The sequence below is a fragment of the Lepisosteus oculatus genome, chromosome 9 (genome assembly GCF_040954835.1).
Source record: "Lepisosteus oculatus isolate fLepOcu1 chromosome 9, fLepOcu1.hap2, whole genome shotgun sequence".
In the NCBI taxonomy this organism is placed as follows: Eukaryota; Metazoa; Chordata; class Actinopteri; order Semionotiformes; family Lepisosteidae; genus Lepisosteus; species Lepisosteus oculatus.
In genome coordinates, this window is record NC_090704.1 from 34,755,411 (window position 1) to 34,997,043 (window position 241,633).

Consider the following 241,633-nt stretch of genomic DNA (forward strand, 5'->3'; position numbering starts at 1 on the left):
TAAATAAAGACTTAATCAACTATCAATTAGATGAATTAGCCTAATTGATTAAGACCTCAGCTGGAATAACAATCAAAAGACAAAGGGGTTCTCCAGTCCCAGGGTTGAGAACTGCTAGTTTGAACTGCGTTCGTTCATTCTATTCTAATTGTCTGTTTCACAAGGCCTGTATAAAGGCACACTGCCAATGAGCCTAATAAACACCATCTGTTCTGCCTTTTGGCACAGCACTGCTCTTGTCCCATCAGGCCTCAGGTGTGTACACACTACATAATCCCAGAGGAAGCACCTACAGTGGGGCAACATGGTCTGTCAGTCCTCTGTTAGTGGTTGCATGGGAAAAAAATGAAGAGATGTGGTATTTTTTTTTCAGTTCAAATACCCACCATTTTCAAGCTGCTTTATCCAATTCAGGGTGGCGGGGGAGCAGGAGCCTCCTGGCAACCAATCCATTGCAGGGCACACACAGACACAGACACTTACACCAGAGCCAATTTTCCTAGAAGCCAATTAACTGCAATGCTCACCACTGCACCACCATGCCTCTGTGTATAAAAGCAAATCCAGAGGCATGCACTGATCAGTTGGAAAGAAAAGGTAACCATGGAAGATCATAGGTATCCACACTTAATATGCATTATCCCTAGCCATACACTACAGTACGAACTAGGGATTTGTAGTCCCTAAATATTTAAGTAAATACTTTGACATCCCTGTTTAAACATTTAGAGTTTCTGTGAAATCCCTGGATTCACATTAATACTGTAACATACACAAAATCTATTGGTGATTTAAAGACTAATTTATTAAATTAATATTGTTTTCGAATACAATCTGGCTACAGACGTCAACTAAAAAAAGAAAATTAGAATCAAAGCATAAGAACTGCTTGGCTTCACAATCTCAAAAGTCCTCCATCTTAACTTTGAAGATGCTCCAGCCAGTTCTGGAGTTTTCATGTCCTGGGGTTCAAACATTTCCAGTCAGAGAACCTCGTCTTAGGTTTTGTGATCCCTGGAGTGGAAGGTGAGGTTTATTCAGAGCACATGGGAGAAATAAAATACAGCTCTATATTTCCCACTACATAAAATAGTTGCATTTTGCTGTTTTCTGTTTGAGTTTTAAACTACAGTCAACTTCTGATCATCTCCTTATATCAGAGGCTGACGGAGCAAAATCTGTGTGTTTCCGACTGGAGATTTTGGAATTTCTGTCCCACTAAACAGCACCTCAGATTCCATCCCAACTAAGCAGTTTCATCCATCCATTTTCTATCTGCTTCTTCCAGTTCAGGGTCTTAGGGTAGATTGAGACTATCCTGGGAAGCAATGGTCGCAAGGCAAGACACACCTTGAACAGGACACAATTCCATTGCAGGGCAAACACACAGACACACCCGCATGGAGCCAATTTTCCCAGCAGCCAATTAAACTACCAGTATGTTCTTGGACTGAAGGAGGAAACCAGAGCATCTGGAGGAAATCGACATGAACAGGGGGGAACATGCAAACTCTACGCAGATAGCACCCCAGGAACTGAACCCAGGGCCACATGTGCTGCAAGGCAGCGATGCTAACAACTGCACTACTGTGCGGCCCCAAACCAGTATCATTAACCTCAAAATTGTTTCAAGAAGCTTGTTTACACTGACCCTGGTATTGCAGAAGCAGTGGAGTGGAATCTCGAGATTCACAAGATTCAGAATTCTTGCTTTAAAAATTATATCCTACTGCAGCTGTTGCACTGACAGCACTAACCTCCTCCTGTTCTGCAACTGAACTTGATCTTGCTGTTGAGCTTGCACCATCTGTGAGACAACAGCCTTTGTCAGCCAATTTTGCCACTGCTGAGAAAGCTTGCCTGTTTCCTCTTCTCTCCCCATCTTATGATTTCTAAATTCAACTCCAGATGGCTTCTTTGGAGGCATTCAGATAATTATTTAGTGAATTTTCACCTTGTATCAAAGTTTTCACTCACTACAGCATGCACCTCACACAGCAGAATGCATTGCCATGGCAACATGGCCTTTGTTTCTATACAGACTAAAGCCTGATCTTGCAATCACTGTATTTTTACTTTAAAGTGAGAATTTAAAGAAGTGATCCACACCCAAGCCACACATCGGGCTAAACCTTATCCTAGTTCCTGGCATGTTAAGAGGGAAAAGCACATGACCGGTCCACCACAGGGCCTACCTCCAGCTCTGTTGGTCCCCATTTATATAACTAGATGGATTAGACCTTAGCTGGGCTTAAGTGAAAATGTTTTTGCATTAATGGTTATAAGATGACTAGGCTAGCCAACATAACAAACTAGAGGAGCTCCTTGACTCTGGACAGTACAGATTTGTTTCCCTCTGCTTAAATCACAGTCTTCACTGCTTAATATGGGGCAGTTAAAATCCACAATGCCCCAGCCTTCAAATAATGATGAAACAGATCTGCTCTATGCATCAGCTGAATTATGGATGGTCCTAGACACACATTCCAAACTGACTTGATTTCTTCTTCATCAAAGAACTCTCTTTCACACAAACTGTTTTTACTTTGATCAACCATTAAGAAACACAGCCTTTTCTTTGACAGTATGTTAAATCATTTTCTTACAGAAAATTGGGGGTGCTTGTCTTAAGACTACTTACTGTAAGCCTAATTTAACATTGTTAGCAGCGCTCTTATGTACAGGTCCAGAAGACCTTAAGTCTTCTGTTTTTTGTTCCAACCTGAGCAGTAAATTAAACAATTAACCTCAATATTTTCTTACAGAGACATATATATATAAAATATTCCTTAATCTCTTTACTGCCCATTAATCAAGTCGTTCATTTCATTTAAGGTACAGCTACCTACAAATGCAACGAAGCCTGTTTAGACTAATGTGATGCAATTAAAGAAGAACTGTAAAGCTACAGTATTTTTATATTTCGGGATTTGAGAGAATCAACATTGATGATTGCATTTCAAACCACAATAAAAGTAAAATGTACACAGTAACTTGTAAAACCTCTAATTTACATAGATTAAATTTCCAGGTATGCACAGTGCCGTATTCTGCGATTCAGACAATAAATTGCGACAAGGCAATAAGACTACCAGTGAAGTGAAGCAGCCCTATTTCACTGTTATACTGTACATGAATAGATCTAAATGCAGTACATAGAATACATGTGAACATATCTCTTTAAATCCAATAGAAATATTGCTCTCGACTTCAAGATGTTTTTGTTGATAAATGTAACTTACTCATTAACTCTGCATGCAGATCACGTTGGAAACTTCCTGTGGTGAAATGTCTGCTGCACAAACTGTATTTAATTTGCTTGTACATTGCACTACATTAGTCATTACAATGACCAGTGAGCAGGAAGAGCCGCATCACTTCACAATCTGTGGGAACTCTAACTCTCGCTTGTGGCAAGACAAGTGGTTTGCGACAACATGGCGACTTAAAGTACCTTCACAAAGTTCATGATTTTGTGCTCAATTCAAAATTTGTGATTTTTTTTCTGTACCGTCCATGAATTTATTTTGTTACCGAGATTTAATAACTGGCCTGAGAAATTGGGACTGCAGTTCCCCTTTAATTAACTTGTTCAACTATGTAAGTGAGAGCTCAGGATGAAAAAAATATATAAGACACTGTTCGTCCACTGAATGTTACAGGTGCAATGGACTCAAGGCAGGGTACACTCTGGACAGGACACCAGTCCATCACAGAGAACACACAGACAAACATGCACACACTCACACCAGAGCCAGTTTTCCCAAAAGCCAATTAACCTTACATGTCTTTGGACTTTGGGGGGGAAACAGAAGCCCCGGCAGGAAACCCACACAAAACACAGGGAGAACATAGAAACTCCACACAGACAGCACCACTGGAATTCTACCCAGGGCCACAGTGCTGCAAGGAAGTAATACTGACCACTGCATTACTTCCCATTGCTAACCATTTTTTTAGAAACTTTAGAATAACATTATTTAACAAAATATTAGAAAAGGCTGCAAATATAAAATGAAGTTTCCTATTCTAGATTATTTTAAATTGTATCAATTTAGCTGTTAGCTCTTTAACACATGCTTGTTTTCTTTTTAAAGATCATGATAAAAACAATTCTAGGGCTTTCCTCTAATGCGTATAGCACGGCTGTGTTTTTAATAATAGTTTCAGGAAAGTAGACTTTTTGGTATAGGGGTCATGTCCAAGCAGTTGTATCAAATACAGTGAGACAGGAACATAATGACAGTTGTCTAATAAACAGAACAACAATTTACCAGGTTAATGAAGAGGTGCCTTCAGTAAAATTACCACTAGGTTGCAGCATTGCCCTGTTTTTCTCCCGGTGGTCTGCAACATATTGTTTTCAATCACTCAGAGTTTCTCAGATATGTATTTCAGTAGTGCTTGTACATCAGATCTTGGAAAAAAGGAAGTTGAGAAAATAATACTCTAGATAGCCAAAAATATTGCATTTATACAAAAAAAGCATGTCTTACACAAACATAAGAGAGGCAGGCCAGCAGTAATTAGTATAGTTTTAGTTTTGCCTGACCTGCCACTAATAATAATAATAATAATTGCTTACACTTATATAGCTCTTTTCTGGACACTCCACTCAAAGCGCTTTACAGGTAATGGGGACTCCCCTCCACCACCACCAATGTGCAGCATCCACCTGGATGAAGTCCACTAGAAGTCATTAAAGCCCCCATTCTTTGTAGGTTCATGTTTGGTGCATTAATTGATTAATTACTTAATTCTCACATGGGTTAATTTCCCACCTCAATGGGTCTAGATCAGGATATAAAAAAAAACATTTCATTTTCCACTGTGCATTTGCTGTTGTTGACATCTTATTAAAACAATTATTTGTATTATGAAAAAAGTAATAGTCATCTTTGATGTCCAGAAATTAATCAAAACAAAATGAAAACTGTTCAAAACTGACTTTATTTCATCATTTAAATAAAACACACCACTAGTACATTTACAAAGATATTCGTGACGTTAGCAATTTCAGGAGTATGTATCACAGTAGTTACTGTGGAAGAACTGTAGCTGGAAGAGCTGATGCCCCTGCAAGTCATCTTGCTGAATAAGAGACAAACAGATAAAAAACTGAACTTGCAAAGAAACTGAAATATGAACCTTTGTAATTACTGCACAGCTATATTCTGCCAGGCCCCAGGAGCAACAGTGCAACAGCTGGAAAAAAGGGCAACTATGCCAGCACCAAGGACTATATTGCCATCAAACTTTTAATAGAAGAAGTAAAGAAATCCAAAGCTGTACAAATTATTGATGTTACATTTGGAGAAGACCTTTTTCACTCATGCTGGAATTCTGTGTACTGTTTTCAATCTGGCCTCAGCTGAAAGTAGTGTTTGAAAGTAGCTGCTCATCAAACCTAAAATTATGTAATAACAGGTGATAACAAATGCTTAATTGATTAATCTTACAACCAAACAGTGACAAGAATTAGAGAAAACTTCCATTACTCATGAGTGATAGGAACTTACTAGAACACCCATAATAATTAGCAACAAGTGACAGGACAAACTACAGGTTTGCATTACAAGGGTGCTGTTTGATTTCAAGGGACAGAGTAAGAAAACCTTTCAGAATAAATACCTAGGCACAGGTTAATGTGAATAATTTCCGTTAAATTATTTTATTTTATATATATATATGATCAAAGAGTGGAAACATAGGCTATCCCTATTTGCTCTCTAAGATGTGGGAATTAAAGAAAGGTGCTGGTATCACTTGCTCAATTATTACTAGTTCCTTATTGATTCAATGGCAAATTCAAATGCATCTATCTGCAGCTGGGTTGAAAATAGCACTTTCCATCAGGAATACTTTTTTTTTTAAGGATTCACTTTATTTTAAAAATGTTAATGTATCACTTAAATACATTTTTTTTAATTTAGGAAAAAAATGTTAGGGTATCTTGATTTTTTATCGAAGATGTATCTGTATGTATCTGTTAATGCCCCCTTTGTTCGCTCCTAACAATCACCCTGTCTAAAAGTGTCTGCTAAACGATTTTTATCAGGATTGAACACAACTTGGATTCCATCTTCAACTCTGCAGACACGTGTTTGCCCTCAGCCTGTAGTTTCCAGAGATAAGTTGGGGTCAGGTGACGTCATCAGTAAGCAAATGCGCTTGGAGAGCTCCGGGCCCACGCGGCGTGACGTCGAGGTCACTCCCTCCCCTCTACGGACAAGAATGTCCGACAACAGGTTGTGCCTCTCACGTTCAGTCTTGCACTTCTGATAGGCCTTAAGAAATACAAAATCAAACCAAATCACGAATCGCTGTTGGACACAAAGTGCATCTTTAAGGATTTTAATGCAAAACCCTCAGTGTCCATCCCCTCAACATCTGAATGACTGCTTTTGTAAAAACTGCTATAGTTATCCTCTATGAGGTGGCCTTAACAAAAATGAAGTTTAGCTCATAAGCTTTGATCCTAGTTCAAATAAACTTCTGCCATTTTAAGGTGAAAAATAATTTTCATGTGTAGATCCTTAAAATTCATTTAGCAGTAAACAGTCCTTTGGAAAGCACTAGTTTTTAATGACGATTATAACTATAATTAACTAAATTACAAAAACATGTTTTACTATATATTCTACCACCTTATAGTCACCCCCTGAACTGTATTATGGGTTTCCTTATTGTGCCCAGGTGTCGTAAGGCCCTAGTGAAAGTGCTTCTGCAGTAAACGCTTTGAACCAAGGCTAGCAGTACTTACTGAGGATGAATTGTGATTTGAAATTATAAATGGCTTTCCTGCACTGGGCCCCTTAAAATTTAGTTTCAACAATCTCCACTCTGTGTATCTGAAGGTATTTAACAATAGCATCTATAAATAATCTATCAAGAGTAACTATCTTTTATATGTAGTGTGCCATATCCTCTTTCCTAGGTCATATATCTTTCCTTATCCAGTCTATAGAAAATATAGTGATTATTGTACTACATATTACCATGCTTATGCTATGTCTTTTTATTCCATCTTCCTCTAATGTGTTCAGTGCCTTCTCTCTTATCTATTTTGTATTGTCTGGCTTTTGATGATGTGCATTTGTGAGTATGGGGTGAGATGCCATCCTGGGCATTTGGGATCAGGAGTTTTTCCACTTTCTGCATTATTCATAAACACAGATTATGTACTTTGTTTGTGCCATATTATTAAACAATGAAAAAATGTTAACAAAAAACAGTAGTGAAACAGCTGGAGAAGGGGAAACTATGTCAGCAGCCAAGGACTATATTGCTATCAAACTTTTAATCCGCCGCTGTACACATTATTGATGTTACATTTAGAGAAGGCCTTTTTCACTCATGCTGGAATTCTGTGTACTGTTTTCAATTTGGCCTCAGCATAAAGTAGTGTTTGAAAGTTACCCCTCAAAAATGTGTAACAATAGATGACAGCAATTGCTTAATTGATTAATTATATGACCAAAGTGTCAATAACTAGAGAAAAACTTATTGTTACTAAACAATGAAAAATTGTTCACAAAACAACCTGAACTTGAAAATTTCTGAATGTTTTGGCTAAAATCTCAAAACCACTGAAATATATTTTAAAAATGGAGGGGAGTGGCTGTAAGACGATCCCTTCTCAATCAGGAACGGACTGCAGGTCTCTGTGGAAACACTCACTTTGGTCAGCAGCTGGGGCGATGGGTACGCTGCCAGGACGGCGCTGGCGATTTCGGGGCTGACCCGGTTCAGCTGCTGAATCTGCCTCTTCCACACCTGGACGAGCCCCTTCCCAGTGCGCTCCACCCTGTGGCCCCCTGCCCATTCGCTCTCCAGGCAAAAGCCGAAGCTTGTCTGGTCCCGCTCTCTCCTGTAGGGCACGTCATTACACACACAACATCATACACATTCCAGCACCTCCCAAAATGAGATTGCAGTGACCTGCACAAAGTTCATGAGAGGTTTTTTAATTGCAGTGGTCATTGTGTGAAGTCCATACAGTCAACAAAGTCCATAAAGTTATAAAGGGAATTTTCTGGTACCATCATGCTGGGTTTTGAATATGGAAGCACCAGTTGTATAGTACTTACTTGAAAGGTGCCTCTGCTACTGCTTTGGTGAACATTGCAATATAATCAGAAAACTCCTTCCAGGATTCCAGGAACCGAACCTGAACCTCTGAATGCAGCTGCAGGTCAACTAGAGCCTAACAAAAGGGATGAAAAAGAAAATAAGTGAGAGTCGGCCACCTTCTACTGAGAGAGAGCCTACCCTTCTCTGAAGTACAGTACTGCCTCGTGCACTTGCCAAGGGTTAGAAGGAAACACAACCTCGCACTGATTAACACATCTCACCTTGGACATAAAAGCAGAAACCCTGCTACATCTTACATTATCCATGTTTTTCATCTCTCACATCAGGGACTGATGAGTTATTCATATCTGTAAAGATTTCCTCTGTTTCCTTAAACAATGCATCTCAATAACTGTCGCAGTAACCATTTAAACAGATGTGTGCGAACAAAAAAATTAGGAACAATGGTAAAATCATCTGGGAAAAATATCAAATCAGCAGAGGATGAGCAAACATGAACAGTCAATCAAAGTCTGGAAATGTGTCTTACGAATGAAAATATCTAAGGTAGCACATGCATATCATCTAAAAATGGCGAGTACACCTGGTTACACTAACAACTAACAAGGTCAGAATCGACCTGCCTCTTCCACATCCACCCGGGACACCTCTACGAGCTGTTTGCTATCCTCTTTCTTCTTTCTGCGCTTACTGGCTCCCTCCTGGCCCTCACCCGACACTGCATTTCGGTACTTCTTTTGGTTCTTGGACTTCTGGGACCTATAGACAGGGTGGGCGACTTAATAAGTCAAGCGGCAGGGCTCCGTATTTTTCAAGTACCACAAAAGCTAAGAATTAGATAAAATTATCATTCTGGTTTTATGGGGGATTGAAACATTCTGTTCCATCATATGTTCCAGGGCATAAACACTCCCAGTGCAATGTCCACATTCAGTCTCCCCACAGCAGACTTAGTCCAGAATCAAACCCAAGACAATTGAGTTATAAGACAGCAGTTCTAAGTGTCATGCCACCTTGATACTCCCACCCATCTGCTAAAAAACATGATGCGAACAAAACTGTCACTTGCACCCAAAGCCTTTTTCATATTCATAGTATTTTTTAAAGTGAATAATAATCATGGTAAAATTTCACTAAAGCTCAGAGTGGATTCAAACTATTATTCAGAGATGTTAAGAGTAAATGAATATTATTTTCAACATCTCTTAAAATTTCTACCATCTGGGAGAATGGGTGTCTTTTTTCAATACTGTGTGTAAAATTGTTTTTTCTTTGCGTCACAGGGCTGTGTAGAATGATTATTTGGACTGTGTGTGTCTGGATTGGATAAAATGACAATGACTGCAGGAGAACTACAAACACTAATCAGAGCTCTGTGGGAGGAAATTGCAATATCTTAGAGCACAAGAAGCACATTCACATAACCAAATTTCATTTTTTTTATATTGATCCCAATCATATGGAAAACATTTTAAATAAAACAACTTTCACATGATTAGATAATTGGAAAAACTACATTGTAATACTTGTAAACGAGATTGAGCTATAACAATTCTGTGATGCCCTCGGATATCACGGGCTGCACGTGCGCCACACTGAATGGATCAGTGCATGTCTACCCTTCGTTGACAGATGCAGGTTACCCCATGAACCTCATGTGTGATGGGGAATGGGGATATTTCAGTTTTTCAACTTCTCATGAACAAAGAATCCCACTAGGCACAAGTCAAAAACATGTGTTGATTAAATTCCCTGCTCTTTCTACACCCATCACTATGATCTATTAGATGGTTTAGTGAGGTCCTCAGATGGGCCCTGCCAGGTTGGCCATGGCCCTTGCTGAGCACATTTGACTATCTAAAGAAAGTAAAACTATCTAGAGATAGTTTAGGTGGGTAGCTGCGTCAGCATGCGTAGGCTGCAAAGGTAAAATAAAGTAATAGGTTTATTCCATGCTGGAAAAAAAGAAGAAAGAAAACACAACGTTTCGGCCGTGGAGCCTTCTTCAGGCGTGAGCAGGTTGCTTCCTCAGGTTGCAGGTTCCTTCTTCCTTCTTCAGGTTGCTCACACCTGAAGAAGGCTTCACAGCCGAAACGTTGTGTTTTCTTTCTTCTTTTTTTCAGCATGGAATAAATCTATTACTTGTTTCTATCTAGAGATAGGCCTACCTACCTGTTTATCTTACATAATCATACATAAATAAAAGCAAAAAGACCAAAGTGTGTTCTGTTAACCTGGTATGGAATATCTTCAGGACCTAAGTTTTGCTTTCTCCAAAGCTTCCTCATACATTTAAATATGCCTGAACTTCATTTGTTGTTGCTTTTTAATTTAAGAGGTGAACAGAACCTCTTTTCTTGAAATTTGAAACTCTTGTCTTTTGCAAGAAAAGCTCCTAAATAAAGGCCACAGAGGACAGCAGAGAAGAGGACCAGTCGGTCAGTTGTCACCTGAAGTATTGTTCCAGGTCGATGACAGCCAGTGTCAGGATGCTGCCAGTGATTTGCTCCACAATACTGTGACTCCAGGAGATCAGCGTAGGCCCACAGCCAGAGACAGCACCTCTCTGGACCTGTGGAGAGAGTACTGCTTTATCACACCACCTCAAATCCCATTTAGTCTCATTCACGTATATTCAAAATGAAATTCATGTTTTGCAGAAGTTGTCATTTAAGTTGGTTTTTATTATGTTGCATTTCTAGTTTCATGTTTTTGCGTTTATAAATAAAACCATCAAAAGAATCTGACACTGCCCAACCAATGTCTAAATATTCAGTGTTACTATATCTATAGCATTGTATTGGCAATGTATTGTTTCTGATTTCTAGAGTTTTTAACCTTCCTATGATCGTAAATCTTTCTGAAAAACTCTTATAATATCCTGACATAGAAGCCTTATACTCTTTAGAATACAGATCTAAAATACAAGATTATTACCTTAATGGAGCGTTTTCTAAATGTGTTTAATTCTCATCACAAAGGCCTGATCATAAAACACAGCATTATCTTAGGAAAACAAACCCACTGACAATTAACTAGCAAAGCAGTAACAAATGTAATATTCCCAACATCCATGCTCCTTCCCAAACTCTCAGCGGGACAGGCTTGCCAGTCTGCCTGTCCAAAGAGCCATGGCTCTTCTGCTGCGTTCCCATACCTGACTGGTGCTGTGGACCATGCGGATGAAGTCTTCCACCGGCACGTGGATCACAGCGTGTGGTTCGGAAACGCAATCAAGCTCTCCAGTCAAGCCCTATCAAATCAGACATACCCACAGTCAATGCAGACTATAAAGCTGGGCAGGCCTGATTTACAGGACTGAAATCAGAAAGCATTACTTTGCACAAAGAAAAGCAAGGATGAGATTGTTTGTTACTAGCAACTAAACAGGAAAGACAGGCTACATGGCCTCCTCACATTTTTAATATTTGTATTCTTGTGTTATAACCCTGAACATGCTGCATCTTCTTGGTTGGCAGGTTCTTATGTCTCTTTTAAACAAACACCTTCTTTGGGAGCATGAAAAGTCTTCTGAAATGATGTACATATTAATTGCTGCTTTCGATTTCTTTTTATTTGCTCCATCTTACAATGTGGTTTTCCTGAGCAGATGGTCTTTTACCTGTTCTCCGGCGGACTTTCTTTCCACTCTCCACAAGGTGTGGATGTCTTTCCTTGTCCTGCAGTGATCACACTCACCTGTGAGGAGGGCAGCCTCCTTCGCCAGGTCACACTGCGGGCCACCACCTGTCTCTCAATAGCACAGCTGCAGCCCAGAGCCTGCAGGGACGTCAGCAAACTGCCCCCACCTTCCAGCTGCAACAGAGCTGTACACAGACACATACTCTCACATCCTGTATGCAAGGTAATGAAGGGCATTTTAAAATAGATTTTAAATTTCCATCTGTCTATTTTCTAACCACTTTATTAAAGACAGTGTTGCAGGGGTGTCAGAGCCTATACTGGCAAGCAATAAGAGCAAAGCGGAGTACACCCTGGCCAGGACACACAGACACACACAGACACACACAGACACACACAGACACACACAGACACACACAGACACACACAGACACACACACCAGGGCAATTTTTCCAGAAGCCTATTAACCTACCAGTATGTCTTTGGGCCATGCAAACATGGGGAGAAAACATACGAGCCCCATGCAGAGAGCACCCCAGAGATAGATAGAACCCAGGAATTAACCCATAAACTGAACCCTGAGCAATCCTACCCCTATTTCAAATTTAAATTTTAAAATATATAATTCTAAATATAATTTCCTATCTTCTATGTCTGTGGACTAAAGATTCCATGTTCTGTGTGCTTTGTCACATCCCCTCCATTTTTTTCATTCCCCGAATTCACAATCGCACCACAGCTCATCCCAGTTAGAATGTGACGGACTGAGAGATCAGGACTCCCCCTGGATGAGACTTGGGACCACCACAGGTTCTCCCCCACCTATGCAGGTACCCAGTTATACGCACAGCCTGCAGAACAGGAATGCTATCAAAGTGCTACACAACAATTTTTTGTTTCCTTATCATTAAATCTCTTTTGTAAATTGCAAATTTCTCTGCTGTTGAGAGCACACTGCACCAAAAAGCAGGGCATTGAGCCCGTAAGCTGTCTTTGTCAGTCTTTCCTGTGTGATGTCAGCGTTTTGTGTGTGAAGCAACACCTGCCTGGATCAATGGTGACCACCATATGCTTCATGCACTCCTCAGGCCTCAGGGCTTTAACTGCATCAGCCAAGGCTTTCCTCTCCGCTCTCTGTCTCTCCAGCTCCTGTTTACGGTTCTCCCTCTCGGCTTTCTGCCTCTCCTTGCCTTTCCTCCTCTCCACAGCCACAGCTCTGGCCTCATCTATCTCCTCCTGCCTGTGCTTCACTGCTTTCTTCCTGAGAGGTGAAATGTTTCTGTCTGCCCATTCTACTGAACTGGGAAACCTATGTCTCCCAGGGCCATGGGATCCCAGATTAGGCTTCTTGGAATCCGGGGCTGTGTTTTCCTCCTCTGAATCAGAGAAGTCCCAAACAGAAGCTCGCTGTAAGCCAGTGGTGGAAGTTGGAGGAGGCAGCTGGGGAAAACTGGGTTCCGAGGATTTTAAAGAGTACTGCGCATCAACAGTGCCACCTGCAGAGTCTTGCTCAGATTGAACCGGGCAGGCTGCAGATGCAGTGCCTCTGAAATGTCCTTTCAGTCTCTCTAAGAGAGGCACAAACTCCTCCTCCTCTTCACTCCCGCTGCTGATCATGGTGACCTCTCGCTCTTGAGCAGAATGGAGCACGACAGGCAGGGCAGATTCCGGATCTTGATCGGGTGGCTCCGAGTCCGAGCTGTCAAGGATGACCACGTCCAGCGGCTTCTGAGGATAACCGCTCCTGCATGCAAGGGTGGGTCTTGGCTGCAGGAAGTCGAAGACTGGCAGGTCGTCGAGGTCAGAGCTGGAGTCAGTGTCACTGTGCTCAGAATTCTGCCTGCTCCCACCCATCCCCGCCCAATGGAATATCAGGACGGAGCACAGTCTGTACAGTAGACCAAGAACACACAAAAAAGTGACCATGGTTGGAAATTCAATAAAACCCCCACACTTCTCTTAACTGTGTTTATGCCTCCTTTGGATTTAAAAAAAAATAATCAAAACCATCTGTATTTTATAAAGTGTAAACATAATTAAAATAATTCTGATAATGCAACATTAATCTCCTTTTACTTGGGTTTTAAGACCCAGTTAAAACTGGGATAAGAGCCCAACAAACTCCATGTAACTTGACCAAAATATTAAAATAGTATAACCGCATGGCACTTTAAATATTGGATTCTGATATAATCACAGTAAACCACAATTAAACAGTTTTAATTAGTAAATAGGTGACATTTCAACAGAACATACCATTTTCACTACACCTTGAATCTTGGCAAAGATGGAGTGGACAAGGTCAAGTCTGTTTCACCATAAGTTTAAAGCCGTATGACAGATTTTTTGTGCCTTTTCACTAAAAGAACTGACACTGCCTGATCAGTTCAGGACAAGGGTTTCCCAGTCCTGGCTCTAGGGAAGCCCACACCTGCTGGCTTTCGGTCCAACTGTTCTTCCCGTTACATAATTTAATTCTTAATTGGGTTAATGACATGACTAAGTTGAACTCTTTAATTGGTTTTGATTCCTAAACCTGTTGGAGGTTGTCTTTTAATTACTGTAACTATTGTATTGATCTAAGAAACACGATCTCCTTCATTAGAATAGAATGAAACCGGTTGCAAAGTTCGCAGTTCCACTCAAGCAGCTTAGTGGTGGAATTAAGTATGCAATCAAGCAAATAGCTCGGCTTCAACAAAACCAGTAGGCTGTGGGTCACCGGGACCAGGGTTCGAAGTCCCTAGTCCAGAAGACCGTTAGTTCTGCTGCGACGCTAAAGAGGGATAAGCTGCTTTCTGATCATGAATGGATGTATATTTCTTGAATTTCTATATATAAATGAAAATCCGAAGCAGTACGTAATTAAAAAAAAACATTGCAATAGTTATGGAAAATTGCACCCCCTGATAAGAACAACTTACAATTATTAGCCAGCAAAGCATTTTGCATGAGTTTGTACTGTAACTTCTGTCTGCAGTAACGTAAAGATCGAAAACGGCATGATTTCATCTTCCGTGCAACGTAGCAATCGGAAGTTCGGTAAACAGTGCAAGAGAAACCAGATACCACTCCACTTAACATAATTATATAATCGGAAAGTCATTAAAGCATTCAGGACGTACATTTTTACATTTATCTTGCTATTGCAATAAAATAAATCCCCTTAAATTTGCTTAGTGTTTTATTTCCAAGATTAAATAATGACTGTCATGTTTGTCTCGTTTATACCAATTAATTAAGATAGTTAACTAATCCAAGGGAATCCATTTAATTACCTGGTTGAAGGAATCCATACAGGCTTTTGTTGACTTGCCTGGATTTCCCGCGACACTCTGGCATGACGGGAAATCTGTAACGTCTAACAGGCATGATGGGAAAGGTCGGAGTTCAGAGGATTCTAGAACATGGCTGCGCTGTTGTCCTTGTTATTTAAATCGAGAACAGGTGAATGCATGCATTTATTATTTCTTCAGAGCAGTTATGTATGACTCCTTTATAATTTGTGCTAAGCAGAGGTGAATGTATGCTCACACATACCATGAGTTATGTGAAGATGCTGAAGTAGTATTACATAAATTGTTCTCTTTGGTTTGAAATCAACTCTGTTCACATTTTTATATGTAACAGAAAGGAAAGTAAAATGCATTGTTTTCGTTTTTAAACAGTTATTTAAAAAAGGCATAAAATAAGCAATAATGTAAAAAAACTAATGTCCACGTTCTCTTTATAGTAAAAATAAGTGATGGATAAGGTTTAGATTTTCTGGGTAACTACACAAACGAATAATTCGTTTTAATGATCTCCACTTCTGGTCGCCATATTATTTTCCGTAGAGCTAAGTTTCCGAATCCACTGATGTAGCGCTCCTGTTCAGTTGTCGCTGTGTAAATTATGTTTAGCTTCGTATACTCGTTGCAGTTCATGCATAGGCGAGGTTAAAATCAGACGTGCGCAAAGAAATTATTATTAATAATAATACTATTGTTATCATTCCTTTCTCGGTCGTGTGAGATTGAAGCGCTACATTGACTGCCTGTGACTGACAAGGACATTCGTCCTGTTTCAGGGCTGCTGCTGTCTCAACAGCCCTTAGCTGTGCCTGCGAGGTGTGCGTCCAAAAAGGCCGGCGGAAGCTCGAAAAACGTCGGCGGGAAAAGTCCAGGCCGTCGATATGGCTTCAAAAAAATGGATGGTATAAAACGCCAACTAAAACATTCTCAAACTTTAAAATGTTGATATATAAACGGACATATTTTATTTTTCCTGCAGTGACGGATATTTTGTGAACTATAAAAAGCCAGTGACTTTCTCTTTTATTCTTATGTCCAATTTAATGTTCTCTGGAATGGAAGTTGATTTGATTGAAAGTTCCTCGATGCACAAATGAAATACTGTTAAAATGATCACGGTAATAGCTTAATAAGAATAGTAGTTCTTATTATATAGTGCTTTTCTGGACACACCAGCAGCTATATCACCCTGCAACTCGCAACTGGCAACTCACTGAAGCTGAGCAGGTGTGAGCCTGGTCAGTACCTGGATGGGAAAAACTAAGGTTGCTGTTGGAAGAGGTGTCAGTGGGGCCAGCAGGGGGCGCTCACCCTGCGGTCCATGTGGGTCCTAATGCCCCAGTATGGTGACGGGGACACTATACTGTAAACTTCGGATGAGACGTAAAACCGAGGTCCTGACTCTCTGTGGTCATTAAAAATCCCAGGGCGTTTCTCGAAAGGAGCAGGGGTGTAACCCCAGCCTCCTGGCCAAATTTCCCATTTCCCATTGGCCCTTGCCAATCATGGCCTCCTAATAATCCCCCTCTATGAATCTGCTCTCCTCCCCACTGATAGCTGATGTGTGGTGAGCGTTCTGGCGCACTATGGCTGCCGTCGCATCATCCAGGTGGATGCTGCACATTGGTAGTGGTGGAGGGGAGTCCCCATTACCTGTAAAGCGCTTTGAGTGGAGTGTCCAGAAAAGTGCTATACAAGTGTAAGCTATTATTATTATTATTATTATTATTATTAATTACCTCACTCAAAGCGCTCCCCTCCATCACCAATGTGTAGCCCCCTCCTGGATGATGTGACAGAAGCTTGAGTGCGCCAGTACTCAGTATCAGTGGGGAGGAGAACAGAGTGATGAAGCCAGTTCAGAGATGGGGATTATTAGGAGGCCATGATTAGTGAAGACCAGGGGAGGTTTGGCCAGGACAGGCTATGGTTTTTGATAAGCGATCTGGGGTTTTTAATAAACACGGAGAGTCAGGAACTTGGTTTTATGCTCAACTAACTGGCCCCTCTAATAACTCTTCTAGCTGCAACCTTAGCTTGATGCTACATTGTGCTGAGACAGTACTGGACAGGAGGTGGTATTATCTTCAATATAACATGCCAGCTGTGGTTTTGAAAATAATCTCTGGCCCCATAAACATATTTCTTAATTGTTTTTTTTCTTTTTTTTCTTTTTTTTTATCAGGCAACTTTGTTCATGCTGGCAACATCCTAGCAACACAACGTTTGATACGTTGGCACCCAGGATCAAATGTAATCAATTGTTTTTATATTGCATGAAATGCTTTGAAGATGGATGAATGGATATTGGTGTTTGAAGAAAGTAAAATTGTATGGCATTTTTATTAGGTGAAATTGGTTGCATAAAGTTAAGTGATAAATATGGAACACGTCCCTCAACGAGGGAGTAGATTAGTGTATTACGGCCTTTAAAAGCCATGATTAATGAGAAATATAATTCTTAGCCACAAAACACATACAACAAAAATGTTTTATTCTGTAATCAGAACCTACTTTAAGAAATACAACATGGATAGTTATAATTGTCCTGCTATACATCTGTTTGTGTTTGTTCTGCTGAAGGTTGGCATAGGCCGCAACAACACTCTGTATGCCTTGGAGGATGGCGTTGTCAGATACACCAAGGAGGTGTATGTTCCCCCGCCGCGCAGTCCAGAGGCCACGAAGGTGATCTGCAAACTGCCCAAAGGGTCTGTCCTTTATAAAACATTCATCAACATCATCCCCAACAAGCAGGAGGGTGCCTTCAAACTGGTGGACATGCTGTGAGCCTCAATTGTCTCTGTATCTCCAAGGGGTGGAGCTCACTGTAAGCAGCAGATATTGAACTGACTTCGTGAGAATGGGTTCCTCTTCGGTGCGTGTGGATGTAGTTGCTTTTCAGTCCTGCTTCAGGAAACCAGTGGGACTCATAACTACAGAGAACATTTTCTTTATTTCAAGTCTTTACACTTCATAACATGTATGTACTGTTTTAAATAGGCAACTGCTCAGCAGGCAAAGTACAGGAAAACCCCTAAAAGATTCAAAGTAATGAAAATTCAACATTTAAAAAGAAAATGTTGACTGACCTAGAAGTCAGAAGTTGAATTTTTTTGTAATTTACCTTATCTATGTGTTGGAGGTCCAGTGGTTGGTTAAAGACTTTGATATTATAATAAAATTGTTACAATCTCCATTAAATTCAATGAATTGAAACTACTAAATGAAGCTATTGTGTTGAGAAAGCTAAGTAGTAGGAGGACAGCAGTAAAGTATGGTAATGACTTAACGCTTCACTGTGGGACAGTTGCTGGGATTGTTTCTCACAAAAAAAAAAGTGCTGGGGTTTGTTTGGCTGTCAGATTGGTTAAAAAGGAAATCCTTTTGCTTACTCAGTAGCTAAACAATTCTGTGCAGATAAAGTGTAGATTATCTTTAACTTTAAACATCATTCACATTAATTAGCCTTAAAAGATGAGGCTTTCTCTAGAAACCACATTTAAGAAGCTGTTTCATCCAGGTTTGACAGCATACTTTTAATTAATTTAAAACATCCCTGATGTGAGAAATTATAGTAAGAAGTCTCTCATGCTGTTTATAGTTGATAAAACCAAACTAGAATTCAATGCAAGAGTTTCATTTTTAATGTATTGACTTCGATCTGAGCTTAATGACTCAAAATCTGGGTTTGTACAATGTCCAAATAGTAGTCTGTGATGTAAAAAAAAATAGCCTTCAGGTTGTGGATGACATACGTGTGTTGACATAGCTGCTTTTTAATTTTTTAATCCCCTAATTAAATGCCCAACGTGAATGCTTAATTCACCAGCACTGCTGACAAATCACACACTAGGATGTGTCTTTTTTAAGTTTTCCATTTCTTTCAAATTTAAATTGCTTCAGTGCTCATTAAGATACAGGTTTATCTGCCTTTTATATGGAGATTTGAGCTCTTCCCAGAGCTTTTGAATTCTGCTCTTCCAATTATAATATGCATTAAGCTCCCTGTTTTTTTCTTCTTTAGCTAAATTAAGCTTTGCACACCAAGCTGCCTGCTAAGTCATTGTTCTGGATTTGTTTTTCACTCTCCCTTTAAAGCTTAGGCAACACTGTAACTCCTATAGAATTTAGTGTTCCTGAACACCGATAACTCTCAGCAAATGGAAACTTAAATATGCAGGACCTGGATATCAAGGAAAAAAGGGGAAAAAATACAAGTGTAGTAAAAGAGTGTCTTGAGGTGCTACAGTGTAAGATTTGCTCAATTACAGACACGTAATCATGGATATATAAATGGAATATCTCTTATGAATTAACCAGTTAATTACCCTGAAACTTCTTGATTGTATAAAACCTGTAAGTTACATCTGATCATCTTTACTGGAAGGACTGGGAGGTACAGTCAATGCTGTAAGTACTTTCAGGGACACTATAGCTGTAAAACAAGGTAATTGTAGACTTGAATGTTGATAGAAATTACGGTATTGTATTTTATTCATAAAGTTATTTGAAGGGTAACACTTCCCTGGAGTGAATGTTAAACAGCCTCTAAATTATTGAATGTATTACAGGCATCTAATTACATTTCAAAGGGCGGGGGTTAGGTACACATAATTACAGCAGGGGATGTGTGAATGAACTCAAAACCATTGATACTCGAAAATCCTTTCTAATTTTCAATGGAGAAGAGATTGTTTTCCTTTACTTGTATGCGAATAGTGTTTTGTGTCGAGAAGGCATTTTCGACATGTAAACGTTTGCTTTGAGGAAACCATTGAAAAAAGTAAGACTATTTTAACAAAGCTTAGATAATGATGGTTTGGTGTTTTGCAGTAGGCCTACAAGCTGTCCTAAAATTTAATCAATATTTGTCGAATGATCAAACAAAACAATTTAGGGATATGAGCTTAATGGAATGCTTTCTGTGTGACTGTTGACTTCAAAAACTTTCAGAATGCTGTTAAATAGTACGTATGAAGTCCATTTGCTATCGTTTGTCCCACATTGTTCCAAGGTACATTTTAATTATTAACTCCAACAGGCATTTTGGTCTATAATAAACTATTTTAATTATACACATGGCTAGAAAAAATGCAAATCTGCTCTGAAAAGAAACAATGTAAATCTAACAACTTGTTACAGCTAGCTTTGTTGTGTTACTAGTGCGCTACAAATATAAGCCTTTTTCTGAAAATGTATGTAATGCTCTATTAGAGTGTTTGTGTCTAATGCCTTTATAACCTGTAATAACAGAGGGCAAAAACCTGCTAGCGTGTGGCCCTTACAAATTATACATTTCATGCTTAAGATTTTTTATTGGTAAATATTTCATTAGTGTCTTTTTTTTGTTAGCTGTTTTAAAGATATTTGTGATTTGTACATCCTCTAATAGAATTATGACATATATAAAATTTAGTCAGTGCCAATGTAATTGTGCTATAAACCTAAATATCATACCAACCCTTCAAAACACATTTTAAGTGTAATGGTTTTTGGTGTTCAGTGCATAATGGTGTTAGATTAATATAACCTATAGAATGGAATGACTGATCATTCTTGCCCTACATTATAAAAGATACAATGTTGATCCTGTATTTGGTGGCAGTCATAGAGAATGATACTGTATAAATTAATGTAGATGATCAATACTTAAATGAAATCTGATGCAAATTAAAATATCACATAATTTGAAAATAAAATGTACAATTAAGGCTTTTCATACACTGTTTGGCAAATAGCATGACATATTCAGAGAGTCTGCGGCCTCATTGCTTGGAAACATTGGTGTTTAACAAAGAATTTACAAGCAGTTCATCTTAGGAATGTCTGGTAAATGGGGTGTCTAGTGCACTGTGGTTTTAGGTTTTGAGGATGCTGTTATCCAAAATCCCTTTGATCAAGAAAGTACACAGTAAGCAACAGCAATTGCCATCACATGGTGTAAAAAAAAAACTCATAAAACATTTTTTTTCTAATAAGCATTCTGAACTCAAAATAAGTGGGCTGACGATGCATTCCTTAAAGGTAGAAGCGTTGAAAATATGTAAACAGTTAAAACTTGGAATCTCCATTTCAGAATACAGGTCTTTTATTTGTAGTAAAGGGCCAGTGCACTGATGTATGGCTGTGAAGGTATGATTGTTTTATAGCAGGAGACTTTTAAAGTTCATGGTTAACTTTTGCAGTTGTTTGGTTTTTAAAAATGTGGTTTACCAGGAGATAGGTTTCTGATCCCCCCCCCCTTTGGAGCTGACTCCAAATGCTTGACTCAGTTTTAACAAGTGAAACGTGTGTGCAGCATGACAAATCCCACTGCCGCTGAAGAATTGTTTTTATCTAAAGGAAATGAGCAGCCTCTAATCAAACAGAAAGCTGTGTATTCCTGCTCTTAGACATTTCCATGAACATGCTAAGGTGGCAAAACTTCTTGCCAGGGAGGAAATGTAGGAAAGAACGGAAAAATACTTTCTTTCCTACATTTCTAAGAGCTTATACTAGTAATGGTAATACAATATTAACTTTTTGTAGCTTTGATTTTGTCCAAACAAATTTATGTTTGTACTCATTTACATAGTTGGGCATTTTACCAAAGCAGGTATGTATGAATAATGGAACAAGTAATAGGTTTATTCCATTCTGTAAATAGAAGAAAGAAAACAACATTTCGGCTGTGGAGCCTTTGTTGGGTGTAAGAAGGATAGGGCAGTCGACAAAGGAGTACAACAACAGTGACCACTCTAGGATTTGAACCCACATCCTTCTAGTTACAAGTCTAGAGCCTTACAGTAACTCCTCTTAGTTCCCTGTGAAATTGGTTTTCTAAAAACTGTCATCTACCAGGATCTTCTCAGTTCTCACTTAGAACACCTTGTTTCTTTAAACAGGATATAATAATTATTAATACATTAACATATAATAAAGAAAAAAATAAGTATTGACTTCCTGGAGCTGGAGGTTGAATATGTACCGTTACAGTATATGAATGGGGTACTACATTGTTAAAATTGGGCTTTTCAGTAATACATCTTTAAAGCTAAAGGAGTCTTGATTCATATTAGCAAACAATAGTTTTAATAATAAATTAAGATACAGCATTTAAGAACACACCAATGAGGAAGCAAAAATAAAATTAACAATCACTTTATTTACAATGCAAACTTCATCTGAATACTATATCTGAGTGAGCTAAATGCCCATTTGAATAAAATAAAAACATCTATGAAATGAAGGACAAACTGCGTTTTACAAAACTATGCATATACTGTACACAGTTCAGCTGTAACGTCAATCTCAGCAAACAGGAAAGAGTTGAGATTCAGGTTTTCTGATAAAATACAACAACAGACTTCCTTCTCTGAAACGTCAGCTGGAGTGACTTTGTATCAAGGGTTAAGGCTCGTGAATGCCATTAAAATTAGTGCAATATAAGCATTCTCTTGTATTTCCTCATAAAAGTTGGTTTCAAAATGCAACAATATAATAGCTAACAGTAGACTTATAATGCTTCTGTAAAGTATTTTTTTAAATCCTTGATTGAAAAACACTGAGAAAAGGAAACACAGATCAGGCAAACTGCTTGACCCTAAACTCATTTCTTACCTTTAACATTTTACTTTTTATTTCCTCTGTTCTTTAAAATCATCACTGTGCAAAGCTTTTCATCATGTACTAGAAAATGGTATAATTTTAAAATTAGATGGACTTTGAGTAGATTAAAAGAAAACATAACATAGGTGGATGCTGCACATTGGTGGTGGTGGAGGGGAGTCCCCATTGCCTGTAAAGCGCTTTGAATAGAGTGTCCAGAAAAGCGCTACATAAATGTAAGCTATTATTATTATTATTATTATTATTATAAGAAATACATATGATCAGCTACAAATCTTCACACGATTGTAGCTATGGACAGAATTTATAAAAATAACCAAATAATCATAGAAATCTCTTAATCTTGTAAGTGTACGTGTTCCAGACATTACTGAAAAAGCTATCAGTTCAAATGATTTTCAGGTCCCACTACCACCTTCCTCTTCACATTAAAAGTTTCCAAGTTTATGATGATATGTTCACTCTTGCTGCTGAGAGCTCCAAATTCAGTAAGCCTTACAGGTCACCCTTCAATTCCTATTCCTATTCCTAAAGACTGGGAAAACCTGTGAATTCTTGATTAAATATGCTATTAATCTGTTTAAACCTATTTGTTTGAGAATCTCTGATCCTTGAGGGATGGAGGATATTCAGATGTGTTCCGAATGATCTCTGCCTCAATCAATCACCTGCTTATTTGCTCAGAATAAAATTGGTAACTGCATATCTTCAGCACCAGGAGTGGATATCCCTGTGAAATTACAGTGCTGTTCTATATGTGTGTTGACTTCTGTGTGTTTGGTGATAACACACAAAACTAATATGGCTGAATTCTCGTGATTAGTTGCTAGTTATCACTGATCTTTTAAAAACTGGAAAAACTGTCATCATTCTTGTTACAAGGAAGTATGAAGGATTTCAAGACAACATCATTACCATTTTCGTCAACTAAAGTTTAATTTAATTTTAATTTAACGCCTAAAAGGGACCAAAAGCATGACTGCCTGAAAGGAGAGTACAATCAGGCAACTGGCAGTAGTGGATACTGTAGATAAGTATCTGATCAGGGGACACTTTGAAATGGGCTGAAGGTGCTGATGTGATTAACTGACACGTGAGATGCAGTAATTCCTTTAACTGATTTGGACATCAGAAGATTAAGACAGATGGTTTAGTGTCTTGATAAAGATAGCTGAGCAGGAAGGTATTGCCAGCATGTTCATTGTGATTCAACTGCAATTGAAAATGTGTTGGATGTCCTTCTTTTGAAAGAACACCAGACTTCCACAGTATAGCAAATGTCTGTGTTTTAACAGATCCACCTGTCTTGGCTTTGTGTGTTTGTGCCAATGTCAGCCTTCTGCATGGTACCTGCTGAGGAGTCTTATTTTAATCTTAAAACATATTTTAGCCATCATTACACATGACCCTCTTTCTTCAGCAGTTTCAGACCAATTCCAACAAAACTAAGGCTTACAACTCTTGTAATGGCAGCTAGCAATAAAAAGGCTTATAAAATATTCAATGGGTTTGATCAAGCAGCATTTTCAATACTGAAACAAGTACCATATGATTTCAACTATTTCCATCTATGCCAATGCAAATTACAGGCTGAACTATCTCCGTAGATATTCTTCAGGCTAGAAGCGTTCTGTAAAATACAGTCTAACAGCCTACTATTCTTGTGAGTGTATGTGGTATCAGGTGGGACTTAACACTTGCATAAGTGTAATTCCTCAGGCATTGAATAACCTCTCTCATAATTAATCATTCATGGAAGATTCTTCCTCCCTTCAATGTGTCCACATTCCTTGGTAAGCCATTAGTCATTTACCTCCCTCTGTCTTAAGGAAAGTGGGAAACTGCAATTCTTCTAAGGGTGCATCAAGTCACCACGAAAGAAGCAGCGAAACATCAGTGAGCTCACTTGCACGGTGTGCTTCCCCTACAATCACCAATCGTCTATTCACAAGAAGCTCTGGTGCTGCTGTACCTGCCGTTTGTCTTGTCACAAATCTTGTCACAAATTTCTTGTCTTTCCTGTTTGTCGTAATCTTTACTCCAGGAGTATTTCCCCTTCGATGAGCTGTATTTGTCCTGATCGTTCATCTGCTGGGACTGCAAGGTCTCCTGGGCTGGGCTGTGCGCTCTCGCTCAGTGCTCTGTGACAAGTAGGATGCTCAGCTGGCACAGTAGAAACATTTTGAAAAAATAATTTGGAATTATTTGAGGTTCTTCCCCCGTTGTCCATGCCATGGGGAGTGAGAAGCCTTGTCTGAGATCCTGTGATCTAGACAGAAGCCTGGTCACCAGTGGTTGCTTGAGGAGTGTGGCATTGCGTGGGCACTTCCTGTTGCATGCTGATGTCCATGGCTGGGTGGCCGTGAACAACAGGAGGCAAGGGCACCTCCGTACAGCCAAAGCTTGCAGGGATTTCTACAGAGTGCCGTATCGACTCTTCATAAGATGGGGGTGGCTAGAGGTAAATAAAAGGGGAAAAAAAACAGACTTGAGTAGAGAGAAACAGATCTGTTTTCATACGAGAGGTCTAATATTCTTCTGTTCAGGCAATCATCAAACGTTTCATGGATTTGAGAATGTGGTTTCTGGAATGTGTTCATTTTTTAACAAACTTTATAAATGCTCAGATCTGGCCCTTATATTACAGAATAGCTGAGTAAATATGCATTTGCACTTACAGAAGACATAACAAAGCATATATGTTCTAAACATAGTTCCCTAAGCTAAAAACACAACTTAAAAATGTTCAACTGATTTCATCTGGAGATCAAAGAGCTGGGGCAAATTCTGCATTGGAGCAAAAGGAATTTCAAAGGCTGCCCTGCTGGTGCAATGTAACATCTTAGCAGGGAACATTACAACACTGGCACTGACTCATTATTTTACTGTGTTTAGCAGAGACTATAATAACGCTCCGTGCCAAATGCTAATGATTCTCTGCAGTAGGTGCACAGGTTCGATTGCTTTCCACTACCTACACCACTGTGCCACCTGTGATTTTTTAAATAAATCTCACTTTTGCTGGGATAAGAATCTGTTCTTCAGACCTACTGCAGGATTTAGTGACTTTTTTGATCAAGCTAGTAGTTTTATAAAATTGTGATTTGATTGATTTTGGTTTCTTGCCTCTATGAAGTTAGTTGCAGGCAGTGTGTAGCATGAAAGATGATTATCGTATAAATTGGTGGTGTGGCTCAACTATTTGTATCAACAGCACTTATTTCAGTTGTAAGCAATTTAGAAATTACACTTCTTTACAATATACACTAAGAGAAGGCTAGGCTTGTGAGAGTGCTTGGTGGGTAAGTATGGTAACACTTGGAGATCATACAGGAATTGGCAGTATGACAGGTTTTTGTTCACGTTTTACATTCTCAAACCCACCCATCGTCTTATTTGCTTATCCAGTACAGGGTCGTGGGGGGATGCAATGGGTGCAAGGCCGGACAAAACCCCAGTCTATCTTAGGGCAAACCCACACACAAACGCTTTTTTATCTTCTGCCTTCTGATCTACTACAGGTGCTTAATTTTTATTTACTTTTTATTTTCAAATACAATACAACAAACATACAACACACATGCGAGCAGCACAGCTCTGTTTTACTGCAAACTTCCGAAACAGACCAGAATAATTGGAAAGTGTAGTTAACAAGCCATAAAATGTAAAACTGCCCAGACAGTCTATTGTGAACAACAGTAAGGGACAGAAAAACTGCAAGGACCACAGAGGCCTTTCAGTGAAAAGTGACTGCTGGCTCCTACAAGATCCATCCTCCTATTTCAAAAAGATAGTAGAAGCCATTGGAGTAAATTTAGGAAACACATCAGGCAGGCTGGGTTTTGGTGATAGTTATTTCCTTCAATGAACAATTAAAGAAAAAAGGCTGTTAACCTGAAAAATGTTACACAAATGCCATGTGATTATGGAGATGTAGATGTTTTGTGACTATCATACAATGACTTAATAGTTTGCTATTGATTATTTCATATTTTTGTTTCATACTTGATTTTTAATTCAAGTGCTTAACATTTTGTATCTTTGTATACAGATAATTAACGTAAAACAGTTAAATTCACAGCGGACAAACATTTAGTCACCCCAATTTTATTTGCATTTCATATTACAAATATTTAGGAGGTCTTCAATTACTCAACAGTCCTACAATTTCAGAGGATATTTTAAAACTCCTGATGCCTTTTGGTATTTGGTGTTTTGGTCAAACATTTCATGGAAACCATTTATTATGTTTGGGTCTTTAAAAACGCACTGTCCCAAAGCAATTTATTTTCTTTTTAGCAAGTAAAAACTAAAAGCTTGTGCAAATGCACTGTGGTTAGACAAATGTCAAATTAATTGGTTTAGTAAATAGAAAAAACAGACAGCAATGGCATATGAAAAACATGGGAATTGGTCTGCACAAACCCTACGATAGCCACTGTCACGAAAGGGAAGCCCAATCTGAGATGACAGCTTTTATGCCTAATAGTGCATTAAGAAAAAAAATGCTATTTTTAAAAAATCTGAAGCCTGTCAGTAAAGTATAAATGGCAGGAAAAAAAAGCAAATGGTAAAAGCACATTTTATTTTACTCAGTAGCCAAAATCTTTATGGGCACTAGAAAGCATAATACATAGATTTACTCAACCCATGGAAAGAAATGAAGTGACAAATTGCCAACAGTTTAAAGTATTACATTGTCTGTAATTGCATTACAGTTTCAATAATACAGTCATGCAAGATGCTTACTCGTGAATCAATCAGTCAGAGCACTTTTCCACTAGTGAGCGTTCACAGATCTCCTGCCTATCGCTCACCTGGGCCGTCACGCATGGCGCCATAATGATCAACCGTAACTCACCTCAGCCATGGCAGGGGTGCTGAGACCAAACCTATGGGCAATCATCATGTGGATCTGGCGCTGGCGGTCCTTCTTGCGCACACTCTCGTAGGAGGGCAGGCGAGGGAGGGGGGCCTCGAGGTGAGGCAGCTGGTAGCTGCTGGGCGGCCCGATGAAGTACAGCTGACCTGGCTGGGGGGAAGGAGAGTTGTCTAACACAGCAGCCAGACTGGATACACACGGCAAATATGAAGGTTTTAACACAACAAAGCTACATGACGACACCTTAACTGTTCTAACGTTTCTTTAACAAAGGGGCTTTCAGATTCATGAATAAATCCTCCATTTACTAAATATTCATGAGGCTCTTAAGTGTAACAAAAATAGTTCATCCATCTTTGTAGTGTCTAATGCCTTGCCAACAGAAGCCAAACAGCTTTTACAAATCATCACAAATTATATTAAATAGTAATACAGCTACTAAAAGGTAGTGGAAGTCTACAAAATGGAAGTCACAGAGTCACCTTCTAGAACAGAAAGCCTCCAGTGTATACAGTACATGGTTATAAGTCTGTAAAAGACATAGTCAGGCTATAGTTATGAAACTCAACGTGTGTAACATGTTACAGGATTATGTATTCAAACTGCCATCTTAGACAGCTTGATTTCTAATTTCAAACTAATATACATTTGAAAAGCCAGTAACTAGACAGACTAAGTTCTGCTGTTGTCAGTTAAGTCTCACAGCAGCAAAGTGGAAGAAAAAGACCAGAGACTGGAAGAGGATATTCTACTAAAATATAAGTCTTCTTAGTAAGAGCAGGTGAATGAGGATAAATATGAAAATGACAAGATTAGACGATGAGTGGAACTGTTAAGGAGACATGAGATGGGTTTAAGGCACTACTTATCACACCTGGGCATCAAGGTTGTCAAAGGCCATGTCTGGACTTTGCTCTCCATAGGAAGATCGCACCAGTGTCTGTCTGCTGCTGTGATACTGAGGTGGTGCATCCTGGAGAAGGGAAAAGGACAGGAATCGTTCATAGACGTACTCCAGAGTGAGTACACAAATACAGAGAGCAGGCAGGACTTGGCACACTCCGTTCAGATACACCACATAGTTTCTAGATCCAGGCAGATTACACCAGTTATGTGTGTGACTATCGATTTCACCTTATCAATTATTACAGGGACTTCTATGAAAAATCACAGCTGCAGGGTGATATGTGATAAGGTGATAAGAAATCAAGGTTGTCATTTAGCACACTTTATTTCACGTTGACCACAACAAGGTAAACTATGAGCAGCAAAAATGAAGCGCTATAGTAACTTCTCTCTCATTTATCAGTCATCCATTTTCTAACAGCTTTATCTAGTAAAAGGTCGCAGGGGTTTCTGGAACCTAACCCAGCAAGCTATGGACACAAGGCAGGAGTACCCTGTCATGTTTAAAAATCATCTGTTGCAATTGGTATCTTTTATTGGTGTTTAACAGTTCTGTTATAGTGTCAGTCTTTTTGTGTTTAACAGTTCTGTTATAGTGTCAGTCTTTTTAAACAAACATTGGTTTTGTTAAAGCACTAAATTGAGTTTATTATTACTAATATTAGTAGAGGTAGTATCAAAAACCAAGAAAGATCCTCAAGCAGTTATCAATTTGAACTTCTAAAATGAGGTCTGTGAGCTAGCTGTGTTTATTTAAATGTGTAGAAAGGAAGACACTAGTACAGGCTTTTAATCTGGACCTTTGTGTTTTGAGACAATGCTGTGCTTTTCTGTGTCATTGGGGATCCTAGCAACAAACCACAGGAAGCCCTTTCTATTTGAAGCCTTTTCTATTTTTCCCTTTTTCTGACTTATAAACAGCAAGTAGAATGTAATATTGTGCAGTGGTTAAACACAATAAAAAACAGACACTGGGAAGCTGTAATTTCTTGCCACTCCATTGACCTCTGGCATTCTAATGCATAGACTTCAGTAATATGGATACTGATGACCAGTGACAATTAACAGCAACAAAACTACTTAGACAGACCACCTGTGGAACCATTTCTTGTGGATTTAGGATTTAAACGTCCCTTCTTATAATATTCATCATCAACTAGTTTCCTGACTTCACAAATGTGATTTTTCATTTTTTTGTAGGAAAATAATATCCTCCCATTGTGTCTCTTCATTTAAATATACACTGTGCAAAAACACTCTCCTTTAATAAAAAGTAAGAATATAACAAAAGACTCTCGCGCTGAGACAACCTTTGTATTCCCATTCTTCAACAGAGAATGAGGATAAAGGATTATTTATTATTTTTTGTTTGGTTGTTTAAAATACTATTGTACTCTTTCCGCAATTTCCTGTTTTTTCATTTCCTCCTTCTTGCATATCTTACTTTATTCCCTGTTGTCGTGCCAACTAGCTATTATATCGAAAACAGTTCTGGAAAAGACTTATTTTAGTGGATTCTCAATACTGATTAACACTAGGAGTCATATAAACCACATACTGTAGGCGTGCAGAAATGTTTAAAAGTGAGAAAAAATGAAAATGTCTATGCAATTGTGTTATCTAACATTACAATAAAACAAGTTCCAGGAACTGTAAATGTAAATTCAGAAATTAATGGCTCTGGTGAGTACTCAGTCTTTGTAACTGCAATGGTAACCTGAAGGCAGGGCAATCAGGTGAAGGTTATGCATTCAGATTCTAGGTGGGGCATTGCTATATACCCTTGAGCAAGGAACTTTTGATCATTTCACTTAATTGCCCAAGGGTATAAATCTTGACAAATCGAAGTTAATATAAAAACATCATCCAAATAAATTTATTACATGTTACATCCACATAATAATAATAATTGCTTACACTTATATAGCGCTTTTCTGGACACTCCACTCAAAGCGCTTTACAGGTAATGGGGACTCCCCTCCACCACCACCAATGTGCAGCATCCACCTGGATGATGTAACGGCAGCCATAGTGCGCCAGAACGCTCACCACACATCAACTATCAGTGGGGAGGAGAGAAGTGTAATGAAGCCAATTCATAGATGGGGACTATTAGGAGGCCATGATTGGTAAGGGACAATGAGAAATTTGGTCAGGACCTCAGTTTTACATCTCATCCAAAGGACAGCGCCTGTTTACATACACAAAAGGATTTAATTTTCAATCTAGAACTGCTGAATGAAAAAAATGTGCGTATTTTGAGAAAATGTTCACCTCTGTGATATGGTTTGTTTCCAGGTATGAGTCCCGGAATAAAAATAGTGTCACTTCAAAAACTAGCATGTTGGGAATTTTGTGGATTTTTATATAAGGACATTGGTAATGACCTGCAGGTTGAGTTTCTGAAATTAATCTTCAGACAGAAAAAACAACTCAAATTAACATTTAGTCAAATAGAAGCATTACACAAATCCTCAGTGATTCTGTAACAAGAATAACACACTCCTGTAGATCATTACCTAGTTCCTTTTCCTTGGTCAGTAGCCCTTGTAAATATACCTATCCAAGCTGTCAGCTTCAAACCCCGCCATATAATGTCCCTGAGAAAAGGAAGGGCTAGGGTTCATGAAGTTTATTACAACTACTGTATCCTCCATTTATATATCTTCACACTTCTTTGTGTGCTTGAGCTACTGCCAAGAATACATCATTTTGACAATATTCCTAGGTTAAAATTATACAAAAATCATTTGTTTCCACATCCTTTAAAAAAAAGTTATATCTAGGCACCAAGCATCAAAGGGGTTATGACTGATGTCATTGCAAAACATCTAGCTTCCATTAATGCTGTGATCACTTGGAGGGCACAACTCATTGTTCTTCAAAGAATTTATTTTTCTCTCGCTGCTGTGCTCAGACTCCAAGTAAGATAAACACAGCCATCCATAGAGAGAGAGATTATTTTGTTCTGTGCGCAAGTTAAGCATACCAGCAGAGGCTAAGATTCTGCATCTCTCTCTGTGAATTAAGAAGGCAAGAAAATAGCCCTGCCTTGGAAAGATAATGGCCAGTCCTCAGGGAAATGGGAGTGGAAGTCATGAAACAGGAAAAGAGTCTTAAGATGAATGGTTATCAGAGCCGGAACAAAAATGCTGCCCCTTTGAGATCAGTCACACATCCTGTCATGCTTTCCGTGGCATTTTTTGCAGACCACACTGATCGTCATGTGGACGTGCTTTTCTTTCATCATTTCTACAGCACAGATTAAAATAGGTCTGCAACTTGTGTATCGCTGCATAACATACAGTAAAATGCCATAGAAATAAATCATAGAAATAAATTAATTGCAGAGTACTAATGGACAATACAAAGGCATAGGTTGCTGTTTTTAACTAACAGTATGGCCCTTTTATATATTAACAAAATATGAGTTATAATTTACTTCAGTTTAGTGGAATATTTTGGCACTTCCTGTGCAACCTGTGATGAAGTGCATCTTGAAGACAATTCTAGGAAACAGTGCTATCAATTAAACAATAAAGGCAGTGGCAATTGCAGCTTTTAGCTGATTTTCTGTGTGGGTAATAGAAGACACATACCTGGGTCTTCTTGGCAGAAGTGTGTTCATGCTGCTGGGGAATAATTAAGCTGACTCAGTGCAAAGGTTGCCAAGATAAACCACAAGCCAAAAGTTCTGGACACAGTGACTGATACACAGAAAGACTCGGAGTAAGAACACTGATTATTCTTCACTGTACGCCATGACTTACTGAAATAATATACAGTATTTTCAAGGTAAAAAAAAACTACATGGCACAGCTTCTGAAATTTGCTATGGATATCATTGCACATTACTTGTGTGCATCAAACGTTATGGTCTGTTATACAACAAAAGATGCATAGGCTTTTATACTGATTACATCCACAAGTAATATTGTATAACACAATATTCATTTTAAAATAATACTTGCAGATGCTTTTCATGTATGCTATGTGCAAGTGTGGAGATACATCAGTAAACATTTGTTAAGAATTTCTTTCTCTCAGTGTTAAAAATGCATGTTTTTTAAAGTAAAAAACTAGGCAAATTCAATCAATTTAATGTAAATGTCTCTATGGGAGCTATAATAATTCTCCATTGTAACTTCTTTTCTGAAAAAGATCCTCAGCCTTACTGTACATGACAAAGGTCAGTTTTTGAAGAGATAGCTTTCATCAATTGTTCATTTTTCTGTTGGCTTTGGGTTTTTTTTAAATGTCAGTATGGCATATCGTGAGGACAGAATTTCAACTGCTACTGTATGTCAAACCCATCAATTTACTTTGCAAGTATTCAGTTTTATTATTTTAACTCAGCATATATTGCCGTTATCCTGGATGTCTGTGCCTATCATTCAACAAAACTAAAATGACTTTTTGCCCATGTCTTGATTAATTTTTCAAAGCTCCACAGCTGAGGATCTATAGTCATTTTACACTCTCTGAATTTAAAGTCATTACATTTACAAAGACAGAACAAAACAATGTTTTAGCTTTGCTCCACAATGAGTATGGACATGCAAGATGATGACAATATGAAATTGCTGTGAGGATGACACATCAGTTAGTTGAAATTCATGGAGACACTTTGCTTACATTGAGTGTAAATGGCAAAACCACATACTTTCTGACAGCCCTCTGTACTCCTGCAGAAAGGCCTTCAGATGTCCCCCCGAGAATATAAGCAGAAATGCAACCATGACAAATGGCTGACAAGGTTCTCTCTATCACACTTAAAAAGAAGTTCCTATCTGTATAACCTACTGATTTGTTGCTGAAGTTTTAAAAAAAGAAACAAAGAGCTTCATGCAGAAACATTAAAGATATGGGGACCTTTCAAACAAGCATAGGCCAATATAACATAAATGGATGTTTGTGCTGGTGCTGATTTATCACCCACAATCCTCCAAAAACAGGATCCCCTAAGTCTTTTTTACAGACTGTGAAGAATCTGACTGAATGAGGAAATATGCAAAACATTCAAAGTTAACATTGACCAATTTAAACAGAAGTTCCCTAAGAATGCTTATAAGATGCTATCTCAAAAGTGAAAGCTAATTTTAAGAACACATTTAAAGCTTTCTCTAGAAACAAAAATATGTGTGTACTTTCTTTCTCAAAAGGAGCTCATAGAATAAGGAATGCTATAAAACAGAACTGACATTTTATTTATAACTCCAGAAACTGCCAATTTTTACCGAGATCCACCACAGAGTTTTTCCATATGTGTCAATACCTGAGAGATCCCTTTTCATGCAAACTTTAGATTAAGCAACATACAAATATATTCCACACATTTAATGCTGGAAATGATGTCTATGACTTTCACTTTTGTGCTTAGTCCATTTTTACATGCACTCTTTTTGGTAAATAATATAACATGTGAAAATAGATTACATAGTAACAGCACTTGTAAACATGGCCCCATAAAGCTAAAATACAGCCCAGGAGTCTGGAAATCGCCTCCAAACCACTAATGATTTCAAACTTCAAACTCCATATATAAATTCTTGGTGGGAGCTCACTTCATTGTTGTAGATTCATGTAGAGAAAAAGGTCCCTGAATTGCATCAATTTTTATAAATCTGGAGGAATATGGAACTTGCATTATTTCTCAGAACTGAATAACAGATGTCAAAACAAAATCATGCAAATCTAAGTCACTGGGAAGATCCATTAAGATGGCCATACAGGCAATCTTCACAGAGGTCAACCACAAGATCTGTTTTGTAAGACATATGCATTGCTATGAAAATCTCTTAATTTTAGACATTCAAGCAGTAGAAAGTACTCTGCTAACACACCTAATAGATTGTCATGAGAGAATTAATAAGAACTAGTTCAAATTGTCCAAGAACTGTGTGGCCAATTGCAATTTAAAAATGCACCCATATAATATGAAAAGAAGCAGAAACTTACAGGATGGGGGTGTGTATTCTGATAAGACCTCACTTTGCAGCAAAGGGGGTCTTTTCTGTAGAGTATTGTCAGCAGCACCAAGATAATCACAAAGAAGACCATGCAGGACACTGGAGAGGGAGAGATTGGAAAGGGAGAAATTGTAAAGTCAGTACTTGTCTTTTCAATCCTTGTACTTGCATTTGCAATAAAGTCTCTCAACAATCCATTTAATTCCATTCTCTTGCAGTCCAGTACTTAGCTGCAAGCATGCCTCAGTCATAAAAATAGACTGAGACAGGATTGAAGAATTAAGAACCTTCTTGTAACAAATTGTGTTGGATTATTTTAGAGTAGCCACATGCTCTTAATGATTTCACAATGGTTTTTACATGCAGGTCAGATTAAGAGACAGCTGAAAGTGAAAACAAAAGTGGGAGTTTGTATTGATCACTGTCAGTCAATATCAGGTTATCACTATCCAACCCCATTCTTCTGTAAAATAATTGCAGCAGAACACAGGGATCCCGAGGCCCATGTGTCTTTCCGGAGGAATAGTGACATATGACCAAAACTAAACAGTTAAACAGTAATTAATGCCCACCATTGGAACAATAATGCCATTTTCAGTATAAGAAAAGCTGAATGAAAGGAAACAGGCCATTTGGAAGTCTCATCATCACTTTTACTTAGGTTTGTTAGTTTTATTTTTGTCCTTTCGAAACTTTTAAACAAGAGACAACAGACCGAACTCTCACCGATATAAATTCTGAACGTGTTCCTGTTAATGTACAATTATTCCAAACTACAGATAAAACCATCACGTTTAGTGCTTTTATTTATTTGATCTGTTTGCCTTCTTAAGGAGATAAGAATTGCTTCGTTAATCCACATGGCCGAACCAACGTAAAACAAACAGGCCTACAGTAGATAAGGGCGATAAGCTTCTAATTTAGCTAAGAGAACTGGGTCAACGGGTCATTGTTCACGGCAAGTTGTTAATTAATTTGCCCGTGGGATATAATAGTTCAAGAACAGGAATAGCTTTTATTTGTTCAGAAGGATACCAGAATTTCAGACCTTTGCGTTTCATGGTTCATTATAGTTTAATTAAACAGAAAAAAAAAGAAAGTGGCCGGGAATATTATTTTGTTTCGTGTCCTAAAACACACAGGAGTATTATTTTGTAACTAAACAGGTCGTGTGTTCATCAGAGTGAACCCCGCTTTTATTAACTTCCCCTACCAGATACCGTTAAAATAAATTACGGTATCGACGTTGTATTATACAATGTAGAAAGTGATAAACATCTACTGAAATTACAAGTTTTTATTTAAAAATATGAATACTACCCGTATATGACTGCTTAACCCAAAAATTGATATTTAGAGATTTCCATGGTTAAATGTGAAATGCTCTTAAGAGTTCGCATCTGAAAAGTTACTCTACGGCACGGCTACTTACTTGATGCCACTATGACCGTAAGCTGATCAGCTGTCAGAGCGGGCTGTGTGGTAGGGAAAGCTGTGGTCATTGCGCCTTTCATTTCAGCAGCACTGAAGAACCGTGAACTCCGGCCAGTTCAGGGGTCCGGTAGATGAGACGACTGGTCAGGTCCCTGTTTGCATCTTGCAGGGAGTTGCTGTCTTCACAAGCGGCGACGGGGACTGCTGACCTCAAGTTAAAGCATCACGCGCACACCCACCCACAGTCCCTCTTGTCATCAAGAGATCTGCCGCTTCTCTCGACTTGGCTCGCAGGAATATCCTGTGACGCCGCGATGAAGATCTGTCTTATTACCTTGTCGCACACGCCGAGCTCGGAAGTGCGCTGCTCCTGTCTTTCACGAACACTGCTGGCGCAGCGCACACCGCCGTCGGTGGACAAGAACAAAGTGTGGGCTCTTCACAGAGCCGACTGCTACTATTGCCCCCCCGGACAAAGGTCTCTCCTTCTCCGCGCTGCTGCGAAACATTAACATCAGCGGATACCCGCCGCAACGTTTTCCAGAGTCAAACACGTGCTTTGTCCTTCACTGCAAAGCAACTTTGTCGCACGCCTTTTAAACAAGGGACACATCCCCTCCCGACAATATAAAATAAATCTATGAAAAAAAAACACGTCCAAATTTAAATAAAACAAATTACTTCTAAATATGAACGCATATTCTCAACAACGCGAGGAGCATAAAGTGATTAGATATTTTTGAGCGACCTTCGCTCATTTCCAGAGTTTGTCATCGCGGGTTGCTCAAAGGCACTTTGCACAAGAGATCTACAACTTTTCTCTCCCTCTCCTAAAAAGCTCTTAACAATGCTGGAGTCCTCCCAAACCCAGCCGCCAGCCTCACTAGGTATGTGCAGTGGAAACTGTTTCCCAAACTTTATCTGGTCTGGGAGGAGCTCCCGGGTCGTGCCCGCGGCCGGTCAAAGCCCAGGCGCTGCTGTGCGAGGGGGATCCGTGCCCTGCTGATAAAACCGGTGGACAGGACAGCGCATTCCGTCGTGGGAGTCTCTCGTTGCCATGGAGACCGCGGGGAGCCGGGGCTGCGGTGCCCCGCCGCCCTGCGCATTTCGGCGAGAGCCTCTGCTGGCAGGACTAGGGAAGTGCAGCCTGACGCCGGCCGGTTGCGGACGGGTGTCCACCACCGGAACACAAGTCAGGGGTCGTCCCCCCCCAGCAGCCCGGGGGCTGGACGGCCGGTGTGACCGCTTTTAAATTGGTTCAGTTAATTCAGTTGCCAGCCGGTTTAGCTCTTTAAATGCTGAGAGAATAAAAATCCACAGAATCCGCAGCGCTCCTAGACACGAACTGGACAGTCCCCACTGGTGCTATTGTCCCAGAACACTGTCAGCACTGCTAAAAGGACATGTCCTCAATGATAATAAGAAAGCGGAGCGATTGTAGTGGAGGTAAGTTTAATATTGCGAATTGTACGTGTAGTTAAGATGGCTTAGCAGTCCCCACACGTTACAGATCTTCAGGTGAAAACTGTCCGGTGAGCACCGGGAGGATAGTAGTCCGAACATGAGTGCTGTGCTGAGTTGTTGCTATCGTTTAGTCACGGATCGGGTAGATATGAATGCAATAATACAGAACCGCATTTTCTTGATGCCTTTTAAACCATTTTTTTCCTGAAAACGCATTTTTTTAAACACAATTATTTAACTTTTGTTAACCTTAATTTCGTACTCGTTTTGGTAACTTGTAATGTCCCATTCTGATCGTGAATGAAGTTGTGAATCGTTCGTTTAAATTTTGTTGAAATCCCTTTTTTTGATTAATAAAGCGACTATTAATTGGCATTCGCTCTAGCTGCAGGTGGCTTACAGTATGTATAGCCGGAATTGACTATATAGTTTCTGATGCTCGACCTGTTGGAATGGGGAGGCGTACTGTACCTTCTTTCTAAATCTTTCGCCATATTAGACACCTGAAAACAGGACCACCAAACTCCGATTAATCACCTTGTCCAACAGAATTATTTTAATCTTTATTTAGGCTTATAAGTCAACTGAGAACAATGACGGCAACGACCTGGAGAATCATTGGTACACACCAGGGCACTGAATTGAGATAGTCTGAGTTTAAGGACCAACTCCTTGATTAAGGGAGTAACAGCAACCTCCCTTCGGGATCATGAACCCTCAATCGGTGTCCGAAACCTAACCAGGCAATACTGTACTCCATTTTACAAAAGGTATACAAAAGAGCTTCTGCCTCTTATCCATTTTTCAATTTTTAACCGCTACTTCCAATTAAGGTTCGAGGGGAAACCGGAGCCTATCCCGGCAAGCAACGGGCGCAAGGCAGGGTACACTGTGGACACGACGCCAGTCCATCGTAGGGCACACGGAGACACTTATCACCCACACGCTCAAATCAGGGCCAGTATTCTCAGAAGCTAATTAACCTACCAGTATGTCTTTGTACTTTGGGAGGAAACCTGAGCAAGTGAGAACAGGAGGGGAGACCCCATTACCTGTAAAGCGCTTTGAGTGGAGTGTCCAGAAAAGCGCTATATAAGTGTAAGCAATTATTATTATTATTAACATACAAAACTCCACACAGAGAGCACTCCCCGTATCGAACCCCAGGAATCCTAACCACTGCGTCACCGTGCGGCCGCTACTTTTTACGTAAAATGTAAAAAAGGCAGGGCCTTCACAGAGTTTAACGAGAAAGAAAACTTTCGATCCATAAACCTTTCCAAATGGATGCGCTGTGAAAGTTGTTTTGGACGGACTTACAGAGTTTTGTTTGCAGGCAGTTAAAGGTGTTTTTTACATTGAAGGATTTTGATATTCTATTGTACTGTTTAACAGAAAATGTGGAAAAAGAGCATTTATTTATAGTAAATGTATTAGTCATTCTGGGTAAATTTTACATTCATAAATCAAAATGGTCTAATAATACTCCCCTTTTTAGTATTTTTGAGGCGGAGCTGAAACACTATTTAAATTCAATAAGAAATGGAGAAATAATATAGCAAGGAAAACTTTTGATATATGTAAAAATACAATTTGATCACATAATTTACTTCATTACCTCTGGCGGTTAAATGTTTTTTTTTTCTTGTTTGTGTTTTATTCTCTTGTACCTGTTTTTGATCCTCTGGTTGTAGTTGTATTTGTAAATTCTTTATACGTTTAATATATTTTTTAAAGGATGCGCTGTGTGTCACTGGCTCCTACACTGTCGTAGCTCCACAGCTCTACTTTCTTTGTTTCTTCTGTATCTATATATCCCTGCTAATACAGTATATGAATATTTACAGTTTTAGTTTGGTTTCAGTTTATTCATTGTGATTGTCTGTTACACTATGCTGTGCCATATTTTATTGTATGCGGTATTATATGAAGCATAGCATCACTGAATGTGCAAAATAATACTTAACGAAAATACTACCATCAATATTTATATATATGCAAGACATAAAGTAGTTTCATACGTATTTCAATGCGTAATGAGAACATTAAGTTTACCATATGTTCTACATGTAATTTATTATGATCGATATCCGTCAAGTCGGGATGCTAGAATCTTCGCAAAGGAATTGCGTTTTGTGTTGCAGGATCTATGAGCATTTAGTTGGATCGCAGCAGTTACACGTGTCAGCCGCCCGTCGACACAGTATGGGAGCGCGCTGCGCACGCCCTATTTTAAATCTGAAGACTCCTGACGTCCTTGCGGGCGCGTTCCCGTCCGCGCACTCTTCCATGCGTGCGCGCCCCCGCCGATCTTTAATCAGCCTTCGCATGCGCGCCCCCATCGCGCCTTGTTGGCTCTCACACAAAAGCGGAGACCGAGAAAGATGGTGGCGAGCGTAAGGGTGCAGAAGCTACTCCGCCGTTACAAACTGGCGATTGCCGCCGCTCTGACAATCCTTCTCGTTCAGGGACTTGTGGTGTGGAGTCTCAGGAGCCTGGAGGAAGGGGAGAAAGCGGAGGTAAGGCTTTGACCGATGTCACCGATCTTACGCGATGTGTCGTTTATGATTTTGGATGTTGTCTGTCTATAGACACAGTATGTGACTGTGTTTGCAATGGGCTGGGGAGAAATCTGGCCAGTGCCGCCGCACAACAAGTTCCCAGTGTGTCACTTGCGTTCAAGCGTTTCGTGCCCCCCTGCGATGTGCAGTTGCGTTGACTGCAAAGAGCCGGGGGTCGGTGTGGCTAGCCCTTCTGTTTCTCTTAGAAAGCGATGTGTGCGCGAAAACAAACGTGTTAACTGTTTTCCGCTAGTGCGTATTTGAAAACGAGAACAAGGTAAATGAAGCGCTCTGAGAGGAGCTCAGAAGGCGCCGGCTGTCAGTAAGGTTATTTACGGTTCGTGTTGGAAAAGGCACTGGAAGAGCGAGTTACAGGCATTGTGAGACGGGCAGTTCGGACGCCGAAGTGCAGTGGTCTTGGGTCGAAGAAGACGGCGGGTGGCGAGTCCCAGCGTGTCTGAAGAATGTGATGATTTTCTGTCTGGGGTTTCTCTTCACCTAATGGAACAAAACCGCAGACGGCTTTCCAGCCAATCCCGTCCAGGACTGCTTTCAGACTTTTGTAGTGGGCCACGCACGATAGATTACAACTAATAATTCGCGTATGTGTGTAATACTAGTTTATTCAAAAGTCCTAAATCTCATTCCTCCAAGATAATGTCACTGGGTTCATGCACCAGAAATAAGTATTGGCGTGGTTGCTGCGTCGAGCTTTGCATCGCAGACTAGTGATGCGCCGCTAAGTTGTTCACATAGGTAAACAGGTTTCCTTTTTACGTACGAAATCGGCCATCAATCAAATCAATGCAGTCATTTAATATTAACTGGTCTTAATGTGTTATTGAAGAGATTCAAGTGCGGCGCTGCGTCAGCGTGCTCTGGTTGCAAAGGGACGAATAAAGGTTAAATACACGCTGAAAAGTAGAAGAAACAACTTATATCCTGAAGAAGGCTTTACAGCTGAGACAACTGTTTCTTCGTTGTTGTTTTTTTCCAGTGTGTAATTATTCTTTACTTATTTATTATTTTGTGTTATTTCTGTTTTTGTTGATGTGCTGCTAAAGTTGTCCAGTGTTTTCGGCTCACTTTCTGTGATCAATAAATTGAGCAATGCCTTCTCCACACCCCGACTCTCTGCCTACCCAGGGCTCCAGTCATTTCTCCAGATTTCACACTTCAGATTCACAGATTCCTTCCAAACACGAATTTCTGGAATGCCACTGAGTGACTCAAAGTGCTGGTTGGGTATCATGTGGTAGATTAACCCAGGTTCTCCTAGTAATTAGCTCCCAACAGTATACCTTCACACCTCTGTTCTCTTTCCACTCCTAGCACTTTCAAATGCACGGAGGAGGGAGATGTCACTAAATCCCATAAGAAACCTGATACAGTGTAGCCACTGTGGTGAATCTGTTTTCCTCAGCTGTGCAGACAACTTGTGGAAGGAGACACTCTTCAGTTCCCTTACCCAGTAAGCGTACAGAAGTATGAAATTAAATTATGCTTAAAAAGAGCATGAGGAAGATTACAGACAAAAGGGGGGCATTTGGTCCCTTAATAACTACTGTTTGGTAGTAGCTTATTGTTGCAAGGTTTTTATCCAGGAGGGTCTTGAGGGAAACCAAAGTATTGACTTCAACCCCATGGCTGTGTGGCTTGTTCCATTTACCCAGATCCCTTTGGGTAAAGAAGAGCCTCCTATTTTCTGTCCATGTATTTTCTACTTGTGTGCAGTGGTTTGTGTTTTACTGTTCATTTCGAACAAAGTCCACAGGCCTGCCTTTGAGGATTTTAAATACTTAGACGAGGTCACTTTTTAATTTTCGCCGTTCAAGACTAAAATGGTTGAGTTCATTCAGCCTTTCAGTTGAGGACATTTCTTTAAGTCCCAGAATGCAGTTGGTTGCTCTCTTCTGGACTGATTCCAGAGCAGTGATATCTTTTTTTTTTTTGTAATGCGGTGACCAAAAGTGTTCATCATATGTTAAATGAGGCCTAATGCACTGTACGATTTTAACATAACATGCTATGTTTTGAATTATATGCTTTTGCCTGTATAACTTAACATTATTTTTGTCCTTTTTTATTGCTTCCTCCATGCTTCCTCCATGTTGTCTGGAAGATGATAGATATCTGTCAATAGAAACACCCCAGTGTTTTTCATAAATAAAGCATTTCCCAATTTATATTTATAGTTGTATTCATAAGTTTAAAAATAGTTATTTTCGCTGCTATTGAATTTTCTCACCTGTTGCATGTATTGTATGTTTCCTGGAGTTGTCTTCTGGAAACCCTGCTGCCCAATGTCTGGATCAGACTGTGTTCTAAAGAGACGTCTCGGAGCTTGTATGTAGAATCTGCATGGACATCTTCCAAAACGGTTTTGCTCAAGTATAATGGGATTTTATGCACACATCTCCCCAAACTGCTTTTTTAGGTCTCAATTCAGAACTGCCTGTAGTTAATCATCTCTGCTCCCCATCATGCTTGGAAGGACCAGCACAGCCGAGATACCATAGGAGGCATCCAAAATCTACTTCTACATTAGAAACTGCTTTTTTACCCTGTGTGCTCACAGTGCTGAGGGTTGCATCTCATTGACTGCTACTGTACACTGTGGTACTACTGTAACTGGAATCCTAGCAGGCTTTCAACCCAGTATTGGTAAGAAGCTGGAAAAGGGGCACCACAGAGCTCTGCTTACTGTTGGCTAGTGAAGTTGTCCAAGTTTATTTGGACTTTGGGGTTTTAACCAGTGCTCTGAATGAAAAACTTTTATCACGAGAGAATTAGATTTTTATTTTGTTGGATCCTGATTTGCTCTGAAGTGAAGTGCTTTTAAAAATGGTATTTTTTTTAACTTGACAAAGTCTTATGAAACCGTAATGCAGGGTCAGTAAGTAGTGTAGTGAGAAAAAGACTGAAAAATTTGCTAGACTGTGTACTAAGACAACTATCAATAGCCATCGATGATTATGAAGAGCTAAATTGCATTGCAGTAGGACATGTGGTTAATTAAGGAAAATCTAAACTGGTAGTGGATTGCATGGTGGTGCACTGGTTCGCATTGTTGCCTCTCAACGATGAGCTGCTGGGTTCAATCTCAGACCTGGGCTGATATCTGCGTGGGCTTTGTATGTTCTCCGTGTGTTCTTGATGGTTTCCTCCAGGGTTCGATTCCAGACTTTGGGAGCTATATGCATGGAGTTCCCTCCTGCAGTTCAAATATATAGTTGTAGGGTAATTGATTTCTGGGAATATTGGCCCCTTTGTGAGTGTGTGTGTAAGTGTTTGTGTGTTCCCTACAATGGACTGGCATCCTGTCCGGGGTTAATCCTGCCTTGTGCCTTTTGCATGCTGGAATACTCTCTGGATTCCCCACAGTGCTGTAAATAAGTTAGAAAGTGGATGGAATGAGGGTACAGCAACTGTGAAATCTCATGGGTACAGCCATGAAAGATTAACCTTTCTGGTTGTAGGAACCCTGTTTCGATCCTTAGCTGTAATAGTGCTAATATGCTTCCGGTTTCCAATTTAAGAAACGTTTTGTCTTTCCTCCCATAAATTGAGTCGGCACACGTAATAAAACCCAAAGAGCGAACGACAACAGGGCTCAGGGGAAAAAAACAAGACATAAACAGGAAATTGAGGACGTGAGAAGTGAATTTTCAGGCAAATATCCTTTAGCCTTCCATTGAACCTGTTAGTGTGACTGCAGACATCTGTCTACAAGTGAGACCCGATGCTTTCGGTCATGTGCTGTAATCTGCCAGTACCACACTGTGTGCACCTTACGAGGATGTGTAAAAGAAGTAAGCCTTTTAACTGAAACAAAAGACCACAGAATCACATTATTTCCTGCAAGCCGGAGAAATAATTATGGGATTTTGGCATAACCTGAGATGTTTTGTGTTTGAATGTCATTTTTGTGGGCGGCACAGTGGCGCAGTGGTTAGCATCGCTGCCTTACAGCGTTCAATTCCTGGGGTGGTACCTGCGTGGAGTTTGTATGTTCTCCCCGTGTTTGCGTGGGTGTCCTCCGGGTGCTCTGGTTTTCTCCCACAGTCCAAAAACATACTGGTAGGTTAACTGGCTTCTGAGAAAATTGGCTTGGCATGTGCAAGTGCCCTACGGATGGATGGTTATGATGTTTGTGAAGCAGAAGCATCATTGAGTATGAATAATGGGTGGAGGGTAAAATAATTGAAATCACATTCTGAGCAATGGCATTACACATGATGTCCAGCCTGAAAACGCACCAGTACTGACAATCCATAGGAAGGGCTTTGCACAGACATGGGGTTGACTGTTAGCTTAAGGAAGCAGGGACTGTTTTGTGCAGTTGTGCTGTGATGCCTCCCATAGAATGGATAGAGGAGTTTGTTAAGGCAATTTTGCTCATTTCATCAAGCCTTAAATTATACAATTATTTGTTTTCTCAAATCCTTGTGATTCTTTATATAGAGAAGTGAGTTTTTCTTTGTAAGTACTTTTTTGTAAGTATCTGAAGATGTTAAGTGTACTCTGTTCTTGTTCAAGGTTGTTTTAATCTGAAGAGGTTTAGTTCCTTTACCCTGTGAGTGTATGTAAATCCTGGATTATTCTTTTTGCTCCGTTTTCTTGGGTGGGGTGCTGTGAGTAGCCATTGTTGAGCACGTTCACTGTTTAAAGAGCAGTTCTATGAATTCTTGGCACATTCAGCTCTGCTGCCCTGGAGCAAAGTCAGAAAAAGCCGTGACCGCAGGGAGAGCTAAATGATGGTGGAGCAGAGGCTGGTATCTGCTGAGAGTGTTGAACAGGAAAAACAGTCAGTTCAGTGTGACACAGCACTGCTCTGTTGCAATCCTCAGAAGCCTTGGTCCTAAGTTGTGTTCCTCTAGGTCTGCTATCAATATGGAAGTCGCATATTATTTAAGACTTATTAACAAGTGGGAATGTTCAATATTACTGAAATTCTCCAAGATTCAGTACATTTGCTCCTTCACCTGACTGAACCCCTGGATCTTGATATCCCTGTCCTTTCACTACTTATCTGTTGCAAGCTTTATAGGTGATAAAATGGTCCAACCCAGATTCGCCAGCATTTTTCTTGTGAAACACCTGAGGGAGGATTATTGTCATGCAGTTGTAAATGTATTCATTAAACATTAATTTGTGCTGACTTCTTAAGTTGTTGTTATGAAGCTGCAGGCTCTGTGCCTTGTCACACATTTAGTCTTGGGCATTACGATTCCTTTGTTGTTCGTTCTCTGAAAAACCCATCTACCACTTACCATCAGACAAACCAGCAGGAATTTTGTGTCATCTGGTGTCTGTCTCCTTCTCTGTGGGAGTTTTCTGTCCTTTAATTTTCCCTCTTTGTTCCTCAGCCTTCAAGCCACTTAGATGTTCGATTTTAGGGACTCTCAAGTCTCCCTGAGTGCCTGTGGTGGGGAAAAGCAGTAACAAATGTTGGGAGGCCAGGAAGTGGCAGGGGGAGGGGAGGGTTTAAAAAAAGTTGTTTTTCAGAGAATAAACCTGTTAATAAGGGCTCGAGAATCTTGTTTTGTATTGCATAATTGCAGGGCAGAATAATATGCAGTTCGTTTAGCTCAAAATGGAGCATAGAGAGAAGATGGTTTAAAAGACAATTCTTTTATATAAAGTTGGGGTGGCAGATACTGTGCAAGCTAAATACCCTGGTTTTGCTCAGTTATGCATAGAACACTGTGAATTGTGTGAGGGTCTTTGGGGTAGGAATGAGAGCGTACTTAAGGAATGCAGAAAACATTCCTCGGCTGTAGGTTGAGACGTGTAGTAGTGCAAAAAAAAGAGCTAACAGCTGTACAGCACATCTGAAGGTATATCTTGTCCATCTAGTTTTGCGAAACATGAGCCTTTTGCTTGCATGGTTGCAGTAAAGAGATTAGAACAGGAAAGTGAGTTCCTTCAGAGTGTGACTCCGTAATCAAAGTATGAACTAATGGTATGCTTGGAACAGCACATAGATTTATTAGTAGGATATAGTTTTCCCAAGACATTTGTGTTAAGTTATTGACATTGTGAAATAATAGTAAAACATAACATTTGTTGTACAGTATATGTGGAGCTGTGGATTACAGTATTAACTAAAATACAGAAACTTTATAAATTCTCAATCACTTTCAGAGTCTTTGAGCAAAGAGCAGCTTTTTGTTTAGGAAAAAACGTTTTGAATTTCTGTTGAAAATTGGGGGTTTACTGTTGAGGCTCTTGTATGCAGTCAAGCATTAACCCAGTAGAGAAATTGCTTTGATAAGAAACATTGAACCTTACAGACAGTGATCCCTTTCTGTTACCCTTATTTAGACACATTACTGGGGACAGCCCACACAGCGCTGTGCCTCTGCGCTTAAATGCTTCCTGCCTGCAGTGTCACCAGTGTTCACTGTGGTGCCACCAGTTTTCCTGGTTTGCTTAGTCATATGAGCTCTCTCATGCACTCCTAGCCAGATTCTGGGATTCATCTAAGTCAGAAAGGTCACTGTGACCCCAGGCACTGAACATCTTGCTAATGAAGCAACTTGGACTTAAACCCATTGCGTCTAGGTGCAGTGGAGGCTTTCAGCTAAATTTAAGCAGCTGCCATGTGCATTGTAGAGGTAATTAATAGATGTCCATGTCTTGGGCAATGGCGGGGGGGTCCTGCAGATAAGGCAGGTTCCCTCGCTGGCACTGTGTGTCCTGGGCATCTGTACTCATGGCACTTTTCCAGTTCTTACAAGAACTGTGCACTGAGTGCAGCTATGGGATGATTAATTCACATGAGCAGATAAAAGTGTGTTGTGGCTGGCAGGGTACTGCCTCCCCACGGGCTGGTTTTTATCAAGGTCTTGGCATCAAAAGTGATTTATCCTTTTTATTTAAATAATCATTCTTTTTCAGTGGAAGGTCGAAGTAGGTACTGTAAAGTTTTGTGTAGGAATGTCCCTGTCAGTGCCATTTCTGCTTCGGTAATTATATCAAGGCATATTCAGATTGCTGAAAAACATGCCTTAGACAAAACAGTGCCTTCTGTCGTTCCCAGAAAGTTTTTCTTTATGGTGCAGCTGGATTCCTTGAGAGCCTAAGACATAGGTTGGAAAAGGCAGCCCTTTGGATTGTAAATGTTTGCATATGTTGCATAATCTTCATAACAGTGCAGAACTTTGGAAGATAAACACCTATTGCATTGAAGTTTCAACCTTTTGACCCTAGTTTGACTAAATATAAGTTCGTAAGTCTGTGATGTTTAAAATATTCTGGAATGTTTTTCCTTTCCACAAGTGCAAATTTGTAAAGAGCCTTTCTATTGTAGTCCATAAATTAATCAAACTGCTGTACAGTGAGCTGTATGTTTTCCTGCCATTTCCTGCCATTCCTTCTATGAACAACTGTCAGTATTAAAAGCAGCACTCCTCATCACCACCAATCTTTTAGTTTCCTATTAACTTTTTTTGAAGTACTCTGTAGCCAGCAGGTGTATAAAGGTATTTTTTAAAGCATACCATTATAGTTTTTCTTCCAAAAATGTCTGATTGAAAGGTCCCTGAAACATTTCCTTGTACTTGAACAGGTGAACAGTAAAGAGAGCTTTTAGACCCACGTCCTGTACCTAAGCCAACTCTGTCTCAGAAATATCTCATCCTCTGTTTTATGAGAAAACAAATAATTCTGTTATTAAAATCCCTTTTGTAGCCCAATCAGAAAAATATCTAGCTATCAAGCCATATTTGCTTTATTTGCAACTACAGAAGGACTCTTCATTGTGGCAGGCAATGTTTTCAGAACTCAACAGTGAAACCCAAGTGATGTATATTGTTCCTTGAATTTGTAGATGCTCTTTGAATTAATACAATTAACCTCAGCTTCGATTAGTGAAGTCTGTTTTTTTGTTAAGAATTTTTGTTATACCGCACACATACAAAAAGCTGTATAGATTAAATAGTTTGTATACTACCTTTGTGTTATTACAGGTAAAGGTGGCAAAGTTAAGTCTTATTGTGTTCCTTGAATGGCATTCATTTTTCTTTCTTGTTGTGTTCTTTTAAGTTCATAAGCAACTTAAATCATACTGTACTGTTATGTAGTATCACTGCACTGTCCCTGTCAACAATGAGCTGTAAGAGAAACATTTCCTTTGCAGGGAAAGGGAAATGCTAAAAATAAGAGGGATGTTGAGGACGTATGAAAGATTACAAACAAGGGGAGGCCAGGACTTTTGTCCCATCCAGCTCATTAGGTTGCTAAGCTGCTCAAGACCCCTCTTTTCACACAAGGCTTTGTGTCCCGATATTCTGTTCTAAATGTGCTTCCTTGTGGGTTTCTCCTCGTGCCTGCGGTTCCTGTTTTGTTCTGTGTGAAGAAGTCCAGTGGGTTGACCTTGTCCGTGTCCTCAAGGCGTTTGGTTGCTTGTTGTTGACAGGTATGCTGTTGCCTTTTTTCTGCAGAGGAGGTCGAAGCTGCCCGACAATGGTCAGGATCCCAAGAAGGAGCGTTTGGGCAGTGATTGGCAGAACAGGCTTTCCAGGAAGAATCGGAGTCGATGGAAACCGGGGATAGAGGGGCCGGGGGGCACGGCCGCCAGTGCCTTCCGGCGGAGCACTCAGCGCCGTAGGCCCCCTGCCAGCCTCCGGAGCTCTCAGGGGCAGGGGGGCGCAGCAGAGGGGGTGCCCTACGACCCCTCCAGCAGCCGCAATTTTACCGATCTCAAGGGGGAGGGGCGCTTCCTCACGGCACAGCACGGCGACACGGGCAGCGTGGAGGGCGCCCCCCAGGCCCCCAGCAGCGACTTCGTACCCAAGTGTGAGATCACGGGCAAGGACGCCCTCTCAGCCCTCGGCCGTGCCAGCTCGCGCCAGTGCCGCCAGGAGATTGCCAACATAGTCTGCCTGCATCAGGCCGGAAAGCTGATGCCTGAATCGGTCCCACAGTATTGCCAGCAGTACGGTGAGCCTTCTCCTTTCCCAATCCAATCAAGGCAATGTGATGTTCAGCTGAGGTCCAGACTTCTTGCTCTTTAAAGATCCCATGGCACTGTACTCCAGAGCTGGGGTGTTCGCTCTGTGTGCTGGCTGAATTCCCCTTTGAGCTTGAATACTCTGGCCTTCCTTCGTAATATAATTGATGGAACAAGTTCTCACTTTTCCATCTGGTCTGCTGTGTAGTCTGGCTGCTGGTGCACCAGGGAACTAACTGTGCTCTTCATTAGTGGGTGTAGTGAGAGTTCCCTCCTTTGTGTGAATTGCTTTGGGATCCTTAGGGATAAAAAGTGCAAAACACAAAAGGTATTGTTATAATATATAAACTGATTGAAAAAAGAAAAGCAACATTTTCTGGAATGAGAATACTATAGTTATAGCTTATGTACTTTTACAAAAAGTTGTCAATTTGTTTTAAGCCCTCTGGCAAGTTGCAGTGCCTCACTGCACAAGCTGTATTGCTGGTCAATCACACGAAAGCTCGTTAGGCGCACTTTTACCCAACGAGGTCCAGGTGGAACAAGGCCTGATCAGGTCACCTTTAAAAATGCCTTAATTCAAAGCTTAGCTTAGCACTGCATGAAAAAGGCCACACTTAGTCAGTTTTCTGTGCATTCCATAATGCCTCAAATGTCACCAGAAGCAAGGGAGAGGGCCATTGGCATGCTGCAGGCAGGCATATCATGTGCCAGTGCTGCCAGACACTCTGGAGTAAGCTGCTCCACTGTGTCCCGACAGCAGAGAAGGTTTCAGCAGAGCTGCAGGACAGATGACCGTCCAAGATCCAGTTGCCCTTGAGTGACCACACCAGAGCAGGACTTATGCATCAGACTGGTCCATCTGAGAGATCGTTTCAGATCTACCACCTGTACTGCTGCTGAAACTGCCAGCAGGAACAGTGCTCACATCAGTGACAGTGAGGCAGTGATGCCATAGAGCAAGGTGACCCGTCAGAGGCACTCTGCTCACACCTCCTAGACATCATACACGACTGGCTTCACGCATGACTCACTCTTCAGTCTGTTCCATGCAGACGGGAGGGCCAGAGTCTGGAAGAGGAGGTGTTTAGCGTTTCTTTTTTCCATCGGTATATTTACATGCTCCTATTATTTTGTCATTTTGAAGGACAGCTTTTTTGTTTGTCATAAACTTCAGTTAATTTTGTTAATCTCTCTTTGGACTTCTGATGCTCATCAGTAGTGAAGGTCAGTGAGTTGGCAAACAATTCAGCCTTGCTTTATTTTATTGTTTTTATATGCAACAATCAGTCCATAAACCCAGTTATTTTCAAAGCTGTGTTTGAAGGTACCTAAATAATTAAGGAGCCACGGATTGCAATGCAGAGGAATGAGCAGTCTGTCAGTTCATTGGATTTTGGATACACACACACAAATAAACAAGGGGAGAAAGTTTGTACCTGGTTGATGTGCTCCTGTGCCTGAGCCTCTGTGTGTCTTTAATCCCCAGGCCTGTCCAGCCCCATACTGCAGTGGGAGGACATTGACACAGACCTGTCCAAGGTGGACAACCCGGTCAGGATAGCCTTCATGCTTGTAGTCCATGGGCGCGCTGTTCGACAGCTGAAACGGCTCATTAAAGCCATTTATCATCAAGATCACTTTTACTATATCCATGTTGACAAGGTAGGCTTTCACCTTTCATTCAGGAAAGTTGTTTGGGCCTGTTAAACAACTGTCTTCAACAATTGCATTCTTCATTTTTTCATGGTGTCCGAAAAGTGGGCTGTGAAAATGTAATCACTGAACTCTATAAGCCTCGTTCATGATTATGGATGATAAAATTCTTATTCAGTGTCACGGCAAAACTAGACATTCAGAGGCCTGTAATTTAAAAATGTGCATTTCTTGAGGACATTGTTTAAATACGTGGCCTCGTGTTTTGAAATTAATCTTGTCTCTAATAGTGATTTTTTTTTCATTACAATTTTATATTGTACTACACACGTACAAAAAGCTGTAGATAACATATGATATTACTCTTTTTCAGAATCATAGATAATAAAGGTCTTATTCAGTGCCATAGCTGAAGAAGGCAAATTTAGTAATTTAAAATTTCATGAGTATATATTTATAAATTATGTTATCAAAAATAAAAAAATTGATTGAAAATAAAGACCTCTCCTATTCGTCCGGTCCCACCCATTCCTTCAACAGCAACTCTGTTTGGTTAAATGGATACTTAACCAAGATAAAGATAACCGTGGACTCCAAAGATCTGATCATCTTAGCACCATGGATACAGGCTGTGGAAAGTTACAAAAATGTCCAGAAACAGGAGAGCCATTTTGTTTAATTACATGGCATCATTATTTTGATTTGACATTGGGCATGAAGGGAATTCTATGACTGGGCAACTTTCCACGTGAAATGATTTGTCACAGTTTCAGGTATATGTCAGTCCTAAACAGTTAATTATACTGTGCACTTCCTTAATTTCATTCCTGCCTTAGCGTTTAAATTTGTTGCTTCAGAATTCATCCATTAGCATTCTATTATAGCCACCTTTCCATGATAAACCAACACACACCTGAAACATAATAGAATGTACTAAGAAACTCGGGGGTGTTAAGGTTTCAGGTAAAAGTAATCCCAGAATTCCATTCTCCACTTGTGGTCTGACTGCCACACTTAGTTTATTGTGCTCAAAGATTAAAAGGGATTTAAGATATGGAAAAGAATGAAAATCCAGAAATATTTTTTAAAGAAGGGGGATATAGAAGGTTTAAGCATGCATTAAGGTGTTTTTTAGGCATTAAAAAAGCATTTCTTTTCCTTGGTCTGTGAGGGTGATTATTAAACTTGGTTTCCTCTTGACTGTATTCAACAAAGTTCCCGTGATTCTCGTTTACCAGTGCTTGCTTGCTTTAATTAAAAGCCACTGAGTCCGCATTGAGCCTCCAGTGCTGCTGCTGTGTGATAAAGCACAAAGCAGTTGCTGGAAAAATGACAGTGGCGCGTTGACATGGTTCAGCTTTGTTCCCTTTTTGACAGCTCTACGGTTTCATTAAGGGAGGGTAATGAACTTCAAGGGGCCTGAGCTTATCGTCCACCAGAACTAATCTGCCTCTGCTCCTGTGTAGATCTTTCTACAGCACAGCTAACACTATCAGTCAGACAGTAGGTGAAGACTCCCAAATGCTGTTTTTCTTGCTTGGGAGGAATTAGCTAAAAATATTGTACCGCCATTGCTGTTGATATACTTGCTGATTTATTTTTGGTGCCTTAAAATGGGCAGCACGGTGGTACAGTGGTTAGCATTGTTGGCTGTAGGGTTCAATTCCTGACCTTGGGAAATGTTTGCATGGAGTTTCCTCCCAAAGACACTGGTACTGTAGGTTAATTGGCTTCTGAGAAAATTGGCCTTGGTGTGAGTGTGTGTGTGTTTGTGTCTGCAAAGCGATGGACTGGTGTCCCATCCAGAGTGTATCTTGCCATGAGCCTGTTGATGGCTGGGATTGACTGCAGTTCCCTCTGAGCCATAAATTAGAAAATGGATGGATGATATATAGGCATAATTATTTGCCAGTTTAATAGTATAGTATAATAAAAGCATTGTAGCATTTTAGTTTCAGTTTTCTAGCCTCCAGTGTTACAATTTATTTTTTAGCACAGTAGATTCTTCTAGTTGGAAACCGGTTGTTACACTTTTTGTAAAAGTAGTTTAAGACTTCAACTTGACAAGGAGTAAACTCTGGACATTCTGCCCATTTTTATCTTCTTTTGTTCTTCCCTCCCTTCACTGGTTCCAGTTTGTAGTTATCTCGACAGCTGAAAAACGCTGACACTTTTAATCTTTATCCCCCAGACATGAGCAGCAGCACGTTATTTAAAGGACATTGAACAATTGGTCCTTCAGTAAGTATGATTACAGACAGATTCACTCTGCACCAGTGCCAGCTCTGCATGTGCGGGCACTAGCATTCCTGATCTGAGTGTTCTGCCTAGCAAAGAACTCTGGGGAGCAGTTTCGAAACTTTATTTTTGTTTGTATTTGTTGCTGTCAGCGTTCTCATTACCTGCATCGTGAAGTGCAGCAGATTGCCACGCAGTACCCCAACATCCGGGTCACGCCTTGGCGTATGGTGACGATCTGGGGAGGCGCCAGCCTGCTGAAGACCTACCTGTGCAGTATGCAGGACCTCCTGAGCATGACGGACTGGAATTGGGACTTCTTTATCAACCTGAGTGCCACAGATTTCCCCACAAGGTACGCAAACCTGGGGTTCTAAACTGGGCTGCCTTGAACATGGAGATCCTGTGATTTATCTTTATCCCCCCAAGAGGTGATGTTCTGTAGTCCAGTGATTGTGCCTGTTTTCTGAACAGTGAGAGCTTGAGAAGACTCGTTCAGTGTTGAGGATATTAAGGAGGAACACGGCAATCTGAAACATTATGAAAACCGCAAATCAATGTAAAAGTATAACAAAATGGGAACTTAAGTAAATATTTATATATAGTATATATTGGGACCACAAATAAGTACTTGGGAACAGACTTTGAAAGGCCTTTCTGGTTACTGGAGAAGGATACTGCACTATGAAACCGATGGGTGCAGAGGCATATTACACAGGTAGCTAGAAAAGAGTAGCTGTAAATATTTAAATCTTCACAATTATTTGAAAAGTCTCTGTGAATACAGCTCTTGCAACACATGATAGAACTTTAACAAAGCTTTCTGGATAATGCTTTCTGAGCATCGAGAAGTGCTTTTCACTTTATGCTTCTTAAATACCAATTTTGAAGGACCAAAAGATATCAAGTATAGACTTTTTACACTGTGCCATTAACCTAGTGTATATTAAATCACATTTGTGCTTTAACAGTTCATTTCTGAGGGAGCCTCTCTTATCTGACAGACATTTAAGATTCTTCTCTTTTGCTGATTTGTCACTGCTGGATTTTAAAGCACATCAGAATTTTCCTTAAGTAGTGTATAAATCTTTTATGGGCCTATAAGCTTAATAATTATAAAAAGCCCACTAGTGAAGCAGAAGAGTTAGACTTGCGAAACAGATGCAGAAGACACCTATGTTGTCGGAACAGGCAGGGATAAGCTTAATTCTTTTGAGGGGAAAGTCAGCATATTTGTATATTTGTACTTTGTAGTCAGCATTCATTTCACATTTAATTTTTTTTCATATCAATTTTAAACAGGACCAATGATGAACTGGTGGCTTTCCTGTCCAAATACCGAGATAAGAACTTCCTGAAGTCGCACGGCAGGGAAAATGCAAGGTAACATAGTCCAATCTTCCACAGCTAGCAAACTATTAGCCTTGATATCCTATTAGCTTTTAGAATATTATTTTATGACTGCAGTTACTTTTCAGTAAGTGCCCCTCAATCTTGGAATCCCAATAATGTTGAGGTTCTTGTTCTGGTGACTTTGGGGTTAAGGAAAATGTACACTTTTGTCCAGTGTTAGTGCTGTGACCTCATTGTGTCCACAGTACAGATAGCATCAATTAAGTAAATTGACACTATTCATTCAAGTCTGATGGTGGCACTTGGTGAAGTGCTTAGCATTGCTGCCTCACAGTGCTGCAGCCTTGGGTACAGTTATTGTCCTGGGGTGCTATCTGTGTGGAGTATGTTCTCCCCTTGTTTGCATTTCTGCTTCGGTGTCTTCCTGCAGTCCAAAGGTATAGTGGTAAGTTAATTGGCTTCTGGGAAAATTGGCCCTGGTTTACATCAGTCCAGTCTGTCTGTGTGTGCCCTGTGATGGACTGGTGTACCATCCAGGGTGTATCCTGCCTGCATCTGTTGCTTGCCAAGACATTCTTCGGGTCCTGTGTGCAGACGAAGCAGTTAGAGAATGGACAGATGGACAATACTGATAGCTCACATGGCTTGCTATAGCACAGAAGACTGTAATTCAGGCAAGTTGAGTTCAACCAACCCACTGGCCCTTGGTTATTTGTGAGCCACCTCTTTAGACAGGATCCAGCCTACTCTCTAAATAAACATCTTTACTTCTTGAGCCACTCCAAGACAAGTCTTTGAAGTAAACATAAAAGCCAACAATTTACCTTTTATCATTAGTGTTTTTGTGCTTTGCTGGTGCATAGGAAAGAAAGGTTTTCTTCCTTTGTTGTATGCACTACCTGTAATGCACTGATCTCCGCAATGAATTGCCCAAATTGATTTTGGTTTGTACTTCAAGGAATGAGCACCGAGGAATGCTCGATTTATTTAATTTTGATTTCAAGGATTAGAGATCTGTTTATAATAGCTGTGTTGTGTGTTAGAAATGTGCAGTATTGATTGCTTTGTGGATTGTTTGCCTTCACAGAATAACAAAGTAATTTAATTTTGTTTATTCGAGTTTGAATCTGTATAAAAGGAAGAAGGTAAGGTTGAACACGATAGGTCTGAGTCCTTTCTGCAGTACAGCTCTGTAACCTGTCTTTCCCAATTACAGCTGAAAGGTTATCATTGCCTAGACACCCAAGAAGCCCCTCTATGTCAACTTTAACATTTCCTGGAGTTGAGTGATTTGTAGAATCATTTAAGAAATGCTAATAGTTACTAAAGCCTTTGTGATAGAATAAAAGCTGATTGTTGTGCCGAAAATAAATTAAATCAATCATGGTACTTAAGTGTGCATATAATTGAAATGCAGAAAACATTACCAATGATTTTTCTGTCATTCTGTATTATTCCCTGATCACCCGACTGTTTTCATAAAGGGACTTAAGCTACGCAGAGGTCTGATTGATCTGAAATGTGATTAAGCCAGACTCCTGGTTTCTTTGTCATCTCCCAGCCTTAAGTGTACATGAGTCATTCCCTGCATTGGGCTCTCAGGGTCTCTCTGCTGCTGCAGGTTTATAAAGAAGCAGGGGCTGGACCGCCTGTTCCATGAGTGCGAGTCTCACATGTGGCGGCTGGGGGAGCGACAGATCCCCCAGGGTCTGGAGGTGTCCGGGGGCTCCGACTGGTTCTCTCTGACACGCAAGTTTGTGGAATACGTCATCAATTCCCAGGATGAGCTGGTGTCCAGTCTGAAGCAGTTCTACACCTATGCCCTCTTGCCTGCAGAGGTGAGCTTTGTCAAGTGGACACTTTGCAAGGTCTCTTTGACAACGAGCTGGAAGTTACCTTTAATTGCTAAGACAGTTCCTTATAGAAGTTGCCTAAACCTCCAAACAATCTCGGAGCTTTCTTTATTTTGCTTCATTCTAAAATGCATATTTGAATGCGAAAACTTCTAATGTCCTCATTGTTTTAACAATATGGTGTAACATTGTGCAGTATTTATTGTGGTCCATATACTCTTCACTCAGGTGTCTGCTTCCCTCAGAAATGAGCAATATTATCAGGCACAACACATTGCTTAAAGGCTTTAATGTGGAAAACTGATGCTTCCCTTTCAGAAGAAAAGGATATATTAGGGAGGAAATGGTTTTCATATTGCAATATCATATGAAATAACACACCTTCATCCTGGCTGTCTAATATTCTATAATGCCCTTTCAGACAAAACAAGATTAGAGCTATAAAATAACATGCTTCATAGATTCTAAGTTTAATTAATAAAATAACCCAACTGAAAATATCTTCTTGAGTATAGTTTTGTGTACCCTTTGATTTGGTAACTGGTTGGGATCTCCTTGAGCAGGAATTAATAAAACTAGATGTTTCCTGTAGCTGTTTCAATCTCTTACATCAGCTTTTAGGAATTTTGGCTCTTTCTTTCTTAAAGAAATTAAAGTCTGTGACATTTGATAGGTTCCTTGCAGGAACTACTTTAGATCCTGCCATATCATTTTAATCAGGTTAAGTCAGAACTTGTCCAGTCCCAAATTCTAAATTTTGTTCTGCATCCATTCTTTTTTAGATCTGCTTGTATGTTTATGACTTGTCTTTCTGCCTGACCTTTTGGCTCAGCTTCAGAAGATTAATGGATAGCCAGAACTTGTAGGCTTTGGCCAAGTTGAGACGGGTAGCAGAGTTATTTTTAAAGAGCAGTGGTTTCTTCCTGGCTGTGCTCCAGTGCAAACAATTCCCATTCAGTCTTTCCCCGATTGGTGAGGCATAAACATAGATATTAGCCTGAGGTGAGGCCTGCAGAAACTTTCTAATTCTGGCATCCTGTGTGATTTTCTGGGTGATTTTCTGGGTTGCTTTTATTGAGAGCTTTTGGCAGACTGCTGAGCCTCAGCTGTTCTTTTTTTTCTCAAGTACACTCAGATCTCTTTTGATCATGGCCTTATGTGTCTCCACTGACCTATATGGTGAAGACAAAACTCCCAAAGTTTCTGACTATGATATAGGACAGGACTACACAAACCCAGTCAATGCACTTGTTACCCCATTATTCAACCACCTGATTATAATTACTCCCTTAATTGTGCTGAGTTCACTTATTACAGATTATTCATTTGTTTTCTACTTAATACACCATTGTGTCTCCAACAATATTGAATAGGTAAATATAAACTCCTGGTTAAGAAAAACTCCTTGCTTTAGCAAGGGTCTCATGGTAATAAATTGTACTTCTTGTGGTTATTTTGGGGGTTCACAAACTGTTTCTCTACACTGTAGGAGTTCAGTTAAATTGATGTTTGTTATTACTGTTTAAGCTGTCTGTACATGTCTTTTTTTTTTATGGATGCCCGAGAGCTCACCTGCTCCAAACATACAGAGTGTACACAGGATTGAGATATGTTTCTGATGGCTGTTTATCATTCAGTATTCATTCAATTAAAGGGGTTGCTTTGCCTTTTTCTCTCAGTCTTTCTACCACACGGTGCTTGGCAACAGTCACATGTGCGAGACCCTAGTGGACAACAACCTGCGTGTCACCAACTGGAACCGCAAGCTGGGCTGCAAGTGTCAGTACAAGCACATTGTGGACTGGTGCGGCTGCTCCCCCAATGACTTCAAGCCCGCAGACCTCATTCGCATCCAGGTGACCCTCTGGCCTCTTTCCTGTCTGTGCACTGTAGTTATTTATAGATCATAGAAAACTAATTCATTTATTGTTTCGGCTCTGATGTGAGAAAGAGAGGGAAATCACCAGCTGATAAAGCGTGGGAGAACAAAAGCTGGGAGTGGAGAGAAGCAGAGTGGACACTTAGGTTGTGTGAAGTCGAGAGAGGTGTGAAGTCAAAACCTGCAAATGAATAGAGAGGATTAGAAGGAATGTCATTGATAGAAGGGGGAAGGTGTAATCCTAGTTTCAAAATCTTGGTTTCGGATGTCTTTCTGCAATTGGAGTTCCGAAACCCCTCTTTGAAAATGCAGACAGAAAGATCAGTGTGATCCTGGCCGTTAGATGTGAAATAAGAAACCATGGGCTTGGAGAGATCTTTGATTCTCATATCACTGACATGTTTCCTGATGTGGTTTCCCAGTCATGGAGATTAGAAAAGCAGGATGGAACTACTAAATTAGACAGAAGACAGGAGGTATAAAACCAGAACTAGAAAAGAAAGAGCCGTTTCCTTTAGACATGGAATCTCTATATCTAGTCCATGTGGGCTAGAGGCAGGCAGATTTTTGTAAGTCTCTTTAAAACCGCACCTGCATAAGACTTAGAAATGCTGAATTATACCAGTCATTCTCCAGAGGTCATAAGATCTTCATGTTTGAAAGTATCTTTAAAAAACCAGCCTGGGGTCCCACAGCTCTGAATCTAATTCCAGGTTAGAAACTGGATAAATGACTTTGGTTTCTCTGGCAGTCTGTGCTAGAATCTGAGTTTTGTATAAGTGAAAACAAAAGAAGACTGTTATAATCTTTGGTTTGACTGAGCAGTTCCTTAAACGAGCCTGCACCTTGTGTTGACACTTGCAGCAGCTGACCAGGCCTACATTCTTCGCTCGGAAATTCGAATCGACTGTGAACCAGGAAGCCATCGACATCCTGGACACGCACCTCTATGGGAACTATCCTCCTGGCACCCCTGCACTGAAGGCCTACTGGGAGAACCTGTTCGACAAGATGGATGGGGTGAGCTCCCTGAGCGATGTGGCCCTCACCACCTACTCCTCCTTCTTCAGACTGGGCCTGCGCAGCCTGGGAGCCTCGCAGGGCAGCAACAGCAAGTGCAGGTGCGGTGAGCCCCTCTCCCCCCCCCCCCCCAGCAAACCCTGCCTAGGAGACCAGCGTGATCTTTCTCTTGGGGAGCCTGCAGTAATCTACTCACAATCTGTCTGGGACATCCATCCATCCATCTGTTTTCTGACTGCTTCTTCCATTTCAGGGTAACAAGGGCGCTTGAGCCGACAAGTAATGGGCTCAAGGATAATGGGCACACAGTCGCAGACATACACCAGTCAATTCTCCCAGCAGCCAATTAAATTACCATGTTATGTTTGTTTTTAGACTGTGGGAAGAAACCGGAGCACCCGGCGGATACCTACATGAACAAGGGAAGAGCGTACAAACCCCAAGTAGATAGCACCCCAGATCCCTAATTGAATCCAGGCCCCCGACGCTGCAAGGCAGCAGTGGTAACCACTGACCACTGTACCGGCGTTGTCTGGGACAGTGTCATGTTATTCAGAATCCCGTTAGTGACTTCACCTAGCGCTGCAGTTACAAAGCCACCGTGTTGCTAGGCCACACCACCTGTGACACAGCAGCCCAGCACAGGATGTGACAGAGATTCTAAGCAACGGATAGGCCAATGGATCATCTAGCATTTTCTGTGTAGGAGGAGGCATTCACAGACGATGTTGTGCTTCCTTTGGTAAAATGAACTATTGAGTTGTGCTCTTAAACTCTCTTGTTCTCCATTCAGGAAGGGCATTGTGTGTGTATGTACTCATGTCAGTGGTCCATATTAGGAACACAGAGGTTTACATTTTCATGTGCCCGTATTCACTAGAAAATGGTAAATTGTGTTGTGGCATTTATTTCTGATGACTTGGTGGGGAAAAAAAAAAGATTTACTCATGCAATGCTTTCTTTTTTAGACCATTTATCACCACACTTTTATAGGATAAATTAATGAACAAGAAATGGAATGAATACAGTATTTTAGTTTAGATCACTCCTGGTCACATCTCTGTCTATGACATTAGTATGAGCAAAATAAAGATTTTTTTTTACTTTTCCATAGTGCTTTAAATATTAATATAGTAAAGTTTATGCTCACACTAGGTTCTATGTGAAAATCTGTCTTGCAAAGTAGGTAATTTATTAGTTTAAAATAGTATGTTGATTTTTTTCAGGGAAGTGCATATTCTGTTTTTAAGATGCCTTGTTCTTTAAAATACAGGTAGACGTCTTGGTAGCTATGAGAAAATATTAGAAGTCTCTCTTGTTGTTCCAGGTATGAGCCCATTGGTTACCCGGTCTCGGTCAACCTGTATTTCTATGACGACCGTTTCCAGGGTTACCTGGTGATGCAGGAGGTGCAGAGTGCAGGGACGGGCGAGCGGGAGATGCTGGAGGTCTGGGCAGTGCCACAGGCCACCCTGCAGCTCAAGGACAACCTGAAGGAGTTTGAGCGGCTGAAGAACCTGGAGGTATGATGGGTGACACAGTAGAGTCGCACGCTGGTGTTAATACCTGCATGAGCCACTGTGACGCAGCCAGCACGCAGTCTGTTTAGTTGATTTGGCTCTTTAATTTCTTGATGTAACTTGAGTTATGTATCTGGTTTAGGAACTGTTGATCCTAAAAAGCTTGAATTAATATGGGCTGGATGTGCCAAACTTGCCTATCCATGACATAAACCCTTTTAATTGGAATCTGGCCTAATATTTGAACATTTTTTATGTGTATTAGTTTTGCTCAAAATGGCTTGGATCAGATGTGTCCAGTCCTGGTGCTTGAGGGCCAGTATGTTTCTAGGTCTCTTTAAAGGTACACATACCTGAAAGAGCTGGGAACAAGGGCTGTTCAGTTGGTCCCATTAAGCATATAATGAGCTGAATGAAAACAACCTGTAGATAAAATATTTACACTTTTTAAAGATGTTCTCTTAAACCATAGTTGTCTGGAGATTCACAAAAATAAATTTGCTCTCCTTTCTTGGAAAGGAAAACTTAGGAATTGATTGTGTTCTTCTAAACAAACCTGCAGCTGTTCTACTCCATGCTAGTCCAGTACATTGATACAGGGTTTGTATTTGTCTTTTAACCCAAATACATGCTAATTAAAAGGGATCTGTAACTGAGAGATAAGTGAAACTTTGTTATATAAGAACCAGGAAATGGTAAAGTGCTGCTGTTTGGAAAAGAATGCAAGTAGAACAGGTGGCAGCTTGCCTGCAATTTTAGTACCTTTGGTTTAATAAAGCACAGTGGCGCAGTGGTAAGCATTGCTGCCTTGCAATGCTGGGGCCCTGGGTGGGGGTGTTTAGTGTCTGTGTGTGCCCTGTGATGGACTGGCGTCAAGTCCGCGTTGTGTCCTGCCTTGCATCTGTTGCTTGCTGAGGTGGGCTCGACCTCCCCTGCAGCCCTGTATTGCAGTGGTTCTCAAACTGTGGTACGCATACCAGGAGTGGTACCCGGAGCGCCGCTAGCTGGTACGCCATATCACCCTGGAACTTTGTTGTGTGCGCTGAAAAATCAGGGTGGGTTTTCATATTTTCTATTTTAAGACGTGTTGAATATGCAGCCTAAGTACTACGATACAGCGCGCGCTAATACTTGAGTGGACACAGAGCTACAATGTAATTCTGTTCCATTCTATAGGAATGTGTGCTACGAACCCAAGTGACCAATTGTATTTTAAAAAAGCCAGCAAATAGGAAGGTAGGAGAATGTGCGTGATTTTGGAACAATGCCAATGTTGTAAACACAGGAATGCATAGAAATTCGTGCTACAAAAGCTTGTAATCTTGTGAGCACAGGAAAGCTCACAAGCTTAAAAACTGTTCTAGGTTAATTTGAGAAAAATACACAGAGCATCACCATGTCGCTCCCATACGCATGAAATAAAAACCTTTTAACTTCTGAGACAGACTCCTGAAACGGAAACGGGGAAAATTGCAAGCTTGCAAATTGCTAAAGCAGGTAAGCCCCACACTATTTTTGAAGAACTTTTTCTGTTGGCAAAAGAGCTGGCACGTATTATGTGTGGAGAAAAGGCTGCTAAACAGCTCGACCTGCTGCCCCCTCTGAAAGACACAGTCACTCAAAGAATTATTGAAATGGCAGATGATATCAAAAGTACGCTGATAGACAGCGTTAAGATGAGCAGATGCTTTTCACTGCATTCAGATCAGTCTGTAGTCGATTTGGCCAATTTGCTCTTTTACGATAGATATGGGTTTGAGGGCATATCCCATGAGGACTTTCTGTTCTGTAAGCCTCTACCAACAAGAACTACATGAGAGCACATGTTTCGGCTCCTGAATGAATTTATCAAGGAGAATGGCATCAACTGGATAAAATTCGTCGAAGTTTGTACAGATGGTGCTAGGGCGATGACAAGCCGAAACAACGGTGTAGTTGCACGAATTAGAGAGGTTGCTCCAGAAATGAATGGACACATTGCAACATCCACCACAAGACCTTTTCCATCAAGAAAATGCCTGACGATTTAAAATCTGTTAGACTCTGTTGTGAATTGTATCAAGGCTCGAAAAATGACTTCACATCTGCTTTGCTTGACTAAACAGGCTCACTCCTCTCACTGAAATGGTGCTTTTTTATTGTTTGTTTTTATTTGTTGTTGTTCCTGTTTTTTTTCTGTAAAGCGCTTTGAGAAGCCACCTTTAAAGGTGCTATATCAAATAAAGTTTATTATTATAATATTTATTGTATGTGTATGTGAGTGTATGTACACACGTGCGCTCATATTGGTCATTGAGATTTTCTGGGGTTCCTATGAGAAGATGACTTGTAGGTGGTACTTGGATGATTTGGTTTGATCAGGGGTGGTACTTGGTCCAAAAAGTTTGAGAACCTCTGCTATATTGGATAAAGCAGTTAGAAAGTAGATGGATGTCCCAGATAAATTGTGAGCAGATTACCATGGGCTCCCCTACAGAAAGATAAATAGGTAATCTTAATAGGTCTATTAATAGGTGTAATAGGTAAAATGGCACCTTGGGCATTAGATTGATCCTGATAATACTCTTAAGTAAGGTACCGGGTTTAGACGAGCTCTGCAATAGAGAGGATTGGAGTTATTGTCTCACCCCCACCTCCCGAAGCTCTCTTTCAGCGACATGTGAAGCTGTGTTTTTTAGGACAACAGATCTACCCCTTGTCGCTCCTCTGTCATGGCAGACCACTAAACTAAACTGTCAGGTTTAAAAGATTGGATTATCTTTTTCTTGGCAGGTGGGAACTGACTGGGACCCCAAGGAGAGGATCTTCCGCAATTTCGGAGGGGTGCTGGGCCCCATGGATGAGCCCGTAGCGGTGCAGAAGTGGGCCCGGGGCCCCAACCTCACGGCCACCATTGTGTGGATCGACCCAGCCAACGTGGTGGCCACGTCTTACGACATCAGCGTGGACGTGGAGGCGGAGTTCACGCAGTACAAGCCTCCGCTGCAGCGGCCCCTGCGGCCCGGCGTCTGGACGCTGCGGGTCCTGAGGCTGTGGGAGCCGGTGGCCGAGGCCCAGTTCCTCGTGACGCCCCTCGCCTTCAAGGGCAGAAAGCCGCTCCGCAAAGGTGAGAGCTGGACCGGTACTTCCAATTAAGGTTCGAGGGGAAACTGGAGCCTATCTCGGCAAGCATGGGGCGCAAGGCAGGATACACGCTGGACAGGACGCCAGTCCATCACAGGGCAGACAGACTCTAACACAGACACGCACACACTCACAGCAGGGCCAGGTTTCCCAGAAGCCAATTAACCTACCGGCGTGTGTTTGGATTGTGGGAGGAAACCAGAGTACTTGGAAGAAATCCATATTGAACGCGGGTGAACATACAAACTGCACACAGATCGCCAGAATGGAATCCAGGGCCCAGCATTGCAAGGCAGCAGCTCTAACCACTGTGCCATCCTGCTGCTGCTAAATGTTATTATATTTAGATTTATAATATTTCTATAATATATATGAATATATGATATAATATCATAAGCTGCTTGATGTTATGGCAGCAACCCTCCCTGGGCAGCACTTTACCAAGAGAACGGGTTGGAAAACATTTTATTCTAATTGTCCAGATATCCCTAGATTTCTTTTTGATATTTGGTTTATTAAAGTAGCCTGGAAGTCCTTGGAAGTGCATGACCAAAAAGTGGGTGATGAAATTATGAAAAAAGCATGAAAAAAGTGAGTCTCTCAGAGGAAGCTGGCTGAGAATTGTCTGATCTTCTGGTTACCAGCTCTAATCTTGTGGGTGCTTTGGTATGAGGCACAATTTTAGATTTGCTGGATTTGTATGCAATTTGATAGCTGCAGAAGGAAAAGAAATGCTTAAAGTCAAATTCTACTATACCTTGTCATTCACTCCTATATCTGGTGATCATAAAATGTTGATAATTGGCCTATTAAGAGCTGTTTAGACACAAATAAGAGTAAGGAAGTTGAGGACAAACAGCTTCCAAGTTCTGTTTCCCCAAATTGCTGGAAACTGTGCTTGAAGAATGTTTTTTTTTTAACTTGGCATAAGAATAAAAACAAGTAATCCAAAAGTAGATCCAAAACTGAAGGACAGGCAAAGAGAACTGTAGTATATCCAGATGTCTCTCTCGGCCACTTTTTCTTAGGTCAGCCAGTCAAGCTCACTTTGTGCTTCTGGTGAGCCTTGTATGCTTTAATGAAGGTTTGTAAAAATAGGATAATGTGAGGCCCAGGAACCTCTTTTGATTCAGACTCATCTGTCAGTCTTTACACAGCTGAAACCAAAAGGCTCCTGCTAATGTTTCTTTTCTCTCCCTGTCTGCTGTTCATCTGTGGTGTTGCTGCCAACATAGATGAGGACCATTGGGTTAATGCTGGTCCAGCTGATAACATGTACATGGAGCAGAGCTTCCAGCAGCTGCACCAGGTCCTGAAGCTGCCCAAGGGGGAGTCCGCCATGGAGCGTGCCCAGCGCAATGCCCAGCTGGTGGGCAAAGCCCTGGAGGACTGGGTGGACGACAGCATAGGAGCCTTTTGGGTGACAGGAGACATCTGTGCTGCCTTCTCCTCCTCTCCCTGTGCCTCCCTGCCACCCTGTCCCAAATCGAGCTGGAGCTCCTTGTCACCCGACCCCAAATCTGAACTGGGTCCAGTCAAAACCAACGGCCGCATCAGGTAGCCTCTGAACCCTTGGCAAGGGTCCACATGGACTCGGACAAAAGATGTTCAGGTCAGGCATGTATAGAGAACGAGCCGAGGTGGGACTGTCCCAGGAAAGATGGCATGGGCCCTGTGAAAGGGGCTTTCTTAGACTTCGGGCAGACAGACGATTCGGACACCTTGGTGACGGAGCCCCAGTTTGGAAACTGTGGAAAGGTTTAACATTTTGCACATAAAGACTTGGACTTTTCTTTTTTTATTCAGTTGTTTTATTTTGCTGTTTGCGGCCTACAGGTCTCACTCGAGCCTAAACATTTCAGTGTCCAGTAGAGGCCTTTACGAGTAGACGTGAGAAGTAAAATTGAAGGACAGCCCTCACTCTTTCATACCAAAATAGGTATTATTAAAGAGTTTGAGGATATTTTTTTTAAATGAACAGCCAACTTTTTGTTTTGTCTGGAGAAGAAACCTATGGCCCACAACTTTTTTTGTTCTGCATATGTTTTTTTAAAAAAAAAAACATTAATGGAACTTTAGAATTGGATGGCAAAAGTGCACTTTACTGTATGACAGGGACAAAGTGGGCTTCTGCTTGATCGTCAGGAGCAAAGTTTGTTGGGGGGGGACAGAAGTTATGGATGGGGGTTTCCTCCAGGAGTCCATTTAAACCCCCCTTTCAGTTTTTACATTGAAGTGCTGCTATAATACTCAAGTGCTTTCCACAGCACTGCCACATGGCCACTGTCATCAAGACAGCTCCTATATAATATGAAACTGAGGAGATCCCCTTTTACACAGCGGACTGCCTTCCAGAGGGCAATAGTGCAGTGCACGCTGGGATTGGAGTTGGCCCTTCTCACACAGTGCAGTGGCTCATAAGTTAAAGCTTATTATTTTACATTTTTTGACAAGCAGTTCTTAGGGGTGTCATCACTCAGCATGTAGTTCTTACACATGTATAAATGATAAGCACATAGGATGTGCTTATCATTTATACATGACGGAAGAGTCCCTCGTCTGGTCTTAGTCTGCTACTCTGCCAATTTTATTGCAGTATTCTTATACCGGCATACTTTTTTTCCCCACTCAGTCTTTGTTGTAGTGATCTTTAGCTATTTAACTCAAGGTAAGTATCCTTTTATCTCACCATACAACCCAAAAATTAGCCTAGGGATTTATTCTTCCCGTTCAGTTACTATAATCACACAAAATGTCTTTTTTTTTTCTAGGAACTAAGACAAAAAAGGGCAACTTCATCTCCATTTCTTCTCATTCAAGCACGCGTACATGCTCCACCATTACGGAAAAACGTCACCCATTTCCAAATTAAATTATCAATTTGTTCTTTTCTTTCATCCCTGCTGGCCAGTTTCATTAGTTATTTTTGATTTTACTTGTTTTCATTATAGTTTTGCTATACTCTGTGTGTTATGTTCCAGTTATAATTAATGCAGGTATTGGCTCCATATCTAAAGACTAAGAAAAAACTTTGCACTCTTTTAAACACCAGCAATTCTGGACACAGATGTTTGTTGTTGGCATTTTAGGAGTTTAGATTGACTTTTCCTTAAGCTGGGGGAGTGCCAATACTGTGGAAGTAGAAGGCTTACTGCCTTACTGTTTATCATCTGTAAACACTGAATTGTGTATGAACTAGATTGAACTCTTTCTTCTTAGTCATAGAGGATTTACAATTAATAACAATAGCAACTACATACACATTAAATAAAAATCACAAAACGTTAGTGCAGTTACTACTGAAGTCCATGGAGATGTAGTTTACTTTTTCATTTAATTGTCCAATATACAGTATATATTTTTATTCTTGAAGCATGTCACTTCCGTATTACAGATCATTCAAGTTTTTAGATCCTAACATCCCTTTTGTTAATAGTTATAATCAATCTCGCACTTTTAATACACCAAGTTTAAACTCAAAAGACAAACTGCCTGAGCTTAACTGGAGTTTCTTCTTTGTGAGAAGGGCCTTAATCGACCTCCATGAGAGTCTTTGGTTATGGACGTTCAGCTTCCTGGGATCTTTCTTTGTTGGACGGTATCTTTTAAAAGGTCAACGTAAATATTCCGCTGACTCTATTTTCATAAATCCTGGGTTGTTTACATGGAAATTAAAACGCAGTGATTTTTTCAATTTTGCATCAAGACAGTTTGGCATGTTAAGCTGGTGCCAGTGCATTCCTCAAAGTTTAACAAATGTTATTGTGTCCTGTGTAAGGAAGAGTACTTACCCCCTCATTTCAGCTGTTAAGGATTTAAAACAGCAATGGGCAGCTCCAGTTCTCCAGGGCCTGAGGGCCTGTTTTCAGAGGAAGAATGAACTTTAGTTCATTTACCTATTCCAGTAAGTCAATTCCCTTGATTTTTGTAGGCTTCAATAATTTGGTAGTCAGGAGTTAGCAACTTACATAATGAATAATACCATCAATTATTAGAATCAAAAATGATATTTTTCTAAAAGAGAAATACAAACAGATCTTCACAGAAAAAGCCTTTTTTCTAAACTTGGGTAGAGCTTTGAGTGGTGGGCAGGGCTCTGGACTATTAAGGAGGTTGTGAGGTGCACTCTGCTGTTTTACCCACGAATGAGGTACCATTACTCTCATCCACCTGTCTGTAAAAATGGGTATCAGCATGGCTGAGGGGTACACCCATCTTGGGGTAATTGTGTACTCTGCACTACACCGCAGAAACTGGTAGCTTAGTAAAGAACTGCTTCTGCTTTACATCAATGAAACCTTGTTATTGCTCACTAGGATTGAGAAATACACGCATGTATGTCAATGTCTTCATAGCAATTGTTCCATCTAGTTCAGAGAGCTCCTCAAAGGAGGTTTCTTTTTTTCCATTGATTTTTTTAAATCACTATACTTTCATCTTGTCCATCCGTAATTTCAAAACCTTAAAGGTTTCTGTGGATGTTTAAACATATGTTAACCACCAATGGCAACTGGTAATATTGCACTAATAGTGCAAATCCCTAGTTCCCTAATTTTCCGTCCTGTAATTGATAAAATGCTATGCCATAAAGGGACTTTTTTTAACTGTTGTGTACCCTAACCCTAGGAGGATTGATGCCCTGCTGAAGCTGATCGATAGACTCATCTTGACCAATTTCTCTTGGTTACTTTTGTCTGTTGCTAGTGCCCTTCTTTTAGGACTTATTTGGAATTAATATTTGCAAGCTGCCTTTGTGGAAAGAGTCTTATTCGGGCTTGTCTGTGGAGAAGGGCTGTCTTCTACAATCTGGTGAATGCATTGTGCAATTTAACCTGCAAGGTTCACACTGTCAAAAGTACTTTGTGGTCATACCATGCTCAGGTATATGGTAGAGACCCTCTGAGTAGGCTCCATTACTCATTATTCATATTTTAAACATTACATATAAATAAGCAATTTGGGTTTAATTTTCTAGATTGAGTCATGCATTGTCTTGATTAAAAATGTAAAAGTAGGCATTGAAATATCTCATTAAGATTTCTGGTGTTTGTCTTTAGAGCTTAAAGAATATCAGACATCTGTGTAGCAGGGGAGCAATATACTGTATAACAGTTCAGTAATTGTTAGAACAAGGGAAATTTAAAGATGGTTAAAGCAAGAGGCTATTTTGGCCACAAAAAAAAGAATCTGATACGGCTTTGGTTAGGCATGGCCCACAATGAGCCTTAACTTTCTTTTGTCACTTGTGCTGTTACGCAGTATGTTTTTCTTAAGGAAATTGTTCTACACTGCTGTGATGCATTGATCAAGAAGCTCATACAATTAAATGCCATTGAACATTGAACGTGTTGCATGGCTACAAGTTCGTACAAACATGTATGCATAGGACTCAGAACAGCTATGCCAGTTCAAATGATAAATATAAATTTACAGTTTTTAAATGGGTTCAAGTGTGAAGCCTCCAAAGAATAAAACAGCCTTTGAATAATGAAAAAGGTGGAAACTCTTTGTGTGGCTGAACTTGAGTGTCATGTTGTCACAAGCACAAGGGAGAAAGAACAGTGAATGACGGAGGTTATAACAAACCCAATATTGTGATTTGCTTATTTACTCATTACATGTGCATGGAATCCACATAATACCCATGATCTCTGTGCGGACGTTATAGTAAGGACTAGGATTGGCGGTAATGTTAGTAAATGTGGTTATCATGGTTTACTCATTTTGCTGCTTGATGCCCACTCTTAAAGCTTTTCAGTACACTGATGTTTGAATTGGAAGAAGGAAGTTGTCTCTTTATATTGTTCAAACCATTAGTGCAGCTGATGAACAGTGAACTGTAGTAAAACATGCAATAAGCGGAGAAAGAAAAGCCAAATTAGATTCTATAATTGACTTCATATACTCTTCAAGTAAGAAGATGCATAGGTTTAGTAAATTAATAAAAATAAAAAAATTTTAGATGAATGCAGTTATTCCTGTATTAAGTTTTACACACATTTAATGGAACACGTCTTCCCATTTCAGAACACAAGAAGAGCTTTTGATGGTTTTTCTGACTTTGATGTGAGCACGCCACATAATCGTGAACGTTCACAATATCAGGCTGGCACTGATTTATTATTTTGTATAAATTGTTCAACTTTTATGTCTCCACTGTTACCAGAAGTACGTTTCCCATGTTTTAAACTGTACAGAATTTTGTTAATGGGAGGAGATGTTAATATCCCTAGGTGCGGCACTAAGTCACTTGTGCACTTCATCGGTCAGGTTTGATTGAAGCTCTAACCTTTGACTGATCCTTTACCTTTGCCTCAGTAACAGCCTAGTCACCTACAGACACATCCTGTCTGTGTTCTTGGTCATCCTTTGGACTCGACGCAATTTATGGTCCTTTAAGATTGTGCATGAGAAGTAACCTGTTTGTAGGTCAGAGCGTCTACATGCCTTGGTTCCCATGAACAACAGAGATGAAGGAACCTTGCTTGTCCAAACCCAGGATTAGTGCACAAACAGTCGTCTCGGGATTTGTTCAAGTCAGTACTATAAAATACGGTCTTTGCTAATTGGGTGAGTTCAGTGATTGGGATAATTGTGATACTGATCTGTGATGGGAAGCCCTGGAACATGCTTGGTGACAAAGTTAATCTCCAGCATGCCGTATTTTTAAATCTTGGTGTAATAAGTCACTGATCTAGTACCTTGGTTATATTAAGGGATTGAAAAATCATTTCTAAACCATGTTAGATTTTCCAGTATTGGTTTTGTGCATTCTTGAGTTGGACTTCCGAGGCTTCATCTACCTTCAGTACTGACAACCACTCAACGTTGGAAACTACCTGTGAAATGGGTCTACTACTATATCTACTTCTTTATCAAAACGTGCACCTCAGTCCATGCTGTGTCCTTGTGATTTATGAGCTGTGAACACGCTGCAAAGCTCGTATTGTTAGACTTGGTCTATGCCAGTGTTATGATTTTGTTGTAAGTGCCCTTTGAGCCTTAATACTGGAGTATGAGAATCCTGTTCCTAATTAAAGCCCTCCAGTAAAGCGGACGCGTTTATCGCCATGTCTGGCTAAAAGATGGAACAATAAAATGTTAAATTATAACAAACCGCTGCATTGTTCTTTCTGAGTGGGAAAGTTTGGTCATTTAGTTAATATTTCAGGTTAATTTTGGATATTTCTGCAAAATGTTTAATTGTTTTCTGTGCTCTGCATGACTGCCATCTGAAATAAATAATTAAGCTTCAAATTTGTTGAATTCACACTACAGACGGTCCTTGATTTATTTAAGACTGGTTCTGTATACCGTTTTGTAAGCTGAGTTTTATGTAAGAAGAAGTCCACTCTTAAGCCATATGCACATGGAATATTATGTTTTGATATTGGTAGATACCTATCCTCTTCTATACAGTATTTATCTCACATGTGCACACTTGTAATATAGTGAATACCTTCTCTTCTGCTATAAATTGAAAAGATTGATTCATGAATTCTAATGAATGCTAGGTTCAACTTTTGGAGCAACTACACATCCAATCCGGTAAACAAGACAGACTGGAACTTGAAAATCCCCTGTCCTACCAGCGTGAAATTTCCTCTGTACTTTAAGTCCCACTTACATGTACAGATCTGTGCAATTTTAGGCAAATCGGATTTCTTTAATTTAAAACCTTTGTTTTGAGTAATGTAATGGATCCAAAGGTAATATCGGATTTGTTTTAGTCAAGAATTTTGAAATGTGGGGAGTATAGATATAAGATGAAAGCACTTTAAAGTTCAGTCTTTCTGTGGACCAACTAATTACAATTTTGGTGATTGGTGATTGTACATGGTTACATTTTTGTCTCATTTATGGGCCTTTTCAGTGTTTGGGGGGTGTGAATAGAACTAAATCCATCCATTTTCTAACAGCTTTATCCAGTATAGTTGTGGGGGAGCCGGAGCCTATCCTTACAAGCAATGGACGCAAGGCAGGCTATAACCTGGATGGGATGTCGGTCCATGGCAGAGAACACACCCATACTTGCACCGGGGCCAATTTTTCCCTGAAGCCAATTAACCTAAGAGAATGTCTTTGGACTGTGGCAGGAAACCAGAGCACCCAGAAGAAATCCACCCTAAAGCAGGGCTCCAGTGCTGCAAGGCAGCAATGATATCCACTGCGCCACCCTAGTAGAACTGCAGTCAATTAAAAAAGACTCCATCTTGAAACCTTAAATCTAAGGAAACTAGCACAAGCACTTGATAGTGACTCTGTACACAGTCTTTGTGGACTGGGCCTCTATAGTTGTTCTTGTACCAAAAGGTAGCTTTTTTGGGGTGGAGTTGGCACTTCTACCACAATTCATTATTTCACTTACATGTTATTATGACCAGATGGTTTGCTTAGTGTAGTTGTTCATCACTTGATTATAAGCCTGAGAGCTCTCAACATATAAGCATACTATTGCAGCACAGAACCCTCTTAAAGATGTTTGAAATGTCCACTGATCAGTGTAGATCAGCCCATTCCAGCCTTTGTATTTCTTTACACTATTCTATTCATTCTTTAATGTTTTCACACCTTTTATTTTCTACTCATGAATAAGTTGTTTTATTTATGAGTTTAAAAAATTATCTCCAAAACTGCTTATAGCAGAGATGTTATCTTAGTCCACATGGAGCCAAATACAGAAGCACAGGCTGCAAGACAGGATTACACTGTGTATAGGACTCCTGTGTATTACAGGGCACACTCACAGGGATGACAATTTAGAAATGGCAATCAACATCGATGGATGGAGATAGGAAAAAAAACACAGAACATGCAAACTACATACAGAAAGTGCTTTAGGCCATAGTGGGGCCCAAAACCAGAGAGATGTGAGACAGCAGCATTGACTGTCATGCCCGTGTGCTTCTGTGAAGTGTTTTTATCATTGTTCAAGTCTTTAAAATTTGGTCAACTGTGTTCACAAGTTGATATTTTCAAATGTGAGCATAGAATATGTCCAAGACTAATGAAATACAAATGTAAGTTACCTTCTATAGTGAAAAGCTGAATTTGTCACCATTGTACTCATACAAGTGTGTCCTGTTCTGTATTTAAGTCGGAACCCCTAAAGAAAATGTGAGAATGGAAGGCTAACATAAGATAAGGAACAAGTAACCGGTTTATTCCACGCTGAAAAAAAGAAGAAAGAAAAAATGTTTTGGCTGCGGAGCCTTCTTGAGATGTGAGAATAATCTTAACATTAGATAAGGTTGACATGCTGCAAGAAAGGCGGGTGCTCTGATATGCATGACCAGCAGAGGGCAGTGAAAGAACAGTGAGTATGCTAATTACCTTTGGTATCCAATGCACAAGAGTGCACCTGTTCTCATGGTTAAGTAGTGAACTATTGCATATTCATGTATTCCTTTCCAGAAAACTGAATGCACTGGTTGAATAAGCATTTCATATGATTCTGTTTTGATGTAACTATACTGGCCATTACACTGAATCCTACAAAAAGGACCTAACCGTTCAGAAACTCATCCCTATGCATTAAAAAATGATTCTTTGTTAGAATGAGCAATTTGTTCTCAAAAAGGTACAAGGAAGTCAGTCATGCTTTCTTATTGTTGATGTTCAATTTTGCCTTCACCTTTTATCTGTTTAAAATGTTTGTAGTCAAAAGTCTTATAACAATGTAGTGGTTGTATGCCCAGTTCTAGGAGTGTGGTACAGAATTGCAGAGATAGGCAGGTTAATTTTGATGTGTACAAGATGACATGATCTTACTGAGCTAAAACCTTTATTTCTGCACAGAAGAACCCACACATAAATACCAATAATGGTATTTAAAACCATTCAACAGCAGTTGAGGGAATGTGAATCTTGATAAGCTTCAGGTATTTCACAACTCCTTTTGATGTGCACAAAGATGGAATTCATGGAAAGTCCTTATAAGGGCTCAGTGACCCTAATTGAACTGTGATAAATTGACAAGAATCCACATACAGTACCTTGCAAAAGTATATAGACCCTTCCTATGGTGTCCCAGAACTGGAGCCTATCCAGACAAGCAATGGGTAGCTCTGTGAAGTTGGCCCCCTACAGACAGCACACACAATGAAACCCACCTCATTCGTTAGTGGTGCGTTTGTGATCACCCCAAAATCAAGGAGCAATATCTCGGGAACGAAAGCAGCACAACCGCTACTTACAACAGAACAAACTGATACAAACGCAGCACTAATGATTGAGACGAGTCCGGTTCCCCTATTACATTGTAGGGTGGCTGGGCAAAGTCACCCCCGAAAAAGAAGACGTTCTATCTCAGGAATGAAAGCAGCTGGGAAGTAACTTTCAACTGCACAAACGCAGCACTAACGAATGAGACCGGTCCGGTTCCCCTATGGCGTTGTAGGGTGGTTGAGTGACGTCACGCCCCCAAAACGAAGGCGCTATGTCTCAGGAAAGAAAGAAGCTGGGAAGTTACTTTCAACGGCACAAACTTAGCACTAATTAAGCACTAAGGAATTAGGTGGGTTTCATCGTTTGTGCTGTCTGTAGGGGGGCCAACTTCACAGAGCTGCAATGGGTACAAGGCAGGATACATCCTGGATGGGACACCAGTCCATCACAGGCACACACAGATAGAGAAACACACACTCGCATCAGTGACAGTTTTCCCAGAAGCCAATTAACCTACCAGTACATTTTTATGTGGAAGCACCATTAGGAAACTCATGAACACAGAGAGAAGATACAAGTTCTACACAGACAGCACCCTAGGAATTGGGCCCAGGGCCTCAGCACTGACCACTATGCCATCCCTTGGGGTTTGATCTCACTATTTGGTGGAAGCATCTTTGGTAGCAATCAGTTGCCAGTCTTTCTTAGTCAGTTACTAACTTATCGGCTTGGTGCAGTCCCTTCCTATTCTTCTTGACGGATATGCTTAAGCTTTCTCAACTTACTTGGGCAATGCTGATGGACAGCACTTTTCAAGTCTCCACGTTGTTTTCCACACTTGATTCTCGATAGGACTCTATGCTAAGTCAGGACTTTGACAGGATAACTCAAAGACATTCACTTTCTTATTCTTAAGACACTCCAATGCAGCTTTAGCCTTGTGCTTTGGATAGGAGTCCACTGAAAGGTAATTTTCCTCCAGATTTAAAAGGGTGATTCAGAGGTTTACCTCTCAGATTTGCCAGTAATTTACTCCATGTTCCCATTCGTCTTGACAAGCTTCCCAGTCCCAGCTGATGAGAAGCAGAACTATAACATACTGTCATCATTATGCTTGACAGTAGGAAGAGTGTTTACTGAGTAAACACTAGGTTTACTTGGTTTGTGACAAATGTAAGACTGTACTTAGACTAAAAAGTTTCAGTTTTGTCTTGTCTGACCTCAGAATTGTTTTCATACATGTTTGTCACTCCTTTGTGCAGTGACCCAGAGATTGTTGACCTATGGACATTTTCTCCCATCTGAGCCACTGAACTCTTCTACTCTTTTAGAGTTGCCTTTGGTTTCCTTCTTACCCAGATGCTGGGTTTGGAGTGACTGCCTGATCTAGGCAATGTCTAGTCTTCCACTTCTTAATGCTCGATTTCACCTTGTTCAAAGTGTTATTAAGGGTTTATAAAAGGGTTTATATTTTCACCCCGATCCTTTATTCAGCTTGAGTTGTAGTGGAAGGACCTTTGTCTTCATGATTGAATCTTTGCTTGAATTTCCCTACCGGAAATCACTTGAACCACTTTTAGTGCACAAAGATAAAGGCCAATCAATGACGTTATTGTTTTATTTACTTCTTTTTTATTTTTGCTTTGAAAGTGTGGAGTTGGTTATATAAGAAATATTTTCAATTGCTACTTCAGAATGTCATGAGTGCAAGTCTTAATGCAACACAATGTGAGAACTGCAAGGCATGCAGACTAAATCCACACATTTTGCTTTCTATGTGAAGATAGAATGATTGGTTTTAAATGTAAATGCAAGCATCAGCTTTTATACAGCTTGGTGTTTTGCTGGAGCAATTAGCTGGATAGGATCATTGGGTCAATTAGCTGCTAAGGACCAGTCAGGCTTGATAGACCAAATGGCCTCCTCTCATTTGTAAACGCTCTTGTGTTCCAAGAGGCTACAACAGCTATGCCTGACTAAGGATTTGTGGTCCATAACTATGTAAGCTTAACCGCCTCTCCATACAGCTGACTATTAACCGCTACTAAGGATCCCCAGGGTTAAAGTATTAAGTTACTACATGTAAAACTTTTATGTACGGTAGGGCTTTTAAAAGCCATGAACCTTCCCTTCTATTTTGTGTGCAGTTACAATAGGGAAACAAGTCAATGCAAATGCGGTTGCTATGATTTGACAAATTGGATCGCTCAAGGACCATCTTAATCTCCTTTTAAATCATGAAGAACAGATTCAATCCATTTGCAAACCGTTTGGGAGGCACTTGAGTGTTGCCCACTAATTCTTTGTTACCTAATAACAGCCCACATGGCACACAATTCATGCTCTAAATTGTGCTTTCAACAAAATCAATGGAATGATTTTATTTGCAGAGGCAATACCTTTTACAAAATTTATCATTTTAACCGTGGAATAGCCTATATTGGCGGAGTTAGACATACGTAAAGCATTCGTTTGTGGGGATTGTATAGCATAATTTCTATTGTTTGGCATTATCATCAACTGTAAAACAGTAGATACAGCTTTAATGATTTTAGACCTGCATTCATTCATAAAACCTTACTTCCTCTGTAGGGCTATGATATGAAAGCTTTGGATATCTCATGTATCTAATTAAGATAAGAAGTATGTAAAAATAATTCACACTTCTGCCTGAAACATTTAGATTAAATTAAAACCACCTTAGGCCGCTAGTAAAGAGAAATAGTACATCATCTTTTTTCTCGGTTTCTGACGTCAGCTGTGCGTGTATTTACTATACCGACTGGACAATTTCAGTTGATGTTTTGATAGCGAAAAATTGTTACTTTGAAAGTAATACAATCAAATTTTTTTTTTTCCTCCCAGGACTTTTTATTTAAATGTAATAACCGACGTTTCTGTGTCTGTCGTTTCACTTTTTCACAGTGCTATTTTAAAAACATTGACTTCAAAAACCTATTATGATTTTGAAGTTCGGTATTGTGTCAAGGTAATGTGTGATGAATGAATGAATGTTAATTAATCTTTGTATTATTGACCAAGCAATTTTAGTCTGTCCTCTATCTTTCTCTCTAAACCCTATCTTTCTTCTTTGACTTTTCCGAAGATAGATTTAAACCAAGTCTGAAACGACGCTTATGATAAATAATAAGTAGTATACGTATATAGCATTATTATAATTAATTTGCACGTTATTGACGAGTTGTATATTTACTAAATTGAACAATGATTAAACTCACAAAAACGAAGCTAAATATTGAAAATAGCCGCATGAATTGAAAAATTAAGCTCAAGAACCCCCTCCCCCTTTCCTGAGTAGAACTCACGCGCTGCGATCCGAGCACAGGAGCTCTCCACAGTGCTGAAAATGAACGCGCTCCAGTCGCTGGTTAAAACCTGAGCGCAATCTGATGTATCTCGTGTTCCTAGAGCACCTTTCTCTTCTTCATAAAACATCCGGCCTCTTCGCTGAAGCTGGCTGTGGCTAATATTTCCCTACTTCTGCAAACGTGATAATCCCCGGAGTGAGGAAGAGAGAAAGAGAGAGGGGAGAGGCAACGAAAGGAACAGCTGTCGGTGCTTCATTGTCTGCGCTGCAATAAGGGGGCTGGTCTTGGCCCTGTCGTAAAGAAAGAAGGGAAGGTGTGATGGAGCCGATTTTAGAATTCCAGGCTGCTCCCAACGGTGAGATGGTACACACTGACAGTGCCTATGGATCCTCCGCGATGGACACGGACACCGACGGGAGTCAGATTCCATCTCTGACTTATGATGAGGAATTGACGCACAAGGTAATGTTTTTTTTTATTATTCTGCACTTGTCACTTTCTTTAGAAATATTGTTTGGGGTTTCTTTTTTTGGTTGGGGGTTAAAGGAAGTAAATGTCCTTAACTGCTCTATTAGAACGCAGTGCCTGTATGCATGTTTAATACTGAATTCACTTCAAGGATGCGTATCCAGGGGTTGATGATGTTAATGGTTTTTGGATTCATTAAGCCGTGTGTGGGTGCTCTTTCAGTCGAGGGTTTTTGTTCAAACCAGGCTGCCCCGAGCAACAGACTCAACGATTCTCTTAAAAAAGTGCACCTTTGTGTAATGCAAAACTCTAAAAAGTCTGACATGTTCGTCGGAAATATTTCTTGTCCTTTCAAAGTTGATAATCGTTCAGACCATTCACAAGCAGGCTCGCGAAAACAATTCTAACCTCTTGTGCCAGCTGGCTCCACTGAAATTATATACACAAACTTACGTACTGCATTTTCCCACGATGCGCAATACTTTACATCGAAGACGTACGAATGCCAATCAAGAACTAAATGAAACATACAAAACGAAATCGTCACTTTCAAGATAGTCTTTTCTGTCGTCAGAACTTTCCCACTGGTCTTGCTGCACTTTGTAGAAAAGCTTTGAGTTTTCATCCAGTACACTGACGCATAACACAGTACTATTCGTCTGCTTTAGTAAAATTATGAATTGATCCCCTGCAAAAAAATAATAATAGGAGTAAGAATAAGTTATATACAAATGATATATATTCAGTAGTTACATTACTAAAAGTTCATTTACAAGATTATCCGGTGACTAGTAATTAGTAATTACGACGCATTGCTTTGTCGGTGCAATGGTGCAGTAGCTGTTCTATGAGCCAGTATAGCTGAATTAGAAGGCATGGTTTCGGGCTGTTTCTATTATTTTTCATCAGCAGTACTCTAAGAATTGCTTATGTGAAATAATAAAGCTAGGACATAAATTAAACGGGTTTCTAAAGGTCAGGCGTCCACTAAATAAATAATCACGATGTGTAAATTGTTTGTTGTTGTTGCATACACAGCAATGAGCCGTTTGAGGAAAAGGTCCATGATCTTTATTTAGCTGAATTCACATGACTGTAGTCAGACTAGATTGGAACGATTAGATTAGAGTTGACTGCAGAATCACTGACCTGAAAAGTATGATCACTGTGCATCTGGGACTCCTCCACAAAACTGCAGCTTGTATTCTTACGTTCTTCTGTTGATTTCCCCTGATTAACACTTACTGTACTGTAGTAACAACAGAATAAAGTGAAGCAAAGCACAGACATCATTGCAAAACTGAAAAAAACAACTATGCCATCTTGCTGCCAGAAATAAGATTTATCAGGTTGTCTTGGCATTTGTCTCTAAACAGTTAACTGTATGATGTAGGCCACAAGTTCTAGTCGGGATCTGGATGTACAATTAAAAATATTTTTTGTTTTCCTTTTAACTGCCTCATTTGTTATAGTGTGAGTTTTCACTAGAACTTGGGTCATTCAAATAGATATTTTGAGATGTCTGAACTCTCCAACTTTTCATTTTGGTGAACAACAAATATATATGTAATGGTGTTTGTATAGTTATTTAAAAAGATGCTTTTGAGAATTTTGTTTTAGGTATACTTTGCTTAAAGGTTGTTCTTCTTGAATGATTGTAATAAATTTGCACTGTCAGTACTGAAAGCTGAGTCAGGGAACTAGTGCCTGTGAAACGGTTTGCTTTTGGCTGATGTACTGCATGACTGAGCACTAATATACAGATTGTGTTCTCTCCAGCAATGACACTGTCATTCTGGCAGATGGGGGAGTGCAATTAATTGCCATCCATCTTCCCATCTGCATCTAGCAAAGCCTATTCTTACAGGAAAGCTGCAATTTTAAAAGGGTTTTGTTAACATACCTGTCTTCAGTTGATGGCTCAATTACCATATTGATTCACTTTTCTAAAAGTGAAACATGAATTTAACTTTTTCAAAGCTGCCGCAATGCCTGGCAGACGTACTGCTCTACCAACTGTGCTATCACTGTGCAATGTTTAGAAAGCAGTCACATAAAACTACAATGAAGTAAATGAGAGCAAGGAGAGGCATGAAACATAAATTACTTCCCTCTTCAATCTCTATCCCGATCAGTTTTGAGGAGTCATTCAGAAGCTACACTTCCTGAAACAGTTGCTTAGGAAAATGAAAACAATTATACCCAATCCTGCAGAAGCGCTTTAACAAGATTATGAACAGTACATGTACATCTGCAGCTTAGGTCTTGGGAGCCACAGTGCCTTCTGATTTTAGTTCCACCCAAGCTCTGAATGATAAAATTGGCTTAATCAGTTGATTAATTGATAAAGATTAGCCTTATTGTCTATTCAAAAACATTGTATACAACATGCAGGGCTTGTTAACCTCTACGTTCAGTCTTCTAAACGTTTTTTTTTGGTATAGTGTACAACAATGAAATGGTATCAGTGCAAAACAGAATTACAGTAATCTACAGTATATAACAAACCATAGGAAGCTGGGCATAAGAGAAGCAAAATGGAAAAAGAAAAAAAAAAAACTTGATCATGTACCCTGGTGAGTTCATTCAAGGTCAGTTTTGCATTTTTAGTGTGGAGTGGTTAGCATTCCTGCCTCATAGCACTGGGGCCCTGGATTTGATTCTGAACCTGGGGTGCTATCTGCATGGAGTTTGTATGTTCTCCGAATGTTTGTGTGGGTTTCCTCCACGTGATTCAGTTTTGCCCATGATCCAAAGACATACTAGTAGATTAATTGGCTTCTGGGAAAATTGGTCCTGGTGTAAGTGTCTGTGTGTGCCCTGCAGTGGACTCGTGTCCTGTCCAGGGTCTACACAGTCTTGCACTTGTTGCCTTCTTGGATAAGCTGTAGCTCCCCTGCAACCCCGAAATAGAAGGAGCAGTTAGAAAATGGATGGATGGTGTTTAGAAGCACATGGGGAGTGACAGGGGACTGTGCAAAGCTTAATTTGTTTTTGTCAAAGCTGTTTAAAAAAAGGGGCCTTTGACCACGTCTGTCTGAACACGTATAGCGACCACAGAGATCAATTAAAGGGGAGGCTCCAGCACCTGAGAAAAAGTGAAACATTTTCATTTAACTACTTTCGAAGAGTCCAAGGGGCAAATTATCTCATATTAAGAGCCTGATGGTGCCAGACTTGAATAATTTGTCAAAATCTCAACTAGTACTGTATTTGTTGCTTTTAAGTGTGGAAGGAGAATAAGATAAACAAAATTAATCATAAAGTGTCTCTTAGAAAAACGTACAGTAATTAAAAATAAAGTGAAATACAACAAGGGCACGTCCTCCTAACAGTAGACACTCATGCTGAGGACTTTAAATTGAAAGTCTCTTAGCAACCAAATAGAAAGGGTGTCTTCTCATTTGACATTTGTTCTAGCATGTTTTTATGCTAGTACTAAATCAGGAAACCAAAATTGTAATAATCCCTACAAAATTCAGGTTTGGTCCTGATAGTAAGGTTTATTTTAATGTTTAAAAATGTCTGAAATTGTAACTAGAGCTAAGCCCATTGCTGCTGCACTTGTATATTGTATAATAAATTCAGAAGAACAAAAGAAAGGTTACAAACGAAAGGCCATTCAACACATTTAGCTGATTTGGTATTGGGTAATTAACCTAATTGTTCTGAAGACCTTATTGAGCCGTTTCTTGAAAGAGACCAGGGTATCAGTTTCAATAACGTGGCTGGGTAGCTTGTTTCATACACCCACTTCTCGCGAGGTAAAGAACTCCCTCCTTTTCTTAGTTTTAAATGCACTTCTTTGCAGTTTCCCCTTCTTTCCTCTGGTTCACATTCCTCTGTTCATTCTGAAGAAATCTGCTGGGCCAACTCTGTTAGTGCCTTTGCGGTTTTTCAAATATTTGTATCAGGCCCCCATATTTTCTTTGCTTTTCAAAACTAAAGTGGTTCAGTTCCTTCAGCCTGACAGCAGAATGTTTGTGACTGCTCTCTCTTCTCTTGTTTAGCTAAAAAAGTGCAGTTGGGTAGAAATATATTAGTACTATCCAGGGTATAGTTCTGCCTCATGCTCAGTGCATCCAGGAGAAACATGTAATTGAAAAGAATAAAGCATGTTAATCTCATATAAAAGTGAACTAGCACAGAACATACTGAGTCAATTACCTTTAGTAGCCATTGAAATTCTTCCTTATCAGGGGAATTTGTTTATGCATTTTTATGTTTCATTTTTCATCTGTCCTTATTCAGCACTGAAATTGACATGGAAAAGCCTATGAAAGATTACTGGAATGCTAAAGGTCAGTCTAATAAAACGTTCATTTTGCCCTGTTTGTCTGCTGTCTAGTCTCTGACTAACCCCAAACCTTGATCATGCCTTCTCCTCAAGGGTCCCAGTGAGTTGGTTACCATAGTGCAGTTTGGTCGACAGCTGCCAATACCCACAGTCCTTAATGTAAAGCAGTACCTCCTATTCCTTCAGGCTCCAGTTTAATTGTATTTTATCTATATTTGTGTTCTATGTCCCTGGCTTCGGCATGGAGTCTTACTGCAAACATTGGGGCTGACTTTCTCAGTCCCTACCAGGATTGTAAACATCTCTGTGAGCTTGTCCTGTAGTTATCTTTGTTTCAAGCTAAAAAAGAATTTGAGTCAAACCTGCATGACCTGTGAGTTCTGACATTATTTTTTCCCTCCATGTTTAAAATCTTTTTAGGACAGCAGTTTAAGGTTGGAGAATTGTAGACAGAACTGTGCAGAGCCTACTTATGAAGGGTGTTAAATGTGCACTCTAACACAATTTGTGTTAAAATGTTCAGTTTCCTGCCTCACTTTCAGTCATCTTGTTGCTTTAATTAGAAACAAAATTGGTTTAGTAAAGACCATTCTATGTTTCAGTCTGATATTTTTACCTAACCGTATCTTGTGCTTTAACAAATTAGATTTCTACAAGCAGTTTGTTACTACTGCCTTTAAATGTTTGGTTTAATTCCAAGTGACGTTAATGTCAGATTTCATTTCATCACAGCCTTATGTTGTTCTTTGACAATCATGGGAACACTGTAAATATTAGCATAATGGAGACCTCATACCTAGATTTTTTACTGTAAATGAAGATATTTCCTTATATATAAGGATTTAAAGCAATATTGTTCTTGTTCAATTACCCTTTTTTGGACAGCATGCACATTAGAAAAATTAAAATTGTTTAAGCAGACAAAGGAGATGAAAGCAATACAGAGCCACTCCAAAGCAAAGCTAGGTTTACTGAAGGCAAGCAGCACTTGTTTGCAGGGTTAATGTCTTTTGTTGCTGAAGAAGTTCAAAAGTCTTAGCTCCTGCTGAATGTGCAACACATCCCCAACTTGAAAATAACACTGCTCTTCTTTAAGGAACAGAAAACCCTGTCAAACCAGGGTTGAGACAGATCAGCAGCTGGGAAGAGTGAGTGCAGGATTCATTTCTGTCCATCAGAGATGAACAGCATCTCCCTTTGAAGTGGTGTAGTGTTATTTAACAATTTGTGAATCCAGGATCCAGCTGTAGGCTGTGTGTTCCATAGCCTGTCCCTGTCAGAGGCCTTATTCTAGGCTATAATTAACCTTCCTCTTCCCCCTCTAAATATCTTTGAGATTCAGCTCTTAAAGAGGGACCCCTCAAGCTAAATGCTCCTTTGCACATTCACAATTGTTATTTTTCAATGAGGAGATAACAACAGAACAAAAACCATTAATCTGTACCTTTTATCCACATGCAAAGCCTGTTAACTTTACAGGTGAGGCTAAGCTCCCAGCCACGGTACACACCAACTGTACACACCTTGGTAAAGACGTAGTTTCAATACACACAAAACTTGAGTGGATTAAGACAGTAATGCAGTAAAGTCTGTGATTTATGCAGAGTAAAAATGTGCCGTTACTTATGTCACTATATTTTACAATGGTAATTTTTAAAATGGTAATAAAAATGTTACCTATGTAATATTTTAATTCCTGATACCTGTTTACCAGTATATGTTGCATTTATAATTACTATTATAAATCATCATACTGTAGCTTTTTCTCAGTGTAGCACAGTGTACCATATTTTACCAATTCCTAACAGCATATTATGTCTGCTGTTAATATGCATTTCTTTACAGCTTCTTATTGCTCTAGATGTGAAAGTGAAACAAGATGATCATAAATAACTGCAGATTAAACAGCCAGAGAAACAAACTATATCGATTTAAATCTGAACCAAATACTGTTTATTTGCAAACCCGAAATACATTTTGAAAACTTCACCAAAAATCCTGTTATTTTAGGAAATGTCTATCAAAATTACAATTATCCACTTTATCAAGTGGATATACTGTAGTTGGATTGGAATAAAGATGGAAGAGCATTTTTAAAGAATATGGTCTGACAGCAATATTCAGAAAACACATAAAGCACTAAATTGTTTGCTATACAGAGCCTGAAACAAAAATTATTTATGAGAATCTGTGAACAATAGAGGATCTTAGTAAATGCACCTAATGCATTTCAGATCGAATAGCTTGCTTAGGGAAACTATTTTAACAATTTCACTAATAATATATATGTCAGAGCTAAAAGAAACCTTGTTCGCTTGATTATTGCAATGGGAACATAAGAGAGACAATTCCACAAAAACAAGGAAGTAAACTAAGAAAATGACCTCCAGTCCACTTCCAAAATAAAATCAATACAGCTAAAAATAAACTGCTAGCATACCAATACGTAGTCTCTTACTAAACCAGGTTCATTTAAAAGTAACCTAGTTTGACTATGCCCACAGAATCGTGAGAAAAACATTTTTAATTGCATTTATATGGTCTTAACAAGCACGATCTGAGAGATGAGCATGACTGCCACCAGTTCATTACCAGTCTCGTTTTAAGCTTTCCAGACACTGACTATAGGCCAGCAGGGAGACATTAAAAAGTGCTTATTGACAGAGAACTCCACATCCAGCTTGTTCACATTACTAAATAAACTTAATGAGATGAGAAAAGAAAGATGACAAGTTTCCATTTTTAGAAGCTTTCAAATACAGTTTCCTACAGATACAACAAATTAATATTTTTCAGGAATTTCGAGTGTGCTTCAAGTAAGCACACTGGGTTTACTGCAACTATAAATGTTCTTGGAACCTGATAAATTAGTGGTAAATGACCCTGAAGACTTAGACATCCATCCATTCATCTATTTTCCAACCGCTTTAGCCAAATCAGTGTCGTGGGGGAGCTGGAGCACACACTCACACTGAGGCCAATTTTCCCAAAAGCCAAAAGACCAACTAGTACATCTTTGGAGTGTGAGAGGAAACCAGAGCACCTGGAGGACACAGGGAGAGCATATGAGCTCCACACAAATAGCACCCCTATTTTAACTGGAATTGACCCAGGGCCACAGCACTTCGAGGTAGCACCGCTAACCAGTGCCACCCAAAACAAAGACATATTTAATCATATTCATTCATTATCAAAAATACACTGAATGGACTATATCTTATTGCTGTAGTTGCAGACTGTTTTTATCTCCTTTGTTTCCCCTTAATGATAAGTTGGCGGTTTTGCCTTATTGAAAATTGCTAGTAGGAGATATTCCTCTTACAGAGGAAGTGCCAGTGTTGCTATGACAACTACACCCCTCCCCCACACCTATTAGTCAAGTTTGAAGCAAGAGAGTTGAGAAGAGTTTAAAATGTGCATATTAAAGTTTGATGCTGTTAACATGAAGGAATACTGTACAGTTTTCAAACTGGGCACTTTCAAAATACTGTACAGTTTCCCAGAACATGTTATATCTGAGTCCTGTGTGGAATATCTGTTAATCTAAAACTAAAACATTATTTTTATAGACTGGTAAGTTGTTTAGGGAGACAAATGTTAGAGTGTTCAAAAATCAATTGAGCTGCTTTAAAATGTGTTTTCAAAAGGCCCTTTTCAAAAAGGGCTCATTTGTGACTTTTTTAAGTATTAAAATAATTATTCTTTACAACTTTATCAGCAACAAAAGGTAAAACATAGCATAGAAACGGAACAAGCAAATAATTTGTCCCATTCGTCTCATGTAGCCTGGGAGCTTGCGGAGTGATGGCACTGTGGCTAAGGATCTGCGCCTGTGGCTGGAAGGTTGCCGGTTCAAATCCCATGGCTGGTAGAGGAATCCTACTCCGTTGAGCCCCTGAGCAAGGCCCTAAACCCCAACTGATCCAGGGGCACTGTACAATAGCTGACCCTGTGCTCTGACCCCAAGCCTCTTTCCCTGTTTGTGTGTCTCTGTCCCATGGAGAGGTATGCGAAAAGATGAATTCCTCATGCAAGAAATTGTATATGGCTAATAAAGTGATCTTATCTGTTCACTGGTTTTAGAGCCCCAGATGCTAGGCTTCCAGGCTTATTGATCCCACAAATGTTCAATAGTTCCAACATCATGTGAGTAGTCAGGCAAATTCCATGAGGACGTGTCATCCTGTGGGAGTGTTCTCATGTCAGATTGAGCCTGACATGAGCCTGAAATGTTCCTGTGGGAAGGACAGGAAGTTCTGCTGCTTGATTGATATAGTGTTTGCAAAATCTGGTTACCAAGAGCAGTTCTGAAGACACTACTGCCTAGACCACCATACTTGGACCTTCCCAATTAGTTGATGTATACAATACATCCATCTATCCTTTTTCCAAATGCTCCATCTAATATAGTGTCACATGGGAGCGGAACCTATCCCAGCAAACAACAGGCAGAAAGCAGTACACACCTTGGGCAAGTTGACAGTATTAACGGCATAGACAAAAAGAAGCACACACTCACTCCAGGGCACATTTTCTCAGAAGCCAATCAACCTACCAGCATGTCTTTAGACTCTGGGAAGAAACCAGAGCACTGGGAGGAAACCCACATGAACCCAAGGAGAACATACAAACTCCATGCAGGTACCAACCCAGGAATTGAACTCAGGACCCCAGTACTGAGAGGCACCAACTCTAACCACTGTGCCTCTTTGCTACCATTACATAATACAACAAGGGGTTTCCACTTACCAAGGGAATGAAAGTGTTGTTCCCTTGATAAATGGGGCATATTAGTTCCAGTGTTCCCTCTTCATTGAATTTCATAAAGCTTGACATTCGGCGGGTTAAATCATCTCATCTCTTGTGTCCAATCAAATTTAATTGATGAAGATATTTAGTGCTTATGCTGAAGTCGCAGTCAAAGTCTGACTTTTGTAAGTGAATCATCATCAGTTATGATTCATCAATTCAATGAAAATTATGCCACAACCTTTTTTGAAATCCATATACATTATTTTTATATAAGCAAGATGCAATGGAGTAAGCATGGAGTAATGGTCCTTTTGAAGGTTACTATATGAAAGTAAACCCATTTGTATTCAACTAGTTCTTTCTCAGTTTTCTTGCGAAGATTTAATAGAAAGCAAGAATTAAGTCAATAAAAAACAATGCCAAGCCGTGCAAATACAGCTTTTAATTTCAATCCCTCCTTTATCCAGTTAAGTCAATTGTTAACAAATTCAAATTTACAATGGTAAGCCAGTAAGTACTCATTGAAACAACAGGGTATTTACTGCAGCCATTCAAACAAATTACATTGTTCAAGTGTACTGTACATCAATAGCATGGTACAATTCCACCTCCATCGTAGCATTAAGTCTCTAAAACACCTCTTTTCTATAGCCCAGGGCTTTTCTATAGCCCTTTAACCACTACTCCAAACTGCTCCATCATGATGTATGTGTTTCCAAAGAATAAAACTATAACTGAACTGTAAAGTATTTATACCTACATTCTTTTATTTTGTTGGTGGGTAAATATTAATAAGGAGAAGTCTGTACTTCTTCTCACTTAGCATCTATATAAAATAAGGTTGATGGAATTGTCGTTATACTGTATTAAAAAAGTTATTTAGGGATTGCAAAGTTAAGTTTCAATGGATGCAATGTAAATGAATTAGAAGCCCGAAGGTAATACATTTATGAAGTATTATAGGTAGAATAAACAACGGGGTTAGGGATATGGCTCAGTCTATGGTCCAGATGAAGGTTTAATCCACAATTATATATATTTCAGTCACACTTTTATCTATACCATGGCTCCAGCAAAACCTTCATCATACAGACTTTTCAACATGTTTTCTAAACAATATACAGTACTTTTAAAATATTTTCTTAATGTTTAGAAAAGATGAGAGAAGCTGTTAGAAAATAGATAGTTTTTGAAGGCTTTAGACAGTTGATAATTATCTTTCAGTAATTCTGTTTGTTAAGCTAATTTTGGTCTCTTTGGAACTAAGCTTTTTACTGTTTACCATTGTTATCAGTTGTGATAACACAAACCTAAACATTTGTTTTATATATATATATAAATTTCATCCTCAGCTAGCTTGAAGTTAAACATTCATCAGGCTAATACAGTAGGCGGTGAAACATTCTGACGTCCTTACTGAATAAAAGGTTAACTTTATCTTATAACAATACAAACTGATGAAAGGGCAACACATGCAGTTATCGTCAAGTTGAGGCCATTTTCCTTCTCTGTGATTCTGACACTTCCAAGCTTCTTACAAAGGGATTGGGCAAGAATGAAACTAAGCTTGTAGTGAGCCTGCAGTTCACTTGAACAGTTCTGGATTCCCTGAGATATTACCTTCAATCATTTAATTAAGTGCTTGCGGCATTTAATATGGAAATCTGTCATGTTACATTTCAAACACAATTGTTTAGAACTGTGTTACTCAGGAGCCAGCCCTGATGTTTTCATTAAAATCACATAGCAATTCCAGCTTGATGTGCAGTGAATTATCGATGGCTTTATTAACTGTAATTGTCATGTCAAATTGAAGTGATGATTATATCAAGGACAAGGCAATTTCAGTATTCTGAATCACAGGCAGTCTGTTTTATCTAGCATTAGGTGAAACGCTCAGAAATGAAAAGGAAATAATGAGTATGACAGCTGTGAGAACAAGCAGCTGAGGCTTTCTTTGAGTTAAAGGTTTGACATGCTGCCAAATCCTTAACACTAGAAACAATTACTCATAGGGCAAGCAAGAAGGATAAGCATCAGTCGACCCTAATACAAAGAATTCAGTAAAAATCATTGTACTTGTCACGGAGTTGGTGGGGCAACTCTGCTGTACATTGCTATAAAAATAAGACTTTAAGGAGCACCAAATTAATTCTTCATTGTCACTTCAGATTCAGTCTAGTAAATTTTATACTTCATCCTCAACCACTTATTTTTAAAGATTGGAAACATCTGACAGTTGTGGGTAAACAAGGAAAGCAATGAACAAGAAAAATGCTGAAAACTTTTTTTTCAAATAATATGTAGATTGTTTAATGCTCATCTGCAGCTGGTCACAGGTAAATTTGTTTAGGCCATTTGAAATTGGGGATTGAATAACCTAGCAAACGTGCTCTCCAGGAGCAGGGTTGAACATGTCTGTCCTATAGCAGGAGTTCCTGATCCTAAAGAGCCCCTGGATTTGAGCTCAGCTCACCATTCAAAAACTGATCACTTCATTGACCTGGTATTAGGATTAATTAAAAAACATTGATTTCACTTTGTTAACATGTTGCAGGTTACCTTTTAACTGCTGCATATCATAAGTAACTTACAGTCTCTAGCTTTTGAAAAAAAAAGAAGTAATTCACTTACGTTATTAAAGGCTTACACATCTCTGTTTGAATGAAAACCACAAAGGCAATGCGATTCTCCAGGACCACAGGGACTATTATTGATTTTTTTTCCCTTTGTGTGTCAACATTCTTTTCATGTTGTTGAGATAGTAATGATTTAAACAGATTTTATCACACCAAACTTGGTGGCATACAAACCCAGCATTTAATACGATGAACTCAAACTGCTTATCATAACAACAAAACCACACATATCGCATTCTAGAGGGACACCTAGCCTTGATTGGGGTATCTTCTCTGACTTTTTCTATGATACTGACTATAGAATATATGTAGAATATAGCTAAGACACCCAAAGCCTAAGGAGAAGAGCTTGTAAATCTGGGCTAGTTTATATGTGCACAAGTGTGTAGAGCCTAATAAGGTCCTGTTGTTTTGAAGGAATGTTCACAGCGCTTTTAGCTCTTTTTTTTTCCCTGTGTAACAGAGACATAGTCATGAGGCCCCTCAGACTCTGTGGTTTCTCTGTCAGGAGTCTTTCAGTGGGCACACATTGTATTTGTGCTCGTATAATCTTCTCACATCTTGAATGCTACATGTTGATCTGTAAGTCATAAGAGTTACTTCAGTCTCTCATCACTGGTAAAATAGTGTATATTTATATAATGTGGATATCTTTATATTATAGTTATATTTATCAACAATAGCATACAAATGGCGCTGAACTATATATTTGTGATTCTTTGTCTTCATTGGACCCTTTATGGAACTGTACAGTTTAGTTTTACACTATCTTCAATATTTTTGAACGTTTGTTGTTTTCATTATATATACACAGTTTTTTTTATATCTGTATTGGCTTTTCACTTCCGTACTACCCATGCACATTTTGACCTTGTGCCTGAGAGGAGAGTGCTGATTGGAGGAACAGTGTGTTACATATTGATGACACTGCAAGGCTGTGGGTGTGTGGGAGTAACGGTTCTGCTAAGCGAGTCCTGAGATACTGTTCCCACCCCCCACTCTGGTAGCCCTCTTCCAATAATGTGCTGCCACTTGGGAAAGAGTTTTCTTGGTGGAGAAGCCATTTTTCCTGTAAGAAGCTCGCCTCTTAAAACTCCTTCTTTATACAAGCAGACACCTTAATCATAGAGTTAACCAATTCAGAACAAGTTGTTCACATCATCTGTTTCCACCTTTTTAGACTTTTTTTCTTGCTGCCTATCTTATTGTCTGAGAGCCATGTGAATTAATTAAATTGAGCTTTTGGGGAAAAAAAGCCTTATCACCAAGCTCCAGGGAGTGCACAGTAGGAGGAAATTAATACGTTTTCTCTAACTTATGTCAGACTACAAAAATCGTCACTGTGCTGCTTCAATGAACTCATTACAGTAAAGGATCCTAGAAAGAGTATACTTTCAACTGTCTATCAAAGTCTTTAGGCCTTCCTGTCTCTCCGACTGTCAGCTGGTGTCCCTGTTTCTGCTGGCAGTGCACCTGATTGTGCCCTGAAGCCAGACTGATCTTTGACAAAACACCTGGTTTTTGGCACAGTTGATAAGCAGGAGTCTAGATGATGAAGGAGAGCTTGAATCAAAGACAGTCAAGCAAGGGAAAAACTTTTCTTTTCTTTCAACATTGCTGCTCTCTATACAGTTTGAGGAACACTTTTCCACAGGCAGAGCATATAACTCTGTGTCCACCAGGACACTTTAAGGTAGGGGGGAGTTTTGATATTTACCTTAAAATGAAAGTAGCAATATGGAAATAAATATCACACCTAAGTGCTTCTTCATGCCATTAATCAGAATGAGTGAATAGCTGATTAACGTTACTGATGTATTCAGGAGAGCATTACAGATTAGTCCTTATACAGTATATGATTTATTATTGCTGTGACCCTAAAGATGGATGGGTGAAGGAATGTGATTTATTATCAACAGCTAAAAAGTCACAGAAGATTCCTATTGTTTTAAGGCAGAAATATGAAAGGAATAGCAGGCTTTTTCATAATTTATACATACATATATAATTTCAAATACATATGGAACAGCAAGATTTAAAAGGTCACATCAAGAAATTATTTTTGAGCTTTTGCTCCATTCAAAATATTGAACATCAGTTTGTGATGTACTGTAGGTGAGCTTCAGATTCAGTACTGTAACAATGGTGGCTATGACAGTTCAGTTTTGAGGTTAAATCCAGGTGTTTGTGGAAGAGAAGCTTGTTACAGCTTCTAGAAACATCTCTCAGCATCAGGCAAGGCAGTAGTCATTTCCTCTGAACCTTCTGGGAGCTGTGCCAGGACATGTGCTTCACACTGCTTGAACTGTTATTAATTTCATGCAACACCCTTCTAAAAAATACAGAGCTGTTTGCATTTCACTATCACTTACTGACTCTGCACCTGGTTTCACTGATTAACGTTAGTTGTTTTTTTTAACTGAGTAGTAATATTATTTTTCCAGGGATGTATTTAAATGGTTTGAAATCCCTTCAATACAAAGGACCTTACACTCCTAATGGCAGTGTCAAATTGCTGACTGAACTCGCATGATTCAATTTTCAATTGCTCATTTCCCAAGACAAGGTTTATGACATTTTGCCATCTATCCACCTGTTATCAGAAAGCCTCTTCCTTCTGGCAGTGTGAATAATATCTTGACCATTAAGATACACCTAGCCTATACTGTATCTCTCTGGAAGGAAACATAACACAGACAGAGGAAGAACACCCAGCACTCCACACAGAAGTTGTCCCAGCCTGGAATCAAGCACAAGTGCCAAGAGCTGTGAGGCAGCTTCTCTAACTGTCCTGTTCCTTTTCTCTTCCCACTGCTTCACAACATTGTCTAGAACAGTGGTTCATAACCTTCAGTGCATCCCTTTAGATCTCAAATATGTTCTTGCACCCCTTATCAACAATAATTCAAAAAGTTATTTTAAACTTACAGGAAACCATAAGTTAAGAATGAAAGCGATCAAGAAATTTTGAGTTAATTACACACTTTTTTATTTTTTAAGTATTTTTTAAGTTTAATACCAATATGTTTTTGAAACAAAGCAGTTGTTATATGCCTGTTGCACACATGTTACATGTGACATGCCTGTGCTTAATTTGAGTTTTCAACAATTTGCCCCCCCCCAAAAAATTGTCATGTCTCGTACCCTCAGAAATGGCACCTAGCACCCCTAGCATTGCGTAGACCCTAGGTTAAGAATCACAGATCTAGAAGACCTAAGCGTGGCGAGCTTTTGTTCTCATCCAATGTGCAGCATATCTGAAGCAAAATCTCAACAACTTCAATGCTGCCGTAGGAGACATCAGCTCATCTCTTATTTTGATACACTCTGGGGAAAATATTTTTTTTCTGGTACTTTCAAAATTATCATAAAAAGACTTTCCTTGAGCTGGAACAACTTGTTTATTTGATCCAGCAAAGTGCCAGCTCAAGTGTTTTTTCTAGGTTCAATTCAAGTGGTGGCATTAAATTATCTTTTCAATTAGCACAACCCCTCTTACACTTTTAATTGCTTGACATCAGGCTCCCATTAATTTATAACACTCACTGATGTGTTGTCTATAAATATAATTATCATTATGTAAAATAAATCATTTTTTCATATCCAGTCACAGCTTTTGGCTTGTCAGACATTGACGTCTGAAACTAGTTGCTAGGAAACGAAACTAATGTCCAGTTGGCTCCTTTCTCCTGCCTCCTCAGTTCCAGTGTTAAAGAGACCAGACTTCTATAATCTGTATTGAATTGCTTAGTACTTGATTACAACATTAGGAAAGCCTCTGTTTTTTCTCAAATATTATTTTTGTTTTACTGAACAAAAACAAAATCATTCAAATTGTCAGCCAAAGAGTTACTGAACATTTTTATTTTATTTGAGAAAGGTTTAATATTCTCAAGGTCAAGATCAGGCTACATTTACATACAGTAGGCATTAAAACTTGTGACTATTTAAAAAGGTATTTCTTCAAACATTCTTAGGTCTCATCAAAAAACATCTCTGTTTATATTTTACAGGACATAGCAGTAGATACTGTTAATCTGTATTGAATTTTCATGTATTAGATACAGTATGATCCTTAATTAAGGAATACATTTTCATTCTTCTGAACATTTACTGTAAGGTATTTGAAGATTTTCATAAAATTTAAATAGAAATGTATAAGGTCTTTACAGCATGAAAACTGTTACAGACTCAGAGGCCTGGATTAGATCAATACCTCAGTCTGTTCAAATAACACAAATTCTAATCCAGTACTTGATTGCAACATGTCAGACAGAGTCAAGCTATCAAGGATCATGTTGGGAACTAGAGACCGTCAAAGTTATGACTTAGTCAAGGCCAGGGTTGATACAGAGACTCCCCTGTCATCCCTGACGTTCCCAGGCTCATCCAAATCCTCTTTTTCTTCTGCAGACAATCCTGGTGGGGGACAGTGGGGTCGGTAAGACATCCCTGCTTGTGCAGTTCGATCAGGGAAAGTTCATTCCTGGCTCCTTCTCGGCAACTGTGGGCATAGGATTCACAGTAAGTGACCATGTGGCTGTGACTCACAGCAGACACTTTGAAAGCAGTGCTCTCCTGCCAGTGACAATCAATGTTCAGAGATAAAGGGCAGCTTTTTACAGTTGAGCTGGTATTTCAAACTGCTGTAGCACCTGTCTTTGGTTTGCAAAAAAGGTTTGTGCCAACCTTTTAACAAATTATAGAAAATATTAAGGTTTCTGGTAAAATTCAAGATAAATTTACTAACTTGTTCTATTTTTGTTTGATTTGTTTATTTTTTGTTTTAGTGATGTTTTACATTAGCCTGTCAGCTGAGAGAATAGGAATAAAAGGACTAAATTATGTGATTTTCCTATACATTACATGAAAAATTGTTGTTTGACTTACTTTAATCTCTTTAGTAAACAAAATCACCTGTACTGTAAATCTAGATGAGCTGAACTAAAATTAAGTCACATATTGTTTTTAAAATTGCAATTACAGTGGTCACAGTTCTACATAATATGATATTTAGGTATCCCTTCATCTTATGGGGTACCTTCTGTATAAAACCATGTGTTAGCTACTGTATGTATGAAAGTTATAGTGACACTTAACAAATGATGGACAACCCCTGTATAAACCTCTCTACAACCCCGTTGTGGAGTCAAAGATTATGTAGACAGGAGTTGAGAGGGGTGGGTGTATCAAATAATAGTTGTCTAAATCTAAATTAAAAAACTGCAAAAAACTTTTTTCCCTGGGTGAGTTTGTCAACACGCCTTGGTCCTCATTCGTAGGCTGACTTGAAGTTTGTAACAGCTGACACAGATCTAGCTTCTTGGTGATAAAGGATTCAACTGGGCTAGAATTATTTGACTGGCGTTATTGTAGGAAATGATAAACCAAGGTCATTGCTGAGAAGGAAATGTGCCGGGCAGCAAAAGAAACATTTATATTCAAAAGCATAATCCAAGTGGACAGTGCATTAATCAAGACCCAGGTTGCAGGGTTAGTGATCAAAATAGCAGGCAACATTTGTGCTTGCCTAATCTGTCATTCTGCCTGGTAGCCTGCCAGATTTCTGCCTCAGGTCAGCCTGCGTTCTCTCTCTAATTGAGTTTTGCTGTTTTATGGTGTTCCGTGTTCCTGACATACTTGTAAATTCCTCCAAAATAGAAAGGTTGTAAGCAATGATTGAATCTCATCAATCAATCTGCAATTAACATTCAAATTACTACTCAAAATCTCTGAGTTCTGAAATCGTCAGACTGTTTATTTGTTGGTGTTTATTTGGTACATAAGAAATGCAAAAAGAGACGCACGTTATTAAGATCGTTTGCTCATAATTTTTACTCGCAGCCTGCCTATACATTACATTACTGGGTTCAGTTCTAACCTGGGGTGCCTTCTGTGTGAAGGTTTCATGTTGTCTCCTTGTTTGTTGGGTGAGTGGGTGGTTTCTTTCTACACTCCAAAGTCATGCTAGCTTAATCAAATCAACTCTGTAAATTGTATGTGTGGGTGGTGCTGCTGACTGCTGTCCAGTGTGTAGTCCATGTCTTGAACCCTCTAGCTGTTGGGTTAAGAGCCTTTGTATATTGGCTGGATAGAAGTTCAACTGTGGTTCTTCAAGGAAAAATTGCAGTGCAAATGAAACATCATCTGGAGGAAAATGAGATGCATATTATATTTACAGCTCCCACAACATTGTTCATGGTTGTTTGCCAATTTATGCGTGAGTCTGAAAAACATTATTAAACACAGCTTTGTTGTACTTCACCATGGAAAAGATAATGAGCCATAAAATAGTATAGGTTATTTTCCTCAAGAATGAAGCAGAGAATAAAACGTACTACAAGAAAATGTAGAGCAGCTCCTTACAAAAACTTATAAAAGTGTTTTGATAATACTATTTTACTTTTTTGTCTATGAGACATCCAGGGTTAATTACAGGTAGTCTCCTTTTTGGAGATATTTTAAATTAAAACAACTAAATAGTTATAGTTAATTAAACAAATTTGAAAAAAGCCATTTCAGGTTTTGTTCATGAAATTGGCATTTCTGTTTTCATATATACTGTACACAATATTATATGGTTCCCTTTCACAAATGAATAAAACGTGTCATATGTATTAATGTGAGTGAAGCAACAACTGAAACCACAGCAGTTTCCCACAGGAACTTTAATGTGTTAAATATTTTTTTTAAGGCAGAAAATTGAGTAATGCTTTTTGTAAGAAAATGAAAAAAAATTAAACCTGATTGAAATCTTTTGGTAAAAAAAAAACATTTTTTCCATGGTTCTTTACAAGGTTGTTCTTTTTTCTTTTTTTCCGGGAAATTAAACCATATCTAAAAAGAATCAGTTAGAAAAAGGATGGGTAGATAAATGCAGTGTCACATGAAATTGAATCTGATTGGCTGTTAAGACTGCAATAAACAAGCCTATCAAGAATTAGGGAAGCTTCATTTCTTAGGAAAAATAGTTTTATCTATCTAAAACTAAGTACATGCTGTATTTAAATAGAAGCAGAAATCTGCCTTGTGTAAAGATCCATTTTTTTCTAGATTCAGAAGGTTAAATTTGAAGCCTTCAAGTGATGTTTTCCAATACATCATGGGTGTAAAAGAGGTGTAACATTCCTAAAGAATTCCTGTGGTCTTAGAAATATGATCTCCTATTCTCATTGGAGAAAAGCAAGTTATAAGCCACTCTGGGCTTTGCTGTCACAGGAGAGAGAAGGTGCTGGGAGGAAAGTACAGTGATCTTCAGTGCCAGCTGGACACAGTGATCAGACACTTGAGGCTAGGTAGAGTGTAGCAGAAGAAAGGAATAACTCCATTTTCCTCAGAGCAGGAGCTACAGCTAGAAATCAGCACTTCCTCACCAGCCAGTTGATGTGTAATGCCTGGGATTCATTAACAGCATCACGGGCATAGGGATCAAATTCAATTCCAGAACAGATTCATAAATAGCAAAAACATGTGAGTTTGTGTGAGACAACTGTGACTTCAGAAACAAAAATACGGGGCTTCTGACAAACAGTGCAAGCGGGTTTTTCTTAATGATGAGAGGATCGTGAAATACATTCCATTTGCAGTTGTGACCTCTTTCAGGTTTCTTCCAGAAACCTCTCGGTACATCAGAATTTCTTGGGGGATTTACCAAGGAGAATGTGATTTGTGAAAAAAATATCCTTTTCTCTTTCTTTTCTTTAGTCATTAGAATGAAAATGGATATGATACAATAATATGTTGTCTAATTTCCCAGAAATTTTGCATCCAAGCAGTTTGTTTTACTTGGTACTTAGCCAGAACAAAACACACCAGCCAGGGTTTGCTCACTCAGTAGTTCTAATTATACTGTGTTACCCCACTGCTTAGAAAGTTAATTTTGAAAATTATGATTTTTACACAGAGACTTAAAAAACATTCATACAGGTCATTTAAGCATTACATTTAAATAAACACAACATTACATAGAAGACATCAATCCATACAAAGTCATTATGCACTCCTACAGTACTCCAGAACGCAGAACCACCAACAATCATCCTAAGCCCCTAGAATTGCACAACACACCTCATTTTGTACACATAACTACTAATTGCATTTGTACATAAACATCAAATATATATATATATCCTTATTGTGTAATACACAATACTCCTTTATTGTGAACTCATTTATTGAGTAGTTTGTGAAGATAAAGATAATCCCCAACTACACTGTGTATCCCTCAGGATAGACGTGCATGAATCAAAGACATGTGGATAGGCCACTTCCTAAAGTCATTTATAATGAATGCATTGCTTTTGTATATATTTAATATATTCATGCTGACACTGATGAGTTATTTATGAGTTTTATACAAAGACAGCATATGACAAACTTCGCAAATATGTATATCTTGTATAATGGGTTGGCATATTTTTGCTACCTCCTTGTGATTAACTGAAATTAATATTGTGCTTTTTGTGGTAGGACCCTCAGGACAGCTGAGAAAAAAAAGTTTCATTTAACGCAATGTGAGTCAAAGAAATAGGAAGGCAATAATGACCATGGAAGAAATTAAATTCATTTGCGAATGGGGCAGGTTTGCACACTACTCATTAAAAATACATTTGTGAAGCCTACGTGTTCTGTGCAGGAAATGGCATGTTGTTCCATAATTGAAGAGACTTAGAAGGCCTTCCTGTAAAGCTCCCTTTCTCAGCTCAAAACAGGCCTTTAGCGCCACACACTTGAAAGTGCAGAAGAATACTTTTTAAAGATGTTGTGCTGCCACCCAGTGGATAGTTATGAGAATGCTGGCGGTGACTGGAGAGGCCCTAAATCAGGAACTGACATAGCTCCTTATAAAGTATTCCTTAGCTATCATTTAACAGAGCAACTTTAATTACAGCCACCTTTGGCTTGTACTGAGAGAGACATTTTTTGGTGAGCTGACATAATTTCTTTACAACTTTAGGTTTGTGTTTTATGTAATTCCGCTTGATTTAGTAATCCAAGATAGTGGCTCCAAATAAATCAGATTTAAGGTAGGATGATAAGGACACCCTAGATAAATGTTATTGTTCAATAACAAGACAGTCTCCTAGGAGATCTTCTGCAGGATATGTGCATTTTTTCAGTCTTTCTGGGTAAAGGCATTGGACCAAGAGTGGTGTTCTTGAGGCACTCCTGCGTCTTCTGGTGTTTATTTCAGCTGAGGTCTTCAGTGAAGGATAATTGATTTCATTCTTCTGAATGAGACATGTTCTAAAATTTGCTTTCAGCTCTTAAAATTGTTGAATTGGAATAGCATCAGAACTCTCCTCATTCAGCTTTGTTAGCTGAAATGTAACCTACTGCACCTCCATAGATTAAAAAAAAAATCAACTCTGGGAGTATTTGATACCTAATCATTCTCATCATTGTCTGTTATAAATTGATCACCTTTGCAGAGCAGAGTTAAATATAAGTGAGCAAATTCAATATTAACAAGCATAGCTATGTTTGAAACAAAGAGGCAATTTTGAAAATACGGACTGAGTGTCGAAACAGGTAAAACAAAGGTCTAACCAGGCAAGCCATCAAGAAAAAGGCATTGATCAACACAAGTAATTAACAACTCAGTTTGGGGATCAGCCCAGGACCAGAAGTAGGAACCATTCCTCTAGAGGACTGGATTTTAGGACCTAAGTATAATGAAAATAGGTTTTGCACAGCATTTCTTAACTGAAAGGTTAATTTGTTAAAAGCATTCATGTGTTGTGGCAAAAGAATAATGTGCCTAAAAAGTGGACTATACAGTATCTCCACCCACTTCCTGCTGCCAACATAAACCCCCAGCAATTTCCACAAGACATTTGGCACATGCTTTGCATGGTGTGGGGTCCCTCTGCAGTAAAGGGGGCTGAGCAGAGGTGAAAACAGCTCCCCAATCAAGAGCTTCTTCTTCAGTCTTCTACATGTGGAGTGATTGGCTGTGGAAGGGCTTTAGGGGCATTTTATAAGTGTCAGGACCTGATGATGAAGGGTATGATATTTATGTGATTCGGGTAATCTTGCCACAATGCCTAGATCTTCTTTCCTTGCCCACTGTACTTATTCCTTTTGGTTGATGCTCCAATGCACAAATGGAGAGGAAGGTGGAGTGCAGAGAGCAAGAGGCTTGTTCGCTTTTGCTCTCTTAACAGTATAAGGATGTTATCATGTTATGCTCATTCATCACAGAGTTCATCCATGTGCCCATATGCTAATGCAATATGTATATCATCATATATCAAACGTTTATGAAATCTTATTAAATATCTTCATTATATTTTCAGGAAACGTGATATTATTGGTTACATTATTCATACACCACGTTCAGCTGCATATAATTATAAATTATAAACTAATTTAGCAAGCTTATTCATGCATGAGTAATGCGAACACTGAACTGTAGACTAATAGAATTTAGTGCACAAAACAGTACAGCCAATGGGGACACCATCACATGAACTGTGTGGTAGGATAGAGAATGGCATCGTGTTGCAGCATACCTGACCTTCAACATGAGAAAACTGAGATACACAGGACCTGTGCTCACATTGTGCCAGTATGGCACCATCTGGTATGTATTATCACTGTGTTTGGAAACATGTTCCACATTGTTTCAGATAAATCATTGTTATATGATGCAAATTCTTCTGGATACCGTATCTGAATAGAAAGACAGATTTCCTAACCATACTGTACTTTCAAGTACTTGAAAATCCTTTGTACTAAGGAATTGACTGTGATGCCATATTCAAGGTCCTTATCAGGCTTCGTATCCATTTAAATGTACAGTGTGTCCTTCTTTGGAAGTAATCTAAAGATTGTCAAGATATGTGTATTAAACAGAGCAGTAGAATGGACACTGTTTCTTTATCTGGTTGTTTGATAATTTCTTCAGAAGAAAACTAAAGTTTTTTCTTTGTACTGACACAGTTGAATATGTATGTGACAGAGAATGAATAAGATAACCTGTTTCCGAGAGAACTAAAATCGCTAAATGATACTCAGGTGCTAAAATGCTAAAATCGCAGGCTGATACTCAGGAATCCTAATGTATAGCAAAGTTGATTTGTTATTAAAAAAATATAAAAATTAAATGAGATTCTTCTTCCATGCCCTGCATCTGTAGATCGAAATGAAGCGTTTGGTTATAATATTATTTTTTGTTCTTAATCAGCTGTAAAAGGCTTCTAGTATTTTTCCACTCCAAATAAATGCAGCGCTGACAACATACATCAAGAGCGATGTTGTACTTAAACTGGGCTGTAAATAAGGGTTTTGTTTAACAGAGGTCAAAGTTCAGATACATTAGGCTGCATACAGCTAAGTGAACTTTTTATTTGTCTTAGAAGGCATCACAAAATTCAAACTTCTAACAACAATGACCTGTTTATTTAAGAATAACTGCACCTCTGCTGAAGTTCTTAGGCGTATATAAAGCTGCCTATGAGTATCATAATGGCAGATTCAGAAAACATATTGAAAATCCCAATTCCGTTTGTCTTTAGTGTACTAACCCATTTTTTTTTAATTATTGGAAGCTAGTTAGAAGTAACTATATTCATCCAGCTTCTGGCGCAACTGTTACTCGGGGCTACGGACGTCTCCTCGTTGTCTCTCCATCGTAGTGGAGTGGGCGCTTTAAGCAGGCGCAGAAGCCAGCCCCTCCTCTCCGTAGCTGCTGTCATTCCTATGGCTCCTCCTCTGTGCGCATCTCCGGGGTTCGCATCACCTGTTCGTGCTGCTTCTCCGTCTCTTTTCCTCGCCTGTTGCGTGCCTAGTGTGTCAGGAACGAACTGGAACTGCTTGCTCTCTGCAACACTTTCAGCACCAGTGCACTCCTATACTATGAGCACGCAGTCCATGCGTAAGGAAAAGACACCTGATACTGACAGTGTTTTGTAAGTGGCTAAATTCAAAGAAAAATGTGACCTAGTGATTTCCGCCTGTTTCCAAAGCTGTCAACTGTAACTAAAAGTTACAAACTCCACGCCAATGCAAGACTGTTGGTTTTCTTCGGTTTTCTGTGGAGTTTACTCCGCTGTTCTGTATTGTCGGATTGGATTTACGCTTTTACTCGCCGAGAACTGCTTGCAAAAAAGCTGATTTGGATTTTGAAAGCACTTAACTAACCGCTGCCAGACCTCGCCGATACGAAAACGACAATGGGCCAACTGGCTTTCTGAGTCGAGCAGTCTCAGCCTGCGAAGCGGTACCGTCCAGCTGATAGGTCTTTCCGGTCAGGAGAAAGCCGTTTATTCTGATCTTTTTAGTAATACTCTTCAGTTGATGCCATGCCCACTAACAAGAGCTTAGTACCGAAAAAGGAAGCTACAAACGGGACCTCAAGAAACGTTTTTAATAGATGTGCCTCGACCAACGAGTTGTATGATTTTACTTTCAAGGTGTGTATAGTATTCTTCTTGCTGTAGATCAATGGTTATGCTGTTTGCTTCTAATGAGATAGTACTACGTGTGGTATTGACATATGGTGTATCTAAACTTATTGAGAAGAGATTGTTACAGTTGTCAAACGTCCGAAAGAGATCCAGTTAAAGACTTCTGCACAGAATGATCGCTTTTGCTAGCATCACAAATGCCAGTAAGGCTTTGGATGATTAAATAATAAAATTGCCTCTCCGTTTCCTTCACAACATTTGCAAATTGACTGCATGTATTCAGGGTAAAAGTAAGAGTGAAGCTTCCAGGCATTAGTTCATTCTGGACGCGAAGATGAAAATAAAATTTACCTGTCAAATGAAGTCAGTAGACTGCTGTTTAGGACTACAACGAGCAATGACTTGGCAGTGTTGCCGAGTTCTGCGCCACCTTGTATTATTAGCGTTTCTCCCAATTGTAGAGAAGGATATAATGATGTAGTTATAGTATTTGCATCCCTCTCTGGCTGCTTAATAGTAGGGCCTGTATTGTTTCTTAATTATGTATGTAGTAGTGAAAATATCAGTAAAAATGAGGAAGTATGTTGTAACCAAAGACATGCTAGTCCGGTCTTTAGTCTTTGGTATTGGACTCAAGAGAGGAAAATAATATCTAGGAGCTAAATTAACCTCATCGAACTGCCGCCTGCCTATTTGTCGTGGGTTCCAAGATACTGTAATTTACATGCGATTTGCGGTGTGCATCTCCCTCCCATGTATAATGTTGTGTCAAACTCAAAACTTTATACTTGTAATGTGCTTCTGGGAACCTTTGCCGAACAAATCCCTATAAGATTATTTACCGGAATTAAGATTAAGATTGCAACTGCAACGCCCCGGTGAAAGGGACGTTAATTCGAACACGATTCTCAAGCGCTTTGCAAATATTTGAGGAAGGAGGACTGTTAGGATTTTCTTATCGCTCCTGAGGCTGAACAGGTAAACACGGATGTGCGTCAAGTCAGTATTCACCACAGATCCTGGCTGACTAAAACCTTCATTTTTGAAAAGCTGTACACCCATTATAAATTTTATATCTTTATTACTTTCAAAGTAACATTTTGACCTTATGCAAATGCATGTCCATTTAAAGAGGGGGTATTTCTAGATTAGTTGTCTGTACAATACTGTTAAAAATTAGTTCATTCCAGCACCAAAAACGTAAGTAGATTTCAAAACTATCCGTTGTCTTCTCATTGTATTTGAAGGGTTTTTACAGAGGGTATTGAAGCACTTCAGTAGTCTGACTAACTACTTTTAAGACCATTGTGAGTTTTCCCATAATACCTTGATAATAGGCCTCAGCCTTCACCAAAGACTGAGGGATTAGTTCACAGCTCATAAAACAGACCTAAAAGTAGTCCAGTCCAGCTACTCTCTGTGCTGTTATGGACTAACTGAGAAAACTAGGTTTGACACTTTTGTGAGCTGAGCTACACCTACTGTAATTCTCCAAATACTGAAGGGAGAGAGAGATTGGTGAATTAACTTGCACTGGGTGCTCTAGTGTTCCATTAATGAGGAAAGTTAAAAAGCAGCTAGCACTTACACCACTGTAATGGGTTTGGAAGTAAAAAAGATTTTGCTTAATAACAGAAATCAAAAGACAGCTTTCCAAGCTTTTTGTTCTAATGCATACTTATCTTCATCTTTTCCGACCTTGAATTAACTCCATGTAATTTTCTTCTTCAGTGAAAAAAAGTATTTTCCCCACATACCCTGCCTTCCTTGATTTTTTTTAAAAAGAAATCCAATTTTCTTTCAGAATATGAGGTAAAGAATTTTTGCCTTCAAGCTAAAGGTTTTGAATATTGTATAAATGTGCAGAAATAACAAGAAACTAGTTACTTCTATGAATACTGACTTAAGGTTTCAGTCATGCGAGATATAGTGCTAAGGAGAATAAGTCTAAATTGCTATGCTGAGTATAGAATCTTCGAACTTTCTGCAGGTTTTATAGTTGACGTCCGTAAATTATTGATGGTCATATAAAAAAGAAATCTGTTCTATGGTTCAGGCGCACTGCTCAGCAGAGTCTCAGCAGTATGAATGCCAAGCCATTTTGTTAAGAGGTGAGAGGTAAGCCTTTGATTGCTTTCATATACCTGTAGACACAGGGACACACATCCACAGGACCAGATGGGAGATGCAATTACCCTTGTTTGCTAAATAATCTGACATTTCTTGCTTGCTGTTGAGTATGGTTCACAAGACAGCCAAGCCAGAAATAGGCCACAGACACACAGGGTTTTTGTCTGCATGACAACCCTAAATTGCCTGATAATTACTGATCTTTTGTCTATGTGCCAATTTTCTCTGATTTTATTTGAGGACTCGAAAACACAGTGATCCTCTATTTGTACCATGTATCAGTAGAATTATAGATGGCGCCCAAGCAAAGCAGAGCATCACACATTCTGTATAGACTCACCGATCGACATGTCTTGGTTACATATTACAAACTGCAAATTTTCAAGATTCTGAAAATTCCTTATAGATTGATAATCTACAAGGATGATACAGCTGCCCTTCCATTGTGCATGATCGTGAGACAGAGGAGAATCCTTGAAACTGCTCTTCTTGTCTAAAATATAGGGATCACATTTTGTAAGAACAGAGGAGATTTGCATTACACACCTGTTATAAAATTACACAAACCTGTACTGTTTATTTCCTTGTTGTTTTGCGTCTGTTTATATTTCTCAGTGGAGAGAGAGTAATTTTTAGTGATGGTCACACACACAGTTTACAAGCACCTATAGCACTACCTCTCAACACAAGATATCAGTCTTCAGGTGGAAATGTACAGTTTAGTGAGAGAAAGATGAGGTGCATTTTCAAGTTGTTGGAAAAGGCTCATTCTGAATGCATTTGGCATTATCATGATGATTAGTTTTAATGACTGGGAGTAAAATTGCTGAATGGTTTGTGTGTCTGGGCTGTTCCTGTTCTGAGATAGCTGCATCGGTTTCCACCTTAGAGCTTTTTGAAATATGGAAACAATAATGATTTTTTAAAATTATATTGTTGATCATTTCTTTCCTTGCGAACTGCAGTCTGTGAAAATGCTATGAAAATGAGTTTCACACGCTAAAAGTTCTCCTTGACTGAGGGGGAAATTGATTTATTGCAATTCTTGGTTTCAATAGCGTGTATTCTGACACCCATAAAAAGGAATAAGGGAAATTGAAATTGCCAGCTAGGATATAACCATAGTGTATTATTCATATGCAGTACATTTATTTAATTCCAGGTCTCCATTGGTTTTTATCATTTGACTCTGTCTCCTCTCATATACCACAAGTGATGAAGCCATTTCTTGGTGTGATAGATTGTGCTGCTGTTGATGTAGTAGAAGTCTATAATGCTTTAGAAAAGAAAGACTTATGGATCTGTTTTGTCAAGAAATCTGTTAATATTTTCGTATCAGCTCAATGATACCATTAGGAGTGATTTTACTTGAATAGCTTCCAGTCTATGGTGTAGATGTTGTGAGCTAAGGACCACCTGTCTGAGGAAGATTTCTGACCTTTTGTTGACTATACTACACCTTGACTGAATTGAAACTGCCTTTTCTTCATCAGTGACTTCTATGAACTGTTTTAGGGACCTTAAATACTTGCACACACATATTATGTGGCAATGCAATGCACTTTGGTATTGCTTCAAATTTCCATGAGCTTTTCAGTCTTTTTTATTGGATGAAGCTCAGTAGGAGACCTCTGGAGTATTTTATAAATTAATATGACATCCATTTCACAACAAGTTTTATAAATTACACGTTTTCCAAGATATTTCCAGCTCATTGCTTTGTTTAGTACATTTGAAACTCTGCATGTACAGTAGGTGCCTTGCTGATTACTTGTTCTTCCTTCTGTGCTTCATTACTATCGCTTGTTCAGAAGAGTGTTGCTCATAAGAACAGTTGGAAGTGAGAGAAGGCCATTTAAACCATCTAGCTTGTTTGATAGTACGTTATTGATCCAAGGATCTCATCCAACCATTTCTTGAAGGAAGCCCAAGTATAGACCTCAGCCACATAGTTGGGTAGCCAGTTCCATTCTCTCAGAGCTATTTGGGTTAGGAAGTACATCTCAGATTCTCAAATTTGAATATTCTTCCATGTAGTTTCCTCTTGTGTACTATGATTATTGTTTAACTGTTAATTCTGAAAAAGTGAATGCCACTGAAGATTTTGAATCCTTGTATCAGGTCCCCTCTGAATCAGGTCAAGACTAAAAGGGTTCTGTTCCTGTCAAAGTAACACATTATGTCCAGTATGTTGCTAAATTCACATGATTTCTGAAAAGTAACATTTTTTATCATATGGTTTTAAAAATGTACACATTATTCTAAATAATGGCTTACTAGTGCATGGCACAATTTTAGCATATCATTCCTTGATTTAAATTCTAATATTTTTGACTATACATCCTAAAATTTTGTTTATTTTATTGCTTTCTCACTTTCCCTAGAAGACATGTACAAATCACTAGTGTAAGCACCTAAGTCTTTTTCAGAATAGCTCTTCTAGCTCAGGGTTTCCCATCTTGCATAGTTTGCTTTTCCTACTTGTATGCACATCCCTGGATCACATCAAAACATGAAGCTGCTTTTATATGTGTTTTCAATATAGGGCCATTAAACATTGGGTTGCACTGAGAGCTCTTCAGTAATTTTGCAGTTGAAATTATCCAATGCCTTAATATTTTATCATTCGCAACAGCTGTGAAGCCTCATTGTTGGTAGACCTTTGAAGCAGTATGTCTCTAGCCAGGCTGTGCATCCCACAGTGTGGAATGCACGCCTCCAGAGTGCTACTGATCACTATGGATGATGGGGTGCTCAGAAACCCATGCTCAATCAAAGCTATCTTGCAAGTGTGATTCACTAATGAAAAATCAAAGCCTGTATTTCCTCCTGTCTCCCTAGGACTTTAATCATTGACAGCCTGTAGTTCCAGATAAACTAGCTGTGATTTTACCCCTGGAAAGGAACCAAACAGCTACTGGAAACCTTTAATTTATTTGCATGTCATGAGTGTTTTGTAAAGCCTTGTGACACACAATCCCCAAAGCACTGTTCCACAAGAACAAGAACAGGCCAAAGTCAGAACTCTTGTTTGTATTAATGGACACATTTGGAGCTATGATTAAAAGCATGCTCTGGGAAAAAGAGGTATTGTGTGCTTGGTTCAGTCATCTTTGCCCTCTCAAAATATTGGGAAATCCTTATGAATTATTTACTTCTGTTGTCTGTAATGTTGTCATCCTCGATTTTCCTTTATACATGGTTGACTGAAAGGTAATAGTTTCTTATATGAAGATATGTATAACTGTTATTTTCCTTTACCTTATTATTCCAGTGTTTGTCTCAGGTTGGCCATATTTCAAGTCCCTCATGCAGAGATAGAAAATTAAAAAACCGCAGCAAAAAAAAAAGAACAGATACGGATGTCAAAACAAATCATTGGGTCTCTCTGTATGTTACAGCAGAAAATGGAATGTCTTTCCACTCTAAAATGGATTTTAACACCAAATAGGAAAGTATATGCTTCCAATGCTTTCTTCCCCCCTTCCACATAGTAAAATCCTGCTTTCCTATAAGGCTTTTGGGCTACATATTGCTTCAGATGTCAAATGCACAACTATGAGAATCACACAGGGAATTTGCTGTAAGAATTCATTCATGTACTGTATGTGATTACAAATTCAGATTGTTTTGTGTATGGGCACTCTTGGGTGTTCCCAAATGTTAATGTCTATTTTAGAAACAACATCTTTTTTTACATCTTAAGAGCCATAATATGTCATTTTTTGTCTAGACACAAATAGGAACACAAACGTTTCTGTGCGTGTGGATTGTGAGAACTTATCTAGTAGAGGTCAAAATGAAATGTGCTGAGGTAGTCCTATAGCTTCTCACGTTACATTTAGGGTGTGACATTAGCTTGTGATGACCGGAAAACGAAAGTGTCCCCATTGCGATTAATGTACAACAGCGACATGTCTGTCAGTCTCCTGAGTTTTTCATCATCTTTAGTGCACATAAAGCTATAGTTAGGAAGGACTTATTGTTATTCTGTACTGATACAAAAGAAACTGCATGTTAGAGATGCATATGGACCTATCACTGAAGTTGAGAGTGCTGCACCTCTTGCTCAAATTGTGGAGTACACAATACCCCTTTGTGTTGAGTCATAATTAATTATTTAGCTGATTTATCTTTCTTCTCTTGGGTTATGTCCCTTCCCATTTCTGTCAGACTCATCCTTGACAGGTTTCTTTTGGATGTGAACATGTATGGCTGCAAATGTGTCCCATGTTGCTGGCTTGGAATTGCCTTCTACAACATAGCCAATGCAGCATTATAGAAAGGCCTTCTATAGTTAGGTGTAAAATGTTCATTTGTACAATCACTGGTCAGCCCTGCAAAAAACGATCTCTCCCAGACAATGGGGGGTGCTCTAATCATACTGATAGTGACTTTGGAAACCAGTAATATTTGCTGATGACAGTAGTTTCAGTGGATAGACCTCAGTATACGCGTGAATATAGGTGAATAGTGCTTTTCACATAGGTGAAATTGAATGAACTGGATATCTGCTTAATTTAAAAAATAATCTGCAGTGCTCTGAAATTCACATAAAAAAGACCTGTGCAGAATCTCTTGAACTGGATGTCTTGATGAAGTAAAAAAAATGACTGTCGTTCACATGCAATGCTTTAGAGGGGATTTCCTTTTTGGTGATCATCGTGTCTTTTGTTGTCGTTCAGAATGCAAGTAGCTTTTCCTGGAAACTTAAACCCCTTTTTGCAACATGTTTCAGATCCCTTTCCTTTTACTTTCTCTTTTTTGCTTTGCAAAGAATAGCAAACATACACATACAGTGCCAAACCTAGACTATGTCTATTCATTTTAACCCTATGTTTTCCCCAAGGTATGTTTATTATTTATGAAATTCTCCTGTCTTAACCTTCAGGTTTGAAACTGTTCAGTCTGTTCAAAATAAGATGAGTTTCAACAAGGCATGATTTGAATGCTCCCACTAAGACTGCAGTATTAAGTCATTGGACTTTCTGGTGTATAGGCAGTGCTAGAGTGTATTAACTGCAATAAAGGAAGCAGTTTTGCAGATATGCATCAACAGGGGAAATGGCTGATGTCAAGGGATGTTGATAATGGCTTCCAAACAACAAAGTAAGAAAAAGAAATAACAATTTAAAATCTTACAGAATACTGTCACAGAAAGAGCCCTATTAAAACACATACAATTGAAATGAAGCACGTGTTTGGACAATTGTTTCTCTGTTTCTCAGAAAAAAAATCAACACTTAACTCTTTGAAACAATATTTATGTAATAATTGTCTTCCCCAAGACCAGAGCTCTTTGAGTCGTATGTTTTGGTGTAACAGAAACCCCTTGCCTTTGAGGAAGAATATGCTTACAGATCCCAACAATCAGGAAGGATAATTATTATTGCTTTAAAAGCAGACAGATGGTAATTGGCGCTTGATTAACCAGTAAATACTGTCGCACAGCACACTTGCTCAATAATTACATGAGGAGCATTGTGATAGGCATGCCAGCTGTCATTAATAAAAGTCTAAGCTTTCTGTAAAGATCCAAATTAACACCCTAAGGAACTAAGGAACTGGCCTGGTCTTTTACAGAGGGGCCAGATGGGCTGTGAGATGGAGGTTGGGGAGGGAGGATGGAGAAATGCATTGTTACAGTGAGTTAATAATAATAATAATAATAATAATAATAATAATCCGTAAAATTCACTTTATTTATGGGCTGTTTTAACTAGCCTTTAGCTTACTGTTGGAGAGCCATGTGACATCTGGATGAGATTAATGGTCCCAGCTTTGCTCAGGAATGAACACGTAGTACTGTACATTATGGACTGGCAATAAGAATGAACTGGCCATTTACCTTTTTAGACAGAACAGATATGCAGGAAAAGAAATTGCTGACGCTTGGAACTCTGGCACTGCATAGCTGTGTGGTGATTTCCTCCTCCTCTCCCAGCATAAAATATTCAGCAGAGTTGTTCTGGAAGGGATTTGGGGGGTTTTGCTCTGATGTCGGCACTCAAGGCCTAACGATTTCTCGCCCTCACACCACTACAGGTGATGTTGCTGGGGGACTCGGGAGTCGGGAAGACCTGCTTCCTGGTCCGGTTTAAGGACGGGGCCTTTCTCGCCGGCAGTTTCATAGCCACCGTGGGAATAGACTTTAGGGTGAGAGGAACCAGCTTCCGGAACTGCCTCTCCCATCTCACCCTTCTCTCGTTGTCTGCTGTCACTTCTCTGTATTTTCCTCTCCAAACACTGAGCTCTGTCCCATAGTGGTAGAAACACAAAAGTGCAATAACACTTGGGTGAATACGCCATGAAACTGGAACTGGGGCAGCTCCTCTCAGTCATATAACAGCTTAGAATCAACAGGCAAAATCCTCACCAACAGGAGTTTTCTTTTGTGAGTGCTCTGTTTTCTTATCAGTAGTCAGTGTTTTGCCCTTTGTAATATTTTTAGGGATACCTTACACTGTCTTTTTGCAACATATTTTTCAAGGGAGAAACATGGCCACATTTAACAACACTACGATAATCGTCCCCTCAAATAATGTTCTGCTAATGATGAAACCTGAGAGGGTTTCGTTAGATGAATGTGCAAATGTTAATGACGCCTCAGTCATCAAAACTGAACACACAGGAAGGAGCTCAGTCTGGTTAACAATTTGACTTTGCATTTCCATCTGTAAAAGGTCCATAATAAGACAAGCTCAGCTTTTAACTTTTAGTAACATCACAGTGACATTTTAATGGCTTTTAAAATGATGCTAATGACTTCTAAAGAGTAAGCTTTGTGACTCACACTTCCATGTATGTAAGCAGGGTTTTTAAAAATTGTGCTTTTTCCCCTTTTCCTCCTCCTTTCTTTGGTAATACTGAGGGATTTTTCAGGAGACTAATTTTCCAGTTCACAAATGGAAAGTAGCCAGTTGTACAAGTGACCAGAAGTCGGTCTGTTCACCTGTCATTTTAATCTTTGCTGTGGAGAGTGGATTTATTCCAGTGGCCAGTTGACATTTTATCAGAAGGTTGGTGATATTCATGAATTTGCCAGATTTTAATTGCACTGTTAAAATATCGGTCAACCAACTGAAATGTCAATGCTTCTAAGATGACAGTACTAAACAGTACAATGATCTGGTGTTCTCTTTAGAAAGGGTTAATGAACAGTGTAGTTCATGCAGTAGCTGTTTTCTCATAACTCATTTTCACAAATATGTTAAACTTTGCTTCTGCTTGGTCAAAGTATCATGAGACCACTTTTTCTGCAGAAGTGTTCAGTTACTACTATTTGATCCCATCTGCATTCTGGTCAGCAGTGCAGTTTAAGGAAAGTGTTAAAAAAATACACAATAAGTTAAGATGTGTTAATAACTCTCCTTATCTCCCTTCCTGCAGTCATTATCATATTTTCTCAGCAGTAATGTCCGATAAAACCTGTTGCTTGCGGACTTCTGTAAATTTGGACAGTCAAATAAGACTTTTCTTTTTTGTGTCTTTCTTTTGGTGTCAAATCTGAAAAAAAGGTTCTCAGACTTTCACCTCACTTTCTAAGATGCCGAACTTTATTGCTTAAAGCTTTTTTTTAAAAAAGTTTTTGATGCACATTAAGAAGTCCATTCTACTTTTCTTTGGCTGGCCTCAGTTGATGATCCCTTTTCTACAAAGGGTCCACATCAAAACAAGAATGTGATCATACTGAGCGCTGTGTGACATTTTCCCTCCTCCAGCCCCACTTTATGTAAACAGCTGTGTTGGAGTGACCTAATTGCCATAGTTACATGGACCTCTGAGTGATGCCACAGAAGGCGAGAGGGGGCTTAAGAGCTCCATTAAGACAGGAAATGGCTAGCTGTTTGTGCCATGCCACTCTCAGCGTGCAAACTTCCTGAAACCCACTGGCAAATGATGAAGTATAACGACTGTGGCTCAAACCAACTTATGGGATGTTGTGCCATCGTAACAGCTGTGTGTTTATTTAAAGCGCTTTAATTAAAGCACTGACTGAAATATAAGCCAATGACAGAAGAAATGTATATGATAATATGATTTTATAGGCGTGTCTGTGAGAGGGAACACAGTGTAAAAGAGAGCCATAAGTCTTTTCCATTGAAAATGAAATTTGTTTCTCAAAGGAAAAAGGCGTTTCTTGTACTCTAAAATCAGTAGGGTGCTTTGAGACAGGACATGAGTTTAATTTTTCCCTTAAATAAAAATAAATTAATTCTAAATTAAAGGTTGCGTGCTTGCTGTGCTTTGATTATGAATTGAGCAAGCGTGCAATTCTTATTAGTGGTTTGATAATCCTGTCACAGACGAGATCAAGTTAGCAGCTGAACTGTATGACGGATTTGATCTTGAGCATGCCATTTTATGAAATGCAAAATAGACACATCTTTTTTGTATTGTAATGATTTATTATAATCATTACCTTTTTTTACTTGCACATATTTTATTGTTGGTATTTGTTTTCTGGTAATAAAGTCATTCTAATTTGCACTCTATCCTATTGTCATGCAGTACCTGGTAATTAAACAACATTATGCAGTTTACGAAGGTGTAATGCCTAAATGTCATGCTAATTTCTCTCAGCATAAATGTAATTTGAAGTTCCTGTCTTGTTTTACATGTTCCAGGCATTATGAAGTCTGAAATTCGCCCTAGTTTTCAGTGATAAATGTTACAAACTTTAATTTACTTCCATGGAGTATGTGCACACTTGTTTCTAAAAGTTATGAGCACTACACACAACATAAAGATAACATCCTCTCATTGTGACAAAGTGCTGTAAATAATAGAAAACTTAATCATATTAATGTCATTTTTTTTATTTCAGTGTACTCTGCATATACTGCATTGACATACCGTACATATTCTGGGTAATAAGGTATTTTCCTTAGTTATTTAATACTAGATTTGTGCCATGAAATATTTTCCTTTTTCCACATAAAATGCTCTGCCTCCTCCAGAACCTCGGTAATTCTTAATGCTATTAAGGGAATTTATTTCACATAACAAGGTTATTCTATTTCTGGCTCATCTCTGTTTCATTCACTTGGTCTCTCATTCTTGAAGGGTACAGGCTGTATAGGAGCAGATACCTACACTTTGGAAAAAGATGAAACCCGTTGCTGTGGCAACAAGTGTGTGGGCCCCAGATGCTGCTTCTGTAAAGACATGATTGACGTTCTCTGAGATCAAAATCAGTGGTTTTTGAAGAGAAGAAATCATCTGTTTTGAAGAATCCTTAATTAGCAAGTGACCTATTTTCGTTAAAAAGAAGAGGGCATCATTGGGATATTTTTTTCCTTACACAAGCTCATAGCAGTGAAAGTCACAGCAAAGTGGCGGAAAGCTTTAATAAACCACAAGGCGTGAAAACAAATTGTACATATTTTAAAGCATGGTAAATGTACTGTCTTTGCAGAAGAAAAATCTGGAATTTTTCTTCTGTCAAACTTTCAGAAATTGTTGTTCCTTGTACTGTATACCCAGTTCTCTGCAAGCCTTGCAGGGAAGGTACTGCAACCATTTTTCTGATGTCTGCTCAGATACCTCCATCCATATTAATTCTTTCTTTGTTGTTCAGAAGGAAAGAACTAGTGTTTACTGCTTGAGAATTTAGAATACAGCATTAATGAAAATCTCCACAGCTTTCCTTCAAACCCTGGAGCAAAACAGACATTTATCATGTTGTTGAACAGGATGCATGCTAGTGAGTGCCACTGTGATAAGAAATCATTGAGAACAGATGTTTGTATCAGATACAGCGAGGTTGACATTGACTCAAGCTCTTGTCATCATCCTGTTTGCAGATACACAAGGTACGTAGACAGCAGCTCATCGACTGTGCTTTATGGTAAAGAAAAAGCAGGGAAAAATTGATTCATGAAAAAGATTTAAAACGTTTTAAAGGCTTTAAAAGTATTTAATTAACCTTTTTCAGTTTTTGATTATTGACATTTATTGCAGTGAGTCAAAAAGATTTTGACAGGAGTGTGACATTTTTGCATAGACTGTGTGTTCACAGGGGAATCTAGTTTTTATTTGAATCAGGTCAACATGGAGTAATGATATAAATGAGAGTGCTTTAATATGAAATAATGAGCATCTTGTCTTGGCCCAGTGACCTGTATGTTTCTAACTGACCTTTTGCAGAATTTACTGACACAATGTCAAATTCGTGGTTTTGTCAATGTTTTGCCAAGTCTGAATCCTGAGGACTGTTTGACTTGTCACACCAAACAATTTTCATAGCAGCCAAAACATTCAGCTTTTATGTCCAGAGAACATTCTTCTAGTAGTCTAGTGCATTGTTCAAGTGCTCTCTGACACCTTCAGCTGGCAATATTCTTCTTAGAGAGCATGGTTTCTTCCTGGCTATCCTCTCATGAAAACCATTACTGTCCAGTCTTTTCCTGGCAGTTGAGACATGAACATTAGCTGCAGAGAGAGAAGCCTGCAGGTCCTTAGATGTTTCTCTGGGGTTTTTTGTGACTTTCTGGTTGATGTTCCGGCTTGTAATTGAGGAGATCTTGGCAGGATACATGGTTCTGGGTGGAGTCACAAGGGCCTTGAGTATTTACCATTTGTAGGTTTGTAACTTTCCCCAGACTGATGAGCGTTACTCTTCCTCTGAAATCATGATCATGGCATGATGTGTTTCCACTATCCTATATGGTAAAGACCAAACACGCAAAGTTCCTAAGTATAATATTGGACAGGACTGCCCAAACCCAGTCCTTTTTTGCTTGTCACCTAATTATTTAGCCACATCTAATTATCCACTTAATTGTGATTAGTAAACTATGAATTCATTTATTGCTATTAAAAGTATTTATCCACCTTGGAGTTTTATACATTTTATTGTGTTCCAATATGGAATCATAATGTATTTAACTGGGAGTTCTGGTTGATTGGCAGAAAACACTCTATACTGTAATGTCAATGTGAAAAACTAAATTCTGATGTCATGATATGTCAACAAACTCTTGAGAATTTTTCATACAGTACATAGTCTCTTCTAGGTCAGTGTTTCCCATTCTGTTCAGTTTGTTTTTACTACTTGCATGCAAAACCCTGCTTATGTGTACATTACACATCATCTGACAAAGGTTTGGTTTGAATTGAATGTAAATCATTTGTGTGTGTGTTTGTCTGTCTGTCTGTGTGTGCTCTGTGATGGACTGGTGTCATGTCCAGGGTGTGTTCTGCCTTGCATCTGTTGATTGCCAAGAGGTTCTGTTTCCCCCACAAGACTGTATTAAATAAAGAGTTAGGAAAATAGATAGTTGTATCTAAAGTGCAAAGGGGCACAACAAGATGTTGTTTTTAAGTTTAATAGTGTTTGCTTACTCTCCTATTTGGAGATTGTCTGCGAACCTGACTACTTTACTAACTATATCATAATCTAGATTACTAACATAAGCATTGTAGTTTCATGGTTGACATTATTTATTCATTCAGCAATTAAAGAGAATCCTTTCTCCAATGCTAAACTGAAATGAGTTGTCTATATGTCATGAGACACTGCTTATGAGTCATTTACTTCAGGGCTTTGGCATCAAGTCGGGTTAAGGATGGAGCACAAGTATGTTCATTTATGTTCGTATGGTGACATGCAGTGAATCACAGATAGCTTTAGGGCTCCTGAGCATCCTCAACTTCTCCTTTCAGATTTATTTTATTTTCATCAGCTAGCATTTTTTGTGACACTAAAAGCATGCAGTTAAGAAATACACTTCTGAATTTCCTTTTAGGGGATCTATTTTAACAAGGCTCTGGTAAAATAACCTTGTAAAGCTTTATTTTTTCACATTCTCTTCTTTCCTTGCATTGGGGCTGACTTGATATTGTTCCTTTTCCAAGATGCTGTGGGGGTGCGTTATGTGAGGTGAGGTTGTCATGGTAACAGTGTCTTCACGTAGTTCCACCTATAACACCTCTAGTTGTCAAACTGTCTGTGTGAGCTTAAGTATTGCACAGCAAAAATAAACCGTAAAACCTCATTGTTCATGTAGTAAATCACTGAAAAAAATCTTATATTGAATAAACTTATAAAGAATGCCTACAGTCAATTGTGTATGAGCTATTTCTTCGGCAGACTCCTAAGCACAAATACCAGAGTTCATGGTGATGAAGATCAAGGAAATATTAACTCTTTCAAATGATATCTTCTGTTTACTGGAGTGAAGTAGACATGCAGAATTCAGGCAGACATTTTGTTTGACTCTGGCTGCAGTCAGTTTAGCTGTTCGGTAGGCTTTGTGACTTTCTCGAAAGCTGGAAATTAGAACATGCCGAAGTTTTAATAGTATTATGGTCTTTTACATTCTTGTTATATATGTTATATGTTTTGGGATTGTCTTGAGATTTATTGTAATACACCAGATTGCACAGGGCTGTACATGGATTATAAAAGTCCTTTGAGAATGATTGCATTTAGAGCAAAACAGGAGGAGATATCATTTTTATGTGTTGCTGTTCTGGTCTCCAGAAAAACAGTTTTAAAACTAATTTCAAAACTGCACTGAGCTGCACCTGTGACTTCATGCTTCCCTAGAGTAGAGCTGTAAACTGTCCTGTATTATAAGAGACATCCTGCATTTTAATGAGTTATCCTAAATTTATTTGTGTAGAAAACCCACCGTGTAGGCAGTAGTTTTGTATGATTTTAAAAATAATTACAACATTAAAGGAAGAAAGAAAATGCTGGAGCAGAAAACAAAGGAAGGAAATTAAATACATCAGATGCTAACATTAAACATTATGCTTATTGCACAGAAAAGTCTAAAGCTTTGTACAGCAATATATTATTAAGTTATCGGAGTACTATGCACATTGTGATGATCTTTTTTCCCACCAACGATAACAAAGAGTGGGGACGTGATGGAGCAGTGGTTAGCATTGCTGCCTCGGGGCATTGGAATAATAGGTTCAGCTCCTGAGGTGCTATCTGTGTGGAGTTTGTATGTTCTCCCCCATTCAAATGGTTTCCTCTGGGTGCTCTGGTTTCCTCCCACAGTCCAAACACATACTGGTAGGTTGATTGGCTTCTGGGAAAATTGGCCCTGGTGTGAGTGCATTCGAGTTTGTGCTAATGCGTGCCCTGTGATGGACTAACGTCCCTTCCAGGGTATTTTTTGCCTTGCACCTGGTGCTTGCAGACATCAGCTCCATCTCACCTGGAAGAATAATAAAAAGAACTTTCCAGTGACTGATAAGCAAAAAACAACTCCACGACAACAGGCCAGTCATGGGAAAATCTTGTTAATTTTCAGAAGAAGTGGCTTCATCAATATTTCAGAGCGCAGTCACTGAATTCAACATCACAGCACTGAAACTGCTGTTTGCTTCCTGAACCTCCTTTTCTTATTAGTTTATTTTTAGGGCAGCCAACTCTCACCACTTATTCCCACCATTGTAGTTTGCCTTTAAATTTTGTGGTGCTGATGAAACAGGTCGATGAACAGTGAAATTGACTTCACTGAACCTCAAAAACCTCTTCACTCCTCAAAAAAAAAAACCCCAACAAAAGCACTGCATTGACTGATGAGCCCAGCACCTGTTGGAACAATTGCCATTTAAACAGTATCTTCCTTGATTCAAACGTGCAATTAATCCTCTGAATTGTTTCAGCATGTCTTTTGTTTCTAAGGTTTAACAGAAGATGTGTATACACCATATTTTGAGAAATAAATGTTGTGTGCTCAATAAATGGAACACCAAGAAAGCATAAACCAAATGATTTTATTAAACAAATATAAAACATATTGATCCCTGGTCCTGAAGAGCCAAAGTGTTTTCGTGTTTGTTCCACCTGAACTCGTAATGTCTTATTTGGATTGATCATTGCTAAATTGTAAGAAATTAACAAGCTTTCTAGTTTTGTGTTTATTGACCATATAAGATGGCCTTTAAAGCTTCCAGGACTGAGGCTAATGGTGGCTGATAGCTGTTTCATTGGCTAAGGGGTGGGGCTCATCTTCTACAAGAGATCTGTTTTACAAATCAGGACCCCTGGGCTTATAGTAACAGGTAGCTTGAAAATGAGAATAAACCTTGTGAGAAATTTCTTCAACACCACCCACCAGCTCTTTTGCACTCTATTGGAGGCAATAACAGGTTGATAATTTTAGACATCTGTCATAACATGTTTCGTTTAGTAGGCCATTTAAGGCTGTTAAATGTCGGCTAGGATTCTTCCTCCCTGCCAGTTACCATAGAAATGAGATCAGAGTCCAATAAGTAGCTGAGCATTGAATCCCTAAAGGCTGGTCTCAGCACAGCATGACTCCATGTCAAGGGCTCAAAACTGCTCACAACTCAAAATGCCTTACTTTCAGTTGAAAGGCTGTCATACTTAACAGGAGACACTTTAAGCACAGTGTCAATGATAAAGGAAAAACACAAGCCTTTATCTTTGTTGTGCTCTCTTCTCAGAAGTTGGACTAAGACGTGGTTTTTGATTGACTTTATGCACTCAATTCAGAAACGTCTTTATATAGCAATTATTGATATTACAACTAAAATATCCATTTAAAAAATCAATGTTAATATATACTTTTAGATATTTAATATTCTAACATACTAATTAATCAGCTGTGGCAGTTTAATTGGATTTCAAAGGAACAACTTAATGACTCATTAAGAATGTATATTCCTAAGGTTTTAAAACTTTTCTGCAAGATATCTGAGAGAAGCCTATCAGTATTATAGGAGACTGAATTGATCTGCTGCAAATTTTAGGAATCTTTCCTGTCACATCTTATTTTCATTATAAAGGCATCCAATATACTTTTTAGAGAGTTAAGAGTCTATTTTCTTGCTACATACAGCTTCAGCCACTGTGGAAAATGTATTGAGCGGCATATCTCAAGACTCCAAATTCTTCACTAACTTTTGACCTACTTTGTCTTGTCAGAGTCTGGACCTGGTTTTCTCAAGATATCTAAATTTAATATTTTTGTCTCTCAGAAACTTGTCTCTGTAGGCTGTTCTTGTGTATTTATTACTCTTGTCAACCTCAACACCAGTTGCATCCATGTATTTGAATATTAATCAGTCCCGGTGCTTAGATTGTAATTAAGTCTGCTTTTCTCTCCTGTAGAATAAAGTGGTGACAGTAGATTCCGTGAAAGTAAAGTTACAGGTGAGTGAAGAAGATTGTTTTAATTTTGCTATAATTTTAGAAATTAAGTGCAGTTATTTGTCTACAGACAGTTATTTCTAAAGTTCAGTTAAACAGATGCATGTGAAGTACTACCTTCAATGACTTCTTCATACCTCCTCACAGTAACTCACTCTCAGACACATTTATTGGATAATGCTGATCGGCCTTTGATTTAAGATGTTATAAGTAAAGGCTTCATAAGTAGTAGCTTTGCTCCTTTTTGTTAAACAGCAGAAAGACAGCTGTGGCTCAGTGAGGCATCAGTACTCTTGGCAATATTAATATAAAAATTGAGAGTAACATTCAGACAAGCTCTGGGTCTTTTTTTATCATATTCCTTAATAAATACTTTTAATTGGGTAGAGTACCTCTGTTATAATTGAAACAGAAATTGTGTTTTGACCATCATGCTATTACGATTAGTAATCCCTTAGGAAAGACTTCTGTGGAAAGTTTACATCCTACCTTCATATATTTCTCATTTTTCCTCTTACAATTAAACATAAATTTAGATTAATTTACCTCTCTTTAAACACATTCATATGCTTCACCACGACTTCACTGTGCTTTAACACATTTAAAGCACAGTGTCACACCATGACACACTACAGGAAATGCTTGTAATACCTGTGCAATGCTGTTTCTAGCACTTGCTATGATAGATTGTGACATTAGGTTAATCTGGTATGGTGACACACAGTAGAGGCATGACAAAAGCATAGAAAAGGAGAGCAGAATTAAAGTACACTAGTGTGTAAGGATTAGGACAAACTGACTAAAAAGTGACAAATTACCTTGTGGAGCTACCCCGGTAAGGTTTCAGCAGGGAATGTCAGGGCTTATTTTAGCTGAAGACTGAGAGAATGTCTGATGTACCTCTGTCTGCTCCTCAGATCTGGGATACAGCTGGGCAGGAGCGCTTCCGCAGTGTCACCCATGCCTACTACAGAGATGCCCAGGGTAAGCCCTCCACATGAGCTCCAGGTGCTGAGCTCCCTAGATAAAGTGTCAGTGACCTGCACAGAGCCTGGGCTGTTCCCTTTCCCAAGCCTAAGGTGGCCAGCCTTGGTCTAGGAGAACCAGCTGTTTCCATCGGTCAACCTTAAATCATCTGTTATTGAAAGCTTGGAGCCAGTGGGCCATCTTTTGGGTTTGGGGGGGAGGGGCGATAAGAAGGGCACTCACACATCCTTCTGAGGTCTTGGGGTGCAACTCAAATTAAAACAAAAATAAAAACAACAATTAAAACAATGAGACACTCCAAAATCTTGACCATCAGCAAAAGCGCAGGGAAAGAAGACGTAACAGACTCCAAGTCCACTCCTGGGGTATAAAATCTACTTTGAATGATCTCATTTTCACTGGCTTTTACCAAGTAATTTGTAGAATTAGATTATCGCAAGATAATTCGGAGCACAAAGTTGTCTGTAGGTTGTCTAAGTTGTGCAACCTAGCTGTGCAACCTAGCTAATTAAATTTATCATTTCTAACTCAACTGAACAGTTTTTTTACTGAAATGATCAAGAGCTTCTAGTGATGTAAATTTATAATTGAGGGTGACCTCTGTAACGTGCTGAGCTGTAGGGTACAGGAGTTCACTGTGCAACAACCTTATTCTCACAGCAAACAGTCCTCTTTATACACTGAGTATGCTCATAAACGGTTTGATGAGAAGACATCGTATGTGACCATAACAACACCGAAAAGTTAAATGAAAATTCTATTATGAGGTGGCTTAGTGTAGTGAGCAAGGCTCTGATTGCAAAACTGACAGATTGTGGGTTCAGATCCCCACCGCTGACACTGCTGTGACCCTCTGAGTGAGGTACTTTACTCCAGTCGCTCTAGTCCACCCAGCTGTACAAGATGGGATAACCATTGCAGGGAGGTTCCCTGAAACAGACCACTGTCCTGACTGGGAAGGAGTCCTGTGCACTCCAGTCCAATTAACACTACAGAAACCAGGATGAGCTGTTTTTTTGAGCCCCTGTGGCACCGCTATGGACTTTACCTTTTTATTTGTTTATTTCTGTACATACCTATTCAAGTACACATTTCATTAGCATAGCACATTTCATTAGCACAGTGGGATGGTTTGCTCCCAACAAACGTCATGATTCGTTCTAGTTCAATAAAAAACAAGACTGATACTTGTTAAACTCAATTGATAGGTGCAGCTAATCCAGCTGATCAGTAGGATTTAAGAACCTCTGTTGTGTTTCACTTGTAAAATGAAATCATTTTAATGATTTATACATAAGTGCTAATGACAGGCATGAAGCTAAAAATGAAATACTTTACCAATCCAGACATTTTGTTTATTTTATAAGGAACGTTTTTTATAGTAAACACCTTTTAAAAAGTTATGTTACCGAACAGCAAAGCCATTGCAGAGTAAGAAACTAAGGTTTTAACAGACTGCATTTTGTATGTGAATATAGGCTTTATTGGAATAATTAGCTTCTTTCTACTAGTACCATTATTAATGTATGATCAGAAGCATTTGCCTGTTTCCTTATAGATTTATAAATAGATTTATAACTACACAGAATAAACTTTGCAATACTGTCGCTATTTTATGCGAAGTCCGATGGAGGTAAATCACAGTATCAGTGGTGACAAAGGGATATAAAAATGTAGAATAACTAGTAATTCAAACACAAGAAAGAAAACAAAGATGACGACTTTCACTTCTCTGTTCTCTTCATTAGTTTCTTAATTCTCTTTAAAGAGACACTTATACAAAATAAAGGGCATGGGGAGGAAGAGCTCCACTGTGGGTTTCTGCTGATGAAGCCCTAACAAAGACTTCTCCTGGTTCTGTCAAAGGTGTGACGGAGGCTGTCACGGTGATTTCCATAAAAGTATTTTTAAACTCTTATCAGGAAAGATGAAAAAGGCTCTGGAGATACAGTACATCGAATATGAAAAACAAATTCTGAAACAAAATCTGTTTGTAAAATAATGTGCGTAAAGCCAATTACTATTCCTCACCTCTTGTATTAGTCTTTAATTGTCACAGCATACTGCTCCCTTCATGCCTGAAGTCAAGCTGGAACATGTACGTCATCTCTAATCCTTTCCTGAATCACTTGTTTTTCATGTTTTTGTAAACATCCTAATTAAAGGCCTGTCTTTTTTCTTTTGGAGAAAACAATATGACCAAAATAAATATTGTTTTTGTTTTTTCTAGTTTGGTTCTGTGATCACTAGTTGCATTTTTTTCTAACATCATGATTGAGATAGTTATTATTCTTACATTGGGAAGACCAAGGGGAATTTTAGCACCAGAGGCCTCTAGGAAACAAAAAGCACCATCAGGCACGAGGTTCATAAATGTAAACTGGTAGCAGGTGCATTGGTTTTGGTTTAATCCTGGCTATAGAGCTGTCTGTCACTTTAATATCCTTTTCCATCCACTACTATTATTACATTATTAGAGTGATCTAGCCTTTATCTTAAGGGACTTAAATGTACAGTATACTCCTTTGTACAGACAGATATATTTTCTGAAGCAATCAGGGTGAAGTACTGTACCTTGCTCAAGGCTACAGTGGCAGTTCTCCACCCATTTGAACTCACAGCCTTCTAGTTGGCAGTCTTACTCACTAGGCTGCTGCCTAAAACATTTCTGATGTAACTTGCAGGGGAAAAATTCTTTATGCTGACATGTCAATTCACATGTACTGTAGATGCAGAATCTACGGCCCTAACTGTTCTCCTTCCTCGACTACCTCCTGCATATTAACAGGACGACATTCAAAGCTTTTTGTCTCTGTGTTTCTAAAGGTATTAATATAAAATCCCCAAACTATGTTTAATTGAAAAACATATTAATAACCCAAAGAAGGCTCCATGGCCGAAACGTTTCGTTATCTTTCTTTTCTTTCTCAGCAAGGAATAAACCCATTACCTGTTCATTTCAGTTTTCCATCCCCGTACTGTCTCTATCCCCGTACTGTCTCCCCGAACTGTCTCTATCTGGATACTTTTTATCACAAATTTCCTCGAAGTAGGAGCTAATTCTACGAAGTTACTATGATATCTGACTTCACTGACCTGTGTCCTGTGTTTCTCTCTAGCATTGCTGCTTCTCTATGACATCACCAGCAAATCCTCCTTTGATAACATCAGGGTAAGGAGCTGACTTCTACTGAGGTTATTTCACCTTTCATCCCAAAAACCAAACTCTTGACCTTGTTTCATGAGTTTGAGAAGAACAACTGGTTCATGTTTTTTTTTTTAAAGACCGGGAATAATGAAATGCCATTAATGTCATATAATGTATATTTTAAATGCACATTTTTTAAAGGTTTTGATTAAGTATCACACATTATTATATCAGATGCTGAAAGAAATCAGTGAAAAGCTAGCTTTTTAGATTACTGATTTTATACAACACTTCATATTGGCTTTGAGTTTAAGTTATGTGTCTGTGTCTTAAGGCATATGGTTAAAAATGAAAAAAATGCTCATCTATATAAAGAATGTACCTGCCAGCAGTGAGGAGAATTTGCTTTAAGACAGAATTTCCACTGTCACAGAGTACTGACAGGATCATTTTTCTGATTACCTTTGAATTAACTGCCATGTTCATCAGTTTCCAAAGGCAGAGTTCCAAATGTGTAAGCTGAGACTGTAGACTGTATAATGGTTATTTTATCCATTTTCTTTTGAATGAAAAAATTACATTGCATAATATATGGTTATTTAACTATTGAGTATTAGTTGCCTTTGGGTGTTTAAAATTTTTTGAAGTGCAACCTTGCAGATGGAACTCCATTACAAATGCACAGCACTTGTGAGAGTTCATTTAGTTTTGTTAGGCTGGCTCTTGTGATAATTATCCCGTTGACACAGAAATACATTTTTACTATCAATTGGTCAATAAATTCGCTAAAAAGCTGCAACAGGCTTAAAATATTCAGTCCTGTGAAATGTGCATTGTTTCAATAATGCTTGACGATACAAGAAATCTGCACTGGGATTATTGTGTATGTATTTTAGAACATTTATGAGGTCCAAATATGAGAATGCCATCAAAAAGATTGTTAATCCTGAGTAACGAGTGTTGTGAAGACCAGCAATTAAACCCTCACAGGCAAAATAATTTTATTCTCGTAAGCATAATGGAATCTTCCTTAATATTGAAAACTGTTTTTTTATGTCTTCTTACCTCTGTTGAATTTGCTTTTAGAGAACTCTGGACTAGTAAATAAAAATAGAATGAAAGCTGTTGGGTGATCTGTACAGAGATGGAAACAGAAAGATGTGTGAGAACGTGGCTATAGTGTGTGTGTGTGTGTGTGTGTGTGTGTGTGTGTGTGAGAGAGAAGCTGCATTTGTTTTTTAGTTACAAGAAAGCAAACTTGAGCATGTTGTGAAAAACTGTTGATAGCACAACTATCATGTCCTCTACTGTGCCTGTGCAATTTTGACCTTTTTCTTTCTTCATTGATTGCAAAGGCCTGGCTGACAGAGATACATGAGTACGCACAGCAGGATGTGGTCATCATGTTGCTTGGCAACAAGGTGAGATGGCCTTCCTATTTTTTGCTCCATTTCAAAGCAATGTGAACAAGCAGGGGGCTTGAGGTCATCCCTCAAAGGGGCCTGTCAGATGCCAGCAGATTAGTGACAGATGCACAGCCACCAGCACTGACATCCTCACCACAAAACCAAGATTGCTCCATCTCAGAATGTGCTTCTTCGGTCCAGCCACAATGAAGTGGTTTTTATAAATAACCAGTCGTATCCTCATGCCTCCTTTAAAATACATTCACAAAGCAGGGTTTTGCTACATTTAGCTATATAAAGCAATACCGTAGAATGCTAAGAATATACTGTAAAATACCTTATAAATAGCAAAAAAAAAGTGCAACCAATGTTACAAAACTAATAAGCATTGGCTGACTGCACTAGAAGTTGTAAATGAAGTAGAAGCAGCATCTATTTTCAAGAACTTTGCTAATTGTAGAATATGGGCTCCCTCTGTTGGTTGAAAGAACTCAAGACACTCAGGTGTGCATGCATGTGCTTTTTGGGGGATTTGGGGATGTGCTTACTCAGATTTGTAAAAAGTGTGTTTCGTAAGAACATAAGAATGAGTACAAATGAGAAGAGTTCATCTTGCCTATTTGATTGTGTGAAGCTTGTTGATGAAACTTGCTTTATTTTTTTAAATTAGAAATACATTATAATTAAAAATTGTAATAAGTATCAATGAAGATATTTATTACAGTATTCCAGGGAGTCCGCGTCACCAACAAGGCTGGTCTATTTATTCCAGAACCCTATCAACCATCTGTGTAAAGACGTTCTTCCTGATTTAATTACTCATAATTGATTTCCATGAATAGTGCTGAATTAGTCTTCTGGATTGTCTCTGCCAGTAGCTCTTATCAGATGTTTGTCTAACACAAGCCCGAGGCAGAGGTTTCTTGACCTGTGTTGTGCTTTCAGTTGGGTTTTCAGTTAATTTTATCATGTATAAAAATTCCTAGGCTGTCAAGCGGTAGAGGTGCTCATTTAGAGGATGAGCCCTGTATTCCATAACTGCCAGTTCCAGACCTGGGCTGTGCCTTCAGCCTTTGAGACTGAGATTCGCATGGCAGCTGGCAGTATTTGACCAGAGCTTCACCAAGTGTGAGTGGGTTTGAGCCATCCTAGTCATTTGAGTCCTGTGAGCCTGCAGTGTTGTCGGTGAGAATGTCAGTAGACACCAACTGACACCAGCTCTCCTATAGGCAGTGCTGTACATTTAGGAGGAAGGCATGTGTCTTCCTCTTCATGTACAGGCTGATGAGCCAAGCTGACTAAAGAATGGCAATTCCAGACTGGAACGAGGAAAAAAAGGGGAAGTACAAAAAGGCAATTACTACTCAACACTCAACTCTCAACACAATTTTAAAGTTCAAACATGCTTTTCACTGTCTTTATGCAGTGTGTGCCATTAAAGAAGTTGTACGCCCACCTGTAACAACATCTGTCATGTTTCTGTATCTGAGAGTGTTTTCTGACAGAACGGCTGAAAGAACCCTTTATTATTTGACATCAGTTTGTATCTTATTATCCCATTACTGTCCATCTTATACGTTCATGGGGAACTTGTTATTCCTTTTAGTTTTAATGTTAAGTAGCCTGTTGTGAACTTATCATTGAATCATTAGATCTACTCTATAGTAGACTCATACCTATGAGTGGGCCAAAATGCTAAGTGTTAGTAGTTCATCCTTTCTTTGAAGAGAAAAAATTGAACTTGAATTGTATGTCAATAACACTTAAGCTTAACCGTTTCTATCACACACAGTCAGACATGAACAGCGAGAGAGTCATCAAACGTGAGGAAGGAGAAAAGCTGGCCAGGGTAAGGAAGCCCCTGTGAAAGTATTGTTTTTATCATGCTCGTGTCATGCAGGTACTTTGCTTTGCCATGGTTTTCTGTAGTATGTATCATGCTTAACCATTTCTTTTCGTTACTGTATTTCTATTATGACTCCACTGTGCTTTTTATCACACTTCAGGAGCCAATATGAAGTACAGGTCATGACTTTGTGGCCTTTTCATGAAAACAAAATTTCTCCCTTTAATTTACCTATTCTCAGATTCAAAGGTATTACACCAATAGTTCAAAGACACTGAAGTCTGGTAAGTTAAGGGTAAATTGATCTATATTAAAACCTTATAGGTAAGCTAAACCTACAAGATATATATGGTAATACTCAAGGTATTTTTTACTCTTAGCAGCTCGACCTACAACTGAAAGGTTGAGAATTCAAGCACCTGCTACTTACAGTGTTGTCCTGCCCTTGAACAAGGTGCTTCTCCCCAGTCTCTCTGGTCCACCCTGCGATGGAACGATACCAAGCAACATTCCAAGATCAGCTTTTTTTCCCTTATCCTTGCCCCCCCCTTCCCCACTACCATGGTGCGAAATAAATGAAAATGGAGAAGTAGCATTTCATTCCACAGAGAGACATGTACTTTCAATCTGCTTGAAATGATACACAAGCTGGGACCGGGATGAAGTCATGATGACCTGATTTAGTTTTGACTTACTGCACTTTGCTCTGCATTTGTCATACTATACTGCACTAAATTTTCACAAAGAAGTTCTCCTCTTCACTAAGGCTTAAAGGCCTTTCTTATTTGAATTCACTTTGTCTCATTTCCATATTCCTTTTATCTACCTTTCTCGTGTTGCAAAGTGTTTGGTTCTGTTTGCTAGAGTTGAATATTATGGCCAAACTGTGGGCACATTATCAATGTATATCATTTGCTGTAGAACGTCAGTGTACTGTCTAGCTATTGTACCTAAAGCACTTTCTGAAAAGGGCTACTCAGTGTTGGCCTCTCTGTTTTTCTTTCTTTTTCATCTCTGTTTGAGCTTTCAAAGATGTCCACTAAAAAATATTTTTACCGATTCTCTTATAATGTAAAAAGCATGGAAACAGTAGAATACCATATCAAAAAATAGCACAGTCTTTCCTCAATACACAACAATTGAGTGGGACAGATTTTGCATGTTGAAGGATGTCTTGGGATATTTAAATAAAAGATGGGTTTTGCAACAGAGCAGACCAATTCTGTGGGGGCTCGATGGGGTCAGGTGAACTAGTTTATAGGATTTCTCTGTATTGTGACATTAGCATTCCCTCCCTGACAAATGCTGTCTGACAAACTTTTCTTGGGCATAACATCTTGACATGCCCTTTGCCATCAAGCTCATGTTGTCGATCTCACAATCCCCAACAAAGTGCCATTTGCCAAGGTGTAATAACTACTGATGCGTCTGTTTTAAGGGGTTTTCTCAGGCCTCAGACTGATGCTCCTGGTTGTTTTGCAGGAGTATGGGGTTCCCTTCATGGAAACAAGTGCCAAAACTGGAGTGAATGTGGAACTGGCATTCCTAGCTGTTGCAAAGTAAGTTACCAAACTAACAGGTTGGTTGGTGTCTGAACTGAGCTTTGTTCCAGGGGGAATTATTTAGCAAAATTATTGTTTTTACCTTGTAATACACTGTGGCAAAATAACTTCTTTTTGCCATGGTTTGATTTTATCCATTTCATACTGTATACAGTAGATGGCAAAGAAAAGTATACTGGAAGTATTTTATAATTTCCTTCATTTTTGCATTTCCCTGGAAATGTGTGTAGGATTTGTCAATTCCATGACTATTTTCTTTATTTCATTTCGCAATGTTTCATGCAGACACAAGTTTCATTCTTTGTTCTTTGCAAAAAAACATTAAGGTAAATTCTTACATGCTCACAAATGGGTAATAGCCAGTAACCTCAAACCGAAATCTGCTCACTAGTACTAAAAAAACAAACTCCCTATACAAACACTCAGCTTTCTCAGTGTTTGTCAGGATTTTTTTTAATTACTGACAAAACTGTTGCCATAACAGCAGTCTACAGTATAAAGGTCTGGTGTACTTGTCTTGATTCACCTGGTGTGGTATGTTGACAGAGCAGCCTCAGATTCTGTTTGCTTAGACTTCATCATAGTTTGCAGTGCTGAAACTGTTCTAACATGCTATTGGTCCATCACTTTGAGGTCTAATGATGCAGTATCTCGGCTACATTTTGGCTGTGGGTTGGCAGTGCCAGTTTAAAATCATGGGATGCCGAAAGGGAAGTAGGTTCTCTTCCTGGTCTGTATGAGGAAACCATGATTTAGAACATAGGTGAGGCCCATCTAGCCCATGTGGTTAGGAATCGATTCAAAGATTTCATCCTTTTCTTAAAAAAGCCATGGTACTGGCTTTGAAAACATTATTGGGTTGCTCCATATTCTTACAACCCTCGATTCTAAATCAAACTCAAGGCCCATTTTGTCCCTTTTGAGACACAAAATATAGATTTGACTTTCTTTTGATTTGTATTCTTTCTAGAGAGAAGATGCACCCAAGCACACAATCTAAAGGGGTATAGATAGGGTTAACCTTGAGGACTATTTCACATTTACCGTATTTGCAAAACAAGGACACTGGGTCACAAGTAGGGCACTAAAAGGAAGTTAATTTAGGACAAAGAACAGTTAACATGCTTTTGCACAAAAAGCTATGGGTATTTTGAACAGGACTCCCAGCCAGGTGGTGAGGCCCATGCTCTGAAAATTTTAAATTCTCTTGTTTACTAAATGTCTTATCACTCTCTTTCCTGTCTCTGTCTCCTTCCCTTTCTCTCTCTCACCCAGGGAACTAAAGCACAGAGCAGTGCAGCAGCCAAATGAGCCCAAGTTTCACATCCATGACTACATTGAGTCACAGAAGAAGAAGACCAGTTGTTGTGGCTTCATATAGCAGCTTGTGAGAGGCACACAGGGACAGTGATGTACAGTAAATTGGCTGGTGTGAGGGGGCTGGGGGACATCTCCATACTCTCCAGTAAGGTATACTGAGAGACTCTACAGAGAAAATGCATCGTTGGGGGTCTAAGGGCCCTTTTCTCCCCACCAGGTGTTGAGCCTATTGCACTGTCGGTGCCATGCATGAGCCCTCTTGGTGTGCAATCCTGGGATATGTGCCATATTTGTTTTTTGAATGGGGCAGGTTAGGGAAAGAGGAGAAGAAGTGGGTGGGAGAAGGACAGTGTAATTACTTATGACTTTAACTTATTTAATTTTGATCTGGAAAACAATTGTGGTTTAATCCTTATTTTTCTTTTTAAAAACATAATTTTAATTTAAGTTTAATTTTTTTTTTACTTTCAAGCAGTCCAAGCAGAGACTGCAGCACAAAATTTTTTGAAAATCAAATGTTCTATGGTATCTGCGACCACTCAGATATACAGTAATTATCCACTTTATTGTTGCAGTCAGTTACTACAAGACTAAGTACTGTAAGTCAACCAGACATGCCATATGTGCTGATAGTAGACATATCAGCAGTATACAAATACAACTGTAAACTAATTTGTCTCAGTTAATAGAAAAATAAACAGCAATTAGCAGACAGATCTACAGTTTGCCGAAGAGCCCAAAACAGCAAGATGTCTGTACAGCAAATGGTGAAAAATAGAAAATTCTACTCCCTTTATGGTCTTGTCCTGTCCATGGACAAAGACTAGAGATAGCTTGTAATTGTAGGTTTAGTTTGTTGTACTTTAATGCTGACTCCAAGCTGTGAAAGTATGTTTGAAAGAGGCCCGCATCCAAGACATTTGAAGAGAAATACATTACTATAAGGCCACGAAGTTTGTCACTGCAGTTGACCAAAGCTTTAAGTAAATATAAATATTGAAGGCCCATACGAAGTAGCTATTGAGGTTGCTGTCTTATGTTTGTGACCTGGCAATGATTTGTGATTTATGCTGTCTTTGTTCTGTTAAATCCAAGGGGCATTTGAAGAAAATGGTACTTTCTCACAAGATTCTCATAGAATTATTTGGGTGCAGGAGTTCCGTATCTTTGAAATCTTTGGCTTTCAAAGACAGTTCTGCTGATTGCCAAAAAGTACCACAATGTTGCACAAAGTATCTGAGCTGTACATGAAATAAGATGTTCTCTGAGACAACACATTTGTAATTTTGCCATGAGAATACAGGTTATATTTATAAATACAAGAGGCCCCATTAGTGCTTACTCTACTCATGCTAAGTATTGTAGAATAATACACAACCTATATGTTAGAGACTGTATTCATAAAGTGATTAGACATTTGTAACCTGGTAGATCATTGCACATCTAACAGTCTTCCTGCCGTGCTTGGCCTTGTTGGTAGGATCAACATAAAAACATTTATAAGTGTTGACTTGTGCATCTTTTTTCTGTACGCATTTAAGAAGACTTATTAAATGTATAGTGATGTGGGATAAAAGCACACACAGCTTACTGCAAGTTCTATGGGAAAATGAGTGGTAGTTAGAATGAGCTCTTCAAAATCGTGCTCGTGAGAAGACACAGCCCTTCAAGTACATACGTCAGTCCTTGTTGAAAGCAGGAAGGGAAGCTTCCTCATTGTCCAGATCTCTACAGCGTGATCTGTATCTGCTTTCTAAAGGGGTTCAAACTTGTACAGGGTTGAAATCATTGCACATGACTTTAAGATTGACCCTAAAGGAAGACAAATGTCAAAATTAGAAAAATAGGATTAAATAGCTATGTTCTGTGCAGACACTTCAGAGAGAACAGAGTGTGTTCTGTTGTAGAAAGGATATTTACTGGTTTCTCTTGCATATCCTTTGTGGTGTTCTGCAAAACCACACTTCAAGATCAGTGTTTGATATGAAAGCCCTCCTCAGCTAATGTGGTGCAGTCAAAATGTTTTGTTCTGTATAGGTTTTCTTTTGCAACACTATGCGATTTAATCTTTGTAATAAATAAGGAACTGTGCCTGTTGTTCTGCCTTCTTGCAGAAATTCATATTGGTTCTGTTCAGAAGAAAATACATAAGTCCATTTAAATGATGTGCTACTTTAGATACTGTACAGGAAATGGGCAGAATGTAAAGGAAAATTATCATGATTATTAGAGGTGAGTAAACTGAATGGATGACTCCTAAAGCTTTTTGGTCCAAATAAAAGTTTGGTCCACTTTTGTTGTTGCCCTAACTTCTTAATTACTAATAAATTCCCAAACTTGAAGTGAAATGTGAAGTAAAGCTTCTTAGGTTCGCCCTGGAACCTTCTCTGTTTACTCTGACAAACTGCATAAAAACCCAGAACGCAATGGAATTGTCAACTCAGGAATAAAAGGGAAAAATCCCACGGGATGAATTTGCCAGTTCGCAAATGCCTGCATGTGAAAGAGGCAGCACCACCACTGAAGTCTTCTTAAGAGAGGATGGATGGAAATTAGTTTGATAGCAACCTCAATCCGAAGCCCCAGTCTATCAGCACTCGCCTTTAGAGATGCACCCTTCTTTTGGCAAAAGTATTGCTTTGTGTTAAACACTCAACAAACAGAACTATGGATGCCTTGCAATGTGTAATATTACCTTGTATTTTGCTTTCTTATTATTTGTAAGGAATGTTGCCTGCTTGCTTGGTCATTTTTCTGTGTAATGTCTTTCAGTTCCTTTCTATGAAGTTTTGAATGTTATTGGGTATTATAAGAAAGTGATTTACAATGCTATAAACATCTCTATATTTTTACTGTTGTGGATGTGTTTGGTTCTTGTGTTTTTGTTTGTAAGTGTGACTACAGTATATGACCTATTGGGAAACTGCTGTTCATCTTATTCTGAGATGGAAAAGGAAGCTCGCATAGACCCATAACCACAATAGCACATTTGCAGTGGTACACTTAGTAATACGTTAAGCCAAAAACAAAGCCCTATTTTTTATAGTAGAAAAAATGGCAACTAGCAATGAATATGATGTAATTTCACCCCACTTGTGTGAAGAAATAAAAAGGCTACAAATCAGAGGCATGGAGGGGTGGTGGTTAGCATTGCAGCCTCCGAGTGCTGTGTCCTGGGTTCAGTTCCAGACCTGCGGTGCTGTCTGCGTGGAATTTGTATGTTCTCCCTGTGTTCATGTGGGTTTCCTCCGGGTGTTCCAGTTTCCGCCCACAATCCAAAAACATACTGGAAGGTTAATTGGTTTCTGGGAAAACAGGCCCCGGTGTGGGTTGCGTTTGTGTCTGTCCTGCGATGGGCTCGCATCCCATCCAGGTGTATCTCACCTTGCACCTGTCACTTGCTGGGATAGGCTCTGGCTCCCCCGCTCCCCCTCTGAATTGGAGGAAGAGGTATGATAATACATCGATGGATGGACAATTTAAATTGCCGGGGTACAAATAGCACACTGATGCAAGAGTCTTGTTCAGCCACTTCTCAGTGGACCATGCTTCCATAACATGGTACAGTAGCAACCCGTATTTCATACAATTTTAAATTATGTGTTCGATATTGACAAGAAGTACAATTGTTTGTGTGTTATTAGTGTAAGCAGATTGTGTTTGTCTATTATTGTGACTTAGTTGACGATCAGACCACATTTTTATGAGTAATTAATACAGAAATCCAGGTACTGTAATTCCAAAGGGTTCACAAACTTTTTCTGTAACTCAGCAGTTTCCCCTATCTGCAACAAAATAAATAATTTTGGTTATATAGAGGCACCGCAGTGCAGTTTAATTAATGTTTTTAAAAGTAATTAATTGCCGATTACATTCTAGCTCAGACATCTTAAGTCTTTTGAGTGGACTGTTTCCCTATTCTCATTGTCTCTGTAAATGGAAAGGTCCTGTCCTCAATATAACCTCATATGTCTGCATACAGATTCACCACAGCAAAAGGTTTTGTCACCAGAAATCATTTCAAGACAAAAAGGTACAAATGCAAGAAATTATTGTTCCTCTTCTTCCTCACAGTCATAAAACAACTATTCAGAAGAGACAGACAAGTTCCAATAATGCCATTGCTTTCCTGATAACCTTTTCTGAATTTTCATTGTGACCACCAAGACAACTGGCCATCAAGGTTTCCAAAATTCGTAATTCTTCTGAATGCGAAAATCTTAAATGCAATTGGAATAAACTCCATTAAACCCAAATATTGATACATCTCAGCCCATATGTCCTGTTGTCTCTACCAATGGATTAATTCCCTGGTCAGGCATGTATAGTATATTTTAAACACACACTTGTTGTATGCGACATCAGAAATAACTGAAAGGCAGGGATTACATTGTCGGAAAGACCCATTGTGCCATGTGTAGAAGTATCTTGTATAGTTCTAATCCATATGCAATGGTTACTTCTAAGAACCCATTTATGGTAATAACAGAGGTGGGCAGAGATGTACACATGGGCATAAAATTTACTGTAAAACTGCTTGGATTAAGGTGGGGGATTTTTTTAGTGTTCTCAGGAAGTGGCCTTTTTCATCACACGTTACATTTGCACGGAAGGTTTCCTATGCATCTCACAGAGTTTTACAATAGGTAACTGTCCGTTCTTATCATTAGAAACAAAAACTCTCCCACACCAGAGATGCCTGCGCTTGTATTGTTGCGCCTGTAGACTGTATACATTACATCACCAGACACACCCACTGCTTGTATTGGTGTGCCATTGATTGTATACAGTACATTACATCACCAGACACACCCACTGCTTGTACTGCTGTACCATAGACTGTATACATTACAACAGTCCATTCCTCTTGCTCTTCAACTGAAATGTTTTTGTGGAAACTGTCTCCCAACTGGTGGTGTTTGTTGACACATCTATAGAGTTTGGTAAATAGGTAAGAAACAATCAATTCCATTTCTAAAAGTTTTTCCACTAGGAAGCCTGATTCTGTTATACAGTTTATCTGTACAGTACATAACCTATGGAATCAAAAGAATCTAATTTAAATTTTAAAAACAAAGAGCTTTCTGATTGAATGAATGCTCATCTTACTGCATTGAAAGCACAATGTCCGAACACTTGAACCAAAGCTTTCTAAGAATAGTCAGGTTGTGGTGTGGTGTTCTTTGATTTTGTGGAAAAACCTTTAATTTAAAGCAATGTCTTTAAGAATAAGCAGATGAATGCAATCTACAATACATCTTTATGAAGCTTTTTTATAATCTCCTTTACTATGATAAAAAGGAAAATATTTTACTTAGATTTTTTTATAACTGCACAGTTATTTAGGGAAGAAAGCAAGGTGAACAGATCTACGTCTAACTTTGGTTCTTCGTCTTATAAGATATTCTGCAGTTCTGTTTTTTACCACAGGGAGTCAGCATTGTCAGTTGATTGATGAGGTATGTTCACTTTACATCCACTGAAGGTAATGTACTGGGAGTCTTTTCCACAGGGCTGTGGTGGGGGGAATTATGACGTGATCATTTTCATGTTTTTGTTTAAAACAAAAAATACAGAATATAACAGTACTGAAGTAATAAATTCACACTTAAATTATACTGTTTTATAATTTCTAAAACACCTTCAAAGGCCTGGTGCTTCCTGTGGTCTCAAAATACTACCTTGATGCATAGAATGTGAAAGCTGACTAAATGAAGACCCCACCAGTCAAATGTTTGATGTTCAGGTAGTTACAAAACACCATACTTATGAACAAAAATTCAAATGAAATCTTTTCTGATTTGTATTTTGTGCCCCACCCAGGTGGTTTGACCTTTGCATATTATTTGAAAAAAAAAGTATAAAAAATTAAGGTGAAGTTAAGGTGAAGCAAAATTAGGGACAGTAAATGGGTTGTTGTTTCTTAAAACATGTCATTGAAAATATGGGATGCTTTTCAAACAGCTCTATCGTGAGAAGTGTACAGCATGGAGCAGTAAAATCTGGAGCTCATACAAAGAGGAACACAAGGAACTCCTTCCCACATGTGCACACATTACACAGCAGAGGATAAAGCAGCACAGCCCAGAGGCCAACAGCTCCAGTCTACAGCAAGAGTCTCAAATCCTGATCTTCCATCAGGTACTGTTGGTACTGTAACCATCAAATCATTTATCTAGAAAGACGTGGAAAAATTGTGATGGTATGGTAAAAAGAATGGGTTTAAAGATGTAGTGCAAAACTGAATTAAGGGACTAGAGTTCCTTTAATTGAATAAATTACTAACTTAACTGATTGGTAATTTACAAGTATTCCCGCTCTTTAGAAATATGTAACTTAGGGAGACCAGTAATACAGGATGTAATACTAGATTAAGGCTTTCCAGAGCATGGGTTGGACATCCCTATTCAAGAGTATAAAATCATCAATATGCCTAAAGTAGCTTCTTCCGGAAGGAACACATTCTCTCTGGTCCTATTTGTACTTCGTTTATCAAATTATACTGGCACAGGTCTCTCAATACCATTATCTGTAACAGCTTCTTCCTGCAGGCTGTCAGGCTCCTCAACACCCTGGAATCTACTTGCCCCCGGCCCAATTCCAGAAACAGGGTTAAGATCCCCCCAGTGTGGTGTGTATATTGGATTATATATTGCCTTGTATTTTGCACTATCTGCACTTTGCACTATGTGTATCCTGTCTACAATGTCTATGTCAGTGTCCTGTCTGTCCTGCCTGTATTTTCACTGTGGACCAGGTGGAACGGTATTTCATTCCACTGTATACTTGTATATGGCTGGAATGACAAATAAACTTGAACTTGAAATTAAGAAGGTGAACTACATTAAGAAGCATCCTTTAGAAACTAATATTTGTGTCTTTCTTTTACACTGTGTGATATATTGTTTGTATTGGACACAATGAAAACACATCGAGGCTATACAGTACCTTTTATATGTCTTTCCATAGTGGAAGAGGAGGTGGAGTCTTTCCTTGTTGGATTTTAGGATCTTTTTAAAAATGTTTTGGAACCTCACATTCAACTGAAGAAAGAGATAGGGGGCAACAGAAATATTTTATGTTGTTCTGTACAAGAGGTGGGAGGACTCTCAGGTATGGTTTTGAGTCACTGGGAGGGTGTTCCCAGCCAGTAGTAGGTGTTGTGAATATACTATGAAGTCACACTGTACAGTAGCTGCCAGCCAATTCGGATCCATAGCATATTGACTATATTCTCAAATATATAACTATATATAATATATAAACTGGATGGTTCATTCCTCTTTATCCTGTGCATGCTAGTAAAAGCATATAAAATTCAATCAGTCAATTCAGTTTTCATCATCAGACCTGGAACTACAGTATAATGACATGTAATATTTTTTTGGATAACTGAAAAACCTTTTTTGTCAGGATCCTGTCAGGGCAGGGAGGTTAACTACTGTAGATGTTTTTTTGCTGAATACCATGGCAAGTGTATGAGATGCAAAACTGACAAAGGCAACTGGAGTTCATGCACGGGTCACTGCAATTCCAGGATGTGTTACTTCAGCATTTTGCCTGTCAGAACCAGAAGCACAATTCCTGTTCTTAAATTTGCTGATTCGCAGCCTGCAGCACACTCAATCCACTATATACTCTAGTTGCATCAAACCTGAATATCTTCTATAGAAAATCAGCACTGGGTGTGCCCCGATGACTTCTGTGGAAACTGGCAGTGTTACTATGGAGTAGATTTCTAATTGAGCACATCCATTACATCCAAACTATTGAGAATTATTTCAATTTATAATTCTCTATTTATAGAACTTTACTTAACTCAAATACATAATGTGCTGCATCGTCTGTAGTAGTGCCACTACAAGGTACAATTGAAATTATCAATGTAAAGAGAATAGATTGCTATGTCAAGAACACCATGTGCAGGTCTCATGATATTTTGATGATATTTTGAGGGGGTAACCTAGGTCTGAAAAATGACTTCTCATAGCTACTTTTAAAAACTTGCAGAAATCTAGAAAATAATATGCAATGAAGGAATTTTCTAGTCTACTTTGTACAAAACACTGTTGTTACGTAGGAGGCCTTTACAATATAAAAATTCAGCCCATTGAATGTTGTTATTTATGACCTGTTTCAGAAAGGGCAGAGCAGAAATGCATAAAATGGTCAAGAGAGAATTCATTTTTTATTTTATTATTCAAGCATGTGTTTGAGGAAGAGATTAGAAATCATATACCTAAGTCTCAAGGACAAATAAAGCAAACAACATGGACGCCGTGACTTCAGATTTTAAAGATTTTGCATAAAGTACCATCATTCTTTACATGTCTGTTTTTATGCATACTTTTTAAATTAGCTGTGAAGCAGTTCAATTGTTAAAAATTACCTGGCTCAATTGATAATTACACAATAATGTCTCATAAATATTTATGCTGGATTTGTGGATGTTCTTAATATTGTATTTATACCATTATTTATACCATTACAGTTAGGATATAAAAAAGTGCTCAATGCTTCCAACATTAAAGTTGGACTTCCAACTTTAAATACATTAAAGTTGGAAGCATTGAGCACTTTTTTATATCCTAACTGTAATGGTATAAATACAATATTAAGAACATCCACAAATCCAGCATAAATATTTATGAGACATTATTGTGTAATTATCAATTGAGCCAGGTAATTTTTAACAATTGAACTGCTTCACAGCTAATTTAAAAAGTATGCATAAAAACAGACATGTAAAGAATGATGGTACTTTATGCAAAATCTTTAAAATCTGAAGTCACGGCGTCCATGTTGTTTGCTTTATTTGTCCTTGAGACTTAGGTAAAGCGCCCAAACATGGGATATGGAATGTTGGTAGCCAAATAATACTGGTTTGATCTGGTAAGAGTGATTTGAAATTGGTTTTGGATTAATGATAATAATTATTCCTTACACTTATGTAGTGCTTTTCTGGATACTTCGCTCAATGAGCTTTACAGGTAATGGGGCTCCCCTCTACCACCATCAATGTGTAGCCCCCACCTGGATAATGTGACGGCAGGCATGGTGCACCAGTACACTCACCTCATGTCAGCTTTCAGTGGGGAGGAGAGCAGAGTGATGAAGGCAATTCATAGATGGGGATTATTAGGAGGCCATGACTGTTAAAACCCCTGGGATTTTTAATGACCATGGAGACTTAGGACCTCGGTTTTATATCTCACCCAAGGCGTAGCCTTTTGGACAGTGTTGTGTTCTCATACTTGGGGTATTAGGGTACTATAGGGGGTAGCAGGTCTCCCAGGTAATGGCCAGGCTCCCACCTGCTTAGCTTCAATGGGTTGCTAGTTGTGAGTTGCAGGGTGATATAGCTGCTGGGTAAATTAAAAATAAATTAAAAATATTAAAAAACAGTCTAGGCTTTGCAAAGTGATATAAAGTTATAGAAGAAGTATAAAAGGAAATGTAAATTTCTCTTCTAAAGGAATTTTGAAGAGTGGGTAACGTTTTTAGAAAGCTAAGAACTGGGTAACTGCAATAATGCAATGCAATAATAATGGGAGCAAATTACTCTGACAGTTTCCACCTGAAGTATACAGCTCAGAAACTAAAAAAAAAACGCACTCCATCTCTAGTGTTACTCAACTGTGCGAGTGGGCACTTTCGAGCAGAAACAAGTTTTCAGTTGTTAAAAACGTTACGGAAATAACATTTGTGTTCGAAGCAGTACCAATACCACAGCAGATGTTAACCCATGAAAACAAATTACTAAAGTCATAAAAGGTTTTCTTTAAAAATCTTGTGCTGCCGTGGATCTCCATCGAGGGCAGTAAGATTCCGATAAACCCCTATGCGAGCTCGAAATCCCTCCAGGTATTAAGTTATGTCTGTGATGAAGAATTGTGTTGCCGACATTATAACTGTAAGTTACAATTACATATTCTAATGTCTCAAATACTTCTTTCTCGCATTGATTGGTACTGTAGTACTAAGCAGTTTATACAGACTTTACACGTTCTTTGTGGGGATCTGATATTACTCAACTCCCTTCGGTTAAATTCCATGGGTTGCGCTGATTGGAAAATGCACACCTCAACAATAGAAGTGCAACAAAGTGCACTTCCTTTGCAGGAAGATAACAATTATCTTACCGTGTGGCTATCTGAAACTTGAATTACTCTATTATTTTGACAGTCGCCATTGGCTCATAAAAGCTCTCTTTGTGGTAAAGTTACTTGAACGGCGGACAATGATTGGTGCTGTTGGCTGTCATCTGTGGAAACGTCATGCTGCCTTATAAACTGCGCGGAGTTAATTTGAGTAACCAGATTGGAGGCTTTCGGCTGTGACGGAGAGTGCAACCCTTTTCGTGAGAAAGAGTTCAGACTGTCGTGAAGTTTTTAGGAGACTTGTGTGCACTTTAAAAAGGGAATTGCAGCTGGCGGTGACAGGGACAAGTCACATCGAGACGTCTGACGATTTTAAAAGCGAAATCTATCCATTTGCATTTCCTTAACTGCAAGTTTGGAAGTTACACCGCACTTTTTGAGTAACTGTGCAAACGTGTTGTTCCGTGCACGTTTCTGGCGTTGGTGGCGACCTATTTAAATAAGACTTTTTTGGAGTACCTGACAACATTACACTCAACAGTTTTTTTTATCAGAATAACAAGGATGTCCAGCCATAGCGAATCTCTTCGACCCAGGTTGTGTTCGCTGGAGAAAGGGGGGAATGGTTATGGTTTTCACCTCCACGGGGAAAAGGGGAAGACCGGTCAGTTCATTCGGCTGGTGGAGCCGGACTCCCCAGCTGAAGCGTCGGGGCTCCGCGCCGGCGACAGGCTGGCGTTTGTCAACGGGGAAAGCGTAGAGAGCGAGAGTCACCAACAAGTGGTGTCCAGGATAAGAGCAACAACCGGGGATCTGAAACTGATCGTGGTGGACCGGGAGACCGACGACCTGCTGAAAAAATACAACCTGAAGTGCCAGCCGGAGTATGTCACGTCGGGCATCCCTATACCGAGCGAGTCAGAGGAGGAGGTCGGGGAGAACGGCAGCCGACGGGGCTCTTCTCCGACCCCGGAGAAAAATGGAGATATCACTGGCGAGAAAAAGCCGAGTGTCAGCTCCGAGAAGGTAAGATGGATTCAATTTAAACGTGTTCCCAACGGTTGTTTCGAGATCTGATTTAAAATCCCCCTTTCGTCAAATGCAAGCATAGAAAACCTGTTTACCGCACTTTTCTCTCGTTGTATCTCTTTTTTGTTCAGCTAGTCTCGCGTTTGTTTTTTGTGTTGCTGTTAAGAGTCCAACTCTTACAATTAGATTTTGAGAAACTGCCAGCTACCTGCACTTCGGGGGAAAAAGTTTTTAAGATTACTAGTATGATTGAATGGAGTATGCTAGGTAATGCTCTTTAGGTAAGTACTTCTGTGATTTACAATGTGGTAGCTCGCATCATACACTAATAAACAAGCCCCCTTTATTTTTGTATGGAACGAAACCAGTTTGTGTAGTTCCAAAACAACAAAAAAAAAACAAATGAGTGTTTTATCAGTCTGGTTTCTGAAAAGTTAGTGAAAACAGGCTGTTTCTCTAGCTGAATTCCAGTATTTGGCATTCGGTTCAGGCAGCTTAACACTCGCCTCCAACAGTATGTTTGTGGGCAGCGTAGGAACAGCACAGGCTTTGTCCGCCTCTATTGTCGCACAGGTGCGGGAGGTTCAGAGCTCCAGGTAGCAGAGCGCCGCGGGCTCGGGTGGAAGGAGTGTTCCGTCAAACTGCGTGGGAATTTTTTTCCCCGGTTTCCCAATCTTTGAACGCAGAGCTAAAGCTTAAAGGAACATTTGTTACCACCCAAACGTGCGACAGTTTATTCACATCTCGCGATTTATCAGCTGAAGTAATGCTTTCGGACCGCAGAAATGTTTCTTCCGTTTCCTGGCTGACCTAGGTAAAGTAAACGAAAATACTATAATGTAAATCTAAGTTACTTTTAAGGAGACAGCTTGGACCCACACTGGAAAGGTTAATAGGTCTGTTTAGAGCAGAGGCTGGGAAACACGTGGTTGTTAAAGTTCAGAGCAGATACTCAGAAATTTGACCCATCTCATGGACATTATGCTTTCCTTGTCAGGAGCTTTTGCCTGCTTTTCTGAAATATTGATGTTTCTTGTTCATGCATACTGTGAGTGATCTGTCTCGTGGTGATTGGCACTCCTCCAACGTAACATTTATGGGGGTAGTGTTTGTCAAATCAATGCTATGTTATCCCATGGAAAGAAACATTCACCTATCTATCTGTATCAATTCAGCATCATGGGGGAGTTAATCCTGTCCCAGAAAGCAAAGGGTACAGGGTTTGATGCATCTTGCATGGGACAACAGACACACTCACACCAGGGCCAGTTTTCCCAGAAGTCAATTAACCTACTAGTATGTCTTTGGACTGTGGGAGGAAACCAGAGCACTGAGAGGAAACCCACATGAACATGGGGAGAACTCAGGGCTCCACATTCGCAAGGCAGCAGTACTAACCAATGTGCTGCTAAAAAAAACATTGAAGTTGTGTATACTTTTTGTAATCATTTTATCAGTGACGTGTGCTGACTAGCTACTCTGAAAGATCGTCTGTATCTCCCATTAGATATGTGACGTAAGAACTTTGAAGATACAGGTTAAAGGCTGTTCCAATCTTTTAGTGCTTTGTGGGTAGCCATTATTATATTATGGATAATCAGTCTGCTCAACCACATGAAAACTAGTTGTGATGTAAAAATCTGCAGCCTCCTTTAAATTGAATTTACAGTAGATTTCTTCACGATAGGACAGTTAAACAATGCTTCTTGAGCTCGTAGTTCTTATTTAAGACTTTCCAAAAAAAAATCAGAAGATATTGTGTGGAAATTAAATACTGGATATTAAGAACTGCTGAAAATGTGCTTTTCTGCATCTTGCAACAGAGCTTGTAAAATTTTCAGTCCAAACTGTAAGAGGTGACTTGGTTTTATTCAGCATCTTGGTGTAACAAGTTCTGGGTTTGTTTCACTGAGAGTCTGTGAAATAACTTTAAAAAAGTGTTTAAAACAGTTTTTTTCCCACCTTTTGTAAGGTTGAGTCCTGTGAAACTCAAATGTTCTTAAATTTTATTTTTGATTTTACAGTGTCCTTAAAGCAATTAAATGTACAGTAGTTGTCTTAGCTATGGCACTGCCCAAACCATGCTGGTGTCACCAACATTTTTGGCCCCTTTTCTTTAATTTGGAGCTGTACAGGATTCCCCTGAAGAGAAACAGCCACCTTCTCGTCTTCACGTGACGCAAACGAGTGCTTCACTTTTCAGCTTTCTGGGATAGGAGAATTCAAATGACCTCGACAAACCCTGGCTGCTGTTTTGATACAGTATGTGCCACCCTGAGCCAGTCCCTGAACCTCCTTGTGCTCTGTCCTTCAGATGAGACCTGAAAACTGAGGTGCTAAAAGTGGCTCTGGAGCAGCAGGTGTTAAAATATTACTCAGCCCTTCAGCCTCCGTAAGTCACGCTGGGCAAATGGTGTCTGTTAAATGAGTAATTATTAAGTGCTTGGGTATGCAATTACTGCCAAAGCACATTTCTAGAACATTCGTTAGTAACTGAAGAAATTAGAGAACTTTTCAGAGACTCGAGCGGAGGAGTGTTTTGTCCGGCAGAATCCCTGAAAGCTCCCTTGTCCTTGTGCTTATGGTAAAGTAGATCCAAGCCCACAAATTATACAGGTTAAATATTTTACACTTGTGGTGGTGTAACACTGCCATGCTTTCTGTTTTCCTTTATTTCCAATAGGGTTTTAGAAATCTTTTCAGCACATTGTTTTCAAATCTAATGCTCAGCACAGCAGTTTTAATTTATCTGATACCTGCTTCGCAGGGAAACTTGGTAGAAGAATATAATAGAATTTATTTTTGCATGGAAACTAAAAGATTCCTTTAATGACACAATATTTCTGTATCTGATCTATGAACTTTTGCTAGTGATGTTGTTGAATTCGATTTTTTAAATAAAAATAAACATTATAAACTATACAATTGGATAGAATCTGAATTAGACTTTGGTGCAGTATTACAGTGATTTTTGCCTTCATATCTAGTCTGCCTAACCTCCACTTTTCCTTCAGCATGAGCAGAAAATGCTCCATACCAGTGAGTTTTCCAGTAGATGGCTTTATACTGTAGGCTGAGTTTTGAGGTGAAGTGTAACATTGGATGAAATCCTTCTCCCCCTCTGCTTGCAACCTGTGGCTCACATTCTGTGTGAATATGTGTTGAGTCCCGCAATTGGCAGAAATGTGGAACGGTGGTTAGAACTCTGGACTTGTAGCTAGGGGTTTGTGGGTTTAAATCTAATGCAGGAACACTGCTATTATAACTTTGAGGGAGGTGTTTCAGTTGGATCTTGGTCCAGTAACACATTCTCCTGTATAAATGTGTAGAGATACACTACCTTGGATACAGCTGATAGATAAATTCACTAGAATAAATGGGGTTTATAACAAATGTTCAGAAGGAATAATAATAACCAAGTTCGGTTGGCCGCGGCTGTCCTAATTCGGAATCATTCCTGACGTCATTTCCTCATGTTAAAAAAAAGTCAGCCCCTTCTGTCCCCCGCATTTGTCTTTTGAATCCTTCCTCCACCCCATCTCCAGCTGTACAGCTGCCCTTTGGTCACTTCTGACTCTGCAGGAGGCTCCCAGCCTCCTTGTCCTCTGGCCAGGTGATTGGCCTTCAGCCCAGCAGTTTAAGCCAAAAATGTACTGTCTAAAACACTCAATAAACATTTTAAGTATACTTATTTGTTGGGGTTTGTTATTCCAAGTGAATAAAACAATTGTCAAATATTAAGTAGTTTGCCGATATGCAAGTACCCAAGCCTAATAGAGGTACTAGTAGGATTTAAACAATGCTGAACAGGAATTCTACCATCAGAATCGCAAGCCCTCGTATTGTTTGGGAATGAAGAGTTCAAGTTGTCTCTGACTGCATCTGTTGAGGCTGGATATGCCTGGAATTTTGTTACATTGCCTTTTACATTTGGTTTTGTAGATTTATTACAATCTTTATTAAATGGTGGAAAAACATTTTCATAATTAGAATAGCTTTTTAAATTTTTGGTCACCGATACTATACTGTCAGTCTTTTTCTTTTAAATTGAAAGGAGGACATATTTTCTGTGAGTATCTTATACAGTGAATCTCTTAACATCGATACTGGTTACAATATCAACCCAGACTTGAGAATCAGATTATAACTTGAGGGAAAATGTCTTGTTGAAAAGTCTCTTAAACTACTACAGCAGTCATTTAAGTGCTGGTTCTTTGTTAGTGATAAGGTTTGGAAGAATTGTGTTGCCTTCAAAACTCATTACAGGAGGAAAATCATTACAAACACGTATTTAGCTGACATACCTGTAAATATGGAAGTGTTTTTGAAACAATGGCAGTTAATGCAAAAATGTTTGAGCCCAACCAAATGAAATGGCCAGAAAAGGCTAATACAAAAAAATATATAGTTTCAGGGCTTCACTTACTGGTTGTGGAGCTCTGAAAGAGCTGACTGAAGAGAACAGTCCTCAGTTTTTACTCCCATTTCCACTACCTCCACATAACGCCCTTCTCATTACACAACAGGCTCTGAAAATGGATTAGAGAGAGAGAGGCACTGCTACATCTGTGCAACTTGAGTATATCAGGATGTTTACAGTCTGATCTTCCTCCCCTCTCGGGCTGACTTGTAGGGGTGAAATTACTTTGCGCTGTCAGGGCGCCAACGCGTTGTTTATAGGCTCTTCTGCTTTTGGGGTTTGTTCTTCTGAAGGTTACATGGTGGATGAAATGTCACTGCTCTTTTTGACATAATGGAATGTGGTTCCTGGAATTCTGTCCAAATTCAGTTAAAGGTTAAAAAACCTGTCCACCACACATTTAAAAACACCAGGGAGTACTGAATGCTGGCTTTAATTTTCTGGAAACTTTGTGCTTTTGCCTAGATGACAGCCTATAACATCCTTGAACTGTGATGCTCTTTTCCTTTAGAAAAGTAAATTGCTAGGTAAAAGAATATTTCCAGCCTTAATGTCTGGCTTTTGTAGAATAAAAATGGTGAATTAATAACACATATCCTATTGTTAAGAAATAGGATCATGGCATTAAAACTGCGTCATTTATTTTGATCATTTTGTCAAAGTGAAATAGTATTTACTTGACAGCATTTTCTGTTGTCATCGTAAAAGGTGGATGCTGCACATTGGTGGTGGTGGAGGGGAGTTCCCATTACTTGTAAAGCGCTTTGAGTAGATTGTCCAGAAAAATCAAGGAATTCCTAGAAATTCTGGAGTTGCTATCCTGTTATTCACAAGTTCAGTTAGCAAGTAATCAGGTGTAAATTAATAGAATCCTTGTGAGTATGAATGGTTTGGCATGCATCAGTGGTCTTAAAAGCATTGAAGATAAACCATCTAAACAGCATGTGACTGGTGATTGATTTCCTAGGTAGTGAGCTGCACTTTCTCAACACCTACACCTCCTCCCCCTGATGTGCTCCATTCCCACTGGCTTCTGACCCTTTGAGCTGTCCCATCTGTAGTTGCTGACTCTGTGGATTGAGCTGTAAATGGGGCTGAAAAGGTGATAACGGTAGCCTTGGCATGTCTGTGATTCCTGAGATAGTTTCCAAGGTGCCTCTGGAGATAAGAGGGATTGCACAATGTCAGGTTTGAAGATATAGATGATGAGTCTGGTTTGTTTTATAAGATACCTGGTTTAGGGTGTTGGTGTTGTAAAGGCCTAATTACTGTATGTAGCTCTGAGTTTTAAGGCAGACCCCAGATACACCACCTTAGTTAGTTTATACTGCATACTTTGTATCTTGTCCTTTTGAATGGGTTTCTCTCAGGTTGATACTGTTTACTGATGTTTTTGATTATAACCTGGTGTCTCCAATTTTTGTCAAGCTCAAGACCAGAGAGCAACACCGCTTTTTTAAACCATTGTTTACTCTCGATCAATAAATGAGTTCATAAGTAAGGAGCAATGGTTTATGGGCAAGTGTAGTCATAGGATTATGTGCAAAATGGAAGGGATAATGTGTAATTATATGGGCTTAGTGTGATTGTGGAGAGGAGTACATTAATAGGGTTCTGGTGTAGTTGTGTGGATTCATACAGAACTAGTGTGAAAAAATATGTATGGGTTGATGTCTGTTATGTAATCTTATATTTATTTTCAGTAAAATGTTTACTTGTTTGTATGTTAAATTAACTTAATGTAAGCTCCAAATAAAAACTGCTAAAAGGAATACAGACTTGAAATGGAAGGGGTGTTATATTTGGGTGCAGTAGGTTTGTATGTATACTGTATATATAAGCTGTTTTGTTCTGATGGCTTCTGTAAAAGAAGATCAAGAATGAAATGAAAAATAAATGTTGATTAAGAATGAACTCTCCATCTCCTAATGCCCTCCTAAAGTCACAGTAAAACAATGTTTCAGGTTTTCTGCTCTAAAAGTAGTTAAACTTAAAGGTTTTGGTGTTTCAAGTGATAAAAGTGCTTATTTGTGAAACTGTGAAAACTTGTGTAAGAAGTGACGAATTCCTTGTCCCATTGGACATTAAGTGATTAGAAAAATGGTAATGGAACGAGAGAAGTGATCTCAAACTATGATCATGTGATGGCAAAATAAAAAAGCTGATTGTTATGAGTTGGGCCAGGTCCCTACTCGATGGGCCTTCAGAAAGTACTCCTTTAAGATTTCACTCCCTCTTGTTGCCTGAAGACCCCTGTGCCTTGTGTGAACAGAACTGTGGGGCCGTCTTTAAAGGAAGGAAGATGCTGAGGTCTCTGCCTCTCAAGCTAACCTCCTGTGACCTTGTTCCTCCCCGGATGAGCCTTGCTTACAATGTTGAAATTAAACTTAAGTTTTTTTTTCTTTTAATTTGTCCCTCCATGTGTGAAAATGTGCTGTGTGTCTGCAAGCATTTTGTAAAAGGGGTCCTTCTCAAAGCCCAGTTTTTTTGGGGGGGGATAATTGGGGGAAAAAACCCAAAGGTGCTACTGTATGTGCAGGCATTTTCTAAGAGTTCATTGTACAAAGGAGCAACCATTGAATTGCACTGACTACTGATGTTTTTTTCAGCACACTGTAAGTCTTACTTTTGTTTGAGTTCTGGCCTAGTGTTGTTCTTCCACTTCTTCATTCTGTATTGTTTGCACACTGTGGTTGGAACACCTGGGTAGTAGTTTTAACTGCTACACAATCTTTAATTTTATGTTTGCTTTCGGGTGTAGAGATAAATGACCTAGAGAGAGTGTCGTCCCTGCTTCTTTTCTAATTTCATTTCTATTTGCAAATATGGGATATTTGAGGAACTTTACTCCTTCAAACTAGCACCCAGCTTCAAGACACTGCGCGACGCTCATTTTCTTCCCCACCATAGGCCCTGTGAGCAGAGTGACAAAGCCGTCTGAACCAATGCCAATTGCACACGTACACCCTCCCCATCACTGCTGGTCTTTCAGAGCAACATTGCAGCTGGTTTATCTGTGTTCTTGGTTCCGATTTAAGTTATAATATTGGCAAAGCTGCGAAGGAGCATTGGTGTTACCAATGCCATAATTTTGAGATCTTTGGAAATAGTGCAACACTTGGAACCTGACAGTATGTCTTTGGACTGTGGAAGGAAACCAGAGCACCTGTTCAGCATAGGTGGATGCTGCACATTGGTGGTGGTGGAGGGGAGACCCCATTACCTGTAAAGCGCTTTGAGTGGAGTGTCCAGAAAAGCGCTATATAAGTGTAAGCAATTATTATTATTATTATTATTATTATTATTATTATTATTATTAAAGGCTACACTTAAGATAGGCATCAGATATTCTTTCTGTTGTTCAGTAGGGCATAGCAGATCTGTTTTTTCATCTCAATGTCTCCACTTGCTGCATCAGCAGAGGTATTAATTTGTTTTTACAGAGCAAAACAAGAGGCTCGTTTTGAGTATAATGGTTGAAATGATTAACCTGCGTTATTATTAAGTGGTGAAACACTGAGTCAGTTATGGTACATCAAATAATTCAGCAGCTCCGTTTTGCTACACAGCTCAATGGTAAACTCAAAAGAAAACTGACTTTATTTCTGGGTCCATTATAAGTGTGGTAACTGTTTTTAGTGTGTTGTAGTTTTTCTTCAGCTTGGCCTATAATTAGAAGAGTGGAAAGAAAGTATGTGTTCCTGTACGTCTTTTTAAATAATCTGTAAAAGTTAAAAGCAAAATTTGCTGAAGAACGTTTAGTTAAACCCCCTTTTCCTTTAGATGTTAAAGAATGTTTTTCCTTTAATAACTGTCTTTTGGTAAAAAGGCTTCTCGTAAATCTCCCTCTCTCTGCCTATTTATTAACATGATGAGTTACCCTTTTACAACTTTGTACTATTTAAAAAAATGTTCAGCTAGTGCAAGCTTTCCAGTGGAAAGCTGTGAAGCATGAAATTCAATAAGTCCTTCTTTTCTTCATCTTTATACCAGTACCAAGAAACAGACACTTCTAATTGGAATTACAAAAAAAGAAATAAGTTGATGTCTTCACTGTGTAGGAGCAGACCACAAGAATTTGTGATCTGTTAGTTTTGACTTTCATTCCTGACGTCACCCCTGACACCTGTAGGGCCTAAGCATTGTTAAGCATTCATGAAGCCTGATTCATTAGCTCTTTCTTTCTAAAACATGTCTTTTGGCTCCCATCTCCTGGGTTAAATGTTTAATCCAGTCTGTCTCTGATGTTTTATCTTTTTTTTTTCTTCCAGTAAAAAGGTTACATTTCCAAATGGATTAGGAATCTGTAAGGTATGAAGTGGGGTTGCAGGTAGGAGGGACATTTTAAGCGTTTATATGTAGGTAAGGTAGGTTAATCCTGTTTAGGATGCTGCCCATTTCTCCCACAAATGAAACTTTGTAACTCTTGTGCAGCATAGAATGGCTGATGTATCTGCAAGGCCTATAATCCCATCCCGGAAGTGTTTGTGTTCCTCTCTTCTCTCCACAGGGAAGGTTTTTTTTTCTAGACCTTTCAGCTGGATTACTGACACTGGGGGGGTTGGATCTTTGGATTTGCAACCAGAAGGTTACGGGCTCTAACCCCAGGTGGTGCAGTGCTTTTGTACCCTTTGGCAGGATATTTTACTTGGATTTCTTCAGTAGAAATATTATTTCTATCAAAAATATGATTAGAATTGTAAAAATGGGCCCAAACGTGAACTGCTGTGCTCAACTGTCAGTCGGATAAGGAGATGATAAAGTTGGTCCCCGAGTTGATAGCAGCATATCTTTCTACTGCTTAAGTTCATTTAAGCGATTCTTCAGATGTTTGCCTTTGAGAAACTGGGGTTTCTATGCTATGCAAGATTATGCTGTGCGCCTTCTAATTTGTCCCGCAGTGAATAGTGACACAGGCTCTATTCCGTGAGCATTAATTGAAGGATAGATTTTGTCCCACAGTGAAACATTTTAAGATGCCACAAGTATTTCAAAACATTTAAATGGTTTATTTTTTAAGCGGTGAATTTAAGAATGGAATAGTTTAGCAACATTTATCCAAGAGGCTGGCTAAAGTAATTCCAGATGTGAGTGGTTATTTTGGACTCTTTTTTTTTTGTTTAGCTGTTCCATCACACCTCATTTCTGAGTGTTTTTAAAGATTTCAGAGCTGAGAGATGTGCAGGAGACTGCTTTACTCTGTGCAGTGAAGTGAAAGCTAGTAAAGTTGTTAAAAGAAAGCTACAGTATGCTCATACTGAATCTCTGAGTAAACGGCTTTATAATCACAGCAACATTTTCAGATGAGACCTCTAACTGAGGTCCTGATTACTTTGTTGTTAAAAATCCCACGCCACTGTTTATACAACCAGGGGTGTTAACCCATTGTCCTGGCTTAATAATAAAGACTAAAATAGTCATTTACCACAAAGTATTTAACTGCCAGTTTGCTTGTCAAAATGCCCTTTTTTTGGGTGTTTTCATAGGCCTACACTTAAACTTGATGTGCAAGTTATTTTATTATAGCATTAATGGAATTGGACTTGAAGGGTTACAGTTCAGCTGTGCAAACAGTTTTTCATTTCTGTGTTCAAATGTCCACCTGGCAAGAGAGAGGTAAACGCACTTTCCAAGGTACTCCATTGAGTGAAATCCATGTTTATTTGACAATTTTCCACAATGTGGTGAAATCTGAACTTTGGTATTATAGAATGAGCTCTGGTAAAAATTCAACTGATTGAGCTTCTGTTGTACAGTTCAAAGACAAGTGAAAAGTCAATGTACTGTAAGGGCTGGAAAAGGGCATTTAGTGTAACATGTCACTGGTCATATCTTCAGGGCTCCAGGGCAGTTTTTTTGGAATTGGTTCAGTACACCTGAACACACCAAAGCTTGTTTTATTTTTGGGGAATGTGGGGCTTGATTCATAGGGTATTTCTGGGTGATATTGACGGCTGGTTGGAGCCATTGTAGTGAAAAAGCTGAAGGCGGTTGACTGTCTAGTCCCTCAGCCTGCTACTGTGCACAAGTGTTTGTGCAAAACGAAGAGAACAGAATAGTGATGAAAGTGAGCAATTGTTATGTAACTTCAGAAAATTATTGCGAAATATCTATGCGCATTGTTAAGAATTCTTACTGCCTATCAAGGGCGGGGCACATTGCCTGAATTCTGTGGCTAAATCCAGCAAGCTAATGAATTCCTTAAGATGCATTTTAGGAAGTATTGCATTGGAAGTGCAGTATGTGATCCTGGACAGTCTGATACCATGCTGGAAGTGAAGAGGTTTGTGCGTGGGTCTGTTCTTTGAGTTCTGGCAAGGCATACTGGTTATTACTGTGCACGTGGGACCAGGCGCAGCTCGAATGCTTGGTGCTGAAGTCATAAAATCGCTGCATTTGACACCCGCAAATTAGTAGTCAGTTTGTGGAAAAGCATTGTCCAGGACACTGTGGAGGGTTTCCATGGGATTTAATAACACCACAGTATGCTAGAGCGGTGGACAGAAATGGCAAGGCAGAAAAAGGGAGAAATAAAGGGCACTTTTTGTTATAGAAGATTTTCCTTTTGTCTTTTTCTACACAGCAAATAGACATTTCGGTTCTCCCTCAGTCTGGAATCACTTGATATGAGACATTTCTCTTTCAGTGCGGTTGAAGGGCAGACACATGCTGAAACATCTACTAAGTCACCGAGTTTTGCCTCACAGCTGAAAAGGCTTGGCCCTGTGTCTGAGGTTACTCTGGAAATAAATGAACAGGTTCAGACACCATCTTTTGATCCTGTTTATATTTTATTATAAAGTGGGCATCTGTATTCCATTTTACTGTAGCCTAAATACAAATAGCTAACCAAAAAATAGTTGTGGCTATTCCTGGCAGGATGATGAAGGAGACCTGTTCAGATTTACTTTTGAGAGTTCTGCAATGAATCCATTGTCACACCCTTCCCCAAAGCTTCTTTGATTGTTAAGCACTGCGCTCCAGAGGAAATGGTCCTTCTTAGGAGGGTTTTCCTAGTAGAGAATAGGGTGGGGACTGCTCCTGTTTCCCTAAGTGTTTTTTTTATTAATCGCTGTTTTCTTTAGGGGGTGGGTGTTGGAATATACAGTAGTACTGCTGCAGTATGCTGGGATAAAAATGGTAACCTTTTATTCTGTAGGGATAAATCTAAAACTCTTTGTCTTCTCTGGAACACTTTTCATGTGTTAATCCGTCACTGTAGTGAGATGAGTTGTTCCAGTTCTGTCAAAATCCCACTGCCTCACACATGAAGTACAGAATTGCAGATTTCAGGGGTCTTGGCGTTGAAAGTAAACTATCCTGACCCCCCTCTTTTAAGAGTTAATACCAGTGACATCACTGCATGCTGCTGCAACTCTTCAGCCACGTATCAGTTTTTGCTCTTTTGTTGCTCTCGGTCTCGAAGCGATCATCTTACCTTCACTGCAGGCAAAGTGGGTTCTCCAACTGTTCTGTCTGATGTCACTCCTGGCCTCTGGGGAAATGCCCCCCTCCTCATGTGAGTGGGATGAGGCTAGATTGACCGGATTCGGACTGCCTCTCCCAGCTGCCAAACCAAATGGATGTAGAGGGCATTTGGTTTGGGAATGCAAGCTGGTACTATCCGTTGTAATCTCGATGTACCTTTTTTATGTTAAAGGGGAACTGCAACACTTATTGTCATATTTAGGGTTAGGAAGAATCAGCATTTCAAAGCACCATTAAAGTGAAATGTGCACAGTAACTTGTAAAACCTCCAATTTACATGACAAAATAGACTAAGTTTCCAGTTGGGCACAGCGCCATGTTCTTGCATGTGTGTCTCCTGTGATGGACTGGTTCTGCGCCCTTTGCCTGACTGGTTAGGCTCTGGCTTCCTGAGATCCTCTGAGGGTAGGGCAGTTATCGATAATGGATGTTATCTGGGGATTGCAGTCCAAATTTCTCAGACTGGCTTTTAAATCTCGGTAACAAAATTAATTCAAATTTCAAATTAAGCACAAACCCACGCAGTTTGTGAAAGTACTGTAAGTTGCCATGCTGTGTTTCTTATTTTGTCTCTTCATCACGATCATTGTTCATTTTGATTTAATTCAGTTATTATTCTGCACAGATAAATTCAGTATTTGGTAATATACCTGAAATTATAATCACTGTTTAAATGTGACATGATAAATGCTATAAGTGATTTTGTCTCAAATCTAGGTCAATATAGGAAGGAAGCTACTTCTTCCCTAAAACTTTAAAATGGAGAGTCGAAATTGAGGATGACTATGGTCTGTCAGTAGGTGCAATGGAAGGGGATGGTAAGATTTCAGCTTTACTAAATTTGACACCAAACTTTCACAGCACAGCATTTACAGTAAGTAAGCTGAAATCTTTTTTTCTGTTTTATAAACTTAAGCTTGTTTCCATTCACGTTGCATTTATGTAGGAAAAAAATAATTGGACAGCATACTCCAGTGCTTAAGGTTTAACCCAGAAGATGCATAAGAACAACAGAATACCCAAACTGCAACTCTTAACAGAGGAACTGGGAGCTACTGCAGCCTGTACTCGAGGTGGAGCCCAGTGTATTCAGATAAACCACAGCCACTTCCTGAGCCCTGATGACTTTATGATTGGAGCCTGAAACTGTGACTCTTGCAGCAAAACCCAACCTGTCCCACACACACACTTTTGCAATAATAGGGCCAGGGAAATACACCCTACTGAACTATTCTGGTCTCAGTTGGAGAATAATTAATTTTGAAGTAAGATAGATTTGGTCTGTATTGTTCTAAAGGTCAGCAGATTTTTCTACTAATGGTTAAGGGATTCACAGAATGTTTGGCAGAACTGCTCCCAATAAGGTAGCATTCTTCTGCTGTAGCATTCTAAAAATGTCATTTGGGAAAGAGAAACTAAGCTGATCGCCGTTGAAGTGACACCTATTGGCTTGTATTCCTATCTAGAACCTGTTAAAACAGTAAAAAAGTTTAAATTAGGTATTCTTTCTACCTTGATAAATTGGTGAGAGTGTGTAATATTGTGAGTGTAAAAATATTCAGTTGCTTATAGAATGAATCCATGGAAAGAGGGGACTTATTATTCTTGAAGTATCCCACTAGACTGTTTTTTTGCAGTTCTCTGAAAATCTTAAACCTCCCTTTAAGAGGATTTATTGGAAGTTGTGTACAGAAGACACAGTGTCCTATTTAAATTCTTAAGATGTGCTTGGAGACGTCTGCTCTGAAGGGATTACTGTGCAGTCCAAGCTCTCTCTCTGTGGTTTAATCTACCCATGCCACAAAGTGAAGATCAGCTTTGTGTGGGATCATTTTCCATCCAGAGAACTGACATTGGCTTTGCTGTTTTAAATCACAAGCACAGGACAAACAAGAATATATGTTTTCAATGATTGACAGTTTGAGAAATGGTGCATGTCAGTCCATTTTCATTTATGAAACATTACCAGTGAATTATTGTTTGTTTTAGCTTTTCTTCACAAATTCATAGGTTTTCTGTGCTGTGCACTTTTGTCGGGTTACAAAGTTCACAGTATCCCTTACGTGTTGAAATCCTTCATGCTGATTTCTGCATTTGCCTGCAATCCTGCTGTGTTTTCTTGTGCTAAGGTTTTTTCATCTTCCCCCTGATTGTTTGGTAGCTTTCAATATGTTTCTCAGACAGGCAATTACAATATATAGTCTCATAATTGGCTACTTTCAGCATATCCAAGTCTGGCTTGGTGAAGTACTTATACTGTTGGTAGTGGTCTCCATTGGGGAATAAAAGCCGTTTAGAAAATAAAATTAATCAAGAGAGTTTTGATGCATCACATTGACTCACAATAATTTTTTTACATTGTAGTCATGTCATAGACTAGAATAAACTGCACACATGGTCTATGCTGTATGTTTTGGCTGTGTGACCCACCCTTACAGACGCACTGTCTGAGCAGTACATTAACTCATGTGCTGGTCAGGGAGGAAGGAAACGGAATTGCAGAGGAAGGGTCTTGCTACGACTCCAGGGGTGGACTCCCCTTTGAAAGCATGTCCGATCTTTCTTCTGAACAACGCACAGGAACAGTTCCTCTTTGAAGCCGGTGTCTGACATCGGGCCCACCTCGGGGAGTATACATTTCAGTTGCGTCTCTAGCCTTGAATGTGTGTGGTGGGACAGGGCTTCATTGTTTGGCTGGGGCCACAGCAGGATCTCGTGGTTTTGTGGGCACTGGTGACCTTCGGAAACCCAACTCTCCCCCCTCACAAGAGGGCTTCAGGAGTGTGTCCCAATCAAAGTATCTGGATTGCTCTCTTCTTACAATCTGTTCCTGCTGTCTTCACTTTAACTGAATTGCCTGAAGTCTTCTCTTTGACTTAAAAAGACAAGCTAGTGGTCAGTAGGCTCGGAAAATTAATCATTGACAGATTCCATTTTAGCGAATTATGGAATGTTAGCTAAACTTGGCCAGTATTTACATCAACATTTCTTTGTGCATTAGAATAACTACAGAATGATTAATATTCTTTTAGAAGATACATTAAAACCCTGAACTTCAGCTGTGAAGCACATCTGGTTCATAGGTTAGCCCCTCTCTTAAAATGTACCACAGCACATCTGTAGACTTCTGCTTGGATTGGAGTTCGCCAGTAAGGCATCAACAGACAACAAACAGAATTGAAGTTGTCGGAGCACCCCTGAAAGTTATGCATGCTCAGCAATGTTACCTTCAAACTGCATGTGTTGTAAACTTTAGTAGCTTTCATTGCAATTCTGTGAAACATGTTTTAGGACCTCACAGTGCAGTACAACACATCAGATCTTCTATCCTTTGTGTTATTAAATAGAACAGTTTTAAGAAGCTGTTCTGTATTTAAGCTTCATAGAAGCAGAGCTTTGTTTTGATTGTTTTTATCTTGAACCTAATAAATTAAAACACAGGCACCTTAAACCTCTTTAAAGTTTGTATGTGCATTTGGAGAGTTTAGAATGTTGTTGAACTGAACTGTTAAAATGCTTTATGGTTATAAATGGGTACTGATATAATAATACTCCCTACCTCTAGCAAGTACACCCCGCCCGAGATGGTTTATTTTGGTTTAGGTTGTAGTTTCATTTCAGCAGCTGTGGGCTTTCAGTTTCCAGCACCCTGGACTTTCAGAAAGCTTCTTCTGTCACCATGGGAAAACAATGCCAGATGTGTTTCTGTATCACTAGATCCAGAATGAACTCAATACTAAATTATTTAGCTTTTTTATGTGCTTTGCATACAGGAAAGGATCCACTTCATTCATCCATCTGCTTTCTAACTGCTTCCTGTACTGGGTTGTAGGGCAGCCAGAGCCTATCCCAGCAAGTAACGGGTGCAAGGCAGGATTCACCCTGACGGGACAGCAGTCCATCAAAGGGCAGACACACTGACATAGACATAATACACACTGGGGCCAGTTTTCCCAGAAGCCAGTTAATTTACCAGTATGTCTTGGACTGTGGGAGGAAAGCAAAGCACCTCTCTTCATCCATCATTGAAATGCAGCCCCCAACGGGATGATGCTTGGATTCCATTATGCACCAGTAGCCCCACTGCACATCCAGTGAAGTGCAGTACATTAGGAATGATCGTTGGTTAAGACTTGGAATGCTATCTTTTGTATTTGCTTTCGTTTATAGTTTGACTGTCTCATATTGCATGTGATGCCTTGTAAAAACACTTAAAAAAAACTAGTTTTAAATAAGGTTAGGTATTGATGAGAGTTTTCAGTTACTGTAAGATTAGGCTGGCAAACTAGGTGAGGTATAGTATATCCAAAAATAAATTTAGCAGTGATTTTTATATTTATCCAACCATACCAAAGTTCTAAGAGATCTATATAACATTGCACAGCTTTTTCAAAACTGATAAGAGTTTAGTAGAACTTACAGTATTTGTGTCTTAGCCTGTGCTCTTATAGAGTGTTTTTTGTTGTTCAACTGTAGTGTTTAATAAGATAGGGAAGTTATGATAATTAAGACCCCATCCAAAGAATTTCATTTAACTTTTTCTAGATTTCCATGTTGAAGTAGCATGGGTGCCGCTTTGTTGCTTGGATTTAACGAGAGGTTAAATGCAAGCACATCTCTGAATATGGAATCCAGTTCACTGGAAGGTGAAGGGTGTGTAATTCCCTTGGCTGGGCTACTCCAGGGGTATCTTATTCTCTGGCACTGTAGCCCTGTGCTGCAGTTACTTTTATCCCACAAAAAACGTCACTGGTGCAGAGTCAATTGCTGGTGTTACAGGTGACTGATAAACCGTTTGGCAAGCAGGACAGCTTTGTGTAGTTCTTCAGCACAGTGAAAAGCATGATTGGCACATGATAGGCACAGCTTAACATGCACGACACAATGTGTCGGAAGACCTTTAAAGCAAGGAAATGTCATGTATGTGTACAGTATCTAGTATATTTTAGGCATATGGTAATTATGTTTTTGATGTAACCAGAACCAAGGCTCTTCTTGGCTTGATAACTTTGTTCCATGTGTAATCCTGCTTATATCAATGCCTACAAACTTTGGACTTGAGCCATAAGAAATCAGATGATTGAGTCCAAGAAAAATGAGCCTTGGTCTTCACTCTTTAAACCATTTCCTGACCCATGCAGAGCTTTTCACAGTATTGCTCTTATTGTTTCCTATTCTTGGTGTTCTCTACAGAGGTTCTTCTTCCTCTGTCTGAAATGGGTGATTTAAAACTTACAGGTATGCAGCACTAATTGTGTTATTTTAGTGCTGGATTAAATATTAAGGAGAGAGCAGTAAAATACACAGTGTGTGCCAAATAACTGTGCCTATCTGCTAACATGTGGGTTACATAACTGCAAGGGTTTAAGATGGGTGTGGGCCGTGTTTGTCCAACAGCTGGGAACAGGGGCCTATCAGCTGCGCAAGCAGAGAGCAAATTAAGTGTTCTGCAGGTTTTACAAACGGAAGTTTCAACTATCTGCAATTAAAGGGATTTTCCAGTATTTAGTAAAAAAAAAAAGGACCCTAACATTATCATGCTAGAAGTACATTTCCACACCTTGTGAGAGTGTTAAGCAATGTGTTGTTAAAAGCTTCAGAGAGATCTAGCATGGACATCATGCCTGTTTCTGGCTAAATGAATGTCATTACAGACTTGTGATAAAAATCTTCACACTATGACGTTTGTAAAACCCAGACTGGAATTTCTCAACCACTGTTCCTAAGGAGATTCTCAGAGAGGTGTTTGGCAACATTTTTTTCAAAAATGGACAAAGGAAATATTATTGGAATTGGTCAGTAGTTTGAAAAACATTGGAAGAACGATGCCTGATTTTGAAAATGAGGCCATCTGGAATGTCTTCTTTAAGAAATTAAGTAATCTGAAGATCCTATGTCCCTGTAGTGGTTTGAAGTTCAGAAGCTTTCTAAACCACATCTGAAGTGTTGTCTAAGCAGCCAGTGATTCAGCAGGACTAGAGGGACAACTGCTGACAGCAGGCAGAGCTGAAGGGAGACTGGGCAGAATGTATCTTGAGTGTTGCAAACACTGCTTTTTCAATTGCTTCTTTGACTTAATGAGACATTAGTATGCTGTCCACATACTTTTCCTCACACCAGAAATACAGGAATATATATCAGGTTGTGTGCCAAAGCAGCTTTAGAGCATTGCATATTCAAACTTTGAGGTCAGAGTCAGAAAATGATTGGATTTTTTTGGGGGTAATCTGAAACTGTACTTAACCTGGTTTGGCAGTCGTCTGGCATGGTGACAACAATTCTAGTTTATTGGGGTTTATTCGTAATAAACCTGGTCCTTGCCAAAATTGAACCATCCATCAGAGAAATGCCTTTACATTTTCTCAGAACAGCACAACAGAGAAGTGCTCTAATGCACACCCACATTGCCAATGAAATTCCAGATAACTGAGTCAATTACAGAGTGAACCTCAGGCCCATATCTTTCACTCTGAAATGTAAAGAACACAACTGACCTTTGAGATGATAACGTTGAGCGATATGAGCTTCATTGTGATCCTTTCATGAGATGAAGTATACAACTTTGTGACTATGTCCCACCCAGGTCATACAGCTGGGTGGCACATACTGTGCGTCTGAACCAAGTCGGCTGAGGCACCCAAGATCATCTCCATGGTGCGTGCTTGGGCAGTACTGTGCAACACGGAGCGCCCCCATGCACAGCAAATAAAAAGCAGTGTGTCTCAAAACAAAGTTTGTCTAAAAACAAACTGGAGTGACTTCAATCTGTACTATCTCATACTTGAAAATATATCAGGTGTTTCTGCCTTCATTTCAAATGTCATCATTAAACCTCTTTTATATGTTTCAGTACAATTATAAGTAAATATCTAAACTGTTATTTTCAAGTCAACCTGGGCAAGAGCATCTGTTAATCCATCTATGCATTTTCGAACCGATTTAGCCAATACAGGGTCGGGGGAGCCGGAGCCTATACTGGCAAGCAAAGTGCACAAGGCAGAATACACCCAGGACAGGATGCCAGTCCAGTGCAGGGCCAACACACACACTCACACCAGGACCAGTTTTCCCAGTAACCAGTAATCCAATCAGTATGTCTTTGGGCTGTGGGAGGGGAAACTGGAGCACCCCGAGGAAACCCACATGAACCTGGGGAGAACATACAAACTCCACACAGGGTCGGGAATTGAATGCAAGACCTCAGCACTGCAAGCCAACAGTGCTAATCGCTGTGTGTTTAACTGTGCCTTTAGCAAATTAATATCTACGAAACACTGCTGATTGTTGTAATGTTTATATTTGTGTATTTCATAATTTTTTTTTCAAACATGTTGCTGTGTTTTCTTTTCTCAAGTATCTATACATTCTGGATGACACTCTGAATAGCTGGCGAGGCATTGCCAATATTTGAAACGCCATGGCTCCAAGAAGTGTTTAAATTCAGGAGTCATTATTTTCTCTCTGGGCAACTTGCCCACTGTGTAGTAAGTAATGTGGGCTATTTGCCCAGAGCTTCTTGCTGAGTGTAAGATTGGGGCGCAGGCTGTATTTACCTTCAGCGTACAGAATTGTACAGAGAGTTGAGCAAAATTCTAGATCGCCAGTGTAGAGGTGCAGAGAGCAGCCGCCTCTGGAGTCCCTGTCAGAGTAACAATTTGGGTTCCCAAAGGGATTTTCGTTCCAGCAGAATATTTCTCAGTTGCACTATGAAACAAATCCTTTTTTAAAAAGTTCCCCTTGTCTACATGTGTTGCAAATAAAGAGCTGGTGTGCCTGTGATCTAGCCATGACACTTATTTACTGTATGAGGGTCAGTAATAATAAAACGCTTGCTGTCAGGTGCTTGATGCTGCAGGAAGAGAACTGTGCTGTGGTTTCCGGCCCTTAGTTCATTGTCTGAGCAGTTCTGATCTGAGCCGTGTCACTGTGCTGTGCGTCGGCAGTGTGCAGTGTAGCCCTGGAGAATTGCAACTGAAGAGCAGGAAGGAAGTGGTTTTTCACTGATGCTGTATAGCCCTTTTAACAAAACATGCTGTTTATATAGTAGATATTTCTGATTTTCTTACTGACTCTTGCTTTAATTGTTTTAGTAACAGATTTTTAAAGTGAACAGGTGTATAGTGTAAAAGCTCACACTGGAAAGTACTTTCTGTTACTCTTGTGTTTGGCAGGTGCCTTTAGTCAAGATGACTTGCATGCAACTGCACAGTGACCTTGCAAACTTGTAGAACTGTTAAAGCAGTTAGTGTAATACTGAGTAGTGTGGTTTCGCAGAGGCGTAAGATGTGCCACTAACCTGATGCAATAATTTGCACAGTATAGCAAAAATACATGGAAAGATTCAGATTTACACCAGATCAGTTACTGAACAATATAAAATGCCTGAACAGTGAGCTCTATGTAGAAAAAGGAGTTCACCAAAATGTAGTTGTGATCTGGTTTTGTATACTGAAGTAGTGTAATGCTCGTGACAAGTTTTATGGGTTGGGGATGTAAAGAGAGAAATTGTATGATTTAAAGGTGTAATCTGAATGGGAGTTACTTTCTTTTATTGTCTCAGGTGGGAAATGTGGTTTGCAGCCTGGTAACGACATACAGTATGACATTGCACTATATACTTAACATGCAATGCATTTTACAGATGTATAATGAGAAAGAAAATATCTATACATAGATCAGAACATAATTTATCCTTTTCAGCCAATATATCACTTCATGTCCTGGGCAATTTGTGTGAAGCTTGATTAATTTGCAAGGCTCTAGTTAGGCACACAGATGGAAGGTTGTGGCTTTCTTTGCGTTTAAAAAAAAAAACAGTACACATTTAATACATGATATCCGATTTTATTGCTGACCCCACAAGCTTTTGGTTTCACTATTTTCATAGCCATCATGCCCAGTTTGCACTGAGAACTCCTTTTTGAGGGAGTTCAAAGGAAGTGTGGAGGGTATACTGAATGTTAATATTGCGTTTCTGAACTTTGTCCTAAATGGTGTGTATTTCCTTTTATTAGCATCTTTCAGCCTCCCCGGCAGGAAAAAATACTTGGCTTAAGTCAACATCAATGTCGATGTACAGTAAGTTGGGACGCCGTTTTTGTAGCAGTTTGAAGTAGTTATGGCCAAAGATGATACTCTGTAGCAAAACTGAAAACTGCAGAGTCCGATTCCCCAAAATGCATCCGAAGTGTTATTTCTGCCTGGTTACAACATAACCTGGTTGTCAATATGTGGAAGGCACTCTTTCAGTATCGCATGTCTCCTCATCCTTTTTGACTGGCTTCATGTAACTTTTGAATCTTTTCAACCTTGTCAGCAGCAGCTCTGGGCAAACGTCATGAGGAGTGTCGTGGACCATAGTGCGGGGTGCTATGTGAAAGAACTTAATTTATACAAAACGGTTGTTCAATTGTACAGTTGACAGGGGACACACCACAGTGTCTATGCAAAATTTACTCCAATGCAGAATTCACTGCTGGAGTGGAGGTTAGGCAACTGTGTTTTGATTCTCCTATCTTGCTTGCATAAGCATTGCAATAAATCCGTCTATGCTGTCTCCCTAGTAACAGGCCTGGTCCAGGCTTCAGTAAAGTAACACTGGCACATTGCTGTAGAATCAGGACTTGCTTGTTAGAGCATTGAATAAGAGAGCAATGTAGCAGTCAGTGAACAGTCTAATTCTACCATTTTCTCCAAAACATATTCTGTATCCCTTTACTCAGCACTTTACCACTGAAACACTAAGTAAAACAGCAGTTATAAACAAATGATCATTGTTTTACTTTTATCATATTAAAGTCACTAATGGTAGATTTTGACCTGCTGATCAGTATCTGAGTTTCTCTTAAACAGTTTTGTTTTTTCTTTATACTGCCCCTCTTTGAAATCGGTATTAATAGATGATTAATGTGCTCGGCTCATCATTAGGATTCTTGTACCAGCATAAGAACAATATAAACCCCTTTGCCGTTTGACTCACTGCAGGTCCCATACGGTAGTGCCTGTACAAGTGAATTAACTTTGATTGAAGGGTGAAGCAGCTCTCCCTGTTGGACTGCAATCTCACAGGCACCAATCAAGCCACAGGGGCTGCTGCTGAGCTGTAAATTGAGTACACACTGGCTGACTTGAGCCTGGCCAACCTTGATGGCCTTCTGCCAACTGTGCATAACCAACTGAGGAATCCCAGTCACAGCTGGGTAATGACATAGCCTAGACCTGAACCGGTTATGTCTGCTCCACAGATGACTACCTTCACTGGTTAGGCCACTGAAAAGCCTGCAAGGCTATGTTTTTATGACTCTACTGTTTAGCAATGAATTACAATTTTAAATGAAACTGTTTTTAAGTTGCTTTTCCTAAGCCATAATTTTTCTCAGGATGAAACTGCAGAAAGAGTGTAACTGCTGCCTATGTATCTCTGTCTCTTATCAACATCCGGTTGCATCTCATTGCTGGGACAGTGGTTGTTCTACTGAAAATGCAAAGATCCAAAACTGACCTTGCAATTAAAACTGCTGTGCTCCAATTCTGACATGTCAGAGCCAGACACTGTACAGCAATTCAGCAATCTCCAGCTGGGCGCAAGAACATGTTTGTTTCTGGTCTTTTATGCCCAAAGCAGAGCTATAGTGTGGATGTCCGCTTTTTCTGTGCATTTAGTTTATCTTCTGTGTGCAAGTACTGCTCTTCTAATGAGCAATGTGTATGATGGTAGCAGAATTTGTAGGATCCCTCCTGTTGCATTTCTCCTGAATTATGTATATTGTGTGTCTTGTGAATGATGTGTGTTTGAGTGTAGTGACATGGTAGTGTGGCAGTTAGCACTGCTGTTCAACAGTTCTCATCCGGAGACTGGCACTGTAGAGTTTTGATGCTATCCATGTGGCCTTCCAAGTTCTGGTTTCCTACTACAGTCTGTCCCGAGGACGTGATGGCTAGGTTGTTTTCACCTAATTGTCCCAAAGCTTGTGTGTGGTGTAGTCTTGCCTTACACTTTGTGCTTCTGGGTTAGGCTGCAGGTTACTTCAGCCTTAACTGTGAATGACCGTTTTGTTTTGTAAATACTGTATGTGTGTTAGTAGCTAAATGGATTTTAATATTTAAATTGCAGGATTACATACTGTATTGATGACTGGATCTTTGTAATGGGGCTTGGGTCTTGTCTGGTGAATCCATGGGAGGAAAAGTTGTTGGCCTTTTCTATTCTTTCCCGACACCTGAGGAACTAGTGAGTCATGTGTAAAGTTTTTCTTCAGTTCTGGTTGTTGATCTTTCCTGCCACTCAGCGCTCTGCGGTTGTTTCACAGTCTTCTTCCTGGTTAGCCTTAAGCTTACCTGAATATTTGAGAGAGGATATAGAGGCTTTTTAGCCCATTCAGCTTTTTCAAATGTTAATACATTTAGGGTCTCATCCAGCCCTTCCTTGATGGAGTCTGCTTCAACAACAGATCATTTTTTTCTCAGTTTTATTCAATTTGTTTTTGCAGAACTCCAGTTCAAATGAATTCATTCCCCAGAAAACTCAGTGAGTGAAAATGTGGTTGGGACAATTATAAAAGAAAGGATCAGTTTCCAACTGTTTTGACAACCAGCCACTGTCCTGGGAGTTTACATAACTAGAGATTGAGACGGGATATGAGCTCTGGTGTGCACAACTTAGAATATTTCGCCAGGCAACAGTTTGCATTTTTCATCTCGCTTCAGGATGTGCCTGTTAAATGGAGCTCTGTGCTACTTTATGTGTTGCTTATGTTTTATGTTGCTTTATGTTTATTTTTAGTCTTTGCTGTGATATCAGTGGTACAATAGAAGTCGATTTGGAAGTTGATTGACAACTGCTATGACCCTTTTTAGTTTGAGGTTGTTAAGGATAACGGACATTATTCTTCCATGCTTCTGAGACCGTTTACTCACGGAATCCTCTATTAATCCTCTTTTTCAGTTTAATTTCAGATTAGAATGCTACAAAATGGTTTCTTTGTGTTTACTAAAGAATAATCCAGTGCAAATATTTACTTTTGTGAGAAATGTGGGACACAAATAAGAAAAAAGTTCTTCAGCAGACTGAATTGTGGACTGCTTTTATTGTTCAATCTCACTATGGAAAATTCAGTTCTGTCACTTTGCTGGGCCTTGTAATTATTATGATGTTAGAAAACAAAAGAAAACCTTTTCAAATTTTACAGAATCTGAATTACTGTGCCATTTATTTTTCCCTTTAGTGTGTTCATTACTTACTCTAAATGAGATATATTCAGAAACCGATTATGAAAATGCATTTATTTCAATACAGTTCCGATGCACTTTAATATACATGTATGTCAATTTTCCTGAGGTATACCTGGTTTTCAGCGTATTTGTCAGGAAGTTTTATTAAATTCCTATATACATAATATACCCCTCAATATACTTCTTCAAAGTTCTCTGGTAAATAGGTATAAACTGCTCTCTGTGATGTTTGTCATCAAGGAGAAACTGGTGTGTAATATCTTTGTTTTAGATTTTTATTACCCGATATCACAGCTGGCAGACAGGCGAGTGTGGAACTGGATCAACACAAAACCATCCTGGATGTGAAATGCTGTACTGTATATGTGTGCTCATGCCCTCAGTTGTAAAAGCTCATTTTTAGAATCTAGTGCTGAAAAATTCCTGTTTAGCACTGTCCTAGTCTGACTTGCAATTCATGCTCCCTTAACTGATGTTGCCCTGTAGATTAACCCTAATGTTTCCTTTTTTGTGTAAACTACAATACATAGACTGTGGCTCGGGACCGTTTCTCCTACACCAAAATAAATCTTCATTAAACAGGGGTGCACACCCTTCAGCAGAGCTTATTGATTAAAAGGGCTGACTCCAGGATCCAGATTAATGTATTCATGTATAACTCAGTTCTGTTGCCCTTAAATATTTCACCAGTGGGGACTAATGAACCTTTTCCTTTAGGCCTGCTTTGCTTCAATACGGGGCACTAAACTGTGGTGCAGTGGTTAGCAATACTGTTTCGCAGCATTGTCGCCCTAGGTTCAGTTTCCAACCTGGAGTGCTGTGTGCATAGAGTTTGTATGTTCTCTTAAGGTGTGTTCTCTTAAGGTTTTAAGGTGGATGTCCTTCTAGTGCTCCTGTTTACTCCCACAGTTCAAAACCATAACAGCAGGTTAATTGGCTTCTGAAAAGTTGGCCCTGGTATGAGTGTGTGTATGTCTACGTTTGTGTGTTAACTGCGATGGAATGGTGTCCCATCCAGGGTGTATCCTGCCTTGAACCCTTTACTTCCCTGTAAACATGTATTGGATAAAGTTTTTAAGAAATGGATGGATAGATGAATGACTGCTTAAATGCTTAAATTATAAAAAACCTGCTGCTTTGAACTCTGTGCTTAACCTCACTGGAGTCTGCTGGTTGAATAATTCAAGAACACTCCTTTGTCACTCTACTAGGCCCTGATTGATCATGTCAGCTTGATCAGTAATATCAATCAAATATTAATGCTTACTCTCTTCAGCTACCTATACTGTATGTACATGTAGATGGTGGAAGTTACACTACAGCTGTGGTTTGTGATGTGGTTTAATTTAGAAAGGAATGCAGTGTTAAATTTCTGTCACATTACTTTATTTGTAAAGCTTTAGAGGACTTTTGGGATGAATACTCATACTGTACAAAGCTATCCTGTTGCATTGAACCAGACAGCAATCAAAATAACTCGACATACAAAATAAAGGAGTGAAAACGTGCATGTCTCGCATGTTTCTGCAAGGCCTGGTGCAGGCTCTTATGAATTCTACATTTTCGGGCAGTTTGTTGTTTTTTTTTTTTACTCGTTGTGTGTACTTGAAAGCTCTCTACATATGTAAAAAAATTTAACTAATTGTAGCAACTTAAAGAAAATTATTTTGAGAAGTAGCAATAGCAGGAGGGTAAAATTTAAAGCGGTCTTAAATGAAGTCAAAATGCATTTTAGGATGGTCCCTTGAGTTTATTTTCCCAACCCTCTGTGTACCCCATAGCCTTTACCAAAGTTTGTCCTCATGAAGAGCAAAAAACAAAGCTGTTTTGAGACCCTACAATGTTCCTACTCTTGATTCAAGGCAGGTCCTGAGAAAGCACAGACTGACCAAGCCTTTCTGTCGCTGAATAACGGCTGTCTTATGGATTTGAATCCCATGTCTTTAAAGCCAAATGATTTGAAGTAAACGTTTGTGTGACTGAGTCTCCAAAGGTATTTCTGAAGAAATGTGTACAGTAGCAACGCAGTTCTAGTGTGAATGCTCAGGCTTCTTGAATAAGAGTGACAATTTTGCTGGGAGCTTTTTGATAAGTCTTGTGCTTGTATTAAAAAGATGTAAAAACACCTGCACAGTATAATTTAAATTTAAAAGTAAATCTTATTTTAACGATGGGCATACTATGGAAACATTTGATAAAACCCAGTATCTTTGCTTGGCTGGGTGGTATACAGTTCAGTGTTAGAATAATGTATACAGTACCTTTTTGAAACTACTGCACACTGAAACGCTAAATCTGGATTGTATCCAGACTTCTCAGAGTTTTCTGTTTGTCCCAGGGGATCTTTACACTGAACTGGATATCTTTTTGAAGATATAATGGTTTTCAGTGTGAAAACAGTTTTGGAAGAAAGGACTGGTGGCATCAAAAAGTCTTGAATTTGAATGCTTGTCAAAAGCTTTGAAAAATAGCTCCTTGTTTTCTTGACATCTTTTTAGAATTGGATTGAAATTTTCTCTTTAAAGTGACAGTGAGGAGCATCTCAACAAAATGTTTACTCTTTTGTAATATAGTCCAGAGCAGAGACCTGTCTCCTCATGGCGATTCCAGAATATTTCAAGTTTGCAATGTGTGGGAATCACTGTGCACTCTTCCTCCATAGAAGTTTCTGGATCCCTTCCCCAGAATATTTACCAGGAACAATGACTTCAGAACAGGTTGTGTACTTTCAAACCGTAATTCTATTATGTCCTCCTTCAGTATAAGGTTTTTGTGTCACAGCCCCCAAAATAATGCAGTGAGGGATATATTGTTTCTGAAGTGCCATCTAAAATTTGTGGACATTGCAGTTTTTAACAGTGAGAGTTTATTGTATTTATCAGTAGACTGAATATACCAGCTTGTCATGAGTGACATACTGTATGGTACATTTTAAGCCAATAAAAGATATGGGAAATGACCACATTGCTGTCGATCGTGAAGGTGTCAAATTTGAGCTTTATTTGTTTTCACATGTTTATTACTGAATTAAAAACCATTGTGCATATTTAAGGTGGTTTTAAAGGAAAACTGACACAATTCAGTTTTGTCTGTTTTTTTGGTTGGCTGTTCGTTGAGATACAGTCCACACCTACATTTCCACTGTCCTCTGAATTGCCAGCTCAATTAATTGTTACTAAAACTGATGGTAAAATCAATGTCACCCAGGCCTCTAAGTGCCATTTCGCTACTGGACTGAGTATGTAGAAGAAACCATTTTAAGAAAAGGACCTAATAAAGTTAAAAATATTTTACAATGTAGGTAATAGTCTATCTTGTATTTCCTATAAAACCAAGGTTAATGAGCTTTTGAGAAGCTTATATTTTTGGGGACATGGAAACATGCTGTACACCTCAGGAGATTTATTTTCCCAGCACTACTAAACTGGTGCAAGCATCAACAGCTCTCATTGAATCCATCCACCCTCCCACAGGACTAGACTTGGGCAGTCACTGACACTGCACAATTGCTGTAAACAAAAAGCGAATGGCGGACTTTCTAATTTAGATTCAACCACAAATGCAAAACCAAAAAAAACATCTATTGTAGTAAATTCATGCATACTGGGCTTCAACGAATACTTTCCAGAAAGCAAGGAAAAGAAAGCCTTTTGTTAGAGCAAGTCACAGTCGAAAAATACTTCGCCTGTGCCTCTTCCGTCTCTCTTTTTAGACACACAAAGGGCATTTTCCTGCAGGCTGCAGCTACCAGTTTTTCCTTTTCTTGACTATTTGTGAAATTCCTATACATAAAAAGTGAGTTTAGTGCTGTAGACCACAAAGGAGGAAACGGTTACAATTTAGAGCCGGTCTCTCTTTTTTATGTGAGGGAGTCTGGAGGTCAGAACAAGGTTCTTTAAAATGAGGAAGAGCGTAGATCATCCTGTTGAATATAGAAATAGCCTAGCCCATGTGAGCTGGCATTTTTCCAGTTTTTTGTTCACTGTGTAAAAAAGATGTGCTCTCTCTCCCTGATCCTGCTGTTTTTATACCATTATTATGTTTTTTTGAAGAATGTACTGTAGGTAACCAGTTGCCGAAGGCAAGCTAGCCGAGATGTGGGACACAACCAACTTAACCAAACATCACGCATTTGATTTCTGAAGAGCATAACTGTACAAACCATTCTTTTGTAAAGACACAGCAGAAGGGAAGGCTGCTCTTTCCCCCTGCTGAATGCAGAGGTCACCCTGCTATCGTTCCCTCGCGAAGAGCACTGTTTGGGAACAGGACGCTGTAGGAGTGAAGCAGAGTTTCCTTGGTTTGTGAGTGCAGCAGATTCCTCTCATTCCTCTTTCTCTGCAGCCCTCTTCCGTCCTTTTCTGCCCTGCTCTTGCATTCAACACCGGTGCTGACCCTCTCTGCCTATTTCCTGTGGGACTCGTTTTATCATGAAGAGCATCATTTAAGTCAGAGGTCGACTGACCACTTGGTTGTTGGGATTTCTTTATAGAAGCACCCGAAGATGGCCCAAGCAGCAGTGTTTCTTGCAGCTTGCGGCTTTCAGCTGCCCAAGCATTTGTTTTGTACACTGTATGCAGGGCTTTTCATTTAGCTGTTTATTTTGCTATTGCTTATACTGTATCTTTTTTTTTTTTAATTGGGAGGCTTTGAGCTGACACTTTTTTTTTTAATTTAATGAAAAGTATTAATTGCCCTTAGAGTTCTGAGATTTAAGGGGTTTGTTTTTTTTAACTTTTTTATCATTAATCTTGTGTTTATTATTCTCTTCACTGGAAACCTCCCCACTGTGTGGAGAAGAGCATCTCGGTGAATTGCCGGCTTAAATTAAACTGCCTCATAATATTAAATAATAAACTGGCTAAATTGTGAAACCACAGGACTGAAATGTGAGTTAAATAGGATTAGCGATCTGTGTTGCCTAGGAACTGCGCTTTAGTGGACAATGAGGCGAAACCCCTAGTATTTTTAACTGGGAAAAGGAATCGGGTTATGGTAGGTTTACAGGGATGTCACATGGTTAAGTGTAAACAAACCAAAGAGTCCCAAGTATATTTTGCTCTCAGAGGCTGCCCTGGATTCAGACCAATCCTGCATAAATCCACCTCTATAAGATATAGTTCTTCACTGTAATGAAATCCTTCACTCCTGTGAACACGCTCACTAAATAGTCTTTGAGGCTTCTGGAGGCTCCATTTATGTTTTCTTTTTCCATTTCTCCTATAGTTTTGGATGCAAAGGTCTGCTGTATCTTAATCATAAGTGTGCAATTACTGTCCTGTCAATGTAGGCTTTAACCTTAAGTTTCTGTTAATTTTCTAAACTAACTCATTCATTAAGCGATGTTACCTGTATTTTTCCCCACAGTCATTCTCTTTCTTAGTCTTTTCCTCTGTGCTTTTTTTTCTTCTGCCACTGTGCCACACAATTGTGCGTGATGGAGCCAGGGCAATGCTTCCAAAGAAAAGGGCGTTGCAACACTGGCAAACAGTGCTGTGCAGCTAAGGGAGTGGCACCTTTTTTATCACCACAGTGTTTTATATTAAACAGTCTTAATAGGAATTTCAAAGTAGGCTCTTAAGAGTGCATGAAAAAGTTCTGATCCATTTCTGCTTTTATTACAGTGCAGGTTCTTAACCAGCCCCTTGGGTTTATTTACACATCATATTTCGAGTATACTGTATATTAAATAGGCAGATGTGTACTGTACAGGTTGTTGGAGTCGGGAACAGCCATGCTTTTTAAGACGATATCATGGGGTTATTTAGCTGTTAGTAATCAAACAGGAAAAGGCAGGTTGGTTTTCTCTCAATTATAACCTCTCTTAAGTGGGATTAGAATGATTTTACAGTGATATTACAATGTGCAAATTATTGTATGCCTTTGTTACTGAAATGGACCAAATGCCTTTTATGGAGCGTAGTCTTTTCTGCATGTTGCTTGAATAAAAGTATATCCTTGGTTTGTACTGGGCAGTTTATTAGAGAGTAGGCATTTTAAAAATGTGGATGAGATGCATGTAATGTAATGTCAGCAACACAGAACTTTTAAAGTCTATGATGTGCTGAGTAAACAAACACTGCTGGTTGTGTCAGTCACTTGTATTGGAGCCGCAGAGAGGGTTTGACTTCTCAGGAGATTTTATGAGAGCACAGGGAGCACAGCGAATTAGCAAGGGGGCGTTGTGGTGCATGCTTTCCAATACAAAGAAGGCATTGAGAACCCCATCAAAAATGAGACTTTCTTGGTTGCTCCTGTGGTGGCAGCATTTTACATAAATGTTTTTACTTTTCAACCCTTTATAATTGTATTTAATGTTTTTATAAATCTTACGTAGGGGCTATATAATTGAATTAGGGGTCAACATTGCTAAAGATGTGTGCTTTTGAAGATTATACCAGTGTTTGTGTGTCCAGTTCAGTATAGTTTACACACTTCAAGAGTTTAAAAATCTATTTTAACACACAGATAAACTTGAGAATTTGGACATATTGCGTAGAATAAGAAATTACAGTAGCCTAATGCCAGATTTTACAACAAAATTTTGTTTTTATGACTACATCGGGCAAATATTTAATACACTGCTATTAAAAAAAGAACAGCATGACAGATTTATTACACAATATCCCATGGTGAGATATTATAAAAATGTTGCCCAACAAAATGTAGTGTGGCTGTTACAGAGCTAGGAATGCAGGAGCCACCCTCTGTTACTCGTTTGTACTTTGATCTTTGTCTTTGAGAAAGCTGGGGAAAGAGAGGCTCAGAAATTTGGGCGGCTGATCTTATTTTCAAATGAAGGCTAATGAAGGCTAAATACTCATGGTATTTATTCACACCGTTCTCTTTACTACCGTAGTTAAGGAGACTGTGTGTGTTATTGATGACAGAACAGATGAGGGTCTGGCGAAAAGAGCTTATAGAAGGTTCTCCATTATTTTGCAGCTTTGTTCAAAGACGCCTTTTTTAATCCTGGTTTTTAGGAGCTGGTTGGTAGCTGCTGGGAGTGAGTTCTCGGGCTGCACACAGAGCTCTGTTATTAAGCGATGGCTTATTTGAACAGTATTGAAGAGGAGGGCAGGCAACTTGGGTTGTATGTAGGAAAATTTGGAACTCGACATGACAATTAATGGGCACAGTTATCCTACTTTTTGTGCAGTGATTTATTTTTTAAATCGGGAAGTCTTTCCTTTCAGTTAGTGCAATTGAGCTGTTTTATGGTTTTAAAAAATATGCCACGTCCATAAAATATTTACCACTGTTCAAAGTCTATGCATGTTTTTGTCATAATATAAGCCCTTTAAAATTAAGAAGGTTAAATCTTTTGGAATGGTAACCTCTGTATGTGTTTTTTTTTTAATTTCTTCTCTTCAAGCTCATTTGGTTTCTTGTAGTTAGTTGATCAAATTAGATCACCCAGATAACTTTCAAGAAATGTATGGAGCTTCAACAGCATGGTAGTTGTTTCCCCGTTTTCCAGTTTAAAATACACTTCCCTGTAGTTTTTTAAAGGAATCTTGCATCTGAAACACATTTGAAATTTATTCAGAGTAAAAGTGTTGCTGATAAATAGGTATAGATTAAGACACCATTTATAAGTTTAGGAAAACACTTGTGCCATTCTTGTAAGACGTTCTGAGGTATACAGGAGCCTGCTGTTTACAAGACCTGAAATGGGTCAAACTGCTTTGAGATAGGAGTCTTACTCCCATCTTTCCGATAGAGCTCTGGAGCTGGCTTTATGGAAACACCTAAAGTCTGTGGGGAAATTGTGGGACTGCAGTAGGCTGCACTGTCTGGACCCCGAGATGATCAGGTCATATAATAAACAGAAGAGAAGAAGATTAGTCTCTTACCTGCTCCTACTAAAATGAATTGCAAACTGATGCAATCCTGCATTCCTGACCTCCAGACACTGGTTGCTAATTTCTCCTGTTTGTTTAGACAGGCAAAACTGCTCTACGAATCATAGTTGCAGTTATTGACTTTAATTGGATTAACCCATTACTGCAGTTGTTTAAGGTTTGGTGTAGGTCTTGACAAGCTAGGTAAGCCTTTACATATGGAATAAGTTGATGAGAAGCTCTGTAGAATTCTAATAATTTATGAGTACATCTTTTATTAATGCAGGTGATAATCGGACTCATTATATTCAATGAGCGTATGTGCAATGAACATGGCTTCTGTTGCTACGGAATACGGTATAGCTAATTATTTTCATTTTTTGAGGGTACGCATTGTTAAAGCATCTCACGTTAACCTGCCAGGTTCGATAATTAGAGTTGTGCCCATCGGTTAATGAGTCTCATTGGCTTGATTCAGAGCTTTTAAGCAGTGGTGTGAATTTATCATCATGAAGATCTCTTTTCTGCATTGAAGTATTTCCAGTTCATCTGCTGTTGTCCCAGTGGACATCAGAGAGAGGAACACTGCCTGTCTTTATGAATGATCAGCAAATACAGAATATTCTAATGTGCATAATACCAACACATCTTTGCTCACTTTTCTTCTAGTATTTTGTCATATTTGAATTGATCAGTCTTTCAGTGGATCTCGAGAGTGTGTCTCTCGATCTGCTCATGTATCCTAAATTCCTTTAAAATGCGGCCTTTCACTCCAAATTCCTCTGTCCATATCCTTGCTTAGTGGCATTTTCGGTGCAGTGAAATAGAAAAACCCACAATTCGGCCATGTATAGATCTAGCTAGAACACTGAAATAAATAATCATTCTTTGCTTGAAGTGTTTTTTTCTCCCTGAAATGAGGAAAATATCCTTTTTGTCAACATGAAAATCCAAGGTGCCATTTACAGTACAACTGTATTTCTACAGGATAGCTCCTCCGTGTTTTTTTTTTTATTTTTATTTTGGAATCTAAAGCCATTCTCCATTTCAGTTATTTACTCATTCTGCTAGGACATATGCACCAGGTTTGATATACAGTAGTAAGCCCATTTACTGGCATTGTGAGTTTTTTTTGTGTGAAGCATGTTTAAAGCCTTTCACCCATTAAAAAAAGTTGTAAAAGAATGTAGAATTGTGGCCCTATGAGTGAGGTTTTTGCTTTTAATTCTTCATCCTTCAAGTCCCGAGTCACTGTAACGCACTCTCCATGGAAACAGGCATTGAGAGGCCTGCTGTGTTTCGTTGTCTCAGTGGGGTTGGTCAGACTGCAGGGGTTCTGTGGTTGCTTGTTTCACGAAGGAGTGTGGCTGTGCTGTCTCCAGTAATTCACGTCTCCCAGCTTCACCCCATTCTCTAAGCTGTCTGAATCTCCCAGATTTTTCTTATTGATTTTAAAAAGAACACAAATCAACTTCTTGTTTAAGTGGTGTTGGTATGTTCAGGCAGTGTGGGAGGATCCAAACTTCCTGGGGCTAAAGAGCAAATAGTTTGGAAGCGTCCCGATCAGCTGTGTAGTGTAGCTGCTCCCCTCCCGCACAGAATTCAGCTCCTTCTATAGAGAATCTGCTGCATTCCTGCATTTAAAGTGGGAGACCTTTTGCCTTTTATACAGAGATTCTAGTACTGTAGTTTCTCTAGTTAAACACTTTTCAATCTGTCTCACTCTTGTGACTTGAGACAGAAGTTAAATCTTTGGGTAAACATACACAAAATGTGTACAGAGCCCTGCCATTTTTATAATTCCCTCCCAGCTGTTGTCGTTTGTACTTGTAATATTTGAATATCTTCCTGGATGTATCTGCGTAACGATCTGCTACCAGAAACCCTTGTTTTTTGGTTATGCTCTATTGTCCTCTTAATGTTTTCTTCAGAACTTGGCAAAATATTTTCTCAACTTGAAGGAAGCTCAGGTTTTGCTCATTGTGCCATTGCAGAGCACAGTAGGTACGAAGCCGGCAGGCGATTTGCCCTTGTTCTTGGGGCTGGGTGGTGCAGGAGTGCTGCCTCCAGTGGTATGGGCAGGGATTTATTTAGTCAAGCAGTGAGAGTCATTCACAGGGTCTGGGAAGAAGACTGACAGCCCTGGCTCTGCTTGGGCTGAGGTAGTGGGAGGTCATTAGGCCTGGTGGTTAAGGATAGGGCTGAAGTTAATTAAAGCTCCAGTAAGGTTTGGCCCAAACAAGTACATCTGGCAGTGCAGGGGGTGCAGAGTGGCTTGGCTGAATAGAAGTAAAGGGGTAATTTGAAAGCAGTAGCACAGCTGAACTAGCTGAGTGCCTGGGAGCCAAGCATTACATCTGGGGCACAGGGCTGATGAGATGGAGAGAAACTGTGGTCTTACTGAGGACTTGGAAACAGGAAATGTCTGTTACAGCTGACAGACTTGGAGGCAGTGTGGGCAGTGATTGGAGCAGGCAGGCAGGGCAGTTGATGTTTAGCTATTACCACTGAGAGAGGGGTTGTTCAGCTCAGAGGTTAGAGGGAGGATGCTGGCTCGGGATTTATTGGCTGCATATCCTGGTTAAAGTTCATTTCAATAAACCTTAAGGAGCTGCAATCACATTTAGGGGACTTAAAATGAGACACTTTAGTCTTAAAGCCAAAATGGTGATTTTGTTTTCACTGAACTGCAGCAAATATCTTTCATGGTTTTGTGTTATTATTGTATTGCCTTAAAGATGTAAGGCAGAGAGTTTTTCCAGCATTTTTCCACAGTCTTCATACAATTGTTGGAAAACAAGAAGTAGGTGGAGCCCTGTAGGAAAGAGAACACATTTCCAGGGTTTATTTTAGGCAATCTGTGGGAAATGGACAAATTTCTTTTTATGTCCTGTTGCTAATTGAGAGCTTTAAGGTTCCAATTTTTTTTATTAATGGTTGTTTAAAATTAACATGTTCTTTCTTGCATTTGAACCTCAGATAATCTTTTGAATCCTTAAGTTACCCTTATGTAGGGTGAGTCTGGATGTGTAGATTTATTTACCTTCTGTTTGTTAAAACAGACACTGATTTCTGATCTGAAAACCCATTGGTTTGGTAGCTCAATACTATGTTAGAGTTGAAGTAAGCACTAGGATACCATGTAGTGTGTTTAAGCTACTGAAGCACAGGTGCTCAGGCTCTGTTCTTAAGTCTTATTGCACTTATGGGGATACATTACATTTTACAATAAAGCTAATAAGATCATTTAAGTCTAAATGAGCAGGAAAAAATGCCCTTTAGTTTACTATGATACTTCAGTGTCATGATCTTTTTATGTATGATCAAATGACTGATATGGTTGAAGAATATCCTGAAATGTAGAAGAATCAAATAACTACAGATTCAAGTCTGAGAAGAGGAGGGGCCTTTTTACACAAATACCATTGTAGGGATGCAGACTGCCTGTTCATGTTGTGGATGCTGATGATATTCTTGAATTGATTAACTACACGTCACCGTGTGAGTAACAGGGCTGGGACTCTAAAACCTGTGGCTTTCTATTCTTTTTTTTTTAGTCTTCATACTCCTCTGGTTACATGCATTGCTTTGTATGTACTGTAGGCGACATTCCCAGGAATTAAAAAAAAATGAAAATAATGCTGAAGCTAAATGGGATTGATTTTTATTTTGAAGAATGACGCAGAGGCGTGCACTAGGATCGGAAGAACATCTCTGTTTTTCCTGCCACACCCTTACTGGAATGAGAGGAATTTCTGATCCTTATTGCTGGTGTTTCTGTAGATTACAAGAGTACTTAAATTAGATCAAACCGTAAGCATGGTGAAAAACCTGTCTTATGAAATTAGGTGGAAGGTGGTGGCAGCTTGTGATAAGAGGATTGTTCAATAGAGAGACGGAAAACTCACACCCAGGCTTCACAGTAGCTGGATGATTGAAGACTCCCTAACGCAGACAGGAACCTGTCTTGGCTATTTAAAGAACAGGAGACTTCTCCATCCATCATCTTCCATTGTCCTACCAGGTTGCATGACCTGATTTAACTCCTTTAGCAGTCTTTGGCCAAATGTTTTAACCTCTAGCGTTTTCTAAGCTGGCAAAGCTGTTCCTTCAGTATATTGAACCATTAGTAGTTGTATACCAAATACTAATGTATAACATTGAGACATGTTTCACAAAAAATAAAAGGGTTCTCTTGTCCTTTTCCTCATCTACTGTACCTAAGAACGACTGGGCTGGCTCAATACTGGGGTGGTAAACTTCCAAAGAAATTCAGATTGCTGCCATGAATGATGCACTTTACACTCCAGACTTGTCATCATTAATGTCTTGGTATGATGGCGAGGGACATTGTGCTGTATAAGTTAAGATATTGAAGTTACATCCTGACTGCCTGGCCATTAGTGATCCAGTGGCACCTTTTGTGTAAGAGTTTCAACTCAGGTGTTCAGGCTAGATTTCACTCTTGCCTACCTAAAGTTATCCTTTTTTCTCTTTGTTCTTTTTATTCAGTTTGTGTGAAAGCCTAATCATTCACTTCTCCATTCAGTCACTGTGTAGTGTAAATGCTGATACAGTATGTAATGTTTGCCTTGTCACCCAGATTGGCGTTGTACTTCAGTAGTGGATGAAGTGGGTCCCCTCCTATACATAAACCCTTGGGGATGAAAAGAGCTGTATAAAATGCAGTCAATTGTGCTTTTAGAATTGTATTTTCATTGTAATCATGGCAGGATTTTTGTTTAGGAGGGGGTCTGTTATACAAATGGGAAGTGGATGCAGAGTGGAGAATTAATATACATTATCTACAATGTGCATCACATGTTCATGTATTGTGAAGAAGGCTCAATTTCCCTTTGTATATGTATTCTTCTGGCCTCAGAGTGATCCACAGGTAAGTCTGTTGACAACGCAACCTCTTGTTTCCCAAAATAATAGACTAGCAGAGGTATTTTAGCCCCCAGTTGAAACAGTTTCCCCCAATAACAATTTGGAATGCTGTTGTCTGTGTTTAATGGGAGAGAAAAGCCCACAACAGTTCGCTCTGAAACACTCATTGTGCCAGTGTTGAAGGCTGAAGTCTTACCTTGCAGCTGCTCCTCCATCTGTGTCTTTCCTCCAGTAAACAAACTATGGCTTGCTGCTGTCTCCAGCTCTAATAACACTTGAGTTCGTCATACAAGTGTCTTTTGATTACTGGAAACGAAAGAAAACATTGGAGGCCTCCATCGGCCATTGAGTCAGCAGAAAATGTTTTGGAATAGTGGGGGCAGCTTTACAGTGTGAGGGAATTACTAATAAGTATTGTGAATGAGTGCCCTGTTTGGCACAGAGAAAGAAGGAGAAGATGTGAAGCTGATCACTAGCTAAAGCACGCATGACCCAGCTTGAAACACCAACTCTTTGCTACCCACGTCTGGCACAAACCACATACTAGTCAACTATAACAGGAAATCCAGACAAACTTGACATTTTTATTTTTTTATTTAAGATTAAGGGCTTTGTCATTTAGTTCCAGGAATGAGGTTTTTAAAAAAACCTACTGCAAAGTGAAGCTGGCAGGCAGCCATCTTGGTAGTTTCAAGGATTTATTTCCAGTGTTTTGTCATTTTAGTTCCAGAATTTCATTTGTCTGTGTAAATATGTTTTAAGTGGCATCACTACAGATTCAGTATACTTTATATCTATATATATCTATATCTGTGCATCAGTTTTTTCTACATCAAAAGCTTTTAGGTTTTAATACCTGTTTTCTTATGGGAAGCAGACTAAACATCATCGATAATTACTCTCACATGCAGAGAACACGTTCCCCAGTCTTTACAGTGGTGTGTTCTATAAGATTTTTGTTGGTTTAAATTGGATCTTTGGTGGCGCAGCAGTAGTCAGAGCTGCTGCCTCATACCTCTTTGATCCTGGGTTTGATTCTGGACTGAGGTGCCTTCTTCGTGAAATTTGTATTTTCTTCAGGTTTACTGGTTTCCTCCTACCTCCCAATTAACTGTTGGCGTCCCTAAGGTTGTCCCTGCGTGTCTGCATGTGCCCTACAATGGGTGCGCCTCTCCATGGCATAACCCCTTTTTTTGCCCTATCCTTCAGGGGTAGTCTCAACTCTTACCCTGAATAAGCAGCGTTCTGATGGTTGGTGATGGAACTGCTTTATCCTTCACCTTTTAGGCCAATGTAAGTTTGGTTTTGCATAAAAGCCGAATTTTAAATAGCTACTATTCTAAAGAATATTGAGTATGAGATTTAATTATGCATCGCTGATTCTTTTGACAGACACCTCAATTTTTGCGGTTTGTCCTGTGGTTATTCAGCCTTTTCTGTATTTGTATTTGGAAGGTGACTTCTCTTTATTTAATACTACTTTTTAAGGTACATCGTTCACAAGAGTTCAGAAGATCATGGCTTTTATCTTGTCAAAACCAAACCTTGTTCTGAAATGCCTTCTCCTGATAGGTCTGTACTGTACCACGTTAAGTCATGAGTCAAGGTCTGATTTCTTTATTTGTTTTCTTATCTCTATAGGAATCTAAGACTGAACTCCGTCCTCGGCTTTGCAAAATCAAGAAAGGCGTCTCTGGCTATGGCTTCAACCTACACAGCGAGAAATCCAAACCGGGACAGTATATCAGAGCCGTGGATCCAGATTCTCCTGCAGAGAAGTCCGGCCTGTTACCCCAGGACCGGATTGTGGAGGTGGGAAAATTCTCATCCATCTCAACCCAACCCATGTTGGAGCTGGAAGTAAAACAGAACCTTTCTCCCTCCATAGCTTTGTCAGCTTTCTCATTACCACATCACACCATCATGCACTGAGTCATAAATTTGTCATTTATGAGATAGATTCAAAATGTTATGCACACATACTGTATTGCATAAAAGTGTTATACTGTACATATAAATAGCTTTGCAAGATCAGATGTCTTCCTGAAAGGCGCATCTTGCATAGATTAATAGCAGAACGGTAACAATGTCTTAGTTGTGGCACTAGCTATGCAATTGCAGTATAACCGCTTGGAAAGCTTTGCTGCCTTAATGGAAACCTGTGGTGGTTATTATCCCTGTTCTTGCTTATACTGTACTTACTCATGCACTTCCAAACAATGTGTGTGAATAACCCCACACAGTAACGCTATGCTTGAATCCTAAGTTGTTAGAAAAGGGACATACAGTAAGTTCAGCTGTGCTTTCAAAGACGTCCTGCTGTTACCAAGGCAATCACTCCATCCAAGCACAGTGATGTTGTGTGAACCTGATCATAAACAATGCCTTCCTCTGTGTGGAGTGACTACTAAGGTTCTAGGTGTGCTTTGCCCTTATGTACATATTTGCTCTCACAATAGGTTTCTAAAACTGTATGTACCACATTTTGTATAATCTATGAGCATGAGACTGAAATAGATTTTAAGTTTTCTACAGTATATGTCTTGAAGAAAAAGCATTGACTTCTACTTTGTCAAAATGGTATTTTCATATTATTTTGGTGTTCTTTTGCATGGCATTCCTTTAAAATCATCTGCAAAAGCAGGAGGAAAAGATTAGATAAAAAAGGCTGTTGGGCGATCTCACTCCCTCTGATAAAAGTGATTTTGTCTAAATGTTATTGACAGCATAAATGAACATGAATGCATTATCCTGCCTGGAGTGGATCTCTCATTCAAGTTCATTGATATTAAACATCTCTTGGTTTACTGAACAAAAATTGAACAGTTAATAGATGAGGAAAGGAAAAATGTAATTGTTACACTGAGATATCCCTGGATTTACAATATATTTCAACTTGGAATATGATAAATACACATAATAACTATTTTGTAATTTATGATTTTTAAATAGTGTTGATATGCCAGTCAGCCTTTCCAGATTTGTAATTCACTCTTGTTAACTTGTGCATTCTACTTCATAAGTCTTAAGGGTGGATTTGAGGTTATTGGGGAATCTTTCTAATAAGTTAATGCAAATACTATCAGGCACGATGACATAAAAGTGACCTGAAGCTGAGCTAATGCTACTGGCAAAGGGCATCTTCTGATCTATCAAAGGCTTCAGCATTTTACAGGAGTTGCAATGGAGTGCAGGGCAGGGACATATAGAAAAAAACTTAGAAATTTAGAATTAAGCACAAAATGGAGAACTTGGTGAAAGTACTTTAAGTCCCTTTGTTTACCATAATGACTGATGTAATGTGCTGTACAAGCTTATCAGTACAATTTAAGCAGCAGATATTTCACAGCATAAAGTTTCCAAGCTGATCTGCATACAGACGTAACAAGTTCCATTTATCAGCAAAAGTGTCTCAAAGTCGACAGCAATATTTCTTTTGGATTAAAGAGATGTTTTCACAAGCCCGCTTATTTACATAAGCCTCATTTTGAATTGCAGAATATGCCCATACCTGGATATTTCATCTATTTTGTAAAGTGAATTGGTGGTTTAACAAGTTACTGTGTACATTTTACTTTTATTGTGATTTTAAATGTACCCTTCAGTGCTGAAAAATAGCATTGCAGGTTGTCCCCTTTAAGTAGCTGCTGATGTATTTATTATACACACCTGACTTTCAAGAGTCCACATCCTAATTATTCACAATTCTGGGTACACGTATGAATACAAACGTTTAAGGTTAAAGTTTGTTTCCATTACAGCAGCATGGTAAAAAAATGGCTCTAATATGTGAATTTTTGTAACCCTTCAAAAGTTAAACTAGTAGATGAGTTGCTGCTGTATGCCAAAACACTGGCCTGTGTTTTTCTTGTACATTTCTTTAAATAATGCAGACATTTAATTAAATCAAGTTGGCCCTACAGAATTTGTAGACGTTTTACAGTGCTGAATTGTTTATCTGATAAAACTCCTTCGTGGTTAGTCTTTTAAAAAGCTTTTATTTCATTTGGAGACATTTTGTTAGCACGGCAGAAGAAAACAAATCGGAAGAAAAGGCAACCGGAAGAATAGATGTAACAGGACTGGGAGCAGTTAAGAAATGAAAGTGGGTATGAAAGATATTTGACCCATTTTTGTTCACTCACAGGATATATTTCTAAACCACAACTGAAAGATACTAAGTCAGGTGTCTCATAGGAATTTCCAGTCATGTCATAATAACACAAGAAAGGTTTTAAGAAGATGTTTATTCCTTCTTTCTCATTTAGTTGTTAGGGGCTAATTAATCTGAGGAAGTCATTCTTGTTTCCTGGGGAGTGAATCTTTCAATCCACTGTGGAGAATGTGCCTCCTGCTCTGTGATTTAAATTAACTTCTCTGTAGTTTCCCCATGTTTTCTGGTTTGTATTTCAATGTTGATTCTGAAAACATCATTGGGTGCCCTTGAATATGTTGGATGCTTGAATCAGGTGCTCAGTACTTTTCTTTCTTGAAGGTTAAGAAAATTCAGTTTCTTAAGCCTGGAAGAACACAATTTTACTATCCAAATGCGTTGTCAGGTTGCTGACTGATGTGTTTCTTTTTGTTTTGGTATTTTGCAACTGATAGTTATACAGTACATTTTCTTTTTTGTTAACCTTGACCCTTTACAGCACGCAGTGACTTAAGTTTTAAGTTACCTAGGTGACGGACTCAATCATAACTCATTTATAAGACTATAGCTTTTCAGTCTGTCATTCATTTAGTGAGCTTTTTTTCCCCACTGACCTCGTCCTTTTGTGTTCTTTAGTGTTGCAGTGTTTATGCGGAAATGATTTTTTACATTGTCATTTCTGCGTTGTTTAGGAAATGTTCTGCATATTCCTTAAGTTTTTTTTTACAAAATCATACAAGATAACAAAATTAACTGCCAATTCTGGGAAATGCTGAACCTTGGAGTGACCAGGATTAGTTCTTTTTATTCATCTTTATAATGCATGCTTGTTTGTGGGGTTACAAAACCAAAGCTATGTTATAAAATAATTGGTTGGTTTCTAAGAATGATCCCTTAAGAAGAGAACAATGACGTGGCATGCCATTGACCTTAGACCACCTTCATTTCTTTTGGTACAGGTCCAAGACATTTCTTACATTTTAGTAAAATGAGAGCTGCTGTATGAGCAAGTAGCTTCTCTGCATGGCACATCCTGGGTTCCTTTCCTTGTGAGCAGACTGCCCATTTCATTAGCCCTGGAAGGGTCACGGTGGAAATAACTCTGTGTTTTTTAACTTTCCAGATCATCTTGTGTTTGACAAAAAGGCTGGGCTGAGAATGAACAAATACTGATTACTGCAGGTTTTATTGTACAGTAAGTGCATCTACTCCTGAGCTGTTAGCAGTGCAGTGTATTGTGTGGCTCAGAGAGTGGGCATGTGCTTTAGAGCAGTTTCACAGCCTGCTGGCCCAAAGGCTGGTAGCATTAATTTGGCACTTTTATGCACTGCCTCCTTTTCAAGTGGTGAAGCAGTATCCTTCTCAGTAGGCCATGCGTCCACAACAGGCACCAGCTGAGCAATGTGTGTGTTTTTGTGTCATGATTAAAGTGCAGGTGAAAGATTTAATGAGATAACCATTAATTTGTGTTTACCTCATAGTCTACTCCAGTTCTGCTCTCAAGTTTAGGTTTCACTGTAGGGTTTAAGGATTTGCCTGCTTTTTTTTTTGTTTCTTACTTGTTTTGTTTGTTCATTTTCTGATGTCGGCACTTTGTTTGACGATTTTGTTGGCCTTCCAATAGGAATTTGAAAGGACTGATGTTACACGCATCAGAGTTTGGTACTGTGCGTGCTTTGAGGTTACACAACACTGCTGAGAGTGATGAAGGCAATGGTTCATGTACTGTAATTCGCCATGCATTTTGTGCATAAACTCAGAAAGGTTTGATATAAAAAGTAGGCTTATTTACAGTAATTAAGTTAGATTTTCACAAGCCCTCATTTCTCAGTTTGTAATGCAGATGAGAGAATAGCAGGCCCATGTAATCCTGTTTACTGGCATCTACATTACTTGTGTACACTGTACAGTATATCCAGCTGTGATATATTCCTGGAAAACAAACATACTATAAATACAATAAGCAGAACAAACAGGACTCTACCCAGAGATTTCTTTTTTAAACAAACACATGGCATTAGGGGTCAACTGTTTCCTTATGTAGGATTTTTTTTAAAAAAACATGGAATTTCATACACAGAATTTGGCTGACGGACACAAATTTTAGATTGTCACTATATCTCTGTGTGTTTCCTGACACACAGCTGTGAGGTCCTGGCTGAGTGGCTCAGGCTTTGCCTGCAGTTTCAGAAGACAGACAAGGTTACCTTTTTAAATATTGACAGCAAATAGCAGGGCAGTTTGTAGTTTCTGACCATTTCCTTTTTGCCTGGAGCCTACCTATTATTTCTACAAGAATACCCCTTTCTGAGCTGGCATTGCACTTCCACAGGGCTAAACTAAGGTCTGTTTGAGGCCTGCTCCATGAAGGCAGGGATATGTGTTGGAACACATCTATAAGACCAGCAGTGTAGGCGTGGGGTGTGGTGGTAGGTTTGACAGTATTGGGCGATCCCGCCTTGTGCCCACTGCTTGTTGGAATAGGCTCTGGCTCCCCTGCAGCTCTGTGTTGGATGAAGCTGTTAGAAAATGGATGGATGGCATTACTGATTATAGTGTCACATGCAATTCACTTTAAATACTACGGGAAAAGAAAAACAGTACTTTATATGCAGTCCTGCCAGTCATGTATTTTATAGACATTTGGTTTTGGTTGTCTTCACCGCTAGAAACATGGATGAGTGGAAGTACTAATGCATTTATATGTCTGGAAAGATGACGTCACTGTGGAATTACAGATTATATAGAGGTCATGGGGTGGCAGCATGGTGGTGTACTGGTTAGCATGCCGCCACATGGGAGTTTATATGTTATCGTCGTGTTCACTTCTGGGAAAATTGGTGCTGATGAGAGCATGTGTGTTTGCTTCTGTTTGCCCCGTGATGGACTGTTGCTTCAATCACATATTCAATGCTAAGCCCTTTTAATGTATTTGTTGTGCTGGTTCAATATACTACATAGCAGTCCTCATGTAATATTGTTTCGAAGACCACATTCTCTCACTTCAAAGCCTTAATGTTTCAAAGACTGAAAGATTGTGGACAGCATGGTGAAGGGAGTATTTTTTACTCTTATCAGCTCATGTTCCTTGCCAATGGCCGGCTTTTATTTGCTCAGGCTGACTTCTTGTTTGCCTGAGTTTGCTCTCTGTTCAGGCATTGCTTCTCCCGCTCAGAGCAGATCCTTTGTAGCTCCTGAGTGAGCCAATATTTGATTCCTATCTGGATAAGAGAGACACAGATGGCTGAGAAGCAAGAAGTCAAAGAGTGTGTACAGCTGCCTTTGTAATGTTGTTCTGAGAATGTTATTCCCTGATAGGAGTTCTAAAGCCCTCACAGCTTCTTCCTCCTGCAGGAACTCCACTATCGGAGAATGGGAACAGAATTCTTCGGCTCCCGGGAGGTTTTGCTGACCTGTGAAACCACGTACACTTTAGCTCTGTGTAGGGGTTTGAGTCTCTGGCTTAGAGTGTTGGCCTTCTGTGGAAATCATTCATCCAGTCATGGGTGAAAGTGAAATTCCAAACTGCACGCCTGATCATTTTTCACATTCGACTCCATGTCTATGGCAATTTACCCAAGACTCCACAGCAAATGTAAAGCTTAAGCACTTATTGCTGACTTAATATAAATACAGTTAGATGGTTGTTTCCATTCCTTACATGGGGAGCATTGTGTCAGATTTGAATAATTAATAATAATGAGCTTTCTGTGTATTTAGGAGCTCATATAATGGAGAAAGTAGTTTATTTTTATACATCTTAATTTCATCAGCATTGAGAGAATGTGTTCCCAGGTTTCCTATGTTGAAGCTCAGGAAAAGGGACCGATTTAATGTGGGAAGCTTTCAGAAATTCCACTCATGAACATTGCAAACAACACTTCCCTTCACTGTGATTTTAAAACCTGCTGAGTTTGTTGTGATCTCCTACAGTAGAAACCTGCAGATTTCAGATTTTGTGTTCTGAGTCTTCAAGAATATACTGATCCTTTTGCTGTAATAAGACTTAATGAGGCTATTCTAAAACATCTGGGGTGGTGTACCACTCAATCAGTATTTCCTTGGAAGTGTTTCCTCTACTCCTGTCAATATGCTTGATTTGTTTTCAGTTTTAATTGTTCTCACAGCTTGACCATCATATCCTCCAGACCTTAACCCTAGTGACTTGTTTTCTAAGTATATCTCAAAATACACTGGAATAACCCCCAGATATCTGGGAGAGGCAGTATAAAAATGAACAGAAATAGATATGCACCACTGTATTGGTGAATCCAGATTGGATTGCTTCTCATTCTCTCTGTCACAAAAGCACTCAAGGTGTATAGTACCTGCTACCTGCTTGCACAGTTCTGTCAGTGTCCTGTGATAGGCCGTATTTGGGTGCCCCTAATGTGCTTTCAGTTGTGACTGTGACCGTACCAGTGAGACCTTGACTGCTCCTGGCCAGTGAAGATGCGAAGATTCTTACTTCCTAACGCATCAAACAAATCTGTTGCATGAGGTGAGGCATAGACTGGGTTTCCCTCAAATCACATGTGATTGAATTCATTTGGGGAAAATGTTCTTCCTCCCAAGAAATAGGGATCATGTGTTCCAGTGCTAAAACTGAAAAAGCAAGGTCTCGTGTTTTCCGTCATCTTAAAAAAAAAAAACTAATCATATTTGCTTAGGTTCCTGTTCTTGTGAAGGTGAATGATTTTAGGTTTTATAGATCTAAAAAATATAAAAAAATAACTCCCTTTCCTGTACATTTTAAATGTTCATGAAAAATGTTCTTGCAAATAAGACCCTATCCTCTCATAAAATCTTGCTTCATCCGTAGTTTTTGAGCTGCAAACAATTCAGACAATCAAAGAAATTGTGCTAACTTAAGGGTTCCATGTAGTCGCCTGGTCTTGCTGGAGTGAAAACTAGGGATCAGGAGGAACAGGGCAGGAAAGCGCTGCTCTGTCCGATTCCTCCGGACCTGTGTTGAGTGGCTGGACCCGAGCGACAGGCCTTGAGACCTCTCTTTGTGCGTATGTGTGCAGGTGAATGGATTGTCCATGGAGGGGAAGCAGCATGCAGAGGTGGTAGCGGCCATCAAAGCTGGCGGCGAAGAGACGACTCTCCTGGTGGTCGACCCCGACACGGACACGTTCTTCAAGAAGTGCAAGACCATCCCCGCAGAGGCCCACCTTACAGGTAGAACAATGGACTCGTTTGCAGCAAACACTGCATCTAACCTCGCATCCAGCTTTACCACAGTGTAGAAACGACATAGGCTGGTCTTCTGTGTGAACGTCTGTGTCAGACCCGGCACCCGCAAATAGCTAAGCGTACTGTACTAAGTCGTCTACTCATATTTGAGCCTGAAGCTATATCATATCAAGGTATAACTTTAGTATGTAATTTTAACAGCACTGGTGTTTCATCCTGGTAGTAAACCATTGCTCAAATTAATAGAACCGGGAGGAGGGTTTGTCTCGCTGGAGATTGATAGAAACAGAGGAGCACCTTCCTGGAGTGCAGTTGTCTACGTGTTCATTTTTCAAGTCTTTAAGTAGCAAATAAAGCACACAAATATTTGAATAAAATATGTAAATCCTTAGTGAATTGCCCATTTGCAAGACGTAAGAAAAAAATAATTCACTAGAAGCCCTGTGACATGCGTGATGGTACTGTAGAAGCATGTGCAGTATTTTAAAAGAATGGACCAGAGTATTCTGCTGTAAGTTATAGACGATACTGTATATCGGTGTCAAATCCTATTTGCAGTTCACAGTAACCCGGATCTTCTCACAGGCGAGGCTGTTCTCTGGAATCTGCGGTTGGTTTCTCTCTCGGAAGGGTCAAGACATTCTAACACGGGCACCATTCTTTTGGCTGTTGCCTCTCACACCCCCACATAATGCCACCTCTGCCGCAGCTACTGGTCTGGGTGTATTCTCAGCAGGCGGCTCTGTACACAGGGAGCCTGTCTCGGCTTGGGACAGAGTAAGTTAAAAATTAAACGTCTGCAGGTAGCTGGCTCCGGACTTGGGTTCAAAGTCGGTAATCTTAGCTTAAAGGGATTTGCAAGGCCTGTGCCCATAGAAACGCAGGGGTGTGGAATCTCTACTGCTCAAGGTTCTGAACAGTGACATATTTCGAAAGGGAAAACAAGTTTTGCTGTTAAGTGTGCCTTATTCGTTTCTCATTCTTGCAATTGATGATTGAAAAATAATCATGCTTTGTGTCTCTTACGCTTCTCGGAGGTATGCAGATAAAATGGTAAATTCAGAAGGAAGAAAATACACTGATGGGTATCTCATTTGAGTTCTTACTCAATCACAAACATTAACAACACTTGCCTAAATAAAATATTGGAACAAGTAATAGGTTAATTCCATGCTGAAAAAAAGAAGAAAGAGAACACAACGTTTCGGCCGTGGAGCCTTCTTCAGGTGTGCCTTCATGAGCCTTCTTCATGTTGCACACCTGAAGAAGGCTCCACGGCCGAAACGTTGTGTTCTCTTTCTTCTTTTTTTCAGCATGGAATAAACCTATTACTTGTTCCTTTGCAGCCTACGCATGCTGACGCAGCTACCCACCTAAATAAAATATTGTTCTTTTTTATATACATCTATATACTATATGTGAATATCTTTAATATATGTTTGCATACTGCACTCCACTTAATTTTTAAAGGCTAAATGTTAAGCAGCTGTTTATTTAGTTGGCATTGGGGAAAAACAAAAGTCATAGAGAGATGACAAAAGAGAATTCAGATCGGCGTTTTCCATCTTATGAATCACGCAGTTGTTTAAAGCAAACTTGTGTGTTTTTGGTTTTTCTAACTTTGAGATATAAAAAGGGTTTGTGTGCTGTGTTTGAGCCAGATATTAATAACTGCACATTTAAAGTGTACACATTGAGTATGGGTAAATGGACCTTTCTAGCTGATATTACAGTAATGGTACTGGCAGGTTTGCTCATGTACTTAAAGTTTCGATTGTAAATGTAAATAAATTGACTGAAGGTTTAACCTGTTGTAGAAAAGGTGAAAGCATTTGTTAGTGTATATATATATTTAATGTTTATGTAAAGACAATACTCTTATTTAAGGCTGCTAAAGTAAACATTTTCAGTGCCATCAGTCTTGGCTATCTGCTAATATTGTGCAACAGGAAATACTTTTTTTTTTCACTTTAATAGCTATGGAGATCAGCTCTCCTGGACAGTAACAGTTTTCGACACACGCACCACTTTCTCAAGGCTCCCTAAGGTACCTCAACAATGAAAACATTCAGTGCGTAACGTGACACCACAAAGGTTTCTTGAAATCCAGCAGGGTACCAGTTGACTGGATTACCATATAAATCTTCACCTCAAAGGACCTTGGGGTAGTCAATTTCATAAGTTCAGCTAAACCTGTATGCAGTTTTTGCATGCAACGTCTGTAGGAAAGACCTTGCTTTACAATTAGCAAATGCGGAGAGTTGGTGTGTTCAGGGATTGTTTCATACAGCATGTGTGCTCAGCAGCACACAAGCTGATTGTGGAAATAAAAGGGCTCTTTCATAAATTAAATGTTTTTCAATGTGGCATTGCCAAAGGGTATTTAAAATGAATCATTTCATAGTTGCTGTTACGAAAGGAAAACAGGTGATTTTAGTTGTAGGGGTTTTGCTTTTTTGTTCCATCACACAATGATACACATGAAAAACAATTAAATAAGATTTGTGCTGTAGTGGAGAGGTATCTCATATGACCTGCATACTTAAGGATGAGGATAGCACTGTAAAGACAAATTGATAAAAGACAAGTTTTTCGTTGCTCAGCTAACAGGATTCTATCTAGAATACTGCACTGTGCATTTGGAGTCTGTTAGTGAAGTTCTACTGGGCATGAAAGTGATAGAAATGTCCATTCCACTTAATTATCCTCTCCCAGGGGGATTTATGGCTACGATGCTTGGTTAAGTAAACATGCTGTCTAATCCAGATTAGACACCTCTACCCCAGAAAATTTAAAGAAGGTAGTGAGGAGAGAGTCATTTAATTTAACCCTTTAATAGCATAGGGGTTAGCATTGCTGCCTTGCAGTGTTGGGACCCTGGGTTCAATTCTGGACCTGGGGTGCTATCTGTAGAGAAAGGAACAATTTAGAATAGTTAGTCAAACTTAGCCTGCATGTCTTGCAAAAACTTGGGAAGAAAAAATGACATCCACACAGACAAGAGTCCCAGGTCTTGGATTGAACCCAGACCTGGAGTGCAGAGTGTGGCCATGGTGCCACTCAGTTGATGTCAAAAGTAAAAAAAAATATATATATTTAAGCAATGTTTTAGAGCTTCAGTCAGTTTCTGCCGAGGTTCATAATTTGTGAGACCAAGTTTAATGCTGCTTTATGAATGTACATATGAAAAGAGCAAATTAATTCTACCGCTCTTTGCAACATGCATGGCTGTGCAGCCTTAATGGAAGTTAAAATTGGTGGTTGTGGTTTGGCAAAACAGCACAAGCAGAAAAATGTGTACATATCCAGATTTTTAACCGTATTTTTTCTGATTATTCAGAAAACCAAAATATTGAGAAAAACAACTTCTGCGTAACTCATTTATGCCAACTAAAACTGGTTCAAAACAAAAGATATGTTAGAAATTACATTTTAGTGTCTGGGACGACATTGTCATCATTTATTTTCTTAAATGCTCAATAAATTCAATTATATAATGCAATCATGAGTACTTATTTGTACAAATTGTGCTCCAAAAATATCACTATGTATTTACAATATGTGAAATTAAATCATCTGCAGATTCATTCAACTAATCAGTGTTATCCAAGTCCCATTAAATTATTTACAGTGATTATGCTATTTTAAAGTGAAATGTAATGTATCAAAATATTTAGCCATTGTGGAACACTGTCTCTAGCTTTCCAGTTTAATAAAACTGTTTTCTTTGCGATAGTTAAGGCTGTGAGATTTTTTTTTGAATGGGAAAGTCAAGCAAACAAAAAGAGGGAGAGAATGGAATGTTGCAGTCTTTAAAGAAGGATTGTCTATTAATTACTTCCTTCCAGAATGTAAGCACATATTAGTACCATAAGATGCACAAGACGGGGTTTATAGACTTGTATACAGGCACACATCGTACTCTTAACACCCTGGAGTATTATCACCCTGGAGTATTACACACACTATTTCTATGTGGTTCTGTCCATTGGTTTCACATCATTATCTTTAAGGAGTATCAATTTTAGCCTTCTCCAAATTGACATTGGGTGATTAACTTCACAATATTGGCCCCTATATTTCACTGTGATTGACACCAGACTTCCATAAGATCCATTTTGGTTGTGGCCTTACTATTTTAAATTGCTTGCATGTGATAATGTGAAAGTAATCCTTTAAAAGAGAAAATCTTTTTTTCCAGACCTTTTTGGTTAATAATGATTTGATTTCACTGGTCAGCAAGTCCAAACTTTTAGATTTGAGGAAAAAAAGAGACAAAACTAGAAAGAAAGAAAGCCTACAGGTAAATGGATGCAAGCTCTTGAATTGTGTTTGAGTGTTAAGTCACAATCACATGAGCTGTCTTTCTGTTTTCTATTACCACTCTCAGGTTACATTTTTCTTTCAAATGTCCATGCTAAATCTTAAGATTGTGGAAGGTTTTGGCTGAATATCAAAGACTTAATATGAGAGGAATTCCTTTCGCCTTGTCTCCAGGTAACTGTTTTTAAAGTGCCTTGGCTTTATATTCAGTCCCTCGCACACAACATGAGAGCAGCACTTGTATTTGGTTACCAAGACACTTTGCAATAAGGACCCCGTGCTTCCAGCTGTGCTTTAACTTAAAGAGCCCCTTTTCTCCATTGACGAAGCTAATAAGAGTCGGCACTGGAGACTGAGATTGGGAGATACTGATCTTACTGAAGAATTCAAGGTTTACTCCGGAACAGATTGGGAAGATTGGGGAGGCTGGGGTAAAAAAGCATGGAAGGTAGGACTAAGTGCTTCAGCCCTGTGATCCTATTTTGCTTTCCATATTTCCAAGTCTGGCTGTTAAGGTCCTGCAGGTTGGGTATCTAAAATACAGCAGCCCTTTCAAGGAACTTTCATTCCCAGTCATAGACACTTCGCTTACCTATTATTGATCCTACAGATCGGAATAGGATTTGTAGACGAATGTCAGTGGTTTTACGAGCTCAAAGCCCTCCTTTCTTCTGAGTTTACTTAATCCTATATTAAGAGGTAAATCTATCAGCATACAATCCATGTATGGAAAGAGGCTTTTTTCCCCGTACTGTATATAGTTTTGGAGGTTTCCAGATTTCTGTCTGAAGTTTTAGCAACAGATACGAGTCTAGTAGGTTGACTGAAGCATTTAAATGCCGCTAGTTTCATTTGTGAGGATCCTGTAAAGTGCAGAGAGTAAGCAGCATATTAGAAATTGAAACATGTTTTGCAAAGCACAATGAAACAAATGTATTTAAAGGTGTCTTGACAGTTTTAAAAACAAATGCTGAAATCTAAGGATACATTATCTTCTAATGGCCTGTGAACTATAGCTAAAACTATGAAATATAGCTAAAAGTTGAATATGTAAACACCAGTTACCAGCTGATTTGTAACAAATCTTGAACTTCATGACAGGATGAACCAGTTTTATGGTTCATTAAAAAAAAATCAATTTGTATTTGTTCCAGACACTTGGTACCATTTGACTTTAGGAGCAATTCGGTAGCAAATTCATCTCTTTTTGTTTTACGCTGTCATGGAGCTCTGCCTCCATGAGAGTCTTAATGAGGTCAACCTCGAATGGCAGTATTCCCAGTTGTTGCCAGTATTCCCAGTGTGAACTAGCCTCCCAAACCGAAGCCATGACCTACCTCACATTTGGTTAAAGTGTTGTCCTCTTCCTGGTGGAACAGCAGTGTTCCCATTTGTCTTGAAGTTCTTGATGATGGATGCTGAAATCCAAATGGGAAGTTATGATGATCTCTTTAAAACTGTCACTGGAGTTGTTAAGGCCAATAATCTTTTAGCTCAGATCTTTGGGCAATTCTTTACCGTTTTCTAGGATGATGCGGTCCTGTGTGTTTTGCGTCTGTACTCCTTTAGTGCCCAGTGGCAAAAAAGTTGACTTTCAGACTCGTGAGGTTTTTGCCCATAAAACTCCCTCTCCTTTGATTTACCTTCGCATGTCATTCAACCACACTTTAGTTCATGCAAGATATTTGTTTTTCTGTGTCTGCCATTAACGAATAGGACTATGGAAGACTGCTTGCCTTCAGACCTGTGTATGTGACTTTTTTTTCTTCCATAACACATGTGGCCTAATAATAAATCATATTTATATTTGTTTTTATAAAAAACAGTTACAAAATAGTGGGATCTGGAAATACCTCAGGGATTAGGTAAAATGTGAGACACCTGAGAAATGGCACATAAGTTCTTTATATTCTCCAGCACAGCTCTTGTGATAAAGTAATAAATCGGAGTCAAGTCACTCTTTAAGAGACTGATTTTAACCTTTACTCACAGAGCACAAGAATGTGCTACTTACACTGTCTTTTTCCTTAACACAAAGGGATTCTTAGGGAAGGCACTAACCTTTTCTAAAAATATTCCCAAGTATTTCTGTGTTAAGAGTTTAGAATCGATTGTTGATATGGAGCCATGAACTTTAAAGTACTTAATTGCTTTAGAATGGTAACTGTTTCAAATAATTCAAGACTTCCTGTAAGAAAATCTTCCCATGCTACATAAAAAACAAAACATAGCTGATTTTTCACATTAGTGCTTATGGATGTAAAGTGGATTGTACTGAATCTGATGTGAAGTACTATTAAGTGTCTGTTTTTCTGTCATGTGTCTGTACAGACTCCTGTATTAAATAAATTGAGCAAAACTGAGCTGTTGAAAGGGAGTCTGCATTTAACAACCTCCAGTCTTCTAGTCTAGCTAATCTATATACCCCATGTTTTTCTCACCAGAATAGCTGTTCAGTTATTCTAGTTTAGTGTACTTTAAACCACTGCCATCTTTTGTCATCTGTGCTGTGTCTCTTCAGTAGTGTCTGTGATATGTTGTGTTAACTTCCAAATTCTGTCTGCTTTCAGGAGCTTTGCCAGAGCCTGTTGTCAATGGAGATGTTGAAGATAAGGTAAGAGCTTGTTTGATTTTTCACATTGAATTTATGAAACAATCCTACAAACTGTGGGACAGTCCTGGTGGAAATATCATACAGTACATAATGAACAAGGCCTATTACCTGCCTACAGCACTTCAAATTCGCATGACTGTACTGTGGTTTATTTCCCGGTAAATTTAACGAGCTGGGGTTTCAAGTAAGTTGCAAAATTACCATCGATCCTTTCACATGACAATTTAATAAAACACTTTGCAGAATAAAATATTTTTTGTTTTCCTTTTACAAATATTTAGTTGCTTTGCTTTATTAGAGAAAAACAATATTCTTATAACCTTACGAGTCTATGTACAGTAGCATAGTTTGTATTCATGCTAGGCATAGTATTTCAGTAATATGAAGGAAGAAGCAATGTGCACAATGATGTTCTAGGAGTTGAGATTCAACCGTTTACCGGGTGTCTTCTCAAATGTAGTGTCACAGCAAATAAGTGAACTAGGCAAGAAGTATTGCGCTGTGTATATGTCAGGCACAGTCCCCAGGAGGGTAACCATATTGCTGGACATTTTGAACAAAGCTTCTGTTCAAAATGTTTAATCCACAGAATAAATAGGCCGAGTGATTCTTTTTCTGTCCGTTAATTATCATTAATCTATAAAGAGATGTCCTATTGTTAGTGCTGTGTGAAGGTTCCAGTTGAGGCTGAATCTTTGTTCTGTTGAGGAACAAAGACAGGGATGGCATCCTGTGAAAGAGGACATTACACAAGCTGCTGAGGTCCCAGAGGGCAACAGCACTGTTCAAAACAGGGGTGGGGTTCCACAAACAACAGACTTTTTTTCCTTATATGCCAGAGTTCGTGACCAGTTCATCATGGCTGACACTCCAAGTTTCCTGATAACCACTTCTCCCCTGAAATTCCATACTGGCTTCGAAAGGTATCTTCTGTTGTCACATGGTGGACAGGGTGGCATTCTCTGTAAGATTTTATTTTACTTAGTGTGGATCTGAGACTGCTAGCTAGAATACGAGTGGTACTAGCATCACATTTATTGTAATAGACTAATTCTATGCTGAAAAGTAAAAACAAATGGCAAAAAACAGTGTGCAGTATCTGCAGTATAATACGTATACTTGTCCTTTTGTGGCCTCACATCAGAGCTGAAAGGAGGAGGAATTTACTACCGTATCTAGAATGATTAAAAACACAAAAAGCCCAAAAGAATGTACAGTGATGTGTATAAGTCTTCATGCCTATTTGCCATTTGCCATGACTGAGAAACATGCACAGTAAATGTGGGGGGTAGGAAGAAGACCAAGTCTCTGTGTTTCTTTTGCACTCTATCAGCAGATTAGAAATTCCATTGCAGTGCAACAGGCCTTGAGTTCCACTACATCAGCTCTTAAGCCATTGGGGAGTTCTTGTGCCCGCATTCCGAGATATGCAGTCCATTTGCACTGCCTTGAAGCTTCCACAGATGAAAGCTGTTGGATGCTCTCATGTTGTTAGTCTGAACAGATAACGCAATACTACTATAAACTGTATTTAAGGATTCTGTTACGGTTATTTTATCCACATTGGAGACCCATTCTTGATCGAAACATACAGTAATTGTGCATGTGAGAAAATAAATGGAAGATGATTTACCCCGACTGAACCCAGTCCATCGCAGGGCACACACGGATACAGTACAAACACACCAGGGCAAGTTTGGGAACAAACTGGAACACCCTGAGGAAACTCACACGAACACAGCAGAAATTGAGCCTAGGGCCCCAGTGCTATGAGGCAGCAATGCTAATCACGGAGCTATAAGAGGGTTAAATCAAATAACTCGCACTTCCATACCTTCTTAATCTTTTCTGGGGTGTGTCTTATCTGGATTAGACAGTGTTTACTCAACCAGGCAGCACTTTGCATACTGGAGGAGACCCACTTCATGTACCGCTGAAGTTCACTGGGTGGTGCATGGCAACCATTCTGCAGCAGTTTCCTCACTAGTATAGACTGTAGCATATTTGCTGCTTTCAGTGCTGTATTGTTTTATATTCTTCTTTGGACCAGAAAACCCCAAACTAATGTGACCATTTTTAATGGCTAACCTAGGTCCAGTGGAAGTTATTGGAATTTAAAGCCTGAATATTTTTTCTGAATTTCATACGCTAACTACATAAGAAGATTTTCAAATAAGAGGATGCTGTTAGGTCTAGCCCACGTCTTGAAAGAAATGACTTTAACAACACGGCTGGTTTGCTTGTTCCATGATCCCACAACCTTTCTGGGTAAAGAAGTCCCTCCTATATTTGGTTTTAAATACATTTCCACGTACAGTAGTTTCCACTTGTGCCCTCTGGTTTGTGTTTCGCTCCTCATTCTGGAGAAATGCACTCTACTGACTTTGTCAGTGTTTTTGAGGATACTTTTTGAATCCTATTTTGGATACTTGTATCGGGATACTTGTAGTCTTCTTTGTTAAAGACTAAAATGGTTTGGTTCTTTCAGCCTGTCAGTGTAGGACATTCCTTAAAGACCTGGGAGTCATCTGGTTGCTCTTCTCTAGACCAATTCCTGAGCACCAGTACCTCTTCTATCATGAAGTTCAAAATTTTACCCAGATTTTTGTTTGCCTTGGTAACTGTTACCCCAACCCCTAGCCAATCAGTGCTTCAACTTTGAAATACTGGATTAATGGGTTTAAAATGACACCTCATTGTGGAGTCTCATTATGTAAATTTCATTGTAATTTATCTTTAACACAAGGAAGCCTAGCTATATTCCTTTTTCACACTAAGTTAGCAGAACAGTTATGCTCTTTGGTTCCCCAACTGAAATTCCTATCTGTCTTGGTGACTTGAATTATGGTTTTGCATAAACGTAGGAGTTAGTGTCCTGTAAAACTTACGTGACTACTTAGTTACAAACATACTCTTATATGATTACATTGCAATTACCCAACTATACAGTACATGTTGTACAAATGATAAATAAGAGGTTAGATACAACATCTGTTTCATAAGACTGACTAATATTATATAAATTCCAGTGCACATCTGAGTGTGTTTCTGTTGTGCTCCCACCTACCATACTTGCTAGTAACTGAAGCAAGAGGCTTGCAGTTCCCAGTTTGTGGAGCAGTAAAGCCTGGATGATCCCTAGGAATTAACAGCAGGTAACCCAGGGTGAATGTGGGGCTGGCACCTGTCAAAAGGAATCCTGCCAGTTGCCAACAGTGGGGAAGTGGGAGTCTGTGAGTGAATTTTCTCTAGATAAGATTAGATACAGAAACATTTGTCTGAATGATGAACAAGCACATACCAGAGTCAGGATAGATTTGGCCCTTACGATTTTATTCTGTTTTGTGTACCTCTACACTACTGAAAGGCACTGTTTGTATACTGTGGTACCAGGTGAACAGTGGTACTTTCCCAGTCTCAGATACGGCAACTGAAATGCAAATAACATGACAGCCATCACCATTCAAAATATACAGCAGTGGCTGAAGCCGGGGTTTATCATTGTCTATTTTAGACCACTCTGGAGAGCAGTTCTTCCTAACAGATCTTCCAGTAACCAAGAAAGTTATTCGTGTGTCATAGTAGTTAAAAATTCACCTTTCTACTTGTCTGCAGAGAAACTTTGTGCTTTATTTTCAGGTCTGTTGGTCTATGCAGGTTTGAAGTTAATGTTCAGGTTTGAATTAAGTTGGTAAACAATCTTCAAGTAATGTTAAACAATTGTGCAATACCAGTAACCTTAAGTATTTTTGAAGTATAGCAGTATCATGGTTTAATGAAGTAGCAAAATGCATTTTTACATACTGCAGTGAAGACAAATTGATTTGCAGCAGTTTTAAGATGTTTTGATATTGATTTGCAAGAACCTGTACATATCAAATCCAACAAAAGACCTGTCTTTAAAGATTTTCATTTTCCCACAAAAATGTAGAGCAAATAATTGCACTAAGAGATGAAAATCAAAGAAATTTAAAAAATAAAATTGACCTTCTGCCTGTAAGTAATGAAAGTGTTAATGATACTGAGGCTGCATTGCTCAAATCCTTATTTCCCTAATCCCTAAATGGTATTTCAATATATAATCCCCTTAGAATTGCGACATACAGAATACTGGAAAGCAGTGTGCCACAATATTATCGCTCAAACACCAGCCAAATGGCAACGCAGTTAGCATTGAGGTCTTGGGGTTCAGACAGCTCAGGCCTCAGCTTTTGTTTAGTTCTTGCCAAGAACAGACTGCCTTATTTATACACACAGTCTGCTGGACATCATGAACATTGCGTATTCGCACTCCTTAATGTGCTTGTTGCTAGTTTTGAGATGGCCACAAGTAAAGAAGGGGAGGTCAGCGACATAGTCTTCTGAAATATTTTCATACACAAAACAAGATGGTCTCATAATCAGTTGTTTCAGTGAGGTAGTTGTGTCCAATGCGTAGGAACATTTGGCCTATACTAGATTACATTTTCATTTCTACTAGGCTCAGTCGCCTAAACAAAGCTCTTTTCTTAAGAGTGCTTAGTGGTGAAAGATTAAAAGTCCCTTTAAATTCATTAGGAAAGGATTAGTTATGAAACAGGCCCAGGGGCATTGTGAGGAAACGTTGTTTTTCTCTTTAACGGGCCTGTTGTGCTCAGCTGCACTACTGCAACCTTGAGAAATACTTTATTCTTGTAGACATCTTCAACAGTCAAATTTCTTTACCAAAAACATGATGTCAATGGAAAAATAAGTAGAATAGAACTGGAATTTCTTTTCAGAACATTGAAAAAAGATTTAACTAACTTTAATGACTCTGCAAATTTCAACCCAGCCACCCCCACCACCTTCAAAGAGTAAGCAGCAGTTTTCTTCCTGTTCCCCATGCAGAAACCGCTCACCTTACTTTGTTCATCTTTTAATTGCAAAGGTGCTCAACAATACCCATTCAAAAAGCAGAACTAAGTTGCTTCTTATCTGAGAAATAAAGTGCAGAAAAAAGGCCTTTATTGTTTTCACTTTACTGTATGGATATGATATATACCGTATATACAGGAAATGAGGAAATGCTCAATATAATGAACTAAAAGGGAAAGGATGTCCAATAAATGCACAAGTCTGCAGTGTCCAAGAGATGTCTAGCCTATGACTGTTAATGTCAAATGCAGCACATCCAATAATTTAAAGGCAACTGAGCGGTTGTTCAGTGTATCTCGCACTATGCTTACACTGCACATTACATGCGCAAAAACCTGTGTTTTCTCTTGTACCTTATTGTTCACTTCAGTACTATATAAAGTAATTAGACTTTGTCATGTGAAAACCACTAAGATTTTCAGATGGCATTTTTATTCACTTTTGTAACTTGTATGGTAAGACCATTTTTATTCACTTTTGTAACAGATTGTATGCTAAGGCCTTGCATTTCATTATGTAATACTGTACTGTAATAATGTGAAAATGTCCAGCTGACAATCAACTTGTAAAGATAGCGGATTGTGTGATGTCGTATTGTATGCATGTACAGTACAATTCAGGTTAAGGCAAATTCATTTTGTGTTTAGGACAAAGAATTTTACAGTACTATTTGTAAATCTTATATATTTTAATATTTATATAGTCCCCATATACAGTACAATATAGAATTTAAAAGGAGAAAACTGTTCCATACTGAGTGGATGTGGTAAATACTGTAGTCATAGACAAATATTTCCAAAAAACAATCCAGATAGATTTTTTTCTGTACAAATTTAACTTTGACCAAACTTTGGTTTGTCTTGATTCTATGATATCAGAGTCTGTTATAAGGAAGACTAACTAGTATGTGCTTAGAAGACCCAGAAGAACATTTTGTAGCAGAGGTTAACCAGTAGTTGCAGTTGACAGTCTGCTAGTCCTTAATGTAAGGTCTTACAAATGGCTCTGTAGTCCAAGCAGCAGGAGAGCAGAAGATGAGTGCTGTTTTGTCATAGAGGGATTGGAGACCCTTTAATTCCAGATTTTGTATGGGATTAAAACCATTAAGCCTCACCACTCTCAGAACTGTGGGACTGCAAAGCTGTTTTTGCAGGCTTGTGAAATGTAAGGTCACTGTTTGCGCCGTAGTGCACAGCTGAGTGTTGGTGCTCAAGTGAGAGAGCTGTTGTAATGTGCTGAATTGCCTGGCAGCAGTTTTTGACGGCACTCTTCCCCCTTGTGGAGTAATGCTGTCAGAACAGCTTCCAGAAGGTTCAGCGCATTAGTGTTTCATCTGTCATTTGCTAAACCAGACTTGAATGTTCTGTTTTCTTGATCATTCACAAGCTAGGCTTTTATTTTTTTGATAATACTTTTTACTCTTCCCCTTTTTGAAAGAAAAATTGTAACAAAACTAGCAGCAATAACCTGTTAAATTCCTCTATGAGGTTATTAACATTAGAAAAATCACAACAACTATATATACAGTACATGATGTTCCATTTCAAAATTAACCCAATCTTGCAGTTATGTGTGAAATTATAGTGTGAAAGGGTAAGTATAACTTTAAGAACCAGGTTCAGATGTAGCTAAAACTAAGCTCCTATGTTGTATAACAGTGCATTAGCCTATAAAGAAGAGTGGTACAATAGATGTGATTTAGTGCTTTACAAAATACCTGGTCTTTTGAAAAAGAAAACTTTTGGTCTTTTTGTTGGGGTACATATATCAAGTACATTTTTTATTAATCTGTTTTAAATTTTAGCTCTGCCATTCTGGTATTACTTCTTCATTTGATTATAACTTTTTCTCTTTGTTGTCTGTTGGGGTTTGTTCAAGCTGGTCCATCAGAATAACTTTTTCTGATTTCAAAACAGTCTTTGTACCCATCTCACATGTCTCCACATGGAAGTCTGTTTTCGATTCAGCATTGGAAAGAGAAGTCTTCTTTATCAGTTTTACAATGGCCATAAACTCAGCTTCAGCTCAACTTTGCATCTCCATTATCTTCTGGCAGGTTGCGAGACAAAGAGACCCTTACATTTGTATTTTAGTTATTTAAAGCTCAATGGTTAGCATTGCTACCTTGCAGTGCTGGGGCCTAAGTTTCATTTCTGTACCAAGGTTGCTATCTGTGTGGATTTTGTATGGTGTGATATTTCATATGAGGGGCATGTTCAGTGTGGAGGCGGAGCCCTGGAGCAGGGGCGATGCCTTGCCTTTGGAATCACAGCTGCACCCACTAATCAAAGATGAGCTGCAGCCGTTTAAAGGCACATTGAGCACCCCCCCCCTCCCCCCGTCGAAGAGGACCAGCAGGGCTACCCCCGGAAGGGCAGGATCAGTACACCAGCAGTCCTGGAGGGGATTGTACCCAAGCATGAGGCCATTTTTCCCATCCTGTGTCTATATCAGGGCAGAGTTACCTTTTTTCCATGTTTACATTTTATTTTTTTGGCCTCGCTTTCCCTTCCTGCTCTCCCAGGCTGGACCCTGCTAAATAGGACAAGCCCAGTCTGGTTCTTTTTCCAGGCAGTACCCCGTTAGATAGGGTAAGTCCAGCCTGGACGCTGCTCTTTCTGTACTTAACGGCATATTTTCTATTTTTCTTTTTGTTTTGTTTTCTTTCGGTTCTCACTAACCTCACACCGGTGCCCCCGCCCCATCAAAAGGGGCGTCACTCATACCCATGCTCAACGCACCTCCTCCCGCTGCCGCATTTTTACAGTTGTCTCCCAGTATTTGGTCCATGCGTTTTGATTCCTCACACAGTCCAAATACATGTGGATACGGCTTCTGGGAAAACGAGCCCTGGTGTGAGTGTGTACGCTTGTCTCCGTGTGTCTATCTGTGACTCCTCTTGCTTGCCGGAATAGACTCCCTCTCCCCTGTTGAATAATGCAGTTAGAAATGGATGGATGGACAGCCCTTTCAATTGTAAGGGCAAAGGAGATCTTCCTTCTTGACTAGAAGTACCTGACAATGTCATAAGGTCAGGCAATTAATTCTTCTAGGTGCACAGCCAAGTGAAACAGGCTTGACCGTCCTTTTACTTACTACTGTATTTTTTTCACTGGATTTTTATGTATGTTTCTCTGTATTGAGCCATCATCACCCTCCTTTTGGACAGACATACAAAGTTTTGATTTTGTCATTGAATGTGCCACTTTTGCTTCTAAGCATAATATTTTGAATCAGGCTAATAAAATATCCAAAAACAAATTCTGTTGATACCTGTGACTTGCTTGATATATGGAAAAACGTAGTATGATGCTTAGAAATGGTTGTTAAAAAGAGGAGATGATCCCAAACTCCAAAGCCCCTCAGGAATAAATACAGTATGGAACATTTATCAGTCCTTTCCATGTTTACTGTTCATTATCATGCGACCTCCATCAGAGCTCTTTAAATCCAGCGGGTCACTCTGCTTGGGAGGTCCTGGCACCCACTCCACATGGCGAAGAGCCACCTCAACCAAGAGAGTTAAATCAAGTGATTTCAATATTGTATTTGTTCATCACTAAACCTTTGAATACAAATTGTGAGCTGTTGTCGTGGTCACCTCAGAGCAATGAGATGAACAGGACCTACAGTCTCCAACCCAGACCAAATTTATTAGATGCTGTCATCAGGCCTGAAGGCCTGAAATGTTGATGGTGTCTAATAACTGCCTTTGGAGTAGACCGTGTGATCCCCGCTTATCTTCTTGCTTTGATCGTTGCCCGTTGGACAGAAAAGTACCTCAACAAATCCTTGTGTACATTCTTTTCTCAAAAAAAGTCTCATATCATCTAAAACAATTTTATTTTTTTAAACACAAGCTGGAAACCGAAACTGTCATTTATATCCTGTTGTGCTTCCTGTATCCTCCTCTTGACCAGGCCAATGGCAAGGTGGCTAAGGAGCCAGAGCCCAAGGTGTCGGTCAGCCCGACGTCTTCTAACGCTTCCTCCAACACATCCCTCACAGGGATCCCTGCCAGCACACCCACCCCAGAGGTAAGAATCTGTGCTGTTTTTGGATTAAACAAATTTTCAGGCCAAAATAACTAATTAGGACTAAAAATCAAGGGCTGGGGCAGAGGGCTGTCCCTCTGTGGCTCTGCAGACACTCCCTATACGAAGTGGTAAAATACCCCCACTGATGCTTCCAGAGCACAGCACTACACTGCACAGCACTTTGAGTTCACTGGGAGAAGACCTCTGATACAATGCCAACACTACTAATAATGTTATCTTTTCTAGCCAAGAACATTTTTGCTTTTTTGAAAATAAGTTATTAGTCAGATCATTCAATCACATTTATTAATTAGATCATTTTAAGTGTTTCTTGTTCCCAGACCGTGGTTCCTCTAACACTGGCCTACCCAGCAACGGTGTAGTGCTCTAAAAAACAGAGCTCTTAAAGTCAACTTTTTGTAGTGAACTTTTGCTTCCCTATACTATATAATTGTATTTGTAATGCATTGTTTGTACGTATTGTAATCGTATTTTTACTTGTGCAGGGGACCCTGTTGTGTAGGATCCAGTTTTTAATACCTAAAAGAGGAGAGTATGAAATGAGTTGGTCCCAAGACTGACAAAATCGTTGTGTTGGAAGGTGCCCACAAACGACGGTCGAGCAGGGAGTGTACTTTGGCTGCAAAAGAGCAAGTAAAGGTTAAAATATCCTGAAAAGTAGAAAGAAAAAACAGTGTATTAGCCCCTGTAGAAGGTTCTACAGCTGTGTAACCCTTTTGAAGATTCCACAGCCAAAACGTTGTTTCTCCTTTGTATTTTTCACGTGGATTTAACCTTTCCTTATTCAAGTGTTGGAATGAAGTTTTAAAATGAATGTTCAGGACAGATGACAACAGCCAGGTTCAGTCAACCGCACCTGTTAGTAATCTGTAATCATTTCTGACATTTCCTCACATAAAAAAGGAATACATATAAATGTATATATTTATAAATACTGTACTTTCTCCCCTTCTCTCCTTCACATTCATCTTCTGCATCCCTCCTCCACTCCATCTACATCAGCATTGTCTTGTCTGTATTCACACCGTAGACCTGGAGAACAATATCTAGCTCCTCTGTGTTCCTTTATATGGCTGGAATGACAAACTTGAACCTGAACAACCTGTGCAGTCGCCCCTTGGTCACTCCTCACTCTGCAGGGGGTCCCATCTTCCTCGTCCAGTGGACCCAGCCCATGGGGTTCAGCCAAAGCTATTGTGACTGAAACACTCTATATAAGACTTTCAGTGTGCTTAATTTGTGGGTGGCGTTGTTCCTAGTGAATAAACCATTTTTCAGGGGCTCGGCGAGAAAATTAAAAGAATGCGGTTTAATTTTCCGGCACCCAGGTGAAGCCCGCAGAGAAGGAGTCTGGAGGCGACCCGGCGCTGAGCCTCACCATGTCTCTGCAGCAGGCCAAGGAGCGGGCGCATCAGAAGCGCTCCAACAAGAGGGCGCCGCAGATGGACTGGAGCAAGAAAAACGAACTGTTCAGCAACCTATAAAACTGAAGCCGCCGGCTTCCTGGGTTTTTCAGACCAGCACAGATCTGTTCTTTTTCATGATTTCTATCCCCAAATTGAAAGACAAAGTTTAATTTTTCACCTTTTTTTAATACTCATGTGATAGTAAGCATTCGATGAAGAAGAGAAGACATTCGCAGTATTTCTAAAAAAAAATGTGAAAAAAAATCTAAGAAATTATCGGAAGAGAATCTTTATATATATACAGTATATAAATATATATCAATATCATATGTAAACGATCAATATAGTATTTTGGTGAAAATGAGTTGTGAGAATTGTTGAGAGCTAAAAGTGTTCAAAAGCCCTAGGGCTTTTAACCACTGTGTATTGGAATGGAACCACTGTGTGCTGATCACTCACGCCCTATCGAAGGATTGTGTTGAATGTGTGCTCTTTGTGTTTGAGGAGTTCTTGGAGCAGGACCTCGTATTTCATAACCTTTATTTTTGTAGAAATCTCATTTTCTGTTATTTAAGCTATATTTAAGACCTTGCTTGCAGGGTCTCGGTAACATTTTGACTCGTCTTTCCCTTACTTTTTTTTAATTGAGCCATGCTTTCTTGGATAAAGTAACACGCCCAGCCACTCCCAGTCCGTAGGACAGCCACTATTTCTTTCTTTTCCGTTGATGAAAGTTCCTTGAAATGTGTAGGTTTAGGTGTTAGCATCTGTTTAAAAACATTTTAAGATATTTTAAAGTTTGTTTTAGATTAAGTGTTCAGCCCTTACTGTGATTTGGGACTGACTGAGTGGTTTCCTAGAGCATCAAGAATAGAAATGGCTCACTTCAGAAACAGGTCTGGGGCAGAGAGGGGTTCAGTTCAATTCAGTCACTGATTGTTCAGGGCCGTCCTTTTAGATTCCGCAGTGTGTGCTAGCAGCTGTAATGAAAGATTAAGAGCAATGTTGAATAAGAAAAAGAGATTATAGTGCATGTTTAAAACGAAGTGATGTGATGTACAAGAATTTAAGGAACAGCACAAGAATGACAAGGAAACCAGGGGTGATCACATCAAAAATTTGAAAAACTCCTCCACTGTGTGAAATGTCCATTTTACAGGAGGGGTTATTGTGGGCATTTTTACAGTGCATCCTACAGAATCATCTGTTTTTAATCTTCTGGAGAGTTCTGATATTGTGTATATATATGGAATGCACATTTAATTTTCTGGCAGTATTTGCTAATCCACTATATCATTTCAGCATTTGAACATGCCTGTGTGGCTGCAGAACTGGAACTGTTCCCATTCTGCCTTTGTAATATTTAGTTACAGTACTTATTGCTTGTTTTTCACAATCTACAAAAGTTTGACAGTAATACCATTACAGTGTCCAATAACTCAGTGAAAGAGCTTACTGTAGGTTTTTGTTTTAACAGTACTTTGATAATAAACCCTTTTCTCTGCACAGTATGGTAATTAAAAAAAAATCTAACTAATGAAAACAACTTTGGAAGTGATCTGAAGAAGCTCATAAATGAACTTTTTTTTTGCCTTACTTAGGTAAGGGTAGCTATTGTTTTTTGACAATCAAACCACTGGAACACAATGGTTGTTGGACCAAAATTGGACTGTTGAATTTGTTTTGTCAGCTTTACCCAACCCAAGGCTCGCAGCAATTGATAAAGTAACCAAAAACAAATATACTGTGGTGTTTTTGAACTTGTCCTGTGTTCACTTCTTATGTGGAATTATCTTTGGTTTGTTTTTTTTTATGTTTTTTCCTATTGTCTTGAAAATTGAGAGATCATTTCTACATTTTGTTTTCAATAAATTTCTAGATTAGTGAAATAAGTATTTTTGTTGCGGTTAAGTGGTGTTAAATGATGCTTTTGCTTATTTTTCAAGTTTCTCTTAGTCTGGAGATTAGTAAGGAACCTACCACAGCACTGCAAGGCTAAATTTGTTTGCCAACATTCTTGTTATGAGTTAAATTTTAGGACAGTGACAGGGAGACTGTATTATTTGTATATTAATGAGAGGATTAATAAAATTTAGATGAAATCCATAAATATTCTTGTATTATGTCTTCTGAGAGCAGTGTGGTTGTTTGATGTTTTGTGATTTCTTTAAACATATTGTGAATTGTTGGGACAGCATGTCAGGTACAGTCTCTATCACAGTGGTAGGCACACTGACTGTGGAGAATGTTTATTAGGCAGGTTCACAATAGATTGGACACAAATCTGAGTGGCCTAAATCAGAGTAGACCATGTGATAAACAGTGTCTAAAAGATACAAAGAGGAGGTTCAAAAATCAGAAAAATGTCTTTCTATGCCTTTTCATTTTAAAATGTAGCTCATTTTATTAAATTATTTTGTTCAGAGAAATATGTAGGCCTCAGCAGTTTTATGAACAACTCATTTATACTGTTTCAATTTGTAAATTGCTCAGTTTCTTTGCATTAGGTCCTCACAGGCTTGTTTATTTTACTGTATTGTATAAATACAAACCTGCAGCGTCAGTAATGAAGCATGTTTGAGGACTGAATTCCTATGGAGTTGTGTGCATGCCCATAAGTGATCTCCCATAATTGTTTCTTGATAGTTTCTCTTACTGAGAGCTAGTGTTAGTGGCGCCACTTTTCTTGTACACATTGGCACCCAAAATAGTCCTGCATTCCTACTGAAGTCATCTTTCCTTACCTGCATCACCATTTCCAGGTAAGCTAATTCTTGATGTTTTAGCAGATATTGCCTTCCTTTCCAATAACAGGTTTGATTTCACCTTGATCGGAGTGTCTTGGAGGAGGCAGCCCACCAGTGTCTCAGAGTTCAGCATGATGTTGAGGTTGGACTGTTTGGATGGCACAACACGGCTCGTGAAGACAGAAGGTCAGGTTCCTGAAACATCTACTAAATGGAATTAGTTAGGATCAAGTACTGTATACCCCTTTCCCTTTTGCCATTGCAAAAAAAAAAAAGATTTATGCTGAAGACCCTGGGGCAAAAATCCAACTCATTCATTTTCTAACTGCTTTATCCAATACAGGGCTGCTGGGCAGCCAGGGTTTGGAAAGGCTACAAAAAATACCTCTCGGACATATCCCTGAAGGGCAGTGAGATCTTGCAAGTACAATAGTATGTCTTGTTCATTGGGAGGGAGGAATTTCATCGACCAATAAAAATGGAGACTCTCTCCCAGGCCAGGTCACTGACCTACTGCTGGAGTGTTGATCTTCGTCAGGGAAAAGGGCATGGTCTTAGATTGCTAATCAAATAATTATTTTTAATGGTTACCACTTAAAACAACATTAGAATTAATAACATTCTTTTAATCTCTTCACTTTCTCACGGGATAATAAATTCTATGAAATACATTAAAACGATCAACAGGTGAAACATTTTAACTTTATAGTGGTGCGCAGGGGCATTCAAAAACTGTGCCATAGAAATGAACCTTTTTATGCTAATTATTGTTTGCCCAGTTAAGTCTGAGATACGTAACTCTCATTCTGTGATTACTAAACTGGATGTTAGGCAATATTTTAGATCTTTGTGTTTGTCTTGAAAATGTGTATTTCAGTATGGCCAATGGGTATTCAAACACTTGGAATCCAGTTTTCCTTTTTATTTGTATTTATAATTATTTTAGTATCTAATACATTTTGTCCATAGTTTGTTTCTAGTTTTAAGCTTGTGTAAATTGGCATTCAGAGACTGGTACATTGGATTTAACTCTTATCAGTTCGCAGTATAAAGAGTGGACCAACAACAACACAAATTATCAACAAATTATATTTGTACATAACCGTTCTATTATTTGCCAAGTAATAAAATGTTTATCACACAAACTCAATCATATAATACCATTAGAAATTAAGGTGAGTATTTTTGTTTCATATTTTAAAATAAGTAGCTGCTTGCAGTATACATATAGAACACCAGCTGCTGGGCAGAAATTTTGAAAGGTTGTATGAATATGAATGTTAACAGATCGATAACATTTAATCTTGTTAGAATTCCTTTATCTTAATACATTCAAAGTAGTAAAGTGGCCATTTCAGGGTTATCATAGTATGTTTTGTTAAGACAGTTTAATGTTCATCCTAAACTTTGTTGCATATCAAGACAGATTCAATATGATCTGTCTACCTAATGTCCAATTCTGACATTTTGGCTTACAGTCATCTGTCTTGCTACTTGAAAATGTATTAATCCCCAAACATATTAGCTTATCACAGAAATCAACTAATCATATTTGTATCATTTTGTGAGCAGATTGGAACAGATGTAGAGTAATTTATTCTAATTGAACTATAGCTTGCCTGGCTCAAATGAAACTGCCAGCAGTAAAGTGTAGTTTGCAATCATGTTTTCCTATTTGTTATACTTTTTTATTTAAAATCAGAACATTAATACATATAAAGCTTATTGAAATCTCTTAGATGAATTGCTAGAAAAGACAAGGAATTATTTTTAACTTTTTTTCTTTAGCAATAATGCCATAATAACATGAATTAAAAAACATTCAACAGTTAAGCCACTAGGTGGAGCACGGTTCTTATGGAATCAAAGGTACAGTTGTACCCAATTTAGTCTCGCACAAAAAGCTGCTTTTGTGGTTAATGCAGATTATTTTAATGCCTTCAATGTTTTACTACTTTTCCATTTTATATTCTTTTCCCCATTGTGAGAGTAGTGCTGTAGGCTGTAAAGTTTGATAATTGTTACAGATGAAAGGAACCTGTAGTATTTGCCTGTAAAACCTTTGGAAAGCTAAAAAATAGGGCTCTTGCAAATTAATAATGAAACACAGGCAATAATACATTATCTGCTCGTTTCATACTCCTGATCCATGTAATTTGTTGGCTTACAGATTTAGGTGCATGGAAATTTGAAGCATGTAATTCTTCCAAATGTACAGTCCGTTACAACACTACACATTAAAATAGATTCCCGTGTTCACTATTCCTGAATTATATAATGTGGCACAAGTAAATGAACTATTTTGATTGCAGCAATATTAAGACTGGAAGGTTAAGATGATCCTGTGCTGCTAGTTATGTGAACATTGGGCCCTTTTCCAACTGCCACACCGAAAGCAAAGTCATACAGTATCCTGAATACATCTTACAATATCTAACTTTGGCTTTTACAAAGGCACATCCCAGAACGCCCGCAGCCACCCATGTTAAAGCTGAAGAAAGATGTTAAACTTCTACAGTGATGTAGTACACGTTGTTAATTGTTATTTATAGAGCTGGAGTCCAGTTGTAATTGGTGAGAAACTTACACTATGTCAAAAATCTTACCTTGAAAAGCTGTGTTCAAACATTTACCCAATTCACTCCAAAGTAGTCCAAAGTGCTTAATGTAGCAGTTTGATGACCTTTTAAAAGTAACTGCTGAGAATCTGCATTCATTTTACATGAAACAAGAGAATTTAGCACGTAGAAAGAGTGTTGTCAAACTTTTGATTTTTGACCAGATTTGATTGACAGGTGCGCTGCTTGGCAAAAACGGCAAAATTGGGCCAAATTACTTTTTCAAAGAAATAACAAAACAACACTTTTCCTGCATTTTTCATGTGTCCTAGAGCACAGCAAATGCAACGCGAAATGTCTAGGTGTTGTTCAAACCCAAACCCTAACCCTAGCTTGGGCACTTCCGGAACATACTGTACTGTAGATCAAGAAAACCTTGCCTTGAAAAGCTCTGTTTAAACATTTACCCAAATGATTCCAAAGTAGTCCGAAACGCTTTATGTACTGTTGTAGTTTGATGACCTTTTAAAAGTAACTGCTGAGAATCGGCTTTCTTTTTCCAGTATTTGTTTTTTGGATCGCCTGCTGGTATGATATGTTTGGGGCTGTCTGCAGGTCAGGAGTACAAATAACACTGAAATATAGCTTAACTTCTGGCATTTTCTGGGTAGAAATGCAAGAAACGAGAATTTAGCACGTAGAAAGAGTGTTTTCAAACTTTTGATTTTTGAACAGGTTTGATTGACAGACTCGTGGCTTAGGAAAAAATAGATTTTTCAAAGAAATAACAAAACCACGCTTTTCTTGCATTTCATATACACAGGAAATGCATCACAAACTGTCTATATGGTCTTTAAAGCCTAACCCTTGCTCGGGCACTTCTGCAACCTACAGTAAGTGTAGTGATGCTGTTATTTGCGACAGAAAAAGAAAAATTTGGGTGAGAACGGAAGACTTAACAAGGTTTTATTGCTTCCTCAAAGCGGTGAGTGCATCTTTTAACTGCTGCTGGTTACACTGTGATGCAACAGTACAGTCAGATCATCTATTTGAGGTCTGGAGATTTAGCTATATTCTTTTCAAAAGTTAAACACCTTTCATTAACAAGAGGATGTGAAGGAACAAACTGCACATATCATTCAGTGTTGCTTTGTTGCTGTATGCCTGGGAAGAAACGTAAGCTTTGTATCTCCATCCAGCCAGTTGCCAGCAGCCTCATAACTGGCAACCCACTGAAGCTAAGCAGGTTTGAGCCCGGTCAGTACCTGGATAAGGTAAGAGCTCCTTGTTAAAACTAAGGTTGCTGCTGGATGAGGTATTAGTGGGGCCATAGTGGGTGCTCACCCTGCGGTCTGTGTGGGTCCTAATGCCCCAGTATAGTGGCGGGGACTGTAAAAAGACACCGTCCTTCGGATGAGATGTACTGTAAAACCGAGGTCCTGACTCTCTGTGGTCATTAAAAATTCCAGAGCATTTCTCGAAAAGAGTAGGGGTGTAACACCGGCATCCTGACCACATTTCTTATTGGCGCTTACCAATCATGGCCTCCTAATGATCCCCATCTATGAACTGGCTTCATCACACTATTCTCCTCCCCAATGATAGCTGATGTGTGGTGAGTGTACTGTGTGCACTATGGCATCATGGCAGGTGAATGCTGCACATTGGTAGTGGTAGAGGGGTGTCCCTATTACCTGTAAAGAGCTTTGAGTGGAGTGTCCACAATAGCACTATATAAGTAAAAGCAATTGTTATAATTATTATCCAATTTCTTACCCTGTATTGGATAAAGATACAGTGTTGCAGGGGACCCAGTGCCTATTCCAGCAAGCAACAGGTATAAGGTAAAGTAGGATACAGTCAGGACAGGACACCAGTTTTTTGCAGGGCACACACTCGCATCAGGGCCACTTTTCCCAGAAGCCAACTTTTCAGTATGTCCTAGGACTGTGGGAGTCAACCAATTTATGTATACATAATGGATAGCACCCCAAGTCCAGAATTTAAACAAGGGCTCTAGTGTTCTAGTGGCACCACTGTGCCACAATGTTAGCCCCTAGAGAACCTTTAGTATTTCAAATTACATCACAAAAAAACCTCCCCACACTCATTTGTTTCGACAGTACCTGTCACTCAGTGGTCTCAGCTCTCAACTTTATCCTTCAGAATAACTGATGCCTGGGCTTTTAATTCTCATGCTGGAGATGTAATTTGACATTGCACTTATACACAGTACACTTGGAATGCATGCTGACAGGAGTTTTTTGGTACTCTGCCTACTGTATATTTTAGTTCAATTTGGTTTTCACAGCTCTTGCATCTCGTAGCCACTAATTTAATTTTATTGTACTTACATGATGGTTTTCCTCATACTCGTCCAGTTTGTAATTTAAGTGCTGTTATGGAATGTATTAGTAATAGTAGTAATAATAATGTATTCATTCCTGGGGGTGTTTAAGAGCAAATAGTGTAGCAGACAACACATAATAAAAAATTGCAAAAATATAAGTACATAGATAAAAACTGCAAATGAACCACAGAAGTTGTTGAAAGTAACTGTGTAGTATTAAAATACAGTACATGCAGATTTGTAGGGTTTCTGTCCAACAGACCTCATATTGATGAGACTTCTTTACAGTCATTGCAAGCCTGAGTGCCTCTGGAACAAAGCTCATTTCCCCTGCCCTGTGGACAGGAAAGCATCTTCAGGCAAAAGTCCAATGAGTTGAGGTTTACCACATTTTGGAGGCAGAGTTTTTTTTTTACTTAAAAAAAAATAATGTTCCTTACTTTACTATTTGTAAACTAGGATATTTTACATTTTAGAAAGTTGTTTTTAACATAAACATTCCTTAACAGATTGGTCCATTAGTAAGTTATATGCAGAGTTGCAACTTGCATTCCTTGACCTATACCGTACATGGAGGACTGAATTACACAAGCATTAGAATTTGGTCGTTTTGGCTCCTAAGATTTCACATGTGCGCAATTGACACCCATCCATATGTTATCAAAAAGATTGTTCCTGTTGAGGGTCATGATAACCCAGTGCCTATCTTGGAAACAGAGTGGAAGGCAGAATTAAAAGATAACACATGCATCAACCCTGTACTGATGATCAAACATGCTGAGGTTGTTGGACAAGGATGAAAAAGCTTGCAGACCAGGAGAGGAAAGGCAGCTGCTTATCGTAATTGGGTGACAGACCAGTGATTGTTGTACTAAACACAAGAGACAGATTTCTAATGGACACTGAACTGCTCATGCTTTGACAAGGACCTTCACCTTGTCTGTGAATAGCTTTCCAGGTGTATATGTCATTAAATATACTAAACTACATTTTAAAACTCATTGGTATTTTAGATAACACAGCACAGAAATTAATTCAGACCAGAGGGGAACATCTGTACTGTTAACACAAAACCTTGTTTATCTCCATCAATGAGCAAAGGAATACAGTCAATTTGCCAAGTGGAAAGGCACTGTTACCCACAGAGGTGATCTTGCAGCTGTGTTGTGTAAATAAGGCGCTGACGATAATTGCCATTTTTAACACCATCACAGAGACAAATACCCAAAATACCACAGATTTTGGCTGCGGCAGCCCATCAATATTTGATAGCTGGTCACATAAGAATGCCAGACATTCATGCTCACTATGGGCTAAAAGAGTTTAACTGCTTATAGACTGTAACATCTGAATTTTGCACCAAGATGCATTAGTTTCTATGCCTTTTTGTGCCTTCCAAATTGTACAACATTCAGTTGAAAACTATTTTTGAAATTTTTGAACAAATAATTAGTTCAATGGTCTAATGTTTTGAATGTTTAATGTGTGCTTGTATCTATTTAAATGAGTTACAAGGACTGAGACGGATAATCTACTGCCACATGACATCTGATGAGTAAGTGATCTGAATAGATCTGAATGAATTTTTCCATTGAATGCGAGTTCAAAGCAAATAATAAATGATATCATGCACATACAGTAAAACATTCAAAAATGATATTTAAAAAATAAAACAAGGCCCACACAATAACCATGGAAAGTGCAATAGAAGTACTGTGCAAAAAGAAACAACAGATGAGGAAAATATCAAAACAATAGCAGCATAAACAGGATGCAAAGCACTGCTGCAGACATTCTGTTGGGATGTTTTCCATGTTTCCAGTGAATGTGTGACAAGCAAATTGCATTACCAATCTGTGAATTAAAAACATCAGTGCAATGCAGTGTGAGAGTTATTCACAGAGTTGAGAGGACACAGATGATACCTCAACACATGAGTCTTGAAAAGGCTTTTGCAATTTCAAAAAGTAATGTTTCATTAATGATTCTGTAGATTTAAAAATGGGTGAGGCTCCAGAATCTCTTACCTATTAATTGCTAATAACTCTGATTTTCAAAGTTATTTGCAAACCATAAAGGCATCTCTGAATTGGACATACTGTACTGTATATTCTATCATTAAATCTCTATATTCCATGTTTATCTACAGTATATTGTAACATTATCAACCAATTATTATTGTTGTTGTTGTATTTTTAACAAATGAACATTTTTTTGTGATTTTTTCAACTATGCTGAAATGTTAGAAGTACAGTCTTAGCTTTGTGTCTTTTTAATTGAAAGGAAAGTGGCCAAATTCAACAGCAGACTATTTAAAGAACCATTATTTAACATTTAATAAGTTAATCAGTCATTGCAGTATAGTCTGTTTGGTGCAGGGCAAGTTTAAGCAAACAGATACAGTTTCTAAAAGAAATTGTCTGGCCGATAATGAAGATAGTTTAGAATGCTATCTTGTACTGCAAATATTGTTTTTCTTTCATGGGTTTATGCAGTGACCACCCTGCTGTGTCTCCTTGAGGACATATCTCTCTGTAAGGTCTCTGGAATGACATAGACTCCTTGTTAGGATTGGACTGAGGCTGCCAGGGGCTAAATTCATTTGTGGTAACTTTTCACGGGAGTAATTCACCTTCAAGCTATCTCAGGTCTCTCCGTATTAACTGGCATAAAAACTGGGCATTCGAGGGAGAATCTATAAATACCTTTCTGAAGTAAGACAATATGTTTTTTTTGGATGGCCTGTGTAAAGCAAGCCTTTTTCCATTAGACCGGAAACATTAAACTCCATGCCCTACTTTCGAAAGATGGATAAATCTCTTTTCTCTTCCTTTACCACTCTTGGATTATTTCCAGAGCAGTGGTTGTAAATTTAATAATTTATGTAATTTCTTTTTTTAACCTTTAACAGGGGCAGACAAAGATTCCACTTGATGTCACGGGTTTCAATAATTCCTCTCAAAAGCACGTTGTTCCAATATACCTGCTTTTAGACAGGGCCATCATATATTATCGATCCGTTCAATTTAACAGCTTCATCCAATTTAGGGTCACAGGGGAGTCGGAGTCTATCCTTGCAAGCAATGGGAACAAAGCAGGATACCCCCTGGGTGGAACACCAGTCCACCTCAGGGCACACACAGACACAAACGCACTTTGTATGTTCACCAGTTCTTTGGACTGTAGGAAACTAAAGCACGCAGAGGAAATTCACACATACACGGGGAGAAAATGTATACTCCAAAAAGATAGCACCCCAAGTCCAGAATTAAACTCAAGAACCCAGGTCTGAAAGACAACAATACTAACCACTGAACCAGCATGCCACTACTACATTACCATATGAATATCTTAAGGTACTTTATATGGAGTCCTAATGCAATTGCCTTGCCATTAAGTGATTATTGAAGCTGGACACTTAACTTGGATTTCTACCACCAATAATATGACTTTGTTACGTTAATATTGCTGCATTACAGGCTGCCTGGCTGGCCTTCCTGTTTCACTGTGTTCTGGTTCGAGAGGGCAGGATTTTTTTTCAACCCCTGCCTTCATCCTGTTGTGCACTGTGAACTATAACTGCAGATCAGAAGGCAGAACAACTCCTCTTGCTTATAGAAATATATCTAATAATGCTTGAGTACTGTGCAAGAATGCAAGCTGACCAGCTGGTGAAACGCTGTCTGCTCACCGACCTGAAAAGGATGGCATTACTCTTCATTGCCAGAGGACATGTGCCTGGGTATGACTGGTAATAAAAAAGGAGATTACTGATCCTAATCATCCCCTGATCCCATTAAACCACACATAATCCCTGGCTCTGTAAGTGAAACGAAACAAATTCAGCAAAAGCAGGGAACGAACGTCGGAACATTCATCCTTCTGCTGTTTGTTGTTATATCACTCTCGGATTGGATCCTGAATTTGTTTGGCTTGTTGATATACAGTATTTATTCCCCGTTTGGCACTTTTCACGTTGAACTGCGAATACAGGCTTTTCAAGTACAGCACTTACCACCCAATAACCACAAGGGGGAAGCATTTCCCACAGTTTTTGCATTTCAAAAGGAAACCATCATTTTATTGCATATTTTTATGTTAAAAAAATTAAAGTAAAACATTTTAATATTATATATTTTCACAAGGACTTTACATTGTCTGACTTTGGTCTTTTTATCTTAAACCGCATATTTTAAATGTAGCTCATATGTGCATTAATACATACAGTATGTGATGAACGGACATAATTGAAATTCAAAGCCAGACTTGAGGTACGAACTGGAGTACAATGGCACATCTGTTTCAGCAGTCCCTAATGTCCTTTTTTCTCCTTCCTATTTTCTTTATGTTACGGCTTCTTCCAAAATCAGTTCTCAGGATCTAATTAGGAAAATGCTAATGCAAAACTAACAGTCCTATTCATTCACTCTTCTTTTAAAAACAATCCCTTTGCATGTCTTCAGAAAATTGTCTTACAAATGAGCAAAAGCTTTCTGGTGTCATATCTGCACACAGGATCAAAAATGTTTATGTAATAGATTTTTGAGTGCAAATACAATTTTTAAAAATTCTGTTAATTTCTGCTTACTTGTTTCTAAGTAAACTGTTTCATGTTGCTTAGTTGTATTTAGTAATTAACTTTAAATTTAACTTCCATTCACAGCTTTATAATGATATAAATACAATACAGATTTGCTCAATATTAGTTTCATAGTAATGAGAGTTTTTATTTGAGTGAAGACTATATTTATTGTTCTATGATGAGATCTTTGATTGCATTTCTTACTTTTTGGAATAAATCTGACTTCCAGGAAATCATAGTAGCCATAAGGTACTGTACAATATAAACTTTTTTTTTCACTTCTGTTCTCCCATAGCCCTCACTCCTGGAGACTTTAAGTGATGTCTTCAAATCCTGCCTCGCTCTAAGACTCGGCACGTGTCGACCTGAGAAATGTAATCACATCTTTCGTCTTCATTGTCTTAATCAAAATAAGATTTTTAAAAGCTGTTAAGTAGCCGTTTTCACCCTAATCAAAGTAAAAACTCCAACAAAAACACATATTTATTGTTTTTTATTATTCTGTTACTCCACTAGGGTGTGAAGGTGGTGCAGTGGTAAGCATTGTTGTCTTTTGCTGGGACCCCAAGTTCAATTCTGATCCTGTGTGAAATTTGTGTGGAGTTTGTACGCTCTACCTGTGTTCATGTGGGTTTTCAACAAGTGATGTGGCTTTCTCCCACACTCCAAAGACACACAAGTAGGTTAATGGGCTTCTGGGAAAATTGGCCCTGACGTGAGTGTGTTTCTGTGTGTGTGTCCTGTGGTAGACTCGTCCTGGCATACTGTCCAGGGTGTACCTCTCATTGTGCCCATTGCTTGCTCTGAGGCTCTCCAAGAACCCTGTATTGGATAAAGCAATTAGAAAACAGATTCATGGTTAGTCAAATAATAAAATTAAAATAACATTATTATTCAGTGATGTGATTTTATTGTTTCACAGAAACAATCTTCAATGAAACAGAATCTACTAATATAATAGCACTGTGATGCTGGGAGCAGACTACCTTCCCCTCAAACTCTGCTATTGTGCCTCAAACAGGTTGACCTAGAGTGACTGCTAACTTTTTCAGTGTGTCGGTACCCTTGTGTGTCTAATGTTACTTTCCTCTGAGACAGTACAACTTTTCAGCTGCAATACAACCTGTCTTCCTCCATCCTAATCGTTTACTCTTTCCAGGATAGGTTTTAGAAATTCCACAGCTTGCCATCAAATACAGTACATACTGTACATAGTATAAGCAGCAATACAGATTAGTAAAATTGAACAGGAAGCCAATTGAAGGTGCTACTGAAATGCTGCTTTTGGTCTTTTGGCCCTTATTTTTATAAACCTGCAACCTCATGGTTTGAGGGACTGATGTACAGTAACTCTATTTTAACAGGTATCTGGGAAAAGTGTGGCTGCTGTCCTGTGAGGTGAGGTTACCCCAGGTCCCCAGCACCTGGGGAATCTGGGTCACAGCTGTCTGAAGGTGTGACCTGGCCTAGACTTGAACTGGTGAGGCCCTCTGGGATCAGGCTTTTCTTTTTTAAAGACTGAGGATTTGAAACATAACTGCTTTCTAGGCTTTTTTTTGTTGTATACCTTGGGTCTTTAGCATGTATGGGTCATTAAGTCAAAGTCCCCACAAATTGCTGTTTAGTCTATTGTCTTTCGTTGCATCTAAGGTCTCTTTCATCTATCCATTCATTTTCTAACCACTTTATCCACTTCAGGGTGGTGGGAAAGGTGTGCCTATCCCAGCAAGCAACAGGCACAAGATGGGATACATCCTGGAAGGGTCACTAGTCCATTACATGACATACTGTACACAGACACGCACCAGTTTTCCCAGAAGCCAATTACTGTAACTTGCTGTATGTCTTTGGACTATGGAAGGATACCCAATAGAAAACCATGTTAAATGGGTAGAACATGCAACCTCCACGCAGCTCACACCTCAGGAATTGAACCCAATTTCTAACCTCTGCTCCACATACAGTACACATTACTACACTTTTTTAAGAGAAATGTAAATTTTTTAAACCCATCCTGCACCCTGAATATAGAATATTTTTTACACCATCTGGTTTGTAAGACTTGGGGAAAAATGTTATACATGCCCAATTAAGCAAATAATTAGTTCAGTTTCATAACTCAAGGACTCGGAAACAGAGAAAATGAGACGACAAATATTCTGCCCACAGGGATTTGAGTTTGTTATAGATTCTTTGTCAGGAGCAAATTTTCCCTGGGTGTTTATGCTCTTACTTATGAAAGGCATCAGCTTAGTGCTACAAAGAACAACACAAAATACGTTTTCTGGAAGCACAAGTTGTCAGAACACTTCTTGTCTATTATTTTCAATAACTGAAGACAATAATGGGATTTTTGTGTATGTTTCCTCCCAGATGTTTTTTTCCTCTGCCTAGCCTCATCTCGGCAAGTTCTTTGGAAAGTGTTCCTGTCCTGGTCATTCCCATCTGTGGCACACAGGAATCTGCTTGATTACTAGCTAAGGCCAGAGGATAATACGGACCCCAGGTGACCGAATGACTCTCTCACAGAGTGCTAAAAGTTGTTTTTCAGTGGTTTGCTTTAAAATAATAATAAAACAAAACTACACAGAGAACACATAAGGTCAGCAGAACTCTACCACCCCCTCCACTCCCCACCCCCCAAAATAGATGTAGATTTCCCACTATAGGCACAGAATTATTTACTTTGAATATTGCCTTTATGTAACAGCAATTTTTGAAGCGCACACAGAAGCTTTGTATAATGCTCTTATAACATTCAAATTGTTCACCAGCCAAAGCAAATCCCATCATATGTTGCTGTACCTTGTCACCCCCTGCCCCTCCCCAATAAATGTAGGACTCTGTTTTGCATAAAGCACTATTACGGTTGAGGTGTCTTCTGGCGTTTTAAACCTGCTAAGCTGGTCTAAATTAGGGACTCTGCTCGTGCTCCACCTGGGAATTTGAGGATGCTTGGGAAAGGGCTGCAGAAGTTCTGAGGGTGTCCTCTGATTTTTTAAACTATTGTTTGATTGTTATTAAATCTGTAACATTGACGGTCCCAAATACAGCGTAGATGTGTCTTTGGGCAGGGGTAATGTGTGGGTGAGTTTAAGGTCCATAAGTAAGGCAGAAAAGAAAACAAAGAATTACAGTAGAGTTACTAAAACATTGGGAAATGTCATTACTGAGTGCATTGAAGACAGGCTCTTCAGTATAATATATTCTATAGTCTAAGATATATATATATTATTATAATAATTAACACACAGGACCATCCATTACTATGGTTCTCTGATCACAATCCAACGAAAGCATGGCCAGGCATTTATCAAGACTACATTAATCCATTACAAAAATCAGGAGGGAGTTTGCTGGGTGAGAAAAATGTGAAACTTCACAGACTGGGATGAAATCCATTAAATTAAAATTTATCCAGGGGTCTACTGTAGTGAGTTACATTCAGATTAAAGTAAGATGTCTTTTTTAATGAAAAAAATATTTTTTGTATTTGCATATTTATTCAGACAAGCAATGAGCAAACAGCACTACCTTCATTAAACACATATGAATAGTTGTACCATGGGGTTAAATGAAGTACAGATAAGAGATAAAGCCCTAGTGTCTACTAAGTTCATTAGATTCTCAATGATGTTAATATACTGCATCTAGCACTGTTTTGCATATTGCGCTGATGAAATATAATTTCTCCAGAATGGTAGAATAGTATGATAATTGTTTTACACCAGAGGAGTAAATGAAATTTCCTGCCAGTTACACATGCTTTTAATATTCATGCTGTGGAAGTCCTTTCTTGATGTAAAATAATACATTCAGAGAATTGGTTACCCTGTACTATGTATCAGAATAAATACACGTTTTTGTCACAAATACAGAAAAAAAATGTTTCTACTAATGCAATGACAGAATCCAGGCCAAATGGGCCCTGGTGACTAGTCCCGAGGCAGGAAAGAGCCAGTGCAGGAAACATCTCAAGTCTGTTGAAAGAGATGGACACTTTTTAAGTGCTACTTGAAATCTGTAGCACCTACTTTTTAAATAAACAAAACCATGAGATCAGTGAAATGAAAGTGCTTAGGTTAACTGTCCCCCGCTTTTCTTAATATACGTGCCGAATGTGTCATATCTCATTACATTTTTATCACATGTAATGGCCACAAGGTAAATATTGAGAATATTTTCATTATGTTGTGCAAACTAATTCGGGGGTTCACAGCATCTTCAAAAAGTCTGGACAATCCATTCTTCCTTCATATTTCCGGTATGGTACTCCATGAATCAGTGAATTGTTTCTTGTCTCCTCACATTTGTTTGTAGTAATCACTGGTCAGTTTCTTTCATGGAAAATACAATTTGTATCTTTGTTCCTTGTTGTTGACAGGGTGTGACACTAGCTTTCTATCTAAAAATAGAAAAAACACCTACTGTACCAGTCAGTTAAATTAGCTTATTTTTTCCCTCACCAAAGAAATGAGAATTCCATGGCCAGCTAAAATAAAATTTGGATTTACTTTATGAAATGCTTCCAGCCAGCAGCCATATCACCCTGCAACTCACAACTGGAAACCCATTGAAGCTAAGCAGGTGTGACCCTGGTCAGTACCTGGATGTGAGACCTCCTGGGAAAAACTAAGGTTGCTGCTGGAAGAGGTGTTAGTGGGCCAGCAGGGGGTGCTCACCCTGCGGTGCATGTGGGTCCTAATGCCCCAGTATAGTGACGGGGACACTATACTGTAAACAGGCGCTGTCCTTCGGATGAGACGTAAAACCGAGGTCCTGACTCTCTGTGGTCATTAAAAAATCCCAGGGCGTTTCTCAAAAAGAGTAGGGGTGTATCCCCATTGGCCCTTACCAATCATGGCCTCCTAATAATCCTCCTCAATGAATTGGCTTCATTACTCTGCTCTCCTCCCCACTGACAGTGTGTGTGCACTATGGCTGCTGTCGCATCATCCAGGTGGATGCTACAGTATACGTTGGTGGTGGTGGTGGAGGGGAGTCCCCATTACCTGTAAAGCGCTTTGAGTGGAGTGTCCAGAAAAGCGCTATATAAGTGCTATTATTATTAATTATAACTAAAACTCTGTCTGCTGTGAAAAGTACAGGGATCCCATATTATTTCATTCACACTGTGTTCCAGATTTAGAAGAGCAAGGCTACAACAATGAGCCAAGGGTTTAGTTCACTAATTAGAATGGGAGCTGTGTCACCAGGTGAAACTGCAAAACAACATGTAAAGGTTAATTCCACACATAAATTAACAAAACTTGAGCACACTATTGTGGCTCTGGGGCCTTCTCCATTCAGACTTAGACAAATTATTAGTTCAATTAAGGGTTGAATGAACTAGCTAAAAGCCCTATCCAGAATTAAATAGCAGCCATTGAGATAGAAGATATACAGTATGGTTAAACTATGCTCCTATAATGAAAAGTGAATGTTTGCTTTCTTTCAGTGCATGGATTTAGATGTAGAGGTATATGTGGATTTGGGTTTAAAAGTGATGAATGGTTCTTAAAGCCATTGGAATTAAATTCCAAATGGGCAGAATGGCCTCCTCTCATTCATAACTGTTCTTACTTTTCTCGCTCTCACTTCCTTCCTTCCCTGCCTACTGTTCATTTTAGGGTTTTATTGGTGTCAAACGTGTAACCTTTGTATTTTAAGAAAGCCAGTGGTGTGAATGTGTGTGTGCACCACAGAAGAAACGCAAGTCTAAAGGGAGACTTTAAGCCCACAAAACGGTTTGACTGAAACAAAAATCAATAAGAAAAGCGAATAAGTCATAGAGAGTTTCACCCACTTTTTTTTCCTCCAGATTGGCACATGATAGGAGGTTTCATCGCATATGCCCAAGGGACGACTATGGATTGAGCTGTCAGAATGAGCTATGACCATCATGTGTCCACTCAAGCCATGTTATTGATTGAAAAACATACACACAGTGCCAGCTCCTGTCACAACTGTGTCACTTGCCCACTTGTTGGCACTATAAATCAGAAATGGGTGCTGGTCTCGGGGTTTTAGCCAGTCAGGGGAACAGCAGGAGTAATAAATGGAGACATTAACCCTCTGACCTAACTGTGAGAGAGGAAGCCTTTGACACAGACAAGGAAGGACGCCATTACCATTTACATTACATTACCTCCTTTTAAATGCTGTCCGTTTAACCTTATGAAAATTCTCCTGAAAACCTTGCAGAACATTGCAAACTGTAGATAGTCTATGTATTGTGCTTCTCATATGGTTTATTCTTCTGTTTGCACAAATTTGATAGAAGCAGGAAATGAAGTGTTTTTATTCACTTTCTGGACTTTGGATTGTAATACAGTATGTGGATCACATTTCATAGCGTTGTGCTCTCAAACAAGTACTTCCAATGTTCACAATGTTCTTGTTTAAAGTCAAAAGTGACTTAACAGGAGGCAATAGGGATTATTGAATATATATATATATTACATTAGTGCAATGAAAAAAAGGGAAAAAAATTGCATTGAAACTAAAAGCCTAGAAAGTTTTTTTAACAATCTGAATACCGATGTGCACTTTGAATTGCTTGCACAGTTTAATAGAAGCCAGAAATATTTATAACATGACAGCATTACAAATGATGATATTTGTGAGAGATTGATTGGATATCTTAATGTTTTTGGAAAGCCACCTTTAGGTATGAATATTAAAATCTGGCACATTCATTCTGCTCTGATTGCTACGTTCGTGATATTAAATGTTAAGATTATGAAACACAGCTCAAATATTTGGTAACCAGATCAACAAAATGCAATACTCATAACTGATTTTGTGCCTTGGATGCCTTTCAAACCTGATTTTTTTTCTTCCATCTTTCAACTGAAAGATGATTTCACTTTTAAATGGACTTTTTGAAATGGGACCTGTAGATCCTTCCGGTTTGTCATCTAATGCCTGTTATCAACAATACAGAGCCATTTCATGTCATTCACTATGAAAGATCACATCTCAGACTCTTTTAATATAGTTTTTGGTGCTATTACACATTTGCTGATTAGGTGTCTTGTGGTACTGTCTGGTGTGGTGCATTGTGTGTTGTACATTTTTTTGCTATTAATTATTTTATATTGGAAATACAGTACATATACAGTACTGTACATTACACATATGACCATTTAAAACAACTTTTCCCCAACTTGTTTATTTCAAAAAGTGTTCCTTACACAATTAATTTGTAACTGTAATTAATTACTTTTTAAAAGTAACATTCCTAGGTATTGCATGCCTGGACTGGCCCATAACATGCTTTCAATACAGTTCTATCATAGAGGAATTGTAGGGGAAAAAGCCTGAGAAAGGTTTGACTCCACTTTCAAAAGTTACTGTAAGTTTGATGCTACCCATTCAGCAGACGTGTCTTCGCAATTTAATTTTTTTTTTCCGGGACAAGCCTATATCAACATGTAAAGGGTCTGTTGAAGGGAGGCGTTTGAGGGGTGATGAAAGGGAACTTGCAAGACAGCTGTCTAGAGTCTATCAGGTTGTTTATGAGTTCACTGTTCAGCACCTTTCATGAGCAGCAAGACAGCAGTCATCTTAACACAATAAGGTGTGAAAGCTTGTCATTTTTTAATTCTAAACATGCCATGTCTCATGCTCAGTTTGTATCCTTTACTGTTGTTTCTTGTTTAAAGAGCTTAAGTTAACTTGAATTTAAGCCCTACACTAGGCCTCTACTATTTATACTTCCAGAGATATTAACAAATGTTTGAGGGGACATCAGTCCAGGCAGAAATTGCCTGCTGGTCTGTGGTAATAAATGGTTTTAATGACCTACAGTACAGTACCTTTCTTAAATCCATGTTGATCCTCTTCTAGAAAGCCTTGGCCATGCAGAGAATATTCTTACATGGTTCCATTTATCATTTCAATATCCTTTCATGTAACATAAGTAGTTTATTTCTCTAGAATTACAGTACTTAGATCAGTTTTGGCACCACTTCTATGGATGGGTCCTACATTAACATATTTCCAGTAAGTGGGTATTAGTCCCTAGACACCCCTTACTTTTCTATGAAAATACTATCTGCTCAGCTTCAGGCATGCTGTCACTTACTGTATTTATTTGATAAACGCATGAGTGAAATATTCAGCATTCCATCCATTAAACCACGTTCCAACCACTTCATCCAACTCAGTGTCATGGGCACAAGATGATGTAAACCTTGGACAGGACACCAGTCCATCGCAGGGTACACACGAACACAGACACACCCACGCTCACAACAGAACCAGTTTTCCCAGAAGCCAATTAACCCATCACAACAGAACCAATTTTCCCAGAAGCCAATTAACCCACCAGTATGTCTTTGGATAGTAGGAGGGAAGACATGAGGAAAACATACAAACTCCATGCAATTAGCACCCAAGTAACAGAATTGAACAAAGGGCCCCAGTGCTACGATGGCAGCAATGATAACCACTGTACCACTCTGCTGCCCTATTCGTGGCATTCATTCTTTACTATATATATATACAGTGTATATATATTTTTAACTTGGCCTGTTGGTCTTTCTATTATAATTATTTACCTGTGCTTGCAATTTACTGTACTCCATTTGTTTAATGGGATGCTATACATTTTTAAATGTTCTATAATGTGCTGTATTTCTATTTATATGCTTCTTAATTAACTTAATTGTTACTGTTGATTTGTAGCCTTTTACTGTATTTAATTATTCTAGGGATACATCTCTTCTGTTCATTATATTCTGATTCCTTATCTACAGTATCTTATCCCCTTCTATTACTCGTAAACTTTTATTTCTTTATAGTCTTCTTTCCTGAAATTACCTTTGTTTTGGACTCTGCTGTACAGACTGTACAGTTTGCCTATTGTCATTTGTACAGTTTTTAAATATACTTCAAAACCGATCATATTGTGATAACAGTTCTCTCAACTCTGTTTTCTTTGCTCTGTCTTGACTGTTTGAAACAATTAGATCAATACAGGTATTCACTCTTGTATTTAGTTTTCATTAAGAGGACATTAATAACCTTGTGAAACAGTAGCTGCAGTGTATGAATGTAAAATCGGTCTATATAGAGGAATACAACTCTTCTCTACCTGTGAAACCTATTACATGAACAATTCAAAATTTCATTTTCTTATTGACTTAATCTTGTTCTTCAATAGCATGTCTGACAATGTGTAATTTTTAGAAAATTGAATTTGTTAAGGAGGAGAAAGCATTTGGATTTAGTGAAAGATTTTTAATAGCATGCACAGGCATTGCAAGGTTCGTAATAAATTGGTTCCAATATTTGGTTTCTCAGCAAGCAAGCCTTGGAGATGCGTGAATCACTTCTATCATTAGGGTTTTGACTGGAGGGCAGTGCTGCTTACATCCATTACAATCCATTGAACTGAAGTACTAAACATAAAATATCAATTAATGCAAACATGTATTTTATGAGCAAAAAAAAATTCAGATATTATTTATTGTTTAAGTGTTAAAATACAGTCTATGACTAAATTATGGATATCTGATAAAAGGAATATAAGGTCAAAGTAAATTATTTAAAAGTTGTCAAGAGTGCATCCACAACAATGCATATCCCGACTGACTGTGGAATGAAAATATGACAACAATATTTACTGTACAGTCTCTTGTAAAAATATTCACTCTTTTCCAAAAATGTTCCATTTGGTGGAATTACAAATGACATGAACATTTTTTAAAGTGAATATTTTCAATCAAAACTGAAAAATGCCATATGTTATATGTCAAAGGTGAATTTTTAGCAAAAAAAATATTGATTGCATTATTTATTCTCCAGTATTCATCTCTTTGCTATACTGAATCTAACTTTGTTCACATGCACTCAATTACTTTGACAGGTCACACAAATAGAAGAAGAGGGGCAGTACTTTTTCAAAGCATTTATTTCAGTTTAAATTCAGAGATTCATATGCAAGCCGTTCTAAAGTACATTAAGCAAAACTAATGACTATCTCAAATAGGTGTGACAACTCAGGATAGTCCAACACAGAGATCCTGGACAGCAGGAAAAGCCAAATATTGTCACAAGTGAACTCAGGCTGAGATTTCTCTTTCTATCCCCTACTATGTTTTACAATTCTTTGGGCATGAACATCACTAATGGATATTACAGTATGTATTCATTTTTCCCTTCTGTAACTTTACCTCACTATTGATAAAAAGTAATTGAAAAGGTTTAATGTATAGGTAGAAGACATTTCTCCTGTTTGGATATAGCATTGATCCGGTCTGCATCTGCATGCACTTATTACCTTTCAAAGTCAACACAACCTAGTTTGAAACACATTTCAAATCATCACCCCCTTAAATACTTAAGAACAAATATCTGTTTTCTGTTTTTAATTTGTGGGTGGCAAGGTGGCACAGTGATTAGCATTGTTGTCTCGCACTACTGGGGCCTTAGGTTATGGGCCTGGAATTCTATCTGCATGGAGATTGTATGCTCTCCCTGTGTTTGTGTGTGCAGTCCAAAACATACTGGTACTGTAGGTTGGCTTCTGGGAAAACTGGCCCTAGGTGTGAGTGTGTGTTTCTCTGAGCATCTGCTCTGTGATGGACTGGCTTACTATCAAGGGTGCAAGTTGTTTGCTGGAATAAGCTCAGCTCCTTGTGACCCAAAATTGGAGGAAGGAATTAAAAAAATGGATGGATGGATGTTTTACTTAGTCAATACAATTTCAAAACAGATGTATTAATCCTTTTAATTATTAGTATGCGACTAATAAAATAAAAAATGCTAAACAATACCCCATAGTATAATCCAAAAACATAATCACTTGTATTATAAAATTATTTGAGCTTTCTTACTTTGCTGTAAACAATAAGACCAAGGAAGCAAGAAGCCAGACAGCGCTCATCGTTCATTACTGTTAGTTTAGTTGGCGTGTTCAGAAAGAGTCAAAGTTGAATTTTGTAGCTGGGGAAGCAGAATCATTCAGCACACATAAGTGATAAAACTCTTCCCCAGTAATGGAGCAAATAATAAATAGACAGAGGGAAGGAGTTAACTTGGGCTTGTGTAAATAGCTCAGGTGATAAATGCCTTCTCTGCATCTTATCCCCACACGTTCTGGTCTATTAAGTTTGCTTAATGGAGTAGGGTTGGCATTCCCTGGACACTTCTCTATTTGTGTCAGTAGCTTTGGGCGTTCCTAAGAGAAACTGTCTGCTGATTTTATAATCAAACCTTTTTTCCTCTCTCTCTTGTACTAGGTACAGAAGAAAATGTGGTTCTGTGTTCAGGTGTTTTGTTAAAGTCACTTGTGGAATATCTGATATGGTATAGATATACTGTATAGCTGGGCAGATGTGTTCAGTTTGTGTCAACATGGTATATTAATCAGCTCCTCTTGTAAATTTCATCTTCTGTTCTTTTATCAATCCAAAATGGCTTGTAAAATGAGTTTGCTCCTCAGCTGGCTGTAGGGATTTTTTCTGCAGAAAATGAAACACTTCCATCCGTCTTCAGATCTCATTTTAAGACCATCAGCAAGCCCTACATTTTGCAAGTTGTCACAGAATTTTTGAGTCATCTTGCCTTGCCTTTAACAGCCCTGTCTTTTCATAACTAAACCGTCTTTGGTACTTGTGTTACTGATTATACCTTCAAGGCCATTACATTTCCCTTGTACCCCCTCAAATTTGTGGTCATATCTGCATAACTCCTGTATTTAAATGGCATTGCATCCAGATATGCTAATAAACCCAATTTACACAATTCTACTTACTAAACAAATACAGTCTAATATTACCAATGCTGTTCCAGACTTGACGTACTGTACAGTACGTGAGTTTTGAATGAAAAAAAAACTGGAAGCACAGAACAGCAGACAAAAAGCTGTAGTCCGAGGTAACCTGTACACCATGTAGGACCTGATGCAGAGGCTCATGAAAAAGGCTAATACTTTTCATGTAGTTGCAGAGGCACTGTGGATACTGGAAAGTCCCATTTTATTTGCCCATACATGAAAATGTTCTGCTGTAACAATTCCCAGGTTGCCACAGGTGCATGGTGTCTTATTACATCCATGTACAGTATGTGCTGTACCATGTGTTCACTTTTCTTTACCCAACTTTGTACAGCTTACAGGGTTAAAATTAAGTTTAGTGATTTTTATAGCTTTGATGTTATTTTCACTTACCAATGAATATAAGGAATTGAATCTTTTTCACTGAAACACCACTGGAAGCTGTAGAGGCAGCTAGACCACAGCCAGGCGAGTCTGTGCTGGGAGACGTCACACTTGTCAGCTTGCAAGCGCACGCTGTTTGGCCATCTGGCACATGAAACTACATTCCAGGAGACTCGTACACCGGTAAGGGATTTTAATGAACAAAAATGGACACAAGAGCTCTGAAAGTGCCTCTTGTCTCTAAATCATTAATTAGTTGCTGTTTCTTTTAGACCTTGGTTAGCTTGTTAGTTTTTTTTTCTGATCTGTCTTAGAAAAAAGCCATTTTGATTTGAGCACTGTAATAGCACACGATCCAGTTCCTGAAGTGTGAAGTTAAACAGTGATATGAGAAATGGAAATACTGAATTACCTTCCTAAGCATGCGACAAGTATAACAGGTGAAGCATGCTTTAAAGTTTGCCTACATTTAAAATGAATTTATTTTCCAAAGGAAGGGAACCAAAAAAAAACAGAGATTCACCTCTATCCAAACAAACATGTGAGCTTTAGCTACATAAATATATATATTTGAACACAAAAAAAACAAAGTAACTGCATGTGACTGTATAATTGGCACATAATATCCATCAGTCTTTATTTTTTAATAGAGGTAGTCTTCATAACGAGGCCTCAAACACGCTTCAAAATGAGTCACTTTACTACAGAAGCATATAAACTTTGGGATTCCTCTAGAATAAAAAATAAATTGATAAATGCACATATTTGGCATTCCATGTGGTCTATATTTAGAAACACTGCCCCCACTCATATTAGCAACCTGATTACTCGCTTGCTGACCTGAGTCAGGCCTTGTTACAGGTCACACAACCAAGGTTCTTAGCTCATGCACCTCCGCCCCCGGACACAGGAAATAAAGCTGCTGAGTCGGCTATAATCTCATCTCCCGGGCTTTTAATCTACTACAGGGAACTAAAACTGGTGATAAAAAAGCGACAACAATCAGGCTTCTTTTATTTTTCCCACAGCCCTATATGTCTCACAAGAAAAAGATAACTTAGATTAGTATTGCAGAATACCTCCAATATGAATAATTCAGTGCTTCCTTTTGACAGAATGATACAAAAGGCTGAATGGTGTGAGAATTCAAAGCCTGGCAATGCTATTTTGAATGATTAATTAGAAGCATCCTTTTTCAGTTAAGTTTCTGTTATGACCCTAAGCGTCTAGGGGTAAAGGGGTGTAACATTTAGGATAATTCTTTTGGAAGCAGGTGGGTTTTAGTGAGGGACTAGGAAGCGTGATAAGGGTAAGGAACTAGAGTGGTGCCAAAAAAAAAGAAAATAACAAACAAAATGGAGCTGGCTAGGCCATTGAGGGAAAGCTAATCTGACTACAAAAGAAAACCCGAAACACATGGTCTTCGGCGTCTTCAACACCCTAGCTAACCCTGCACTGAATACCCAAAACCAAAAAAGACAAACGGCACTAACCCGTACTAGTGTACTAATACAAAATCAACTAAGTGTGTAAGTGTACCCAACAACACAAACTAACCTTATATACAAAAGTTCACACAAAAACACAAGTGAACCAGGAATACAAATAAGGGAAAACAAGAGTAGTCAACAGGTGCAGGGTACAAAAGAACACAAAAGTTGAACATGTAACACTGGGGCAAGGTAATGGCAAAACAAGGATGAACACACAAAAAAACGAAAGTACAAAGAAACTAACAAAAAACCAACAAAGCCGAAGCTATACAAAAATACACACACACACACACACACACACACACACACACACACACACACACACACACACACACACACACACACACACACACACACACAAACGAAGCCGAAACAATAACCATAAGCAAAGCGATAGCCAAAACCAAACGGGACCAAAGTCAAACGAAAGGCCTCTCCTTGCTGAAAACCTCCATGTTATATGCTGAATAAGATGTGTACTGATTGGCTGAGAGCTAATTGATGATGACATCATACTGAAACAGTGGTGTAATGGTGGGCCAATGGGGAAGGGAGAACAATCAAGGGTCAGCAGTGTGGACATAACAGAAAAAACACACACAGAACACACACTGGGACATAACAGTTTCCTTTGGACTAACTGAGGTGATGTAAGAGGTAAAGTGGTCAGAGAGTTAAATTCAATGATGCAGTAGAAGGACTTGCAAGACAACTCTACAGTTAACATGTGCTAATGTGTCTTATGGAGAATGCCAACTAACTTCTCACGTTAGCTTCACTAACTTACAGTTTCAAGTAACATACTTTAACAGTATGTCCTATATTTTGTATTTACAGTAACAGGCAAGTGTTATGATAAAACACTCATGCATAACTAAGACAAACTACTGTACATGCTCCTATGTAGAAATGAAAGTTTAATGTGCTAAAAAGGTATGTTTACATGCTGAGGTGAGTAACTAATCAGGTGTCAGACATTCAAAGTAGGATAGGTAATGAAGTCAGTTGCTAAATTTCAGTACATGATTTCACTATAAGCATAACCAGTGAGTTGCAGTTCTTTGCTTGTCCATTAGATACTGGACATTAAGCATTAAAGCAGCACAATAATTTAAGAACACTCTTTAATCACTGAAACATTCCTCTTTCAGCCCAGAAAATACTGGCATCAATCCAGGTGCTGTGATTTGTGAACTAAGGATAGACTCCTGGGACACATCCAGGTAAAAAGACCCAGCTGTGTTTTTCGTACTTGAATCTAGTTTTCTAAATTTGGCATTGCCAGTTATCTTGTATTACATTACCACCCAGTTTGAAACAGCTGATTGTTGAAGACTTGGCTCATGGTTCCAAATCTTCTACTGTGTAGTGGACCTGCAGACCCACTTACCCATCCAGGGACATTTAGAACCAAGTTTTGTTTATATTGCAAAATCTGGAATGGACAAATATGTTTTTCTCGGCTTGCCACTATGAACCTTATGTCTGAACACTGAGGAGAATGAGGAATTGTACTGAAGAAAAACAATTATTAACTATCTATAGGAGGAAAATAGAAAAAGATCCACTCATTGTAGGGTAATAAGGCTAGTGAATGTGATTCCTTGAGAAAGAAAATTGAACTGCAAACACCTCTAATATTCTTTTGTTCAAGACATCCTACTGATCCTGTAGGTCAATTGGCCCTTCTGTAAGTATGTTCATGTCGGTGTTTTGTGTCTGTGTGTCTGTGCATCCTGTCCAGGGTGTGCCCTGCCTTGCACCCGTTGTTTGTCCAGATAAAGGACAAAATTAACTAGTTTCCATCAACATGTACGCAACTAATCAGGCAGTGTCAAAACAATCTGTAGGATGAGATGGAGTGCTGTGGCTTTGACAGATAACAAAGCTTTTAGTTGTGGTTATGGGATTTCCTGTGGAATCCTCATAGTGGTCTCCAAAGATTATGTTCAGTGGGCATCAGTTAAGTGAAGTGGTATTTTCCTGAAACGACAAATAAGGGTGTTCTGAAAAAAGCACTAACCCCATCCCATTATAATATGATTTCAGTTTAATAACCATTAAAACAAGCTACTGGTGGATTACTCTGCATTTAAATTTATCTGCCTTACAATAATGTAAAAAGCACTGAACAGTAGATCAAAAATGCATATCACAACAGAAAACTACCAGAAATACTATGCAACAATTTAGTTAATGCAAAAATTGAGAAGTACTGTATGTGACAGAGGACAATATATGGAAGACAGCAGGTCTTACTAGGTAATTAGATATGTGAAACTTCATGTGTTATTGTACATAACTTTTATCTTGGCACAAATTAATGCTTCATCCATTCAATAGAGGTTTGTTAGCCAAAATTAAAAGAATTCCAATGTCAGTCTTACTAAGGGAGAGTTCAGACATCTTGGCATAGAGCTCAATTCTTCATCATTTTGCATTTACAATTTAAAAAAATTAAATATATCAGAGAATCCCTAAATTGTCTGACTGTGACCCCAAGCTTTCAAGCCTTCTTCACCCTCCTTCCCTATTCAATCCAAAAATGCTAAAATGCTGAGAGGGGAGGTTATTAGACCCTAATGTTATTGCTAAAAATGGAAACCAGGTATAGAAGATCTAATGAATGTCTGTTCTATGTATTGTTAAGGGTTTCATGTATTTGTGTGTCCAAGTAGTCTGGACTACTGTGCTACAGTATGTGTTGTTGTCTTGTGAATTTTATGTTTTATACCTATTGTATCCATAATCCATCCATGTTAAAGCCCAAATCCTATTTTAAGGGTGTTGTGAGCACTAGGGTTTGTTGGGAGTCAGGAGTTGGTTGTGGTGAGTTACGAGTTAAGAAATAAGAGCACGGTGTGAGTGGATATTATAAAAAGTTTGTTCCTTTATTTTTTTTATACTTGGGGAAGAGACATAGTGAGTGTGGCCAGCTGCGTAAACTTCAATTAAATTGGCCTTTTGGTTTGTTTGTATGCTGACTTGCCATCATGTTTTTTTTCTTTCTGTGAACAAAACATCCTACAGCCAACACAACCCACACAGGAGGTGTTTGTGTGACAAAATGCATGTTTCTTAGTGTTTATAAGAGATGACAAAAAGTACTATGTAATGCAATCATCTGTGCTCTGGGAATCACAGTTTATCCATGGATTCCTCACTACACTTGTAGCTTCTGCACGACATTACTCAACTACCATTCTCAGGGCTCACAGATTGTATGTTGTAATTCCACTTGAGCTAAAGAATGCAACTGAGCTAATTATGCACATAACAGGACAAGTTTATATTAGGCGATGCACGAAGGTGGTTTGTTTTATCAGTGTTGACATTTTGGAATTGCTTTCTGCAGTTCACCTCTGCATCTTCGGCTCAGTGCTCTTCAAATTCATTGAACTAGGAGGTGCCTGGATGGGTCCATTATTTAAAGTTTTCACTCTTCAGGTTTGTGCTACACCTTTAGCTGGCTAGTTTTGGAATTTTTCAAGTTCTGTTCAGCTGATTCAATCTGGGTATCCTGGATAATAGCAACATCTGGGTCTTGTGAGCTAGCAGACTGGCAAGTGTGAAATAAATCTTCACTAGAATGGGTCTGCCATCCCTCCTAATTTTGAGTAAGCAGCTCAGCAGTTGGTCATATCACAAGTGAGGGTTCACATTGCATGTTTTCCTCAATTTGCAACAGGGAAGGAATCTACTGTAGCAGTGTACTGTGATTTTCAGCAAATGTTTCTTGCAAATTGAGTAGAGTTTGAAAGCAAAAAAAATAGTTTGTGCATACAAATCTAAACTATAGTGAAGCACAACGACCATTTGTCAGCAGGCTTCAGAGCTAAAGTTAAAGACCTTATAGTTAAAGAGATCATAGTTAAAGAGCTCTTTAACTTTGATGATGCTGCTTTAACTGAATTTTGTGTGTTACCTCCTTTATATACAGTACCCCAGGGAAACGGGAAAGCTTTAAAGGGCTCTATATAGTTCCAGAAGCTTCCATTGCACTTCCAAAGAGCAGAATGTCACTGTAGATTTATTTGTGTTGTATTTTGCCTAAATTAAAACTTTGAGGTGTGAATAAATGTCACCCTCCTGCTTTCTGGAACTATTTCTTGAATTATTTATGAAAAATATGCCATTCTTTCTTATTATGATTACAGTATAACATTATTAGATTTTTAGTGAGAGACTTTATCACATCTGTAACTCATTCAGCTATTACATTTTTGTCCTATATCATCAGGAAGTATGAATAAATCAGGATGGCACTGCATATCCTACAAAAGAGTGTATGTTTTAAAATCAGTTGTCTGTAAGTGCTTTGAGAAGCCACCTTTAAAGGAGCTATATAAAATAAAAGTCCATTATTATTTCCAAACAGTTTAAATAAAATTTAATTTATTACATTCTAAAAAATCAAAAATATTTAGTTTCCCCAAAAAACAAGTAATATACCACATCTCAAATAGGATCAAATAGGATTGCTCATGAATGTTAACCCTGTTTTTTGTCTGACCAAAGCTTCAGTTCATACATAGAAAAATGCAATGTCTTAAAATGGTGAACTGGGACTTGAGGAATGAATTTTGAGTATAAGTATGATTATGAGTATACTAAGTGTTTTCCCAAAGTACAGTCAGATTACAAGCCAAGGCGACAATCATAAAGTGCATCTGTAAAGGACATGAAGCAATCAAGCTTTGGGTCAGTAAGGATTAAAACAATCTAAAGAACAATCTGCACCAGGACTACAGGCAGAGATAAAGGTATCAAGGTCTTTCACTTTTCAAACATTCTCACTAATATTTTGGAGAAATCACAAAATTGAGAAATGGTTCAATACGTGAAAGAATTCAGCGTAGGAGCTCAGCTAAATCTGTACCAGAGCTTACACACGCAGAGATGAGCAATATATAATTTGGCAGCCCTAAAACATATTGACTGCCTGATTTCCCAAAACATTTTTAATAACTCAACAAAAATGTGAATAAAACTGATATTATTTCAGTTTTTGACAGCTATTGAAATAGGATAGATCAGAATTCAGTTCCCTTATGCTAAATGAATTTACAATGACAGATGAACAACTTAAAGATCTTAATAATATTTGGATCTCTGCTGCATCATTTGCCCAAGGGCCTGCAGTATGGAACTCATGAAATGGATAAAAAAGCCTTATTCTCACCCTTCAGGTTTTAAAATCTCATTACATTTTTCAGAAAGTGGCTTAAGAATGCAAAGAAAGAAATGCACTAATAATAAAGGAAATGCAATTACACAACACTGCTTGTGTACAGCAGGGATTGTTGGCCAATGTGTGCAGGGAGCACGTGGTGTCCTAAAGCACTAGGAAAATATTCAGGAGGACTAAGGAACCTGATGCAGATCGCAAGCAGAAATTAAATGAAATGGCTACAAATGGTGGCATCTGGGGAAATAGTATTATTCTGGGTAACACATTTTCATTTGCCATGATACCAGGGCTGGCACCAGCCTAAAATCGCTTTGGTGGACTAAGCCAAGAGAAGATAGATGAAACCTGGCACTGGTGCCCATGTGCCTGGCAGAATTGGAATGAGGCTGCACTGCGGTCCTTCTGTTGTCCGGTGTTGTCAGAGGTGGAGAGAAGCACTTTGATTAGAGAAGTAGGGAGGTTTTTGTCAAGTGTTTTAAATGACCATTTTCTTATTGAAGGTCGATTTTTCAGACAATGGAATATTAATGAAAATTAAGGTATTTTCCAACATTGCGTTTAGACTTATTCTTTAGGTGAGTGTAACTCTATCTACATGTTTGTTTTATGTATCATATAAATACATATGAAGATTTTTCAGTGTGCACACATTTCCATTTATTGTTTAGTCAAATATACTGTACTTGTATACAGTACACATGTGTTTATTGTAGCTTTGTTCATATATTACACTTCATTATTGGAGATATTTGTGGCATAGTGGGTAACATTTCTGCCCACTATTCAATTCTGTTCCTTTGATGCTATCTTTGTGGAGATTGCATGTTCCCCCCATGTTCCTCAGGGTGCTCTAGCACCCTCCCTCAGTCCAGAGACAAGCTATTAAGTTAATTGTCTTCTGGCAAACTTGGTCTTGGTGTGAGTATAAGTTTGTGTGTGTCTTTGTTTCTGTGTGTACTCAGAATCCCTTCCAGTGTTTATCACTGTTGCTTGTTCAAATATGTTTCCACTCTCCTATAACCTTATAGTGTATGTGATGAAGTGTTTAGAAATGAACGGATTACATGGGTGATCTTTTACAATAATGTGCAATTTGAAAACTAAGTTATTAATTGAATAACCAATTCTGGACACAGACTCATTTGAAAGACAAAGATTCTATTGTCTTTGTCTAAAGCTGATCAACATATTTGTTTTCTCTCGAATTGACTACTGCAATGCTCTACTCCCTGGGGTATCTAAATCTACTCTGAACAAGCTGCAGTACGTCCAAAATTCAGCAGCCAGAATCCTGACCAGGTCTAGTGCAAGTGTTCACATTACTCCTATCCTGGAATCACTGGCTTCTGGTCAAATTCCGCGTAGACTTTAAAATCCTCATGCTCACCTATAAGGCTTTACATGGTTTGGCACCTCAATACCTGTCTGAACTATTATCGCCCTACTCCCCACCTCGCAACCTCCGCTCTTCAAATTCTGCCCTCCTTACTGTCCCCCAAGCCCGTCTACATTGTATGGGCGACAGGGCCTTCTCCTGCTATGCCCCCAAGCTCTGGAACTCTTTTGCCCAAGGATATCAGAGAGTCACCTTCTCTAAACTCCTTCAAAGCCAGACTCAAAACCTTCTTCAGAAAAGCCTTTACTTAACTGGTTCCATTCTTCACCCCTCTGCTCTTCTTAGTACCACCTTCCACGGTCTCCTCTATTGTTATTGTTGTATTGTTGTAATTATAATTCTGTCCTGTCTTGTGAAATCTTCTTATTTATTGTTGTAGTCTTCTTATTTATTGTTATTGTCATCCTGTAAAGCACTTTGAGAAGCCACCTTTAAAGGCGCTATATAAAATAAAGTTTATTATTATTATTATTATTATTATTATTATTATTATTATTATTATTTTAAATGACATCACTAAAGTGAAAGATTTGGGAAAACAGGAGTTAATTTTTTTGAGCTATTAAGGACCCTCCTTCTTTTATCCTAATGGTTTTCTAGAAATTTATTGATATTACTACTATTATATAACATTAAAACCTATTATAATTCAAACTTTATCCTACCCACTTACTGCAAAATGCACAAATGCACAAAAAGACAATTTTTTGTGGTTGGTGTGTTTTGTATTGGTTTCATCTAAGCCTAGGTTTCATTCCTTGTTTTTTTCACACTTCTTGCAGCTTATAAAAACCTTTCTTAAAAACGTATGTTATGCAAAGGACTCTCAACATAATCAACACTGTTTAAAAAATGGTTAAAATAGACATCTAAATTTTCTTAAACACAGCATAAATTTGAGAACAATTAAAAAGAGAGATTTGAACATTCAACCAATCACATTCAACCCCAACACTGAAGTCCCCATATTTTCCATCATCTTTTCAGCCCAATTTCCCTTGAGCAGGGAAATCGAAATTTGATCTGTTTTTTTATCTCCTTTGCCGTCTAACCCAGATGCCACTGTCCTTCTCCTGTCCTTCTTACTATCAACTCCCATAGTCAATTTAGGTCTTGGGGCACTTGATAAAAATAAAAAAGACACAGCAGTGACAATTAAACAATAGAACTATAATTAAAATGACAACATAAGTCTTTAAAGTTAAAGATTAGATGCTGATGAACCAACAATCCTGGATTAACAACAAAAAAAAGACTGGATCCAAGAATCACTGATCAGACCACATGTTTTGCTAAAAAACGTGTATAAATAGAGTTTTCTAATTACTCTGCAGAGCATTCTGTATCCTCCATAGTAGGAAGTAGGAAGACCTAACCTGTACGCACAGGACAAGGGGTGGTATGATGGCACTCAGATGTTAGGATGACAGAGATGCTCATAACTGTACTATTTACATTCTGGTATTTACAATCTGGTTCTGCTATCAACTCAATCAATAATCAAACAAAGTACAGACATCAGATCTTTTTCTTTATTACCACTTGGACATATACAGTACTGTAAACCCAAAACCTGATTTGCCACCATGACCCAGGTGTTACAGTATGTTTATCACAAAGGATGAGCACATGCTTCATGTATCCTTGAAACAATAAAGACATGACCTTCCATATTCAGGGCCATTCCTTATGAGTCCGGCACCCAGCGAGCAATGATTTCTGTTTAGTGAGGGTTATTTCTGGAGAGCTGCATGATGCACATTTGTGCTGTAAACAAACTGTCTCATTCACTGTCAGATGGATTATTCTGAGGGAAGCTGAGGTGGCTTCACCACTGTTATTGACATTGCCGTTTTTTAAAAACACAGATATATTTTTATAGCTCCAAAGCTGAGATAAAAGAGAGCCATAGGGAATGGTATGAACGTAATTCAATCAACGGGTTTAAGGCAGCTTAGAACCCATTCATTTTTCTAAAATCCATTTTCCTAAGGATTATGGAAGATGTATGACAAGGTGACAGTGCAGCACATGTATTCATTACACCATGGTGATTGGTGCCTCTTTCTATGTGAGGCCCAAAGGGGAGCAATTACACCCTGTCAGCATCTTTCTTCTGAACTGCTCCAACAAAAATCTACCATAATTGCCATTTCAACCCAATGGCCTTGTGCAGGGCAATACAAATTTGCTCTGGTTTTTTACTTCCTTTGCCTTCTACCCCCAATGCCACCTTCTTTCTGCTTTGTTGATCCCTATTTATAAAGGACCTGTAAGGGAAAGGCATTGCCCTTTAATCACAGATTTTAAAATATTTTAAAATCATGTACAGTAGACCTGCTATCTGCAATTGTCTCCCACAGTCAATTTCTTTTCTCATACTTGATATTAAAAGCACAAGACACCACAGTGATAATTAAACAGTCTATAATATATTCAAAGACTACATAAGCCTTTAATATTAAAGATTAGATGCAGATTAGTCAACAATTCTGGACTGACAATAAAAAAGATGGGTTGAGAATCGGATTTTAGCTTTTAGCTAAAAAACCTGCATAAAAAGAATGTCTATTCCTGTTTTCCTGCGGAAAATTGCATTTTTTGTGTTTGGCCTGGAAATTACTGGTGCATGGCACAGACCTAAGCAATGCCAATGAGTGTGCCATATTCTTGCACATAGATAGATGTGGTACTGAGGAGCAGCCAGAACAGGAATCCTTTTGAAAATTCATCCAAAACATTGCGTTATTTTAGTTATGTCGACACTCTGTATCAGTTAAACTTTGTACAGGCTTTCACTTTTTCATTTACAGTATATCACATTTGTTCACAAAGGGTAGCATTGGTGCCTCACATTCCCGGGTTAAATGTAGGATCTGGGGTAATATCTACATGGAGTTTGTATGTTCTCCCTTTGTTTCCTTAGGTTTCCTTTGGGTGCTCCAATTTCCTCCCACAGTCCAAAGACATACTGTACTGGTAGGGTCTCAGGGTTCTGGGAAAAATGGCCCTGGTGTGAGTGTCCGTGTGTTTGCCCTGTAAAGGAGTGGTGTCCTATCCAGGCTGTACCCTGTCTTGTGCTCATTGCTTGCTGGGATAGACTCTCGCTCCCCTGTGACCCTGAATTAGATGGCCTTTTAGAAAATGGATGGATGTTTAAAAGACAGTGGCATGACAAATAGCATTGTAGTCTCACAACTGCAGTGTCTTCAGTTTGTTCCTGGACAAGAGTACTTGTCAGTGGGAAAGTTTCGCTCGATTCACTTGGGTGTTTACTGGGTGTGTCAGGGTTCTGTCACCTGCGGAAGGCATGTACAGTAAGTTAAATTTTATAGTATTCTTACCTTTCCTTATCACAGTGCTTTCATGATGGGCTCCAGATTGACACAATTTTTTACCGGTGAAAGTGTATCACTGATGGTAAAAGCATGGGCTTAAATAAAACCATCAATTTTGTAATGTCAGTAAATTGTCTCTTAAAGGAATGATAGTCTTGCTGTTTGATTTCAGTTAACACAGAGTTGAATGAAAGAGTAGAGTGTAATGCTTCCTTTAATATACTGTATGTTTATGAGTTCTGCAATTGGTTAAGAGATAACTTTATTATAGAAAATATTTCAGCAATCCAATATGGGATTTGTATTGAATTTCTGATACGATTTAATTGATTTTTCTCTTTGAAATAAGGGGTCCACTAGGGAATTTGCTCAAAGGCACTTGTACTATAATTACCAAGATGAAGCTATATCTGTAGAATTTGTGAGCAAATAGTGCACAGGCTACATATCTATTTTATATCCATCTCTGCTACCTGTCCATATCTGTTGTACCTTTTCTTATGTATTCTAAAAGGTCATGACATTTAACTTCACCAGGAAGGAAAGAAATGTAATGTAATTAATCCACTGCTTGTGTCACCTGAACACAGCACATCTTTAAGCATTTTAAACTTCTTTCCTGTGAATACCTGAAGTCATGCATTATAAAATGCAGAGCTGAAAATAATGTTTTGTCTGCCAGGCCCTGATATAATATGAAATGTGCCCTGAAACAATGAGTAATGATAAGCTTATGATAAAAATACTTCCGTGGCTGTGTGCATCAAACCCTGCAGTCAAAGCTGCTGGGAACAAATGTGTTTGAGTCTGCTCCATTTTGTGCTTGGTGTTGTGCTGCATTTGCACTGCTGTGCAATTTGGGATCTATGTGTAAATAGCTGAAGTTCTAAATACACCCTTACTCACTAGGATGTATCCAAAGGAATCGACCAAAAAGGCCTATTGGCAAAATGTGGCTTTTGGAAAGACTGGGATAATTGCACTCTCAAAGTGTATACACACTTTGCCATTTTGTGTTTTTAAAATCTTTGTGAATATTTGAGAGCTTCAATAATTGTCTTGGCTGATCTTGACCTGTGGAAGCACTGTTGAATGAAAAAGTACTCTGGAACTGAGACATCACATGGAATTCACCAAATGCAGTATGTTGGCAAGTTGGAGGGGTGCCTTGATTACTTGATTAGAGAACTCACTAAATTATTTTCACATTTCAATTACAGATTTATTCATTGGTACAATGCAAATGCTCTCTGACCTGGTCAAAACCTCTCATTCAATATGGTACTGTATATCAGAACATGGATTTTTGCCAACACTGAGCTTTATGGCTAGCTCGCGCTGACCTCTTTAACCCAATGCCTAAGCCCAGGCAGAGCAGAGTTGACATACTGTACACATGATTACGGGTTGCCATTATTTCACTTGGCACCAAACAGTGCCCATCTGCCTAATGATTACAATAATACAAAATGAGAGAAAATGGCAGTTCTACAGATATACTGTACTGTAGATTTTGCAGACTTGTAAGAAACAGAGTACATGTGGGGGACATTTTAGAGTGTTTACTAATCCAAACATTGTATAACTGTGATTTTGACACAGGAAAGTCACTTAACTTTCAAAAAACAGCAAAAACAGCAAGTTGAAGACCGCTGCTCTTTTAGGAACTTTCACTAAATGGGAAGGTTCTGTAAGAAAGACATTGAAAAACAGCAAACAAAACCAAATATGATCTTTAAAAAACATTTGGTTGTCAATATACAGGTATATTGTATTTTGAAAATATATTTTAGAAAAGTGAGAGGCACTGCCTCTCAGTACTGGGGCCCTGGTTTTAATTCTGGACCTGGCGTGCTATCTGTGTGGAGTTTGTATATTCCCCTCATATTTGCTTGGGTTTCCTCCTGGCACTCCAATTTTCTCCCAGTCCAAAGACATACGGGTAGATTAATTGGCTTCTGGGAAAATTGGTACTGGTGTGTGTGTGTTTGGGGCTGTGTGTGCCCTGTGATAGACTGGAGTCCTATCCAGGCAGTAGCTTGCCTTGCTCCTATTGCTTGCCAGGATAGGCTGTAGCTCACCCACGCCCATGTATTGAATAAA

At 39.0% G+C, this 241,633-nt stretch overlaps 6 protein-coding genes across 8 annotated transcripts; 4 read left to right on the top strand and 2 right to left on the bottom strand.

The window, feature by feature from the left end:
• Nucleotides 1-4,931: 4,931 nt before the first annotated feature.
• Nucleotides 4,932-15,081, bottom strand: eme1 (essential meiotic structure-specific endonuclease 1). The gene is made up of 9 exons (XM_006635320.3): nt 15,016-15,081; nt 12,784-13,625; nt 11,794-11,921; nt 11,252-11,347; nt 10,545-10,666; nt 8,718-8,853; nt 8,091-8,206; nt 7,681-7,870; nt 4,932-6,287 (listed from the first exon to the last, which is right to left on the bottom strand). The coding sequence occupies exons 2-9, from the start codon at nt 13,589-13,591 to the stop codon at nt 6,111-6,113; spliced, it is 1,773 nt and encodes a 590-aa protein (XP_006635383.2). The 5' UTR covers nt 13,592-13,625; nt 15,016-15,081; the 3' UTR covers nt 4,932-6,110.
• mrpl27 (mitochondrial ribosomal protein L27) lies at nt 15,046-20,754 on the top strand. Its single transcript, XM_006635092.3, has 4 exons — nt 15,046-15,184; nt 15,807-15,932; nt 17,216-17,283; nt 17,614-20,754. The coding sequence occupies exons 1-4, from the start codon at nt 15,145-15,147 to the stop codon at nt 17,818-17,820; spliced, it is 441 nt and encodes a 146-aa protein (XP_006635155.1). The 5' UTR covers nt 15,046-15,144; the 3' UTR covers nt 17,821-20,754.
• A 1,403-nt stretch (nt 20,755-22,157) lies between these two features.
• On the bottom strand, nt 22,158-36,850 carry LOC107078434 (uncharacterized). Its single transcript, XM_015355877.2, has 5 exons — nt 35,831-36,850; nt 34,388-34,497; nt 28,398-28,496; nt 27,503-27,673; nt 22,158-25,096 (listed from the first exon to the last, which is right to left on the bottom strand). Exons 1-5 carry the CDS (start codon nt 35,910-35,912, stop codon nt 24,911-24,913), a joined length of 648 nt encoding a protein of 215 aa, XP_015211363.1. The 5' UTR covers nt 35,913-36,850; the 3' UTR covers nt 22,158-24,910.
• Nucleotides 36,851-39,599: 2,749 nt separating this feature from the next.
• Nucleotides 39,600-70,571, top strand: xylt2 (xylosyltransferase II). Its single transcript, XM_069194460.1, has 11 exons — nt 39,600-39,815; nt 48,305-48,803; nt 50,303-50,478; nt 52,860-53,062; nt 54,010-54,090; nt 55,682-55,898; nt 57,593-57,769; nt 58,657-58,913; nt 60,140-60,335; nt 63,105-63,438; nt 64,691-70,571. The coding sequence occupies exons 1-11, from the start codon at nt 39,681-39,683 to the stop codon at nt 65,014-65,016; spliced, it is 2,601 nt and encodes an 866-aa protein (XP_069050561.1). The 5' UTR covers nt 39,600-39,680; the 3' UTR covers nt 65,017-70,571.
• A 6,386-nt stretch (nt 70,572-76,957) lies between these two features.
• Nucleotides 76,958-131,907, top strand: LOC102695213 (ras-related protein Rab-37). Of its 3 annotated transcripts, XM_015356788.2 has the most exons (10): nt 76,958-77,413; nt 93,521-93,631; nt 109,693-109,803; nt 118,748-118,789; nt 119,704-119,770; nt 122,893-122,945; nt 124,277-124,342; nt 126,120-126,176; nt 127,656-127,732; nt 129,011-131,907. In XM_015356788.2, the coding sequence occupies exons 1-10, from the start codon at nt 77,270-77,272 to the stop codon at nt 129,114-129,116; spliced, it is 834 nt and encodes a 277-aa protein (XP_015212274.1). In that variant the 5' UTR covers nt 76,958-77,269; the 3' UTR covers nt 129,117-131,907. The 3 variants fall into 3 exon arrangements, with proteins under 3 accessions (XP_015212274.1, XP_015212275.1, XP_006635156.1); XM_015356789.2 differs by lacking the exon at nt 109,693-109,803 and having other exon boundaries at nt 76,959-77,413; XM_006635093.3 differs by lacking the exons at nt 76,958-77,413; nt 93,521-93,631 and adding an exon at nt 100,839-101,523.
• A 7,451-nt stretch (nt 131,908-139,358) lies between these two features.
• On the top strand, nt 139,359-203,911 carry LOC102688109 (Na(+)/H(+) exchange regulatory cofactor NHE-RF1). Its single transcript, XM_015356536.2, has 6 exons — nt 139,359-140,181; nt 178,699-178,869; nt 186,241-186,394; nt 193,303-193,346; nt 202,163-202,279; nt 203,629-203,911. Exons 1-6 carry the CDS (start codon nt 139,720-139,722, stop codon nt 203,782-203,784), a joined length of 1,104 nt encoding a protein of 367 aa, XP_015212022.1. The 5' UTR covers nt 139,359-139,719; the 3' UTR covers nt 203,785-203,911.
• The last annotated feature ends 37,722 nt before the right edge of the window (nt 203,912-241,633 follow it).

Coding starts and splice junctions, on each gene's coding strand:
- LOC102695213 (XM_015356788.2), top strand. CDS start 77,270: ATGGAGCCGATTTTAGAATTCCAGGCTGCTCCCAACGGTGAGATGGTA. Junction 118,790..119,703: donor CCGTGAAAGTAAAGTTACAG/GTGAGTGAAGAA, acceptor TCTGCTCCTCAG/ATCTGGGATACAGCTGGGCA. Junction 126,177..127,655: donor AAGGAGAAAAGCTGGCCAGG/GTAAGGAAGCCC, acceptor GTTGTTTTGCAG/GAGTATGGGGTTCCCTTCAT.
- xylt2 (XM_069194460.1), top strand. CDS start 39,681: ATGGTGGCGAGCGTAAGGGTGCAGAAGCTACTCCGCCGTTACAAACTG. Junction 39,816..48,304: donor AGGAAGGGGAGAAAGCGGAG/GTAAGGCTTTGA, acceptor TTTTTTCTGCAG/AGGAGGTCGAAGCTGCCCGA. Junction 63,439..64,690: donor CAGAAAGCCGCTCCGCAAAG/GTGAGAGCTGGA, acceptor CTGCCAACATAG/ATGAGGACCATTGGGTTAAT.
- eme1 (XM_006635320.3), bottom strand. CDS start 13,591: ATGGGTGGGAGCAGGCAGAATTCTGAGCACAGTGACACTGACTCCAGC. Junction 11,348..11,793: donor GGAGGCTGCCCTCCTCACAG/GTGAGTGTGATC, acceptor CTGATTTGATAG/GGCTTGACTGGAGAGCTTGA. Junction 6,288..7,680: donor CGCCCCAGCTGCTGACCAAA/GTGAGTGTTTCC, acceptor GTATTTCTTAAG/GCCTATCAGAAGTGCAAGAC.
- mrpl27 (XM_006635092.3), top strand. CDS start 15,145: ATGGCTGCGCTGTTGTCCTTGTTATTTAAATCGAGAACAG. Junction 15,933..17,215: donor TGGCTTCAAAAAAATGGATG/GTATAAAACGCC, acceptor TTTTTTTATCAG/GCAACTTTGTTCATGCTGGC. Junction 17,284..17,613: donor GTTGGCACCCAGGATCAAAT/GTAATCAATTGT, acceptor GTTCTGCTGAAG/GTTGGCATAGGCCGCAACAA.
- LOC107078434 (XM_015355877.2), bottom strand. CDS start 35,912: ATGAAAGGCGCAATGACCACAGCTTTCCCTACCACACAGCCCGCTCTG. Junction 34,498..35,830: donor TACGGTCATAGTGGCATCAA/GTAAGTAGCCGT, acceptor CTCCCTCTCCAG/TGTCCTGCATGGTCTTCTTT. Junction 27,674..28,397: donor TTGACAACCTTGATGCCCAG/GTGTGATAAGTA, acceptor CCTTCCCCCCAG/CCAGGTCAGCTGTACTTCAT.
- LOC102688109 (XM_015356536.2), top strand. CDS start 139,720: ATGTCCAGCCATAGCGAATCTCTTCGACCCAGGTTGTGTTCGCTGGAG. Junction 186,395..193,302: donor CGCAGAGGCCCACCTTACAG/GTAGAACAATGG, acceptor GTCTGCTTTCAG/GAGCTTTGCCAGAGCCTGTT. Junction 202,280..203,628: donor CCAGCACACCCACCCCAGAG/GTAAGAATCTGT, acceptor TCCGGCACCCAG/GTGAAGCCCGCAGAGAAGGA.